The sequence below is a fragment of the Lytechinus pictus genome, chromosome 1 (assembly GCF_037042905.1).
Source record: "Lytechinus pictus isolate F3 Inbred chromosome 1, Lp3.0, whole genome shotgun sequence".
NCBI classification, from domain to species: domain Eukaryota; kingdom Metazoa; phylum Echinodermata; class Echinoidea; order Temnopleuroida; family Toxopneustidae; genus Lytechinus; species Lytechinus pictus.
In genome coordinates, this window is record NC_087245.1 from 35666179 (window position 1) to 35954536 (window position 288358).

A 288358-nucleotide genomic window follows, 5' to 3' on the forward strand; every position below is an offset into this window, starting at 1 on the left:
ACGAATGGCACATGGCGGCAATCTTCGTCATAGTGGTGACATAACGCGAAACTATATAAACACACTGTTCTGAACGAATGCCACATCGCGGCAATCTTCGTCATAGTGGTGACATTACGCGAAACTATATGAACACAATGTTCTGAACGAATGGCACATAGCGGAAATCTTCGTCATAGTGGTGACATTACGCAAAACTATATGAACACAATGTTCTGAACAAATGGCACATAGCGGCAATCTTCGTCATAGTAAGGACATTTACGCGAAACTATATGAACGCAATGTTCTGAACGAATGGCACATAGCGGCAATCTTCGTCATAGTGGTGACATAACGCGAAACTATATAAACACACTGTTCTGAACGAATGCCACATCGCGGCAATCTTCGTCATAGTGGTGACATTACGCGAAACTATATGAACGCAATGTTCTGAACAAATGGCACATAGCGGCAATCTTCGTCATAGTAAGGACATTACGCGAAACTATATGAACACATTGTTCTGAACGAATGGCACATAGCGGCAATCTTCGTCATAGTGGTGACATTACGCAAAACTATATGAACACAATGTTCTGAACAAATGGCACATAGCGGCAATCTTCGTCATAGTAAGGACATTACGCGAAACTATATGAACGCAATGTTCTGAACGAATGGCACATAGCGGCAATCTTCGTCATAGTGGTGACATAACGCGAAACTATATAAACACACTGTTCTGAACGAATGCCACATCGCGGCAATCTTCGTCATAGTGGTGACATTACGCGAAACTATATGAACGCAATGTTCTGAACAAATGGCACATAGCGGCAATCTTCGTCATAGTAAGGACATTACGCGAAACTATATGAACACATTGTTCTGAACGAATGGCACATAGCGGCAATCTTCGTCATAGTGCGGACATTACGCAAAACTATATGAACACAATTCCTTTCAATTCAATTAAAAATTGGTCTTGATAATCAAACGTGTTAACAATCATACATGAAAACAGCAGGAGCTGGAAAAATCATGTTTACAAGTTGGTGTCGGCACAATTAAATACATAGTAAAACAGCATAGTAAAATGCATTGAAAAGGTTATACATTTAAAAGTTAATACAATTTAAATAAAGCGTAAAAGGCAATGAATGAATGAATGAATGAAAGAAAGAATGCAACATGATAATGGCAGACGTGAAGGAGAGGAGACTGACACTGAGTGTCAATCTCCTCTCCTTCAAGTCTGCCATGTTCTGAACGAATGGCACATAGCGGCAATCTTCGTCATAGCATGGACATTACGCGAAATCATGTGAACAACACACTGTTCCGAACGAATGCCACACTGTGGATATCTCCTTCGTGCGGTCACTATGTGGAACTGTATGAACACACTGTGCGTTTTAGTGGTTTTTATCCTCACGGAGTGGGCGCTGTGTGAACACACTTTCATAAATGAGTATCACAGTGTTGCGATTCCCTTTCAAATGTGTTGACTATGTGAACACATCACGTTTTATCGTTATAATTTATTTATTTATTTATTTATTTTGTTTTATTTATTTTATACTGCAGGGTAGGCCTGTTTAGTTCTTAAAACTGCTTTACAAAGGCGCCCTGTAGTTTAAAATACATGTCAAGATAACAATGAACAACAACAACAACAACAAACAACATCAAAAATACAAAATATCTAACATCATCACTCACAGAGAAGAAGATAGATCGTACAGCGCGAATTGTTTCACGATGTGGCAACTTTGTGTTAATACTGTGCGACACCGCATCACACCTTGGTCACACTATGGTCACGCTTGACCATGTATGAGTTGACCATATTAACATACATCTGCGTCTCTGAATAGGAAACTAGATACTACCACTGTGTTAAATTTGACAAGAATATGTAGACACACGACTAGAAATGAGCTTGACTTTCCACCAAGTTGGGTTTTGACATTTCTTATGAAGTTTCAAAATAAACAAGAAGACTTATGAAATAATCGATAAAACGGCTTTTTTTGGCTTTGATAGATTATAAAGAATTTATTACTAAGCGGGATTGTCAAACAATCATTACACAGTCACAGTAATACATTAAAGAGAGACAAAATTGCAGATTTTATGTGAAATTATTGTACATGGTATGTACGTGTAAATCTGTTTCCATACAACGTGATATTCAATTTACAAGAAACATAAAGAAGTTTTAACACAGTTATAATTTCAAATCATAAGTGATAAGAACAAAATACTAATATCGTGTATATTTCTTTCTTAAATATGTATACACATAATATAGGCCGCTATATGCTTTATCCAAATCCAAAGGATGTACAAATAGCCTTCTTCTTTATTTGACCTTTGTACTCTATGTGGAAAATACTCAAGTACACAATCTCTTTTCAATGCAGTTGTTGAATGATAAGACAAAAGCTGTAAGTTATGCTCACTCAATGGAAAAGAAAATCCATGACAGGGTTGTTGGATCTTCTAAGATTGACAATTCTGGATTCTTGAGGAAATGGCGATAATAATGTAGTAGAAATCATTTACGCTTGCATTGTGTCATATAGTGTAGATTTTAAAGATGCATATCAAAGCACTTTAATCATGTTAATCGGTAGTCCAGCTGTCCATGTCCATGCATATGTCAACTACAGTTCATCCTGGTCTCCAATTCTCTGATGTGCTTATTGATGATATGTCAAGGGTCGGCCATGAAGAGGGCGCTCTAGTCATCAGGTGAATTAGTCAAAGGGTATACCCAACCTTTAAGGAACAGCTTGGTACAAATACTGTTAATTCAAACAATACTGGTTTTAAACTCTGCTGGCCCAAGATATCAAGTTGCTCGAAGGTAATCCGTCAAAGGCCATATCGGAAGCCAAAACATATGTTATTAGAAAGTTGTGAAGAATCAAAACACAACAACGCAGGCCTCATGAATTTTCACTGCTTACCAGCTAGGTATTTTACTTTATAAACACTCGAATTTGTGATTCTCGATAATGGACTTCATTGCGCGAATTATAATTATGACGTGATCCTACGTGGTCGATTTATTTTCATTTCATCCAATACCAATTCGTCCAATTGCCAACTCTTCTACTACTAGTATCATTTGGTCTACCATCAGTTCGTCTAATATCCACATGGTCTAATTGACATTTCGTCCACTCACCATTTCGTATAATAACCAGTTGGTCCAATGGCCATTTAGTCCATATACCGTTTGGTCTAATTAGACTAAGTGTTAATTGGGCAAAATGAATGAAAATAAAACGAATGTAAGACCAACTGGTTGTGAGACGAAATGGTTATAGACGAACTGGTGATTAGACGAAGTGATGATTGGGCCAAATGCTTATTGGACCAAGTGGTTATTAAACATGTTGATGGATGGAATGGCGTTAGACTAAATGAAGGTAGACCATGTGGTGAGAGGACGAGTTGGCAGTGGACGAATTGACAATTTACGTGGTCGGAGTTAAGATTACGCGCGTTTATATGTAGACAAAATTTATCATTTTGTTTTCCAGGTTATTTTGTTTTCCAATTACACATTTGATATTTTTGGGACAATAAGCACAGAAAACAACGATTTCCTGCCTACATCGGTGAAACCCAAACTCTAGAACTTATTTTCCCCCAAAATTGTATATTTGCTGCTTATTTGGTGCAGTTTTATACCCATATCTGCATTGGGTTCGTATTAACCTGACATAGCAGTTGTGGCCAAATAAGAGTTAAAACAAAAGAAGAAAATAACTCACAAAAATATGGTTTAACACTGTGGGTTAACGATGATTTAAGCATCAAACAATTCCAAAGACATTTCTCTTTGCAAATATTCTAAAAAATATATTTGAATTTGTGAACTGGAGAACAACAAAGTAATGTGACTTTTCTTTATGCAAGCGCATGTAATTACAGCTGCATACACATTCTTGCCGGTGAGTACCCATTTTCGATATTTGCGAATTAAAACATTTCTCAAAGAATTACTCAGCTGGTAATCTGTCAGAATGCACGGAACTGATTTTATTGTATTTTGTAGTATAGCTAATCAGCTGGTGTATGATTTGTCAGTTTAATTTTTCGCTTCCAATAAGGTATTTCAGAGCAACATGATTTAAAGTCACTCACCTTCGACGGTAACAGTAAATGAACATGTGTCTATGTTTGATGAACTGTCTGTGGCAGTCACAATAACCGTCGTTGGACCCAGAGGAAAGGTGTCTCCTGGTCCTAGTGGGTCATAGGTTAATGTTGGTGAAGGGTCGACATTGTCTGTCACAGTCGCTGTGAATGTTACAGTTGTTGAATCGGTGGTGAAGTCAGCCGGGCATGTGACTACAGGATCCTGATCGTCTGACAAAAATATAAAATTGATAACACTTGCAAAATATATGACGACCTTTCGGTAGACCAATGAAATTGAAGAATATCATCACCAACTTGAATAAGTAACTTATTATTATAGATATATGAAACAGTGACTACGAAAATGATTGAGGGGGGGGGGCAACAACAATTCGTCTGTTTGGTTGGACAATGGGAGCCGTTGTTGTTGTTGTTATTTTGAATAGGCAATATTAAACTAGTCAATTTTCACTATTGATGCCTTGTTAATTTGCTTTCTCAAGCTCGTATCTTAAATGGAGTGCAACAAGATACCATCCTGTCACCTCTTGTGATCGGTAAGCGACGTTTGGAAAAGATTGGAACAGCCATACAATACTGCGAAATAAATATATTTGATCTAGATTTATTTTCTGACGATATTGCGCTGAATGATCTCAGAGAGGCTTTCACAATGCAACAGCTGTCGTACAACAAAAACAACCAGTAAACCCCGTTGCACGAGTAAGTCGCTTATGCTCTTATTGTGCTCGTGCGATCACATGCGAGTGTTGCACGAGGGATTGCGGGTGGAACGGTCGCATACATGCGAATGCAACGGTAGTGCAATGTTGTAAGCCGTGTTGCGATCGGTCTTGCAACAGTCTTATGGCCTATATATTATCGCACCCAGTCGCAAGACTGGTCTCTGTACATGTAGATCGCTATCACATGTGCAAGTGTTGTACGACCTCCAGTCGAGTAAATGCGACTACTTAGTTGTGCCACCTCTCGCACCAAGTCGTACAACGTTGAACAACACTCACACGATGATCGCCCGACCGATGGTCCGACCTGATGCGAGTGAATTAAGCCCCTTTCACAATTGACGTACGACCTGTTTACGACCGCCTGCAACAATTTTTCTTGTTGTCGCACGATCGATCTCTTGGTGTCTTGCGATCACTCGCAGTCGTTGCAAACGGTCCCACGAACTCGAGGTGGTCGTGACTGGTCGCATCTGAACTTTGAACATGTTCAACATCTAAACACGATCAAATACGATCGATTCACTCGCATCAGGTCGTACGATCGGTCGGGCGATCATCGTGTGAGTGTTGTTCAACGTTGTACGACTTGGTGCGAGAGGTGGCACAACTAAGTAGTCGCATTTACTCGACTGAAGGTCGTACAACACTTGTACATGTGCTAGCGACCTACATATACAGAGACCAGTCTTGCGACTGGGTGCGATAATATATAGGCCATAAGACTGTTCCAAGACCGATCGCAACGGCTTACAACATTGCACTACCGTTACATTCGCATGTATGCGACCGTTCCACTCGCAATCCTTCGTGCAACACTCGCATGTGATCGCACGAGCACAATAGGAGCATATGCGACTTACTCGTGCAACGGGGTTTACTGGTTGTTTTTGTTGTACGACAGCTATTGCAACTGTGAAAGCCTATGTGCGATCTTATGAGATGACTAGCGATTGATGCCTGTTGCAGCCTGTCGCACGACCAAAAGGTCGCAAATGGTCGTACGTCAATTGTGAAAGGGGCTTTACATACACATCTTGTTCACGATCACGAACAATGCTCAGAATGTTCAATTTTCAAGACAGAATACATGAAATTTTCCCTAAAGAGCTCGCGCTTCGCACTCGCATTAGGTTTTCATTAGGGCTTACATGAGATTAGCATTTATTTATGTTTTGTAAGAATAAAGTTAAGAAGTAACTGATAGGACTACCCCTTCAAAGAAACAAACAAAAATCAACTTTGAGCGGCCGATCGGGGAAAATATTGAGGAAATTGTTTTGCCCCTCCCCCTCCCTATTGGCGAAAGCTGGATCCGCCCCTGGAAACGGTCCCAACGCTATAGGTCAAGTTTGTATCTTGCCCAGGGGTTCACTAGCCAACCATGGGTTTTGGAATCTCCGTTTTGATCAAGGGTCTTTGCTGCATTCTCCGACTATCATTCTATTGCCTTAGTTTATACCTCTGGGGCCCATTTCATCAAGAGTTACAACTGTTGTAACTTTGCCATCATGGCAACTACCGTGGTAAGAGGGCTCAGCAGCCAATCAAAATAAAGGTTACCATGGTAGTTGCCATAATGGCAAAGTTACAACAGTTGTAACTCTTTATGAAACGGGCCCCAGGTCTTCTTCGAAAATATATTTAGAGATAAGAGTCAAGCTCTATGAAGATAGCTCGTGTTCAAACCTCTGAAAAACAAAATAGATCCTTAGAAATAAACACATTTCTTTTAAATTCATGTTTTCTTTTGTTTTTATTTTGCGATTTTAAGTGTTGTTATAAGTTTTTTTCCATGTCAGAGCCCCCTCCCATCCAGACGACAAAATTGTTCACAGTCTTTAAGACAAAATCATAGATGTAATCAACACAAGTAGAAAAACAAAATATAGAAAGCGCAAATTAAGTGCGCAGATAGCATTGTGCGTCGCCGTCGAAATGCATTTCCCTCTGTTTCCACGATGTTTATTGCTATTTTCGTTTATTTACTTCACGTCCGGTATTCAATTAATTTCGATGTTGTAAGGAAAGTACATTATGAGCAATGATGGATGTTTAGCAACGTATTTCAATATGGACCTATTAATACAGCAAGCTTATTTGTGACAATGGGTATACATAAGAGGCGCCATGGTTATGGAAGTCAAAGTAAATCAGAACACCGCATGCACATTATAATACATTATAAAGATCTAGCTAGGACAATGGGCAAAATGGTATCAACTCGGGATTCTGGAGCGTGGTGGAGTGACGTCAGGTAGATCATTTCATCGTAATGACTTTCTGAACATGCCGAAGAAATACCTAAAACGGAGGATAAGGAATTTTGTTCCAGTGTTGGCATATTCCCTAAAAGATTTATCAAGTTTTTGTCCATGTATAGGGAGGGTCGTTTAAATCTAAATTTTGAAGTCGTTGTAACTGAATGAGATAGGAGTTTCTGCGGCATGAATAATTTGTTTAATCGCCCATAATCCTCCATTATAACTGTATTGCAAACACAAGTCAATCAAATGTCACTAAGGGGGTGTTGCAAGAAAATATTTGCGATCAATTGCAAATATTCTGTTGCAATTTTACAACCGATAGATCAACGTTAGTTATAGCATGTAATAGGTCCATGGTTATAGCAAATCAGATTAAACTTCTTGTTTCAAGGAGCAGATTAGCAATCAATCACTAATTTGCAATTAACTGCAAGACATATGATTGATTTAGGAACCAAAAATAGACTTCCGATTGATCGCAAGTTTCTTGCAACGCCCCATTGCTCAGTCACATTTATTAAACCTGCTTCAGACTGATCAAAACTATTACGTTATTTTCAATGGTATCCTATCAGTTGGTTTTGAGTCAGTTTCTTTGGTGTGACTGTATATGCAGGGTACCACTCACATCAGAATTCACTTACCTAGAACAGTTACGGTAGACTGACAAGAGAAGGAAAGATCTGTGTCACTGATGGTCGTGATGATGGTGTTTGCTCCGACCGGAAGTGAGAATGGTGGACCTGGCATCGCTGGCATGGTCGAAAACTGAACAGTAGGCAAGGCAGGGCTGCCGGGCCCATGATAAAAATAGGTCACGCCAGCAGTTATGACATCAGTCGGACCGTAAGGAGGGGGTGTAAACGCAAACGTAGCTGAACCTGGGTCGGTGTTTTCTGTTCCACTGAAATCTGGGCAGTTACTGACAGGTATCTCAGTGACTGTTGGAAAGTGAAATAATAACGAGAATTGAATTCAGCAAGGTTTAGCTTCAAGGATCTAGAACCAATGTTTGCAATTAAATGATTAAAAATCTCTCATTAATAGTATCTCTCCAGAAAGCAGTGACTATCTAAGTACTTAATTCGTGTTGATAATCTGGAGAATATTTACATGATTATTCAAACCATGAAGCCCAAAATGATAATTTTTAACTTTAATAGTATAATGTTGATAAATGAGTTAGAACGAAAAATACATCATTAGCCTTGTCTCTAATAGAGAACCACATTTCTATACAAGTGAGACGTTTCTGGCAGTCTCACCTGTATTACGCAATTCAACATAGTAGCAGTGCTGACTTGGAAAACAGCCAGGATGAATAATCTTTCACCCAAAAAAAACCCCATTCATATGCTGATAAAATACTGAGATCATTGATCCTAAATGATCTTTAACATTGATCGTGTGACCTGAAACTCATGTAAAATGATTAGTGAGACTTGATAGCCTTTATGTCCAAGTTTATAGATCAATTTTCTTTCAAAGTTAGAACCACATTTTATGATTAACAGTTCAAAAAAATTCACCCGAGTTTAATAGGATTTCATTGTTGGTACCACAACATAATATGGTCAAAGTTCATGGACCCTTAATGACATTTGACCTTAATCATGTGACCTAAAACTCACGCAAGGTCCCTGTTCGTGAGACTTTAAGCCTTCGCTCCTCTGGTACTCTAGTACGTCGCTTACAAGCATTCTGCTTTCTTAGCAATCGGGTTCAAAAATCACCTCTATTGGGCTCTATATCAGTGTTATAAAAAATGTTATTACCAAAGGTACAAGACATGAGGGGGGGGGGGGGGGTGGGTAGGAGTCCGGTCTCGGCATAGGCTAATCTGCTACCCGCGTCAAGAGATTTCAGGTTCCGAGACGAAGGTTGATTTCTTAGCACAATTTCCGGTGAATCTTTGTTACGCTATGTCTTTTCTCATTCGCAACGTCATTTCGGGTTGCATGTTGCGTCATTTTGGGGGTGCAATTTAATAATAGTTACATTTTTTAGCGCTTCATACGTTGGGTTCTAAGTGGTTTACATTGTAATTATTCATACCCCGGTCCCCCCCCCCCCCCCCGGTCATAGGATCCATCACTGTTCCACACATAAAGTGCACCATCTCCACTCCCTAGTGAGTATTCTAGCCAGACAACCGTTTATCGGTGCATGCAAGCGTGCCAATCTAATCACATTGACCTACACATCTTACCGGGTACCCATTTAACACCGGGGGGCCGTTTCATAAAGCTGTTCGTAAGTTAAGAGCGACTTTAAGAACGACTGGTGATCCTTTCTTGCGCGCTAAATCATCGCCAATCATACAATGGTGTGTACCATTTTCCACAAGAAAGGATCACCAGTCGTTTTTAAAGTCGCTCTTAACTTACGAACAGCTTTATGAAACACCCGCCTGGGTGGAGAGTGACAAACGTGGATAAGTCGGGTGGGATTAGAACCCACGATCTAAGAGTCAAGTGACTGATCCAATATATACACCACGACACCTCCACTCAAATGTTCAACGTTTGTTCATTACGAATATTATTTATGAATTATCAAGTTTGTTAGGGAGTTTCTCTGGATGTGAATGGCTCAACAGCAGTGGCGTACCTAGGATTTTCCACAGGGGGGGGGGGCAAATTCGTCCGCCCAAAAATTTGACAAGCAAAAAAAAAAAAAAAAAGGTCTTCAACCACAAATAAAGGATCTCGTTTGCCAAAAAATTTGACAAGCAAAAAAAAAAAAAAAAAAAAAGGTCTTCAAGACTCGTCAGGGGGGACAGGGATATGTCATGTCCCTTGCATGGGTTGTGACTCGTCAGGGGGCAGTCTGCCCCCTCTGCCCCCCCGTAGGTACGCTAGTGCTCAACAGACCTTACACATTGACTAAGATATCAAATTAGGTATTTTCCTGTTCACGCCAATTAGGAAATCTGATAGAGAGTGGATTCTTCTTGCTAGCTGTTCGCGCCATTAAAGTGTTTTTCTCATGCGCCAATTATGGTTGCAAATTTTATTTTGCAGATTATGCCATTTATGGTTTATTTCTGAGGGTGTTAGACAGCAGCCTATGTAGAAATCGAGTGACTCACCCCCCCCCCCCCTTGCATACTATACTTCGCTTTTTTTAGGGCTTTAAGGGAGTAGCGTGGATTCTTAGCTTTATAATATTATTCATGTAATTATTAATGAAACATTTCATCAGAATTATGGCAATTTATCTGTCTATTAGTATCAGAAGAAGAAGTCAGAGGAGAAGGAGGAGGAGAAGAAGAAGAAGAAGAAAAAGAAGAAGAAGACGCAGATTAAGAACCAAAATAAATTCTTACGTGGATTGATGATGTTAATATCACATGTGGCAGGGTTTCCACAAGCATCTTCAAAGGTCACGGTAAGTCCAGTAGAACCACTTGTAAAGATGGTACCTCCTCCTGAAGGTGATCCGACAGGAGGATTATAGTCGGTATCAATAACTGGTGGATTTGCATCTATGGCCGTGAAGTGGCCCGCAGCCTCGCTTACACCAAAGAAAGTGTTTGGCACGGCATCGGGTAACGTGATACTATCTACGCACGTTACGACAGGCCCGTCAGTATCTGTATGAATTCAACACAATAAAACGTATATCAATAACATGCATCGTTTGAAAAACCATCTTATTTGACATACAGCCTTGTCTACTTAGTATAAAAGTATGATAAGGATGTGCCGCGGTCGAGACTCCCATTTTCAGCCTAAATTAAGTTCCATTCCAGAGCATCATCACCAATTTAGAAAGCCATAGAAATTCCGACTTTTCCCCCATTCAAAAGAGCCTCGAATCGTGTGGTTTTTCGTGGTTTCTCCCTTCATGCTACGTTCAGGAGACCCCCATTTTTTTTTTCTTTTTGGTGGTCAGTTCCAGTCGAGCACTGCATTTTTAGCAATCGTTGATCCAAAGCCGTTCCGGAGACCCCCATTTTAAGACCAAGATTCAGTTCCAGAGCCCCCTATTTTCGAGTTTTATGTGGCACATATAGGTGTCGTGTTATAATTCGAGTAGCCCCCCGGGCACCCCCCCGGGGGGGGGGGGCTATACACAAGATTAGCCTAGCCGGGGTAATGTCTTTTTTATGTAAAAAGTAATGTATTTATTTTGTGATCGTCACACTATGTACATTGTCATGACATGCAGAAACAAACACACAAATAAATAAATAAATAAACAAATATATAAATAAAATAGAGGAGCGCCTTGAGCACCTAACAAACTGGATACGTGTGCTATATACCCTTTATCATTCTTCTTCTTATTATTATTATTATTATTATTATTATTATTATTATTATTATTATTATTATTATTATTATTATTATTAGTATTATTATTATTATTATTATTATTATTATTATTAGTATTATTATTATTATTATTATTATTAGTATTATTATCATTGTTATTATTATCATTATCATTGTTATTATTATTATTGTTATTATTATATTTATCATTATCATTATTATGTATTTATGCTACAGACACGTCGATGAAACCATGCCCACAAACCGATAGATTGCATGTCATATAACGTAATAGCTTTTGGTCGGTTTGGAATCGGTTTAGGCGGTCTGACTGTCGCAGATTTCCCACCCCCCGATGGGAAAAGTTATATATTTCAAGTCAATTTATTTTTTATCAACTTGATCTGTTTCCTTTCATCTTCATATTTTCTATTCGTGATTTGAATCCCTCTCGTTTGGACATTGTGAATTCCACCGACTCCCAACCAATCTTTTTTACTGGACAACTTGGCACAAACATGCTGTAACCATGACGATAGGAAATGAAGGTTATCACTCACAAAGGGGGTCTAAATTAAGTTTTAGGCATGCTTAAATGAAATGTCAATTTGTAGTATAATGATAAATTGATAGCTACTTACAAACAGTCAAGAACCATTAGACATTTTGTGAAAATTACGACACAAAAAATTGATCGGAAATGTAAATACATATTAATATGAAACCTTGGCGTTTTCTTTGGAAAATTATGTTTTGTGAGAAAGCCTATGTAAGACTGGGCTTACTATAACCTACTTTCACATGCCTAATAACAATGGTTGAAATGAATGGTTTATCACTATTAAAATGGAATACAATTCAGGAATCGTATATAGACTGATGATTGCCATTACGGGAACAACAACGAAATGACAGTCTTCTTGGTCATCTACATAGAACACTACATATAAAGCCTTATAAGCAAGAGTAATGACTGGATATGGACTAAAATCTCACATCTCGGGCATATTTTCACAAAGGGATGCGATTGAATCTAATCAAATTCAATTTGAATTCGTTGCATCCTATACGTATCCATCTTAATTTGAGTTCGATCTCGAATCAATCTCAAATCTTTGAAAGACTGGCCGAGGGTTATCAATCAAGCGAACGATTTAAACCTTACCAGGGAGCTATATATATATATATACATCTTTGTTTAAACCATTAACTTGGTATAGACCTAAATCGTGACCCCTGGATACTTGAAATAAAAAAAAAGTCTTTCACCGCGTTCACAACGCCTCTGTGACTGAAAACTTGTTACGATAAAACTTGTATGTTTAAAACTACTGAAATAATTCGATTTGATTGTGGCTGTTGGCAAATTTGTTATAGAAATTGTTCATTTTTTTAACATGTCTTATAAATGAAATGGGGCCCATGTCATGTAATAACCTTTTGAAAAAAAAGGTACCCGAATAGAGTTGACAAAAATTATACTTATTTGGTTATGAAAATGTTTTCACGATCATAATACCTCAGTCACATTTGACCTACGGCGGACGTACTGCTAGTCGAAAACAGCTGTTTGAACATTTTTTGTTCCGGTTTTATTTAGGTGGTTTGAATAAGAAAAATGAATTAAACGGCTGTTTTGGACTCGCCGTACGGCCACCGTAGGGGAAATGTGGCTGCAGCATAAACTATGAACCTTGATTGAATTTATTCTTCTTCATTCCAACAAATTTACAAAGTAAGTATAGGAACAAATCGGAATAAGAATAACAAAAAGGAAAAAAGGAAACTCACTGGAAAGCATCGCTTGTTTATGTGAGTGCCCTGAAATAAATAACTGATTAAAATTTATCAAATACAAATAGAAATTAACAATGTTCAATTGAAAAAAATACTAATGGGGTCAAGCTTCGTAAGTTTATGCACTCTATAAAACTTAATACAATCATTACAACATAATCATACCCTTGGTATACAAGAAAATATACAAAACAACGATTCAGATAGTGTTCGTGTCTATTCGTGTCTATACACGGTCTATGTCAAAAGCTTTACATTTACTGATATATAGGCCTAATGCAAACTTATTTGAATACCTAACATAATAGAATACTTTTTAGAAAAATCTAAGTGTTAGAGCATGGGCCCTATACTAAGACAACGATCTACGGTTAGACTAAAGAATGAGAGTCTCCTTAATATGATAGGAGTAATGTTCTGGTGGCGAAATGGATAGATTGTCCAGTATCGACTATGATTTTTTATTCGGGATTCATGAACCGTAATAATTAATAGAATCACAATTCTTTCTATAACTACACTTTCCGATTAAAGATTACCAGAATGTCACAATGCGGTTTCGTCGATTTAGCTAGAACATTAATATATAGCTATGTATGAGACACCATGCATATGTTACTGACAATATTTGGCTAATATTATTTCAAACATTCAAACAAAACCTGTGTAATTTCATTTACCACTTTGATTTCCCAAAAGTTTTGCAAACTTGTTCCAATGGTAGACTCAGGTATATAGGCCTATATAACTTGGCCCATTTTGATAACGCTTAGATTACAAAAGAGTTACCATCCAGTAAAAAATCGGTCAATCGTCAGAAAGTGACTATGAATTGAATTAGCATTCAAATATTTCGACAAACTTATCAATCAATCAAAGAAAGTAAAATAAAGTGATAATCTTCTTACCTTCTCCGCATTGTCCCTCTATGGATGAAATCCTTGTGAGTAGAAGAAAAACTGCTAGTTGTAAGACACAATGATGAATCTCTCGAAGGAATTTCGGAAAATGCGTATCCATGGTTTTTATGCATATACACAGCGAGCAAATACAAATTCCAATTACAATATAAAGGACCAGTATAGGCGCAGCAACGGCACAAATGTGAAAGATTGATAAAATCGAGATTTAAAAGACGAGAAGCAGGTTTCCCCTAAATCACTTTGTTCCTTTCTGTTTCTGCTTAAAGTGTTGTCCTTTACCCAATTTCAAAATGAATTTCTAATAATTGTTATTGTGAATGTGTGTGTGTTTCAAAAGAATGGCCCACTCAGGTGAGCAGTGTAATAGCAATAATATTTCCCCTTTATTCAGACAATAATGATGACTGACACACGCATTATTATGACGTCATTTTGTGGCGAGGTAAATGAGGGAAATAAGGCTAATCTCTGTCAGTGAATAATGCGAGCTCCATGGTCATGATTGTTTTATGCTCCGTCGACTGATCAGTGTTTTTGGCACAAAAATTGATTAGTCTGTGAATAGAGACTCCAATGTTTGACATGTCAGGAAACGAAACGACGATTGGCCGTTGACATGATTGAGGGGGTATATAGTCCCGGGGGTTGATTTTATTTGTAAGCTGCATTCCTGGGGGGGGGGTAATCGATTAAACTGAAGCTCTAGTTCTGTTCCGTCATCAATGCGGAATGTAAAACGTGAATGCAACCATTTTTTTGAGGAAATGAAATGTTTGTTTTGTGCTTGTTTGTTTTTTCAAGTACAATAAAGTACCAATGAAAGTACAAATTCTGGTGATGAAGCGGCAGCGAGGCCCTGTCGGCTGCTTTAAGCTTTCCGAGCGAACATTGCGAAGCGCCAGGCCTAATCCGCTTCGCGAATTAGGAAATCCCTCGCTTCGCTCGGGAGGCAGCCGCCAGGGCCTCGACAAGAGGCTACAGCGAAGCGAATTAGGCCTGTTCGGGGCCTTGTTAGGCCCTGTCGGGTGTCGCCGACACCCGACAAAGGAAATTTCATTGTTGGTGTCGAAAATCTGTTTATCTGACGGTCAATCGGATCGGGGTCGCCCTAGCCACTAACCTGTCTCTGTGGTCTAGTGGGTAAGGCACCGGCGTTCAAAGCTGGAGGCCCGGCTTCGATTCCCGGCAGAGATATTTTTCGGCATCACCAATTTCTCCAAAGGGCAGATAGCTCTGAGGGCTTTGATCCAGCTGAGGCATGGCGGCTTGTCATTATTAAAAAACTTTGGAAAAACTGGTGATGCTGAAGAAATGTCCCTTCCGGGTCACCCTAACCACTAACCCGTCTCTGTGTTCTCGTGGTTAAGGCACCGGCGTTCAAAGCTGCAGGCCCGGGTTCAATTTCCGGCAGAGAGATTTTTTTCGGCATCATGGGTCAATTTTTCCAAAGGGCAGATACATGTAGCTCTGGGAACCTTGATTTCCTTTTCATTCATTTTTTTTCACAATATTTAGATTTATTCATTCTTGACACATTATAATGAGAATTTGTACATGATGTTTTTTCTCTCAAAATTTGTTCACTTTCTTTTTTAAAATTTAATCAGAATAATTATGGGGACCGTGCTTTTTTTTTCTCTCTCTCTCTCTCCCCCCCCCCCCCCCCCCCTCCCCCTCTCTCTCTCACTCTCTCAATTATCACACCTATCTCGTGCAGTCGACCGAGAATAATCATTTGTCATGATTTATTGGGGAATTGTGAAGTTTTTGTTGATGTTCTGGATCAGTACACTCTTAAGTCAATGAGTAAAATTTTACCCAATATTGGGTAGAGAGGGAACATGCATGTTTGCTGTGTATTTTTTTGGCGCCATATTGGGCTATAAGTATGTTTTAAGGGTTAATTTTATCGCAACATTGCGTAAAATGTACAAATGTTTGGTATCTTTTTACCCAACGAACATGTATGTATGTCCCATTTTACCCACTATTGGGTTAACATTTTTTTACTATCGGGAGCACTCGTGTGCACCCGGTCGGTCGCAAACTGTAGTCATGTTTTTGTCCCGCATAGATAAGCCCTTCCTGCAGACGATAGAGAGCGCTATTTCTTACATAGTTGAGATGTTTTTTCATTTCATTTCATATATTTTCATCATTCTCACTGGCATTTGATTCACATAAAAAGCGGCAAAAATAATGCATAGCTATTAAATTACAAACAACTGAGAAGTATACAATAACGTAATAATAACGATACAATCAGTCGAGTTATAAGGTAAAAGCTTAATTTAAGTCAAAGAAATATTATAGGACCAACATAAAAGCAAGTTTGTAAAAAGTGAAGACCTCGGTAAGATAAGTTGTGAGTATCGAGGAAGACGGATGAATATATGACCTTAAATATACAGACTAAAATTTTCATTTGAATACAGAAAAACGAAAGAAAATATTTAAAAATATACAATTGAAGGGGTCAAGGCAATGCAATGATTCAGGCAACTGACTGAGGATTCGATCCTGAAATTTGAGGAGCGCTTCTTATCTACATTGATCTTTTCTATAACACACAATCACACCTCGTACTACCTCCTACTACTACATTTGCTACAGTAAATTTACAAATTAATGAATTGAAGAAAATAGACCTACCCGGAGCCTCTACAAAGAAAAGGCAAGTAGCAACGTTCCCACAAATATCGCGGGCGAAGAGTGTTACGGGCGTGGATCCTGCAGGGAAAAACGTTCCAGTTAGAGAAAGCGTGACATTGTAACTTATCCCACTCGGAACAGGGTTCGCATCTGTGTAAGTATAGGTTGTACCCAGGGCCAGTCCAAAGAATGAATTCACAAAGATGGGGTGTGTCGTTACGTTCGAACATGTTACCACTGGTGGGTCCGTGTCAACAAGACAGGTAACTGCATCGAAAATGAATCATTGTGGAAATTAACAAACTCCCGTCCCCTCTTCTTCGAAGTTATGATAATACATTACTATTATCGGTTTCAATCTCTCCTCATATTTTATACTTTTCAATTCAATTCAATTCAATTCTTTTATTTCATTTCCATTCAAAACATAATACAAAGTAATATAAAGTAATAAAAATCAAGTACAAGTTTACAGAAGGGCATTCTTACTTCGTAAAACCCCCCAGAAAAAACAGTATAATATAGAGCATAAATGGAAATGAGGGGGATCCACTAAAAAGCAAAGCTTGTAAAGTGTGGATCCCCCTTGGAAATAAAGAAAGTATAGTAGACTTATTCTTATAGGCGTACATATATGTATTACAGGAAAGAAAAAGAGAACAAAAGAAATCATACGGATGCAAATATGATTACTGAACAAATGCAAAGCTTTTCACACAAAGAGGTCTTCGTAGTAAAGGATGTGTTGCGCAAGACAGAAGAAAGGAAAGAAAAAAAAACAGAAAGAGAGAGGGGATGACAAGACATAGAAGACAAGACAAAACAAAGGACAGGACAGTACAAGACAAGATAACTATTTCATAAAAGGAGGAAAACTAAGAATGGGAAAGGGCTGACCACGAACCAGCTTGATCTGGTGAAATAACAAAATATGATATAACTGGACAATATCAGATGTAAAAAGATAAAACAATAAAAGTGAAAAATGTAATGATTAAAATCAAGATAATGAAGTGTTAGTTCCGTTGCGAAGAATTATAGGAATTAAGCAGGATAAGTTTGAGTTTACGTTTGAATGAATTTAAGGAGACACTGTCTTTAATATTATTAGCTAGTGAGTTCCAGAATTAAGGACTGTTGAATAGGAATGTATTTTTGGCCAGTAAAGTTCTGTAAAGTGGAATGTGAAGTTCGTCAGAGTGTCTCGTGGGGTAGTTATGATAAAATCGATTTTTAGGGAACATGGCATCAAAAATATTGGGAAGTGCATTATTATTATAACTATACATGAAGTGCCCTAACTGTAGTAAATACAGGTCTTTGACTTTCAACAGTTTACTTTCTAGAAAAAGTGGGTCCGTATGAGAACGGAAACATGTACTATAAATAATACGAAGTGCTTTCTTTTGCAAAAGCAACAATTTATGTAATAAGTATTGATGGGTATCACCCCAAATAAGAATCCCGTAGTTTAAATAAGGCAAGATTAAGGATGAGTAGAGCATGATTAGTGATGTGGAGGGAATGCAAAATTTTAGCCTATTAATAATACCTATATTTCGTGAAATTATTTTGGATATATTTTCAATATGATTTTTCCAAGAAAGTTTACTGTCAACTGTTATACCAAGAAATTTGGTGTAAGATACCATTTGTAATGGGGTATTATCAAACATAATGGTCATCGGTAACTTGTCTATGGAATTACTAAATAACATGTATTTTGTTTTGTTAAGGTTCAAAGATAATCGATTGGCTCTTATCCATTCAGTAACATTAATAAGTTTTATCGTACTAAGTCTACCAACGTAAGAAATCATATGCGTAGCACAACGCAACAAAATGTATGGTTGTTATATACATTCAAGGGTATACAGTATCAGGCCCTTTTTTAAAGAGGGGGGGGGGCTACAAAATGTTGACATTATATATTTTTTTCTTTTTTAATGGCAAATATGTCTTTCATTTATATTCATCATCCTATCTTCCTTCTTTATTCCTTTTCTCCTTCTTTTCTATCCCTTTACCCTACTTGAAAAAAATCACAGAAAGGGGTTGCCCCCTGCAGCACCCCCCCCCCCTATGTGATGTATACATTCATTTGAATATATACTTACATACATTTGACTGTCCAAAAAGACGCAACAGGCGTTTGCGGCGAAATCTCAGGCGCTGAATATGTTTCACTTCAAAATAGATTTTAAAAGCGTTTTTTTTATTTTTTTTTTTATAGAATAGCCCGTGACATGAGCTGCCCAGGAAGTACACAGCACTTCCCGTTCCACTGTTCTATGATGAAATATACTGTTTATACTGTTTATTCACAACCAAAGTAAACCCACGGGGCGTGGTGACAAAGTACTACAAGGCCATTGTCAATGCCATTCCTCACTCCGCGTTATTGATGCTTTGGAACAAAGTTTGGCTTTTAATATGTTTATGGTGCTGATGGCCTTCATTCAAATTTGAAATAAATAAACAAACAAAATATTCAAAAGCCGCTTTATACCTCGGTAAAATTGCTCATACGGCGAGTCAGAAACAGCCGTTTTATTCATTTTTATTCAAACCACCTATATTTAGCTGGTACAACAAATGTTAAAACAACTGTTTTCGACTCGCCGTACGGCCGCCGTAGAACAAATGTGACCGAGGTATTAATAATGGTAATTTGCCTATCTCAATAGGCTCAGGGGTGAGCAGTAATAGGGTAGGACCATCCCGTATGGTTTGTTAATCAATGACAAAAAACCCAACATTTTATATATAAGGGGAAAAAATGAGAAAAGGAACATTGGGAGAAAGGAGATTATAAAATCTGGGCCTCAATAGAGCGAAAAAGGGCACCGTAAAATCACTCCCCTATAAAAAAAAAAAAAAAAAAAAATCCATGCCCCATTCCTTGGCCAAGACATGCATACTGTACTTCGGAATATCTGCATAAATGGGCTTCCTATCGAAAAGTTTTAAAGCTTTGTACTAGGATACTCAAGAATTATGTTGGCGATTTACCAAATAAATGGGCAAATTAGAAAAAGCAGCATGTCAGAATTGATATCGGCGCCTAATTACGTTATGAATGGTCATTTTTTTGCATGGAGCATTTGGTGCCAACAAAATTCTGATCTAATACAATGTCTCTTTAACCGAATTCCTCGAAATTTGAAGAAAAAAAGATGAAGTGTCAAATTTATGTTACAAAATGTTCTTATTGCAAAGGATTATCACAGGTGCGACTCCCTTTTCTTCGTAACTGGATCGAGAATTAAGAATTGATCTTTGTTTGATTTACTATTAACATTTTTTACATAACAACTTAATATTCATAATTGCCCAATATTATGGAATCTTTTCTCTTCTTTAACTTATATTCTCTTTTCCTTATTATTGTTTTTTTTTCTTTTTTGGCTCATTGTATTTTTATGGTTTGTTTAAGGTAATACAAATTAAGTTTTAGGTGTTACAACCGATCGGGTTTATGTTGTCACATTGTATATTCATTGCGTACATTTGTCTTGTTATGTGATCTCACACATCGTATTTAAATTTTGTCATTTGGAACATGCGTGAATAAATATACATTTTCCTGTAAAACAGAAACGAGTGAAGAAAAATAGCAAACCCGTTTACTTCATGCACGTAAAATAGAAACGGGATTTTTCAAAAAGTGTTTTCCCCATTCTTTCTGCCATTCTTTAGATTTTCCTAAAATTATTATATTTTCATTTTTTAAATAAAATTCATTGCTAAAATGACTGTCACACAAGGCTTCCCTTAAGTCACCAATGACTATGTACGATTGCGATCCCTTCTTTTGTGCTAAATGATATCACATTGTAACTCACATAGCACCGAAGAAGATGCTTCAGTCAGTCTTGCGTAAAGCCGTTCATAACTTTTCGAATATAGCTTTATGAAACACTCATCAGGACTATACTGAAAGCTGTGGAAAGTCGTTTTCTCCTTGAACTCAGTTTTTAGATATCAAGCAATCTTTTCTTGATCAACATTTATGTAATATCAAGAACAAATATCCTTTATCCGACGAAAGAATCATCGTCAAAATGCAATTCTTGATATTAATAAGTGGGGTTATAAAAAGCGGCCTTACACAGCTTTACTACGTCGGTATACATTGGCCATGTTGGCTGAAAGGTGCAGGGTTGCGTCTTTCAAAAAGGTCCGATTGATCCGATCAATCGCAACTATGGAAAGCCAGCAAAGCCAACATATAAAATGCATGTTTGTTCGAAATTTATTCTAGATAACTAATGTATATCCACGAATTTTATTGATTTCTTGACAATTTGGAGTGTTCTCCTTTGTTTACAAAGGACATTTACAAATTTCCTGTAGATAAAATTACGACACTGATGGATTTCCATAGAGTTACGATTGATTGGATCAATCGTAACTCTTTGTAAGACGGTGCCCTGATGTGACATGCAGACCCTTTTTATCATTGAGAGCTATAGTTAAGATCAATTAGTAACCATGGTAACATACCCTGTGAATGACATTCCTTGGAATGGAAGGTGATGATCAACACCATAACGATGAATGTAAGTCTTCCTTTAGAACGGTTGCCCGACATGGTGTCAGAATCAGTAAAAATTCAAAACTAATCAGAGATTTCGGATTTCTACTAAAAATAAAAAGTGTTTCACTGGCTTCACTCCAATGTTCGTAACTATGTCGATCGGATCAAGGTTTGTAACAATTCAATCCAAATTAGTATATTTCATTTGTTATCTTTTATATCGCCGCGATTCCAATTTTTCAATTGCGAGGAGCAAATTCGGGGGGAAACAAATCTTCAAATCGTGCTTTGAAAAGGTCTTAAATGCTGGCTGGTGCGTAAAATCAATCCGTTCGAAATGTCTTCACTTTCTGCTATCAATCTTGCTTCCGGTTTGCTTGCGTCGCTCACAATGAGGTACCTCACAGTTATATCTGCTTCAAGTTAATTTGATGTGATCAAAGTGATCTTCAAAAACGCAAATGCAGCATCAACATTTCCACAACATCAATGATTCATTACTGCGGTTGAAACATCAAAACAGTCGGTTGGCAGGAAAACAGACCAAGACAGTCCCGCGAGTCATTCACACATTTTCAACATTGCAAAGGACATTGAAGAAAGTCCCGGGAAAGTCCCGATGGAGTACCGCCTCAGTGATGGTACGAAATCCAAAACCTTCGTCACCATCAATAATTTTGGCCCTTAAAGCTAAAATTGATTTGGTCTATGATTTACAAAATATAAGTTTCAGATTGTTGACTCTCAAAAGTATATTTCCACACTTCTGTATAATATTGGCAAACGAAAGACTTGGACGGCCCCGCAAGGGTTGTCTATACAGTCTCTATATGGTCGGTTATAGATTATGATAGGAATTGATTCTGCTTATATAAATTATTATAAACAAATAATGAAAAATATTTATTGATTGTTTTGATTTCCTGATTTTCGTTACCATGACTGTCATGACTGTGATCCGAAGCATAGCAAGTGGCATATCACGGCATTGTGGCGCCGTCTGGGGAAAACGATATACCGCCGACATTTCTTCCCGCATGACTCCAAGGGTATATCCTTCGGAAAACGAGGGGGCGAAGCGACCAAGCGGTGATTAAAACAGATCATGGAATCACACTTTCTTGGAAAACTTATTAATTCTTGAAAGTGATTATTCGTAAGAATTGCTGTTTTGGGAGAAAAGCGTCACTGAATAAAGAAGTTAATGATCTATTTTCTTTATAGTAATATGTTCAATATTCATAAGGGTCGGTTTTTATTATAGATTAAGATAGGGTTTATTCATTCTGGCCAAAAGGGTTGCTGTTCAGAATCAGAAAAAGATGTATATGTTATCAGATATTTCTTTATGAATAATCAATAAAGAGTACTAAAAAATGTATATCTATATGGATTAAACCGAACTCATCAATAAACTCATTAGACGAGAATTCCATATCACAATAGAGGCTTTAGTACAATGCCTTATAGTAGAGTAGTCACATCCCCTATTTTCAAATTATGAAAAGCGGACCTTATGAATATTGATCCCTTTTCACTTCAAGCCAGCAGACCTTGGGGTAAATGACTAACATCGTATATATTGAAATAACGGACATGCCCTAAATCACTGTCGGGACCCGACGCCAGTGTTTGTTGTTTGTGATATAGCGCCACCTTGCGGTGGAGATACAACCGTACGATTGAAATTCGGCCCCTACCGACGCCTCGGTTCAAGTCAAGCTGTCATAAACTACAGGGGCCACAGAAGCGGGGGGGGGGGGGGGGAGTCTTCAGCCCCACTTTTTCCCCAAAACCGTGTACAAAAAACGAAAAAATTACCATAATTATGTTTGTGATTCTTTGCATGGTCAGCTCCCCACTGAAAACCGTTCCGCGGCCCCCTGAACTAAGGTACAAATTATTATGTAACTATTGTGAGTGAAGTGTCATTCCTTTATTATCATAAGATCGATATTAGATCTTCCCATGTTCGCTCACAATCATCATTGATCTATTTGTAATAGGTCCATGCTCAGATTAGAAACTATAGAATTCAATTCACAACCTATCCCATTCACTTAATACAATTTCTTGTCAATTTCTTAACCCTTAGTTAGGAATGTGTATAAATAAGACCCCTGAAACGAAAAATTCATAAAAGGAAGCAAGTGACAGATATTTTTTTTTGGAAATTGGACGTACAAAGTCTCTAGTTATTATATATCTCCTGAATTTAGAGGGCGCATACCTTCAAAACTTACGGTAAGGCATACGAGATAATAATATTTTACCCTTGGTGAATTTTGTTACATAATTTCGCCTCACTCGGGAAGATGGGGTATATAATGGGGGGCATTCGGGGTAGATAAAACTTCATATGCCTGATGACAAAATGTCAAAATTAACTTTTCTAAATTCCGACCACCGTACCTTTGTCAAAAATATAGGAAATTCAGCGAGATTGTTCTGAGATTCTGAAACCATGGGGCCGGGGGGGGGGGGGCAACGAGCAGCAAGTGGTAGAAATGTGTGGCAGTTAATAACATAATCATCATCGATATTGGCCATGCACTAATCCTTCGGGTGCAAAAATACGAAAGTCCTACCACCCTATTTTCATTGTCTGTATCTAAGTTTCCCTGAGCCCTCACGTGTTTAGGACATCCTCTTGAGAATTTTGGGGCAATTTTCTCCTCTGCCCCCGTACGCCACTGTGCATGAGAGAAACAAAAAGATGGTCAACTTGTGTCATAGATATTTGGCGTGGCAATTAGTTTGATTAGCAGGTTAGAAACTTGATTTGTCATGTTTAATTAATTAAGTTCTTGGAGCATGAACGACCACAGCAAGTGATGCAACCATGGTAACCTTGGATGTATTCATGCAAAACCACCTTTTCTTGTGATATTTCTTTCTTGTTATATGCACAATATCTTCAAGGGGAATTGTATTCATAGTGAAAATCAAACTTAAAAGTGGTCATGGTGGTCGGCTTTTATAGTAAATCGGTTAATATTTTGTCATGGTATTGTGACACACGTGAATTGAAGTCAACGGCTATATTTTGGTGTGTGTCTGTTAAATAAAGTTCGGGGCCGGAATGTTGGCTCTTGCGAAATTTGGTTAATTAGTTTGAATACACTGTAAAAAAAATAGCTAGTAAATTTGACTAAAAATGACTTGCTGAATAGGTCAACGGTAAATTGAAATTAGTTTAGGGACAAACCATCGGAATAAATGACAATTAAGCTGAATAGTTAAGCCGGGCGTGGTGGCTCAGTGGTAAAGCGTCCGGCCGTCTCATGAACGGGAGGTCGTGGGTTCGATCCCTGGCCGAGTCATACCAAAGACTTACAAATATGGGACTTTCTGCCTTCTTGCTATATAGGCGCTCAGCATTTAGATTGGAGAAGGGTAATAAAAACATATTTTATTATGCAGGGCCCGCTGAAAGAGCAGTTTTCTAACTGAAGTGGCTACCCTGGGTAAATAAAACGTTATTATTATTATTATTATAAGTCAACGGAATTTGTTGAATTGAATTACTAAGAATGGAGTTTATCGGAATGATTGACTTGCTGAATAGGTCAACGGTAATTTTAAATTAGTACAGGGACAAACCATAGTAAGTCAAAATATATTACCAAGCCAATTGGTCAATTTGATTAATGTTATCTAAGTGAATGACTAACTGAATAAGTCGTTGGAAAACTTAAATTAGTAAAGGTACAAACTACAAATATAGTTAACGAATAAATAAATGGATAAATAGATAAATAAATACATGAATAAATGAATAAATAAATAAATAAATGAATAAATAAATGAATAAATAAATGAATAAATGAATAAATAAATAAATAAATAAATAGTGAAAACATAATACTAAGCCCAATTGGTCAATTGTCAAATGTACTTGGGATGGCAATGATTTTGCGATAGCTCTAATACAGGGGCAGTAGACCCTTTTAAAGGATTTCATAGTTCATTATTTGGATCGTGCCATTTTTTTTTTACATCTGTAAAGGATTTTTTGTTCGAGTATCGGAGTTATGACTAAAAATACTAGTGGCAGTAGTATAGAAGAAGTAGTAGCACGAGGAGTAGTAGTAGCAGCAGGATAGAAGTAGAAGTAGTAGATGAATTAAAAAATATATTGTTGCGGCGATATCTGCCATGTTCTGATAAGTAGAAGTAATAAATGAAAATGAAGTGTTGCGGGTGTATAGGTCAAAAATAAAATCGCAGCGGTTAAAGCTGCAGTTCAGTAGCTTTTCCTTTATCATCATAATTTGGAGATCGAGCGATAGAGGTTGAATTAAAAATCCTTCAATTCTGAAAATAATGAATATGAAGTCGCCATATAGTAATGTGTTTATCATTTACCTCTAACATATTCTCTTTCCCTTCTTTTTGAAACGGCAAAAGAATCTCAGTTTTTTATAATAAAGACGTGTGATAATGTGCAGTAAGTCCCATAAAAGGCCCAAGCGCGCCAGTGTACGTGTGCGAAGGTCATTTCAATTAGAATAAAACATTCAAATTGCACGTCCATCCATATGCAGAAGCAAACAAACAGGTGAGCCGAGACAATTTCCTTGGTAACGGCGCAACGATTGGATGAAAGTTTTAGCTTCCGCAGATCACATTGTGATGTCATGTCAGAAAGTTCGTTGACTTCACGAATTGGCCCATTTGTAGTGACCGGGGGCCGAGGCCGTCGCATACTGATCGTGCTGGCAAACTTCCTGTCGGACGAAATATTATGTTGCATCTTTCTCCCCCACCCCTTAAAAAATATGTCTGGCTTTCTCATGTATGTTTTTTGAGGATGCTGAAGAAGGGAGGGGTAGTGAAAAGAGATCACATTTTATGGCCATGGTATCTATCAATATTTGGAAATCTAAATACTTTATGAAAAAAAGGTGTCTATGCTCTGGGTCAATTTGACTGATCAGACAATCAATTGCCTTTATTGGTTAATAGAATATTGGTTCCCTTCGTAATATGTAACAACGTTTTTTTTTTTTTTTTTTATTCGGGGTGGGGCAGTGATGGTTATAACTTTTTTCGATGAGGTCCAGTTATTTTATTGTTAAAAGGAAAACTCAAATAAATAAAAAACCTCTTGGCATTCCCATTTTCACGTTCTCTGATTTTTTTTCATAAAAGAACCTGTTCTACGCTTTATCAGCCAAAGTCTAATCTGAAAGTAAAACCCAATTTTTCTCACAATCAACGAAAAACTCAAGCCAGGTTTTTCCCGGGTTTTTTCAGATGGCAAATGTTGATGACAGGTCATCCTGGACTTTGAGAACAACACCGCACTGACAGATCCAGGATTACTAGATCTGCCAGTGTGTGGTGTTGTTCTCAAAGTCTAAAATTCAATTCTTATTTTCTATAGCGCTCTAAATTAATAACCATGTAATGTTTTGTAGGCCTACAGCGAAAGTCACGGCTGCGATCGTTCGTGATGCACGCCTGTATAGTCGTTTCGTCGTGAATACATTGAAAGGTCAAGTCCACCCCAGAAAAATGTTGATTTAAATAAAAAGAGAAAAATCAAACTAGCATAACGCTGAAAATTTCATTAAAATCGGATGTAAAATAGGAAAGTTATGACATTTTAAAGTTTTGCTTATTTTTCACAGAACAGTGATTATGTACAACTCAGCGACATGCAAATGAAACAGTCGATGATGTCCCTCACTCACTATTTCTTTTGTTTTTTTATTGTTAGAATTATACAATATTTCATTTTTTTTTACAGAATTGACAATAAAGACCAACTTGACTAAACTATATAATATTAAGTAATCCTAATTCCACATGTTCAGGGAAGAATTTATCGTTTTTTCACTTGACGATGAAGAGAAAATGAGAATATTTCATATTTTATATCATAAAATACGAAAGAAATAGTGAGTGGATGATGTCATCAGTATCCTCATTTGCATACCGACCAGGATGTACATAACTGTTTTGCGAAATTAACCGAAAGTTTAAAATGTCATAACTTTCTTATTTTACATCCGATTTTGATGAAATTTTCAGTGTTATGTTTGTTGGATTTTTCTCTTTTTATTCAAATCAACTTTTTGTTGGGGTGGACTTCTCCTTTAATGTCCAATTGTACCCCGGGGTGTCCTATGTTACCCTATAATTAAAGGTTAAAAAAAATCATTAATTACACAAAATAGAATAATTTGGTGGCAATACATACTTCATATATATACTTCAGTATCTATCGATCTATAGTATATACATTATGATCATTGCCTATAGCTTGACAAAACAAAATTAAAAGTTACAAGGAATCTTTCCTGATTATGCGAAAATGTCCCATCAATATTTTACAAAGTCATTGGGTGAGTCAGCAGATTTTTTTCTGCTGATCAACGTAGGCCCGAGTGCGTGCAAACACTGGATAAAAATAGTAAATAATACAAATATCAACAATAGTATATATAGTCTCTATCTTACAGACTTAATCGAAATATTCATATGATTTATGTAATAAGTCTAGACAAAATTACCAAATTAGATATGCATAATATCAGTAATAAAATACAAAAACAAAGAAGACAATAGGTATATAATTTACTATCAGCATATCTTTGGACAGTTCTTGTAATAGAGAGTTAGACTTACGTTATAAATAACTCGACATTAAAGTGTCTGCAAGTATACGACTATACCGTCATGTCGTTTGACTCTATCCCTGCAACTCGGCCCTCAATAAACTCTGTTCACAAATCGCCCGCGTTATTGCCATCCATCCCGTGTTCAGATAATTTATTATCGTTTAAAAACAAAGTTCATCAAAATGCTGGCAGCTCTCCTCTTTGATTGTGTTATCTGCCGCCCTAAAATGTTATAAAGCATGCACTGAATTATGTTTTAACTAGCGCACTGTAAGTTTCCGACCTACACGCATAAAAAAATTAATTTTTTTTTTTTTTTTTTTCGAGGGATCTGACAAACTAAAATGTTTTTGAAGCAAATTTTCTCGCTCTCCTCGCTGCACTCAGATTTCATGATTTATTAGCATCTTATTTTCCAGGATGTCGTCACAGATTTCTCCCGACGACGATGAGAAAATAATCGCTGCCCCTATCATCGGTCCGGTCGTCTCCCGCGCTGTCATAAGATGCGCACCATAAGATTCCTCGGCTATAAATCTTTATTTTTATATAGAGTTTCATTTTGAATTATAACCCCGTTTTGCGTTTTTCCCTAACTTGAGTAGAGTGAAACCGGGTGAATAATCAAAGCTTTACCCGAAACTTTCGGGAGGGGGCACTTTTTCCAATGCAATAGGCCGCCCACGGTCCAGAAAATTCTTCCAAAAGATATCTTTTGATTTTATATCTCTCTCTTGCTAATAAAAATGCTAATGCATTAGTATTTCAGGATATTTTGTACTTTCGTAAATGTTCTTTCGTTCTGTTTTCCCGCTTTTCATCCATTTTCTCTATTTATGTTCTTTTTTTTTCTGTCCCTTTCTTTTCACTTTTCCCTTTCCTCTTTTCTTGATTTCTTTCCCTTTCCCCTTTTCTCTCTTTTCCCCGTTTTTTCCCCGGTGAAATCCACCAGGGGGCAGCTTGCCCCCCACGCCTGTTACGCCACTGTTCATCCAAGCAGTTCTCTTTTACTCCATTCCTATACCTACTTTTTGTAATGTTGTAACTGTACTGCGTTTCTGGTGAAAATCCGTTTTTTCTTGTCCCCGTTTTTCATAATTATTAAAAAAAATTAAAATCATGTTTGTGCTAGAAACCCAAAGGAAAAAATATATGAACCGCAGCATTATGATGAAATTAGGTGTAAATTTCTTTTTTAATTTATGTCACTATTTTTGTAGAAAGTCGGCACCCGCGGTAACACAAAAATGCACATGATGGCGACAAGGCTTGTCGGAAGGGTGAATTGTCTAGTGATTTTTCCCTGTATAGTTAGGGACTTTTTATTATTGTTTAACAACTTTATTGCAGTTTAAGATATCACACTTATTAACTAACAGTCTTAGGTAAATATCTGTGGATTTTGTACAATGGTGCTTGCAGCTAGTGGCGTACCGTGGGTCACGGCATGGGGGGGGGGGGGGGCACCAGCAAAAATTTTGCGTCACTTAGTCATTCAGTTGCCAGGTATACAGACCTAGAGACATTTTAAGGACAGTGCCATTAAACGGATATGTATCTCATTGATCAAATAATGCAAGCGCGAAGCGCGAGATGAAAATTTTTGATATTCAGGCCTAAAAGGGGACATTATAGGCAAATTTTTGTAATCATGATACGTACCTGTCTCACTAAACAAACAATACGAACGCGAAGCGCGAGCTGAAATTTTTGTATATAAATTACCCCAAACAGCGACATTTTAAGGACTATATTTTAGAAATCCATTAAGAGTATACATATCTTCCATAGTCATCTAATGCGCTTGCTAATTTTGTTAGAATTACATCTAAACCCAGGAAGCACTTGTAGTCATTGTAATCATGATTGATATATTCAATTCAATTCAATTCAATTCAATTTGCATTTATTTCATTCTCGATAAAAACAATTATAAAGCAAGGTATGAGAAGCAATATATATACAAGCAAGAGTAAAAATGAAAATGAAATGGGGAACTGCATAAATAAAGCCAAGTGGCCTTGTGTAAGCGCAGTTCCCAAAACATTAATAACATGACATGGTATAGAGAAACAATAAGATAAAGAATTAAACATGATATATAAACAAGAAAAAAAAACATTAAAACAACATAAAAATGTGTCAATCTACAAGACAAAAATAACTATACATATTTAAGATATAGGAACTGCTTCAATCTTTTTTTGAATGACCTAACAGACTTGCTTTCAATTACATCTCTAGGGGTGGAGTTCCAGATTACAGGGAAATTATGTCTTACACATTTCATTACGTTATTAGTTTTAACTGGCCATAGGTGGAATGAATGTTTAAAACGAGTATTGTGATTATGTATCCGGTGATTAAGGGTAAACATTTTATGGATATTAAGAGGTAGTTTATTCTGGAAATAAAAGAAACCAATTAATGCAATAGAAAAATAATACAAATCATAAATATTAAGAGACTTTATCTTTCGAAACAGTGGGGCAGAACGCATCTCACTAATCAAATATTACGAGCGCGAAGCGCGAGCTGAAAATTTAAGATATTCAGACCCGAATTTTGCTTGTTTGTAGGAATTCAAGAAGACCATATATATTATGTAGGTTCACTAATCAATGATGCGAACACGAGCTGAAATTCCAAACAGGGATATTTTAAGGACTATTAAAAAAAAAAAGGAATGATTAAGAATATACATATCTCACCATAGTCATCTAATGTGAGTGCCAAAAGCGATTGCTGATTTTGTAGAATAACATCTAGACACATGAAGCACTTTTTGTATTCATTGTAATCATGATTATCATACGCTTCTCACTATAACCAAATGATGCGAGCGCGAAGCGCGAGCTGAAAATTTTTGATATTCAGATCAGAAAAAGGGACATTTTAACGACTGATTTTAGGGTTTCATGAAGAGCAGATATATCTCACCGTAATGCGAACGTCAAGCACGGACAGGAAATGTTTTATATTAAGACCTTGAAATGGGACAATCATTTAGGCCTAGTCATGAAATTAAAAGATTATGTCACTACATAAAACAAAAATAACTCGAAGTGCGAGGAAATATATTTGGTGTATATTGACTTGAAAACGGGAGGTTTTAGTACAACACTGAGGATTATCTCGTTAAAGGTCAAGTCCACTCCAGAAAATTGTTGATTTGAATCGATAGGGAAAAATCAAACTAGCATAACACTGAAAATTTCATCAAAATCGGATGTAAAATAAAAAAGTTATGGCATTTTAAGTTTCGTGTATTTTTCACAAAACAGTTAAATGCACAACTTAGTGATATGCAAATGAGAGAGTCGATGATGTCCATCACTCAATATTTCTTTTGTTTTTTTATTGTTTGGATAATACAATATTTCAATTTTTACAGATTTGACAAGAAGGACCAACTTTACTTAACCATAAACTGCAACAACAATGGTAATTCCACATGTTCAGGGAGAAATAAAACTTTGTTTCACTTGACGAGGAGAAAATTAGAATATTTTATATTTCATATAATAAAATACAAAAGAAATAGTGAGTGGTGACGTCATCAGTCTGCCAATTTGCATACCGACCAGGATGTGCATATAACTGTTTTGTGAAATTAAGCGAAACTTTAGAATGTCATATAACTTTCTTATTTTACATCCGATTTTGATGAAATTTTCTGTGTTTTGCTTGTTGGATTTTCCTCCTTTTTTTAAATCAACTTTTTGTTGGGGTGGACTTGTCCTTTAAACAGACAATGCGAACACCATATGGAATAATGAAGACATAGACCCTGAGCAAATTATGTTTCATAAAGTTATGAAGAAATGTTTCTTATATGTGCAGTGACATAAGTATGATCTAACATTATAATGAACAATAATTTCTTATTTCCCACTAAGTATCTTCTTTTTTTGCCAGCCGATGGGGGGGGGCATGTGCCCCCCATCCCCCCCCCCCCGTAGTTACGCCACTGGGTGCTTGGAAGTCCAACTATTCTGGCAGCTTTTTTTTCAACCTTGAGGTCCCACTGCCCCTTATAATGTAGGCCTGTAACCTTTAAATTACCAATTATTATCTCCATGCTCATCATACTATAAGTATAAGAACATGAAGCTCTGCTGAGTGTACCGAGGACGAACTTGTAATGATTGTCTTGCGTTTGCATAATAATATTATCGCAGCTAGCATGCAGCATGCAATTACCCCCCCCCCCCCCCCGGCCCCCGGCGCGGCGTTTGCGTTAAATCGAGGTCTCTCAAGCTCGTCTTTGGAATAATTGCATGCTAGCTGAGCTGCGTTTATGCAAGTCACGATCACGATAACATTTTCAGTTAGAGTCTGGATATTTAGGCCTAGGAGTTTTGCCCTGATTGATTGAGATTGAATTCTAGTATTAAGAGGGTGTGTGCCAGGTAAGTTTTTATTTTACATTGTAAATCGTTCAATTGGCCAAGAAAGTTACAATTGGCACAGGGCAGTGCAGCTGTGAGGTAACCCAGGGAGCTCCGGCCTTCGAAACGGGCCGGAGCCCAGGCACAGGAGTCGTCCGTGTAAATACTAGGATTGGGGGGTCGGGTGTCCGGACACTTTATATTTTTGAAGCCTTCTTTTTTTGTCTTTGGATTACACTAAAAATACGAATTCAATAGTTTTAATCATCTTCTATTTTGTTCTCTATAATATTTCCTGAAATTTTGTAGGCTCCCTACTAAAAATTGATAAAACTTCCCTTGTAAATTTTTCCAAATGACTTTCTAAAATTGATCGTCCGGACATACAACTGTGTCTGTAGTAGTAACTACTGAGTACTGGGTATACTACTAGGGCCTCCGGCTCTAGGCAGACATGGGGTATCACGGGGTATCAGACCTGCCAACCAGTACGATTTAGCCGTATTTAGTACGTTTTTGCAACAAAAATATCATATGGCAGTAGGCCCTACGTTTTTTTATTATTTTTTTTTACAAAATCGTAATTTATTGAGAAAAATCATCTCTATAAAATAAATATGTGATGTCTCTATTTCATAAAACGTATGATAGTGGGCCCCAAGTCTGCGCACCTAACAATTTGAGTTAAGATTTAAAGGGGAATCCAACCCAAATAAAATCTTGTTTTTATAAGGAAAAGAAAAATCAGACAAGTTGATAGGTGAAAGTTTGAACAATATTGGACAAACAACAAGAAAGTTATGAATTTTTAAAAGTTGTAAATATTGGTAATCACTATACCCATGGAGACTTCAAATTGGCCGCATATGGGATGTCATAGTGATGTAAGGCAAGGACTACTCTTCCATGTACTCCAATACATATTTTGGCTAAAATGTCATTTTTCCCAAAAGTTTTATTTCAAATTATATTTTTCTTTCATGAGGACGTACAACAATATACTACCTGGGTTATATTTAGATTACTGCCCCAGGGGAGTGGGTACTTAGGAGAAAACCACAAATCCCTGATAATAAAGTACATGGCCTATGGGAAAGTTGTCCTTGCCCCTTGTCATAATTTACTTACGCAGTTGCCAATTTGAAATCTACATAGTATTAGTGATCTCAATTTTAGAGCAGCTATAACTTTCTTATTGCTCATGCTTGTCCGATTTCTTTCAAACTTTCACCATTCTGTTTTATTTATTTTTCTCCTTCCCAACACAACATTTTATGGCCAAGGCTGGATTCCCCTTTAACCTGAATTCCTTCTTATTTCACAAAATCTAAAAGTTTTGGTTAATGGTGTTCCTTATATTATCAAGAGTAAGTGTACCAAATTTCTCATTAAAAAATGAAAGAAAATATAAGATTTTCTTGAAAAAAAAAATGGTACCCCATGTCTGCGCACTCATTCACTTTGCACACGATTCGGGGATTTTGATGACAAAGGCTGCATTTTGAGGCTGTCACATGAAATGCCCTGAATTCATTATTTTTCCACCATTTTGAGTCGGATTTTTTTATGAATACCTGTCTATGTATTGCATGTGTAAAGTTCGTGCTCGTTGCGTATCTTCTTTTACTAGAATCGCGCAGATACGCGGGTGCGCAGACTTGGGAGATCGCGCTGACTTGGGGGAACTGACCTTACACAAATATGGTTATTAGATCAATGTAATTTCAGGTAACATGTTTTGTTTTCAATCATTTTGTAAAAACCAGGGTGAGATATAGTGCTGTTGTCGATAGGCCTCATATCGACATTGATGTCGACATACGAAGGATTTTCAATGTTTCCGACATGTCGACATGCACGCACCCACATCGACATGTAAACATAAAATAAAAAGGGGTCTAGCCTAAAGTCACGAGTGTAAAGCTTAGCTGAAAAGTTAGAAGCATTTATCCATAGTAATTGGCGCGATTAAAAGGTTTATTCAGCTTAGCAGCGCATTAAAAAAGAAAACCTGCGAGCTGCGCGGCAGCAGAAATGCGTCAGTGCGGGGCCGGCCTGCCCGATCGAGCTGCCCTCGTCGATCCCGACGATCGCTCTAGATCTATATCTAGCGCTATAGCGAGCGTAGCGTAGTAGCATTCACCGTACCCATCCACGGAAATATGTACCCATCGCTTGATCGCTATTCACCGTGCTTGATAATACGTTGCTCCTCAATGCATTACTTTTCACATAAACGTGAGCAGCAGCGAACACGTGTTTTTGTTAAAGTTGTGACCGCCGCAATTGAGCGCTTACTTCATATCACGAAGTCACAGTAAACTTCCCTTCCTTCGTTTGGAGATCGTTGCACGGATCGCCGCGGAAGTGATACTGAAATTATTGGTCGATTTTCATTATTTTTTATTGTCAATTTGAGGAGTTTGCATTTGCAGCACATGTGTACCAGCGTATAATACGCAATGATCACTGTTGTAATTGATGATTCTCAAATTGGCTCCGAGTGTTATTGCGCAATGCCTTCGAGACCGGTCACCGGATCGTGGTACAAAAACTTGATTCTCCAGAAAAAGATGTGGATTAAAATCTGTGATTTTGGAAGTGAATTCACTCTAGCTTAGTGAAAATATGTTTTCCCGAACTGAGCCTGTATCATATAGATCTATATCTTGTGTGGGGATATCACTCGTGTCAAGGTGAATACATTTGATTGAGACTGAGAGTATTATGTTCCATGATCGAATGATTTTTTTTATGTTAGGGAGCCTAGGCTAAATTACGGTCCCTTTTTCATGTCGACATTGTCGATGTCGGGATTAATTTTTAAGCGACATGTCGACATGGATTTTTGTTCCCGACAACAGCACTTATGCGCAGTGCAAGCCTTCCATTTCCCCACACAGTATTCCACCAAAACAAGTGTGCAATTCTCTATCACCTCGTACCAAAATCGACCTAGAATTTCACTTTCCTATATTTTATATGAACTATGAAAGGTATTTTCGGAGGATCTATTTTCTCACCGATACCGCACAGGTAAGCGAATTTCGATTACTTCTTGCTTTTCCGTCAAAATCTTACGAAATAGCGTCGATGTGGCATCGTGTTCGTTGGAATTTGTAGAGTCTATCGCAACGTGCACAAAGTCAATTGGCTTCCGGGTTTCGGAGCGTCGCGTGAATATGCATGAAATTGCAGAGTTTCAATAATTTTCGATCGATACCGGAGCGATCCGATCACGAACCAAGACCATTTCCCGCGTACACAATGTGACCAGATATCGTTATCGCTATCGATACTTCCGCGCGCAGTCCGAAGGAACTATTTTGGCGACCACATGGTCATGACGTGATCTGCGCAATTGACCAATCAGCGGTCTCCGAATCGCTGTGCGGAGACAATCTATCCGTTGTACACAGTCTATGGACAATTGTTCGTTGTGGTATGACGTACATCCGGTTAGCGATGCCGTTTTGAAGAACAATTTATAGATCAAAATTATTATTTCACAAATACTGAAATTGAATGCGTGATTATAAATAATTAGTAGTATATACTAATTATTTATATAAAAGATGAATAATCCAATCAACTCAGCTACACCTCGTTGAATGGATCTTTTCATCTTTCACCTTTATTTTTTAATGAAATTTTCTGTCCTGGCATTGCACTCATAACCATTTGCATCAGTAGGTACATGTGGAGTACAGGGTTTTGTGTTTTTGTTTTCTTCCTCAGGATTGACTTGGATCGTTTAGAATGGGTCTGCTGTCCCAAGGTACACCGCTCACCTGGGAAGAGACAAAGAAGTACACAGATCACGTCCAAAAACATGGCATCCAACAATTCATCAACCTTTATCACAAACTCAAGGATCGGCCTTGTGATACACTCAAATGGGGAGATGAGGTGAGTTTTCAAAATTCAAAGGTAATAAAAAAAAGGCGTTTGATGCAACTGACACCAAACTGACCAATTATCTGTCGTTTGAAATTTAGCATAATGAGCTTTTGTCAGTGTTGAGTATGTTTTACCAGTGTGACAGAATTATACTGATATTCAAAGCTCTTGGTAAAGCCTCTTAAAAAAAGAGGAAAGTTTCAAGGAAAAGAAGGAAATCAATGTAGTCTGATGATGGGTGTTGGAATGATCACCCCTCTTGTAGTTTTAAAGGGGAACCCAACCCAAATAAAAACTTGTTTTTATGAGAAAAAGAAAAATGAGACAAGTTGATAGGTGAAAGTTTGAACGATATTGGACAAACAACAAGAAAGTTATGAATTTTTAAAAGTTGTAAATATTGGTAATCACTATACCCAGGCCTCTACAAAAAAAAAATCATCACTTGCCCGACAGGGCAAGTGATAAAACTTTTGCTCTTAATTATTCTTTTCTGTCCTGGCTGAACTTGATTTACTGGCGCTGCCCTTGGCATTTCTTTTTCTTGACTCTTGTTCAAATTGTTCTGGTCGCCGATCACGATGACAAAAGTCGCCTATTTTAATTGTTTATTTGGTTTGAAGTTGAAGCCGAGTCCTGGCCAGGGTGACAAGATTTCACAAAATGAAATACAGGACAATCAACAAAAAAAAAGATCAAGAAAGAAGGCTACACAGTGTTATAGACTTGTGAAAAAATGTACAGAATTGGGAGGGTGAACGAAAGAATGAAGGAGAGAAAGAAAAGAGATGAATTGAGAAGAAAGAAAGAAAAAATGAAGTGGAAAATGAAGGAAATAATAAAAAATATTAGGAAAGTTCTAATAAAAGAAGGATGAGAGAGAGAATAAAAATAGATAAAAAGGTTTCGGTCATTCTTTGAATTGAGTATAGAAAGAAAAAAAAAAGAAAAGAAGGGAAGATGAATAAATGTGTGAAAGTCAAAATAAAGAAGAGAAAGACAAAAAGAAAGTAAGAAAAAAGGTGGAGGAAAGAAAGAATGAAGGAAATAAAATGTTTCCTTCATTCTTGAAAACAAAGAAAGAAGAAAACAGGAAGGAAGGAGGGAAGGAATGAAGGAAGAAAGGGAAATAAAGTATAAGGGAAAAGAATAAGAAGGACAAAATGAAATAAATAATGAAAGAAAGAAAGGAGGAAAGAGAGGGAGGAAAGAATGAAGGGAGGCCAGAATGAAAAAAATGAAAATAATGGAAGGAGAGAAAGAACGAAAATAAAAACGAGTGGAAGGGAGAAGGAATGAAGGAAATAAAAAAAGGAAATGTAATAAAGAAGGCAAGTAAGAGAAAGAAGGAAAGAAAGAAAATGAACAGAGAGAGAAAGGATTAGGAAATAAAAATAGATATGTAACAAAAAAGGGCAAGAAGGAAAGATATAAGGATAGAAAAAGAAAGAAAGAGGAAAAAAGTTCAAACTTCAAGCAAATAAAAACAATCCAATCACATAACAAAAATCCTAATGATATTTGGTGTTTTTTTTATATATTAAAAAAAAAAAACTAAAATGTTTTAGAAATGAATAAAATACGGGACGTCTGGTCACCCTGGTCCTGGCCGAGTCAGTGCGAAGCTTGCATGCATTCAGCGCGATCTAGCTCGAGAGTCGACTGGCTCGCGATCGCTCGTGTACGTCCGTCCATGTACTGTAGCGGCGATGTATTAGAGCATGCGCCCAGAGGGCGAGAGAGGGGTTTCCCCAGCTAGCTCCTTCGTCGATTAGTAGGGCATGCGCACAGTGTAGTTTAGAAAGTAAGATGGCAGCCCCCATCGAACGGGACCGCTGGCGATAAAATGTCAGTGAATTGGCGCTGATTTGACATGTTTCCACTGTTTTTTGACTGGTATGACATTGTATGAGAGATAATATCCCGATAATTGCAATATATTAAACTTTACTGTCAATTTATCTTTTTCATTTTCAAAACAAGCACTTGCCCGATCGGGCAATTGACTTTGAAAAATGCTTGCCCGCACGTCAATTTCACTTGCCCCGGGCAAGCGGGTTTGTCGCGCCCTGCTATACCCATGGAGACTTCAAATTGGCCGCATATGGGATGTCATAGTGATGTAAGGCAAGGACTACTCTTCTATGTACTCCAATACATATTATGGCTAACATGTCATTTTTCCCCAAAGTTTTATTTCAAATTATATTTTTCTTTCATGAGGACATAAAACAGTATACTACCTGGGTTTATATTTAGATTACTGCCCCAGGGGAATGGGTACTTACATGTAGGAGAAAACCACAAATCCCTGATAATAAAGTACATGGCCTATGGGAAAGTTGTCCTTGCCCCTTGTCATTATTTACTTACCCAGTTGCCAATTTGAAATCTACATACTATTAGTGATCTCAATTTTAGAGCAGCAATAACTTTCTTATTGCTTGTCTGATTTCTTTCAAATTTTGTTTAATTTATTTTTCTCCTTCCCAACACAACATTTTATGGCCAAGGCTGGATTCCCCTTTAAAGTTGAAGTATATCAGAAACCAAATTACTTCACACTCTCTGAATTTTTTTTTCAACACCATTTTCATTCTGCATTGCAATTATGTTAATTGTATTTTATGCATGTGTGTAAGATGTTTATTTCATCTTCAATTTATTTTGTCACTGTAGCTGATAAAGTAGCTCTGTACTTTACCTGTATTGAAACAGATATGCACATTGCACATCGGGCCCCGTCTTACAAAGAGTTACGATTGATCCGATCAATTGTAAGTGTGGACGGCCAGCAACATCAACATCTATTATGTATGTTGTTCAAAATATTTTCTAGCTGTGATGTATATTCATGCATTCATTGTTTTCTTGAAAATTCACTACGCTTCTGTTTGCATACAGAGGACATTGTGCAAGTTTTTCGTATAAAAAAATTATGACACTGATGGATTTCCATAGAGTTACCATTGATTAGATCAATCATATTTCTTTGTAAGATGGGGCCCAATAATATCGCAAGATAAACAATCTTTGTGTTGAAATCGTTTGAATGTTGAAGTTTAATCTTCAATTCCTTCCAGATTGAATACATTGTGGTAAAACAAGATCACAAAAACAAGAAAGCCAGAGTTTTCTTAGCAGCTGACCGTCTTCTTCCTGTTCTGCAAGAGCTTGAAAAGAATCAACCAAGGTAAGCAATTGCTAATTATGTTCTCAAGGTTCTTACAATACAATTAACTTTTTTTATTGGGCTGATTGGGTCTCTATAAAATGGTGATATTGTTATTTGTTTATTTATTTTTTTTATTATTATTTTTTTTTTTGGGGGGGTTGGATGGTGGAGTTGATTTTCTTCTAATCAAGTATGTACATCAAATGGGCTTTAGCCCATACTATGACGTGATTAAAACAAACCAACACTCCCGATCCTTTGGAGCCTGTATATATAACATGCATGATACAAACATACAGTGTAGTTGAATCTGTCAATGTTATCATTTTCTGAAAATTTGCTTTAACAACTACATGTATGATCATACTACTGTATGTACAGTTTACAATGTACAAGAATACCTAAAGTCTTTTTTTTTTCAAGTCATAATGTTTATGAAATAATTTGTATAAAGAGGCATATATGAGATTTACTTGGTCAGGCGCGCCTGAACACTTTCAGTTTTAGGGGGGCAAAATCCCGAAGGGGGCACAACATTTTTGACAGCGTGAGATACCGAAGCAATCGAGCGGGAGAGGGTGTGGGACCCCCCACGGTAAGGACTTTGTGTAAAAATGGAGTTTAAAAGTTGCGTTTCTAAGAGCATTCAAAAATAAATTTCTTGAGAATTAAACATAGAATTACAAAAGACTATACTCATAATTAATGAGAACTTATGAAATCTATGCGCAAAACGATCGCTTCGGAATGTGGTTTTCATGTCTGATCAATTTAATTACGCTTACATTGACTCAAAATACCAGAAATTACATTTTTCGTGCAATATCCTTTCAGAAACATTTATGTACATTTACATACACGGACGACGCGAGAGAGCACAATCATCATAAGATTCAAGTAATTCCTGTCAGAACAAGGAGTGTATTAAGCAGAAGAAGCGTAACAAAAGAAATTCTAATGAATGTCTTTTCAAATTCAAAATGTTATAATGTTCTGACGTGGCAGACGTCGATAAGCACTTAAATCCCCATTCTATGCAAATCATTTCTGACATCAGCATTGGAGATAGTCCCTGATTATCCATGCATGGGCAATGCATTTCATATTTTGTAACTGGAGGAAAAAGAAATATGACAAGCTTAATTGTCTAACAATTTAAAATTTTTCTGAAAATCATTAAATTTTAAAACATTACTCGATTTATGTGTTTCCTTTTGCGTGTTTTGTATGGCTGGGAAGCACTTTTGGATGACTCCTTCAAAATCTTCTTTTTTCTTTACATATTTTCTGGGGAAAAGGTGACCATAACTAGGAAATGATGAATATCAAATTCCAGGAAATATTCATTTGTAAATAATCATGAACTGATTATAAATAAACTACCGCAGTTCATAATGTACATTATGTAACATTATTTAGAAGAAAACAATTACATTCCAATAGCGGATGTGGTTGACGGTACACCATGTGGAGTTTTCAAAAAAGTGGATAGAGGAAGAAGTGAAATTGATAGGGGAGGAAGTGGACAGTTGATAGTCGAGTAATTTTTTGTTTAAATGAGCGTATTCCTGATAAAGACAGTAAACCAGAAAAGGTTGAAGAGTTGAAGAGGCCTGAGTACTTGATAGATGAGTACTCCTGCTCTGCACTCCATTCGCCGACTCAAGCTAGCATCTTCTCATTTATCCAATAATCCAACTACTCAAGCCTCTTTAACTCTTTAACCTTTTCTGTTTTACAGTCATTTTCAGAACTACACACATTTTCAAGAAATATTACTCTAGGACCTACTCTCAATCTTCCAATTTCTCGCCTATCTTACTTCTTCCTCTATCCATTTAGACTCCACTTGGTGTATACCGTAAACCACATCTGCTACACACCACCATGCAAGCCCTCAAACATCATCTAATTATATTCCAGTGTGTTTCTCAAGAATTTGTAGAAGTGTAACACATCTATTTGTAATCGGCTACATACCAGGAAGGGCAAAATAATGAAAATATCAGTATTAGTCTATGGCTAATATTAAGCTATACGCTACAATATTATTTGTCCAGGCTTGCAACATGGAGATAAATGATTATATAAGGCTATAAAATTATTGTATCATTACTGATATCTTGTTTTCATTTCGTAATTATCAAAACATAAGAATCTATATGGGTGAGCTCACTCTACTCTGTACTCAAATACAATCACTCTTCTAAAATGTGTAATGCACACATCGTTTGTCAAAACCACTTGCTTCCCCTCAACGTCCTCCAAGATCCAAAAGATTCCATCCAGATGATATGTAAAACGAAACAAATGAAAAGGCCACTTATAGAAAAAATACAAAATATCAGACAAACTCTGAATGTCATGATAATTTTCAATGTTCACTGTCATGACTGTGCTCAACTACTTTAGTCCTTTTTAAGATGAGCAAATGTGTTCTTTCTCTTGCTATCTCCGCTACTAATGAACTCATTGACTAGTTCACACATGTCAGCTTTGTCTGCCTTGTCCTTATACAAAAGATAAGATCAGAAGAGAGTTCAACCTTCGCTGGCTCATTGTCGATCGGAGATACGTTTTCAGCTGACGGAGTCTGCTGAAGGAGTGTTCAGCTGTAGCAGATGTGGCAGGATGTGTAAGATACAGCTTCACTAGCTTCATGACCCCTGGAATCATCGGCTTCATTGAAGTTGTTCCAAGAGTTTCGATGATCTTGTCCACGGAAGCTGTTGACGCATTGGACTTCTTGGACGTTTCCGACGCCAGATCCTCTAGTACTCGTAACTGCGCGTCAAGACGAGAGCCATCCAGATCATCCTTGTAGTGCTTCACCACACAATCTAGGGACTCAGATGACACCTTGTTTTCGGTCCAGGCTGTCGTCAAGAGGTCTTCTGTGGCCAACAAGACTGGGATGCACTTTGACGAAATGCGTTCTTCCAGACCACTGATCACAAAGTCTAAAGCCTCAAACCATACACTTCGGTAGAGATCTTTAGGAGTTTTGAAGATATGTGGGTCACTCTGCTGATACCGTTGTGGTGCTTTAGACTGTCGGGGTAGCTCGGGGTCATCCTGTTCTTCCCGTTCTGCATAGATGACTGTTTTGCTCCAATTGTCATCAAACACCGTCTCCGTCCTCATTGCCTTCAGCTGATTGATGGCAACCTTTGTAAGCCTGACCCCCTGTCCGGCTGACCCACGAGATCCTTGGATTGCCGTACTGAGTCGGTCGCTCAGTTTAAAGATAGCAAGACTGATGATGAGAGAAATCGTGAAGTCGAAGGTGGAAACGGCGTTGAGGAATCCATTGGCTCGTGACTGCAAGTCTCGATCAGTTGACGTATTTTCGATTTCTATCAGGGACTCTTTCACCACCTGTAGTTGCTCTTTGATACTGCTGAGGGCCTTGAATTTGACTGTGAATCGGGTGGGGCAAAGCGGCCTCACATGTGTTTGTGGCGAGCCCAGCGCTTCTGCAACTGTTTTGACTATAGCACATCGCTTTGGGGAATCTCTGAAGAAGTTGATCAGGTCTGTTACGGTGGTCAGGAAGTTACGGAGCTTTGGAATATTCTTTACCATATCTTGGACAGCTAAGTTAATGCAGTGCATGTGGCAGTGCGTGGTGGTGATTCTCTCATTCTCCTCTTGCAGTCGGCTCACGACACCACTTCTTTTTCCTTGGAATGTTGCTGCTCCATCAAAGCTTGCAGCCCGGCAGAGAGAGAGGGGGAGGTTATACCTCATCAATGCGTCTTTGATAGTCTTGTAAACGGACTCTGCGTCACACTTATCAATCGCATACATGCCAAGGACGTTCTCTTCTACCAGCAGCTCGTCTGATGCAATGCGAACGCAAATTATACAAAGTTGCTCCAACCTGGACACATCAGTGGTTTCATCAGCAATGATCGCATATGCCTTCCCATGCATTTCCTTAGCCAACTCACGCATCAAAGATCTGGACATCATATCGATCATCTCTTGTATCTGGTGTGAGGTCCATGATGACTTCCTTTCGAGTCACCGGTCGAAACCTTCAATGTCCTTGCATCGCAATGTCAATAAAGTGTGGAAGTTGCTGCTGTGGTCAGTGTGTCCTCGAATGGGCAATCCCTGTTTGGCAAGATACTGCAAAGTGGAGAAGATCGCATGAAGATACTTCGTGTTCTTTTCCATCTCTTCTTTTGCAGTGTGGTCAAGAATCTCAGCAATATTTCTCCCATGCCAGATCTGGTTCATTTTGTATGTTAGTAAGCGATGGCTTTCACTTCACTCATGCTTTGGAAAGCCTCAATTACCTTTTTTCAGTATGAAAACCCCTTCTTGCTGAAAACCTTTTCTTCTCTTCCACCACTAGGAATTTTTCGCAAGCACCCTTCTTGGCATACATGGCAAAATGCCGCTCCGTCACCGTTATTTGCTGCTTGCTCCCACTCTAACCATTGGTATGAGGCATACCACTCAGGGCAAAACCACCTGTCGTGATTGTCTTTCTTGAAGTTAGGCTGTTCAGTAGGCTGATTGGGTTTTTCTTTTAAAAGAACTTCGGTTTCTTGTCCCTTCTTGCATGTATTGCAGGGTTTTCGTGGATTGTGGAGGACTCTGGCAAACCTCCACTTGCTTGAGTTGACTCTGTAGTGTCCTTTTCCTCTCGAGATCCTTTTGCATTGTCTTGGAGTTCTTTTTTCTCCTTCTGTTTCCTCCCTTCTGACCCAGACTGGTGTTTCTTCATGATCAGGGTCGCAGTTCCAGCAAATGACGAGCCTGGCAAACGAAATTGTTTCAAACCAATGTAATATAGGCCTTTTAAAGTATTTAAGATGACAAACCTGACCGTACGCAGCCGATCGAGAGGGCAAAAATTCACCAAAAGTGTGCACCAAATCCTTCAATTTTATTCTAGAAAATGCAAAAGCTCCCCCATCACAAACCCCCTCGCTCTTAAGTTTCTTCGAAAATTTAGGTCTTGCAGCCTCACCCACCCCCAATTTTTTTTTTTTTTTGCATACGTCCGTGAATAACAAAAGCTGGGACGAACCAGAGAACATAGCTGCCTCTCGATCTGATTAGTAACAGGTAATGGGAAGGAGTTTTGAAATCTAAAATACAAAAGTGCTATATCATATGAGCTGAAATACATGTACATGTAGTATCACACAAAACGCCTGCCAATCATGCCAATGAAAAGGAATCGAGAAAAATACGGGGCTATTAAAATATCTTAAGGGCTATTCCACGGTTACTCACGTTACATTTGGAGACACCTTGACTCATACTTAGAGCTGAACTCCATTATTATTGATAGGAACTAAACATCTCTTCATCACAACATACATGTAGTACGCAGTCTGACTATCCTTTGTATAAAAACAAAACTTGGGAAATTTCATTATGCTCCTGGCAAATCTTTGAAATGTGTCGGTTACTCATGTTACATGATGTGGACATGCATAAAATGAAAAGTGGACATAAGTGAAAAGTGTCCTCATGCAAGGCTTTTATGAAAGTTAATTATATACATGTACATTTCAAAGAAGTATATTAGGGAGACAAATTTGTATATAATTCAAAAAATAAAGAACACATTGTTTTTACTAGGGGTGCAGATAAAGTGGTTACTCACGTTACGGTTTAGATGGGCTATATGTACAAAGACACATTGAGCTCATGTCCACCAACCTATGGAATTGCCCTTAAGATTTTTATAGTAGAGCAGTACTGTAACGCTTATTTTTCTGTTATATTCTTTATTTACATAATTATTCATATCTTGGATAATATGAGTCAGATCAAATGACACTTTCACAGATGATTTTTTTTTTTCATGCATAAACATTATCTCTAAGTTGCTTTCGAGTGGGATTCACCATTTTCACAAATTATAAATTATAATCCTCTACACATAATTATTCTGTGTGTAATTTTCTGATAACATGTCTATATTGAGTTGAAATGACCTTGGTATTTTTTTTAGGGCACTGACTTGTTATCATTGTATTAACTCAATTTATATTTAGTTGAAAATGAAATAATTGAAATAAGTTTTCATTATTTAAATCTATATCTTTATTAATCTACATGTATACTTACTATTTCAGGGATGACTTACACAGGCAACAAGTATATGAGATATTGACGACCTCGAGATGTTATGGTTTCTGGGCTTGACAGCTATGACATAGATTCCATGATATGTTGCTCGAGTAACTAGTGTTCATGCGCGTTAGTGATATCGGGTCCAGTCTGAGCGTTTCTGGGCGACCGCGCGTTTGTTAGCCGACACAGCCAGCATGCATTGGTGAACCACTTTCAAATTGCCATTCGGTTTTAGTCTGAAATGTATTCATTAAAAGGTTAAATGTTATCACACTGTAATAAGATGGAAAAGGGGCTTATCAAAGGTATGTTTCACAGAGCGACATGTTCGTCAAAAGACGCGAGACTTACTATGATATGTAATTGCCCCGTGAGGGCCGAAATTTTTTCATTTTTGACAATGGAAATAACAATTTTTAGGCAGAAAAGTGCCTTCATCGTTTACTTTTGTCCTTAAATAATTTATCATTTTTCTACTTTTAGGGGGGCACATTGGGGGGGGGGGGGGGGCAAAATCTCGTTTTGCCTCCCAAAAATTTTATTTGGGGGGGCCCACCCCACTTCGGGTGCCCTTGTACTTGGTTCATATTGATAGCAGTTGAACTACTTCTCACATAGTATACAAATAATGAATGTTTATGAGTGCAATGGACAATACTTCATGAGGTGAAAGATGAAATGATCCATTCAATGAGGCATAGCCGAGTTGAATGGATCATTCATTTCATCTTTCACCGAATGAAGTATTCTGTGAAGTATTCTATTTTGGTTTATATGACACCTAAAAATAGATTCTTTTTCATATGAAATTGGTGAATTTCGATGCAAAATATATGCGCGCTGCAAACACGAGTGGTGTCTAGTCTGGGTGCACGCGTGCAATGGACAAAATTGTATGGATCCAAAGTTGCACGATGAATGGATCCACAATTGCACGGTTGATGACGTCATTGTAAAATGGGCTGAATGATCGATATGGACCAACCATTCAAATGACAAGGATCTATCTAGGTGTCATATAATTCAATATGACATACATGTAGGCTAAAACCACTTGGTCTGCTATCAACTTGGTCGTATTGCTGTTTGGTCTACACTATACTTGGTCTCATAAGTTATTAGACTAAGTCTGTAATAAGTTCCATAGTCTAATGCCACATTCAACACAGGAAGAAGTTCCGTGAATGCTTGAGCATCCACCGAAGGTAGCTGTGTTGAAGCCGGGGTTAATAACACTATTGATTGATTGATTGGGATTTTTTTACCTGATTGCTAAGAAAGCATGAATGCTTGTAAGCAAGCAACCAGAGGACCGACGGCTTAAGGTCCTCTCCGAAGGACCTGGTAATGAGGATTAATGCCTTACCAAAGGGCACTAGCGCACCAAGTGTGAATCGAACCCGGGTCACCAGAATACGAATCCCCCGCTCTACCGACTGAGCTATCGCGCCTCCTCAATCATATTAAAAGCAGGGCATGCTGTGAGAACAGTTTTCGGAACTAAAGTGGCTACCCCACGTAAAATATGACGTCATTATTATTATTATTATTTTTATTGTCATTATTATTATTATTATTATTTTCATGATTATTATTATTATTATTATTATTAGCATCATTATTATTATTATCATTATTTTCATTATTATAATAATAATTATTATTAATTCTCTTTAGCACAGATGATCTAATTTCCACTCCGCCAACTAATTTTGCACTTTTGAAAATTAAATTCCTAAACAGTCTGAACATTTAACCATATACAATGAGTGTAGACAAAGGGGTAATAGACCAGGGTAATGTAAGATGAAATGGGCGCAGTACTGTAAATTTGACAAAGTGGTAATCATTAGATCAAATGGTAATTAGACAAACTGGTTGTAGAAGGTCTAGGATCAATCAGACCATGTGGACTTTAATGAAATGGGAAGTACATGTAGACATGAGGCGGCGCTGCACCATCCAGAGTTTGCTCAATCTCGAGATTTTAGCCGATCGGCCCTCTTCGCGATTAATCTCGAGATTCAAGAAACCCTGTCTCCACCATCGCAAGAAGAGCGATTCCTGCTCGAGCGAGGCATCGATGCATTATGGTCTGATGCCGTGAATAAATAATCCCGAGTGCGTCTGCACCTACTTGGGATTGCAATCTTGAGATTAATCCTACGAACTAGCGTGATAATTGCATCTCCATTGCAAATAATCTCGAGATTGTTCAGATCGGGATAATTTGCCGGATCAGAAATAGTGCGCTAATTTGAAAACTCGGGATGGTGCAGACAGCCCTCATGTGGGTGAAGGTGTAGATCAGCAATTTAACTCAATGCTAACCAGCTGCTGCTCACAAAGACCAGTTCAGTGTTTCATAAAGCTGTTTGTATGTTATGTGTGACTTCACAAACGACTAATGATCCTCTCTTGGCAGGTGCTTAAAAACTCTATCAACCATCAACTACAGTTGAAATCCAATCTTTGTAGATTAATATCATTCTAGTTTTTGAAAATCACATTCAGATTGGAAATATTAATTCTAATTTCAAGTTCAATTCATTTATTTCCAATAAAAAATCACAATATAAAAATTCATAAAAATCTGTAATTGAGCAAATGTAAACCACATTCATGTATTACAAAAGTCTTCCACATAAAATATATATGTATACAATAAGTTAACATTTTGAACAACATGTTTCTCTCTCACAGTGAAACGAAGACCACTTGGGCTCCAGAGTATGCCAGTTACATGGTTGAGGGCGTTCCAGGCAAGCCATACGGAGGTCTCATGGCGCACTTCAATACTGTTGAAGCCAACATGAAACTCAGGTAATATTCATTTTGAATACCCATACCTATATTTCACCGGCATACATTTCAATGGAATTAACAGGCATTTGAAACGTTAAACATTTTGATGATTTTCATGTAAATAGTTTAACTTTGTTAATGTTTGATTTAATGTGAATTTTAAAACATAAAAAAATTGGGAGTTTATAGTTTAATCCCTCAATCAGTCCTCTGTTGCAAATTTAAAAATATGTGTAGAGCTCAGGAAAAGTGGTAGTCTAGATTAGTGTAAACCATCTTTTGTCAAGAAAGAGTTCTTGAGAATTTAGAAAATAAGAGGTAGCCGTCGTTGCTAAATTTCATTCTGAAATGCAGCTTTTTTTTAGATGTCTTCATTTGTTTTTTCATAGTGTAAATACAAGCTTTTAACAGCCGATCAGCAATGTACAAGTAACATTTGTTTATATAGTAATCTTGTGATTTTCAGTTGTGAAGTGTGACATGAAGTTTGTTATCGTGGCATAAAATTCAAAGGACTAATAGTTACAGTATTCATCAATTTTCGTATATACAGACGGCAGCAGGTTTTGGGTCTACTAGATAGTGAAGAAGGAGAAACTTGCCTTAGTATGACGGTATTTCCAAGGTAAGACTTATTTGTCACCAATAATCATAATGAAAATCTGTGGCTGTCTGCCTAGAAATCCATAATAAGTCTGTCAAAATTGATTGTGAGATATTTATTGAAAAGCAGATCCTAAGCTTAATAAGCCAGTTCGTAGTTCCTTTCTGCGCATGATCAAAAGATTCTACGCATGATCAGAGGAAGGTCATTTGTACTAAAGTGACATGCTGGTTTAAAATCTAATGAGATAAGCACCAACTTTGATGTCTTCATTATTCATATATTCTTTTGAATTGTGGTTTTCATTTACATCCACAAAAAACAACAACGCGTCCACGAACGACTGGTTTTCACAGTTTGCCAAGTACATTGTGCAACATGCTATGATATGCATTCAAAGTAGGAATGCAACAAATACCTTCATAAAGTGTTCATTGGTGTGCTATTCTAGTCACCTGGTCTATTCAATTTCTTCATCCTGCTATGTAAGGCATGCTTACGTAATATCTTGCTTTGAAATCTGCCTATCATAATGAAAGAAATGAAAGGTCATTTGACCGAAAATTGTCCATGAGTAACTACGAACTGGTCTATATGCATGTCACAAATTGGTTAACAATCACCTATTATGTAAAAAGAATTCATTCATGGCTTCTAAGAGCAAGGAGAAACAATTTGTGAATTGAGAGTTCACCAAAGCCTGGTATATTTCTTTTAAAGCTGGGTGAAACTCCCAGTAATGCAGAAAAAAGGGTCTCATGTATTTGGTTAACATGTAGCTTCAGGACACCAAATTTTATGGAGAAAAGGGTTACTCTTTCCCTTTCCCCAAGCTCATTTTTTTAGTTTTGAAAACCAAAGTATGATTTATAAACTAATTACAAAACCTTACTCGGAGGGTCCAATTTCTGCACACAATTTCTATGACTTTGATCAAATTTTTACCAAAATGAGTTTTTAAAATGATATGTCATCCTAACTCCAGAAAGGTTTAAGGACATTATTGATAGGGCATAAGAGTAACCAAGTGTCCATTGACAGAAATTTCAGGTCTCATGAATAATGTCAAAGGCCATTTAGGGTCACGAACTTAGAACCTTATGTTGTTGTATCAACATAGAAAGATAAAACCAAGGTCCAATAAGATTTTGAATTTTCAAGATGATTTTGAAAGTTATGACTTTCTAGCCCTTGACACTAACAGGTCACTCGGCCAAGGTCAAAGGTCACTTCGGGCCATTGAACTGGTATCAACTTGTACAAAACTTGTCTAACGGTTCAGGTTTGAAATTTCAAGATTATTTGAAATTGTAGTCTCTATTCTGTTAAACTTGAATATGATGTTTGTCAGATGTTTTTCATCAGTTACGCAAAATAAATGTTGGTGACTGTATCAAGATCAAAGGTCATTTCATACTTTGTTCGTGTTTCCAAGCAAAGTGTAGAGATCGTTTAAGATCAACTTTGGTTTGATTTTCAAAATTGAGGTACAATGTATTTTCTAATTTTGAAAAAAATAAAAAATGTTCATTTTTTTTTTTCGTATTCCATGAAGCTCATATTGTATCTAATTTTTATCATGTACATGTATCAGCTGTTATCTGAGTTAAAATGTTTGGTAATTTTATGCAGGTGAAAGGTCATTTCAGGTCAAACACTAGGATCAAAATATATATTCTGTCATTGATTTATTAGTGAATGGTCATATCTATCCATTTCCTATTCCTTTGAGTTTGTCTGACAAGTGTACATGTTGCACATATATTATGTTGTCACATAAATATAAGATCCATTTTCTATATTTCTAGAGGGCTCATTATTTTATGAAATCACAAATGGGTGAAATTAAAAAGGGCAGCAAATGCTTCCAAGGACAATGAAAAACAGGGCATCTTGAATATTGATATGGTCTTGTTGTATTATTACATTGTATATATTCAAAGGGTACATCAGACCTGCCAACCAGTACGTTTTTGGCGTATTTAGTATGTTTTTGCCACCAAAATACGGCAGTACGTTTTTTCTTTCAAAAATATGTTTTTTTATTTTTTATTACTAAATCGTAATTTATTGAGAAAAATCATTTCTATATGTCTCTATTTCATAAAAATTACACAAATATGGTTATTAGATCAATGTAATTTCAGGTAACTTTTTTTTCAATCATTTTGTTAAAACCAGGGTGAGATGTAACTGTTACACATGTTTCAATGTTTTATTTTTATCAATGGAAGAGCAGTGCGCATTTTAGCTCGCATGCAGCTTTAGCGCCGCGATGAGTGAGTGTGCCACACATTTCATTATGAAATACACTTTTTTGGGGAAAAATACAGTTTTTTTTATCACAGAATACAATTTTTCATTCCCAGAGGATGGCAGGTCTGGTACATTTATGGAAAATAATAATAATAATAATAATAATAATATAGGGTATTTATATTGCGCACATATCCACCTTGTTAGGTGCTTAAGGCGCTCCTATATTACCCGGCTAAGCTAGGCGTTCATAGCGCACACAGCTTTTTAAGGAATTACTTCCTACCGGTACCCATTTACCTCACCTGGGTTGAGTGCAGCACACTGTGGATCAGTTTCTTGCTGAAGGAAATTACGCCATGGCTGGGATTCAAACCCACGACCCTCTGTTTCAAAGTCCGAAGACTAATCCACTGGGCCACAACGCTCCAAAAGAGAAAACCTTGTACTGCAATAAATGTCACAAAGTCAACAGTCCTGTGTATGCTTGATAACGTTATGCAGGGAGACTGCCAAAGGCATTCTACTTGTTTATCTGAGTGTGAAGAATTTGTATTATCTCTGAAAAAACATTTTTGAATGCACTTTATTATTGTGATGAATCATTGTGGGAATAGGAAAGAGGTGCTGGTGATGGGGTTCTTTGAGGGGGAGCAGAAGAAAATCAAAATGCAAATTAGATTTGATTGTTTGTTTAAATGCTTTGTGACATGTTTGCCTTTGGGAATGAAGGTGAGTAGGCCAAACTTGTTGTGATTTGCCATTAAACCTGGGTGCCTTGTCATAAAGCTTAGCAATTGATCATAGGGCTGATAAATTATGCAAAATTTTCGGGACTAATTTTCATAGGAACACCCAGTAATATCACAATTTTCTTTTGAAACTTTTTTTGCCCATATTTATAAAGTATCCATTTTTTTCTGATTTTCTCGAATTGACCTCCTATGGACTTTGGCCTTTTTATATTCATATACTCAATTATACATGGGCTCGGGGGATATTTTGCTCTCAAAGTGCTCAAAAGAGCCCAAGGAAGGGGATGGGAGCCCCCAAAGTCCCATTCACTGCAATGCGAAAGCTTATCCAATGTTGCAGATTTAGGCTATAGATTGTGAAAAGTGAAAATGAAAGTTTATTTATGTACATTGCTGAAATCACAGCTGTCGAAATCGGTTTCTAATTGTGCATTGCAGATGGAAAATGCAGTAGGAATGTTTGCACCTGTTATGAACTTGTTATATCTCCATCGTGACATATTTGACTGTCTAGTAGTCCCTTACTCACTGGAAATTCATCTGGACATTAATGTAGATTGTGTTTTGATGGGATGGGTTGGGATGAAGCGGGGAGGGGGGGGGGTAAGACAACTTATTTCATGGAATTCATTTGAATGTCATTGAGCATTTTCTACCAGAGTCATTTGGCACAGATAACAAACACTTTGCAGGTCATTTTTATTGCATTTTGTTTGAGCTCATATTGAGATCATTACCACAACTAGCATTATGTTTAACCCTTAGTTAACTGGGTGGGTGGGGGGATGACCAAATTAACCCCCTCAATTAATTCAGGTTTGAAGTTAATTATTCAATTAGCGTTTGAAATTTATAGCCAAGCAATTGTCATGTCTGGAACAGTTTTCATCATACCGATCATTGTTACTTCTATTTCTAGACTTGGCTGTCCAGACTTCTCCATCCCTTCGTATACACCAAACCCATCAGATGACGGTGTTACCAAGTCCATTTTTCTTCCAGATGAAGTCATTCATAACTCTCATCCAAGATTCAGGTAAGTGTATTTAGCTGTGGGTGTGACCTCTGTTTACCACCACGTCCACCCCCAACAACAGTCACCGTCTTCCCCAACTTAGCCTCTCCTCAGTACAGTGTTAAAGTTTTGTGGTTTATCTTTGAACTTGATTTCACCTGTTTGATTTCACCATTTTCTGAATGCCAATTTGGTGTTTAACTTCCACCCTAACACCTCGTATGAAAGTTGGGCGTTGTACATTGCGTATGCACCATGAAATAGTGTAAAAATATACCAGGCTTTGAGTATAGCGGGAATTATTTGTCCAAGGTTGGACTGGCATTACTATTTTTGACCTACTTTTCCCGAAGCCACGCGCTCAGCGTAATGCTGATTTGTGCCTGCGCCGTCCCTTCACAGGACTTGTAGAGACACCTTTCTGACTGTTGCATCTGAAAGATTGCATGATCTGTGAAGTCAATGGTGGAATAGTGCACTATTCCATCATTGATGTCACGGAATAGCAAATTTTTTAAAGTGGGTGTTTTGTATCAGCCCTGTCATCAGCATAGCTAGAATATGTTTGGTCGCTTGAGGCTGTCTGAACTAATCACTATAGAAGGTTTGATTTATGTAGGATATAATTTTAGCTAACACAATTTTCAGGACAACTCCCCAGATAATGTAAATTGTTCCCAGGCAGGAGCATATTCCTTGAAATGCTAAAGGACCTCATTGGCAGCTATGCTAAAAGGCAAGGTGATATTTATAGAGTGCGAGGAATGTAAGAAGGAGCATTATTGTTATTATACTACAATATTATTTGATATGATATTTACATTGACAACATTTCACTTTCAATTATTTTCAGGACATTGACCAAGAACATTAGGAAAAGGAAAGGAGAGAAAGTGGCTATTAATGTACCAAGTGAGTTGATATCATGCATGCGTACTAGAAATTTGATAGTTTATCACATTACAACAACAGGCAGTTCAAATAGGTTTATCAATTTTGTTTTGGTTTGTTATGTCTCTTCTCACTGGTTACCAGAGGCACTATGTTTTCATGTCATCCGAAGGCTGTCACATTAATAATTCTTGTGATTAAAAAAAAAAAGATTAATCATCTTTAGATTTTATCTGTCTGATTATTTTTTGGGCTATCAATGACAAAGTTGAGAAGTCACAGAGATGAACCATAAACAGAACATGTCGCCCGTAGTAAGCGCCTTGAAAATGTCATGGATTATTATTATTATTAGTTAAATGATGTGTTTTAAGTGTAATTTTGAAGAGCTGTATGAGGGATGGACTTGGCTCATGTCTGCATGTTGAAATGATGATCAGATTAGATTTAGGGGGTCAGGAGGTGAAAGGTCAAACGCATCATTACGTATATGAATTGACTTGTTCTCAAGATAACTTAAGAATAGTTTGATTTCAGATCAAATCCAATCTCTGCATTTCAAAGTAACAGATGATCACAAGGTCAGAGATACATGTAAATCAGAATTACATTCATTCATTCATTCATATTCCATCAGAAGCGAAAATGGACTCTCAACAATGTCAACTCACCCTTTACAGTGTATATGCATCTGTCAGTGAAAAAAAAGTTTCTTTTTTTTTAATGAAGGCTCAGCTAACTGAGGAAGAGTTGATTGCAGAGTTGGATTAAACTTAATATTAATTTCATTCGCATCTACAGTGTATACATACAATATATGTGCTCTGAGATAAAACGTTACAATCAATACATAAAGAAGAAATCAAACAATGATTATTTACGATGGATGTATGCAGGCAGAAAAAAAATTGGAGATTAACAAAGTCCAAATACCTGTAGAGGCTGATGAAATTTTGACAAGACAAAAAAAAAAAAGAAAATACCCAATAAAGTTGAAGAATATGTTGCAATGTGAATGAATTATCCATTGGATCCACTGATTCTTTGTGTATATGTAGTTTTCAAAGATACCAACACACCAAGCCCGTTTGTAGAGAAGTTTGAGAACGACTGGGATGGCGAATCGGCGAGAGCAGCCAAACCGGACCACATCTACATGGATTGCATGGGATTTGGTATGGGCAATTGCTGTCTTCAGACTACCTTTCAGGCTTGTAATATCACAGAAGGAAGGGCACTCTATGATCAGCTTACTCCACTCACACCTATACTGGTACGTGTTTTAACCATATAGTTGTATGTTATTTCTATATTGACTGGTTTGTTCTAAACCAATCACAGGCAGGGATTTCAGTAGCTTTTAACAGTTGTCGGTGAAAATATGTTTCATGAGATTGAATTGAACATATATTAGCGATTAATCGTACGCTTGATTTTCACGATTGATCGAGTACATTGTAGTCGATGGAATCGATCGTAGAAAATTGTTCTACGATCATTGCTAAGCTTTGTGTTACGGGCCCCATGGTGGTAGTATTAATTTACATTTTATTAACATGGATCATTATTTGTCAATAAACAAACAAAATAGACAAATCACACTATATAAATGGAATGTCACCATTCAAGGTCAAAGGTCATTTGAGATTTGTTTTGTTTTTTATCAAAAATAAAAATTTTACACAAGCTTTGTAAGAATAGTGATCATAATAATAATAATCCGCTTTTATATAGCGCTTAGTACATCGGAACGACGTGTCTAGACGCTTTACAGATACATTATTACCCCTGTCATTTGATTCAATCAGTCATTCCGCACACGATGTGTGCACATCCTCCACTCCCTGGGGAGTATTCCAGTCAGTCGCCGGTAAGATGTACACAGAACACCACATGCTCAGATGTTTTATGGATGTATGGATGTAATATTGATTTAGTATCGAGTGAATTATCAACTGTGTAATAAGAATTTTAGGTCCCTAGGTCAAGATCAAAGGAATTTCAGGTCAATAACTGAATTGAAATTAGTATTTCATCATGATTGCAAAACTATTGGATCAATCCCATTGACTTTTGTATTTCATGAAGCCTGTATGTGAGGCAAATCCCCCCTCCCCCCTTTCACAAAGAAAACAAAAACAAGTATATGTGATGTTTTCACGTCCATTTGTTTAAAGGGGAATCCAGCCTTGGCCATAAAATGTTGTGTTGGGAAGGAGAAAATAAATTAAACAGAAGGGTGAAAGTTTGAAAGAAATCGAACAAGCAATAAGAAAGTTATAGCTGCTTTAAAATTGAGATCACTAATACTATGTAGATTTCAAATTGGCAACTGCGTAAGTAAATTATGACAAGGGGCAAGGACAGCTTTCCTATAGGCCATGTACTTTATTATCAGGGATTTGTGGTTTTCTCTTATACCCCCATCTCACTAGATGGCGATTTCACTGCGATCGTCAAAAATCGACAAAGCGTGGTATAACGTAGCTTGATCGTGCCTTGATCTTTTCAATCTTCTCCGTCGTACCTTGATCTTTTCTGAAGCGGCAAGGATCGCCACCATCTTCCTGGTCGCCACAAAATTTTGAACATGTTCAAAACTTACGTAGCGAGATCGCGGAGGTGCTAAAGGGCATCACAATCGAGTCATGAGCGTATTACAAACGACATATTCGTAGCTGTAACGGAGCCCCAACGCATAAAGCGTAGTATAAGCGCATTAAAAGCGGCACCGATCGCCCGTGGTTTTCAGGCCCGTTCCCAAGACAATTCTGCTACGCTGCTTCCGTTTACAAGGCGACTGCCTTGCGCTCGACACGCTTCACACAGCTTCCACCACGACGCTTCCTTCTTTGGGTGGCATGTGGCACACGTTCTCAGCCCGCTACAGGCGTTCGCGTTGCGCTTTTGCTGCGCCGCTGATGACTGGGCAGCGATTGCGCAACAACCGTCCGCGCTGCTATAAAACGCCGTGCCGATGGTGGCGGATTATCATATTTGCAACAGATTACGAGGCGATACCACGGCGTTTTCAAACATACCTCCCAGAAAAAGGACCAGAAAAGGGAAAGCTGCCCAAGGTACCCCTCTAATTTTAGGCCGGCGGTCGAAGAGGAAGATCAAGGGGTTATGGTGGTGGTAGAGGAGGAGGAGGTAGAGGAGGAAGAGGAGGGGGTACAGGAGGAGGATGAAAATCTTACTGCTGAGCCAGCTGGAAAGAGGAAAAAGAGACGCTCACATGTCTTGATGACGAAATGGGTTACCTCTGCAGAAATAAATAAATTGATTATGTTTTGAAAATAAATTGAATTCTAACCACAGTGACAGTAGACAACATCAAATTTTGTTAATGATTCGATCACTAATGTATTGCTTGGGAAAGGCAATCTTTAGGGAGATTCTGGCATTGTGCCCCCCTCCCCCTCCCTTTTTATGAGTGCTCTCACATCAGCAAATTTGAAAGGAATTTACCAAATATTTTTGAGTGACAAACTTTTGTGGAAAAAAATAAACAGAATATCAAAGATTTGTATGCTCTTTTATGAAATTCTGGATGCATCCTCATATTAACTATTAGGCTCGTCGACATCTTTTGAATGAAATTTTAAAAATATTGTATATTATGACTTAGGTGACAGCCAGGATCGGACCCTTTATCTTTTTGGCCTCCTCCTTCTCCTGTCCTCGCATTCAACTTTTAACTGATGTTCTTTTAGAATGCCAAGATGTATAAGTCCAACCAAATTCTGGACATCCATGTTGGTCGGAGGTTGGCAATTGACTGAAAAATGTGTCATGTGCCGCGATTAGTATGCCGATTGCTTGAAATCGTTTTAAGAGCCCATCATGAACGTAACATAATCGCTTCATTCCTAGCACCACCGTACCGAGGTCCTAATTAGCGTATGAGCCTCGTTGTACGATCGCTTTGATCGCAGAAGCAGCGCATCACATCTGCCTCGAATCGTCGCAAGAAAGTGGCATCGTCGTACTTTCAGCGTATTACCATCGCCTTCAGCGCAGGTCGGTCGCATAGAAGTTGCAGTGCAATCGTCTCGCAGGCTATAAATAGAATTCGAGGAAGATTCTGCTACGATTTGCGGGATTTACACAGATCGCCATGGTCGCCACGATCGCCTTCCTAGTGAGATGGGGGTATTAAGTACCCATTCCCCTGGGGCAGTAATCTAAATATAACCCAGGTAGTATATTGTTTTATGTCCTCATGAAAGAAAAATATAATTTGAAATAAAACTTTTGGGGAAAATGACATTTTAGCCATAATATGTATTGGAGTACATGGAAGAGTAGTCCTTGCCTTACATCACTATGACATCCCATATGCGGCCAATTTGAAGTCTCCATGGGTATAGTGATTACCAATATTTACAACTTTTAAAAATGTATAACTTTCTTGTTGTTTGTCCAATATTGTTCAAACTTTCACCTATCAACTTGTCTGATTTTTCTTTTCCTTATAAAATTAAGTTTTTATATGGGTTGGATTCCCCTTTAAACCTGTAGAATAAAGAAAACGAGAGCATATTTTATATTTCAACGTCACAAAGCCAATACTGCTGCTATATTTAATTTCAAGTGCCGATGAGACTGCAAGGGGCACTTCAGTTGTTTATTCATGCATTCATTAATATGTTTATTTATTCATCTGTATTATTGTCAAAGGGATCAATGTTCAGGGGGCCGTTTCATAAAGCTGTTCGTAAGTTAAGAGCCACTTTAAGAAGGACTGGTGATCCTTTCTTACACGCTAAATCATCGCCAATGAATTTACCATAAGAAAGGATCACCAGTCATTCTTAAAGTCGCTCTTAACTTACGAACAAGGACCTGGAAAACCCCAACATATTTTAATGTACACTGTACCAAATACATTCTATCAGAACCAGCAGTGTAGTGAATAAGGTTTGGTCTGTCAATCTTTTAATTGCTTCAAGGAAAAGAAAATGGATCTCAAAGAGGAGCAATCATGCATGCCAACCAAGATCCAAGTTACACATGATTAAGTAATGTAAAAATAACAAAGCTCAAACTTTTCACAATCTTTGATTCTACATTATATAGAGAGAAATGCTACATGTACCATTTCTAGAGCTATCATGGTCGATTGCCCCTCAAAGCCTGCCTTTTCCTTTGATCAAAGGTCTATAATATGAATTATACTTTAATCTCATCCAACATTCTAATATCTAAAACTTGTATTAGCCGTTTGATTTTTTTTTTACAGCCGATTCTCTGAAAATATTCAATTAAAAAAAATATATCTTGTGCCCTTATTCAGCGATATATTTCTACAATTCAAAGGGTCCTTTGAGTATTGATTTTACAAATTTAAGTCTAGGAGATTATATCCTGAAATTTTCAGTCCAGTCTATGCTCTGGAATAGGTTTTTCTATCAAATGGAAAAAGCACAGAGATATTTTGATATCTTTGATCGATCAAAATAAATTTTCATGTAATGTTGCAAAATTGGACTGTAAAACACATTTTCATTCCATATATCCTCAGGGTATACGAATTAATCTAATCTAGTTAAATGAATTGGAATAGTGATAAACCAAATCGAAAGTGAAATTTCATACCATTGTGCAAATGAGAATATTCGCTATTGATATTGTACATTTATGCCTCTGATTTTAGTGAAAATGCTAGAATTATGGACTTTTTCAAGGTAAATCCATCGACATGATCAAACAAAAGCAACATTCCTCAGCAGGAATGTGTGTCTCTAGCTCGCTGCCAATCAAGCACGCATCACATCTGCAGGCAGCGGTGCACAGTCATTCATTTTACTTGGCACAATTAAAGGAAACCAAAACCCATGAAGAGAGACAATCTTAGTGGAAAGAGTAAAATGAGAGGAACAATTTAAAACAAGTTTCATCAAAATCGGTTGTGAAATAAGCAAGTTATAGACATTTAAAAGGTCTTGTTGTACTTTCTATGGGGATCCTCAAATTGGCAAACATGCTTCAAAATGGCTGATTTTGTGGACAATTCTCCATTTGTTTTGTACACAATTTTTCAGATTTTCCCCATCATCTTTCAAATTGCACCTTGCCTCCTTCTGGGCATAACATATGTCATGGGAAAATATAATTCACACCACATATGTCAAGGTCAGGAGGAAATGATGTGAAATATATAAAATAAAGGAGAAACTCTTAAAATTTGTGTACAAAACAAATGGAAGGTTGTCTACAAAATCAGCCATTTAGAAGCATGTTCGCCAATTTGAGGATACCCATAGAAAGTACAAGACCTTTCAAACATCCATAACGTGCTTATTTCATAACCGATTTTGATGAAGCTTGTTTTAAATTGTTCCTCTTGTTTTACTCTTTCCAATAAGATTGCTTCTCTTCTTGGGTTTTGGTTTCCTTTGATTTTTGTTGTAGACTGACGTCACCTTTGAAACCGTGCAACTGTGCTTGTGCAACGGTATGAATGTCGCACATTCAGCCTCCCATTTGATTGCGTACGACAAGCTGCAAGTACGGATCGTCCAATAATGAATGATGAAAAATGAAAATCCATATTTTATTGTTCGAAATAGACATGAAATGAAATACTCTGAAAATTTGCTTTGCCCAATTGATCGTGGGCCCGGCAGCCGCTGTGCAGCGCCAGATCGACGAGGCTCTATCCCCAATCGTTGAACGCCAAACAGTAGCAGCAACTGCCATCTTTTTAACGTCTTTCGGTCTGACGCGGCCGGGGTTTGAACCCCCGACCTCCCGGTTGTGAGACGGACCCTCCACCAACTGAGCCAACACACTGGTATATATTTGTATGTATATCTTTGCTTACAGATGGCATTGAGTGCTGCTTCTCCGGTGTACCGTGGGTATCTGTCTGACGTGGACTGTCGATGGGATGTCATCTCTGGCTCTGTTGATGACAGGACTAGGGAGGAAATGGGTATGCAGGTAAGACTACTACCTCTGCCTACCGTAGATGGCTGCCCAAGGCACTTGCCATCTTCTCAAATAGAGTTTCAATTGTACCATATGATGGTACAAATCCATGGGTTATGCACATTTTATCACGCTTCATTCAAGCACGAAATTAGCACCCTTTGCTGGCGTTTCATTTATAATTGGACTGCTTTGTAGTGTAAGCGATAAAATCTGCATAGTCCAATGTTTTGTACCAACCTCTCTTTGAAAATACAGGCCATTGTGTCTTGAGATTGTTCATACATACTTTTTACCTCATAGAAATCTGGATTGGCGCTTAGTCAAACCGACTGATACATTGGTGCCCAACTGTTTCTCCTGGTTATGGGTGCGATTTCTTGCAGAGCAGTGGAACGATGTAACAAGGAAAGACTGTGACAGCCGATCATTTCAAGAACTAAATTCAAACTAAGTTTCAAATGGGACTATGGAAATAAGATTACCATGCAAGACTACCCATTTCCTTGTTTGAATTTATATGCCCCATGACTTTACAATATTGTTGTACTATTCTTCGCTCACCCGGAGACGGCATTGTAACTTCAGTGCTCCGCTGAGTAATCAATAGTGGCAAACACATAGAATAAGTATGGCCTTGCCCATACATATTCAACAATATCAGGCAAGCAGATAGATGCAAGTATGAAAAATATCGGACAAATAAAAAGAAAGAAGGAACTACTCTTCCATTTTCTTCTATATACAAAATAGCTTAAATTTCATTTTCCTTTTGCTTCAAATAATATGGTTCAATCAAGACACCATAAAAAATACGCTTTCTAATATACCTTGATTACTGCCCCAGGGGAATAGGTATTTATGAGAAAAACACAAATCCCTGATGATTCATCGTCCATGGGAAAGTTAATATCCCCACAGGGTTTTCGATGTACACGTACATGAAAAATATCTCATACACAGTAGAAAGGAATTCCTTGAATTGAAGTAGTTATGCTAAAGCCAGGTCTGGGGTCTGTGTATAGCCTTTAAAACACATTATATTACAAACATTGTGTCATGTGATTGGATTGTAATTATTGTTCTTTTTCTTTCTCTTTTGCTATGACTATTGCTGTAGGAATTAAGGAACAATCGATTCAGGGTTCCAAAGTCTCGGTATAGCACGGTGGATTGCTACCTCTCACCAGCGGGAGAGAGATACAATGATACTGATCTAGTGCTTGATGAAGAGCTATGCCAAGACATGATCGATGCTGGTATGTCTAATCAATACTAATCATTTACATCCTGTATGGGTACATTGTCATTTTGTCTATGCCCACTTCAGCTGCTTTCATGCTGGTCTCTTCCCACGCCCACTTCAGCTGCTTTCTCGCTGGTCTCTTCCCACATGGTCAAATCCTAGATTTTTTCACAACCATTTCATCTACTAATTACTAAGTATAATTGCCATTTAGCCCATTTATAATTTGGTTTTATTTTAAGTTAAAACTTAAACAATGTGATTTTTATCTATAAACCCAATGAAAATTCTGTTTCAAGCCAAAATTTGTAATTTATTCACTTTTACAGATAAAAACTCAATTGATCTCATGGTTTTATGATAATAAAAAAAATACTACTGACAATTTCCATCATACAAATTATAATCCCCCTTTCACAAAAGTCAGTTTCCTGCATTGTTCATACTTTTTTTCTCAAACATTTTGATATGTTACCAGGTATTGATAGACAGTTAGCCAGGCATGTAGCACATCTATTCATCAGGGACCCGGTTTCACTATTCAGTGAGAGAATAAACCAAGATGATGCCAATGATTCTGATCATTTCGAGGTAAGCAAAGTAAAGTCTGAATTTGCTACTGGCTTATTCTTCTGACTGAATTACAGAATAATCATTAGGCCTTAACCGATCGGGCATCGTATCGGGCCGATATTTTGCGGCATCGGCAAAACATCGGTATCTACAATCTTTCTGATGAATGGCTGATGCATAGCCGATGGAAAGTGCATCGTGCTGTGGCTGGTCGTGAATGAGTTCTTCTGAGTTTTCTCCCTATTTTTCTTCAATAAATATAAGAATTTGTGGTCTTGATTTCATGAATAATGATAGCATGGCTATTGTTTTGGTAGTAGTTTAGTTTCCTTTAAACTTCTAGTAAAATTGCATTGAAGTTGCGATTGTCTCCAAACTTGTCTGAAGATGCACGCTAAAATCGACTGACTAAAGTAAGCTGACTATTACGTGTGTGTCAATTTACAGATGAATGAAATGATTGCAGATTGGATAAAAACATGGTTACAGATTTTTTTCTACTTGATGAAAGATTTAGATAAATAATGATATATATTTCCTGACCCGAAGATATTTCAGTATTTTTTTATCGTTCTTACCTACGCAATTTAGATCCCACTACAATTATTGTCATTTGTACGATTTCCAAATTGGCACTAATGTACACGCCATTTTCGGGCTTCAAGCTTTCACACACTGTCCCAAACATGTCATGGCACCTTCCATGTACCATACCGGTACCTCAAACTCGCCGTACGCATTTTTCCCAGTCTTAATAGCTAGCCTCATGAAGTACTTGTAACAATAAACAAACAAGTTGAAACAACTGACTCAGAAAATACGGGTTACATTTTGGCCATTGAACTTTTGTTGACGTTTTTAAACTTTTACCACAAATTTGGGCGGTTTGGGCTGAGTGGGAGGTTGTTTACAATATATGTCATGCATTAGTAGTGAAACTATAGCTGCCAGGCTGACAAATGTTTGCATTACCGTATCTGTAACTTTAGTTTTGTTCATCGGAATGTATCGGTATTTGCAGATACAAGGAGGAAAAATATTGGCACATCGGATCGGCCATGAAATTCCATATCGGTTAAGGCCTTATAATTTATATTATTGAAAGTGCCAAATGCCACTTCACTCTGGTTCTATTTGTTTTTTATTTATTTCACCATGTAACATGACATTCACATTGACAAAATAATAGTATGAAATTTGCATATAATAATGCATAGTAGGAACAAAGCATAAACAAATTATGTATAAAGTGCAGAGCTTCGTGCAATAACATTAAACATGGCTTGCAATAAAGCATCCATAAACAGAAACAAAAACAAATAATTACATAAAAAAAATTATGTCACTATATCATATTAAGATAGGAAAAATAGACATTGTTCATATCTTATGTATAATAAAGACATTATCATGTACCTCAATATTACTGTGGAGAAATATCACCGAGAGTATTTTGATAGTTATAAATCTTTGATATGTTTTGATGCTGAATTTATGAATATATACCTGATATTATGTATGCAGATAAGTAAGGGTTTTAATGGATATTTTTCATTTTGTATTTAAAAAATACAAACTCATGCAGCAAGTAGCAAATCAGAGGAAGTGTCGCGCATTGATATACAACTGATGTTGACATTTTGTAATTTTTTTAGATTCGTTATTCACTATTAGAATAAAAAAAAAATGCCTTGAGAAATGATTGATCACCACAATTGTCGAAAAATATAGGCTACATGTAGGTACATGTTTTTAAATCTTCATTTCGTTTGATTTGTGTTAAACATGTACATTGAACAATATCTAGCTTCCATCTATCAGGCTCAATAGGTGGTCAGTACTTTGTAAATTAAGAAAAAAAACATCAAGTAATGTCACATGACACACACATCTCTTCTTTCATTTAAAGTGTATAAGCCTGCTCTCAATTTATTTCATGCTAATGTTCATTCCGTTACGAGAACTAGAAATGCGTCTGTTATAACTCTCATAATTGACCGGTAATGGACATTATACAACTACCAAGAATGTTCTGTAATCTGATTGGTCATAATCGAATCACATGATATTCAGCGAATTGCACTATATTGCATCCAAAATGCACTATCCTGCACTCTGACGTCATACCAAAATTATTATCCTGCACTCTGACGTCAGAGTGCAGGATAGTGCGAGGTCTGGAATTATCTAGAATTATCTGGAATTTAGATCCAATATAGCGTTCGGGGCAACTCCATGGGGGAGGAGGGGGTTGTATAAAACAAGCAATGCACGCATTCTTGTGCATAGAGGACCTAAATAATGAACTCTGTGCTTGACTCGCCAAATGGATATACCGCACTCGGTCCTGCGGACCTCGGTGCGGTATATCCATTGGCTGTTCTCGCACATCGTTCATTATTTTGTCCTGTATGCATGCGCTTACGTGCATTATTTGTATAGTGTGATATGTATATTTTTTTGTATCTTGACAGAACATCCAGTCAACTAACTGGCAGTCCATGAGATTCAAGCCCCCTCCTGTGAACTCTAAGATTGGTTGGAGAGTAGAGTTCAGACCTATTGAAGTGAGTTGAATCAAATCATCAAGATATCGTTTATCTGGGGCCGGTAATACAAAGATTAACAATCGATTGTATGGTAGAGTTGTAAACACTTGATTGCTTATAATGGTCAGTGTGATCAAGGGTACCCTTTATTCACTATCTAAACTGTGTGTGTATCATGTAGGCCTGTTCATAGTTCACTTATAAGAGAAAATCTGAATCGAAAGTCTTAAACTTCCTGAGAAACTTGATAGGTAACTTAATGATAATAATAATAATAAATGTCATTTATATAGCGCTTTATCAATCTACGACTGCACAAAGCGCTTCACAATTATTATTACCCGGTCACTTGATTCATAGCATTTTAAGCAGCCTGTTAGGCACACTTGCTAAACCAACCACAATGACGGTTGTTTCCTACCGGTATGTTTGGATCCAAACTTAGGTTTAGATTGAATGCACCTGTCATTGTAAAATGAGAGAGTGAGACTGCCTAGATCTGGGCCTCATCTTATAAAGAGTTACGATTGATCCAATCAATCGTAACTCTATGGAAATCCATCAGTGTCATAATTTTTTATACAGGAAATTGCAAAATGTCCTTTAAAACAAAGGAGAACACACAAAATTGTCAAGAAATCAATGAATATATAAATATGCATTTATATCTAGAAAAGTTTTTGAACATACATGCATTTTTTATATTGACTTTGCTGGCTTTCCATAGTTGCGTTTGATTGTATCAATCCCAACTCTCTGTGAGATGGGGCCCTGGTGGCTTTATGAAGCTCACAGTGTGAGATAGTCAGTACCTTGCCTGGCTGTATCATTCAATGGATTACTTACAACATTTTTTAACCTATTTTTTTTTCAAAGAAAATCAGAAATGTCAAAACTTAGAGAAACCTAAATGAGGCGGCGATATAAATCTGATGGGACTCTGATTAGCTCTTTTGTTTGGTACAAAATTACTTGATAAGACAACTATTTTAACATTTGCTAGATTTTATGATTCGGCTGAATTGATAATTTGTATAGAATTCCCAGGCATATGTAAACCTTTTATTCTAATCACAGATTTTAGCCATTTTCACATATTTATGGCTTGAGATAATCTACAAGTTATTCTACTTTGCCTTGTGACAAAGCATTTGATGTTGCGTAATCATACCATTCTTTGTATTGTTGTTACTAGGTGCAATTGACTGACTTTGAGAATGCCGCCTATGTTGTATTCCTGGTTCTTTTGACACGTGCCATCTTGACCTTTAAGCTTAACTTCCTCATTCCGATCTCCAAGGTAATTATAGCATTACAATTTTTTTCCAGACAGACTGCATGGCAGCCTCCAGGGTCATCGAGGGTCTGCATTACATTTTAGAATTTTCATGCATCCGGTAAATTTGCCATGCGTCGGTATACAAATAGCAAATAGGCATGAGTGCGTTGGTGCGAGATTTCGCATGAGATGTAAGAAAGATGCTTTATTCAACTAGGCATTAGCCGAGTTGAATAGTGTCTCTTTCTTTCGTCGTGTGTGCAAACGTACAAATGTTTGACATTCAGTCTCTCATTTGCTCGCGTACAATAAGCTAGGTAGGCGTTGTACAATAATTACGTATGCATGGCAAATTTACCGGATGCGTGGGCTAGCCATGCGCCGGTAATTTGCATGGTTGTAAAAAAAATATATATTTTTTGCCAAAAAATTCCACCATGCTATAAAATGAACGATACTCAAATTTGTTTGGGCATCGGTAGGACTAGTGAGCATGCGGTATTCAGCATGCGGTAACTATGGAAACTAGTCTAAATAGTCAACAGTTCCATAGTTGCCTTATGCTCACAAAACCTACCGATGCACTCACATCTGTGCATCATTTGTGTAATGACACACGATCGCTGTATTCTAGTTATATCCCTACTAGTAATGTATCAAATTAATCTGGTGGGTGTTTCATAAAGCTGTTTGTAAGATAAGAGCGACTTTAAGAACGACTGGTAATCCTTTCTTGTGGTAAATAGTATACACCATTGGCGATGGTTTAGCGCTTAAGAAGGGTTCACCAGTCGTTCTTAAAGTCGCTCTTAAGTTACAAACATCTTTATGAAACGGCCCCCCGTTATATATGGAAGCATGATACGAATTGAATCTATATTTCAACATAAGTCATTGCTATGTCTGGCAAGCTGTAGGACTTGCTTTAGGGTTGCCAGTGAAAACCTTAAGAAGATTGGAAGAAATGGAATGTCGGCGGTCGAGATTAGATGGAAAGCCCTTCTTGTGCTTAGTCCATTTGTAGTAGGGTCCATGGAATAGCTCAGGTCGGTGTTTCATAAAGCTGTTCGTAAGTTAAGAGCGACTTTAAGAATGACTGGTGAAACTTTCCTAGGTGCAAAAAAATCACAAATTAACATGCAATGGTGAATATCATTTACCAAAAGATAGGATACCATTTTTTGTATAGTCACTTGTGACTTACGAACAGCTTTATGAAACAGCCTCCTGGTATTCCATTCTGAGCCATCCAATATGATATAAATACAATCAAATCAATGGTGTATATTTGACCTCCATTAGGTGGATGAAAATATGAAGAATGCACAAAAGAGAGATGCAGTACTCAACCAACAGTTCTACTTCAGGAAAGATATCCATTCATGTGAGTAAGGTCATACTCTTTTCATTTTCATTGGACTCGCGGTATACACAGCAAACCACAACTCTAGTCACTTTTCGTTCACAATGCACATGCAACGCATTTCATTAGTGACGCATGGATCGCGTCGTAGACACATTCATCATCCATTCTACAGCTTTTGCCGACACTGATCGCATTGAGATTTAAGAAAAAAATTCAGAAACAATCGGATGAATAAGATACGATGGTCCCTCACTGAAGTAGTAGTAAAGTTTATGTAGACAAATCTTTATTTTAATACCAACATTCTACAGTCTATAATTTGGTATAAATTTAGAAGCATACATTATGTTTATGAATTACCTTTTAGTGGGAAAATCAGTTCTATTCATTCCTTTCAATTCTAATAGCTGTATAGTGTAGTGGGTTTTACGGTACACCATGTATCTTTCATGGGCAATTGTTGGTACGAAAACAGACCACCCAAACTTAGCTTTGTGTATAATTAAAGAATGATACAAAGTGATACTCCCATTCAAGAGCACTAAAGTTTATAGACAGTTCTAAATCTATTCACAAGTACTAAGGATACTCTGAATAGACAAGAAGTCTATTCATTATTACCCTGAGTTATGTATGAATGAAGCGGGAAGTTTATTCAGAAGTTCCCAGGGTAAATTTCAAAAGTAGTTTATGGCCTTTTCACACATGAATCTTGAATCATCATTGTAATGATGATTGCAATTCGTCTCTAGAATCATCGGACCTTTCACACGGAAACTTCGTACTGTAATTTGAGTGAAACTTAACTGGAATTCACCTCCAGTAGAATTTGAATTCGTGATTGTGATTGGCGTTCGTGATTCTAGTTTGGTTTCACTCATGCAAAAAATTTGTCATTAGCCTTAATTTTCACTGGGATTATCATTCAAGTTATGATTTTTTTACCATGTGAAAGGGCGGTTAGTTCATTGTCATCTTACTCTTTATTGAAAGATTCAATCCAGTTCTAAGTTGCAAGGCTCAGTGTTACATTCAAGTCATGACTGTAGTATCTAACAAAAGCCCATGAATTCATCTTTTAAATGAACTTATAAGATAAACCTTGCCTTTTCATTGGTGCACTATATATTACCCTGGCTTTTGTTCCAGGTACTTGGTGCATTCAAGGAATTAATCCTACCGGGAGTGCCCATTCTCTTCACCTGGTTTGAGGATGTCACAATTGTACTTTGATCAGTTATTTTGTGTATTTTATCGTTTTGAATTTATATTGATATTTAACAATAAATGCAGAAACTCCTGCCAAAAAGGGGCAGGGGGATGTAATTATAACATTTATTGAATGATAGGATGAATGGAAGCTATGTGTTTGTAAACACAAAAGTCTCATGGCACTTCTACTTTCTGTTACTAGTCAATGATAGCGAACTTCAGACAGACACCGGCAAGTGCACCAGGGATGTGACAGAGTACTATGGCTGCATGAGCATCGACACCATCGTCAATGGCGGCTCCATGCCCGGGTGCAAGGAGGCTCGGTTCCCTGGTCTTATCCCGTTGGTCCATCAGTACATTAATACAGTTGAAGGGGTTGATGTGGATACCAGATGTACAATACTTCATTACCTGAGACTCATTTCAGACAGGGCAGCAGGTATGTTAATCAAGGGCCCTGTCTTACAAAGAGTTACGATTGATCCAATCAATCGTAATTCTGGAAATCCATCAGTGTCATAATTTTTTCTACATAAAATTTTTAAAATGTCCTTTGTAAACGAAGGCGAACACACCAAATTGTCAAGATTACGATGAATTTATGTACTTTACGTCATATCTAGAAAACATTTTGAACATTCATGTATTTTAGATGTTGACGTTGCTGGCTGTCCATAGTTGTGATTGATCGGATCAATCGCAGCTCTTTTTAAGACGGGCCCAAGATATCTCTCTATAATACATGTTGATTTGTTGGGGTGTTACAAGCAACGTGCAATTGATCGCAAGCCAGAGTCAGGTCCAATAGTTGAAATTCATGCATTTGATTGCAAATGTGTAGTTAATGGTCTGCCTCTTGCATTAACAATTATGAATTGATTTATCTTAGTGAAATCTATATATCACTTTGTAAATTTGCATCTGAAATTTGTAATTGATTGCAAATATATTTTTTGCAACATCCCCCCCTCCGTCTCACTCCACTGATGTAGGTACATAGAGACTGAAGGCTTACCAATGCCATTACGTGTAGATGCTACGGTCAACCATAAAATGAACATTTATATACATGATGATGCGTTCTGATGCTTTTGATTTGGTTGGTTTGTGTCTGTAATTCAATTTGCACCTCACCATTTCCATTGTATAGAACTTATGAATGAATAAGTGGATCAACACCAAATTCAAGTGCTGCGAGGCTCAAGGACTCTTAAAACTTTCATTTATTTTGGGGTCTAACTTCGAATAAGTTACAAAAGTGTTATTTATGGATAAAGGATAAAAAAGAAGATGAGAATCTTTACAAATGGACCTAAACGGCCGTCAAATTTTCACCCCTCACTGTCCATGAAAGGAAAATGTCAGAATTGATGAATGATTCCCCAGGGGCCCGTTGCAGAAAGAGTTGCAATCAATCGCAACTCTAAAATCATGCGCAACTTGATTTTCAACCAATCGAAAGCGCGCATTTGGGTCTTGCGATTTATTTTTTTACTTGCGTTTAAACGCAACTCTTTCTGCAACGGACCCCAGGTCAGACAAATATTATTTGTAAAGGTAACGGGGTGATCTATGGGGATGAATTTTGCATCTGAAATTACATGTTGGAGATATGATATCAACCCTTTTAGAGCTGGGTTGTTTGGACCCATCTTAAATATTGAGAAATTGGCCTTCAAACCAGCGTCGTAATGAAAACTGTCTTGCCCACCACCTATTATGTAATCTACAAAATTGTTCCTTATTCAGGGTTCCCACAGTCATGGAAAATCCTGGAAAAATTTGTGGTCATGGAAAAATCAGGGAAAATTTGTGAAAAGTCATGGAATTGCATGGAATGGCTATGGCAGCTTTCCAGTGTGTCGCGTCTGGGCAACTCTCATACTCTGTGATCATACTGTGCTATTATAATTGGTGTTCATGATTTCCATTTTTCCCAGTTTTGTGACATCCCAAATTTTACATTACTCTCGGGACGTCATGGGAAGTCATGGAAAGCAGCAATTTAGTCATGGAATTCTGTTTTCAAATTTCTGTGGGAACCCTGCTTACTATAAAACAGAACTGTAATAGTTATTGATTTTCTGTCTTTCAGGTCGGCTCAAGACCACAGCAAGGTGGATCCGTGATTTCATCCACACTCACCCCGACTACAAGCAAGACTCAGTCGTTTCGGAACTAATCAACTACGACCTTATCAAAGAATGCGACCTCATCACAAGAGGTACCGTGGAAGCGCCGGATCTCTTTCACACACAGACGTCACGGTCCAGCGACGATATTCCAGAATCCATAGAGAGTATGGAAACTCAAATAGACACCAACTCGTGAAGTTTCCTAATCTTCCTCGCGTTTACTTTTTATACAGATTATATGTTTTTATAGATTTATGTTTAGATACATTATATATATGTGTGTATGTGTGTATATATTTTGTTTTATATTCATGACTGATGGATATTACACAATTGATCATGAAATAATAAATTAAAAGAATTATATCATTTCTTCTATAGTACTCTTTAGTATCAGACCAAGGAGAATCATTATTTTTTTCATTATTTAGGCCCGTATTCTGAAGTCGGGTTTAACTTAAACTCAGGTTTAAAGTTGTGGTTTAAGTATAGATAGCCAATTGTTACATAAATCACTAACAGTAGAGATATCATAATTCGGCTCATTTGGCTCACAAATCATTCATAATTTTCGAGGAAGTATAAATAGATGATTATCTTCAACATCGATGAATCAGGGAAGAGCACAGTAAACATAAGAAACAAACAACTTAATAAAAAGTCGGACACTTTTGGCTTCCCATAATTTTAGCACAGAGTTAGACCATGGTCTAAGTTAAACGTGACTTCAGAATACGGGCCTTAGAGTCTGAGTAAGTTAGAATCAGTTCAGTATATAATTCTGTTTAATAAAGAATGATTATCTCATAATGAAAACAAATCACAAAGAGATTACTCATTAAGCATGATATCAATGATTTTATGGACAATTTCTCTTCAAGTGAATTCAATTCAGTATCAGTGAATATCAGTTGTGGTGAAAAACAACAATAAATTGTGTCATGAATGGTTCCCTTGTTCGCCTGAAGAAGCTTTCAACTACAATCAGTATGTAAAGTGTAGAGCCTTAATCCTAAAAGACCGATTGGTGCTGATTCAGCAAAATAATTTACTCTTGGTGATTTTATTATAGACAATGACTGTCTACTGACTGCATAGTCACCAGTTGAGTTCTTGGCCGAAGAATAAATAAAATAATATAATAATATAGGATTTGTATAGCGCACGTATCCACCTTGCTAGGTGCTCAAGGCGCTCCTATATTACCCCGGCTAAGCTAGTCTACCGATTCTGGTGCGCACAGCTTTTTGAGGAATCACTTCCTGCCGGTACCCATTTACCTCACCTGGGTCGAGTGCAGCACAATGTGGATAAATTTCTTGCCGAAGGAAATTATGCCATGGCTGGGATTCGAACCCACATCTCTCTGTTTCAAAGTCTGGAGACTAATCCACAACTCCTTTTTTATAAGGGCTTTATTGTACAAATAAAATTAATTTAGTTTTTAAGATGTGCAATGGGTTCATTAAAAAATAGTCAATGAGCCTCAATGAGCCTCTTTGAATATAGTACCTAATTCTAACACTTCGTTTAATCTTTTTACCTTTCAAAAAGACGAAAACATACACTTGAATCATTTATACTATGAAAGAATATTTCAAATAAATATTAGTTGTTTTTATGTTCTTGTCTATTTTTATGTTCTTGTCTTCTTGCTTTTTCAAGACCAACAATGTGATTCATATTAACTTAAAGGTCAAGTCTACCCCAGATAAATGTTAATTTTAATCAATAGAGAAAAATCAAACAAGAATATCGTTGAAAATTTCAGATGTAAAATAAGAAAGTTATAACATTTTAAAGTTTTGCTTATTTTTCACAAAACAGTTATATGCACAACTCGGCAACATGCACATGAGAGAGTCGGCGATGTCATCCACTCACTATTTCTTTTGTTTTTTATTTTTTTAATTAAACAATATTTCAATTTTTACAGATTTGACAATAAGGACCAGTTTTACTGAACCATAAAATGTTAGAACAATTGTAATTCCCCATGTTCATGGAGGAAAAAATTTATTTCACCTTCCAATGAGGAGAAAATTAAGATATTTCATACTTCATATAATAGAATACAAAAGAAATAGTGAGTGAGTGACGTCATCATTCCCCTCATTTGCTTACCGACCAGGATGTGCATATAACTGTTTTGTGAAATTTAGCAAAACTTTAAAATGTCATAACTTTCCTATTTTACATCCGATTTTGATGAAATTTTCAGTGTTATGCTTCTTGGATTTTTCTCTATTTGTTCAAATCAACTTGTTGTTGGGGTGGACTTGTCCTTTAAAGAGGAATGTAAGAAGCACAAATAAACTCTATGCACTTTAGAAAACCTTAAAGTGTGCAAGTTAATTTTATGGAAAAACTGACGAGGAATGAGTATGAAATGATTTTCAAACTCAGATCGATGGTCATAAAGAGATCTGGGGGCCCGTAACACAAAGCTTAGATATGATCGTAGAACATTTTTCTACGACTGATTGCATTGACTACAAATTACAATCAATCGTGAACATCAAGCGTATGATTAATCACTAACCTTTGTGTTCCGGGACCCTGAAGTTAATTTTTAAAATATATTTTAGGTGATATCCCTAATTCATTTTCCTCAATCTATTTTTTGCAAAGTGATGAGAAATTAATTTTCTTTCTTAAAAGTTGTGATTATTTAATGACTTCATCAAAGAGCCCAGAATAATCAAAATGATGATTATATCTGCTTATATATTTATTATTATTATTATTATTATTTATATTCTGCGCTCATCCCAGAATGGCCCAAAGCGCTTACAACAAGAAAAATAAATTGTTACAACTATAAAATTGAAACCTTACAATCCTAAAAATCTGGATTGGAAAAAAAAAATGTTTTAAGTCCCTTTTTAAATGAAGCAACAGATGGTGATTGTCTAAGAGTAAAAGGTAAGCGATTCCAAGATTTTGAAGCGGTTATGATAAAAGTCCTATCTCCAGCCAGTTTCTTAGTGATTTTATATGTGAGACGGTATGGGTCACTGGAGGCTCGTACATTCCTGCGAGGGGTGAATAGGGTCAAACAATCACGCAAATATAAAGGTGCCTGCTTATTAAGAGACTTAAAAACCAACAAAAGTAACTTAAAAACTATATGATGTCGTATGGGAAGCCAGTGTAACGTTTCAAGGAGTGGTTTAGAGAATTGAAATCTTGTTACTTGATAAATTATTCGGGCTGCCCAATTTTGAAACCTTTGAATGCGATCTACTTGAGTAATGGGGATGTTAGAGAGAAGACCATTGCAGTAATCTAAACGGGACAGAACTAGAGAACGAATTGCATTGTATTGCAACACTCATTTGCAACACTTAATCTGATTTCTCTTAGTTTATTTATGGTGTAACATCATTACCCTTAATTTCAGAAGCAGCTGAATCACTAAGCATTCAATAAGTATCATTTTCAATGAAAATGAAAGTATATATTTGAATATGAAAAGAATTGATGTTGTTTGTAAAATCCTCATATGTATATCCCATGCCTTCTGGCTGCCTTCTGGCATAAAACTTCTAGAACATTACTTCCGTTGCGGGCCATATACATGTGTGAGTTTTGTTCTGTATTGTAATCACATTCTTTACTGTATTCTAATTGCAATATGGTATATGATTGGTCTGCAAAGTTGATTCACTGTTGTTATATTCTCTTAAAGTTGAATTAAGAAGGGGGTGAGTTTCCATAAATATAGGTTCTACATACAATATATAGTATATATAAGTTGTTCAAACAGATAGCATGTCACAAAAATCCTCTGCCTTCTCGATATTTTGCTTTGAAAGTCTATGAAATTAGCCACCTGTCAGAGCCCGAGAGACGAGTGTACAGAAAAGTCACTCGGAGTGTGACGTCACCGGGGGGAATTTAGTATAAGAGGTGCCTGAATGTCATACAGAAATGCTATGCAGAGAGAGAAAGATATTTTACAATTTTTTTTCAAAGCAACTCAAATCAAACAAATATGACTGATATGTACAAATCTTTACTTTCCCTGTATAAAAAACAGTATGAATAACCACCATGAACTCTTCAATCATGATGTAAGATAGCAAACAGTGAGTTATTGAATGATATTTTCATTATTTCTCATTTATTTTATCACGATGTTCAATCAAGTGAGTAGCTGGAAAGTAATTCCGGCGGCGAGCTCAGCGCGCGCTGAACGCATACTAGTACACACAACACCCAGCTAGGCATTGAGTGTACTGTTATGGTCTGGTATGTCGACTTAGTTCTTGGCCGTGCAGCGATCCCCTGGCGTTTTTTCTTCTTTTCTTTTGTCTTTGACTCCACTTTTATATCCTCTGGATCATTTCCACTCATAGCTCATTCCACAGAACAATCTTGAACCAAACGTATAGTATTCTTTCTCGGCCTTCTGAGTTGTTTTCTATATTTAATTACGCTAGGGGTCACCGTCACACATACAAACGCAATTCGCAAGTGAGTTGAAGACAGCCGGAGCGGGCGGCCGGTCGGCACAAAGCAATTCCGCAACCAACTGTGTTTTTTTGCAAGAGCCGCGTCACACGCGGATAAATATGTCATAATAACACGTCTGCTACGTTATCGACTGGTGAGAAGATCTCGATCAAATTTCATATTATTCACCTTGAAATTATTCCTTTAGGGTCTATGGTATCATTCTGAGGGAATTCACATATTTGGAATAATAGTACGGCCACAAATATTTTAATCATTTCCTCTTTGCAAGTTCTATGGCTCGCAGATACAACTTCAACTGCAGTTATTCCATATGAAGGAGTACGTGCATAGTACACAAAACGGCACTGCTTTGTTTACTACACCGGGACCGAATACCCCCCGGTGACGTCACACTCAAAGAACACCCGTCTCAGTAGGCATTGCAGGAGCGAACTCAGGGAAAATGGGTAGGGATAAATCGTTCAAATTCACTATTTTGAAAAAAGAAAATGGGGGGTCGAATCACCTATTAGTGTTTGGGGGGTTGTAAGGTTGCTATTAATGTAAATATCTCAATATTTGGAATCGTCTTCTTAATTCAACTTTAAATATATATTTTTTCTTCATTTGTATGCTTATTGCAACAGTAAGGTGATTGGGTATGTTATTTAAATGGGCTAAGGTTTTGTTTCATGGAAAGATGACATTTTAAATTACATATTTATTCACACAACAGTAGTAATGCTGTAGTTGAAATTAAAATCTTCAAGGGAATGAGATGTACATTATATACATCCTCCCTGGAATGTTACAATTGAACCAGAATAATTATTTGGAAAAATAAAAAGTTCCAAATTGCTATGTAAAAAATTGTAGCATTGTGTTCTTCATGATTTCACACACACAGAATGCTACCCCCCCCCCCCTTTCAAATTATGGGATCTATTCTGTGATCATGCAGGTATTTAGAAAGGGATCATATGTAACCATTACATTTTGGCTGGGTATACAGATTGTAAACTTTCAATATTAAAAAGATATTTCTATATATTGAGTGTACAAATGTTTATTATCTGTTACACATTTCATTTGGCAAAGCAAGACTCGTGAATTAATTGATGTATCCACATGAACTGAGTCACTGTAAATAAAAGAAAACGTAGGTATATATATATAAATACAGTGTGTCTAGGAATTATACATTAACAGCAATGCAAAATGAGTGGATGAATTATGCTAATAGTAAAAAACTACTTAGCTGGCTGCCATTAAATCTAATGAATTGTATATCTTATGAAAGAAAAGTAGCCTTTGATTTCCACCTAGTTGAAAATTATGATCGGTCATGCATGAATGATTGTAACTCATTATAGGGATACTCTTGACTGAATAAAAAAATGAAGTAAATCAGACTAAAAAATACTGAAAATTTCATGAAAATCGGGCAGAGAGTAACTAAATATGACATTTTAAATTTTTGCATTATTTCAATGAAACAGTTCTGGGCCCCCGTCTTATAAATAGTTATGATTGATCCGATCAATCGCAACTATGGACGGCCAGCAGCATCAACATGTATTATGCATGTTTGTTCAAAATATTTTCTAACTATGATGTAATTGTATAAAATTCATGCATTCATTGTCCTCTTGAAAATTCACTGTGCTTTGTTTACAAAGGACATTGTGCCAATTTCCTTTAAAAAAAATCATGACGGGGCCCTGTGCATGTCTTTATGAATATGCCAATGAGCAACCTGGTCCCCATCTTACAAAGAGTTATGATTGATCCAATCAAACACAACTATGGAAAGCCAGCAATGTCATCATCTAAAAAAAAGCATGTTGATTCCACATTTTTTTCTGGTATGTTGTATATTCATACATTCATAGTTTTCTTGTAAAATAGTAAAGTGGGTACAAAATGCAGGGGCCAGCTATAATAAGCAGGTAACTGCTTGGAACAATAGCAGCCATGAGGAGGGCTACATGGGAACCGTAATATGTTATAAATATAATTAGATAAAATGATGTCACGAAATAGAAAGTATGAAAGTTTATATATTTAGTGGGGAGAGGTAAGATAAAGTTTTTTAAAGTGCGAGTGAGTGCTAGTGGGTGAGTGCAGGTGATACATTTAAGAATACTTAGAAATAAGAAAATCTTGAAAATTTAGCGTGATCCTCTGTTTACACAGGACATTGTGCAAATTTTCAGGGAGAAAAATTATGACATTGATGGATTTCCATATACTATTAGTTCAGGTTGATTGGATCAATCGTAACTCTTTGTAAGAGCATGATGCATATTTTCAGACATTTTTTAGTTTGTTTCCAGCCCCAATCGCAATAGCAGGTAAGTCTATCTGATCCAACTGACATCCACTGATCTTCTTCCCCATATCAGAGCCAATTATATGGGATGTTGTGACAGGTTACCATTCTTAGATAACGCTTTCCCCATTCCACCTACAACAAACGGGTCTTTCAGCAATCCTAATTTACATTGTACACTTCATAAATCACAAATAACTGATCAACAAGTACATTAATAATAAGATTTTATTCATATACAATATATACAGTGTTTCCACAATCACTAGAATATATTCATGCAAATTAATATCATTACAAACATGTCACATGTCTTTTTTATATTATAATATACACGGGCATAGCAAATGAAGGATAGTTGTGGATGCACATGTTACTTCTCCCAATTCTAGTCATATGATTTCAACAACAAAATATGTATGAAAAGGAATAGATCTTCGAAGAATCATGTGCTATTTGGATTATTTTCTGAAAAGCTTGGAGGTAGCTGCCTCCATCATTATTTTTTTTTAAGTGTGCCCCTCCATACCACCCTCATTGACTTTCCATACTCTGCCACTGACTGGACGATACCAATATATATATCTTAACATATATACTTTACAAGTGTTCAATAAAATTCAATGTTTCACTTTCAATAGATTGGTACAAATAAAGTATTTTGTAGAAAGTTACCTATAAATATATTTACAAACATTTTTTTATGTAGACTTTTACATACAGACTTTTCCATACATATTAATGAAATGAACCAATTAAATGAAAAACTATTTTCCATTGATGTTTAAATTATATTATCTGTTTATATGTTTGATTTTTTTGTATAAAGTGTAATTCACTAATCCCACCCCCTCTTAAGACAAATAAGATTCATGTCAGTTTTTCTTTAGAAAAATGAAAATAGTGAAATTGATATAGACCAGATGAATATGCTTGTAGGCGGGTGAGATAAAAATGTAACTTCTAAAGATTTTCATGGCGAAGGATAAGAGGATAGTGGTTTCACGGAACACCCTGTATTCTTTAGTGGGCATTCACTTTACATGGTGTACCATGAAACCACTACACTCTAAGATAACAACGTTGTGTTTAATTTATTCAGAAAGAGAAACAAAAAATGGGATTTCATCCCTCATATATAAGAACTCTTTAAGAAAAACAAAGAACCATAAAGCATTAACTTTGAAAGAAGCATAACAATGGGAGGTGGGAGAGAAAAAGAAAATTTGAAGAAATATTGCTAGAAATGGAAGGCACTGTAAATTTGGCCAAGAGTGAGACTGAAAAAAATATTACCAATAAAAATTGCTTACATTCCGAGTGTACAAAGTCATTTGAAAAGAAATCATGTTAACATCAGTTTTCTTGCATGGATAACAGGAACTCTTCCCTTGACGGTGCAATATCATAATAAAATAAAAGTTACAAAAACATTGTCCCAGAAAGCATACGATAATGTCACACATGTAAATAAGATAATTTACTTGTTGTATTTAGTAACAACATGCCATGTTTCACATTCGGAACTTCTTTTTCTGCGTCAAACAATTGTTTTCACAAATCCCAAAAGAAATTCAGCATCTACATGATGTCGTATGAACCCGAATCTGTCTAGTTTAAGATAGAAGAGTCAAGGTATCGTTCCAATTAATGTAAGATCTCTGAGTTCTTAAAGCCTGTGTCCCTTCAAACTGTTCTTCTAAAGGTATGCAGTAACTGCATGAAATCAATAAACTCTTGGTGCTGTAAAAAAGGTCACAGGCACTCTGTGTCTTGTCTTCTAATTGGTTGAAAACTTGTGGTTGGGTTGAAATCTATTTATATCGGGCCTTCTCATTGGCCAGAGCCAGTCTTCTGATATTTCCAATGCAGCCTGCAGCAGCCTCTTGTAAAGCAGGTACCTCCGAGCCCACCATGAAGACCAGGAGCTAGAGTGGGGGTGAAAAGGAAGAAAAGAAATGAAAATAATAAAATATAGAGAATACATTATCTCACTTCGCATTTCATTTTTGTCATTGCAGTGTGTGCTACGATATAGTTGGTAACACAACCTCATGGAGGGAGTAATTCTTTTATTGCCACATTGCTGCACAATCAACATGCATGTAAAATGATACGTATGTGCAACACCAAAAACGAAAATCAAGGGCTCTGGCACGGCACTTTGGTCTTAAAAAGGGGGTCTCCAGAACTGCTCTAGTATCAACGATTGCTAAAAATGCAATGCTCTGGAACGGCATAAATTATATGTTTTGGAGCATTTGCATAAATATGCAAGAAAATTGATGATGACGTTTCTGCACTATGAACTAATCAGCGGCCCTGTGCAAAGTTTCGGCTCTCGTTGAACGCAGTCAATGGCAATTTGCCACTGTGCTGCACTGAGTATGACCGGGCATTGGAACGAGAAATCACAAATTTTGAGGGTCTCCGGAATGGGGGAAAAAAATTGAAATTTCTATGGCTTTCTAGTTTGGCTATGCTCTGGAACGTAAATTTAGGCTGAAAATGGGGGTCCCGACTTTCTTACCCCCAACCCCCCCCCCTAGGTGGCCATAGCACAAGCAGTTTCATCAGCTGCTTACCTTGACAACACCACTCTCGTGCATTGTAATGCAGTTGTTTGGATCTCGGGAGAGTTGGTAGAGGGCTTCTGCCGTAGCGCAATGGACGGAAGCATCGGGCGACTTCAGGTAGTTGACCAGTGGGGCCACGGCTTCATTCTGACCAAAGGCCACCCTGTTGTTGCCCCACATACAGCATCTGGCGATGGCATCGGCTAAATGTCTCCTTAGTTTATCATCCGTCTGTACGGAAGTGAAAAATTACATAGTTAAAAACTCTCTTCTTCATTTCATACAATTCCATCATGAAGATATCATTTCATGTAACAGAATGTTTGGTTCATTATGAACGTCTCTTATAACAAAAGATCTGCATATATTAATGAATACTAGTATATAATGTGCATTCAACTTATAGGAAAAGGCATTTCAAAAATTAGTCATCATGTTGACAATATTTCATTTAAAAAGCAGCACACAGAACAAAGATGTCTTGAGTATTATTTTGTAAATTTAATTATTTACAAAAGCATACATTCAAATATTAATTGCAAATGTAAGTAGTATCAATGTGAACCATTTTTTTTTACTTGTATGAAACATTTCTGCATTTCATGTAAAGTGCACTGAAATGTGTTACATCATTACAGTAACATATTGTGTGATATTCATTTCTCCACATGTCTATAACAGAAAAAGTTTGAAATGATGAAAATACTGACTTTGAATCAAATACTTCTTTCCATCCCTAAAAATTCTTCAATTTCTTTTTTTTTTTCAGGTTGCTACCCTTGGCTTATAAGACCTAAGAAAGCACCATTGGTTCATAAGACCCAAGAAAGCAAAGAGATGGACTACTCACGGTTGAGGCTAGTCTGGCTAGCATGGGCACAACTCCGTGGTCTGTGATTACCGCCAAGTTTTCTTCATCCTTGGCAATGTTTGCTATGGCTGCACACACGCTTGCCAGTACCTCTTTGTCTTCTGATTTGAGGAGGCTTACGATGAGCTCCAACCCACCAACAAAAGACCTTACCATTTCACCAGCATCCTATTAAAGGAAAAGTAAAAAATAAATCGGTAAATAATACAACATGGTTTGCCATTAGGAAGAAGTAAAAATAAAAAGATAAATAATAAAATATGGCTTTTATACATAAAAATATAAAGATTTCATACTATTTGATGGGATAAGAAACAAGAAATTGCATGAAGAGGTGGGTGACACGACATTTATAAAAAGTGGGAGAAGCAATTAATTGACCCATTTGGTAAAATGAATTCTTTAAAGCTTAATTTGATCAGCTTTTAGTTATCAAATTTGCAATGATAGTATTTTCCTTTCATTACTTCCTAACATTAAGAATTGGGCCAATGATACATTGACTTCAATGGGGCTAATTATGTATTCATGAGGTCATATCTAAGGCCCCCAGGGACAGATTCCCACCAAATATGATTTGTGGAGGTATTTCATCCTGCTCAACCGAAATATGGTATCGAAAATGCTGAAATGCTAAAAAAAGTTTTTTGTTATGTCATAACTATGGTACTCTATTGTCGCTGTCCCTAAAGTGGGTTAAATGCTAGCTTACCTTGGCATTTTCAATGCAGGGACAGATGGCCCAGGCTGCACTGGCTTGAACCTCAGGATTCTGGTTCTTCAGAAGAGACCAAAGCAACCGCACTCCATCCAACCGATCAATAATACTATGGCAAGAGAAGGATAGATCAAATAATAAATGAAAAAATCCCTTTTTACTGGATTCATCAATGACTTTATTGTCATCATTATCATCACCATTTTGTCATATTGTCTTCATCTTAATTATAATTTTTATATTACATTGCAGATATCATTACAATCTACATAAACTGTAATTATAATCTCTGCCATGGTCATCATTTTATTGTTATCTTCTTCTTAGTCATCACCATCATCTTTGTCATCATGTTCATCATCAAAAACAAAAACATCTTCATAAGTTGAAGACATGACCAAAATCATGAGCCTAACTCGTCATCTACTAATGCAATGCATGCATGTTGAGTATTCTACAGCTGGCAGGAAGACTTCAAAACTGGGGTTTGCATCGGGCACGCTTCTTGTCAGCTGCAAGGTATAACTTCACCCTTCTGCTGGTTGGGCAACAAAGTTAAGAACTACTTTTATATAAATTGAAGTTTTGATTTGAAGTGAATAACATCAGAGGACGGATGCTTACCCCATGTTATCAGCTTCTGTGGCACATGCTCCTACAGCCTTAGTCACGTTGACAAGAAGGGCTTGGTTGGTACCCGTCAGGAGGTTGACTAAGGATGGGATACCTCCTGCTTTGCGAATCAGCTGCCTGTTGGAAGGTTCCTGGGCTGCACATTCTCCTAGGGCTCCAACAACATTGACAAGTACCTATTTGCAACAGGAGGATGACAATAGTAATGTAAAATCATATGTTTCTCTTACATCAGATATCCCAAGTGGTAAAAAGATGTTAGACTCCAGCTTGGTCGAAGTCTACAATTATGTACTTCACCAATGATAACCAAGCATGCTCTTTTTAATAAAATGTGACATTTCAAGTATCACTTTAAATGATATCTATTGTCTTCATTTATCAAAATCAATATTAATCAACTGCAATCCCTTGTAAGACAGGAACCTACGAAGCATGTCACAAAATGACTTGCCAGTAATTTTCACAGCAGAATGCCATGATAGATATTTGGCTCCTTGCGTCTGATTGGTCGAGAGTAGGTTTGTCAGTAAAAACTCACAAATTATTCTTCTCTCCACATCTCTTTTTTCTCTGTATACACATGTTCATACTATTTCATATTGCAATATTTGATTAATACTCACCTCCTCTGGTTGGTCGTTCAGCAGAGCAACAAGCCTTTCAATAGCCTTCAATTCCTGGAAGCGCATCACATTCTCCGGGCTCATGGCACACTTCCAGATGGCACCGGTGGCTGCAGCAAGCAGTTCCTTGTTGTCTGAATTGTCCAGGAGAGAGACCATAGGATCCAGACCGCCGTAGGTCCTGACCAGGTCCCGGGTCTCCTTCTCTTCCGCACATTTGAAGATGGCGCTGGCGCAGTGCATCTGCAGCTCCTGGTTCTCGCTGTTGAGATTCTTGACCAGGTCTTCGATCATGCCCTCGGTCCTGATGGCAAGTCGGTAGCTATGCTGTAAATGATGAAAGAAAAAAAAAGCAAAAGAGCTAGAAGTGATCACTGGAAAACAGAGCATAAAAGTGAATTGGGTAAAGAAATTACCATAGCAAGTGGCATGATAGAATGTGGATTTTGCATAGAGACAATTAATAACAAATTATATAATACCATTTAGTTCTTGGAAATGCATCATACCATCTAAATAACAGGGTGGAAAGGTGAAGTTTTAATTGCAACCTAGCTTATACAGAAACATTTATAAACAGATTCAAATCTGTGAAAATATGTAACTAAAGTTATATCAGATTGTTCCTTTTGTACATAAGTAACAATATTTTAAATGTTTAGTGGTGCATGCGATCACTATTTCCCCATTCTTATGTTATGAAACTTCATAAACAGTTCAGTCCACATATCAAGACCATTACAACTCTTTCATATCAATTACAAAACAAGAAGAGACCATTTAAGGTAAGAAAAGCAACAAATAGCGGCTAGACATATATACTTGACGGATTGTCCTTTGAAGTAACAGGCGCATGTAAAAGCTGAGACATACCTCGGAAGCACATTCCTGGAGGGTACCAACGACGGGTATCAGCATGTTCTCATGCGGCGACTTCAGAAGACGGGCCAAGAGAGGAATGCCACCGGCCTTCCGGATGGCTTGCTTATTCTTGGTACTCTTGCTGCAGCTCCAAAGGGCAAGCGCCCCACAGCGGGCAACGCTGATGTCCTTCTCCATTTCAGCAGAGACAGACCCAGAACTAAGTGGTGCACAGTCAAGGAGTGCAACCTTCACAAAAAGAACAATTTATTGAATATCTGTGTTAGCTCCATGATTGAATGGCCATTTTCAATATCAGTTTGCTGATTGGGGCAATCATTCCAGTACTACACTGCAAAAGCTCTGGTGTTGTTTTAACACCAGCCGGAATCTATACATGTCCACACCAGGGAAGTGTTACACAACACCAGTTTTGTTTTGGTCTAACACCAGATAGGTGTTTATACAACACCAATTAGTATCAAAACAGCATCGGTTTGATTCCAAACTGGTGTTGTTTCAGTACTTCTCTGGTGTGGACATATATAGATTCTGGGCTGGTGTTAAATCAACACAGAGTTTTTGCAGTGTATAATTCAAACACAAATCAAGATGCGTTAATAATCACAAAGAAGGATCAATCAGAATCCAACACGACCATCCTAATATTACATTCGCTTTTCAGCCCAGTTTTGCCGACCTTACACTACATGTGTACGTATGAACTTACTAGATCTTGGCCCGTTGCATAAGAGTAAGTATTATGGTAACTTTGCCATTAAATATTAACTACCATGGTAACAGTTCTCGTCAGCCAATCAAAATTAAGGACTCAATGAAAGTTACAATTGGATGGCAAAGTTACCATTATAGTAACTTTTAAGCAATGCTGCCCTGATCTATAACTGGTAACAGTAAATCTTGATTTTACAGACCTCTCAAAATTATTACCGGTAGTCACAGCGACTATTCATTTTGGGCTTTAATATTCAAACTTTTAATTGTACTGCAAAATGAAGAGACTCATGTGATCAACTCATCACAGGTTGATAAAACATTGATGAACAGAGGTCCCAAACGCATGCTTCTGTTTGGTTTAATATCAGATTTTAGGAGATGTTTGATTGCAACTCTTATTGTTGAGCTCCACCGGTACATACCAGCTTTCTGATGCCTCCATGCTGTCTGACCGTCCTACGGGCTCTCCTAAACTTGGCCACGTGGGCAGTGGTCTCCGCTGCTAGGCACTTGAGCTCCTTGTCATGTGATTTCAGGATTTTCACCATGGTCTGAAGTCCGCCCAGGTCAGCGATTGCCCGACGGATCTGGGTATTTTGAGAGATCTCCTTCAAGATCTTGAGTGCACCAATCTGTAATGACAGGAAAAAAGTATTAAGAATGTGCAATGAACCTGAATATCCACGGTCAACAATTAATTATAAACTTGCTGGGAAGATATAATCAATGTTGGTAGAGTTGGGATAGCCAGCATTCAGGTTGCTGTAGAAAGCACTGCTAAATAAGAACTTGTCATATTCAAAAGTATACTAGCCAAACTACATGTATCTAAATACAACTATATGTTCACTGATATCCTGGGAGGGCATTAATCATAAATGCCTTAAGTCATTCTGAATGAGAGGGGGGAATATAACATGTTTTCCTGATTTCATTTGCCTTTACTTTTGTTCTTTTAAATATACATTTCATTTTTATTTCAAATCTTTATATCAATGTGTTTACCAATTCATATTTTTTAATCCCCCCTTTTCTGTTGGTGTCTGTGGGTGGGGGTGCATGGGGGTAAGGGGCATAGTATTGTGTGTCACTACAAAAGATCCTATTTAGGTCAGGATCCTATATCAAAGAAAATTTGGAATTTCAATATCTTGAATTTGTGTACCTAATACATACCTGCGTGGATGCCGACTAACTGTTTCATGAAAACTTATCCAGTGAGTAGTAACCCCGGAGGTCAACAATTCCTATTACAGATTTCAGTCTCTGAGTCGTGATTTATTGAAAGAGTAAAGGTCCACAAACTCACCTTGCATTTGATCTCCTCAGTCTCTAGAAGGTTGATAAGAACCTCCAGTCCACCGACATCTCTGATTGCTAGCTGACAGGTCTCTTGAGCTAAGTTGAAATCTCGACAGGCGCACAATGCAATCACAGTAGCAGTCTGGTTACCTCCCTACAAAACAATCATTTCAAACAATGATTTAATTCTTATTATTCTTATTCAGTATTAATAAATTCAATCATTACATGAAGTACATATATACTTTTTTTTCAATTCATTTATATTCCAGTCCCAATTCATTTCAATTGTCACCATATTATGCTATTCACTGATTCACTCACATATGTATTTATCTACTAATATGTATACATATGTATTTTATGTATTTACACATATGTATTTATCTACTCACAAGGTATTTATCTACTAATTACTATACTCATGCAATTATACATTTATCAATTACGGATTTGGGCAGAATGGCTTGCGAGATGTGATTGGCTGCAAAAAATCATCCTTTTTTCATGCAAGGTAGAAAAAAAATATATATAATTACAAAATCAAGGGCATTCTTTATAGCTCTCTATTAATGTCTGTTACAAATAAGGACTGACTAATTAGAAAAATAGTAAAATTGCCAATTTAAGGAACCAAAGTTAATCAAGAATTAGATTGTCCTTGGGCCCAGTAGAAGAAATGTTTGTGATGGTGTGCTAATATGAAAGAACAGTTCTGATAGGATCCTGGTCTAGGTTTTGAACAAATACACATGAAAACATGATTTTGATTGGCCAGTACCATACCACTTCAAGCTTTATGAAGGTCAGGGGATTATGCAACAAATATTTAGTGATTATCAGTGACTGTTTATCAAAAGCCACTAAAATCCTTGCTCAGAACAAATTAGTCAAAGAAAATTACTGACAAGATTAATGCGATCATGAAAGCCCTTGAAGATCTTTCTCAAGAATGGTTAAAATTCAGCCTTACCTTCAGGTATTTGACAAGTTTCTGAATCTGCCAGTACTCGGAAGGAAGATCTGAATTCTGCTCCTGTCTCCTGTCCGTTGTCTCTTCCTCCTCTTCAGACTCCGAAGAGCTGGAGGAGAAGTCGTCTTCCATGGCAGGGGTCTTGGACTTCAACCGATCACTTCAAAAGATAAAAGCATAGGTATAACAAATCATGGCAGGCACTGTGTCATCAAAGTGAGAAGGAAAAATAGATGACTGTATTAGTGGCCCAATTAGTGCAGCGCTTTGTAACTGCGCGAGGAAAGGGTGCTTTATCAAATGGCAATTAAATAGTGCACCCACAAGTTTGTATCTGCTGTGAGATCTTGGAATCAGCAAAATGACAGGTATATATATACAAAGCTCATGCATGCATGTAGACCTTTCAGATTTAACTTAAATGGTATTTCAACTCTTTTCCTTAATTTCTCCTCTTCTTTTTTTCTTCACTATTTGAGAGATCAAAGGAGAAAGTTAAGCAACAGCCTCCCTGCCCTGCAGTGTGAGACCCTGATAAGCACGTAGGTCGATGGTGAATCTGAATAAGTCTAATCAGATCTTTGGGTCCGAATCTGTATCACATCAACAATCATTCTGCTTTAACCGGTCGGAATGCATAAATGTTGTTGAAAAACCTTGCTTGAAAGCATAATTAATGCAGATTTCACTCTTAATTGGTTCACAGGATTATAGTTAAAGTTGTGAGGTTGGCGACGGCGACCAGAACCCACTTGGTTTTCAATACTTCTTAAAGGACCCAGTCATTTGTGGCTTAGATAGTTACCTCGTCTGTCTTGATATTTTTTCCTGTTTTTCCTTCTTATCGTCATCTTTCTCTTTGTTTAGATCGTTTTTCCAGTTTAGTGTGGCTTGTTTCGAGGTCTTGACTGGTTTAGTTTTCTTTCTTGTCTTTCTCTGTCAGGAAAAAAATACATTGACATTAATTTGTGAAATACCATTTTGTAGTTGAATATGTGCACAAGCAATACAATTTTGTGTTTTTAACTACTACTAGTATCACATGGTAAACAAGAGCACGAATAAGTGGCTATTATCATTATAATAAGTACAATGCCAAACGATCATAAACAAAACATTAAGTGATAAAATCCAAAATAAAGGCTTGATATATATAACAAGGAAAGCTGAGAAACATTGATGGAGGTGATTACTGGCACTTAAACTCAGGTTTCTTTAGGACATTGTCCTTTGACTCTGACATAACCAATATACAACGAGGGGTGGGGAAGAGGGAGGGGGGGGCAGAAATCCTATACCTCTTTCTTTTTCTTTTCCTCTTCCTTCTCTTCTTTCTTCTCTTCTCTTGCTGTTCTCTCCCCCGTACCATCCTCCTCGTCAAAATCCTCTTCGTAGTTGCTGATTTGCTCGGGGTTATTATCACCCTGCAGTTGAAATTCCTTACTGTCGATAACCTGCTTGAACTTGGCGCTCTTTGAAGAGAGCAGGGCAACAAGGCTGCGATAGATATTACCAACTCGTTCGTAGTCCATCTCTTCACCTTCTTTTTGACAGCCCTGGAGATAGGAAAGAGCGCAAAAAATAGTTTACTTTCTGTGTTATACTCCAGATTTTACAATTTAATACATCGGAAAGCATAAAATACATTAAAACAATGCAAAGACAATCTTCCTGCAAGAAGAAATGTGAATAACACAACACCAATGTACAGGGCCTTTATTCAATTTGAAACTAAGGCCAAAATTTTAAGTATTTTGCTAACGTAAAACACATAACCATCTTTGGTATTCAACTGCATCATTTGGTTAAGTATAGTGCTTAAATCGAAGTCAGCCGCCTGTGTGACTTAAGTCTGGCTTGCGGGCAGTTTACAAATATGCATATACATTCGACCATGTTGCGCAAAGGTGGACATATTAATTTTGTTGAACAAGATTTTGCAATGAAGTTGCTGCAACTCATGTAAGATTATGACTTCATGGACATAACGGGAGAGCTACATTAACATTTGTAATATGAAATGACGTCACACTTGGCAACTTTCCTGACATTGTGTTTGTTTGAGAAGCAGTGTCCAACTGTTACAATGTTAAAGCTAAGACAGAGGTGTATCAAGTCAAGAAAATGGCATGCATACAGGGTGAATCTTTAAATAGTAATAATCAAGCAATAAACATTGATCTTTTAAAATGAAAATCTAATCTTGCGACAAATTTTAACAAAATACCCAGAAAATAAATTTCAAACTTCACCCTTTCCCTTTCCATGTTTATCTTTTCATCTTGTTGATTATTTTTCAAGAGCAAAGTTTAGATTTGATAGAGTGTTGAGTTTTTGGACAGGCCCAAACCTACCTTGTTTTCATAAATTCCAGCAGTATTGGCAGTCACTGAGATCTGGTCGGCATCATGAGGTTTGATGAGCAGATAGCCAATATCACCATGGACCTGTCTCCAGGGCGGGGCATGGCAACCATTATCAAACTGGTAGTCAGATGAGAAGCAGATTGACTCCAAGGCGCAGTGACTGTCATCACCACTGAACTTGTGAAGTAGTTCCACCTCATCGTTCACTTGCTGTGGAGTCAGACGAATATCCCTACAAAAAACAGTAACACAGAGGGACCTTCAGAAACATACATAACACATAATTGCTCTGGGGACACAACACTTTATAATTATATCTCGAAAAGGTGAAATGATAATAATGAGAGTGAAAAGGACGACTGTCATGGCAAAGCCTGAGATTATCCTTCCTTTGAAATGGTTCTGGTCCCTAATTTGATGCTAAATTATTGCCACACTAAAGGATGAAGGCAGATTATATTTCAACCTAAGAAAAGTTAAGTACAGTCTAATGTGCAGATTTTCCATCACAAGAATCGCCATCACTCCTCATAAAAATTTGCCCCCCCCCGACAAAAAAAAAACTGGCACTTACTCTGAAACCTCTGAGAGATATTGGTTCATAAGCTGCATGTCAAAGTCTTTGATAAGAAGAAGAAGTTTGACCTTCAATCTCTTCTCTTGAGCCTCATCTGAGTCATCTTTCTGGGTTTCCTCTAACAGTCTTATCGCCGAGTTGTCCTCTCCTTCTACCGTAGCAAAGCCTTCGCCAAGGATCTTAGCGAGCGGATCTCTGTTGCCTGGGGGCAATGGATGAATAAAAAGAATATTCATTATTAAAAATTCCGAGAAAAAAATAGTCTCCAAATTATGAAAAGGCAAGGGATTTTCAAAGTTACGTCTCTTTTTGGCGAGCATATTTAACTCAGCCAAGCTATCATGACATAAAATGAACAAGAACTACTACTACTAAAAATAATTTCTTTTTTATATAGCTTCAAACAGGTAATACTATACTACATGTACATGTATGTAGTTGACAAGTTGGCATAAACTTTTTAATTTGTGCATTTGAAAAATATGACATGATTCTTACTTTCTAAGATAGCCCTCGTCTCTATCATCTTCTTCTCTCCAGCAACCCTGAGAACTGCAGCGAGCTGCTCCATAGATCGAACGGTAAGCTTGGAGTGTAGCTCACCAAGTTTCTGAAGTTGAAGCAGTGGCTGCTCATCTTTATCAGTTGCATTGGAACATACACCATCATCACTGTCAAAAGAATTACCAGAAAGCACTTTGAATATTAAATTTAACAAAAAAATCTTTAAAAAAGCAAATATTTTCATGAAGATTTCTTTTAATTTTGCTAAAAATATATTGACCCAAATTTAAAAAGAGGGCTAAAAAACTAAGAGGGTTAAAATGAAACCCTACCATAACCTTTCAAGTGCTTTAAAATTTGTAAATTGGTGTGACAGCTAGAGCAAACTTTTGAGAGTTTACCTGAAATTATACTATTGGATCATATTTACTCTGCACCCCCTCAAAAAAAAAACCTAGATGGGGGGTTAACCTGGAGAAGATTCAACCCATTCTTCTAAATTTGGAACATTGTGTTTCATTATATAGAAAATAAAAAATCAATGACAGTGATTAATTAAGACTTCTACAGTTTACGTTCCCCCAAAACAGTGTGTTTATTGTTATCAGTAAAAACAACCTCAAGTAAAGTCAAACGGATAGCTTTGCTTTTTAGTACAAGTAGTCAGTAGACAATTTTGGTTTCATTGAGCACAGAAACTTTAATTCTGGAATTCAAAAAATGGTAATAATAATGGTGCATTTGAGAGAGTAAGGGTTGAAAGAAAAGAGGACAAATTCCTTACTGAAGAAAAACACGCTATGACAAATGCTAATGAGAACTTAAGCTGTTCATATCAGTGTGAGTGTGATCCGGGGGCCGTCTAATAAAGCTGTTCTTAAGTTAAGAGCAACTTTAAGAACGACTGGCTATCCCTTCTTACGCGCTACACCATCACCCATTTATTATACCATTTACCACAAGAAAGGATCACCAGTCATTCTTAAAGTCGCTCTTAATGTACGAACAGCTTTATGAAACACCTACCAGGTGGATGTGTCATAAAGATGTTTGTTAGTTACAAGCGACTAAATTATGAACAACTGGTAATCCAATTTTGTGGTAAATGATATACACAGATTTCAATAGGTGTTGATTTTTAGTTCCTGTGAAAGGGTCACCAGTCGTGTGGTAAGTCACTCGTAAGTTATGAACGGCTTAATGAAACATGCATCTACCAGGATAAGACCACATTTTCCTTTAACTTACTTGTGTTCATAGTCTCCAGAGAAAGCCGATGCTTCAAGATTGGTTCTCCATTGTAGAGGGTTTCTGAAGACGAGGCAGGCTTCGTTTGGATGCTTGGAGGGGAATGGCTCTACGAACTTGATGATGCTATTGAGAAGACTCTCATTGACTGGTGTGAATTCCAGCTTTCCTTCACCGCCCTCACTGGCTGATGTCCACTTCGCTGCTCTTGTCAGGGTCTGACCCATCTTGAATCAGCTGAATTCAGATTGCTACACAAACAACAAGTAGAACAAAATATCAAAGAGCTTGCTTGGAAAGATCAGGGACGTTACCTGCCACAGCTGACAAGGCCTCAGACCAGCGTTGAAAATACACGGGAAAGACGAGCGATTTCGCTCTCATCTGCTCTGGGATCGCTCCTGTTCGCGCCCGTACAGACTGTCTCCCATTGGTGCCTGTATAAAATAGTAGCCAGCGCAGCTGCAGGTATAGGCAGGCACGTAGTCAGCGCAGCTGCAGTTTTTACTTCCATGTATCATCGCTTTCTGGTGTGTAACTGAGTGGACTTTTTAGAATCACGAGCACTGCGCTCCAGAAAATTCTGTATCAAGTTTCAAACTCTGATAATCCTAGGGTACTACATGTATTTTACAAAACGATACGCCGTACACGGCACCAAGTCTCGCTGTAACTTCAATGCAGAAAAATTATGGTTTATTCTTTTATTTGTCACTTTAATAGAAGATTTGATCATGAATTAACAAGACAATAAAGTTTGCGTACTCAGAACAAAAACCACAGATTTCTTCATTTTCAACGCATAGTATATTTCATTCATAATCCATATTTAAGTTGTATGATGGGGTGTCCAAACTTCGCGCACTTTTCAAAAATATTCATCAGGCTTAAATTTTTTCACAAAATATTCATAATTTATACAAAACCAATTCAAGAAATAGTTACCACATTGACGGCAAGATCGTAAACTATAAAATCACGGACGAAAATGTAAAGTAGGTCAAGGGGATTCGCCGGTATCGCGATCTCAAAATTCTATTTCGATCGGCGAATGCGCACTATGTTGGAAAACCGTTCAGAAAAAGTGTGACCTAACTTCGCGGACCAAAGTTTTTGTGGACATTTAAACAAAAACTCAAGCTCAAAAAGTGAAATATTTATATCAGATTGATGGCAAAATGTTATAGAATCGGTTAGTACCACATTTATCTCACATTTTTGATGATTTCTGCTTGCAAAATGGTGATATCGTGATGCTTGTTGAGAATATCAGATTTCTTCAAAACGGGCGCGAACGGTGACAAATTTGCCGATCTTTTGCCAATATTTTCATGAATACTGAACTCATCCTAAAGAAATTTACATCAAAGGGTAATTTTAGGTTGCTTTTCACGTTGATGATGTCAGATTTTAAGGATATTGGCTAGTTTTTAAGATAATGACCGTCCGCGAAGTATGGACACGCGCGAAGTTTGGACTCACTGCCATACATAATTACTATTAGGCCTACATGTAATATAACATTAATGATGGTAATTATTTACAACTTAAATGTAAATTTTCTATAAATAATTATTTGTTGAACTTTTTCCCAAGTACCATCTGCTTGTGGAATGTCCTACCTACAACAGTGGTTTTGGCTCCTTCAACTGAGTCTTTCAGGAGCCACCTGGGGAGCGTTTCATGAAAGGACTTGTCGGACGTTTTATCCGACAAGTCCCATTTTATCTGACAGTTACTATAGTAACAGTGCCTCTCAGCCAATCAGAATCAAGGAAAGATGTCAGATCTGACAACTTGTCGGATGAAAGTGTTGATGAAACACTCCCCTGGAACCACTCACCCTCCGTTAGCTCTCCAGTGGCAGTTGAGATGATCTTTTTACTGTCTATATGGTTGGGGGTCCTAAAGCTACGCGGGTCCTAAAGCTACGCACCACTCATCGCGCATGCAATTCCAATGGCAAAATAAATGCGCACTCTAGCTCTGTGTGTGAAGCTGTGACGAACGATCCCTATTCAATTTTTCTACAGAGGCTGCAATAAATCCTTGAATGCAGAGAAAACCAGCAAATGTTTGGAATTTCGGAGTTATATTCACTTTGATTTCATATTTTCCTATAATAATACGGACATATTTTAGAAATTGAGGCACAGGAAATACTATTTCTTTGCATGATAAATTGAGTGTGTAGCTTTAGGACCCCTTCTACATCGGGCGGCGAAATTAAGAGGTGTTCGGAAAACACGGCGGGATTTTCGTATTAGTGAGTTTTGTGATATTTTCTTCTTGGTTAAGGATATTTAGAATATTTATTACAAATTAGTGAAAAATAATTGTTCAAATATTACAATTGGCATAGTTTTTATCATTTGGAAACAAAGTGCGTAGCTTTAGGTCCCCCCATCATATATATTATAGGCCTAGATCTAGTTTAATTTTGTTCAACTGAACCAAATGTCATGTGTCTTTGTGATTGCGGCCTCAGCCAAGTACGACTATACTCTGTAAAGAAGACTGTACTCAACGGAAGAAGAATAAGGCCCTGAATTTCCCCCAAAAATGTGCCATAAAACTCAGCCTGTTTTATGGCTTATGCTGACACTTTTCGGTGTGGCTTCAGACACCCTGATACAAAGTGTTCGGCAATACTATAAAGAAAAAATACTGATAACAATTAACATTGGTTAATACATATTTTTGTTTAATCAAAAGACAAAAGAGGATGCCACCCAACACCGCACACGACCCGCGCACTCTCCAGCCACTCGGTCATGTTTTGCCCGTGTCCAGCCGCACACAAAAACCTCACACTCCGCTGTCTCCAGTCAATCACCTACAGACAAGTTTTTCTCACATTACGATGCATGTCATTAATAATACTTTAAACACGAGGATGGCATAATTTTCCTGAATAATATTCTTACCAACAATTATTTCTGAAAACGACTTTTCTCTCAATTTTTCCTTGTTTTAGGTTATGTTCTGTAGAGTTTCTTTTGATTTCAGTCAGCTAGAAAGAAGGCTTATTATGAGTCCCGTTGCTAAGCAAAGAACGCATGCGTATACATGGTACGGGAATGTCTGCCGCCATCTGCGACAAAAAGTAAAGGTAAGTTCCGGGAAGTTCACCCACTGAACTAGAAATATCTCTAGTAGTAGACTTGTTAACTGCAAAAAAAGGGGTGAACGCTGCATTTTTTAGTACAAATGTCCCACTTGGCACAAATGTTCCTTGAGTCAAAAGAAAAGGATTCATCCAAAGAGACACGCTGTATCTATGCAAATAAGCAAGTAATTTGCATAAATTTGCATATTATATCGATATAGTAAAAACAAGTATTTCAGAATATATTTTTAACCAGAACTGCCCTAAAATTGGAAATAAAGACTTAGGGTAAGAAAGGGAAGAAAATTGTCATAAAATAATTGGGATATCCTTGTTTATTATTACCTAATTTACATAAATTATGCAAATTATAATTTAAAACAAAGTATTTTTTCATGAATCCTGAACTGTTTTATAAATAACAGCAATTAATACACAATATCAACATTCTACATGAAAGAGAATATATTAGCGAAAACATCGATATGCTTCATGACAGTATTAGTGTCTTAATTTGCTTAGAAAGAGGGCAAATATGTCAAAATGTATGACGTGATATTGCGCTAAAACGAGACCAAAACAACCTCTATGTCACAGTCACACTCACGAATCGGACAATAAAGTGATCAATGGTATGTCATTCGAGATAACACAATCTCAACACAATAGCTTCCATCGGCTTCTCGTATCGCTTTTGTTGGTGTGTCTGCCACACCGTAATCTATGGTATATACGGGCAAAATGCATTTCGGTATCGGTAAAACACTATTAATTTTGTTTTATTTGTTTCTAATTTGTTTCTCTTGGAAAATTTACAGGAGACATTGCTTTGCAGGTTACTGCTTTAATGAAGCTCTGGCACATGAATCATGACGAATGTACCCCACCTCAATCCATATTTTAACTTTGTTAAAATATATATCTTTTGGAGACCCCAAAGTGGCAAAACTGCATTCCCCGCGGCATTCCCGCTACTTTACAAAACCAGTTTGACTTGTATTATCGACTTGGAAAACTAGACAGATGTATGAGACATCAGTTAACATGTTTCCAGAAGATAGTTTTTTTTTATTTAAGCCTACGTCCATGGGAGCCCTCCGAATTTACCCCATCCCCTCTCTGTATTTCGACACTAAATAAAAAAAATATATATCGTGTTTTAAAGCCACCGGCAAGGCAAATTGCGTTTTTGGTATAATAAAGCAACTTTTATATCTATATTTCATATTTATCTATATTAATATTATTATTATCATTAATATTATTATTATTATTATTGTTATTATTATTATTGTTGTTGTTGTTTTGCAGTTTGTAATAATGCTATAGCACAGTAAAGGCTATAACCCAACAGGAGCATGCCTAGGATACCCTTTCCCCTTTTGGTTTTATGTATTCAAAAATAGTTTATTGTCTTTAGAACTCATATCTTGGAATAGATTGAGGTGAAAATACTCTACAATTGACATGTAGAAGAGCTGTGGTACATTGAAGAAAAGCCACACGTAAGCTCTAAAATACCCCTTTATTGATTCCACTCTATGGTAAATTTAAATATTTTTAGAGTCCATTCGGAAGAAAGATACATTTCTACTACACACAGTGAAGCCTTTTTACTTTCTCCTCTTGAAAAAAAAAACATAGAAGGCATTGTTTTATATCGCATAAAATAAGTTCGTGTACATGACGGTGGCCTGTCGAAGTTGCCCAACCCTTTATTTTGTTTTGACAATATATATTTAGAATATCGTCTAAATGAAGCCCTCATCTGGAAAAGGGCACTTATTAAAGGCAGCATCTACATTATATAGAGGAGGCCCTGGTACTTGGAAGCGGGGGCTGAAGCACCCGCAAGATTTTTCTGAAAGGGGGGGTGGCTGTGCTGCGTGTGTTATTCTCCATAGACAGCACCCCCTGGAATTCCGGCAGATGTGACAAAACGAAAAAAAGAAACGTTACCAAAAAAAAACCTTCATTTTGTAGTGCAATCCATTTTGTTTATTTGCTTGTTAAATTTCTTGATGTTAATTTGAAAAGCCAAAAAGTTTCAATGTAAAATTTTGGTCCGAAGAAATTTAACAAGCTTCAGCCCCCTCTTCCCAGTGCCAGGGCCTCCTCTATATAATGTAGATGCTGCCTTTAATAAGTGCCCTTTTCCAGATGAGGGTTTCATTTAGACGATATTCTAAATATATATTGTCGAAACAAAATAAACGATTGGGCAACTTCGACAGGCCACCGTCACGTACACGAACTTATTTTAAGAGATATAAAACAATGCCTTCTATGTTTTTTTTTTTCAAGAGGAGAATGCAAAGAATATAAAAATATAGATATAAAAGTTGCTTTATTATACCAAAAAACGCAATTTGCCTTGCCGATGGTTTTAAAACACGATATTTTTTTATTTAAAGTCGAAATACGGAGAGGGGATGGGGTAAATTCGGAGGGCTCCCGTGGGCGTAGGCTTAAATAAAATAAAAAAAACTTTCTTCAGGAAACATGTTGACTGATGTCTCATACATCTGTCTTTTCCAAGTCGATTATACAAGTCAAACTGGTTTTGTGGCGGGAATGCAGGGGGATGCAGTTTTTGCCACCTCGGGGTCTCCAAAAAGATATATATTTTAATAAAGTTAAAATATGGATTGAGGTAGGATACATTCGTCATGATTCATGTGCCAGAGTTTCATTAAAGCAGTAACCTGCAAAGCAATGTCTCCTGTAAATTTTCCAAGAGAAACAAATTAGAAACAAATAAAACAAAATTAATAGTGTTTTACCGATACCGAAATGCATTTTGTCCGTATGTATCATAGATTACGGTGTGGCAGACACACCAACAAAAGCGATACGAGAAGCCGATGGAAGCTATTGTGTTGAGATTGTGTTATCTCGAATGACATACCATTGATCACTTTATTGTCCGATTCGTGAGTGTGACTGTGACATAGAGGTTGTTTTGGTCTCGTTTTAGCGCAATATCACGTCATACATTTTGACATATTTGCCCTCTTTCTAAGCAAATTAAGACACTAATACTGTCATGAAGCATATCGATGTTTTCGCTAATATATTCTCTTTCATGTAGAATGTTGACATTGTGTATTAGTTGCTGTTTTTTAAAAGCAGTTCAGGATTCATGAAAAAATACTCTGTTTTAAATTATAATTTGCATAATTTATGTAAATAAGGTAATAATAAACAAGGGTATCCCAATTATTTTATGACAATTTTCTTCCCTTTCTTACCCTAAGTCTTTATTTCCAATTTTAGGGCAGTTCTGGTTAAATATATATTCTGAAATACTTGTTTTTACTATATCGACATAATATGCAAATTTATGCAAATTACTTGCTTATTTGCATAGATACAGCGTGTCTCTTTGGATGAATCTTTTTCTTTTGACTCAAGGAACATTTGTGCCAAGTGGGACATTTGTACTCAAAAATGCAGCGTTCAACCTCTTAACAAGTCTACTATAGTTCAGTGAGTTCACCCTGACAAAAAGTATTGTTTGGTGTAAACATAACATTAAAAATACTAATAGGCCCAAGTATTGCCGAAGGTTTGAGAAAAATCCATCAAAGAATAACAAATTTATTGGAATTGTAATTATTTGATTTGTGACGTCATATGAGAGCAGCTTTCCTGCATATATCAAGTGGAAAAAAATTAAATTAAAAATGTTTTTACTGTACAACATTCAGGTTTATCAATATAACAGACAAATCATGTCACACACATCCGTTCCTGAAAAGAAAATAAAAATAATTCACAACGAACCATTGAAAAAAATTTATGCATTTTATATAGGGCAGCTGAAACTTTTCAGTCAGTCCATGCGGGAGTCCATGGCCCCGAAGCCCATCTGTACGCCAACTGGGGGTGGGGGTAGTCTGCAGGCACAGATCCTGATTGAAACTTTGATCAACAAGTGTGTCTCCATGCAAAGACTAGCACATACAAAACCCGCTTCAGTACACAAGGCATGAGTAGGCTGCACATTCAGACCCTTAACTCGAGTGAAGGGTTTGCACAGCAGACTAGGGTGGGGGTGGGGTGGAGGTCCTTAAGTCTGGAGTTTTAGATATGTTAGCTTCTACAAGACTAGGTACGTATATGTACCTCAACTAGATCACTAATGCGAGCGCGAAGCGCGAGCTGAATATTTTGAAATAATGACTTCAAAATGGACCGGGAATTTGAAGGATATTTGTCGGTTTTCAGGGTTATTTCCCTTTAGTTAGTTTCGTGACTTTTCTGACTCTTTTAAATTTCAATGCTCATGTCTTTTGTACATCGTCCATTTATTCTACACCATAAACCGGGATAAAGAATACTAAAATAAATAAGTAAGTAAATAAATAAATAAATAAATAAGTAAATGAATAAGTAAATGAATAAATAAATAAATAAATAAATAAATAAGTGACCTTCAAAAGGGTTGAAATACAAACGGGACATACTCCATCATGTATTTGGTTGCATGGATGGGTATAATTTTAAAAAGATGACTAATAATGTTTATACATGTTATTCTACAATGCGTCCCAGAATAAAAGGGAAACCGTAATTCAATTTTTGTACGGCCATCATAATTATAAATAAGTTGAACAATACGTTTCCCTTTTTTTCATTTAAGGCCCATCTCGACGTTCATGATGCACGCATGGCTTAGAACAATAGAAAGTGGTGCTGCCAAATTCGATTTTTTTTTAAATAGTATTTTTGATGACTTTTACTGCTACATATTCTGAAAACAAGGTTCATTGCTTAAATATCAAACTTTCTTCCTTTAAATTTAGACTTTGTGCGTAAAATAATTAGGATTAACACATGGTCGAGAAAAATTTGCAAAATATATTTTATTTCTAGGCCTACCTATTCGACGGATCGTTGAAAAACAAACATTTCCAACGAAAGCAGTCGGACATTATGGGCTATCGTGATGAATACGCGGTGAGTTGGCTCGATGTTTGTAAAAAAAAAATCGCTCGAAATGATTAGATGAGGCAGGGCAGCGAAAATTTTTGGATGCCGAGGGGGGGGGGGTCCACTTAAAAACATTTAACCTTAAGCAAATATAAAAGGAGCTTTCTCCTCTACACTTGTAAAAATGATGTAGCTCTATTCTCTTTTTCTGCTTCGCACAGCCCCCTGTGAATTAAAAATGTAGCGACGAATGAAACGACTGAGAGAAGTTTGAGATAAAAATTATCATACTATTGCTATTGTAACATTGAATTCCAATAGCCATAGACTCAAGCCCGAGAAAACTCACGATATTAGTCTTTTAAGTGCCTTCACTACTCGGCCCGAACAGCCATAGGAATTTGTAATTTCTAATAGGCTAAATACCATGAAGTGGGAACAGTGGCGTACCGTGGGTCACGGCATTGGGGGCACCAAAATTTTTTTTAGTCACTTAGTGAAGTGTGCGCGCGAAGCGAGCTCGATTGCCAGGAATACTGACCTAATAGAGACATTTAAAGGACTGTGCCTTTGAACGGATATGTATCTCACTGATCAAATAATGCGAGCGCGAAGCGCGAGCTGAAAATGTGTTACATTCAGACCCCCAAAAAGGCCATTATAAGCACAATTTTATAAACATGATACGTACATGTCTCACTAGACAAACTATACGAGCGCGAAGTGCGAGCTGAAATTTTGGTATATTTTGACTCCAAACAGGGACATTTTAAGGACTATTTTTTAAAATGGTATTCATCGAGGAGCATACATATCTCACCATAGTCATCTAATGCTAGCGCCAAGTGCTTGCTGATTTTGTTAGAATTACACCAAAACACATGAAGCACTTTTTGTAGACATTGTAACCATGAACATGATAATTTATCACTAATCAAATATTGCGAGCGCGAAGCGCGAACTGAATTTTTTTTTTAATTCAGACCTGAAGAGGGGCATTTTAAGGCTTGTTTGTAGGATGCACTAAGACCATACGTTTCTCACTAACCAAATGATGCGAGCACGAAGCGAGAGCTGAATTTTGATATTCAGGCCAGAAAAGGGACATTTTGGGAGCTGTTTTAGGAATGCTTGAAGAGCAGACATACCTCACCAATCTACTAATGCGGACGTAAGCACGTACTGGAATTTTTTTTAATATTCAGACCTTAAAAAGGGCAATCACACTTTAAGTAGTCCATGAAAAAGAAGCATATTTTGTCTCTGCATAAAACAATAACAACTCGAAGTGCGAGGAAATATATTTGGTATGTAATGACTTGAAAACGGAATGTTCAAGTTTAGTACAACAGGATTTTAATCTCATTGAACAGACGACGCGAGCGCCAGGAATGATGAGCATAGACATAGACATTAAGCATATCATGCTTCATAAAGTTATGAAAAAAAATACTATGTAATATAATGTTATGTATATCATAATATAATATAATCTAATGTAATATAATATAATATAATATAATATAATATAATATAATATAATATAATATAATATAATATAATATAATATAATATAATATAATATAATATAATATAATATAATATAATATAATATAATATAATATAATATGATATAATATAATATAATATAATATAATATAATATTATATAATATAATATAATATAATATAATATAATATAATATAATATAATATAACATAATATGATATGATATGATATGATATGATATATGATATGATATGATATAATATAATATAATATAATATAAAAATATTATATTATAATATAATATAACATACAATAATTTTTTCTTCCCCCACTATATGTTTCTCTTTCTTTCTCCCTCTTTTTGTTCTTTTCACCCAGTTTTTTTTTGCCAGCCGATTGGAGGAGGGGGGAGTGGGCACGGGGGCACGTACCCCCTTCCCCAATCGTTACGGCACTGAGTGGAAAAATGACATCATCAATTCAATTCAAACTTTATTGCAACCACAATGCATGAACAGATAAATAGTTGACAATAAGATTATGCATTTCATTTTTTAAATATTGATAATTATTTAATGACATAACCTGATAGTAGTTTTCCTAGCGAAATACCCCTTTTTCATTATTTCAGTGTTTTTGACACCCTTATTACGTTACGAACGGAACGTGCCCTGTCTTGAAAAAGAAATTACGTTTTTTTTTTTTTTTTTTTGGGGGGGTCACGCATGGTATCCACTCGTCAATCGAAGTGCCCCCCGGGCTACGATGATTCCTGTAATTCATTAGACACGATCTTTCGTAAAACAAATTACCATCTCCTTAGTCTAAATTGGATTTATTTGCATATCATTTGAATGGGACTAAACAATCAGAGAAATGAGAGCGATTTCCTTTTGAGCAGATCGTAGTTGTATCGCAGGTCAAGTCCACCCCAGAAAAATGTTGAATTGAATCAATAGAGAAAGATCCAACAAGCTTAACGCTGAAAATTTCATCAAAATTGCATGTAAAATAAGAAAGTTATGCCATTTTAAAGTTTCGCTTATTTTTCACAAAACAGTAAAATATATGCACAACTCAGTAAAATGCAAGTAAGAGGGTCGATGACGTCCCTCACTCACTATTTCTTTGTTTGAAATACACAATTTTTTACAGATTTGACAATAAGGGCCTACTTGACTGAACCATAAAATTATAAACAATTGTAATTTCACGTGTTCAGGGAGGATTGAAACTTTAATTATTTCAAAGGACAATGAGAAAATTTGAATATTTCATATTTCTATAATTATGATAAAATACAAAAGAAATAGTGAGTGACTGAGCCCCCTCATTTGCATAAAGACAAGGATGTCCATAATTATAACTATTTTGTGAAATTAAGCGAAACATAAAATGTCATTCTTATTTTACATCCGATTATGATGAAATTGTCAGTGTTATGCTTGTTGTATTTTTCTCTTTTTATTCAAATCAACTCTTTGTTAGGGTGGAATTGTCCTTTAACGATAAGAAGGAGGTAACATAGGTCGGATATCCTGTTGCTGGTATATCATTCAGGTCATGGCTCTGCTCAACAGTACAACACTGCTCTCATGGCCATGCACACGCCTGCGCTCCAGTTACATCGATCTTCTTACACGGTTCCCGTAAAACAAAGTGGGGTGGGGGGTGGGAAGGGCATTCATCTATGCGGGGACCTCGATCGCTCTGGAATTCCCTCCCATGAGGGATCCGAGATAGCAAGTGTGTCGAAGCTAAAAACTTACCTCTGTATATAACTCCTAGACCACCTAATTCGTCCGCATGACGAATTAAAAACTAGTCAATGATTTTTGATTTGCTATTATTTTGTTTGCCCCCCCCCCCACTTCACTATTATTGTGCGCCTTGAGCATCTGTAACGAGATGGATATTGCGCCTAATAAATTGAATTTCTTATCATAATTCTTATCATGATTACAAACAGCAATAGGCCAGTTTTGCCCCCATGTACATCTATCCAGTCAGACATAACTTTATTTTCACTCTCTGTTGTCTTTTGCAAAGTATTGCTCTTATCCAATTTACAATCGTGGAATGAAATTCTAACTGCTTTAACTTACATTGTGAATACCTTGCGCGACCCAAAAACAAGTAAAAAGGATGTCTTTTTCAAGATAGGGCATGTTACATACGTAACGTAATAATGGTGTCAAAAACACTAAAATAATGAAAAAAGGGTATCTATTTCGCTAGGAAAGCTAGTGTTTAGGGTCAAATTTTCGAGGGTATTAAATTTTTTTTATGTATTTTATAAAGGATGTACTTTTTGCCCCAAAAGTCAACACTACGTGTTTTGCACGAGGTGTGGGAGGTGGGGCCGTACTAAACCCAATGATGTAGGTAAAGGTAAAACTGAAGACTGTGCGACGTCCGTGACACAACAATTCAAATATCGCTGTACTTGTTTAGGGGTTCAATTCAGGAAATACTTGCCAAGAGTATCGTTTATTTGTTTCCAATACGTGTTAGGATAGGATTTCACACGCCAATTACTTGTCAAGGGGTGCATTTTCAGAATATGAAAAATACTTGTTTGGGGTGCTTTTCGAGACCCCATGGTGCCCCCCCCCCCCCCGGATCCTATCCAATGCTTTCTTGTAATCTATTAACAAGCCAAAACATTCCCGGTCATATCATGATGGGAACAGGATATATGTCATGATCGTACGCGAGCGTTAGCGCGATCGAGCTACCAGCGGCGTAACAGGGGTCGGTGGCCAGGGGGGGCAAGAGCCAAAAATTTCCCGGTCATATCATTGAACAGGCAATGGCGTCATAAGGCAAAAATTTTGAGGGGGCGATATGGCGTATCGGGAAAATGTATATATATATAAGCGAGCGAGCGAAGCGAGCGAGCAAAAAAAATTTGACATCTTTATTGCAAAAAATCCAATTTTGTGATAGATTTTGACATAATGTTAAAAAGATGATATCATATATTCACCCTCCTCTCTTTCCTTTTTTCTCTCTTTTTTTTGTACGCCACGGTGAACAGGATTTTTGTTATGAACTTATGATTGTGAGCATCAGGGCGAAGCTCTATATGCTTGAGGGGGCCGAGTATGGCGCTTTTGGCAAGAAGTAGCTTGATATAGGTCCCGAGCGAGCGAAGCGAGCGAGATAAAAAATCACCTTTTCATGAGAATCTAACATGAAGATAGATTTTAACGTGATATTCAGAAAAATATAATACACTTTCCTTTCTTTCCTCATTTTGTTTGTTTGGTTGTAGAACTTTTGGGGGCCATGGTCCAAACTCATCCATATAACAGTGTTTTATGGGTAGGGTCCAGGGCAGAGCCCCGGAACCTCTTGATATCAAAGCCATTTTAAACCTTACAGATGGCCACTTATTTTAATCAAATTGCGTGTATATTTATATAGCTTTAACACAACACATAAATTCAATGCAGTTGTGTATCGTAATCATCCAAATATTGTGAGGGGCACACCATAGCAAATGTGGGAAAATTTGTAAAAAGTCGCCAGCGAGCGAAGCGAGCCAGAAAAAAATGGCCTGTTAAAATGAAATTCTAATTATGTGATAGATTTTTACATCATTATAGCAAATATCATGTCATATATTTTTTTTCATTCATCTCATTTCGCTGCCTCCTTTATTTTCTTTTATTTCCCCTTGGCTGTGGAACCACCCCCCGGTACGCCAGTGCTTCAACGTAAAGCTTAATGCAGGAAAGGTCCATATAGGGGCCCGTTATAGAACCCATTGGAGGTTACAGATGAAGAGCCCCCACTGCACGGGGTCTTGACTCTTGGACAGAGCCTTTGGAGATTTAGCAAGTTTATGATATATAGACTTTCATACGACATTATGCTATATACCATCCATTTTTCTTCCCGCTCGTTATCTCAATCCTCGGCAGCCCGGTAGTGTACGTTATCTTGTCCCTATTCTTTATTTTCCAATTTAGATTTTGGCTAATTCCATTCTGCCTTTATTTCCCGCTTTTGTTTGCCTTTTTGTCATCTTTAATTTATTTCACTGTCTTACTAATCATGCTAATGTATTTGTATATCGGGGCGAATTGTTCTTTGTCACTTGCTCTTTTTCCTTCCTTTTCCCGTTATCTTTCCGTTTTCCCTTTTTTATGTTTTTTCTTAGTTTTCTTTTCCCTTTTCCTTTCCCTTTCCCCTTTTTTCTTTCCTTTCCCTTTCCCTTTCTTCCCCCTTTTTTTTTCTTTTTCCCGTTTTTTTTTATTTTCCCGGTGAGCTCCGCCAGGGGGGGGGGGCAGCTTGCCCCCCCTGCCCCCCCCCCCGCCTGTTACGCCACGAGCTACATATGCGGAAACGTGATGAGCTAAAAACAAAACAAAAACAAAACACAAAGGGTCACAGCAAGAAAAAAATCCACTTTTCCATTGGAATCTATAATACAAATGATAGAAATTAACATCCTACACCTTTTCACTTCCTGTTCTTTTTGTCTCCTATTCTTGTTTTGTTCTTGGTCGTAGAACATTTAGGGATATGCCTTCTGTACATGCATGCAAGCCCTTCCACAATGTAGGCCTACGTCAGTGCTATGGGGGTGGGGTCTTAGGGCGGAGCCCCGGAACCTCTCGAGATTCAGCCACTTACTTTAACCTCAAAGCTGTCCGCTATTTTTAATCAAATCACGGGTATAAATGATTTACACAACACATTACGTCAACGCAGTTGCGTAATAAACCAAAAAATTCGAAGGGCCACAACATGGCAAGCGAGTGAAGCGAGCGAGATTTTTTATTTATTTTTTCCTCATGAAAATGAAATTCTAATTATGTAACAAAGGGGCATGCTATAGCACTTAGCTAATGCTTGCTCCGGGGAGAGTTAGCTGGGCGGTATCTTTCAAAGTTCGTAGGCTTATTTCTGTCCTGATTAATTATTGAACCGTTATTTCATAAAATCTGGCAAGCCTATAACATTTTAAACTATATATTTTTCCCGTTTTCTATTATTAATCCCGGCCTTGTTCTTTATTATTTTTTCTTCAATTTCCAATTCAGGTACACCATGCAAGTTTAGCTAATTCTATTCTGCTTTCATTTCCCGTTCTATTTGCCTCTTTTATTTCCCTTTTCTGTCATACTCATAAAGTCCTGTTTCATAAGTGCCATTTCGATCTAATTTTATTCAAATTTCTTACTAATTTATAACATAATGGTTAGTTTCGGTCATGTTCGCTCATTTGGTGTACGTAGCAGACGATGCTAGCCTGCTCGTATATAGTATATTTACGCAGACCCTTTTGCAAATCAAAATCAATTCCGGACTCAATATTTGCTCCTCAAACTGTAGCTATACTATAGATATCAGTAAGCAAAGCTTTATAGTACAAGAACAGTGTTACTTTCAACATATAAATGCGTTAATTAAGTTTATTTTGACTTTATTAATTGTTTCAAATGAAAAGGGTCTAGGAATAGAAACTATTATACGTTAGTCACGTGACGTTGTAGACAGAAATATGCCATGTTCTGCCTGCTCGATCTCAAAGTTTGGGAGAAAATGAGATGTAACCATTATACCAGTCATAAAGTATTAAACATCAAACTGTAGGTAATCTATTTAGCATTGAGATGACAATCAATCTCGACCTTTCTGACCCTCAAGGATATTCCAGGGGGAAAACAAAGGTGCCAGCGTCTCGAAAATATGGGTGGTTTTAGACCGTTTGCCATAACAAAAGTTGTGAACATGGACACTTTCAAATGAACAGCGAGACGTTAATAGTGAATTAATTGTAATAATATTTACATCAAATTAATGGAATTGGACACAATTTTCACTCTATTATCAATCTGGTGTGAGATTATTAATAGTTATAAAGATATACCCGGATTTCTGCAATATTACGTTCATGAAAACCACTGTTCCCTGTGTTGAAGCTGTGTGTGAGGACTTTCGGACACTCAAATGCACGCGACTAACCATTATGATGAATAAATGAATAAATAAAGACTAAAAATATTTCGGATTTTTCTTTCTCACATATTCTTCTTTGCTTCCTTTTCCCCTTTTTCGTTCCGTTATATACCTTATGTATTTTTTCCCTTCTTTTCCCTTTTTCGATATCCCTAATTTCCCTTTTCTTTTTTTCCCCATTTCCTCTTTTTCTTCCTTCCTTCTTTCTTTCTTTCTTTCTTTCTTTCTTTCTTTCTTTCTTTCTTTCTTTCTTTCTTTCTTTCTTTCTTTCTTTCTTTCTTTCTTTCTTTCTTTCTTTCTTTCTTTCTTTCTTTCTTTCTTTCCTTCCTTCCTTCCTTCGATCCTCCCTTCTTTCTTTCTTTTTTTCCTTCTTTCTGTCTAACTTTCTTTCTTTCTCTTTTCTCCGTTTTCCCGACCGGGGCAGACTGCCCCCACCTGTTACGCCACTGTGCATAGAACTGTTTCACCGAAACAATGTAACTGATCTGAATTCGGACAAACACGCCCATTCAATTACAAGATAATACAGCTTCTTCTTCCAGAAAAGTGCTTCTTCGAGGTGATGGAGATAAGCGCACTTGTTGTGTGTGTATTTGGGACTTTTCACATACTCTTATTTCATAATAAATTATATTATCTATTCGTAGTAACGGGTGTCAAAAACACTAAAATAATGAAGAAAGGGCATCTATTTTCGCTAGGAAGGCTACGTGTGTAGGGTCAAATTTGCGAGGGTATAACAAATTGAGACTTAATGTTTTATAAAGGATGTACTTTTTGCCCCAAGAGTCAACACATGGCTCCATGGTCGCGCATGGTATCCACTCGTCAACGGAATCTGCCTCTCCGGACCACTGCACCAAGAAGCGGTAATAATAACCCTATAACAATTTACGGAACAGCTAGGCAAACGAGTGGGTTCACTCTTCCACTGCGGGGAATCGAGGGGCGAGTCTGTTCGCTGTATATATACAGCCAAATGAGCCAATGCACAGCCTTTGTTGTGGATCGGGCGAATCATTCATTGTCTCCACAAGAATAGTTTAAAAGGAATAATGTAAAAATCAACCGATATTGTCTGGTTACTGTCAATGGCAGTAGTACACTGGGAGTAAAATAGCGTTGAGCGGAGGAATAGACCTACATCGTTCTGAGCTGAGAGCACGGCGAACAAATCACCACGACATGGCCATTTCGCCTATATTTGTTCCTCAATCGAAGACTTTTCTCGGTGAGTATGATCTGATTTTACTTCAAAACAGAGAAATTCATATAAAAGATCATGCAGGCATGAAGACCTATATAGGCCACCTTGATCTGCATAATCACAGTGTGTATACTGTGTAAATTGATATCGAGACATACATGTAACGTCAAAGTTTGAGTGGCAATTACATATATTACAGGACTGCACGTAGAGGTTTATATCCCGGGGTATATAATTGACCGGAGGGGGGGGGGGGGGGGGGGTAATGAGCGCAGAATACTAGTATGTTATGCTTTTACTACAGTGGCGTAATTAAGCCCCCCCCCCTCCATCGGCAGGCAAAGGGGGGGGGGGGAAGACATTAATGAGAAACGTAGTGGGGGAGAATTAATGATTGTAGGTTATATTATTGTATATATCAGATTATATCATGCATGTTAAATTATGATAGGCCTATGTATATTATACGTACTGTAAGAAATATTTTCTTTATTTTTATTAACCATAATTTGCTTAGGACGTTCATCAGTCCTGGTGCTTGCTCTGTCTGTTTATTGAGATAAATAATCATGTCCAAGGGGATCAAATGGTTCTAAAACATCTCGTTTTTAAGTCAATTATACACCAAATATATTTCCTCGCACTTCGAGCTTTTATTAGTTTATGTAGTGACATATGCATCTTTTATTGACTACTTAAAGTGATTGCCCCCTTTTAAGGTCTGAATATAAAATATTTCAAGTCCTTGCTTACATTCACGTTAGTGGATTGGTGAGATATGTATGCTCTTTATGAATTCCTAAAAAAAAATAGTCCTTAAAATGTCCCTGTTTGGGGTCAATATATTTATACAAAAATTTCAACTCGCGCTTCGCGCTCGCATTGTTCGTTTAGTGAGGCAGGTTCGTATCATGATAAAAAAAAATGCTTACATATATAATGTCCGTTTTTTAGATCATAAGTTCAAACAAAATTCAGTTCGCGCTTCGCGCTGTTATTTGATCAGTGAGATAAACATATCCTTTTAATGGCACAGTCCTTAAAATGTCTCAATTTGGTCAGTTACTTGGCTATTGAGCGCACTTCGCGCGCCAACTAAGTACATGTAATTCGAAATTTTTGCTGGTGCCCCCATATGCCACTGTACGCCACTGTCTTATTTTTATATTGTTTGCAATTGTAGGGCTTACTTCATGTCACCAAGGCTCCTAAGTCTTCAAACGTATGGCTCTCCTTATAGCCCACGACATATGAATGAAATAGCGACCAGTAGACAAGAAGAAAAGTGATGAAAATGAGAAGAGATGTGGCAAATTTAAAAACGGTTTCTATCCGAGTCAGTAAAAAAAAATTCGGCTCACTCTTTGCGCTCGCATTAATTGTTCATTGATACACAACTTGATCTTTATTTCAAAACGTGCAAAGGTTTTAGATCGAAATATTAAAAATATTCAGCTTGCGGAAAATACCCATCTTTTCGTGATCGGAAAACTTTATAGAATGTCCTTTTAGGCAGTGGCGTACTTAGGATTTTTCAAAGGGGGGGGGGGCAAATTCGTCCGCCCCCCAAAAAAGGTCTTCAACCGCAAGTAAAGGAAATTTCGCACCAGAAAAAAAATTGATAAGCAAAAAAAAAAAAAAAAGGTCTTCAACCACAAATAAAGGACATATCGCACCACAATAAAATTGAAAAGCAAAAAAAAAAAGGTCTTCAAGTTCAAGGAGGGGCCCACTTAGCTCGTCAGGGATCAGTTTTTACTCGTCAGGGGGGGGGGGGGGCAGAGATACGTCCCTTGCATGTGTTGTGACTCGTCAGGGGGCAGAGGGGGCCGAGCCGGTCCGGCCCCCCTATTTAATTTTTTGGCAACCTGCAGAAAAAAAGTGTACTCTTTAACTTGATAGAAACGATGAAAAACAGAAAGAAAAGTAAGAAAGGAGAATTATACCCATGATGTGTAATTTACAGCCTCGTAACGACCGGCCTGACCCCGAAAGAAAACAAGAAAAAGTTGAGGGGAAGAATTTGAAAATAGACTTTATATTAAAAATTTCGCTGGTGCTTCGCTCTCGCATTGCATGTGTAATGAATCTCACTCAAGAGGATTAAATTGCACTTAATATATCCAGTTCTGAAATCAATTTGCACACAATATTTTAGCTCGCACATCAAGCTTTCATTATTTTGTTTAATTTACACAAATTGTTAATATATATCAAAATTTTCAGCTCGCGCTGCGCGCTCGCATTGTTTGATTTGTGAGATACCTATCCTCTTTGAAAATTCTTACCCAAATATCTCAAAATGCCCCTTTATCATGTCAGTATATCAAAAATTTAAGCTCGTGCTTCGCGCTCGCGTTTAATTGAGACACACAGCTTGTTCTTTATTTAAATAAAAACGCACTTAGACTGTCCAGTTTTCAGGTCGGAATATCAAAAATTTTGAGCTCGCGCTTCGCACTCTCGATATTTAATTGGTGATACTTGTATCCTCTTCATTAATCACTAAAATCAGTCCTAATTGAGTCCCTTTTCCCGTTACTATATTAACATTTTGGCTCGCGCTTCGCACTCGCATTGTTTAGTCGGATACTTATCTTGTTCATGATTATAAAAACTGCTCAGAATCTTCAGGTCTAAGGACATAAATTATCAAAGAATTTGAGCTCGAGCTTCGCGCTCGCAATATATATTAAGACCACATGAGATACCTTATCTTGTTTATAACAATAAAAACTAACAAATACTTAAAACTTCAGTCTCTACAAATTAGTTCGGACCACCCCCTGAAAACCAAAAAAAAAAATCAGATTATAGCGGACAATCGAGAAAGATTGGCGAAAGCTGGATCCGCCCCTGGCTCCATGGTATGATAAGGACTGCAGTAATACGGTTCACCCAGTGGGTCATGCCATGGGTCATGCACACTGGCGGATCCAAGGGGGAGGGGGGGGGGGGACACAGCCAGCCCGTGCCCCCCCCCCTTATTGTGAGGCATAATAAAAATTTGTAATGTAAAAATGCCGTTAAAACAGAAGTGTGCCCCCCCTTCAAAAGAAAATACTTTTTTTGCTTGTCAAATTGTTTCGTGGATGAAATCCTCTTAATTTTGGGTTGAAACCCTTTCTTTCTGCTTGTCAATTTTTTTCGTGGACGAAATCCTCTTAATTTTTGGTTGGAACTCCCCTTTTTTTGCTTGTCAAATTTTTCTTCGGAAAAATGTGCCCCCCCCTTCAAAAAATCCTGGATCCGCCCCTGGTCATGCATGCAACCATGGCATACTATAACAATGGATTTAAAATGTGCAGTGGGATTTCACTGTTCACGTTTATGCTCTGCTTGTTTTTGGTTTTTTTCAAAGAAGAGATCGAAGGTGGGGCTAGCCTATAATCTAGGCGGAGGCTGCAGCTGCACTGCAGTTATTGCTGAACGCAAGCGATCTGATCTGGCAAAGACTTCACGTACGCAGCCACAAATGCGTAGTCTTTGCCAGATCAGACGTATCGCTTGCGTTCAGCTTAACAGCAAAGACTGCAGCCTCCGCCTAGATTATAGGCTAGGGTGGGGCGGGATCGTGAGACTGAAGAGAAAGCCAGAGGGGGGGGGGGGGCGGACATGGGGGCGGTCGCTTTGACAAAGCGTTTGCTGAATATAAAAGGAGGAATTGCGACGAAGAGAATGGAAAGGGAAGGGGGGTTGTCGGAGGTCAAATAAAGCTAGATAATATGAAATAGGCTGTTATGAGCAAAACATTGTAAATAATGAGATTATTTCCATGAAAAGAAGATGATCATTGGAAAGTTACCTTGGAGATTACACAACACTGTGAAGGCCAAAAGGCTTTGTGATTTCCTAAATGCCTACTTTTTACGAAGAAATTCAATGAGTTACCCTTGCGAAGTCCTTGAGAAAGAATCAACGAACACATCCCACTTCAACACAGAAGACTAGCTGTGGTGTTATCATGGCCGTTTTTTTTAATGTAGGCCTACAAAAGCGCCGGAAGCGCGGGGGGATGGGCAGTGGGGGCACTTGTTCCCCATAAATTATAATCGGGGGAAACGAGTTTTTGCCCCTCCGAAGTGCCTAACTAAGTTTTTTGACGCATTTTGACTTTTGTCTTGTTATGGAGTATGGTGACACATCTTTTCATAAATCGACTTGGCGAAATAACGCGTCTCGATCGCCATGTTAACATGATCATAAACGTTATCATGGTTATGTTATTATGCCGACTTGAAATTATCTCGCCATCTCTACAAGTCGATGGCAAGACTTCTTTAGGCCTACATGTTTGGGATATTTAGGGAAATGCCATCAAAACTTTGAAAGAAAATGGATATAGTTCGTAAAATGTGGACATAAGAGTAATCAAGTATCACTGATCGTCTTTCATGAATCTTACATGTAGATCACTTGATCAAGGTCAAAAGTCATTTGGGGTCAATGATCCTATTATTTTATTATCATATGAATTGCTTTGTTTTCTTTTCTTTGTTGTTTTCAAAGTTGGGCTCTGTCGCTACATAATTTGAATCGCGTAACGCAGGCGAGACTGCAGGAAGCGTTGCACTTGTTTTTAAAACAAACTTCTACTGTTTCTTCTATACAGTGCGTCCCAGAAAAAACGAAACCGAGATTAAGCGATGATTTATCATAACTTAATCACAAATAAAATAGGCAAATGACCTACCAATGTAAAACGTAGAATCTCCTCTTTCATCTGATATTACTAAGATTATTCCTCATTCACGCATGAGTGAGCAAAAACAATTTGAAGAAAGGATACAAAAAACTCATTTCAAAAAGAAAATCACATGCCTAAAAAGATCAATATCTGCTCTTTTATTTGATACCTTAATCACAAAAAAAATGGTCAAGAAGTAAAAAAGTTATGTTCTCTCGAATCAATGCTTGTATTTCCATAATTTCATTACATAAACGTGTTGTCACCGGTTTCCCAGAGAAGCTATCGCATGGTTAACAACAGACTTAATGCATGGCTGATCGTCAACAAAACGGAGTGTCAAGTGAGTTTGAACACTAGCCTGTAGAACCTCTTCATTTTATGAAATTATTGGAATTCAAGCCTTATTTCAAATAACCAGAACTTTCATTTTTTGTAATTGAAGTATCAAATTAAAGAGCAGATATTGGACTTTTTAAAAATGTGGTTTTCCTTTTGAAACCGAGATACAGCCCGCCAAATGACTTTTTGGTATCCCCTCTTCAAATTGTTTTCGCTCACTCATGCGTGAATGAGGAAATAATCTAAGTAATATCAGATGAAAGAGGAGATTCTAAGCTTTATAATGGTAGGTCATTTGTCTATTGTATCTGTGATTAAGTTATGGTAAATCATCGATAAATCTCGGTTTCGTTTTTTGTGGGACGCACTGTATAATGTTTATTTATTCATTCATTTATTTATATATATTCAACATTTATGCCGGATAAAAGATAAATAATCGAATCAGCAAACTGTTTTTCATTCATTTCCTGTTAACATATAGATACAAAATACAATTCCAATTGTATTGTGCTAGAGATATAAAAAAATGATGAACCGGATACTCTGTCAGAGGAGTAGGTCAATTCCAAAATAAAGTATAAGCCAAAGTAGAATCAAATTGGATTATTGGCTTTGTGTTTAGGAATGGTGGCAAAAGACTTAACGATGTCACGCTCAGTGATTTGCAAGAAAGAAAAGACAAGTCTCTGTTATCTAGATACTAAATGGCATTGTCTTTTGCGAGCGAATTAGCTTTAGTTTGAGGTTTTTAGATACGTCACCAAATGAATTATTCATAACATTTGCAATATTGTTATCGTTTACAAATTCAGTGTTCCCGCATTGAATGCAATTTATCACATTTGACTGATTCGACTCTGCCATCAGAGTTCGTAAGAGTTTCCAAATTTCTTAAGGTTTACCTTTATTTTTCAATAGAGTTTCAGTAACATAGTCTCTCTTATAATTTGCGAATAATAGTTGTTACATGGTTTCGAGATGCTTTATACGTATTCCAATCACTCCGTAGTTTAGTTAATCGAGCTATTGCTTTATTATTTTTGTCCCTTTCTGGCATGAGCATTTCAATTTTCACCATTCATCCAAGGACATGAAGGAGAGCAACTTACTTCCCAACGCGTCTACGCTTTTTTAGGGAGCATGTTTATCGAGAACTTTCCTAAAAGCAGTGTACCATTTACTGAAAGAATTTGAAACATCATTCGTACTTAGTGTTTCACACCAAGATTCAGCATATAAATCATTGAATAAATTAATGTTTTTCAGGTTCGAGATTCTATACATATGGTTTGAGCTTGGTGCTTTACAATTACCAACTGCGGTACATGTAGTGGTCGCTAAGACTGATTGGTACTACATCGCAAAATTGAAAAAAAAATCTTGATGACAAATAAATCAGTAATAGCACTAGTTTCAGATGTTATTCTCGTTGGCTTAGAAACGAATTGCCGTAATCCATACTCGTTTAAGAGATTCATTAGTTTCTTTGTATGACTGGAATCACTGGATGGCTCTCTTTTCGTAACGTCACAATTTTGGTCACCATGAATTATATTCATCGTTTGATTTCGATTCTAGATACTCTACAAAACAACTCGTTAAAGAATCGGGAGGCCCATACCAAACCACAATATAAAATGGTTTTTGTTTAAATGATTCAAGTTTAATGCAGAGTAATCAAGATTATATTTCAATTAATGGTCGCATTGCCAATTGGAGGATCTACATGGCATTAGTGATCTCAATATTCAAATGCTCATAACTTTCTTATTATTCATTCAATCTTCCTCAAACTTTCAACAATATGTTTCTTTGATTTTTCTCTTTGATATGGATTCAGCTGGTTTCAAGGGTTTCATTCTCCTTTGACCTTTTCTAGAGGATACAACAATGACAACAGTACAAAGCACATCTATTATTTCCCCGGCTTTACCACGAGTTGAGTGTAGCATAATGGGGCTGAAGATCTTGGTGAAGGGAAAATACGCCGTGGTTGGGATTCGAACCCTTGACCCATATTTTGAAAGATGAGAGACAGGCACTCTTGACCATGAAGAATGATAATAGATAGGTATCCCGCATGATATTTTTTTTGTGTGTTTGTTATCTACCCAGGTATATTATTCTTCCTATCGGGCGTATGTGGTTTCTCTCCTGTCCAAGCTGGGCTTGAGAGTAGTGACTTACCAGGCTTGAAGATGATGACATTTTGGAATGACTGGGTTGAAGAGAACATTCTATCATCTCTCAGGGTTGGTGAGGAATCGTATAAATCAAAATGTTTCACTGAGATTGAGCAGATCTTCACAGAAGGAGGAGAGAAGCGGAATACAAGTAAGTTGAATTCTTGTCCGTGTGACTAATACCATCATAGGAAATTCAGATTCATGTTTGACAGTCCATGTCAATACCAGTATGGCACCACACGAATTAGTGTTATTCTCGAATAGCATTATTTCAAATTGTGATTAAGAATGATAATGTTGAAACCCGGTAAATTTGAAACACTTCTTTTCTTTTTAAATTATTTGATTCAGTGTTTTCGATATTTCGATTGCAGTATATATATAAAGGGTAAAAGAAAAACAATTCCTGAAAATGTGTGAATCCTTGGACATTTTATTGATTATAGGTGTGTACAGGTTTAAAAGAAAAAAAACAGACAGGGTGTTGAAAACAAGGCCTGCCGAACAACGGAGGTGGGGGGGGGGGGGTGGTGGGAATTGTGTATTTGTGCATGGTCATCCCCCCCCAATCAACTTTTAAACCCCTTGAGAATATTTAATGAATGGTCGCAATATAAGCTACAACGTTCTTTATCAAGTTTATTTGCTTTTCGTTTCAGTCATAGATGCAACAGGCAAGCCATCCTCGGGGATCTTACAGGGTAATGTCGCCTGGTTAGGAGATTTCAGGCAGTGTATGGACGCTACAGATCTTCACTACTGTCTCCTCAAGTTACCAATACACGCAGAGGCATTTAGCAGGAGGGTAATACAGTCGTTGAATCAAGGGGTAATCGGGGGGGGGGGGTGTGAACTGCCATGCCCTTACTCTCTGGTAAAACTTTATAATGTATTTTGTTATTATGTATAAGGGGGGAGGGGGTATCAGCCACGCCCACTAAGGGGAAGTCTGCAGGCACAGACCCTGATTGAAACTTTGATCAGCAAGTGTGTCTCCACGCAAAGACTAGCACGCAGAAAACTTGCTGAGCGAGGGGGCCTTCAGTACACAAGGCATGAGTAGGCAGCACATTCAGACCATTAACTCGAGTGAAGGGTTTGCACAGCGGACTAACTAAGGGGCGGGGAATGCCCCTGACATAATTTAGAGGAACCTTTTGTTTTTAAATGTCACAAATGTTTTGGCGGGAAAGTCCTTCCAGCAATGTCAGGCTGACCTTTGATCTCTTCTTCTTCCATTTTTTTTGTTTTAAGAAAATACCTGCTCACCTGACAAGGTTTCAAAGCACGCCATTGACCACGCCCATATAACTTGGGCTCTGAGTTATTATACTTTTCTCCCAATCGCTAATAAGCACACCTCTGCATTTTTTAGGTGAGTGGTTCATTGTCACTTGGTGTCTGCGTTCCTGAAGAATGTTCAGGAAAGGATATCAATGATGCCATAAAATTCATTGGTGAGTATAAAATATTGTTCATGAACAGGCCTTTGTATGATTAGAAATATTTATTTTTATATAGATTTGTTTGTACTTATCGTTAGCTCGTAGTTTACGGTAGAGTCGTAGTGGTGGTAGTTGTAATACGACTAATAGCAACAGCAGTAGATTTCACAGTTGTCATGGCTAAACCTCTTGAATATTGTGATTTTTACCTCCGTACAGAGAATGTGTTTGGTAAATTTTTGGTTTGATTTTGATTTGATTTTAATTTAGTTTCGTTAAAATCAAGTAACAATGCAAATGAAATAATACATCATCACCACCACCACCATCATCATCACAATCAACCACCACCACCATCATCATCACAATCAACCACCACCACCATCATCATCATTGACTATCATCGTCATCATCATCATCACCACCACCACCACCATCGTCATCGTCATCGTCACCATCAACCACCACCATCATCGTCTCCATCAACCACCACCACAATCATCACCATCAACCACCACCACCATCATCACCACCACCACCATTACCACTACCATCACCACCACCACTACCATCATCATCACCACCACCACCACCATCATCATCATCATCATCATCATCATCATCATCATCACCACCACCACCATCATCATCATCACCACCACCACCGCCATCATCGTCATCATCATCATCATCATCACCACCACCATCACCACCACCATCATCATCATCATCATCATCATCATCACCACCACCACCACCACCATCATCATCACCATCATCATCACCATCAACCACCACCATCAACCACCACCATCATCACCACCACCACCATCACCACCATTACCACCACCATCATCATCATCATCACCACCACCACCACCACCATCATCGTCTTCATCATCATTATCACCACCACCACCACCATCATCATCACCATCATCATCACCATCAACCACCACCATCAACCACCACCATCATCACCACCACCATCACCACCACCACCATCACCACCATTACCACCACCACCACCATCATCATCACCACCACCACCACCACCATCATCGTCATCATTATCACCACCACCACCACCACCAGTATCACCATCAAACTAATATAGCATTGGTAATGATCCCTTTCCTGTTAGTTCATATAAATCTATATCATTGCTGTATCGCTTTCAAGTACGAACATTTCTAAATTGACCTCTTTATGCCACTTTTTTGTCATTGCAGATATTTTATTATTTAACGGTACTAAGAATCTGATGATCCACTGCAGTGATAGACTAAATCCATTAAGCGATTCTGGGTTCATATGCACCATGTATGTATTGATAGTTTGCAATTATGTTTTTTTTTAAATCCTGTTATACTACTTTTACCTTCATCATGGCTGTGGAATTGCATAGTTTTTAACCCCTTGCTACTTTAAAAGCGAGTCCAGTTTCTCGGTAATTTACTTCTTTTTTAATATGCATATATACTCGTCCTTAATAATGATAGTCTTGAATATTATAATAATGTCCCTTTGAAACAGAGGGTCATGGGGTCGAATCCCAGCCATGGCGTAATTTCCTTCAGCAAAAAATGTATCCACATTGTGCTGCACTCGACCCAGGTTTGGTGAATGGGTACCCGGTAGGAAGAAATTCCTCGAATGCTCGAGCGCCCGATAAAGGTAGCCGTGCTAAAGCCGGGGTAATAATAGCAGGGCCCACTGGGAGAACAGTTTTCGGAACTGAAGTGGCTACCCTGGGTAAATATGCCGCTATTATTATTATTATTATTATTATTATAGTCTTAACCTCTTATAGAAACAAAATAATTGTTATGGGGTTGAAAGGGTGTGTAATACTCATCAAAATGATTTCGTCTTTAACGCGGATTCAAATTCATCAATTTTGTAATTTTGTTTATAATTGCTCCAACGCTCTTGTTCCCTTTCATTATCCCGTCAAGGTGCAGAAGTATTATGATAATTTGATCCACCTTTGACCATAATTCCTCTCATTTCATTTTATCGTTGCACATTCCGTAACACTAATAATGTCAATGGTTTATAAAAAGTTTTCCTTAACAGTTAAGAGCTACTGAAATAATTCAAGTTGATTGGCTGCGTGCATTTGTTATTTTAACTCGAACCAGAACTCTGGAGTCCGTTTCACACAAAAAAAATGTTACAAGTATAGTAACTTTGCCATCATGGCAACTACCATGGTAACAGGGCTCAACATCCAATCACAATCAAGATTTAATTTGGAAGCCACAATAATGACAGTTACAATAATTGTAAGTCTTTATAAAACGGACTTCTGGTCTTTTTGATCTTCTGTTGTAGATGTTATTTATTAACCATATAAACCAATATGAAATCCGTTTTCTCCTTTACTGGTAGAGTGTTTCTGTCACTGCTTTGTGCACTCTGTCTGGGCGCAACGGCTTATGAGAGTTATCGCCATCACTATACCAACATATCGGATGAAGAAAGTATACCCATACTTCAACGGCAGTCTTCTTGCAATAGCAATGAACATAGTCTAAGAAAGACTGAAATAGATGATTCTAAAGGTAATGGTTTTCTGACTCTCGTTTCACTCCTAAAAATATATAAACCATTGACAATTAATAATAATAATAATAATAATAAACAGTTTTTGTATAGCGCATATCACAATTATGAATAATGTCCCTATACGCGCTTCCAAAGGACTTGGATATTATTACCCCAGCTGTATTAGGTGGCGGTAGTTGTGTTTAAATGAAACTCTGTTTTGTTAATATGTTTTGTAGACATATATATAATCATTTTATTTGTTGATTTATTTGAGTTCATTAAAATGCATTGAGCATATAAAAAACATAACAAAACACAAAAAGTAAAGAAAAAAATAATCGTCACAAACTCATTTGTGATTTATTTTCAGATTGTGTACAACACAGCAAAAATGCTCCTAAGAAACTAAATATTAAATGGGTTCTTGAAAGGTATTTCAGAATAGATTTGCTTATATTTTGTCAAAATATTTGTTTCCTTGTTTCAAAGTTATTGCTGTGTTTTCATTGCCCGATCAGTTCATTGAAGAAGAATAAAAACAATATTTTGTTTTACTCCAGATCTGTCAACGTGGCGGCGGTGTTTTCTATGTTTCTCTCTGAGTCGTTCTATAAATCAAATCACTTCAACGATATCAGCGAAAGATGACATTGTGTGTCTTCACGGAATGAGAGTTATTAGTATGTTCTGGATAATAATGGGACATTCATTCAGTTTCCAACAAAAATCGCAAGCACTTGGTAAGAAAATAACCTTGACGGGAATCATCACTTACTCCACGTCACAAGGGGGTTATCACCGACAGAACTCTGTTGCTTGTTATTTTTAACGGCTACTTCTTGGAATATCCAGTGTCTTTTGACCTTTAATTTGTTTGTTTAGCTGTAAGAAGTACGGTATGTTTTCCCTTCAGAAGAGGATTTTCAAGTAGCCGCCACTTCTTTTAAAGTCCATGTTTCCTTTTTGTCTCGCCCACCAGAGGTAAAGGCGAGACTTAGGGATCCAAATGTCGTCCGTCGTCCGTCCCTCACAAACCTAATGACACATAACTCCACAACCGTAAGTCGCTTTTCAACCAAACTTGGATGGTAGATGGACTTGGGGGGACCTGCATGTTATGTTGCAGTCGGAGGTCACATGGTAAGGTCAAATGTCATTTTCAGGTCAACGTTAAAGTCTACATGCAAGTCTCTCTTATGACACCTAACTCCGCAACAGTAAGTCACTTTTCAACCAAACTTGGATGGTAGATGGACTGGGGGGACTTGCATGTTATGTTGCAGTCGGAGGTCACATGGTAAGGTCAAAGGTCATTTTCAGGTCAACGTTAAAGTTTACACGCAAGTCTCTCTTATGACACCTAACTCCACAACCGTAAGTCGCTTTTCAACCAAACTTGGATGGTAGATGGACTTGGGGGACCTGCATCTTATGCCGCAGTCGGAGGTCACATGGTAAGGCCAAAGGTCATTTTCAGGTCAACGTTAAAGTTTACATGCAAGACTCTCTTATGACACCTAACTCCACAACCGTAAATCACTTTTCAACCAAACTTGGATGGTAGATGGACTTGGGAGACCTGCATATTATGTTGCAGTCGGAGGTCACATGGTAAGGTCAAAGGTCATTTTCAGGTCAACGTTAAAGTCTACATGCAAGACTCTCTTATGACACCTAACTCCGCAACCGTAAGTCAATTTTCAACCAAACTTGGATGGTAGATGAACTTGGGGGACCTGCATGTTATACTAAAGTCGGAGGTCACATGATAAGGTAAAATGTCATTTTCAGGTCAACGTTAAAGTTTACATGCAAGACTCTCTTATGACACCTAACTCCGCAACCGTAAGTCACTTTTCAACCAAACTTGAATGGTAGATGGACTTGGGGGACCTGCATGTTATGTTGCAGTCGGAGGTCACATGGTAAGGTCAAAGGTCATTTTCAGGTCAACGTTAAAGTTTACATGCAAGACTCTCTTATGACACCTAACTCCGCAACCGTCAGTCACTTTTCAACAAAACTTGGATGGTAGATGTACTTAGGCGACCTGCATGTTATGTTGAAGTCGGAGGTCACATGGTAAGGTCAAAGGTTATTCCATCCCAGTCATTTCACAATGAAGTTTCGATACAATTCTGTTGCGTGCCCTCGCAAATCACAATATTTCTGGTTATCTTCATAAGTGGGCGAGACACAAAATCGCTTTTGCCTTGTTGTATGATTGGATTTATCAAGCCAAAGCATTACATACCGCTGTTTCATTGAACTTGTTTTTTCCTTTTATCAGAAAGATTTTTATTAAAAATCAACCACGAAAGCAATTCAATTTACAGAAAAATCATGAAGCGAACATGTTTACAACAACTGTACATGCTACTATTATCTAATAATAAAACAAAATTATGATGTTTTTGACTGAGAACCTTTTCAATTTCACAATAGCGTTTCAATACATTCTTAAAAGAGCTAAAACACAACCGATCACCCTTACAACGTGTCGAAAAAATAAAATATTTAGCGTGAAGAATATAACGGTTTACAGTAGAGTATTGAGCGTCAGGGCAACCAAACAAAAATACATTCTTATTCAAATACACGTCATTGTTCAAAAAAAGTATGGAAGTTCTGAATAAATTGTTGAGTTACAGGGCAGTCCCAAAACAGATGCGAAATACTTTCAACAGAGGAAGAACAAAATGTACAGAAATTAGATTCAGATAAGCCCATATCGTAAAGATGTTTGTTCACCCCAATTATCCGATTGAAAAGTTTATATTGAAAGTAGCGGAGTTGTATTAAAAGACAGCATTCAAAGGAAATCATATACAATATATATTCCAATTATTAACCGGTTCGTTTAGAATGGATGCCCATTTTGTTTGCGAAGTCGGGGACTGTTTCATTGAACATGCTCAAAGCACTTTGCCACATAACATAATATCACGGCAAATTCTACTCTCCAAGTGCTTGTAATATATATTAAGGGGAAATAAATGAGAAAACAATCAAATTTCGTCCTTGGCTTAAATATATATCAAATAACCATTTTGTCTTAATTCCAGTTCAGATATTCCCATTCTGTCAAATACACTTAGAAAAAAAATGTTAATTTTTGTTCTCTGATATTTTCCAGGGGATGATCCTAGTATTTTGTGAGAAGGGGCAGGGGAACAAAATGGCCTTTTGAATGATAATACAGAGTTATACGGTTTTAAAACCATCGGTTGAACCCATGTGACAAAAGCGCGCATCAGCATTGGACATTTTTTTAATACACGCGGTAAATAGGCGTAATTTATAAAGGAAATTTGCATAAACCATAGGTTCAACCGATGGTTTTTAAAACCAACTTTGTGAATTCGGGCCGTTGTGTTTCTTTTTAGACTATATTCTATCTTCTGTCTTCCTCTTTTCTCTTTTGTTCACTAAGATCAGGGGAGAGAATGGGGTCCCCCTGTGGGACTCTAAGCTCATCATATGCAACTAACTGTATGACTAAATTGACTATCGTAACTGTATGAAATGAGAAGGAAAAATACCCAGTAATTATATCAATAGGCAATTTAAGCATTAATTGGTTAGTATTTTACTCTGCCACTATGGCTGTTCTGTTGTTGATTTTATATCAACATCTATCAAAATGTTGTATTCAATGGAAATGTATTTTTCAAGTCTTTTGCATGCATTCGCCGATCTTGCTAGAATTATCTTTGTTACGTTTTACAACATTCACATTGAATAGGTTTTAGGGAGTATCTAAATCCAATGATTCTATTGATAAAAAAAAGGACCTTATATTTTTTCTAATAAACGACATAATTTGACCTGAATTGCTATCATGTTATCGTTTCAGCTGATATATTGTGGGTGTACACCGGTCCCGCTAAATGGTTTACAAGTCAAGTTATATACAGTGCTTACGTCGCCTTAGATACATTCTTTTTCCTTGGGTAAGTTGAATCAATTTGAATCAATAATTTATATTTCCCATTAAACCAATAACATAAAAAACTGAATTATTGCATTTATACAAGTACTACAACAGTAGCTATTTATTCTACCTTACTACTGTTACTTAATCTACTACTACTACTACTACTACTACTACTACTACTACTACTACTACTACTACTACTACTACTACTGCCACTACTACTACTGCCACTACTACTACTACTTCTACTACTACTACTACTACTACTACTACTACTACTACTACTACTACTACTACTACTACTACTACTACTACTACATGTACTACTACTACCACTTCTACTACTACGACTACTACTGCTGCTGATGCTGCTACTAAATACTACTACTGCTACTACTACTACTACTACTACTACTACTACTACTACTATTACTACTACTACTACTGCTACTACTGCTACTACTTTTACTACTACTACTACTACTACTACTACTACTACTACTACTACTACTACTACTACTATACTTTTACTACCACTACTACCACTACTACCACTACTACTTCTACTACTACTACTACTACTTCTACTTCTACTACTAGTACTACTACTGACGGGTGTACTTTTTTCGTTTTATCTTTACAGATTTTTTTATTATTTTTTATTATTATTATTATTTTTTTTTTTTTTTGGGGGGGGGGGGTAACACCATTACCCCCTTCCCATAACTGGAAAATAAAATATTTCTTTCTCATTCATTGAAACTGCAATTGTAGGTTATTTCTGTCCACCAAATAATGCAATAAAATGTGGATACATGAATGACTTACAATTTGGTAGTGATGTTATGATATACTAACAAAGAATTAACAAAGAATAATTGCAATGTAAAGCGCTTAGAAACAAAGTGTAATGAGCGCTATATAATTGTAACTATTATTATTATAAGAATTAGCCTTTTTACAATGGAATATAATTGATAAAGTTCTGGGGAATGGACTCAACAAATATTCGTTTGTACTCTTAATGAGTGATACATTATTTATCTGTTATATCAATACATTAATGAAAGTATTAATGAAGTTTTAGGCAGTTGTTTTGTGATTTTTTGTCATTTTATTTATTTATATATTTATATAATTATTTATTTATTCACTTATTTACTTATGTATTTATTTATTTATTCATTATTTTATTGATTGATTGATTGATTTACTCATTGATTTATTTTTTTATATATTTATTTTTGTTTAAATTGTTTTTATTGATCGATTGATATCATTTTTTTATTTATTTATGTATTCATTTATTTATTCATTTATTCATTTGTTGATTGCTTGATTGATTGATTAATTTGTATTTTGCCCCTGAATTAAAATGGGGTCGTATGCGTGTATCACTAAATTCACCTAATTTTTGTTATTATTTTGTATCATACAGCGGTCTCCTTGTTGCCTATACAGGGTTCAAATACATGGCAAAGTCTGTTGGAAGAGTGAACTGGTTAATTGCAATAGTTCATCGTTATCTCAGGTAATAATCTACTTTGGCCACTCTCCACCCGGGTGAAGTCAATGTTGTACTCGATTAGGGCGACAGAGGGGGTTTTCACTCCGACGCATACGGAGAATTCAAGAATAGAACAAACAAATGTTTGTCTAATTACCTTTATGACAAAGAACAACCAAGAAGGCTTTGTCGAAAATTTGGGAATGAACGAAGCAGCAATTTCGTCCTGGACTCTGATGGACAAACGACATATATTTGCAATTATTTTTCAGCTCCGAAACTCAGGACGAAACTCATGTTCCGGTTCACCAATTACAATCATATAGATTTTCGACAAAGACTTCCCAGCTATTCTCTGTGATTTGATGGGCATTCTCAATACATTTTCTGTGGGATTTTTTTAAACCCTGTGTACGTCTCCTTGCAAAAAACTCCCTGTGCTTGAACGATTACATTACCACAATAGCAGGGTAAATTCTGGTATTGAATTCTTGTTTGGTTTATTTTTCACGCAAAATCACATTGATAAACTTGTCAAGTCATAGTAGCCCGTATCATGAATTAAGGAAAGTCTTTAATCAAATTTCTATAAGTATAGCGCAGATTGCATCCTGAATTTTCCGTCCAATTGATGCTAGCGAAGTGATTTTATACCAGGTGTTTTTTAAGTTTGAATATAATAGTGTACGTAGAATGCCTTATGATATTGATGGGCATGGATGTCGATCGATGTTCATGGTTGGTCGGATGACAAACCCAAACTGTGACGAGATCTTTTTGTGTTTAGGGAGAGGAGGGGGTCAGTGGCGTAAAAGTCTAAATTTGTTATGGGACAGACATTGTGTAAAAGACAAAATATTAAAAAGCCGCGAGCGAGCTAAAAATGACCTTTTCAATACAAACATTTTAATTTGTGATACCTTTTGACATTATATTTTAAAGATATATACATTTGAACTCTCTTTTTTTTTTTTTTTTTCTTCTTTCCTTCAATCGTGAAACATTTGGGCTCTATTGGTTCAAGTCCCATATCTGTACGCAGGGGGGGGGGTAATCCTTAAGACGAACGGTTTAACTTTATGTTAGCTGTATGTAAGACTAGACTAGATAAGACTAGATACTACTTGTGTGTACTTGATCGACAATGCGAGCACGAAGTTCGAGCAGAAATCTTTTGAAAGAAAACAAAATACACGCTATAGTGGGTGATTGACTTACACCATGAATTTATCTCTGGTTTAAAAAATGCTTGACACGGTCCTATCAACACTGACTGGTTTAGTTTTAAAACCATTGATTTGGCAGTGATCGTTTTTCCATCATGTCTTTACTATCCACAGAATAACACCGGCAATGGCCGTCATGATTCTTTTATACACCTTTGTGTACCCGTATCTTGGTGAGGGACCTTTCTGGCATTTACGAGTCCAAGATACCCTAGCCTGTTACGATTGGTGGTGGACCAACTTCCTTTACATCAACAATTTCGTGCCATCGAATACATCCTCCGGGGTACAGTTTCCTTTTTTTTATTGAGATAATGGGGCCATTATAAGTACGGACATGAAGGTTCTATCTCCATGGTAGGGCTGGGGGGGGGGGGGGGGGGGGGAGGTGATTCAGCCTACCTCTTGGACTTGGCCGTTGACTCCGGTCATGCCAAAGACCGGCAGCACACCACCTATGATGTCGTCTGCTCATTCTTTTGGTGGTTAAGTGCGACTCCAAGTCGACTCCAAGTTGCACTTGAATCTTTGTGAAAAAAACCCTGTTCTGTTTAATTGCCAAAAAAACATCCTGATATGACAAATTTGAAGGATTGATTCTGTCACATTTTCTGTAAAGTCTTCTGTTTCTGAAAATAAACTTCTGTAATTTTTTTTTAAATTATATTATATATAGTATATGATATTGATTGGATGTTTACTCTGTTACCATGGTAGTTATCATAATGGTAAATTTACAATAATTGTAGATTTATATGAAACAAGTACCTTGTGGTGATTAAGGTCTGAAAACTAGCCTATTTATTTGACCAAAGAAGAACATTTTATGTGCCTTTTCTCTCTCGTGGTTCAGTGCTTATCCTGGTCGTGGTATCTTGCCACGGACATGCAGCTATTTCTGCTTTCAATCATCCTCATCGTTCTCATCTGGTGGTAAGATATCTTCTTTAATGATCTTCCAGCAGAAATCCTGCTGAACCCTAATCCTCCGTTGACACAGGGGCGGATCCAAGGTTTCATTATGGCTAATCAGGGGTGAAGACAAATCTATTATAATTGGCAAACATTTTGGAAAACAAAAGAGGGGGTTCGGATTGCCCCCTCCCCCAAAAAGGACATGATTGCTGTTTAGAAATGATTGACAAGTGAAAAGGAATGAATTAACAAGTAAAGATGAAAAGATTTTTCTAAAGGAGCGGGAGATGTGCTCCACTTTTGCATGGTGTACAAATATTGTTTGCATATTTAGTCAAATAATGCCCCTGCCCCCCCCCCCCCCACCCCCGCTGGATCATCGCCTACAATGAGAGTCAAATACGCAATTAAGCAGTACTCTTTGGTTTCATCCCTTGATCTTGAAACTTGGAACTTGAACAAACTCAAGTTGTCCCTTTGCACAATGGGAGAGCCAGGAATGCTGGGGGGGGGGGGGGGCGGTCTCATCCGTCTCAGTGCCTTACTAGCGAGTAAAATTTTGATAATGTTCTGAGTTTCGACGGAGCAGGGGACGGAAAGGGGAGGGGGAAGGGCAGCGGAGTCTCCTGTCTACATGATAGAAATCAGTGCTTTTAGAATACTAGTATGCGCATTATGTGGTTTCTAGTGGGATCCCTATGGCATGTTTGCTTTAGTTTTCAATCGTGCTACCATGAACCATAACTTGGAAGTAGGCTCAAAGTTATACAAAACTTGTATGCCCATCCACAACCATCAATATGACCAATTTGTTTGCTGTTGATATGCATGAACATTAAAAAAAATCCTGTAGGTTGAGTTCCCTTTGCTTCATTAGCTAATATTTCGTCAGGTTTGTTGATGTCGAATCGAAAATAATGCTTGTCTCAATCAATCAATCAATCAATCAAAATCAATACAATGCATCCACTTCATATGCAATAAATCCTGCTATATTATGATAAGCCAACTATGAAATGAATGGGTAGGACTATTAATTTAAAATATTCTTAAACGGTCTATATTGAAACAACAATGTTCACAGCTCAATATTTTTTAAAACATTTGTTTAACTTTTTGTAAAATATTCAGGAATCAGTTGAGATCGTAAACCAGTCTGTCAGAGTGCAGGTTGTGGTACTGTTAAATTTCACTTTGACCGTATATTAATATTCTTAGCATTAGTTACTATGTTTTGATTACTCTAATTTATTTGAATGTTTCTTTACAGGTTTCCAGTTATTGGCATCTTTGTATTATGTCTTCTGACAGTCACCAGTATCATCATACGTGCTGTTCTCTTTTCTGTGAGGGAGTACCAAGCAACTCAATTTGCCAATGCGTAAATTCACATTTTCATTATATATATCATTATTACAGAATAAATAACAAACATATATAGTCGGGTCCGCAGGGGCAGGGGCGTCGATCCATTTTTCAGATGGGGGGGGGGCAAAATCATAAATCAACGTTCCAAAGGCGCTCGATCACACAAAACGAACAAACTCACCCACACACACACACACACACCCTCACACACATAGGCCTATATATATTCATTTATGACTCATAAGAAAGAGATACACATCTCAACAACAAATTAATATGCGAACGCGAAGCGCGAGGTGAAATATTTTAGTATACTGACCTGGAAACAGGAAAAAGGTCCCTGTTTGTAATGACTCATGAGGAGGATATATACATTTATTTCACTAACAGATAATGCGAGTGCCGATAGCGAGCTGAAATTTATTTATATATTGACCTGAAAGCTTGATAATCTAAGTATTTTTGGTACCAATGATTAAGATGGGTATCTAAATGTACAATAGATGCGAGCGCGAAGCGCGAGCTGAAAATTTTGATATTTTGATATGAAAAAAATGACAGTTTAATGGACGTTTTTAATAAAGAACAAGATATATATCCAACAAAAGATTGTTGCAAATCGAAGCGGGAGTTCTTTTGAGGTTTAGAACTGAAAACGGGACAATTTCACCTATTTAAAGGTCAAGTCCGCCCCAGAATATTGTTGATTTGAATGGATAGAGAAAAATCAAACGAACATAACACTGAAAATTTCATCAAAATCGGATGTAGAATAAGAAAGTTATGACATTTTAAAGTTTTGCTTATTTTTCACGAAACAGTTATATGCAGAACTCAATGATATGCAAATGAGAGAGTCGATGATGTCACTCACTCACTCACTATTTCTTTTGTTTTTTATTGTTTGATTTATACAATATTTCAATATTTACATATTTGACCATTGGGACCAACTTGATTTAATCACAAACTGTTAAAATAATGGTAATTGCACCTGTTCAGGGAGGAATAATAGTTCGTTCCACATGACGATGAGGAGAAAATTAGAATTTTTCATATTTCATATACTTAAAGGAGAATGAAACCCTTGAAACCAGCTGAATCCATATCAAAGAGAAAAATCAAAGAAACACATTGTTGAAAGTTTGAGGAAGATTGAATGAATAATAAGAAAGTTATGAGCATTTGAATATTGAGATCACTAATGCCATGTAGATCCTCCCATTGGCAATGCGACCAAGATCTGTGATGTCACACACGTACAACTCCCTCATTACTTAAGTACTTATTTCACTTATATTCTCACTTTTATAGAGTCTATCACAAGGTGAGGTGTTCTCTTTATGAGAGGACAAGTACAGAGGTTTCACAACATTATATCATTGATGAATCGTTTGTCATATGATTAGAATGAGCAAAAAGAGATGTTTTGGGGTATATTTTCAGTGTCCAAAAGGGGAGAGTTGTTCATCTGTGACATCATAGATCTTGGTCGCATTGCCAATGGGAGGATCTCCATAGCATTAGTGATCTCGACATTCAAATGCTCATAACTCTTCTATTGCTAGTCCTATTTTACTCAAACTTTTGTTGATCTCATTCTTTGATTTTTCTGCTTTCACAAAAGCTAACTTGCTCCAAGAGTTTCATTCTCCTTTAAATAAAAAAGAAATAGTGAGTGGGTGACGTCATCTGCCTGCTCATTAATTTGCATACCGACCAGGATGTGCATATAACTGTTTTGTGAAATTAAGCAAAACTTAAAAATGCCATAACTTTCTTATTTTACAACCGATTTTGATGAAATTTTCAGTGTTGTGTTTGTTGGATTTTTCTCCTTTTATTCAAACCAGCTTCTTATTGGGGTGGACTTGTGTAGGGTTTTTGCTACAGAAATGATGCGAGCGTGAAGCGCGAGCTGAAAATGTTTATATTCCAATTTGAAAAGCGAACATTTTGAGCACGAGTTTAAATAAAGAACGAGTTGTGTATGTCAATCTCGCTTGCTGATTTCTGTGTAACATTACAATCTCATTTTATTTTTGCACATGCGGAATTATTGGGAGGGCAAAACGATATGTTTGCACCCCAATATTATCATTGGTGGGGCGATCGCCCCCCCCCCCCCTGCGCAGGAGGTGGGGGAATGTGCAGATCGATATATCTAATATAGGCCTATACAAGTTGAGAGCAAAAAAAGAGGAAATACCCTGGCGCCGCTCTTTTCATATATTTGGCTCTTACGGGCCAGGTTTAACTCTATTTTTATTCGAGCAAAAATCATCGTGAAAGAGCAACTCTTAGTGACGTTGCAAGAATCGTAACGTATATTTTCGATCAAAAAATTTATTATGTCTTGCTTTTATTTTGTGGGAGCGTTATGGTCTAGATGCAGTGACATACAGGTGGGGGGTTGAGGCGCTTGTCTCCATTTTTTGTGTGAAAATGATGAAAATCCATATTTTATTGTTCGAAATTAATACACATGAAATGAAATACTCCGAAAATTTGCTTTGCCCAATTGATCGTGGGCCCGGCAGCCGCTGTGTAGCGCCAGATCGACGAGGCTCTATCCCTTTAATCGTTGAACGCCAAACAGGGTAGCAGCAACTCCCATCTTTTAACGTCTTTTGGTCTGACGCGGCCGGGGTTTGAACCCCCGACCTCCCGGTTGTGAGACGGACGCTCTACCAACTGAGCCAACACACCAGTTTTTCGCGACCAAGAAAAGGAAAGAGAAAAGTGTTAAACATATCATTTTCTCTGAATGTTGTCAAAATCTATCACAAAATTAGATTTTCATAATAAAAATGTCGAAATTTTTGCTCACTCGCAGTAGAGTATATAGGCCTACACATAGTAACTGCGCTATATAAAGAGACCGTATGACATTCCATTATTAGTATTATTAGTATTATTATTGATATTATTGTTATTGTTATTAATAGTATTATTATTATTGGTATTATTATTATTATTATTATTATTATCATTATTATTATTGTTATTATCATTATTATCATTATTATTATTGTTATCATTATTATTATTATGATTATTAATTAATTGCAAATTTGAAATTTGTTGGTGACCTCCTTGCAACAAGAAGTGTAAACTAATTTGCTAATAAATCAATCTATTAGTTATAAAGTTACAACATAAATTTTGCAATGGATTTCAAATATTTCTTACAACAACCCCCCCCCCCTTGAAGTTCCTTGCCACCTACCCCAAATCTATCAGTTGTGAGAAGATAAAAACGTTGCTGATACGAAAACTAAACATCAATAACAAAAAGGGGACTATAATCTAATAAAGAAGATATATTTATATTGCTGTTGCAGTGGCAAAGGAGAGTGGAACTTTGCAAATAATCAAGGTCTCCAGGAATTAAATACGAAGGGAGGTCATTGAAAGAAAGATGGCTTTCTTAACACGATTGCCACTATGGAAAAGGGATAAAAATAATGTCAAGAAATATCACAAAGCTTCAAATATGAATGTACAGAAAGAGGATACAATGCAAGGTAAGCACTGTAACGCAAAAGAGGTGGACCATGTCTGGCTTTGTCATGTGCAATACTTCAGTTGTTGGATTTATGTCTTGGCTCTAATAATCATTCCTGCAATATATATTGAATCATAATTTTGTTATTAAATCTAATCTTGACTGATAACTATTTTTTTCTCTTTTTTTTCTTTCATAGACTAGTCGGTCATCATGGTGATATGTCCATGTTCATCTTCTCTGTAAAGCCTTATGCTAATGCCACGCCATACTTGATCGGTATTGCCATGGGATATATTCTGCATATACTAAAGAACAAAAGAGTTCCAAGATTGCATGTGGTAAGTAATATATATTGTCTCTCCCGTGTCTTTTTTTATTTTGGAATTTGAAGAGGAAAAATGGTCGAGATACGAAATGTTTGTTGCATTTATGACCTGAACAGTCGTTCAGAACTGTTTTCAAACTATTTTTACCTGTGGAAGATTCTGTGTCGATTGTCCAAAAACCGTTCAGTACCTTACAAATTTACTTTGTTGAATGAGGTCAACATGGATGACATGAAATAAAATTATTATTATTATTATTAGTAGTAGTAGTAGTAGTAGTAGTATAGTAGTAGTAGTAGTAGTAGTAGTATTAGTAGTAGTAGTAATAGTAGTAGTAGTAGTAGTAGTAGTAGTAGTAGTAGTAGTAGTAGTAGTAGTAGTAGTAGTAGTAGTAGTAGTAGTAGTAGTAGTAATCTATTAATGTCTGCATATTGGGGAAATAATAATCTCATTGAATATGGAAGTATTAAATCAAGTGTCAAAGAAGGCATCGATATGAAAATATCTTGATCTTAGAATAGCTGAAAAAGCTATTCAAACTTGGCTCATGTATGAAATATGTACATGTATGGGAGGAATGATGGACTGGTTTGATTTGCGGGGAGGGAGCATGAGGTCAAAGGTTACAGAGGTCATTAAGACATTGGCATATCTCTTGTTTGATAACTTTAGAAACGTTTTAGGGTTAAACCTCAAACTTGGTTCATTTATGCTTAATAATGTAAGTGATTTTAGTCTGTTACGATTTTGGGGTCATAATCAAAGAAATATCACGAGTTAGGTACAATGTATGAAACCTAATCTTGATTTCGCAAATTATGCGGAATCATTACTTTCGATTGTACTGTTGAGAGTCCCTCAAGCAGCAATGAAATCAAGGCCGGCCATGGTCTTGACCTCAGGTCGCTTCATATGTGCAAAGTCTATCAATGGGAAAAGATGATCTCTAGTGGCCTTGTGACTGGCAGAAGTATCGGCCTCGTCTATAACCCTTCACATCAGTAATTCATTATCAATCAGTCTAACATCATAGCGAGAAACAGTTCTATAGACCATTTCGGATTGTAAGGGGTAATAGAAAAAGTTGCAAAATATGTTTTTATGTTATTTTTTATATTCAGATCATAGTTGTACTTGGTTGGTTGACATCCTTTGCCATTGGAATGTCCCTGGTGTATGGTCTGTATAGTATTTTCGATCACCCAGGGATGGAGCTCGTTCCTCTGGACAAGACTCTTAATGTTCTGTATGGCAGCATCGGCAAACTTGCCTGGACATTGGCTATGTCCTGGGTAGTCTTCTCCTGTCATCATGGCTACGGAGGTAATTAACTAATCTCCTTAATGGTCACTCCTTAATCGGCGAATATGCAGTCAGTTAGGAATGGAAACGATTTCGTTCCACTTCCTAATTCGTGAATTACGTGTGGAACAAGGTTTAGTTTCAATCCTTTATGAGTGGATTCATAGTGAATTTGGAGTGAAAGAAAAGGTTTGATTTCACTCCATAACCTGGAAAAGATTAGCTATACTCCTTATTGACTGAATTAATAGCGAATAAAGAGCGTTAAAGAGTTTAGTTTAACTTCTTAATGAGTGAAATTACAGTAAGTAGTGTATGTAAAAAGTTTTGTGTCACAGCTTAAGGGAATTTATAGTGAAGTTATATTTTCACCACTTAATAAATGAAAAAAAAATGAGTGTAAGTGCATGTCGGACCCAAAATTGCTCAAAAAACATGATTTTGAATGCGTAGTCAATGCAAATTGTGTTTTTATTTTCAACCAAAAATTGTGATTGTATTGATGTTTTGCTAGTTGAAACAGATTTTGTGATTGATATTTATGATCGCAAAAGGGCCCCCAACATCTCATCTGTATTGTTCATTATTACAGGTGTGATAAATCGATTTCTTTCCTGGAGATTGTGGATCCCTTTGTCTCGATTGACGTTCTGTGCGTATCTACTACATCCTGCTATTATTTATCTCTTCACTGGAACCGTTACAACGAGCTACAATGTAACCGTCATCGATCAGGTAGGCCAGTGTACAGCATGGTTTACCAAGTAAACTTACTGATTGAAAAGAAAATAATGAATTGTAATATATGGAACAACCTATTTTCATTTAACCATTGGTGTCGATGACTGACATGTATTTTGTTCTGTGAGGATTTTTAAAGTTAAGGTGTTTTTTTTTTTTGGGGGGGGGGGGACGGGGTCAGTGTCGCAACAAGTCCAAGATTTATCAAGTAATATTGAACATCCTGCCTTGGTTTCAGGTCACATGACCAAGGTCAAAGGTCATTTAGGGTCAATGAACTTAGACCATGCTGGGGGAATCAATATCGAAATCTAACCTAATGTTAAGTTTTTGAAATGTCATCATAACTTTAATAGAAAGTACGTGGACCTAGTTCATTAAACTGGGACATATGGATAATCAAGTATTACTGAATATCCTGCTTGAGTTTCAGGTCACATGACTAAAGGTCAAAGGTCATTTAGGGTCATTGAACTTTGGGCATATTGGGGGTATTTGTTGAATTTCCATCATAACTTTTAAAGTTTATGGATCTAGTTCATAAAACTTGGACATAAGTATCACTAAACATCCTGTGTGAGTTTCTGGTCACATGACCAAGCTGGAAGGTCATTTAAGGTCGATGAACTTTGGTCATGTTGTAGGTAATTTTTGCATTGGCATCATAACTTTAAAAGTTTATGGATATAGTTAATGAAATGGGGTAATCCACTATCATTGCTCATCTTGCACAAGTCTTAGGTCACCTGATCAAGGTCAAATGTCATTTAGGGTCAATGAACGTAGTAGCATATTATATGAATGGTGTTTTTTGTGAATAATTATTTTATAGTAATTTTCAAGGTCAGCACAGCTGCTATATTGAATCGTGTGATGCAGGCGAGACAGCCAGAGGCACTCCACTTTTTCATGGTTATTTCCGTTTATACACTCCTTTAACAATTTTATTTCTCATTGCTTTTTTATGTTCTTCACTTGTTTCTTACGTCCTAAAAAGTCACGACACGGTGCGGTATCATCTTTTTCATGTTACAGATTTATCACGAAAATCATTTAGGGTTGAAAGAGACTCGTATAGAAAGTATTATATACGTCTTATCATATATCCTAGCAATATATGCAATAGTGTTGTTCAACCCTAAAAGGATTGGGGTATTTGTGATGTACATGTATTAATGATTGGGGGCATGATGGCCCCCTTCAGATCTTGGCCGCCGTTCGCGCCGAAATTCGGCACGCTTATTCAAATGACAAACCATTATTTTAAAAATCCTGAAATTATTATTTTTTAATTATCATGAATAAAATATGCAAATTTGAGTGTGAAAATATTATTTACATATTTAACACCCAATTTCAGGCAGAATTTAATTTTGTCATACATAGAATTTTGTCATCTAATATTTAGGTTTTCACAAAGAAACATTGCAAGAGCTATATTTTCTTTCCTTCTGTGTCATTTCCTTTGTATATTTTTGTTTTTCATTTTTTTATCAATGAAAATTATTACACCGTTAAACAACTTAATTTAACACTAGAATAATTAAGCAGACTAATTATAATGGAAAATTATATATAAATAAATGATAATGATAATAAAAATCTCCCATTGTCTTTGCACACAAAGTTAAAAAATGAGGCAGTTACATGGGATAAGATGCATAAAATGTAGCAAGTGCTTTTGCTAGGCATTCTCAACAGTTGCGCTACACTTCAAAGAAGAAAGTTTAGGATTAAATAGCTACTTCAATTATTGCAAGTCACGTGTTCTACAATTTAAATACTGCCGAAACAGTAATAAAAAAAAACTGTTTAAATAGTATTAGTATCTGTTTTTTCCTCTTCCCATTCAGAGTTTTCTTTTCGCTGGTTTCGTCACGATCAGCTACTCAGCAGCTTCCATCCTCTCTTCGTTGATTGAGATGCCGATAGGAAGTCTTCAAAAAATGTTCCTAAAGAGATAATTCATACTTTGAGTTTTGACACCAATTATTGTTTGGTGTAAAAATAAGTGAATCTCTGGAAAATAATGTTCAACTGAAGAAGCCAAGAAACTCAAACAGTATAAGCAATAACATAACATGAACTAAGAAGACACGGGAACATAATTGAGTTGAACTCGAAGAAGTATGGTAGGGCACTAGTATATTGAAATGACCCCTGTGCCTCACTATAACCTCATATCATAATTAAGTAAATTATTTTATTCAATTTAAGGAATATTAAACAATCGTAAAAGAGAATGGAAGAGCTAATTAAAATTTACGAGAGCAATTTATAAAAGAATATCAATTAAGAGATAAGTGGATGGAGATGAATAACATGTTAATAATAATAATTGTGGCTACTTACCGGTATATAGCGCACAGGCCTTATCTACCTTTCGGTGCTCATGGCGCTTTAAAAAAAGACCCTGCTATTATTGCTATAATTTGGATGATTATGTTGAACAAAATAATCAGATGTGAGAATGATGAATGAATTTGGAGGATAAAATAATAAGGTATCTTTATTGTTACTGTAAAATGATTGGCATTCTTTAGCTTGAAATATTTTTGAAATATATTTGTTTTTAATATGTCCGCTATTTTTATGAAGTCATAGAAAATGAGGATATGTTTAAAATAATATATGGTGCTAATGGGTTATCTATTTATCCACTTGCCTACATGTATGACTAGAAAAATTAAGATTGTTTTCTGTATGATTATACATCATTTAAAATATCTGAACTAATGAGAAATTTATTTGCTATGTATTTTATTTTGTGTATTTCTCAAGTATTGCATTGTGTGTGTTTTTTTGCAAAACTCAAAAGTTAATAAGATAATTATGTGCTTTGAATTTGTTCACGGGGGTAGCGAGTTACAATGTCATGATGATACAATTACTTTTTTCATTGTTGAATTGTAGAAAAAAAATTCTTATTCCAATCGATATGTAATTGGAGTACTTCAGGGCACAGGCGGATCCGGGGGGGGGGGCACAGCCGGCCCGCCCCCCCCCCCCCTTTGAAAGGCACAATTAAACTTTGTACTGTAAATATGCCGTTAAAACACAAGTGTCCCCCCTCCCCTTTGACTTTGAAAGTGAGGACCTTTTTTTTTTCTTCTTTTTTGTACTTGCTTGTCAAATTTTTTCGTGGACCAAATGTCCTTAATTTTGGGGTGAAAACCTTTTTTTTTTAACCCTGGATCCGCCCCTGCTTCAGGTTTTTTTCCCGTTTGCGCTAAATATTGGTATGTTTTACATTCCAAGCTGTATTGATATTCTATTTCCAAGGCAGTGTGTGTACTTATGTTTCTAATGTGTTATTAAAATGTGGCGATAACACTGGTATTTCTTTTTTTTTATACAAATTCTATTTTGTTAATACTTTTTATATTAAAATGAAAATGTAACTAAATCCTGTCAACCATATTCCACTCATGTTTAATTCATGTTGTGTCTTGTCATACGTAAGTGATTATCTATTAATCTGGAATATTTATGCATCCTACTTTTTAGTACATTCTTTTAAAAGCTTGCATGTCTACGTATTAATCAATGTCTGGTACATGTGGGAATTTGGAGTAGTAATTGATTTATTGAAAATAGATCGATGAAATAACAGTTTTGAATTCATGGACGTCCATACATGTAATAACGTGTATACCATCAGTCAATATATTATTTTCCACATAAAATCAGAAATGAAATACATGAAAATCAAGAATTATTTGCAATAGATACCTTCACTCCTAATAACGTGCATCCAAGTCTAATTTCACCTTCGAGAGCCCTTTGAAGATTATAGCAGAACAAGATAGCCAATTTCAGTGACAATTACAAAATACAACTGTTCTCCAATGGGGTATTTCAGGCTGGAAAGAAGTACATCTAAATAAATAGTGAAATTAACAAGAGCAAAACGCTGAAATTTTCATCTAAATCTGGTAACAAAGAATGAGGTTATAGAAGTTTGAAATTCATAAATATTTTAACAGTCACATGTTTATGCACACCGTCATGAATATGCAAAACAGTGGGATGATGTCATGTCCCCACTTCCCTGTTTTCTGTCACTACATGATATAATTATTTCATATTTTCGTATACGTTTGTGTAAGTAACAAAATAAGTTGCAGCAATCACCTCACACATTAAATCAGTGGTTAATCAAAGTTTGCATTCTTCGAGGACATTTTTTTAATAAACATAATTTCATATTGTAAAAAACAAAATAATATATAAGTGGTGATACGACATCATCAGTTTTCTAATTGCATATCCATTAACTTTAGAACGGTATCACCGAAATTATGCATAACTGCAAAATGTCATAACTGTTATTCATCGTCCGAGTTTTGATGAAATATTCAGTGTTTTTCTTGTCCGATTCAACCTGTTTACCCATTCAAATTATTTTGTTTTCGGCCTGGATTACCACCCGAGTTTTTGCTTTAGGAACAATTCGTAATCATCGAAAATGGGTTCGTTCATGGCCGTTCGCAGCGGGGCAGTTGCCCCAAGAAATTTTGAAAACTTAACTCTTTTTTACTGAAAATTGTCACAAAATTCACTAAAAGTATGCACAAAATCCTTCAGTTTCACTTTACAACATGCATGGTTGTATATTGTTGATTTACCTCTTATTTGGCTACAGCCTACAGCTGTTACTTTCAGCAAAAACTGTTACATATCTTGTAGCCCAAAATGAATAAAAGCATGAAATACTAGATGTTATTTTCTGTCTAACACGAAATTATTCTTAACTTATCCATATACCAACTTGTGAAAACTCTGCTCACATAGATGAGGACATATAGGCTGGCGATAAGGACAATATAAAACCCTTTTTCGAGGCTTGCGGTTTTGAGTTTTACTGTACTTAAAAAGCAAAATATTAAGCTGGCAGGGTGTGAACATGAAAACTTTATTGTACTAGTATTCTGCTTCATATTTTTCCAATGATGTATAGTCCTGAGTGATTGGCCTAATTGTGATGGCTTCTGACATAGTCTTTAGTAAAACAAATAGTTGGCTCACGCATATCGGGTCCATGAATATAGCATGTTCTAGATCATTGGCCTTGGTTATAGAAGTCCTTAATCATCATTACCAGGTCCCTCGAAGATGACCTAGATCTGGAAGTCCTCCGGTTGATCGCATACGTTTCCACGCTAGTTTTTAGCTGTCCCGTCACATAACCATGCATGCAGGGGAAAATATTTCTCTTCATGAATTATAGAAAATTGTATTCACACATAAAAATACATGTAGATTTAGTCTGTGTGTGTGTATCTTAATTAGACCTCATCTGATATTCTTCTGAGGTGATTATGGTGTTTTGTCAATGCCGCTGCAGCTGCTGCTGCTGCAGATGCCCTACGAGTGGTAAGTGGCGACCCGATGAGTCCCTGACGCGGTAAGGTCGGCGATCGCGGAGACGTCGGTGACATGTGTCCCGATAGTGCCTGAATCTGTAACGGCTTTGAACCTCTGCCATCTAACGCCGATGAAGGGACTGAAGAACCCCTCCTTGAAGTCACTGAGGAGTTCACCACGCGTCCTCCTACATGCCCTATGAGATTCGGTTGAGTGTTTTGACGACGAAGTGGTGGTCTCTTCCGTCCGAGTCTTCCCTGTTGTATCGATTCTATGATAAATTGCTTTTCTTCCCAGTCCCGTTTGGTGCTCCATCCCAGGGAGTCTGCATCGATCATGTCCATAGTGCTCCGTCTCATCAGATATCGTGATCGGTCACAATGCTGCCGTGGTGACGGATGATAGTACTCATTCGAATTTGGTAGACTAGTCGAATCTTCACTCGTAACGATACTATCCGGTGTGTCGCGTTCGGAGGTCGTGTAATCGGTTTGATCCGGTTCGTCCTCTGCCATACTGGCAAGCCGTGGCGGTCGGCTGTCTTCGGGCGTCATAAATCCAGGCGAAACGATGCCGAAATCCGACCCGAATTGAATCGAGGCGCGAGTTGGGCTAGTTCGTCTTATAAGAAAATTTTCCGGTGGAGATGGTGATCCAAACTGTATGCTTTGTCGTCGCTGGAACGATGAAATCCCAACGTGTTCATCTAGATCTAATTCCACATCTTGGTGTTCGCCAAATAGAATGTCGTCATCCGAAAGAGGCTCCAGTATCGGTAGTTCACCACATATCGATTCCATATCGATATTTCTCGAGTACTCGGTTGGAAGTCGTATCATTGGATTGTGTTCGGTTAATTTTCTATTTGGTTTGCTATTTCCCTCGGGGTTTTGCTGACGATAAGATGCAATGAGTAGCTTCATGGCTCGTCGAATACCTTTGATTTCCTTTCTGACAAGATGATGAGCGTCTTTAATGTTATCCTGCAATGATAAAATTAATTTAGAATGATTAAAGAGTATGTGCGCGTGCATTATCTACATTTTCCAAATTCATGACTTTGTTTCTATGCACAGGGTTATAATTTTCTTCTGATAGTGAATCGGAGCTGACTCGGCTGAGAATATTTTTGTTTCTTTCTCAATTTCTTCCTAATTTCTGCCTTCCTTTCTTTTTTCCTCCCTTTCTTCGTCCCTTTCTTTAATTCTTCCTTTCTTCTCTCTTGTTTTTCCTCTCTTCCTTCCCTCTTTTCCATTTCTTCTTTCCTTCTTTCTTTCATTTTCCTTAAGTTTGTTTCTTTCATATATTTCATTCATTCATTTATCATGTTTATATTTTTATCTAATTTTGTTTATTTATTTTATTTAATATTTTTCTTCATTCTCGATTTCCTCCTCTCTATTACCCCCACCCGCTTCTCTTACTATGACTATATATATGTGTATATACACACATTGGTATCATAATATCCAAATCGATACATGATTAAAGCGAACAGGTCATGATACCCCAGATCCTATTGAGATCTATTAACGATGTTGACGGGCCCCAATCATCAGCGGAGTAGCTTTTGAATAAGACAAGAAAAAAGATATACGACCTCCACATGCGGCATATTGTCGCCATATTCTTTATATCATTGATTTTACACAGCTTTATGACTTCGGGGTGAATTGAGAAAAGAACAATGTGAACGAGTAGACAGTATAACTATAATGTTTCGAATGTTCCACCACTTGCCCGTCGGCTCTTTTGGTGTATCTAATTTTAAACTGGTAATTTGGCATTATAGGGCACAGCTCCCTGCTAATTGCTTTCCCGGGGTCGAACCACGTGTCTATATTTTAATCCATATTAGGTTGTGGGTTCAAATCCAAGCCATGGTGTAATTTCCTTCAGCAAGAAATTGATCCACATTGTGATGCACCCAACCCAGGTGAGATAAAGGGGTACCTGGCAAGAATTTATTCCTTGAAATGCGTGTGCCATGTAAATGATTACGGCCGCCAAGCTATTAAAACCGGGGTAATAATATCCAAGCCCTTTGGAAGCGAAGAGACGTTATAATCATAATGTGATATGCGATATGCAAGAACTGTCATTATTATTATCATCATCATCATTATTGTTGTGATTAAAAACTTATTACCTAGATGATATAAAGATTACTGAACAAAACATGCAAACGAGAAAGCGAGCACTTTGCTTTCGATTTTGTGATTGGTCAAACCATTTGTACTATGTACTTAGAAAAAAAAAAAGGTATTAGTGATAAGAGCTATAAGAAAATTGGGTATTACCATTAGCATTCGCAGAAATTAGCATTAATCATCTAATGGAATTGAAGTCGATTGGCTTGGGTAAACTATTGTTCTACAATGCGACCAGAATAACACATATTCTTTGTCCTCTCAGTAATAAATAGGTTTGCGTGTCTCATGTTGTGGGATAAATCGACCGGTAAGCAGCATCCGACAAATTTTGAATCAATAAGATCGAACAATCGTAACATTTCAGTATCGATTGGGGAAATTAGGCGGTATTAATGTAAGCAGGAAGAATGACAAAACTCTGAAGGGTTCGTTTTATTGCCAGGTGCATTCAATGCTGGCTTTTCGTATCAGTGAGGGTGAAATGAAGTGTTATATCTTCGGTGTGACAAGATGTCAAAAGGTTTGGGCCACTTGACGGTCAAATTATCGATTCATTGTTTGGGAAAAGTTGTCAAAGAATACAAAAATCAGAGTTACTTCGGAAGACTTAGCCAAAAGTTTCATACGTATATACCCAGCCGATATTTTCAGTAATTCCTAAATAGTATATAGAAATCAAATAAATAACCGTTATAACTTACGAGATCTGATCGAAGCTCGGACACTTCCTGATGGAGAATAACTCGTCTTTCTTTGAAACCCATTTTAGATAAGGATTCCTTAGCCAGAGCTGAAAGCATAATCTGTGTCAGATAAAGATAGCAAAAATGGCATCGTTTAAACAAGCTTTTTTTTTCTCAATATATATGATCAAGTTTATCACACAGTCTTAAAACAAAAAACAAATCCGAAATTATATGTCCCACAGATACCAGACTGCCCTGAAAAGAATACTGGCCAGATTAGCGTGTAAAAATCACGTTTTGATATATTGGGATTATTTGCTTTACTTTAGTGACATTTTTTTGTAAATTAAAGGGGAAAATAGAAAGTATCACTAAAGATGACCCACCAACATTCTGTACAGAGTAGACTGTGCACCAATCGCAAAATATTTTCTGCAAAAATATAGTTTATGGGCTAGAGGTAACACTTAATTTGACAAAGTCAAGTTGGCTATTTTTATTGAACCAAATTTTATCTGTCAAACGTGAATGAATTTCTTTTCTACTCCATAAACAAGTAGGTCTACTAAATAAACATTTTACCAAACAAAGAATTAGCTCTAGTACATTTCCACCCAATGAATGAAATATTAATACAAGATTCGCCCGACAAATGAGCAATGGATACAACTTTCAAACAGAGAGAAGTACAATTTTTTAGTCGTTCATACAAAATTTACCCGAAAAATGAATTGTTTCAAATTTTACCCCAAATCAATACAAATTTTACCCGGCAATAAAGTAATCAGGGGCGGCGGAATGTAAAGCCATAAAATGCACTTATAATTACGTCAAAGTTGGCATTTGGTGCAAACGGATATTTTCACCATGAGATTATCACTTGCAGAGAAGTTGTGCGTTTTGTATTGATTATTAAGTTCAGCAAAGTCGTTTTGATATGACTTCTGCTTGATAAGATATAGGCTTCATTCTCTAACCTAAAATGTATTATGTTTTGCTTCAAATATGGTATTTCATTATTATTTTAAAAGGAGGGCATTTTCCATTTTGAAAAAATACAATTTTCCTACGGGGTTTTTTTGGGGGATGGCAAGTGCCCCCCCTGCATGCCTCCCTGGAAGCAATTAAATCTTCCCGACAACAATGAATACTATATACTTTGGCACATTGCAGAAAAAGTTGTGTTTAACCCGAAATAGACTGGGCTACTAGTATTTGAGATGTAAAATTGAGGACGGGGGGGGGGGGGGCATGATGCCCTCTTCTGATCTCTCGGCCGCCGTTCTCGCGATCGCGCCGAAACCTTGCATTCGTATCATAAATTACAAGTCAGTTTATTTTCTTATCATTATGAATAAAATGAGAATAAGTGCAAATTTTACCAAATATGATTTATACCATTTTTCTCATGTAAGGGATATTGAATTCTTCCCTAAAAAGGGGTTATTAATTCGAAGTTTATCTGATCAAAAAGGAAATTGTTTACCTCAATTGCTTGAGCACGATTTTTACCAGAAAGTTAACAACTAAAAACTTCACCATGCAAAGAAGTGATTTTTAAACATTTAATCTTGTGAAAATAAAATATTCATAAGAATGAAAATTCCACCCTGCCGGTGAAGGATTATTAGATAAATTATTCTATATATGTAAATTAATGGACAAAAGAGAAAATAGTAATATGATTATTACGATAATTTGTAAACGAGAATACAAATAGTACAATATTAACATGATAATAGTTTTAGGCTATAAAACGATACCTGCTGGTATCCACTTTTAATTCAAAGTCAGTCATTGTTTTATAAAAAAATAATTGTAAGTACAAGTTTTATTCTTGCAATATGAATACTTCGACAAGAATTTTATTTATTTAACCTTTTATACATCAAAAGGGTAAATCATAATTAAAAACGAAAACAGGTTAAAAATCTGAAAAATAACTAGCTATGTGTTGAGTATTTAATACTTACCTCTCATTTAATACTATCCCCAAATAAGATATAGGCGTACGCGGATCAGAACAAACGACGAAAAAGAGATTTCGTACACATGTATTTTACGTCCATAGTGGTAAAAAGCAAACTTACTTTCTCATCTCAGAAGATATGGAACTTTTCGATTATATGAGTTTTAAAATCTAGGATCTGTAAGTGATAAATAATTCCCATCATTCTCTCATTTAATTCTCTCCAAGAAACGAATGTTATGATGTTACAGAAATGATTTCAAAATGAAAATCTTCCCCTATCTTTCGGCGAGATGCCGTGCTAGTTGGCGGCTCTCTTTGACCGGGCTCTTTGAGTCGAGATCATCTGTGAGGTACGGAGTCACGAATGACAGTTCAGTTGGTACCTCTGCGTCAAACTAGATCTATTCACTGACAGCTTATTCCTTTTTATTTCGATTTTTATGTTGAGATGCATTATTCTGATCGCAGGTCCAAATGGACTAAAGTAGGGGGAAAAGAAAGTAACGCTTTCACGTATCGATTAGAGATTGAGACATTAAGAAGTCTAATGGGAGAAGTAGTAGACGGATAGAGTTTGTTCGATACTTCCATCTCAGAACCTGCCGAAGTTGATGATGTAGAGGGAATAATGGTTGGTATTGCTACATGTATCTAAAATTGTTACCAAACACGGTGAATATGTTGTGCATACAAATTTAAAACACTTGAGGTGATCCTATCTATGGTACTATTATCAAAAAATATTTTGTTTATAGGACGAAATGCTTGTACATGTATATAGGACCGAAGTATCTTCTAAATGTTGAGTGTAGAAAATAACACAATGGTGGTAAATGGTGGTGATATTTTACATGATTGCTAAGAAAGCATGACTGCTTGTATGCAAGCAACCAGAGGACCGACGGCTTAAGGTCCTCTCCGATGGACCTGGTAATGAGGATGAATGCCTTACCAAAGGGCATCTGGCGCACCAAGAGTGGAATCGAACCTGGGTCACCGGAATCCGAAACCCCCGCTCTACCGACTGAGCTATCGCGCCTCCTCTCTCACATTATTCGGCGAGTCCAGAAAAAACAAAATTTATTGAATGTTATATTTTATCACCTTACTTCACAATCAAATATCTAATTACACGGCAGAACTTGAACACTTTAAATATGTTCATTTTTTAGCGGTTTTCACTAGGTTTTGAGCACTACTGTACTTGCAAGGAATAAAATAAGTGAGACGTGCTGTTCCAAATATTATTTCCTTTTATTTGGGCAAGCTTCAAATCATATCGACGGCCTTCACCAGGTATAACAATCAATAACGAAATAGCATGAACGTTATAATATCAGCAAAATTATATTCAAAGTATGAAATTGTAATCATTATCATCGGAGTATATATTTATCTTCTCTATCCAGGGGCGGATCTATCTATCTATCTATCTATCTATCTATCTATCTATCTATCTATCTATCTATCTATCTATCTATCTATCTATCTATCTATCTATCTATCTATCTATCTATCTATCTATATATATAAGCATCTTGGTTTACCACGTATTGGTAATTATTAGACATCAGAAATGCGAAAGAAGTGATTACACAAGTAATGCATGTTTGCATTGCCAACATGCTCTTCATTAGGGCATTGTAAAATGTACTTCTCTCATTTCACAATTCATCCCTGAAGAAAGCAGATGCCTATCGAAAATTTTGATTCTCTATTAAAAAGGTGCTCAAGGGTGAAAATATTATGGTTTAAACAGATAGAGAGGAATCAGACAAACAAAACACTGAAAATTTGACCAAAATCGGTCGAGGAATAACAAAGTTTTGACATTCTAAACATTTGCATTATTTCGGTGAAACAGTTATATGCATGTCTTCATGAATATTCAATGAGCAAACTGATGATGTCATATCCCCACCTGTTCTTTTGTATTTTATTACATGAAATTATATTAATTCAATTTTTTTCTGCAAGAACTAAAAAAAAACATGGATTGACAACTGCTTTAATGCAATAGACATTCATTGCTGTAACTTATTTATTATAAGGGAGACTATCACTCACACATATATAAAAAAATGAAATAATTATGATTTCATGTAATAACATAAGAAAAAGGAAAGCGGTGATGTGACATCATCAGTCCACCAAATGAATATTTATAAAGACGTGCATACATCTGTTTTCACAATATATTGTCAAACTTTATATTCAATAACTTTGTTATTTGTCAACCGAATTAGCAACAGAAGAAAAAAGAAGAAGTAAAAGAAGTAGAAGAAGAAGGAAAAGAAGAAGTAGACGACGAAAAAAAAAACAAGTTATGAAGAAGAGTAGGAAAAACAAGTTATATTAAAACAATTATTCATTAAAAAAAATTAGCATGGTGGAAATTTCGAAAGATTTACTTACAAAGTACTTGTTCTCTTCTACGTGTGCGTTGCCTTTCAAAAAACATCCAACTATTCGTTCAGGTAGGTCTATTATCCATTTTCATAAACAGATCTTTAAAAAGATATACATAAGGTGCCCAAATTTCTATATTAGTTAGTGATGTCCATAAAGAAACTTGATTTTGAGCACCTCCTCTTCGAAACGAGTCGATTGAAGATGAGCATTTAAGGGCCAATCCTTGATCTTTTTGCTCGGGTCCTTCGAAGAAGAGTCTCGATCAATCCATGGAGGTACAATCACGCACCTCTTACTTCAAGTGTCTTCGGATTACAGGCTTGGTGTGTTTCGCTTTCACTGATCAGCGCAAACAATTAGGAGAATTTAGTCGCTAGCTTAACAACAGTCTCGACGTAAAGAGGTGACTCTCTCCATGCTCTCCCTCTTCTATTTTGCTACCAAAAGATCGATGATGACTGAATGAACGTCATTAGGAAGCATTCGGCCTTCTTTCGGTTGTTTCTTTGTCCCAGTATGAGGCGGAGCTAAAACATGAATATATCAAGGGTTTTTGATATAATACTCTCAATAAAACAACTGATATTACGCGACGGAATATGAACATGATGAATCTAAATGCCCTCCTGGGCGATTCCATACGTGTCGTACGGGACATTTCTACAATTTCTAGTCTCTTAGCAGACGGCTTGAGCAATACATTTTATTTTTTTGCCAATGATAAAGTTATAGTGGGTAGTCATGTGGAAAACTGATAACCAACAAAAGACAATTGATTATGGGTGAATCAAAGGTGAAAATGATGTGTGTCGTACGGCACTCAGAAATGTCCCGTACGACACTCAACATTTTCACCTGTAATTCACCCATGGACAACATAATTTGGTTGTCATTTTTTTACATGGCTACCCAGTGGTACGTCAGTTTTACCTCAAAACAAATTGAAGTTTCTCGTTTGTTTGGACAGCAGGGCGAAAATGTGAAAATGGCTGATATTTTCTAGCATGGAATCGCCCTCCCTCGATGGCATCCATGCAGTTTGTAAAACAAGCAATACATCTTATCAAGCATGCAGACAAATGGCATTAGGATAAAGAACTCACTGAGATCGTTTAAAGGACAAGTCCACCCCAACAAAAAGTTGATTTGAATAAAAAGAGAAAAATCCAACAAGCATAACACTGAAAATTTCATTAAAATCGGATGTAAAATAAGAAAGTTATGACATTTTAAAGTTTCGCTTAATTTCACAAAACAGTTATATGCACATCCTGGTCGGTTCGCAAATGAGGAGACTGATGGCGTCATCCACTCACTATTTCTGTTGTATTTTATTATATGAAATATGAAATATTCTAATTTTCTCCTCACTGTCAACTGATACAATGATTAATTCCTCCCTGAACATGTGGGATTAGCATTGTTTAATACAATATGGTTCAGTCAAGTTGGTCCTTATTGTCAAATATGAAAAAAATGAAATATTGTATAATTCAAACAATAAAAAACAAAAGAAATAGTGAGTGATGGACATCATCGACTGACTCACCTAGTTGTGCATATCACTGTTTTGTGAAAAATAAGCGAAACTTTAAAATGTCATAACTTTCTTATTTTACATCCGATTTTGATGAAATTTTCAGCACTATGCTAGTTTGATTTTTCTCTATTTTTTAAAGTCAGCATATTCCTGGGGTGGACTTGACCTTTAAAGAATGACTGTGGCTTTCATTGCAATATCACTGTACTCAGAGGCGGTTCTTTAGAGGGTTATAGGGACTTGTGACTTTTCGAGTGTTAAAAAGAAAGAAAAGTGTCAATAAGAGGGGTCCAGTTATGTAACTCTACATTACCCCTACTTATTCAATTGAAAAACAAAGATGGCGTCAACTTTTCTCTGGGAACACTGCCAGGGCTCTTGTGAAGCACCCATCACAAATATAAAGGGAATTTTCCAAATTATGCACCTAGTTATTATAGGATCTTTCCTGGTAATATTCTTAATTAGAATGATACTAATTATGTCACTTTTAATTTGAAAAAAAAAAAACATGTTTGGACTGTAGAGCATCTAATACAAATGTTGATAGACATAAGAATTTCCATATTCTTACTACTTATATATTAATTTACTTTGAAATTATACCAATGTCACAATAATATTTCATTGTGATGTCATAATAATGTAACGATAATGATTAGTTTGAAGAGTTATGATCGTATCAGTTCGTTGGTGTTAATTACGCTCTAAATATTGAGATAATGAACATATGGGTTGTGGTGTAGTAAGTCTATTTATTGGAGCAGTAAAAATATTGGTGGATGAACTCCCAATATCTAATTTCGACAGCCGATTAAATAATAAAAAAAATGTTTGCACAGTTACTAAATTACACCGTGGGAGGTACTTTATTCTCATATTATATCCGTTTCATTTGAATGAGCGCGTTCTTTGGTAAACTGCAACTCTTACTTCGACAGACTAGTAGATTGCAAATTATTCTTTGGAAATGGGGTATAAAGGGAATTGTTTGAATTTAACAATGATAAACTAACAATTACGCTTGAAAGGCCAATAGTCTCGCAACAAGAATTACTTTTTTTATGATTGGGTCTTGAAATGGTTCCATGACATTTGCTCCGGCGACAATTGCTCTGCTGCAAATTCCACACATTTAATGGAGACCAACTTTAACCCTCGATTTAACACTATACCCTATCCTAATCCTAACCCCAACGTAACATAAAACCCTGTTACAACCCTAACCCTATATCTTAGACGAAATAAAATCCGGAGCAATTGTCGCCGGAGCAATGTCGTGTAACCCATATGGGGATAGCCTATTGTGGGAGTCTTGAAACAATCATTGCGAGTTCAAGTTTTTTTTCCCAAATTGTTGAGGAGAATGTCAGTATATTAAAGGGTTCTCTAGATATCCTAACCATTAAATCCCGGTAAGTGTATGGGTTGGACATTAATAAATACCATAAAACGATAATGATGATACATACCTGTATTATCATTGCATGGACCCACAATGTTAATGTTCGCCATTATGTAGAACCAAACATCTTACAGATTTCATCATTAATCTCAGATCCATCATAACCCAATTCCTTTTTTTATTCCAAAAATTCAATCTGGTCGACAAGATCTTATCTTTTGATGAGAGCAAGTCTTGTTTTTGGACTCGAATATCGAAGTCCAGGGGCCTGTCTTACAAAGAGTTGCGATCGATCCGATCAATCGCAACAATGGAAAGCCAGCAACGTCAACATCTAAAATACATGCTTGTTCAGAATATTTTCTAGAAATGACATATATTCATACATTCACTGTTTTCTTGACAATTCAGCATGCTTCCCGTTGTTTTCAAAGGACATTGAGCAAATTTCCAAAAGAAAAAATTATGACATTGATGGATTTCCATATACTTGAGATTGATGGGATCAATCGTAACTCTTTGTAAGACGGGGCCCAGGTCTTAAAGTTGGAATTGACAGAGGCCATGAAGCAAAGAGATGTTGCTTTAAATAATCTCCAAGTCTTCTATTTTTTTCAAATGATCAACCCAGAAAGAATGTAAAGTTCAATGGACTTGTGCTTTCTGGAAGAACTACTCTCATATTTTAGTACAGAAAACTGTATTGGTATAATGCTTAACGCGGTATAATATCCCAAATTTTCATATTTTCGATTTCATCAAACAATTTACATATAATCTATCCAAAAATAAATTTTTATCGAAATTTGCCTCTCTTTTTTATTTTTTTCCCCAAGGATTTGACTAGGGAGCCAGTTAAGAGCTTTCTCCTGCTGACACCAGAGGCTCTTCGTAAATGTCAAATAAATTGATAGAATCAAACGATATGAATATAAGGAAATATAAGTTATTTCTTTAAAAAAAAATGTGTATGTTTTCTGGTGGTTGTAAGACATTTAAATATTCAGTTCTTTCATCTTTTTCCCACAACAAACTGATTGGGAAAAGGCAGATAAAAATTCCACAAAGAAATAAATATAGGCGTACCTCACTAATAATTATTTCATTTTTGATAGTTGGCAGACGTATACAGATTTGTTCATGAGCTTTAAATGATTCTTAAAAAATTAGATTAAAGTCAAGTCTGTCAAGTATTCTGGAGACAACCACCTGTCATTTTATTCATCATCATTAAACCATCGAGTAGCACACACCCTGTCGTACAACCCATATACACCAGATACAATCCATCTACACCAGGCACAGCACCGTACAACCCATCTACATCAGACACAGCACCATACAACCCATCTGCACCAGACACAACACCAGACACGGTACCATACAACCCATCGACACCAGACACGGCACCATACAACCCATCAACACCAGGCAAGGCACCATACAACCCATCTACACCAGACACAGCACCATACAGCTCATCTTTACCAGACACAGCACCATACAACCCATATCAACCAAACACATTTCCTGCATCAACTCATCCAAATATATTCAAGTTACTCAAATTATTCAGCGTGAAAATACTGCAAAATGAACTATACCGAATTCCTAGAATGTAAAAAAAATAGGAGTTTTTTTTTACTTCACCTATTCCCAGCAAACAAACAATAATGAAAAGAAAAAGAAAGAAAGATAAGGATTATGAGCAAAGTGTAATTTAAGGGGGCAGGTATTCAGGATCATAACCTCTTAGGTGTTGTACTTGATACAAAATTCCTTATTTTGATAATCTCGTGTAAAATATCATGAGGGCTTTCTCAAGAAGCCTTTCACTGGCAACATTGCAATAAGCTACTGAAATCCTTGCATCTGATTGGCTCGGAGTAAATTTGTCTGTGAATCATTGTAAACAAGAGCCTCCATGAAACGACCCCTGCTGACCCTTGAAGGACACCTCGTTTAACGACGTCGATTAGTGCAGACCCTTTTTATTATCTACAATAATTGAGGATTAAAAAAGCTTGATGAATGAAAGTGATTTCGATTTAGTGGAGACGGCTTTGGATCAATAAGTAAACTTAAAGATTTGTTTTTCCACCACTTAACCTTTTGTTCCAATACTTTTGAAGGAGTTAAAGAAGTTTTTATCGAATGGCTTTCCAATGGTAAGAAGGGGGAAACGGGGGAGTGGGGGGGGGGGTGAGTGAGAGTGAATGACAGACAGCGCAGAGAGAGGCGAGTAGTCAGGGCGCTAGACCTTTTGGCCGCCAAAAAACGAAGGGGGGTGTAAAAGGAGGAGAAAATTACAAAATATTTAGATTGCCCAAGCATTAATATCTCTTTTTATCATGATGTCTGTTGCTTAAACAGACATCACAGAAATCTTGCAAAGGAATCAGAATCTGTATTGGTGTGAAATTGACAACTTCCGGGGCTCTCTCAAGCTTCCTATGACGGTGAATTCTGTTTCAAGGAGCGCAGGAGCTTTGTGCAATACCATGATCAGAGACATTAAGCAAGCGTTCTTTGAATATGGTGGATATTTAATGTAGGTTAGTTCTTTGATAATTTAGGGGGGTCCACCTAAAATTTTGGGATGGACACAGGTAAAAAATTTGACAAGCAAAAAAAAAAAAAAGGGTTATCGACAAAAAATTTAGGGGGGAACGTCCCCCCACCTCAAATTTAGGGGGGGGGACAGGACCCCGCCCCCCCCCCCCCGCTTCCGCCGCCTATGATATATTACAAATTAGGTATAAAACATGGCCCTGTGAAGCGGAGGTGCAGGGTGCTTTGATTCATACTGTTGAAATGCTCATACACAGTGTGAAGGTGATTTCACAGTGTGTTCTACACAGTGAACACACTGTGGGACTCTGCGTTCTTTCCTGTAGGGAAACCCAATTCTTGATAGAATGTGAACTACATCTAAACAGACAGGTGGGGAGAAGAAGGGGGGGGGGGTCGTGGGAATTTCTTGTAAAGGGCATATACAACATTTGATTCGATGTTTTGCATCCTTCCCTTATAGCACACTAGATTTTGATTCTTTTTAAATTTCTGACATCGAGAGTGTATCAGGACCGGGGGTCCCTTGATCGAATCCCCGCAGCTTGGCAGCAGCAAAAAGAAAAGAAAAAAAGGGGAAAGAGAGCAAGGAGGAAATATTTAATTAAAAAAAAAGATAATAAAAAGGGAATGAAACACGGGGCTTAAAATATCCCGTTTTTAAGTCAATGTGTACAAAATAATAATTATACCGAGTATCACTATTTTGTTCCAGCTATAGTACGCATCCTGTTTATGATTACAAAAATTACTAAATTTGTTCAATTCGCGCTACGCGCTCACATTCTTGAGTAGCAAGATAGGTACCCTATCCCTGAATTTTAACTAACATATTCACTTTGCAGGTCGGTAAACCTATATCAATTATTTTCAGCGCATTTCATTCGCATTAATTGTTTAGTTAGATACTCATCCTGTTCATGATTTCATAAGGTGCTTAGAATGTCCCGTTCATAATACATCTCACTCCCCCACCAAAATTCAGCTTGCATTTCACGCTTGCCCCATTTATTTAAAAAGTCCTCTACATGATATAAGGTCTTGCATATTAAACAGTGCATAACTTCAGTTGACCAACTCGATCTTCACGCTCGCATTGATTTGTTAAATGAGTTACACAGCTCTTTCTTTGCTTTTAAAGCGTGCTCAAAATGTTCGGTTTTCAGACTTGAATATAAAAAAAAAATTCAGCTCGCTCTTCACCCTTGCATCAGCATCCTGATCTTGATAGCTTGTTTAAATATATTTGAATAAATGAATAAATTTCTTAAACACGACACCCAACCTTTCCATGACAGAAAGTGAATAGAATGCCGTTTTCTGGTCTAAACCTCAGAAAGCTCTCATTTCACAAATAATTGGGTTTTTTAATGTAAATCTTGCTCTTTATCAAAATGTCCACAAACTGTCAATTTTTTCAGATCAAATATCAAAACTTTCAGCGCGCTCTTCGCGCTCGCATAAATTGTTGATTTGAATACCTATCCTAATTATCGGTACAAAAAGTGCTTAGAATGTCAAGCTTTCAGGTCAGAAGATCAACTTATTTCAGCTCGCACTTCGCGCTCGCATTATTTGGTAGGTGAGGTATGTATCCTCATGAGTCACAAAAAACACTCCAAAACAGGTTTCTTTTCCTGTCTTCAGGTCAGTATATTACAAAATTCAGCTCGCGCTTCGCGTTCGCATTAATTGATACTTAGATACGCATCTTGATCACCATTACAAAAATTTGTCTTAGAGTTCATTTTTTCATGTCTGAATACATAAAATAAAACAAAATGGAGTTTTTCCTTAAATTATTTATTGAAGCTGTCGATTGGGAAAAAATGTGGATGACCCCCCCCCCCCCGCATTGGCGAAAGCTGGGTCCACCCCGGGGAGTAACGGAACTGATCATATACTAGAAAGATTCACTCTTCATAATTCGGAACCCTCTCATAGATGTCCGGGTTACGGTCCTGTGTATGAAAATGAAACATTTTGAAAACGCCTTGAGCTTACCACGATTTTGTTTTTTAAAATGTTTTATTACAATCTACAGAATTCGTGCAAAATAAAATGTGATATGAAATAATGATTTTTTTTTTATACATCACCCCTACACCACCACACGTATACCCTTATACACAGAATGATAGGCACATTCAAAATGAAGCAGAGAAACAAGTTATCGTCATCGTTTTCTTATCAAATTGTTTCTTTAATAATTCACCATCACGCATTTTGTCAGTAAATAATACACCAATATGAAACCACATTTGTATAAATTAATGAATAATAAAATTTCAATTGCAATAAATTTGGCAAAATCAATAGCATGTATAACAACCAATTGAGCATTAACCAACCAACGATTACTTTCCCGTATTCTCACCAGCGAAATGATATTAAGATCATAGTGATTACTTTCCCGTACTCTCACCAACGAAATATTAAGATCATAGTATAGACGGTGCGAGGGGTGACCATAAAATGGCGGATATTGCTTTATCAAGCGCTGTAAAGACTAGATATATTCGTTGCGCTAAAAATCTGTCACACCCCGATCAATTTGAATTGAGTTTATGTAACATTTTAGTTTCGAAGAAAGCCTCTAAAGTAGAAGTATACACTGAGAAATTAATATCACAATTATTATTGCAAGTGTCCACAAAAACAAGCGCTAAACTAATCTGAGAAATATGAAAATCTCAGAAATCTCAATATTTTCTTAAGATCGATGATCACTTTTAAAAAGCCACTTATGATACGTCAGGCAGTGTTTACATAGATTAAGATAAGTTAAATGATCAAAACCACTTTTTACGGAGGCTATAGTATGTGTACAAAAATGGGTTTCATGGTTGTTGTATGTTTGTATGTATGTTTTATTTATTTAAATACGGGATAAAAAACCCTACTATCAGCCGCAAGGCTGTTTTTCAGCAAGTCCGTACATAAAAGTTGAAAAACATAAAACAATAAATTATAAATCATGAACAAATTGTCAAATGAAACTGTTTGCCATTTTTTTAGGGGAGTACTTAAACTGTGTATTTTTGTATGATTTCTTCCCTTCAACTTCTTCTCTAAAGACTTTTCTCTTAGTCGCGAAATGAACATGATTTCGGAAAGATCATAAACGTTCTGAGTAAGATTTGAGCACATATCGAAGATTTTCAGACCATTTAAAGTCTTTCAAGAATAAAGCACAGCACGAAATATTTTGGCAAATTCGTCTGGAATCGTTCCCGAATCAAATCAAATATTTTCGTATTGTTTGTTTGTTTGTTTTTATTTTCATAAAAAAAATAAACATAAATGAAATACATGAAATCAAGAAAATATTTGTAATGGAGAATGGCCCATTTCAGCGACATATGAAGAGCTCACTTGCAAAAGGGGTTAGGTTAATTTTTCATCAAATTTGATTTTTTGGTCACAATGTATAGATTTTTAGTAGCTCTATAAGATGATACCAAAGAAAAGTTGAAATTCCTATTTAAAAGTGATCAAAAATGGCAAAGAAAAATCACTTTTTTTTCAAAAGGGCTTAGGTCCATTTCAGTTTAGTTGCAAAAGGGATTAGGTCCACACCGAATTTTTTTTAATACCCAATTTCATGTTGTCATGGTAGGGAATCTTGAAAATTTAGTTTCGCATAAGAATATGCAATATAGAAGAATTAAAAAAATGATTTTCTTGGAGTGGACCTAAGCCCTTTTGCAAACAAACTCTTCTGAAGAGCTCATTTGTCAAAAGGGGTTAGGTCCATTGTTCATAAATTTTATTGTTTTCTGTCTCAAAACCTCTAAATTTTTAGTCGCTTTGATGAAAACAAAGACAATTTGAAATTTACATGAAAACGTGAAAAAAAAGTGGCAAAGAAAAATCACTTTTTTAATCAAAATAGATTGGATTCATTTCAGTTTACTTGCAAAAGGGCTTAGGTCCACAATGATAATTTTTTAAAGAATTCATAGAAAAAATTGAAGACAGGTATAGATTTCTTTTATACCCAATTTTATGTTCACATAATAGGGTAGTACATCATGACAATTTAGTTTCTCATAAGAATATTGCAGTAAGTGAGAATAAAAAACATGGTTTTTCTCAGAATGGTCCAAAGTGGACCTAAGCCCTTTTGCAATTAAACTCTTCATATACAAGACACCAGTTGTTCCCTTTTCTCCCTCAAACTAAAAATAGAGCTAAAGACAAGCTACATTGCATCCTTTGCGAATTATTTTCATGACTCATTCAACCAGATGGAATTACAGTAATTATGATTTAATGCAATTCTTAGCCATACTAAATAGACTTAACCCGTTTTCAGTAACTCGTGATTTTTTGGTCCGCACCAGGCCTGCACTAGAATAGTCCGCACCACGAGCGTTCAGTAACTGTAGCAGATCCGCGCTACTTTTTACGCTACTTTTACGATGGTGCTGATCTGGTGCTGATAAAAGCAGCAGTGAAATAGCCCGGACATGGAGCAGGTTGTTTTAGCCCGCACCATTTATAAACTCAAAATTTTACGACTTAACCCAGGTCTGGTCTGGACCAGCGAGTTACCGAAATCGGTATAATTTTACAACTTAGCCCGGGACTGGTCCGGATCATGCTGGAAGCGGTATTAATCGTCTAAATGGCCTTGGAAAGAAGAATTGTCAATTTCTCTTAATATATAATATAAACGGAAGGCATTTAACATATATGCTTGAATCTATCGAAATTTCATTATTTAGAGGTGTTGTGGATAAGTCTCCGGACCTTGAGCTACAAGGTCGGGGATTTGAATCCCACCGCAACACTTGCGTCCATTTGCAAGGCGTTTATCTACATTTGCCACTCTCCACTCAGGTGTAGTAAATGTGTACGCGGTAGGAAGAAATTCCTTGAATGCTAGAGCATCTAGTAATGGCAGTCGTGCTAAAACCAGGTAGTAATATGCAGCGCTTAGAAACACAGTATTAAGTGGTATATAAATGCTGCATTTTATTATTAATAATAATGATAATAATAATGAAAATAAATGATATGTCTATTTATACAACGCATGCAGTTACTTTGTGCATATACTCAACTGCACTTTGATATTTGGTATCAAAATCATTACCCCGGCTGTAGCTGAGCCGCCATATCAATATGCGCTGAAGCGTTCAAGAAATAAATCCCACCGGGTACCCATTTACCTCACTTGGGTCGAGTGCGGCACAAAGTGGATAATTTTCTTGCCGAAGGAATTTACGCCATGGCTGGGATTCGAACCCACGAGCCTCTGTTTCAAAGTCCGCAGACTAATCCACTGAGTCAAAACTCTCCACTGATTTGATCTGATTTCTAGTCGAAGGTTATTTTCTTGATTCGATTACCTATTTTTCCATAAGCTCTATTATCATCTAATAATAATAAGCACAATATATTTCTAAAAATGATTTTGATAGAAAACTCTGATTCTTGACCTTGTTTCTTAGTGAATATGATATAATAATTTCAATCACATTCCTTCTATGCCGTGTTTCAAAATGTACTGAAGGAGATACCATGTAATATGACTATCCTACATTAGTATTAATAGCTATCCATAATTTCATAATCAGTCACAAATAGCCACTGTATTCATAACGTTCAACAATTTGGTTATTTTTTTTCATCAATCACCATTTTTATGTTGGGGTCGACGATTTTAGCCATTGCCACTGATTGACGAGGGGCATTTCATGAAGTATTTGTGGGCGATTTTCCATTGACGACTTCGCTCTCAGCCAATTAGATTACAATATTTCAGTAACTTTTAACAAGTGTCAGAGGAAATCAGTGACAAGGCATGCTCATGAAATGCATCCCGAGTTCTATTGATGAAAGTGGTGTTAGGGATTCAACCTTATTCCCTATGCTATCCCCTATTGTTATGCACAATTAAGGCCTGGGTCTGAATAAACCACTGTTAGGCTCCAGTGCACTCTTCCTGGCTTAACAGGTGGAACATTTTTGCATTGGGTCGGTTGCCTTACCAAGCACTTAGGCTTCACTATCTGCTCAGAAGTCAAACAGGGAGGACCTATGACATGTATGGGTCAATTATTGGTTCAGAAATGCTGTTGGAAAATTAAAGTTTTTAGACTTGAATTTAGGGCAGATAGCGCTGCATTTTCCATGTCAAAGCATCAAGAACATTACTGCTGAGAATTGAGGCCTTCCTGATGATTTCCTGCCTTTAGTCACAGATGTCAAACTGTAAGTGAAAATGATTTTGATTACTGTTCATTTTGTATTTTGATTGAGTCATTGAGAAAGTCAATGTCATTAAACGGACCATTGAATTTTATATAAAAGACAAGAGTGTTAGTTTATAAACTATCTCCAATTTAATTAATGAAGAAGTTGAGTTGTTCCAGAACACATATTTATTAACTTTTTTTATCTCAGAAATGGGAAAGGATTTTCTAAAAGAAATGCCTTTTAGGAAGAAGTCATTTTTTTGTTATATGTGAAACATTTTTTAGGACTGATCATGCTTATTAATCAGTTGTGAAATTACATATGAGTATTTTGAAGATTGGAAGATATTATTCCTTTGAATACAGGAATTAATCTAGGGGATTACATATATGAATATTGTGAAGATTTAAAGATATTATTATTCCTTAGATTATTTATAGTTTGGGTAATGTTTGTTTTTTAGATGGGTTCCAATTCTGGTTCTGAGTTTGGTTCCAAGTCTGGTTCCAACTGCCGTTCCAATGGCCGTTCCAGTAGCCGTTCCGGTCCCATTCCCGGCTCCGGCTTTACCATGATTATGACTGTCAAATCCCACCATGGACAAGACTTCTAAAGAGGGTCAGAGAGGGAAGACAGATTCGTCGTCGATTCGTCAGTATCAATGAACATTGAACTGGAGTGATTTTTTCACCGCATAAAGTGGGCTACTTTGTATGTTATTTCAAAGAATTTTATATGTTATTTGTACTCTGAAACAAAGCTATTGAATTATCGTTCTAGTCTGAATACAGCTAGTTTTAATAAATTCTTTAAACTGTATTTTTATTGTTCATGTAATTATTTCATTTAACGTCCTCTTGAGTTACTTGGGTGTGACAATTGGTTGCGTGAAATGATTGTGTGTCCTCTTAGGTTGACTTGGGTGTGACAAGTGTTTTTTTTGTTCATTTTTTTTCGTTGTTCGAAAACATGAATTAATTGCTATGACGTAATCGTTACACACTTAAAATGTTGGGCAACATACTGTCCACTGTGTTGGGTAATGTATGTTGGTTAAAAAATAGAGGCCTATATTCTGGGCAATTATCCAATTGAGCACATGTATTACCCAATTATTAGTTTATTATTGCACAATTTGGACAAATTTTAACCAATAGTTGTGTGGACAGTATGCTGCCGAGTGATGGTTAAAAATTGGGCCATTTTTGCCCAACCTTTTTAAGAGTGTAAATGACAGTAATGATGTCACATTCACACCAGTAAGCTGACCGCAGACCGATCAAATCTATTACATTATTTCAAATAGCATACGATCGATCGGTGTGGAGTCTGCTTTGTTGATGTGACTGAAGCCTTGGACTCATTCTAGAGTTAACAGTAAATACATAGGCATCGCACACAACCTGAGGCCCTTTGCTTTGAAAATTTGCAATCAACCACTGGTCCAACGTCAACCATGATAACTCGACTTCCAATGAATAAAAACTCACATTTTGGAACGCATGGTGGATCTTTTTGCAACGGGCTTCTGGGCTATGAACAGTTACCCAGACGACGCCATTTTTTTCAGAAAAGTGATAATCATGACTTATGGAGTGACGTCAGACTGTCTTGAAAATTGGAAAAAGGAACGGCGTTTAAGATAATTACGAGCAAGGCATTATTTTTAAAAAAATCTTAGAAAACAAGACAACTGAACTTTCGTCTACCTTGTATGTGGGGACAGTTTGACTTTTACCTATACTAAAGTCTTTCGTGGTATTAAGAATTCTCTGGAACATTTCCGTGATGTAAGTCCCTATTATTGCGTTTAGCTCTCTTTCTTTCTCTGGGTTGATTAAACCAGAAACTGAAGACACCGTTTAAAGGAAAACAAATAAATATTGTTCCTATCCCACGATAACTGATCTATATGAAACGAATTCGGAGATTAGTAACCATGCCTATAATTCCCCGTCATTGGATTAATAGGGAGTTTTTGTTACTGGATGGTATTAAGCTTGGAGAACGGTGGAGCACAGAAATGCGAGCTTTGTGAATTCATGTGAACAATCCAGTGCGTAAGGGAACACGGTACGCTCCTGGTAACCTTCTGCAGACCCCCCCCCCCTTAAAGAAGAAGAAGTTCATTCAGGAACCTGGTTGAACGCTGCGATCGATGCACTATGCATGATGTTGGCAGGTGCGATTATAGCATTTGACCATCTGAACATGGACTTTGGTGTTCACTCAGCTCCCGTCCGATCCCAAGCATGAAAAAGCTTCCGTCCAGGTGGGTGTTTCTTAAAGCTGTTCATTAAGTTACGCACAACTTTACGCACGACTGGAACGTGATCTTAAGTGCGCTAATAGAGTCGTGCGTTAAGTCTGGCGTAACTTTACAAACAGCTTTGAGAAACACCCACCAGGAACTAAAACTCCATGTGCGCTATAACTTATTGGATCAATCCTTGATGATGCCGATTCTTCGTCCAAAACCTTTAACTATGAATATAAACTTTTTAATGATGAGAGCAATACACATCGACGTCACTGCCATACCGATCATTGTATACACACAGCAAGCGATTAAGCTAGTCAAATTTGTGTCAGGTACTAGATCACCAAAACCAATGGTAGTTAGTGTGATAAAACAGAAATAGAATGCGTCGAAGAAATCCCAGTTGTTCTCTAACATAGAGAATAAAATGGCACCGGAGGTTATGTAGCTAAATAGAAGGAGTAAGACGGGCCACATTGGGATATCAGCTACCTCAAGGCTCCTTGTACCCCGTCCTTCGCTAGTGTCTGATTCACTACCTTCATAGATTGTTCCTAATTCATCATCGAGCTGATCCCCTCGACGACCTTTCTTTTTCCGTTTACCCTTTCCCTTTCGGCCACCTTCACGTACGACCTCAGCCTCTGGTTGAACAGGAAGTGGACGAGGATCGAAACCTTTATTTGCGATGTCGTGAAGGAGTTTGGTGTTTTCCCCACAAGATAACTCGGGTAGAGCAAAAGCCAAGTCTTCGCGACTACTACCAAGAATCTTGTCATAAGTGGCTAAACGTATTGCAAGAGTAGAGTCTATAAGCTTTAGCTTTCTATGATGGTGTAATGAATAAAGACTTGGTGGTTTCATTAGAATCTTTTTCCGCGCTCTCCGCTTCCTTGGAAAAGTGTTACCATGTCTATGATTGACTCCAAGATTGGAGCGATCAAGAGAAGCATTACCTTCACTCTGAGCATAGTCCCTTCGTCGTTTCCGACGTTTTTCTGCTCTAGGATAGGTCTGCGACCCTGACTGATTATACCTTGACGCTGATGAGCTTTGTCTTGATATACTCTTCTGTTCTGAAGGTGGTCGACTTGAATCACCTTCACTTCCGTCTCCTTCCTTCCTCTCCTCCCCCTCGCTGCTTCCTTTATCAAACTGACGGAATTCAATGCACGACTGCTGTCGAGGGAAAGACGAACGATTTTGTTTCCCGCTACCCAACTCAACACTCGACTCTGCGCGACTGGTTGTCGGGAATGGCTGCGAGCTGGCGGAATCATAACTGTCACTCTTTGCAAGCGATGGCGATCGCCTGTCCGTCTCTGACGCGGTGCAGAGTGAAGCTGTATCACTCTTAGTATCGTCGACTGATCCTTGACCAATCTCTTCACTGATGGGACGAGGAAGATTGATCAAGGATTGTTGACGTGGTGTACTACCAAGACTACGACGAGAGCTCTGTGTGTCCGAAAACACATCCTCCTCTTCATCATTGCCTTCTGCTAATCTATCGGCCATCTCATTCGATTCTGCGTAAGGGGGTGGTAATCTAGGATCACTTGAGGATACTATATCCATGTTGAGAGATAAAGGACGTTGGTTGGTTAGTTTGGTCTGATTGTCCATGTTAACGATTGTTTGGCGATGAGACTGAGAATTCTTCTTGTTCCCCCTTTTTGATCCCTTTCGAACTTTCTTCTGGCTTGAAGGAGCCCCCTTGGCTGATTTGGTGCTACCTATGTGTTTTGAAATGAAATAAAGACGAAAAAAGGAAAGAAATCAGTTTATAATAAGCATGTCTGCAAGAATAGTTGTGGGTATTTTTTTGTTTATTTATTTATTACGTCTTATTTTATCAGGGTACATGACTCTGTCAGTGGGTCAAACATTGTTATACTTAGAGGCCCTGAAATACAATAACGAAAATACATTAGAAAAACAATAACAACATGTACATGAAACTTATTGTCAACTACAACTGTACATGCTACTATTATCTAATAATAAAACAAAATAATGATGTTTTTGACTGAGAACCCTTTCAATTTCACAATAGCGTTTCAATACATTCTTAAAAGAGCTAAAACACAACCGATCACCCTTACAACGTGTCGAAAAAATAAAATATTTAGCGTGAAGAATATAACGCTTTACAGTAGTAGAGTATTGAGCGTCAGGGCAACCAAACAAAAATACATTCTTATTCAAATACACGTCATTGTTAAAAAAAAGTATGGAAGTTCTGAATAAATTGTTGAGTTACAGGGCAGTCCCAAAACAGATGCGAAATACTTTCAACAGAGGAAGAACAAAATGTACATAAATTAGATTCAGATAAGCCCATATCATAAAGATGTTTGTTCACCCCAATTATCCGATTGAAACGTTTATATTGAAAGTAGCGGAGTTGTGTTGAAAGACAGCATTCAAAGGAAATCATATACAATATCGATTCCAATTATTAACCGGTTCATTTAGAATGGATGCCCATTTTGTTTGCGAAGTCGGGGACTGTTTCATTGAACATGCTCAAAGCACTTTGCCACATAACATAATATCACGGCAAATTCTACTCTCCAAGTGCTTGTAATATATATTAAGGGGATATAAATGAGAAAAACAATCAAATTTCGTCCTTGGCTTAAATATATATCAAATAACCATTTTGTCTTAATTCCAGTTCAGATATTCCCATTCTGTCAAATACACTTAGAAAAAAAAAAGTTAATTTTTGTTCTCTGATATTTTCCAGGGGATGATCATAGTATTTTGTGAGAAGGGGCAGGGGAACAAAATGGCCTTTTGAATGATAATACAGAGTTATACGACCTATATGGCCCGAATTCACAAAGGTGGTTTTAAAACCATCGGTTGAACCCATGTGACAAAAGCGCGCATCAGCATTGGACATTTTTTAATACACGCGGTAAATAGGCGTAATTTATAAAGGAAATTTGCATAAACCATAGGTTCAACCGATGGTTTTTAAAACCACCTTTGTGAATTCGGGCCGTTGTGTTTCTTTTTAGACTATATTCTATCTTCTGTCTTCCTCTTTTCTCTTTTGTTCACTAAGATCAGGGGAGAGAATGAGGTCCCCCTGTGGGACTCTAAGCTCATCATATGCAACTAACTGTATGACTAAATTGACTGTCGTAACTGTATGAAATGAGAAGGAAAAAAACCCCGTAATTATATCAATAGGCAATTTAAGCATTAATTGGTTAGTATTTTACTCTGCCACAATGGCCGTTCTGTTGATTTTATATTAACATCTATCAAAATGTTGTATTCAATGGAAATGTATTTTTCAAGTCTTTTGCATGCATTCGCCGATCTTGCTAGAATTATCTTTGTTACGTTTTACAACATTCACATTGAATAGGTTTTAGGGAGTATCTAAATCCAATGATTCTATTGATAAAAAAGGACCTTATATTTTTTCTAATAAACGACATAATTTGACCTGAATTGCTATCATGTTATCGTTTCAGCTGATATATTGTGGGTGTACACCGGTCCCGCTAAATGGTTTACAAGTCAAGTTATATACAGTGCTTACGTCGCCTTAGATACATTCTTTTTCCTGGGGTAAGTTGAATCAATTAGGGAAAATTTATATTTCCCATTAAACCAATAACATAAAAAACTGAATTATTTCATTTATACAAGTACTACAACAGTAGCTATTTATTCTACCTTACTACTGTTACTTAATCTACTACTACTACTACTACTACTACTACTACTGCCACTACTACTACTGCCACTACTACTACTACTACTTCTACTACTACTACTACTACTACTACTACTACTACTACTACTACATGTACTACTACTACTACTACTACTTCTACTACTACGACTACTACTGCTGCTGCTGCTGCTACTAAATACTACTACTACTACTACTACTACATGTACTACTACTACTACTACTACTACTATACTATTACTACTACTACTACTGCTACTACTTTTACTTCTACTACTACTACTACTACTGCTACTACTACTACTACTACTACTATACTACTACTACCACTACTACCACTACTACTACTACTACTACTACTACTACTTCTACTTCTACTACTCGTACTACTACTGACGGGTGTACTTTTTTCGTTTTATCTTTACAGATTTTTTTATTATTATTATTATTATTTTTTTTTTTTTTTTTGGGGGGGGGGTTACACCATTACCCCCTTCCCATAACTGGAAAATTAAATATTTCTTTCTCATTCATTGAAACTGCAATTGTAGGTTATTTCTGTCCACCAAATAGTGCAATAAAATGTGGATACATGAATGACTTACAATTTGGTAGTGATGTTGTTATGTCGTAAGATATTTAGCAAATCGTTAAAATTAATGCTACTGGAAGATTATAATTAATTAGGTATGGTAAAATACTGCCTGAAAACAAATAATTCTATATAAAGATTTTGTGAATAATTAAGATATTTTTTTCTTGTAAAAAGTGTAAATATGTTCATTGAAAATGATCGAAATTTTCTGCAACAGTATAAGTAGAATTAGTATTGATTTTGATGTACAATATTGAGATTTAGTTAGATTTATTGTTTAAACTATGATAATGACATTATTTGGGGCTAACCTCGATTAGCATCTTGCTATTATGTTAGCTCCAATTACCAAATGTTTTGTTTATATGTGATGTACTATTCCTTGTAATTGTACCTGACAGTGATATTTTGTAATAAATTCAATTCAATTCAATATACTAACAAAGAATTAACAAAGAATAATTCCAATGTAAAGCGCTTAGAAACAAAGTGTAATGAGCGCTATATAATTGTAACTATTATTATTATAAGAATTAGCCTTTTTACAATGGAATATAATTGATAAAGTTCTGGGAATGGACTCAACAAATATTCGTTTGTACTCTTACTTAATGAGTGATACATTATTTATCTGTTATATCAATACATTAATGAAAGTATTAATGAAGTTTTAGGCAGTTGTTTTGTGATTTTTTTGTCATTTTATTTATTTATATATTTATTTAATTATTTATTTATTCACTTATTTACTTATGTATTTGTTTATTTATTCATTATTTTATTGATTGATTGATTGATTTACTCATTGATTTATTTTTTTATATATTTATTTTTGTTTAAATTGTTTTTATTGATCGATTGATATTATTTTTTTATTTATTTATGTATTCATTTATTTATTCATTTATTCATTTGTTGATTGCTTGATTGATTGATTGATTAATTTGTATTTTGCCCCTGAATTAAAATGGGGTCGTATGCGTGTATCACTAAATTTTACCTAATGTCTGTTATTATTTTGTATCATACAGCGGTCTCCTTGTTGCCTATACAGGGTTCAAATACATGGCAAAGTCTGTTGGAAGAGTGAACTGGTTAATTGCAATAGTTCATCGTTATCTCAGGTAATAATCTACTTTGGCCACTCTCCACCCGGGTGAAGTCAATGTTGTACTCGATTAGGGCGACAGAGGGGGTTTTCACTCCGACGCATACGGATAATTCAAGAATAGAACAAAGAAATGTTTGTCTAATTCCCTTTATGACAAAGAACAACCAAAAAGGCTTTGTCGAAAATTTGGGAATGAACGAAGCAGCAATTTCGTCCTGGACTCTGATGGACAAACGACATATATTTGCAATTATTCGTCAGCTCCGAAACTCAGGACGAAACTCATGTTCCAGTTCACCAATTACAATCATATAGATTTTCGACAAAGACTTCCCAGCTATTCTCTGTGATTTGATGGGCATTCTCAATACATTTTCTGTGGGATTTTTTTAAACCCTGTGTACGTCTGCTGGCAAAAAACTCCCTGTGCTTGAACGATTACATTACCACAATAGCAGGGTAAATTCTGGTATTGAATGCTTGTTTGGTTTATTTTTCACGCAAAATCACATTTATAAACTTGTCAAAGTCATAGTAGCCCGTATCATGAATTAAGGAAAGTCTTTAATCAAATTTCTATTAGTATAGCGCAGATCGCATCCTGAATTTTCCGTCCAATTGATGCTAGCGAAGTGATTTTATACCAGGTGTTTTTTATGTTTGAATATAATAGTGTACGTAGAATGCCTTATGATATTGATGGGCATGGATGTCGATCGATGTTCATGGTTGGTCGGACGACAAACCCAAACTGTGACGAGATCTTTTTTTTGTTTAGGGAGAGGAGGGGGTCAGTGGCGTAAAAGTCTAAATTTGTTATGGGACAGACATTGTGTAAAAGACAAAATATTAAAAAGCCGCGAGCGAGCTAAAAATGACCTTTTCAATACAAACATTTTAATTTGTGATACCTTTTGACATGATATTTTAAAGATATATACATTTTAACCCTCTTTCTTTTTTTCTTTTCTTTTTTCCTTTTCGTGAAACATTTGGGCTCTATTGGTTCAAGTCCCATATCTGTACACGGGGGGGGGGGGGGGGGGTAATCCTTAAGACGAACGGTTTAACTTTATGTTAGCTGTATGTAAGACTAGACTAGATAAGACTAGATACTACTTGTGTGTACTTGATCGACAATGCGAGCACGAAGTTCGAGCAGAAATCTTTTGAAAGAAAACAAAATACACGCTATAGTGGGTGATTGACTTACACCATGAATTTATCTCTGGTTTAAAAAATGCTTGACACGGTCCTATCAACACTGACTGGTTTAGTTTTAAAACCATTGATTTGGCAGTGATCGTTTTTCCATCATGTCTTTACTATCCACAGAATAACACCGGCAATGGCCGTCATGATTCTTTTATACACCTTTGTGTACCCGTATCTTGGTGAGGGACCTTTCTGGCATTTACGAGTCCAAGATACCCTAGCCTGTTACGATTGGTGGTGGACCAACTTCCTTTACATCAACAATTTCGTGCCATCGAATACATCCTCCGGGGTGCAGTTTCCTTTTTTTTATATTTTGTAGATAATGGGGCCATTATAAGTACGGCCATGAAGGTTCTATCTCCATTGTAGGGCTGGGGGAGGGGGGGGGGGGGTGATTCAGCCTACCTCTTGGACTTGGCCGTTGACTCCGGTCATGCCAAAGACCGGCAGCACACCACCTATGATGTCGTCTGCTCATTCTTTTGGTGGTTAAGTGCGACTCCAAGTCGACTCCAAGTTGCACTTGAATCTTTGTGAAAAAAACCCTGTTCTGTTTAATTGCTAAAAAAAACATCCTGATATGACAAATTTGAAGGATTGATTCTGTCACATTTTCTGTAAAGTCTTCTGTTTCTGAAAATAAACTTCTGTAATTTTTTTAAAAATTATATTATATATATTATATGATATTGATTGGCTGTTTACTCTGTTACCATGGTAGTTATCATAATGGTAAATTTACAATAATTGTAGATTTATATGAAACAAGTACCTTGTGGTGATTAAAGTCTGAAAGCTAGCCTATTTATTTGACCAAAGAAGAACATTTTATGTGCCTTTTCTCTCTCGTGGTTCAGTGCTTATCCTGGTCATGGTATCTTGCCACGGACATGCAGCTATTTCTGCTTTCAATCATCCTCATCGTTCTCATCTGGTGGTAAGATATCTTCTTTAATGATCTTCCAGCAGAAATCCTGCTGAACCCTAAATCCTCCGTTGACATAGAGGCGGATCCAAGGTTTCATTATGGCTAATCAGAGGTGAAGACAAATCTATTATAATTGGCAAACATTTTGGAAAACAAAAGAGGGGGTTCGGATTGCCCCCTCCCCCCAAAAGGACATGATTGCTGTTTAGAAATGATTGACAAGTGAAAAGGAATGCATTAACAAGTAAAGATGAAAAGATTTTTCTAAAGGAGCGGGGAGAGCCAGGAATGTTGGGGGGGGGGCGGACTCATCCGTCTCAGTGCCTTACTAGCGAGTACAATTTTGATAATGTTCTGAGTTTCGACGGAGCAGGGGACGGAAAGGGGAGGGGGAAGGGCAGCGGAGTCTCCTGTCTACATGATAGAAATCAGTGCTTTTAGAAAACTAGTATGCGCATTATGTGGTTTCTAGCGGGATCCCTATGACATGTTTGCTTTAGTTTTCAATCGTGCTACCATGAACCATAACTTGGAAGTAGGCTCAAAGTTATACAAAACTTGTATGCCCATCCACAACCATCAATATGACCAATTTGTTTGCTGTTGATATGCATGAACATTAAATAAAATCCTGTAGGTTGAGTTCCCTTTGCTTCATTAGCTAATATTTCGTCAGGTTTGTTGATGTCGAATCGAAAATAATGCTTGTCTCAATCAATCAATCAATCAATCAAAATCAATACAATGCATCCACTTCATATGCAATAAATCCTGCTATATTATGATAAGCCAACTATGAAATGAATGGGTAGGACTATTAATTCAAAATATTCTTAAACGGTCTATATTGAAACAACAATGTTCACAGCTCAATATTTTTTAAAACATTTGTTTAACTTTTTGTAAAATATTCAGGAATCAGTTGAGATCGTAAACCAGTCTGTCAGAGTGCAGGTTGTGGTACTGTTAAATTTCACTTTGACCGTATATTAATATTCTTAGCATTAGTTACTATGTTTTGATTACTCTAATTTATTTGAATGTTTCTTTACAGGTTTCCAGTTATTGGCATCTTTGTATTATGTCTTCTGACAGTCACCAGTATCATCATACGTGCTGTTCTCTTTTCTGTGAGGGAGTACCAAGCAACTCAATTTGCCAATGCGTAAATTCACATTTTCATTATATATATCATTATTACAGAATAAATAACAAACATATATAGTCGGGTCCGCAGGGGCAGGGGCGTCGATCCATTTTTCAGATGGGGGGGGGGGGCAAAATCATAAATCAACGTTCCAAAGGCGCTCGATCACACAAAACGAACAAACTGACCCACACACACACACACACACCCTCACACACATAGGCCTATATATATTCATTTATGACTCATAAGAAAGAGATACACATCTCAACAACAAATTAATATGCGAACGCGAAGCGCGAGGTGAAATATTTTAGTATACTGACCTGGAAACAGGAAAAAGGTACCTGTTTGTAATGACTCATGAGGAGGATATATACATTTATTTCACTAACAGATAATGCGAGTGCCGATAGCGAGCTGAAATTTATTTATATATTGACCTGAAAGCTTGATAATCTAAGTATTTTTGGTACCAATGATTAAGATGGGTATCTAAATGTACAATAGATGCGAGCGCGAAGCGCGAGCTGAAAATTTTGATATTTTGATATGAAAAAAATGACAGTTTAATGGACGTTTTTAATAAAGAACAAGATATATATCCAACAAAAGATTGTTGCAAATCGAAGCGGGAGTTCTTTTGAGGTTTAGAACTGAAAACGGGACAATTTCACCTATTTAAAGGTCAAGTCCGCCCCAGAATATTGTTGATTTGAATGGATAGAGAAAAATCAAACGAACATAACACTGAAAATTTCATCAAAATCGGATGTAGAATAAGAAAGTTATGACATTTTAAAGTTTTGCTTATTTTTCACGAAACAGTTATATGCAGAACTCAATGATATGCAAATGAGAGAGTCGATGATGTCACTCACTCACTCACTATTTCTTTTGTTTTTTATTGTTTGATTTATACAATATTTCAATATTTACATATTTGACCATTGGGACCAACTTGATTTAATCACAAACTGTTAAAATAATGGTAATTGCACCTGTTCAGGGAGGAATAATAGTTCGTTCCACATGACGATGAGGAGAAAATTAGAATTTTTCATATTTCATATACTTAAAGGAGAATGAAACCCTTGAAACCAGCTGAATCCATATCAAAGAGAAAAATCAAAGAAACACATTGTTGAAAGTTTGAGGAAGATTGAATGAATAATAAGAAAGTTATGAGCATTTGAATATTGAGATCACTAATGCCATGTAGATCCTCCCATTGGCAATGCGACCAAGATCTGTGATGTCACACACGTACAACTCCCTCATTACTTAAGTACTTATTTCACTTATATTCTCACTTTTATAGAGTCTATCACAAGGTGAGGTGTTCTCTTTATGAGAGGACAAGTACAGAGGTTTCACAACATTATATCATTGATGAATCGTTTGTCATATGATTAGAATGAGCAAAAAGAGATGTTTTGGGGTATATTTTCAGTGTCCAAAAGGGGAGAGTTGTTCATCTGTGACATCATAGATCTTGGTCGCATTGCCAATGGGAGGATCTCCATAGCATTAGTGATCTCGACATTCAAATGCTCATAACTCTTCTATTGCTAGTCCTATTTTACTCAAACTTTTGTTGATCTCATTCTTTGATTTTTCTGCTTTCACAAAAGCTAACTTGCTCCAAGAGTTTCATTCTCCTTTAAATAAAAAAGAAATAGTGAGTGGGTGACGTCATCTGCCTGCTCATTAATTTGCATACCGACCAGGATGTGCATATAACTGTTTTGTGAAATTAAGCAAAACTTAAAAATGCCATAACTTTCTTATTTTACAACCGATTTTGATGAAATTTTCAGTGTTGTGTTTGTTGGATTTTTCTCCTTTTATTCAAACCAGCTTCTTATTGGGGTGGACTTGTGTAGGGTTTTTGCTACAGAAATGATGCGAGCGTGAAGCGCGAGCTGAAAATGTTTATATTCCAATTTGAAAAGCGAACATTTTGAGCACGAGTTTAAATAAAGAACGAGTTGTGTATGTCAATCTCGCTTGCTGATTTCTGTGTAACATTACAATCTCATTTTATTTTTGCACATGCGGAATTATTGGGAGGGCAAAACGATATGTTTGCACCCCAATATTATCATTGGTGGGGCGATCGCCCCCCCCCCCCCCCCCTGCGCAGGAGGTGGGGGAATGTGCAGATCGATATATCTAATATAGGCCTATACAAGTTGAGAGCAAAAAAAGAGGAAATACCCTGGCGCCGCTCTTTTCATATATTTGGCTCTTACGGGCCAGGTTTAACTCTATTTTTATTCGAGCAAAAATCATCGTGAAAGAGCAACTCTTAGTGACGTTGCAAGAATCGTAACGTATATTTTCGATCAAAAAATTTATTATGTCTTGCTTTTATTTTGTGGGAGCGTTATGGTCTAGATGCAGTGACATACAGGTGGGGGGTTGAGGCGCTTGTCTCCATTTTTTTTTGTGAAAATGATGAAAATCCATATTTTATTGTTCGAAATTAATACACATGAAATGAAATACTCCGAAAATTTGCTTTGCCCAATTGATCGTGGGCCCGGCAGCCGCTGTGTAGCGCCAGATCGACGAGGCTCTATCCCTTTAATCGTTGAACGCCAAACAGGGTAGCAGCAACTCCCATCTTTTAACGTCTTTTGGTCTGACGCGGCCGGGGTTTGAACCCCCGACCTCCCGGTTGTGAGACGGACGCTCTACCAACTGAGCCAACACACCAGTTTTTCGCGACCAAGAAAAGGAAAGAGAAAAGTGTTAAATATATCATTTTCTCTGAATGTTGTCAAAATCTATCACAAAATTAGATTTTCATAATAAAAATGTCGAAATTTTTGCTCACTCGCAGTAGAGTATATAGGCCTACACATAGTAACTGCGCTATATAAAGAGACCGTATGACATTCCATTATTAGTATTATTAGTATTATTATTGATATTATTGTTATTGTTATTAATAGTATTATTATTATTGGTATTATTATTATTATTATTATTATTATCATTATTATTATTGTTATTATTATTATCATTATTATCATTATTATTATTGTTATCATTATTATTATTATGATTATTAATTAATTGCAAATTTGAAATTTGTTGGTGACCTCCTTGCAACAAGAAGTGTAAACTAATTTGCTAATAAATCAATCTATTAGTTATAAAGTTACAACATAAATTTTGCAATGGATTTCAAATATTTCTTACAACAACCCCCCCCCCCTTGAAGTTCCTTGCCACCTACCCCAAATCTATTAGTTGTGAGAAGATAAAAACGTTGCTGATACGAAAACTAAACATCAATAACAAAAAGGGGACTATAATCTAATAAAGAAGATATATTTATATTGCTGTTGCAGTGGCAAAGGAGAGAGGAACTTTGCAAATAATCAAGGTCTCCAGGAATTAAATACGAAGGGAGGTCATTGAAAGAAAGATGGCTTTCTTAACACGATTGCCACTATGGAAAAGGGATAAAAATAATGTCAAGAAATATCACAAAGCTTCAAATATGAATGTACAGAAAGAGGATACAATGCAAGGTAAGCACTGTAACGCAAAAGAGGTGGACCATGTCTGGCTTTGTCATGTGCAATACTTCAGTTGTTGGATTTATGTCTTGGCTCTAATAATCATTCCTGCAATATATATTGAATCATAATTTTGTTATTAAATCTAATCTTGACTGATTACTATTTTTTTCTCTTTTTTTTTCTTTCATAGACTAGTCGGTCATCATGGTGATATGTCCATGTTCATCTTCTCTGTAAAGCCTTATGCTAATGCCACGCCATACTTGATCGGTATTGCCATGGGATATATTCTGCATATACTAAAGAACAAAAGAGTTCCAAGATTGCATGTGGTAAGTAATATATATTGTCTCTCCCGTGTTTTTTTTTATTTTGGAATTTGAAGAGGAAAAATGGTCGAGATACGAAATGTTTGTTGCATTTATGACCTGAACAGTCGTTCAGAACTGTTTTCAAACTATTTTTACCTGTGGAAGATTCTGTGTCGATTGTCCAAAAACCGTTCAGTACCTTACAAATTTACTTTGTTGAATGAGGTCAACATGGATGACATGAAATAAAATTATTATTATTATTAGTAGTAGTAGTAGTAGTAGTAGTAGTATAGTAGTAGTAGTAGTAGTAGTAGTATTAGTAGTAGTAGTAATAGTAGTAGTAGTAGTAGTAGTAGTAGTAGTAGTAGTAGTAGTAGTAGTAGTAGTAGTAGTAGTAGTAGTAGTAGTAGTAGTAGTAGTAGTAGTAGTAGTAGTAATCTATTAATGTCTGCATATTGGGGAAATAATAATCTCATTGAATATGGAAGTATTAAATCAAGTGTCAAAGAAGGCATCGATATGAAAATATCTTGATCTTAGAATAGCTGAAAAAGCTATTCAAACTTGGCTCATGTATGAAATATGTACATGTATAGGAGGAATGATGGACTGGTTTGATTTGCGGGGAGGGAGCATGAGGTCAAAGGTTACAGAGGTCATTAAGACATTGGCATATCTCTTGTTTGATAACTTTAGAAACGTTTTAGGGTTAAACCTCAAACTTGGTTCATTTATGCTTAATAATGTAAGTGATTTTAGTCTGTTACGATTTTGGGGTCATAATCAAAGAAATATCACGAGTTAGGTACAATGTATGAAACCTAATCTTGATTTCGCAAATTATGCGGAATCATTACTTTCGATTGTACTGTTGAGAGTCCCTCAAGCAGCAATGAAATCAAGGCCGGCCATGGTCTTGACCTCAGGTCGCTTCATATGTACAAAGTCTATCAATGGGAAAAGATGATCTCTAGTGGCCTTGTGACTGGCAGAAGTATCGGCCTCGTCTATAACCCTTCACATCAGTAATTCATTATCAATCAGTCTAACATCATAGCGAGAAACAGTTCTATAGACCATTTCGGATTGTAAGGGGTAATAGAAAAAGTTGCAAAATATGTTTTTATGTTATTTTTTATATTCAGATCATAGTTGTACTTGGTTGGTTGACATCCTTTGCCATTGGAATGTCCCTGGTGTATGGTCTGTATAGTATTTTCGATCACCCAGGGATGGAGCTCGTTCCTCTGGACAAGACTCTTAATGTTCTGTATGGCAGCATCGGCAAACTTGCCTGGACATTGGCTATGTCCTGGGTAGTCTTCTCCTGTCATCATGGCTACGGAGGTAATTAACTAATCTCCTTAATGGTCACTCCTTAATCGGCGAATATGCAGTCAGTTAGGAATGGAAACGATTTCGTTCCACTTCCTAATTAGTGAATTACGTGTGGAACAAGGTTTAGTTTCAATCCTTTATGAGTGGATTCATAGTGAATTTGGAGTGAAAGAAAAGGTTTGATTTCACTCCATAACCTGGAAAAGATTAGCTATACTCCTTATTGACTGAATTAATAGCGAATAAAGAGCGTTAAAGAGTTTAGTTTAACTTCTTAATGAGTGAAATTACAGTAAGTAGTGTATGTAAAAAGTTTTGTGTCACAGCTTAAGGGAATTTATAGTGAAGTTATATTTTCACCACTTAATAAATGAAAAAAAAATGAGTGTAAGTGCATGTCGGACCCAAAATTGCTCAAAAAAAACATGATTTTGAATGCGTAGTCAATGCAAATTGTGTTTTTATTTTCAACCAAAAATTGTGATTGTATTGATGTTTTGCTAGTTGAAACAGATTTTTTTATTGATATTTATGATCGCAAAAGGGCCCCCAACATCTCATCTGTATTGTTCATTATTACAGGTGTGATAAATCGATTTCTTTCCTGGAGATTGTGGATCCCTTTGTCTCGATTGACGTTCTGTGCGTATCTACTACATCCTGCTATTATTTATCTCTTCACTGGAACCGTTACAACGAGCTACAATGTAACCGTCATCGATCAGGTAGGCCAGTGTACAGCATGGTTTACCAAGTAAACTTACTGATTGAAAAGAAAATAATGAATTGTAATATATGGAACAACCTATTTTCATTTAACCATTGGTGTCGATGACTGACATGTATTTTGTTCTGTGAGGATTTTTAAAGTTAAGGTGTTTTTTTTTTGGGGGGGGGACGGGGTCAGTGTCGCAACAAGTCCAAGATTTTTAAGGAGCCAGACATGGTATAAAGGGCAGAATCTATATTTAAAAAAGACAGCGGACCGGGCGAGTAAAAATATTACCTTTATACAAAAAATGCTGATTAAAAAAATACTCCATCCCTACCTGCATTATGTATTGAATGAGAAAAAATATATTTCACCTTTTTTTGTTTTCCTTTCCTTTCTTTCCTCCTATGTTGTGGGGAGGGGGTATTCTTTAAGACCGTAGTGTATGTGTTAGCTTATTTCTTCAACAAGACTACATGTAAAGACTAGACCAATAATGCGAGCGCGAAGCGTGAGCTGAAACTTGGAAAAAATGACCATACCATTTTGAGGACTCTTGTCGTTTTTGTCTCACCTGCATAGCAGAGCGAGACTTTATGCGCCGCTTTTTTTACGACGGCGGCGGCGTCGTCAACATAAAATCTTTTGAAGTTTTTGAAATGACATCATGAAACTGGGACATATGGATTATCAAGTAATATTGAACATCCTGCCTTGGTTTCAGGTCACATGACCAAGGTCAAAGGTCATTTAGGGTCAATGAACTTAGACCATGTTAGGGGAATCAATATCGAAATCTAACCTAATGTTAAGTTTTTGAAATGTCATCATAACTTTAATAGAAAGTACGTGGACCTAGTTCATTAAACTGGGACATATGGATAATCAAGTATTACTGAACATCCTGCTTGAGTTTCAGGTCACATGACTAAAGGTCAAAGGTAATTTAGGGTCATTGAACTTTGGGCATATTGGGGGTATTTGCACAGCCGGCCCACCCCCCCCCCCCCCTTTGAAAGGCACAATTAAACTTTGTACTGTAAATATGCCGTTCAAACACAAGTGTCCCCCCTCCCCTTTGACTTTGAAAGTGAGGACCTTTTTTTTTTCTTCCTTTTTAGTGCTTGCTTGTCAAATTTTTTCGTGGACCAAATGTCCTTAATTTTGGGGTGAAAACCTTTTTTTTTTAATCCTGGATCCGCCCATGCGACAGGTTTTTTTCCCGTTTGCGTTAAATATTGGTATGTTTTACATTCCAAGCTGTATTGATATTCTATTTCCAAGGCAGTGTGTGTACTTATGTTTCTAATGTGTTATTAAAATGTGGCGATAACACTGGTATTTCTTTTTTTTTATACAAATTCTATTTTGTTAATACTTTTTATATTAAAATGAAAATGTAACTAAATCCTGTCAACCATATTCCACTCATGTTTAATTCATGTTGTGTCTTGTCATACGTAAGTGATTATCTATTAATCTGAAATATTTATGCATCCTACTTTTTAGTACATTCTTTTAAAAGCTTGCATGTCTACGTATTAATCAATGTCTGGCACATGTGGGAATTTGGAGTAGTAATTGATTTATTGAAAATAGATCGATGAAATAACAGTTTTGAATTCATGGACGTCCATACATGTAATAACGTGTATACCATCAGTCAATAGATTATTTCCACATAAAATCAGAAATGAAATACATGAAAATCAAGAATTATTTGCCATAGATACCTTCACTCCTAATAACGTGCATCCAAGTCTAATTTCATCTTCGAGAGCCCTTTGAAGATTATAGCAGAACAAGATAGCCAATTTCAGTGACAATTACAAAATACAACTGTTCTCCAATGGGGTATTTCAGGCTGGAAAGAAGTACATCTAAATAAATAGTGAAATTAACAAGAGCAAAACGCTGAAATTTTCATCTAAATCTGATAACAAAGAATGAGGTTATAGAATTTCGAAATTCATAAATATTTTAACAGTCACATGTTTATGCACACCGTCATGAATATGCAAAAAAGTGGGATGATGTCATGTCCCCACTTCCCTGTTTTCTGTCACTACATGATATAATTATTTCATATTTTCGTATACGTTTGTGTATGTAACAAAATAAGTTGCAGCAATCACCTCACACGTTAAATCAGTGGTTAATCAAAGTTTGCATTCTTCGAGGACATTTTTTTAATAAACATAATTTCATATTGTAAAAAACAAAATAATATATAAGTGGTGATACATCATCAGTTTTCTAATTGCATAGAACGGTATCACCGAAATAATGCATAACTGCAAAATGTCATAACTGTTATTCATCGTCCGAGTTTTGATGAAATATTCAGTGTTTTTCTTGTCCGATTCAACCTGTTTACCCATTCAAATTATTTTGTTTTCGGCCTGGATTACCACCCGAGTTTTTGCTTTAGGAACAATTCGTAATCATCGAAAATGGGTTTGTTCATGGCCGTTCGCAGCGGGGCAGTTGCCCCAAGAAAATTGGAAAAATTAACTCTTTTTTTTTTACTGAAAATTGTCACAAAATTCACTATAAGTATGCACAAAATCCTTCAGTTTCATGCAAAAGCTTCTCGCTTTCGAGTTTCTTTTTAAAAAGTTTACGCTTCCTGCCCCCCCCCCCCCATCCAGCATGGCCATAGTTTTGTTGAGTATCCCGGAGTAGGTTTTTATGAAATCATCTTATGTAAACGGAGTTGTGGTTAAAAGCGTTGTATGTATAAAAAATTGAAAACTTGCGGGGAGGGGGTGTTATTTTTCCCAGACTACAATTCGTATCTTAAAAACAATCTGTCCATGGTTGTATATTGTTGATTTACTTCTTATTTGGCTACAGCTGTTTCAGCAAAAACTGTTACATATTTTTGTAGCCAAAAATGAATAAAAGCATGAAATACTAGATGTTACTTTCTGTCTACCACGAAATTATTCTTAACTTATCCATATACCAACTTGTGAAAACTCTGCTCACAAAGATGAGGACATATAGGCTGGCGATAAGGACAATATAAAACCCTTTTTCGAGGCTTGCGGTTTTGAGTTTTACTGTACTTAAAAAGCAAAATATTAAGCTGGCAGGGTGTGAACATGAAAACTTTATTGTACTAGTATTCTGCTTCATATTTTTCCAATGATGTATAGTCCTGAGTGATTGGCCTAATTGTGATGGCTTCTGACATAGTCTTAAAAACAAATAGTTGGCTCACGCATATCGGGTCCATGAATATATCATGTTCTAGATCATTTATTTATTTATTTATTTCGTTTTGTTTACCCAGGGTAACCCCATCAGTGGACTAAGCACTGTTTTTCTTGGGGGCCCTGCATACAAGTAACAAATACATACATATAATAAATACAAACAATGAAAAACAAGGAAGAAAATATGTTCAAAGAGACAAGCAACCTGCAGGACATACAGACATACTGAAATACATGTGTGTATAAGTAGAACAAAAGTCAACATATTGTGCATATGCAAATCCATATAACTATATATTCCCTATGATCATATGATTATTGATTAATTTTGTGTTTAAATATTTGTTTGCTTGTCCCTGGAACCAGCCAGATAGGGGTAGTTATTTTAATTCAGTAGTTTCTCGCTCTCCAATAAGATGTAGCGAAGGATTGCCTCGAGACTGCACTACGGGTACCACTATCCAGCTGGTTCCAGAGAATGGCAGCACTATGAGAAAAGGCCTTTTTTCCAGCCTGTGTGCGTACAAGCGGTACCACTACACCATTCTGGACTGAGTTTCTAGTTCTGTACAAGTGGACATTACTAGATCTTACTACGAGTTCAGAGAGATATATTGGCGCTTCCTCGTTAAGGATAATGTGTATTGTTTTACATCTATGGTATTTCCACCTTTCTTCAATCGACACCCATTTGAGTCTATGGAGCACCTGTTCAATAGGTGTAGAAAAATTAACTTTTAGGATTAGACGGGCCGTTTTCTTATGCTGTCTGATTAAGCCATCCTTAAGATACTGTGCACACATGCTCCAAGAATTACTACAGTAATCAAAGTACGGTAATATAAGTGAATTAGCTAAGACTTTTGAACTGTCAATCGTGAGGTATTTTCTAAGCCTACTGAGAAGAGCTATCCGTGAGCCAATCTTCTTCATTGATTCTTCTACATTCTTTTGCCATGTCATGGTATCATCCATCCATACACCTAGATATTTATAATTACTGACTCTTTCAAGCACATGGTTATTAACAACTAGGTTAATATCATCACAGGTTGGTAGTTTCCTGGGGGATCCAAAAATCATGTATTGCGTTTTAGATGAATTTAGCCTCAGATGGTTTTGTGTCAGCCATTTATTCACAAGTTCAAGTTCTTTGTTTAATACTAATTCAATCTCATTGATATTTTCAGCACTATAATACAGTATAGTGTCATCAGCATACATCATAATGTGACAATTATCTAGAATGCTGGGTAATTCATTCACCATAAAAACAACAGAGGTCCGATAATCGAACCTTGCGGAACGCCTGTCTTGACATTAGTAATGTCAGACAAGGTTCCTTTGACAAATGTACGTTGGGTTCTTCCAGATAAGTATGATTGAATCCAGGTAAGCTCTCTGCCTTGAACACCATAGAAGGGAAGTTTCTTTAGCAACAATTCATGACTGACAGAATCAAAGGCCTTTTTAGGTCAAGATATACGACACCTGTTAGACGGCCATGGTCTATTTGCTTCAGAAGATAATCAGAGAAATAGGTAAGTACAGTATTCGTTGAATGGTTTTTCCTAAAACCGGATTGCTGTTTTACAAACAGATCATTATCACTAAAATGGGCATGGAGTTGATCATGAACCACTCTTTCAAGAACCTTCATTATGATGGGAATAATAGATATCGGACGATAATTATTTGGATCCTGTTTATCACCATTTTTGTATATAGGTGTGACTTTAGCAGTCTTCCATTCATTTGGTATTAGCCCGGTCTGGAGAGAAACATTGAAAATCTGAGTCAATTGTTCAGATATTATTGGGGCGGCTTCTTTGAGCAATTTAGGGTCCAAACCATCTATCCCTGTTGCCTTTTTAATGTCCAGTGCTTTCAGAATCTCTAGTACACGCTGAGAGTTGATGTCCGTGAATGCAAAATTATGGTTACAAACAACTCGATGCAAGTTACCGTCATCATAATGTTGTGGGGCACCCTCAGATATAACACCAAAATTTGCAAATGAATGGTTTAGGACGTTTGCTATCTCGAGTGGTTCATGAATGTACTCATCATTTACTCTTAGACATTCAATGGAAGATTGGACATTACTGCCACTGAGACCTTTCAAGATTTTCCACAGTTGAGCGGGGTTTCGTTTATGCTCAATTATATTAGTTACATAGTAATCCTTCTTTAAGACATGTCTATAATTATTGATATGATTCCTACAAAAGCGATACTGTTGCCAATGGATACTCAGTCCACTAACTTCTGCCCTTCTTTTTAGCCTATCCCGTTCATATGATAATTTGATATACTCATCGTTTACCCAAGGTGTTTTTTGCCCTCTTACTCTCATAGTTACTACTGGAGCATTTCTATCACAAGATTCTACAAACTCTTGTTTCCATGCATTCCACATTAAGTTAACATCTTGAGTTTGGAGTTGCCTCCCTAAGTCAGTCTTGGAAAGATCTTCCAAGAAACATTGTGTGTCGAATCTCTTGAAATTACGAAAGATTACAGTTTTGGGTTTAATCTTTGGTCTATGTAATTTCCTTACAAAATACACAAGACTATGATCACTCAATCCTTCAGACAGAACACAACTTTCTACAATGTTATGAGAGGTATTTGTTAGAACAATATCAATCAAACTTACACTTGTTTCAGTAATTCTGGTTGCACTTTGAATAACTTGTTTCAACTTATGGGTTCTACAGAGTGACAGAATTAACTGTGACTTTTTTAGAAGTCCTTAATCATCATTAGCAGGTCCCTCGAAGATGACCTAGATCTGGAAGTCCTCAGGTTGATCGCATACGTTTCCACGCTAGTTTTTAGCAGTCCCGTCACATAACCATGCATGCAGGGGAAAATAATTCTCTTCATGAATTACAGAAAATTGTATTCACACATAAAAATAGATTTAGTCTGTGTGTGTGTATCTTAGACCTCATCTGATATTCTTCTGAGGTGATTATGGTGTTTTGTCAATGCCGCTGCAGCTGCTGCTGCTGCAGATGCCCTACGAGTGGTAAGTGGCGACCCGATGAGTCCCTGACGCGGTAAGGTCGGCGATCGCGGAGACGTCGGTGACATGTGTCCCGATAGTGCCTGAATCTGTAACGGCTTTGAACCTCTGCCATCTAACGGCGATGAAGGGACTGAAGAACCCCTCCTTGAAGTCACTGAGGAGTTCACCACGCGTCCTCCTACATGCCCTATGAGATTCGGTTGAGTGTTTTGACGACGAAGTGGTGGTCTCTTCCGTCCGAGTCTTCCCTGTTGTATCGATTCTATGATATATTGCTTTTCTTCCCAGTCCCGTTTGGTGATCCATCCCAGGGAGTCTGCATCGATCATGTCCATAGTGCTCCGTCTCATCAGATATCGTGATCGATCACAGTGCTGCCGTGACGGATGATGGTACTCATTCGAATTTGGTAGACTAGTCGAATCGTCACTCGTAACGATACTATCCGGTGTGTCGCGTTCGTAGGTCGTGTAATCGGTTTGATCCGGTTCGTCCTCTGCCATACTGGCAAGCCGTGGCGGTCGGCTGTCTTCGGGCGTCATAAATCCAGGCGAAACGATGCCGAAATCTGACCCGAATTGAATCGAAGCGCGAGTTGGGCTAGTTCGTCTTATAAGAAAATTTTCCGGCGGAGATGGTGATCCAAACTGTATGCTTTGTCGTCGCTGGAACGATGAAATCCCAACGTGTTCATCTAGATCTAATTCCACATCTTGGTGTTCGCCAAATAGAATGTCGTCATCCGAAAGAGGCTCCAGTATCGGTAGTTCACCACATATCGATTCCATATCGATATTTCTCGAGTACTCGGTTGGAAGTCGTATCATTGGATTGTGTTCGGTTAATTTTCTATTTGCTTTGCTATTTCCCTCGGGGTTTTGCTGACGATAAGATGCAATGAGTAGCTTCATGGCTCGTCGAATACCTTTGATTTCCTTTCTGACAAGATGATGAGCGTCTTTAATGTTATCCTGCAATGATAAAATTAATTTAGAATGATTAAAGAGTATGTGCGCGTGCATTATTTACATTTTCCAAATTCATGACTTTGTTTCCATGCACAGGGTTGTAATTTTCTTCTGATAGTGAATCGGAGCTGACTCGGCTGAGAATATCTTTGTTTCTTTCTCAATTTCTTCCTAATTTCTGCCTTCCTTTCTTTTTTCCTCCCTTTCTTCGCCCCTTTCTTTAATTCTTCCTTTCTTCTCTCTTGTTTTTCCTCTCTTCCTTCCCTCTTTTCCATTTCTTCTTTCCTTCTTTCTTTCATTTTCCTTAAGTTTGTTTCTTTCATATATTTCATTCATTCATTTATCATGTTTATATTTTTATCTAATTTTGTTCACTTATTTTATTGAATATTTTTCTTCATTCTCGATTTCCTCCTCTCTATTACCCCCACCCGCTTCTCTTACTATGACTATATATATGTGTATATACACACATGGTATCATAATATCCAAATCGATACATGATTAAAGCGAACAGGTCATGATACCCCAGATCCTATTGAGATCTATTAACGATGTTGACGGGCCCCAATCATCAGCGGAGTAGCTTTTGAATAAGACAAGAAAAAAGATATACGACCTCCACATGCGGCATATTGTCGCCATATTCTTTATATCATTGATTTTACACAGCTTTATGACTTCGGGGTGAGTTGAGAAAAGAACAATGTGAACGAGTAGACAGTATAACTGTAATGTTTCGAATGTTCCACCACTTGCCCGTCGGCTCTTTTGGTGTATCTAATTTTAAACTGGTAATTTGGCATTATAGGGCACAGCTCCCTGCTAATTGCTTTCCCGGGGTCGAACCACGTTTCTGTATTTTAATCCATATAGGTTGTGGGTTCAAATCCAAGCCATGGTGTAATTTCCTTCAGCAAGAAATTGATCCACATTGTGATGCACCCAACCCAGGTGAGATAAAGGGGTACCCGGCAAGAATTTATTCCTTGAAATGCGTGTGCCATGTAAATGATTACGGCCGCCAAGCTATTTTAACCGGGGTAATAATATCCAAGCCCTTTGGAAGCGAAGAGACGTTATAATCATAATGTGATATGCGATATGCAAGAACTGTCATTATTATTATCATCATCATCATTATTGTGATTAAAAACTTATTACCTAGATGATATAAAGATTACTGAACTAAACATGCAAACGAGAAAGCGAGAAACACTTTGCTTTCGATTTTGTGATTGGTCAAACCATTTGTACTATGTACTTAGAAAAAAAAAGGTATTAGTGATAAGAGCTATAAGAAAATTGGGTATTACCATTAGCATTCGCAGAAATTAGCATTAATCATCTAATGGAATCGAAGTCGATTGGCTTGGGTAAACTATTGTTCTACAATGCGACCAGAATAACACATATTCTTTGTCCTCTCAGTAATAAATAGGTCTGAGTGTCTCATGTTGTGGGATAGATCGACCAGTAAGCAGCATCCGACAAATTTTGAATCAATAAGATCGAACAATCGTAACATTTCAGTATCGATTGGGGAAATTAGGCGGTATTAATGTAAGCAGGAAGAATGACAAAACTCTGAAGGGTTCGTTTTATTGCCAGGTGCATTCAATGCTGGCTTTTCGTATCAGTGAGGGTGAAATGAAGTGTTATATCTTCAATGTGACAAGATGTCAAAAGGTTTGGGCCACTTGACGGTCAAATTATCGATTCATTGTTTGGGAAGAGTTGTCAAAGAATACAAAAATCAGAGTTACTTCGGAAGACTTAGCCAAAAGTTTCATACGTATATACCCAGCCGATATTTTCAGTAATTCCTAAATAGTATATAGAAATCAAATAAATAACCGTTATAACTTACGAGATCTGATCGAAGCTCGGACACTTCCTGATGGAGAATAACTCGTCTTTCTTTGAAACCCATTTTAGATAAGGATTCCTTAGCCAGAGCTGAAAGCATAATCTGTGTCAGATAAAGATAGCAAAAATGGCATCGTTTAAACAAGCTTTTTTTTCTCAAAATATATGATCAAGTTTATCACACAGTCTTAAAACAAAAAACAAATCCGAAATTATATGTCCCAGAGATACCAGACTGCCCTGAAAAGAATACTGGTCAGATTAGCGTGTAAAAATCACGTTTTGATATATTGGGATTATTTGCTTTAGTGACATTCTTTTGTAAATTAAAGGGGAAAATAGAAAGTATCACTAAAGATGACCCACCAACATTCTGTATAGAGTAGACTGTGCACCAATCGCAAAATATTTTCTGCAAAAATATAGTTTATGGGCTAGAGGTAACACTTAATTTGGCAAAGTCAAGTTGGCTATTTTTATTGAACCAAATTTTATCTGTCAAACGTGAATGAATGTGTTTTCTACTCCATAAACAGATATAAGTTTTCTACCCCATAAACAAGTAGGTCTACTAAATAAACATTTTACCAAACAAAGAATTAGCTCTAGTACATTTCCACCCAATGCATGAAATATTGATACAAGATTCGACCGATAAATGAGCAATGGATACAACTTTCAAACAGAGAGAAGTACAATTTTTTAGTCGTTCATACAAAATTTACCCGAAAAATGAATTGTTTCCAATTTTACCCGGCAATAAAGTAATCAGGGGCGGCGGAATGTAAAGCCATAAAATGCACTTATAATTACGTCAAAGTTGGCATTTGGTGCAAACGGATATTTTCACCATGAGATTATCACTTGCAGAGAAGTTGTGCGTTTTGTATTGATTATTAAGTTCAGCAAAGTCGTTTTGATATGACTTCTGATTGATAAGATATAGGCTTCATTCTCTAACCTAAAATGTATTATGTTTTGCTTCAAATATGGTATTTCATTTTTATTTAAAAAGGAGGGCATTTTGCATTTTGAAAAAAAAGACAATTTTCCTACGGGGATTTTTTGGGGGATGGCAAGTGCCCCCCCCCCCTGCATGCCTCCCTGGAAGCAATTAAATCTTCCCGACAACAATGAATACTATATACTTGGGCACATTGCAGAAAAAGTTGTGTTTAACCCGAAATAGACTGGGCTACTAGTATTTGAGATGTAAACTTGAGGACGGGGGGGGGGGGGGGCGTGATGCCCTCTTCTGATCTCTCGGCCGCCGTTCTCGCGATCGCGCCGAAACCTTGCATTCGTATCATAAATTACAAGTCAGTTTATTTTCTTATCATTATGAATAAAATGAGAATAAGTGCAAATTTTACCAAATATGATTTATACCATTTTTCTAATGTAAGGGATGTTGAATTCTTCCCTAAAAAGGGGTTATTAATTCGAAGTTTATCTGATCAAAAAGGAAATTGTTTACCTCAATTGCTTGAGCACGATTTTTACCAGAAAGTTAAAAACTTCACCATGCAAAGAAGTGATTTTTAAACATTTAATCTTGTGAAAATAAAATATTCATAAGAATGAAAATTCCACCCTGCCAGTGAAGGATTATTAGATGAATTATTCTATATATGTAAATTAATGGACAAAAGAGAAAATAGTAATATGATTATTACGATAATTTGTAAACGAAAATACAAATAGTACAATATTAACATGATAATAGTTTTAGGCTATAAAACGATACCTGCTGGTATCCCCTTTTAATTCAAAGTCAGTCATTGTTTTATAAAAAAATAATTGTAAGTACAAGTTTTATTCTTGCAATATGAATACTTCTACAATAATTTTATTTATTTAACCTTTTATACATCAAAAGGGTAAATCATAATTAAAAACGAAAACAGGTTAAAAATCTGAAAAATAACTAGCTATGTGTTGAGTATTTAACACTTACCTCTCATTTAATACTATCCCCAAATAAGATATAGACGTACGCGGATCAGAACAAACGACGAAAAAGAGATTTCGTACACATGTATTTTACGTCCATAGTGGTAAAAAGCAAACTTACTTTCTCATCTCAGAAGATATGGAACTTTTCGATTATATGAGTTTTAAAATCTAGGATCTGTAAGTGATAAATAATTCCCACCATTCTCTCATTTAATTCTCTCCAAGAAACGAATATAATGATGTTACAGAAATAATTTCAAAATGAAAATCTTCCCCTATCTTTCGGCGAGATGCCGTTCTAGTTGGCGGCTCTCTTTGACCGGGCTCTTTGAGTCGAGATCGTCTGTGAGGTACGGAATCACGAATGACAGTTCAGTTGGTACCTCTGCGTCAAACTAGATCTATTCACTGACAGCTTACTCCTTTTTATTTCGATTTTTATGTTGAGATGCATTATTCTGATCGCAGGTCCAAATGGACTAAAGTAGGGGGAAAGAAAGTAACGCTTTCACGTATCGATTAGAGATTGAGACATTAAGAAGTAGACGGATAGAGTTTGTTCGATACTTCCATCTCAGAACCTGCCGAAGTTGATGATGTATAGAGGGAATAATGGTTGGTATTGCTACATGTATCTAGAATTGTTACCAAACACGGTGAATATGTTGTGCATACAAATTTAAAACACTTGAGGTGATCCTATCTATGGTATTATCAAAATATATTTTGTTTATCGGACGACATGCTTGTACATGTATATAGGACTTAAGTATCTTCTAAATGTTGAGTGTAGAAAATAACACAATGGTGGTGATCTTTTACATGATTGCTTAGAAAGCATGACTGCTTGTATGCAAGAAACCAGAGGACCGACGGCTTAAGGTCCTCTCCGATGGACCTGGTAATGAGGATGAATGCCTTACAAAAGGGCACTAGCGCACCACTTGGGAATCGAACCCGGGTCACCGGAATCCGAAACCCCCGCTCTACCGACTGAGCTATCGCGCCTCCTCTCTCACATTGTTCGGCGAGTCCAGAAAAAAACAAAATTTATTGAATGTTATATTTTATCACCTTACTTCACAATCAAATATCTAATTACATGGCAGAACTTGAACACTTTAAATATGTTCATTTTCTAGCGGTTTTCACTAGGTTTTGAGCACTACTGTACTTGCAAGGAATAAAATAAGTGAGACGTGCGGTTCCAAATAATGTTTCCTTTTATTCGGGCAAGCTTCAAATCATATCGACGGCCTTCACCGGGTATAACAATCAATAACGAAATAGCATGAACGTTATAATATCAGCAAAATTATAAGCAAAGTATCATTGAAAGTGTAATAATTATCATCAGAGTATTTATTTATCTATCCAGGGGCGGATCTATCTATCCATCCATCCATCCATCTATCTATAAGCATCTTGGTTTTCCACGTATTGGTAATTATTAGACATCAGAAATGCGAAAGAAGTGATTACACAAGTAATGCATGTTTGCATTGCCAACATGCTCTTCATTAGGGCATTGTAAAATGTACTTCTCTCATTTCACAATTCATCCCTGAAGAAAGCAGATGCCTATCGAAAATTTTGATTTCTCTATTAAAAAGGTGCTCAAGGGTGAAAATAATATGATTTAAACAGATAGAGAGGAATCAGACAAACAAAACACTGAAACTTTGACCAAAATCGGTCGAGGAATAACAAAGTTTTGACATTCTAAACATTTGCATTATTTCGGTGAAACAGTTATATGCATCTCTTCATGAATATTCAATGAGCAAACTGATGATGTCATATCCCCACCTGTTCTTTTGTATTCTATTACATGAAATTATGTTAATTCAATTTTTTTCTGCAAGAACTAAAAAAAACTGGATTGACAACTGATTTAATGCAATATAGATATTCATTGCTGCAACTTATTTATTATAAGGGAGACTATCACTCACACATATATATAAATGAAATTATTCTGATTTCATGTAATAACATAAGAAAAAGGAAAATGGGGATGTGATATCATCAGCCCATCTAATGAATATTCATAAAGACGTGCATACAGCTGTTTTCACAAAATATTGTTAAACTTTATATTCAATAACTTTGTTATTTGTCAACCGAATTAGCAACAGAAGAAAAAAGAAGAAGTAAAAGAAGAAGAAGAAGAAGGAAAAGAAGAAGTAGACGACGAAAAAAACCCAAATTATGAAGAAGAGTAGGAAAAACAAGTAATAGTAAAACAATTATTCATTAAAAAAATTAGCATGGTGGAAATGTCGAAAGATTTACTTACAAAGTAGTTGTTCTCTTCTACGCATGCGTTGCCTTTCAAAAAACATCCAACTATTCGTTCAGGTAGGTCTATTATCCATTTTCATTAACAGATCTTTAAAAAGATATACACAAGGTGCCCAAATTTCTATATTAGTTAGTGATGTCCATAAAGAAACTTGATTTTGAGCACCTCCTCTTCGAAACGAGTCGATTGAAGATGAGCATTTGAGGCCAATCCTTGATCTTTTTGCTCGGGTCCTTCCCCGGTCCTTCCAAGAAGGGCCTCGATCAATCACGCACCTCTTACTTCAAGTGTCTTCGGATTACAGTGTGTATTTGAGTTTTGTCAGACGTGTATCAATCAGATATGATTATTTACGTCTGGGACCGACCTTTAACGTCACCATCCGAAAGACGTGACCAGGGCTCGAACCTCGAACCTCTGCATCAATTTGTAACTTCCCCACAGCTTGGATTACAGGCGCACGCCACAACGCCCAGGCTTGGCGTGTTTCGCTTTCACTGATCAGCGCAAACAATTAGGAGAATTTAGTCGCTAGCTTAACAACAGTCTCGACGTAAAGAGGTGACTCTCTCCATGCTCTCCCTCTTCTATTTTGCTACCAAAAGATCGATGATGACTGAATGAACGTCATTAGGAAGCATTCGGCCTTCTTTCGGTTGTTTCTTTGTCCCAGTAGGGCGGAGCTAAAACATGAATATATCAAGGGTTTTTGATATAATACTCTCAATAAAACAACTGATATCACGCGACGGAATATGAACATGATGAATATAAATGCCCTCCTGGGCGATACCATACGTGTCGTACGGGACATTTCTATAATTTCTAGTCTCTTAGCAGACGGCTTGAGCAATACATTTTATTTTTTTGCCAATGATAAAGTTATAGTGGGTAGTCATGTAGAAAACTGATAACCAACGAAAGACAATTGATTATGGGCGAATTAAAGGTGAAAATGATGTGTGTCATACGGCACTCAGAAATGCCCCGTACGACACTCAACATTTTCACCTGTAATTCACCCATGGACAACATAATTTGGTTGTCATTTATTTACATGGCTACCCAGTGGTACGTCATTTTTACCACAAAACAAATTGAAGTTTCTCGTTTGTTTGGACAGCAGGTCGAAAAATATGAAAATGGCTGATTTTTCTAGCATGGAATCGCCGTTCCTCGATGGCATTCATGTAGTTTGTAAAACAAGCAATGCATCTTTTCAAGCATGCAGGTAAATGGCATTCGAATAAAGAACCCACTGAAATTGTTCAAAGAATGACTGTGACTCTCATTGCACTATCACTGTACTCAGAGGCGGTTCTTTAGAGGGTTATAGGGACTTGTGACTTTTCGAGTGTTAAAAAGAAAGAAAAGTGTCAAAAAGAGGGGTCCAGTTATGTAACTGTACATTGCCCCTATTTATTCAATTGAAAAGCAAAGATGGCGTCAACTTTTCTCTGGGAACACTGCCAGGGCTCTTGTGATGCACCCATCACAAATTCATAGGGAATTTTCCAAACTATGCACCTAGTTATTATAGGATCTTTCCTGGTAATATTCTTAATTAGAATGATACTAATTATGTCACTTTTCATTTGAAAAAAAAAACATGTTTGGACTGTAGAGCATCGAATATAAATGTTGATGGACATAAGAATTACCATATTCTTCCTTCTTATATATTAATTTACTTTGAAATTATACCAATGTCACAATAATATTTCATTGTGATGTCATGATAATTTAACAATAATGATTACTTTAAAGAGTTATGATCGTACCAGTTCGTTGGTGTTAATTACGCTCTAAATATTGAGATAATGAATACATGGGTTGCGGTGCAGTAAGACTATTTATTGGAGCAGTAAAAATATTGGTTAATGAACTCCCAATATTCAATATCGACAGCCGATTAAATAAAAAAAATGTTTGGACAGTTACTAATATACACCGTGGGAGGTACTTTATTCTCATATTATATCCGTTTCATTTGAATGAGCGCGTTCTTCGGTAAACTGCAACTCTTAATTCGACAGACGAGTAGATTGCAATTATTCTTTGGAAATGGAGTATAAAGGGAATTGTTTGAATTTAACAATGATAAACTAACAATTACGCTTGAAAGGCCAATAGTCTCGCGACAAGAATTATTTCTTTATGATTGGGTCTTGAAATGGTTCCATGACATTTGCTCCGGCGACAATTGCTCTGCTGCAAATTCCACACATTAATGGAGACCAACCTTAACCCTGGATTTAACAATATAACATATCCACTCTCATATTTTGTGTACAGAAAACTGTATTGGTATAATGCTTAACGCTAAATAATATCCCAAAATTATCATATTTTTTATTTCATCAAACAACTTATACATTAAAATCTATTCAAAGAGAAATTTTGATCGAAATTTGCCTTTCTTTTCCTATTTTTTCAAAGGATTTGACTTGGGAGCCAGTTGAGAGCTCTTCTCCTGCCGATACCAGAGGCTCTTGGTAATTGTCAAATAAATTGATAGAAACGGTAAATATAAAAATCAAACGATATGAATATAAGGATTTATAAATTATTCCAAAAAAATGTGTATGTTTTCTGGTGGTTTTAAGACATATAAACATTCTTTCACCCTTTCCCACCCCCAACAAACTGATTGGGAAAAGGCAGATTAAAAGTCCACAAAGAATTTAATATAGGCGTATCATTTTATTTTTGATAGTTGGCAGACGTATACAGATTTGTTCATGAACTAGACCTAAATATATTACTTAAAAATTTAGATTAAAATCAAGCCTGTTGTCGCCTAAGTATTCAGGAGACAGCCGCCTGTCACTTTATTCAACATCATGAAATCATGGAGTGGCATACACCCTATCGTAGAACCCATCTACACCAGACACAGCACCATACAACCCATCGACACCAGACACGGCACCATACAACCCATCGACACCAGACAAAACACCATACAACCCATCAAAACGAGACACGGCACAATACGACCCATCTACACCAGACACAGCACCATACAGCCCATCTACACCAGACGCAACACCATACAACCCATCTCCACCAGACACAGCACCATACAACCCATCTACACCAGACACGGCACCATACAACCCACCTACACCATACAACCAATCGACACGAGACACGGCACCATACAACCCATCGACACCAGACACAGCATTGTACAACTTATCTACACCAGACACAACACCATACAACCCATCTACACCAGACACAGCACCATACAACCCGTCGACACCAGATACGGCACCATACAACCCATCGACACGAGACACAGCACCATACAGCCCATCTACACTAAACACAGCACCATACAACCCATCTCCACCAGATACAGCACCATAAAACTCATCTCCACCAGATCAGACACAGTACTATTCAACCAATCTTCACCAGACAACAATAGCGTACAACCCATCTACGCTAGGCACAGCACCATACAACCCATCGACACCAGACACGGTACCATAAAACCCGTCGACACCAGACACAGCACCTACAGCCCATCTACACCAAGCACATCATCTTATAACCTATCGACATCAGACACAGCCCCAGTTGACACCGCGCAATTTCTTCTTGCGTTAGCATTACATTTGAATTACACTCTTATAAATAAAAACAATTCTATAGAAATCAAACCAAACAACAACATAAATCAGATATTGATGTAACTAGAACAGGAAATTCGGTAATAACACTTTAATAGCTAGACCCTAATGTAAAAAAATGTCATTTTTACCTTCTGACCACGTTACTTGAAAATCATTTTTGTTATTTAGTAATAAATTAGCGTCCTGAGAACAAGGTGGATACGTGCGCTAAACAAATCATAACTAATCATATATCATTATTATTGTTATTTATTTATTTATTTATATCTTGTTTTTATTCACTTAATTTACTTACCATAAACATTTTCATTTGTATTCATGTATTTCATTACTTTTCTCTTGCCTCCACTCATCCAAAAATATTCAAGTTATTCAAATTATTTAACGTGAAAATACTGCAAAATGCACTTCCACGAATTCCTATATAGAAAGTTAAAATATGCCGTTTTATTTACTTCCACCAATTCCCAGCAAAAAAACAAAAATGAAAAGAAAGAGAAAGAAAAATAAGGATAATGAGCCAAGTGTAAATATAGGGTGAGAACAGGTATCCAGGATTATTAGCCTTTTTAGGTTTTGTATTCGATACAAACAATCCTTATTTTGATCATCTCGTTTAAAATTATCATGAAGGCTTTCTCATAAAGCTAGCTACTGCGGCAAGCCGGCAACATTGCAATAAGCTACTGAAATCCTTGCATCTGATTGGCTCAGAGCAAATTTGCCTGCGAATCATTGTAAACAAGAGCCTCCATGAAACGACCCCTGCTGACCCTTGAGGAACACCTCGTTTAACGACGTCGATTAGTGCAGACCCTTTTCATTATCTACAATAATTGAGGATTAAAAAAGCTTGATGAATGAAAGTGATTTCGATTTAGTGGAGACGGCTTTGGATCAATAAGTAAACTTAAAGATTTGTTTTTCCACCACTTAACCTTTTGTTCCAATGCTTTTGAAGGAGTTAAAGAAGTTTTTATCGAATGGCTTTCTCAATGGTAAGAAGGGGGAAAACGGGGGGGGGGGGGGTGAGTGAGAGTGAATGACAGACAGCACAGAGAGAGGCGAGTAGTCAGGGCGCTAGACCTTTTGGCCCCCCAAAACGAAGGGGGGGGGGTGTAAAAGGAGGAGAAAATATTTAGATTGCCCAAGCATTAATATCTCTTTTTATTATGATGATTTTTGCTTAATCAGACATCGCAGAAATCTTGCAAAGAAATCAGAATCTGTATTGGGGTGAAATTGACAACTTCCGGGGCTCTCTCATGCTTCTTATGATGGTGAATTATGTTTCAAGGAGTGTAGGAGCTTTGTGTAATACCATGATCAGAGAGATTAAGCAAGCGTTCTTTGAATATGGTGGATATAGTAATGTAGGTTAGTTCTTTGATAATACATTACATTGGCGGCGGAATCCAAAAAATTTAGGGGGTCCACCTGAAATTTTGGGATGGACACAGGTAAACAATTTGACAAGCAAAAAAAAAAAAGAATTTAGGGGGGACAGGACCCCCCGCCCCCCCCCCCCCCCCCCCGCTTCCGCAGCCTATGATACATTACAAATTATGTATAAAACATGGCCCTGTGAAACGGAGGTGCATGCAGGGTGCTATGATTCATACTGTTGAAATGCTCACTCGATTTTGATTTTGATTCGTTTTGAATTTCTGACATCGAGAGTGTATCGGTCCCGTAACCAGGGGGGGGGGGGGTTCCTCTATCGAATCCCTGCAGCTTGGCAGCAGCCAAAAAAAAAAGAGCAGAGGAGTAAAGATATTTACAAAAAAGATAAGAAAAGTGAATTAAACACGGGCTTAAAATATCACGTTTTTAAGTCAATATGTACAAATCAATTATACCGAGTTTCATTATTTTGTTCCAGCGAGATACGCATCCTGTTTACAAGAAGGGCTAAATATGTTCTATTGGCGCTACGCGCTCACATTCTTGATCAGCAATATAGATATCCCATTCCTGAATTTTAACTAACAAATCCACTTTTCAGGTCGGTAGGCCTATATCAATTATTTCTAGCCTTTTCATTCGCATTAATTGTTTAGTTAGATACTCATCCCGTTCATGATTTCATGAGGTGCTTAGAATGTCCCGTACATCTCAATCCCCCACCAAAATTCAGCTCGCACTTCACGCTTGCCCCATTTATTTAAAAAGTCCTCTACATGATATAAGGTCTTACATTTTAAACAGTGCTTAATACCTTGGTCACATTTGCTCTACGGCGCCAGTTCGGCGAGTCGAAAGCATCCGTTTTATTAATTTTAATTCAAACCACCTATATGTAGTTGGACAAAAAATATTAAAACGGCTGTTATGTGACCAAGGTATAACTTGAGCAACTCGATCATCACGCTCGCATTCACTGGCAGATCCGGGGGGGGGGGGGGGGCACAGCCGGCCCGTGCCCCCCCCCCCTTTGAGAAGCAAAATTAAAATTTTAAATGTAAAAATGCCGTTGAAACAGAAGTGTGCCCCCCCCCCCCCTTTGGAAAGTGAAGACTATTTTTTTACTTGTCAAATTTTCCTCGGAAAAATGTGCCCTCCCTTTTGGAAAATCCTGGATCCGCCCCTGCTCGCATTGATTTCTTTAATTAGTTACACAGCTCGCTCTTTCTTTGCTTTTAAAGCGTGCTTAAAATGTTTGGTTTAGAGATTGGAATATCAACAAATCTTCAGCTCGCACATCCTGATCTTGTTAGCTTATTTAAATTTATTTGAATGAATAAAGATTTTTTTAGCACGACACCCAACCTTTTCATGGCAAAAAGTGAATAGAATGCCTTTTTCAGGTCTATAAACCTCAAAAAGCTCACACTTCAAAAATATTTTTTTTGGATGTATATCTTGTTCTTTATTAAATCGTCCACCAACTGTCAAATTTTCCAGATCAAATACCAAAAATTTCAGTGCGCTCTTCGCGATCGCATAAATTGTTGATTTGAATACCCATCCTGATTATCGGTGCGTAAAGTGCTTAGAATGTCAAGCTTTCAGGTCAGAAGATCAACTTATTTCAGCTCGCACTTCGCGCTCGCATTATTTGGTAGGTGAGGTATGTATCCTCATGAGTCACTAAAAACACTCCAAAACAGGTTCATTTTCATGTCTTCAGGTCAGTATATTACAAAATTCAGCTCGCACTTCGCGTTCGCATTAATTGATACTTAGATACGCATCTTGATCACCATTACAAAAATTTGTCTTAGAGTTCATTTTTTCATGTCTGAATACATAAAATAAAACAAAATGGAGTTTTTCCTTAAATTATTTATTGAAACTGTCAATTGGGAAAAAATGTGGATGACCCCCCCCCCCCCCCGCATTGGCGAAAGCTGGGTCCACCCCGGGGAGTAACGGAACTGATCATATACTAGAAAGATTCACTCTTCATAATTTGGAACCCCCTCATAGATGTCCGGGTTACGGTCCTGTGTATGAAAATGAAACATTTTGAAAACGCCTTGAGCTTACCACGATTTTGTTTTTTTAATTTTTTATTACAATCTACAGAATTCGTGCAAAATAAAATGTGATATGAAATAATGATTTTTTTTTTATACATCACCCCTACACCACCGCACGTATACCCTTATACACAGAATGATAGGTACATTCAAAATGAAGCAGAGAAACACGTTTTCGTCATCGTTTTCTTATCAAATTGTTTCTTTAATAATTCACCATCACGCATTTTGTCAGTAAATAATACACCAATATGAAACCGCATTTGTATAAATTAATGAATAATAAAATTTCAATTGCAATAAATTTGGCAAAATCAATAACATGTATAACAACCGATTGAGCATTAACCAACCAACGATTACTTTCCCGTATTCTCACCAGCGAAATGATATTAAGATCACAGTGATTACTTTCCCGTACTCTCACCAACGAAATATTAAGATCATAGTATAAACGGTGCGAGGGGTGGCCATAAAATGGCGGATATTGCTTTATCAAGCGCTGTAAAGACTAGATCTATTCGTTGCGCTAAAGATCTGTCACACCCCGATCAATTTGAATTGAGTTTATGTAACATTTTAGTTTCAAAGAAAGCCTCTAAAGTAGAAGTATACACTGAGAAATTAATATCACAATTATTATTGCAAGTGTCCACAAAAACAAGCGCTAAACTAATCTGAGAAATATGAAAATCTCAGAAATCTCAATATTTTCTTAAGATCGATGATCACTTTTAAAAAGCCACTTATGATACGTCAGGCAGTGTTTACATAGATTAAGATAAGTTAAATGATCAAAACCACTTTTTACGGAGGCTATAGTATGTGTACAAAAATGGGTTTCATGGTTGTTGTATGTTTGTATGTATGTTTTATTTATTTAAATACGGGATAAAAAAAACCTACTATCAGCCGCAAGGCTGTTTTTCAGCAAGTCCGTACATAAAAGTTGAAAAACATAAAACAATAAATTATAAATCATGAACAAATTGTCAAATAAAACTGTTTGCCATTTTTTTAGGGGGGTACATAAACTGTGTATTTTTATATGATTTCTTCCCTACAACTTCTTCTCTAAAAACCTTTCTCTTAGTCGCTAAATGAACATGATTTCGGAAAGATCATAAACGTTCTGAGTAAGTTGTGAGCACATATCGAAGATTTTCAGACCTTTTAAAGGAGATTGAAACCCTTGAAACCAGCTGAATCCATATCAAAGAGAAAAATCAAAGAAACATATTGTTGAAAGTTTGAGGAAGATTGAATGAATAATAAGAAAGTTATGAGCATTTGAGTATTGAGATCACTAGTGCCATGTAGATCCTCCCATCGGCAATGCGACCAAGATCTGTGATATCACACACGTACAACTCCCTCATTACTTTAGTACTTATTTCACGTATATTCTCACTTTTATAGAGTCTATAAACAAGGTGAGGTGTTCTCTTTATGAGATGACAAGTACAGAGGTTTCACAACATTATATCATTGATGAATCGTTTGTCATATGATTATAATGAGCAAAAAGAGATGTTTTGGGGTATATTTTCAGTGTCCAAATGGGAGAGTTGTACGTGTGTGACATCACAGATCTTGGTCGCATTGCCGATGGGAGGATCTCCATAGCATTAGTGATCTCGACATTCAAATGCTCATAACTCTTTTATTGCTAGTCCTATTTTACTCAAAGTTTTGTTGATCTTATTCTTTGATTTTTCTGCTTTCACAAAAGCTAACTTGCTCCAAGAGTTTCATTCTCCTTTAAAGTCTTTCAAGAATAAAGCACAGCACGAAATATTCTGGCAAATTCGTCTGGAATCGTTCCCAAATCAAATCAAATATTTTCGTATTGTTTGTTTGTTTGTTTTTATTTTCATATAAAAAATAAACATAAATGAAATACATGAAAATCAAGAAAATATTTGTAATGGAGAATGGCCCATTTCAGCGACATATACAAGGGTTACACTTCGTAATTCCGAAGGTTCTTTATTCCGAAGGTTCGTAATTCCGAAACACGTAAATTGCCTATACCTCGATGTTCGTTAATCCGAAAAATTAAAAGGGTTCGTTAATCCGAACATTTGTGGCGTTATTCCGAAGGTTCGTTATTCCGAAGGTTCTATAATCCGAAAACGAAATAAAGTTCGTTGTTCCGAAGGTTCTTTAATCCGAAAACAAAATAAGGTTCGTTGTTCCGAAGGTTCATAAGTCCGAAAACGAAATAAGGTTCGTTAATCATTTCGTTTTCGGACTAACGATCCTTCGGAATTTCGAACGTCATTTCGTTTTCGGATTAACGAAACTTCGGAATTACGAACCTCACTTCGTTTTCGGACTAACGAACCTTCGGAATTACGAACCTTCGGAAATACGAACCTTCGGAATAACGAACCTTCGGAATATCCGAACCTTCGGAATAACGAAGCTTCGGAATTACGAATGTATGCGATATACAAGACACCAGTTGTTCCCTTTTTCCCCTCAAACTAAAAATAGAGCTAAAGACAAGCTACATTGCATCCTTTGCGAATTATTTTCATGACTCATTCAACCAGATGGAATTACAGTAATTATGATTTAATGCAATTCTTAGCCATACTAAATAGACTTAACCCGTTTTCAGTAACTCGTGATTTTTTGGTCCGCACCAGGCCTGCACTATAATAGTCCGCACCACAATCGTTCAGTAACTGTAGCAGATCCGCGCTACTTTTTACGCTACTTTTACGATGGTACTGGCCTGGTGCGGATAAAAGCAGCAGTGAACCCGGACATGGAGCAGGTTATTTTAGCCCGCGGCAATTATAAACTCAACATTTTACGACTTAACCCAGGTCTGGTCTGGACCAGCGAGTTACCGAAATCGGTATAATTTTACAACTTAGCCCGGGACTGGTCCGGATCATTCTGGAAGCGGTATTAATCGTCTTAATGGCCTTGGAAAGAAGAATTGTCAATTTCTGCTAATGTATAATATAGACGGAAGGCATTTAACATAAATGCTTGAATCTATCAAAATTTCATTATTTAGTAGAGGTGTTGTGGATAAGTCTCCGGACTTTGAGCTACAAGGTCGGGGATTTGAATCCCACCGCAACACTTGCGTCCATAGGCAAGGCGTTTGTCTACATTTGCCACTCTCCACCCAGGTGTAGTAAATGTGTACGCGGTAGGAAGAAATTCCTTGAATGCTAGAGCATCTAGTAATGGCAGCCGTGCTAAAACCAGGTAGTAATATGCAGCGCTTAGAAACACAGTATTAAGTGGTATATAAATGCTGCATTTTATTATTAATAATAATGATAATAATAATGAAAATAAATGATATGTCTATTTATACAACGCATGCAGTTACTTTGTGCATATACTCAACTGCGCTTTGATATTTGGTATCAAAATCATTACCCCGGCTGTAGCTGAGCCGCCATATCAATATGCGCTGAAGCGTTCAAGAAATAAATCCCACCGGGTACCCATTTACCTCACTTGGGTCGAGTGCGGCACAAAGTGGATAATTTTCTTGCCGAAGGAATTTACGCCATGGCTGGGATTCGAACCCACGAGCCTCTGTTTCAAAGTCCGCAGACTAATCCACTGGGCTACAACGCTCCATTGATTTGATTTTCTAGTTGAAGGTTTCTATTCTTGATTCGATTACCTATTTTTCCAAAAGCTCTATTATCATCTAATAATAAACGCAATATATTTCTAAAAATGATTTTGATAGAAAACTCTGATTCTTGACCTTGTTTCTTAGTGAATATGATATAATAATTTCAATCACGTTCCTTCTGTGCCGTGTGTCAAAATGTACTGAAGGAGATACCATGTAATATGACTAGCCTACATAATGTATTCATATAGCTATCCATAATTTCATAATCAGTCATAAATAGCCACTTTATTCATAACGTTCAACAATTTGGTTATTTTTTCTCATCAAACACCATGTTTATGTTGGGGTCGACGATTTTAGCCATTGCCACTGATTGACGAGGGGCATTTCATGAAGCATTTGTGGGCGATTTTCCATTGACGACTTCGCTCTCAGCCAATTAGATTACAAGATTTCAGTAACTTTTAACAAGTGTCAGAGGAAATCAGTGACAAGGCATGCTCATGAAATGCATCCCGAGTTCTATTGATGAAAGTGGTGTTAGGGATTCAACCTTATTCCCTATGCTATCCCCTATTGTTATGCACAATTAAGGCCTGGGTCTGAATAAACCACTGTTAGGCTCCAGTGCACTCTTCCTGGCTTAACAGGTGGAACATTTTTGCATTGGGTCGGTTGCCCAAGCACTTAGGCTTCACTATCTGCTCAGAAGTCAAACAGGGAGGACCTATGGCATGTATGGGTCAATTATTGGTTCAGAAATGCTGTTGGAAAATTAAAGTTTTTAGACTTGAATTTAGGGCAGATAGCGCTGCATTTTCCATGTCAAAGCATCAAGAACATTACTGCTGAGAATTGAGGCCTTCCTGATGATTTCCTGCCTTTAGTCACAGATGTCAAACTGTAAGTGAAAATGATTTTGATTACTGTTCATTTTGTATTTTGATTGAGTCATTGAGAAAGTCAATGTCATTAAACGGACCATTGAATTTTATATAAAAGACAAGAGTGTTAGTTTATAAACTATCTCCAATTTAATTAATGAAGAAGTTGAGTTGTTCCAGGACACATATTTATTAACTTTTTTTATCTCAGAAATGGGAAAGGATTTTCTAAAAGAAATGCCTTTTAGGAAGAAGTTATTTTTTTGTTATATGTGAAACATTTTTAGGACTGATCATGCTTATTAATCAGTTGTGAAATTACATATGAGTATTTTGAAGATTGGAAGATATTATTCCTTTGAATACAGGAATTAATCTAGGGGATTACATATATGAATATTGTGAAGATTTAAAGATATTATTCCTTAGATTATTTATAGTTTGGGTATAATGTTTGTTTTTTAGATGGGTTCCAATTCTGGTTCTGAGTTTGGTTCCAAGTCTGGTTCCAACTGCCGTTCCAATTGCCGTTCCAGTAGCCGTTCCGGTCCCATTCCCGACTCCGGCTTTACCATGATTATGACTGTCAAATCCCACCATGGACAAGACTTCTAAAGAGAGTCAGAGAGGGAAGACAGATTCGTCGTCGATTCGTCAGTATCAATGAACATTGAACTGGAGTGATTTTTCACCGCATATTAGTGGGCTACTTTGTATGTTATTTCAAAGAATTGTATATGTTATTTGTACTCTGAAACAAAGCCATTGAATTATCGTTCTAGCCTGAATACAGCTAGTTTTAATAAATTCTTTAAACTGTATTTTAATGTTCATGTAATTATTTCATTTAATGTCCTCTTGAGTTACTTGGGTGTGACAATTGGTTGCGAGAAATGATTGTGTGTCCTCTTCGGTTGACTTGGGTGTGACAAGTGTTTTTTTTGTTCATTTTTGTTCGTTGTTCGAAAACATGAATTAATTGCTATGACGTAATCGTTACACACTTAAAATGTTGGGCAACATACTGTCCACTGTGTTGGGTAATGTATGTTGGTTAAAAAATAGAGGCCTATATTCTGGGCAATTATCCAATTGAGCAAATGTATTACCCAATTATTAGTCTATTATTGCACAATTTGGACAGATTTTAACCAATAGTTGTGTGGACAGTATGTTGCCGAGTGATGGTTAAAAATTGGGCCCTTTTTGCACAACCTTTTTAAGAGTGTAAATGAAAGTAATAATGTCACATTCACACCAGTAAGCTGACCGCAGACCGATCAAATCTATTACATTATTTCAAATAGCATACGATCGATCGGTGTGGAGTCTGCTTTGTTGATGTGACTGAAGCCTTGGACTCATTCTAGAGCTAACAGTAAATACATAGGCATCGCACACAACCTGAGTCCCTTTGCTTTGAAAATTTGCAATCAACCACTGGTCCAACGTCAACCATGATAACTCGACTTCCAATGAATAAAAACTCACATTTTGGAACGCATGGTGGATCTTTTTGCAACGGGCTTCTGGGCTATGAACAGTTACCCAGACGACGCCATTTTTTTCAGAAAAGTGATAATCATGACTTATGGAGTGACGTCAGACTGTCTTGAAAATTGGAAAAAGGAACGGCGTTTAAGATAATTATGAGCAAGGCATTATTTAAAAAAAAATCTTAGAAAACAAGACAACTGAACTTTCGTCTACCTTGTATGTGGGGACAGTTTGACTTTTACCTATACTAAAGTCTTTCGTGGTATTTAGAATTCTCTGGAACATTTCCGTGATGTAAGTCCCTATTATTGCGTTTAGCTCTCTTTCTTTCTCTGGGTTGATTAAACCAGAAACTGAAGACACCGTTTAAAGGAAAACAAATAAATATTGTTCCTATCCCACGATAACTGATCTATATGAAACGAATTCGGAGATTAGTAACCATTGCCTATAATTCCCCGTCATTGGATTAATAGGGAGTTTTTGTTACTGGATGGTATTAAGCTTGGAGAACGGTGGAGCACAGAAATGCGAGCTTTGTGAATTCATGAGAATAATCCAGCGCGTAAGGGAACACGGTACACTCCTGGTAACCTTCTGCAGACCCCCCCCCCCCCTTAAAGAAGAAGAAGTTAATTCAGGAACCTGGTTGAACGCTGCGATCGATGCACTATGCATGATGTTGGCAGGTGCGATTATAGCATTTGACCATCTGAACATGGACTTTGGTGTTCACTCAGCTCCCGTCCGATCCCAAGCATGAAAAAGCTTCCGTCCAGGGGAGCGTTTCATGAAAGGACTTGTCGGACGTTTTATCCGACAAGTCCCATTTTATCTGACAGTTACCATAGTAACAGTACCTCTCAGCCAATCAACATCAGAGAAAGATGTCAGATCTGACAACTAGTCGGATGAAAATGTTGATGAAACACTCCCCAGTGGGTGTTTCTTAAAGCTGTTCATTAAGTTACGCACAACGTTACGTTAAGTTTGGCGTAACTTTACAAACAGCTTTGAGAAACACCCACCAGGAACTAAAACTCCATGTGCGCTATAACTTATTGGATCAATCCTTGATGATGCCGATTCTTCGTCCAAAACCTTTAACTATGAATATAAACTTTTTAATGATGAGAGCAATACACATCGACGTCACTGCCATACCGATCATTGTATACACACAGCAAGCGATTAAGCTAGTCAAATTTGTGTCAGGTACTAGATCACCAAAACCAATGGTAGTTAGTGTGATAAAACAGAAATAGAATGCGTCGAAGAAATCCCAGTTGTTCTCTAACATAGAGAATAAAATGGCACCGGAGGTTATGTAGCTAAATAGAAGGAGTAAGACGGGCCACATTGGGATATCAGCTACCTCAAGGCTCCTTGTACCCCGTCCTTCGCTAGTGTCTGATTCACTACCTTCATAGATTGTTCCTAATTCATCATCGAGCTGATCCCCTCGACGACCTTTCTTTTTCCGTTTACCCTTTCCCTTTCGGCCACCTTCACGTACGACCTCAGCCTCTGGTTGAACAGGAAGTGGACGAGGATCGAAACCTTTATTTGCGATGTCGTGAAGGAGTTTGGTGTTTTCCCCACAAGATAACTCGGGTAGAGCAAAAGCCAAGTCTTCGCGACTACTACCAAGAATCTTGTCATAAGTGGCTAAACGTATTGCAAGAGTAGAGTCTATAAGCTTTAGCTTTCTATGATGGTGTAATGAATAAAGACTTGGTGGTTTCATTAGAATCTTTTTCCGCGCTCTCCGCTTCCTTGGAAAAGTGTTACCATGTCTATGATTGACTCCAAGATTGGAGCGATCAAGAGAAGCATTACCTTCACTCTGAGCATAGTCCCTTCGTCGTTTCCGACGTTTTTCTGCTCTAGGATAGGTCTGCGACCCTGACTGATTATACCTTGACGCTGATGAGCTTTGTCTTGATATACTCTTCTGTTCTGAAGGTGGTCGACTTGAATCACCTTCACTTCCGTCTCCTTCCTTCCTCTCCTCCCCCTCGCTGCTTCCTTTATCAAACTGACGGAATTCAATGCACGACTGCTGTCGAGGGAAAGACGAACGATTTTGTTTCCCGCTACCCAACTCAACACTCGACTCTGCGCGACTGGTTGTCGGGAATGGCTGCGAGCTGGCGGAATCATAACTGTCACTCTTTGCAAGCGATGGCGATCGCCTGTCCGTCTCTGACGCGGTGCAGAGTGAAGCTGTATCACTCTTAGTATCGTCGACTGATCCTTGACCAATCTCTTCACTGATGGGACGAGGAAGATTGATCAAGGATTGTTGACGTGGTGTACTACCAAGACTACGACGAGAGCTCTGTGTGTCCGAAAACACATCCTCCTCTTCATCATTGCCTTCTGCTAATCTATCGGCCATCTCATTCGATTCTGCGTAAGGGGGTGGTAATCTAGGATCACTTGAGGATACTATATCCATGTTGAGAGATAAAGGACGTTGGTTGGTTAGTTTGGTCTGATTGTCCATGTTAACGATTGTTTGGCGATGAGACTGAGAATTCTTCTTGTTCCCCCTTTTTGATCCCTTTCGAACTTTCTTCTGGCTTGAAGGAGCCCCCTTGGCTGATTTGGTGCTACCTATGTGTTTTGAAAAAAGGAGAGAAATCAGTTTATAATAAGCATGTCTGCAAGAATAGTTGTGGGTATTTTTTGTTTATTTATTTATTACGTCTTATTTTATCACGGTACATGACTCTGTCAGTGGGTCAAACACTGTTATACTTAGAGGCCCTGAAATACAATAACGAAAATACATTAGAAAAACAACAACAACATGTACATGAAACTTATTGTCAACTACAAATAGTTCTAAGAGTGGAGTCAGCAACCTCATGGTGTCTGGCATGTGAATTTGTTTATTGTTATTGATATTTAAATATATATATGATGTATTTTACTGTATTTGTCGTATTGTATACTGTATTTTGTATTGTCGTTGTCCAGAGTCAAGAGATTTTGATGCTGTCCCGGTCCACCAACTTTCGACAAAAACGTCTCTCCATTGTGATTTGACTTTCATTCATAAAGGAATTTGTGCGTTGTAGAGAGATTCTCCGTAGTTAAAGCGAAATGTCCGAAATGACGAGAAATGGAGAGGTAGGCGGGAAAGTGGGAGGTAGAGAGAAAGGGGTATAGGGAAGGGAAATTGAGTCAGTCAATAAATGTAAACCTGTACCTTTTCGCTGTAATGTTTTCTTTGCTTGTTTTTTCCTCTTCTTTTTCTTTTTGGTTTTGTTCCTCTTTCCGCACCGAAGTCTCTTGCAGAGTCGACTGGTGTACATTCTGTAGAGTAGCCGAGCTGATGTCGCCATCACTCGGCCAACATTGGTCAGGACTAATAACATGAGAGGAATACCGAGCAATGCGTAGAACATGCAGAATAGCTTGCCTATTATCGTCAGCGGTGAGACATGTCCGTATCCTGCGGAGAATAAAAAAATAAAAAAAGAGAACAGTCAATTAACAGTTATTATACCAATGAAATATAATCACGAATGTGACTATATTATAAGGACTTTAATCGTGATTATGTTAACTTAGTGATAAGAAAGTGCAGATTGTCATATTCAGGTAGGTAGTTATTACTATACCGTGTGATTAAAATAAAATACCTCAAAATCTCCAATTAAAAGGGGGAAATGTGTCATGAACATACCTTTATTGTATATGGCCTGAAAGAATGATTTCTCCCAAATAATTTGATACCATATTCATGTGGAATGAGTTAACGCTTGTATGATAATGAAGTATTTATCGCAGTGATGTAAATTTTGATTTGCGCCAAAGCAAGGCATGGCTGCAAAAAATGAGAATGAATCAAGATTTCAATGATGTCATAATACTACAAGGATTGCGTTAAGATCCATTTCAAAAAATCGTTTTAGTGATTTACGTTATAATTGTTTAATAAACACTTTTTAGTATCAATTCTCAAGTTAATCTTCATTGAAAAGGGATTTGCAAATATGTTTACCAACTCATGTAGATTTATTGCATCATTCGCATCTGGGCTTCATTCATTCATTGCAGTCATGCCTTGCTTTGGCGCAAATAAAAATTTACATCACTGCCAAGAATACAGTGCCTACTGTTATCCAAGCGTGAAGACATTTGTGTGAGTTGAAATTTTTTTAAACTCTCATGGTAGAATAATTTGATTAAATTCATGCTCATTTTCATCTTGTTTTTTGTTGGATATTTATTGATTATCTTTAGGTCGGATGATTATGACACTAGACTCAAAACAATCATTGAAAAATGATTGTTTTGTCTTCAGATAAGATTTTGTCATTTCTTTCTTTTCAAGAAAAAAAAGTTAATTCTAAGCAGTGGTCAATGAACCCAAGTAATTGTTGCGGGTGCCAAACATTGTAAAATGAGCAAAACTTCAAGAATGTTGTGAGCGGGCGAAGCGAGCGAGCAAATATGTTGACCCTCTTAGTATGAATAGCTAATGTTGTGATATATTTCGACAATTATATTAGAGAACGATATCATATTTCAACAATCCCCTTCCCTTTTCTGTCTTTTTACATTTTCTTGGTGGTTAAACCTTTTTTTTTTTTGGGGGGGGGGCGAGGGGCTGGTCCCACCTCCTCCCATTGATACGCCAGTGATTTGAAGGATATATGACTGCACCCCTTGTCATTGTCTCTTCAAAACGTGAGGTCGCTCGTGTAATGAAAAAAAACGAAGAGGTAAAAAGTAAATATATCAACACGAAACTCAACAATTAAAGAAATCTGGATTGCAGCATTCGAATGTCTTTGGAATTAGATTAATTTGAATCATTTTTAAATAAGACGCATCAGTCTTCTATTTTTTTAGGGGGGGGGGGGGTGTGGTTAAAACGGTCATACGTTAGAAGGGTAACTTTCAAATATACAATAAGATAGGATCATGTGAACAAGACTAGCATCAATGATCACGCAAAGGAATATTGCTTTTGAGAATATCCAGATGTACTATTATTTACTATTCAAATTGCCTCATAAAGTTCGTGCTAATCGTAAATAAAACGAAGCTTTGTTATAACCATAAGCTCTCCCTCATGCAATGGTGAATTGATCGGTTGCTCTGTTTTTATTCCAGTCCATGTTGCCAATTTAATGTTGATCCGTACCAGACATTAGCGAACAGTCAACTATATAAATCATTGTAAATTCTAAGTTTGAAGTAATGCCTTTACCACACAATGGCATACCTTAATTGGAAGCCTCGTCAGAAGGAGCAAACATTTTTGAAGAGCCAAAAAAAAAAAAGAATAACAAATAAAAATAAATGAAATTGGGGAGAGGGTACAAAAAGAAAGAAAATAATCAACAGTTTTTCTAGAGGTGCATCATTAAGCCACCACCCCCGTGCGCTAGTGCTCCCATGTTTGAAATATTCATCAGAATATTTCCTCATTTATTGGAGTGATTCTCATCTTACAAATTTATTTCAGCATCCCAACGCACATGTATTTATTTTTTATTTTATTCATTTATTTTTTTTACATAGAAATATGACTCTTTAACCCTCCATCCATCCGAGGAGAGGGGGGGGGGTATTTTGACAAGTGCCTCGATTGCATTGTGAAACACAACCGTTCCCTTTTAATAAGTGCGGACTCAAAAACACGATAAAGGAAAGTCGTTCCCTTCAGGTAAATGCACATTCAGGATATACGATGTATTCTGATCATTGGAAAGGAGATAAAAGCAACCGCGTATGCTTTATACATTCATAGCATCAAAATCAGAAATGCGAATACCCGATAACAAGGCATAAATGTACTAACATTTAGCCAATGTAAACAATCGACGTAAAAATTCATCACCGTAATTTCTAGAGGGTATTTTTCAAAATCAGAGACGATAAAGATTATAATTATGTGGTTATCTGCAGGCTGGGGTTTGGACTCAAGACTACGGCTGCAGGGACGTGACGTGTTGATTTCCGCCAGTCTTATATTTCATATCAGCGAACATAATAAAGATTCCCGCTCGTAATAAATAAAAGGATCATACCGTTCTTTTGCTATTCTCTTCCACCAAAATGTCAGACACATTACCCTTATTCCAGGGACATCCTTATTAAGGTATTTACGCCGCAAACTTCAAAATGCATTCCTAAGCAGTTAAATGGAGTAATGTGCCTGCCTGGACCAGTAACCTATAGGCCTCTATTCGCATTCTCTGTCCTGTTTCAATTTTATACACACCTCTCTACCCATCCAGTGTATCCCCACAGGGAGAAAATTGATTGTAATACAGCCGGTAAGAGCGAGGGAGTGTTAAAGAAGGAAAGATGAAAAAGAAAGAAATGAAATGAGTGTGATATAACATCCAGAGTCAATAAACGGGTCGTGTGGTCCAGTGGTTAGAGCATTGGACTCATAATCGCAAGGTTGTGAGTTCGAATCCCAACTCTGCCATTGTCTCCACTTTGATAATAAAGGCCTACGAGTGATATCTGTCGTCTATTACGTCAGCCACTATGACTGATTAACCTAGACGTAAACATGTTTCCAAGGTAATTGGTTATATACCAGCTTGGCGTTTACCAGCAAAATGCTGTCCTGCCGAGTTCCTACGGGAGTTACCACAAACAGAAACATAATAAACAATGGATGGATACATATAAATAGATAGAGAGTGTGAGAGAGAAATAGAAAACGAGAAAGATAAAGAGATAACGATGAGAGAAAAATGATGGATGAAAATTAGAGGGAGAGGTACGTAAGACCGCCTTTCGTATCTTTCTTACCAAGAATCTTCAAATATACCTACGCTTTTTTTATTTGTTAAAGGGGATCTAAAAAAAAGTTGCGTAAGAAAATGATAACGTAAAAATTAGATTTATCCCAATAACTTTTACAAAATCTAATGAAAACGAAGTTAGTCGACTAGTCTACCAAATTCTTTGGACGATAAAAAAAGAGCAATGATGAAGTGAGACGTAGAAAAAGGCTTCCTCGTACATGTACATGTATGTATGTTCCTGAAAGTTCCTCCAAGATATTAGGCTTATGACAATTTGAAAAGGATGAATTACATGGATAAGTATACTCCCTGCTGTAATTTCATCATTTTTTTATCTTGCTTGTGTAGCAGAGCGCTATGAACAGGTTGCGCTTACACAATCATGATATAACCTGTGAAACAATTTTCTCATGGTATAGCAGCTATCATTCACATTTTCACCATTCAAAAGGTGATGCGTACATGGGTGTTGAGCATCTTACAGTGGCACCCTCGCATCCAGCTTTCTTGGGGCGTCCCCGTTTGTCATCGCCTCGTAATGTCACGGTAAGTTCGTTTGGTTTGGAGGTTGCTCTTACAATCATGTTCATTATTCACCTTTCTCTACACACTACATGATCACATTCACCCCCCTCCCCCCGATATACACTCACACTCTCTCACCATTCCATTGTTCCCATGTCATATTCAATTATCATCAAATTCATTTGAAATTAATTTCATGAGGAATTAAAAGTTGCTTCATGAAATGGGAGGAGGAAGCTACGATAAAACATTGAACAAAATTGGATAAACCTTAAAAAAGTTATTTATGTTTTACAAAACTTTTGTGTACAGTTTAAATCTGTATTACACACACACACACACATAGGGAAGTCAAATTTGACGCATAGGTTATGTTTTATCATGAAGGGGATAAAGTCAATTATACCCTACTTAATCTATAACGTAAATAGCCGAAACCCCTCCCCCCCCCGCTTTTCAATATTTTTTTAAAATTTAATCATATTTGTATTTATGAAGATATATAATGATGTGTTGTATGTTATATCTTGGTTACCACCCCAAGGTATACTTCGGAGAAAATCACAATTTTTTTTATAATAAAGGAGATAACAATTGGAGAACATACACTGCAAAAACTCCGGTGTTGATTTAACACCAGCCCGGAATCTATATATATGTCCACACCAGAGAAGTATTGAAACAACACCAGTTTGGAATCAAACCGATGCTGTTTTAATTCTAATTGGTGTTGTATAAACACCTATTTGGTGTTAGACCAAAACGAAACTGGTGTTGTTTAACACTTCTCTGGTTTGGACATATATAGATTCTGGGCTGGTGTTAAATCAACATCAGAGATTTGGCAGTGTACATGTTTGATATATCGGATCAGTGTAACAACTTAAACACGAGGTTGCCAAGTCAAGCTTAACATAGGTGTGTAATTGACCACCCGCCCCCGTTAAGGTAACTCATCAACTTACAGTGAAGGCGAGACGACCAAGGATCTTTAAAATGATTTGCTGGTGCACTGCAGAAACGCCGGTGTTAATTCAACACCAACCTGGTATATCTATCTCGGAAAACACCAGAGAAGTGTTGAAACAACACCAGTTTAGAATCAAACCGATATTGTTTTAACACTATTGGTGTTGCTTAAATGTCTATCTGGTGTTAGCCTAACGCCAAACCGGTGTTGCTTTAACACCTCTCTGGTGTTTACCGGGATAGATACCAGACTGGTGTTAAATTAACACCGGCGTTTTTGCAGTGTAGTATTGATGGAGTATAATAATTGAGTATTCTTATTCTCCACATGTCAGTCAATAAGTAAGGAAGTAGGTAAGTAATTAGGTAGTAAGTTAGTATATAGTAAGTACGTAAGTAACTAGTGGTTGAGTAAGTAATGAAATAGGTTAGTGCGTGAACAGGTTATTAAGTAAGCAAGTATAAGTCAGTAGGCCTACGTAAGTAAATAGATAAATACGTAAACAGGTAAGTAGGCAAGTGAGTAAGGACGTAAAAAAGCAAGTAGGTGAGCACTACCTTACTCAGTAATACAGTAATATAGTAATACTAATAAAATAAGTAAGTCATAACACCACGTCTTTTAACTTCCATTATTATCAATCCAAAAGAGAAGAGACCACTGTTGTGCCTTTCATTATTATTTAGTTTCATGAAGCATACAAGTATTCGAAATGTTTACGCATTGTCCACGCATCTTAGACGTGTGAAAAGGAGGAAAGTTTGTATACCGAGAGCCTTGAACCGAGGATGTTCGGTACATCTCATGGAATGTTCATATCTAACCGAGATAGTACAGCACAAATCACATGACTTATGACGTCATTACATCTGTCGACAGTACATATTCGATCCCATTTCTCTTCCAACAACCTCCTCATTCCCATTTATGTGCCCCACCCTCCCTCCGTCCACTTCATCGCACACGCACACACACAAAGCCATAACATAATCGCACATATCTTTCTCGAAATTTCTGCCACTTACTCTACCTCACCTCTCCTCTCCTCCTCTTTTCCTCTCTTAATCATTTTTTTTTAGATCTCTCTCTCCCACCCCTGCCCCCTTTCGCCATATCGGAGAGCAGCCCATGTGCAATACATTCGACATTCATTATACACTTTGGTCTCTTCCAACCGGCTCAATGCCTCGATAAATCTATGCCCAGCTCAGGCGAAATATTTGCCCCCATGGGTATGTGCTTAAAACACCACCACCACTTTTTCTTCCGTCAACAAGCTCCGAGATCGCAGGATGGTTTGCGTCTAGGATATCTCCCCCCAAATCCCCCAAGGGACCAACAGAGGTGGGGATTCTTGGCATGTTTGGCGTCTTGCCTTTCTCTCTCACACATGTTTTCAGTCACATATTCCCGGATTAGTCCAACATAGTACACAAAACTTGAAAAATAAAAAGAAAGGGGATAACACATGATGTCATCGCCGGCCTAGAGAATCGGATGAATGTGTACTCACCCGACGTCTATTCACGAACATTGTTTTATTTTGCCAGACAAAGGAAGAGTCAAAGTATTCAACAAAGTACAATCAGACATCCCTGTCATGACCATTGTTAATCGGAATATAATTAGATTTAAAAAAAATCTTATATAAAAGTATATTTTTAAGAGCACAAACATGATCCTGCCAATGCCTTTTTTGTTTACAAAATAAGGATATGGTGACAGGTAAAATTTTCACGGTTACATGTCGAAATATGCATGATGGTGATGATGATAATTATTACAGTTGGTCTTTTTACTACGACAGCTCTGATGCTGTCATTTTTTATCACCTTTTGACTATTTAATATTCCTTAGATGGAACGTGGTAAGTTTAAAATACAATTAAGAAAATGGCAAAAAATCAGAGAAAGACAGTAAGAAAAAACGATGAAAACGTGTATAAATAAAGGGAGGGGAACGTTTTTTTTTTAAATATCGGGTCGGGGCTCAGGTATGGCCGAAAGATGGACCTTTAATCAACTTGACAACATTGAATGTATATGGGTACCATTTTAGCTGTAAAGAAAGGGCAATATACGCGATCCTATATACAGCAAAGATGAAAACATGGCGGTAACCAAATCCATTTTTTCGAGATAACGATGAACGAGCTCGTGGGGGCAAGTTTAATACCTTTTCGATAAACCGGGCAATGATTTTAAGCGGCTGTACATATCGGCGTTCAGTACACATACTTTAATACCAGTCGTTGTCCTCAAGGGTGGCGGACAGGGTGGTCTATACACTCTAATTATATATTACATACTAATTTTGGTCTTCATTGTGTACCCATAGTATTCCTATATCGATTATACACGGGTGAGATCGAGGAAATTTCGGGAGTAATGACGCAGTCACATTTTACCCAACCCTGGGCAACATACTGTCCACACAACCATTGGTTAAAATCTGCCCAAATTGGGTAATAAAAACTAATAATTGGGTAATAAATTTGCTCCATTGGATAATAATTGCCCAGAATATTAATATATATTTTACGAACGTACATTACTCAACACAGTGGACAGTATGTTGCCCAACATTATATGTGTGTACGGTGAGTCGAAAACAGGAGTTTAACATTTATATTTTGTTTTGTTACCAGCTACATATAGGTGGTTTGAATAAACATGAACAAAACACGGACTGTTTTCGACTCGCCGTACGGCCGCAGTAGGGGAAATGTGACTGCAGCATAAAGCACACAGAACATGTTTAACTTCAGTTTTTGTTGTTTTGTTGTTCACAAATTCACCTTGAAAGAAGGAGGGTAGAGATGATTTCATATGGCATTGCAAGAAACTTCAATTCCTTGTACCAAAGTCAGGCACATGTGCCAAAGTCAAGCCTAATCCTTTAATTAAACGCATTTTTATTGTTGATTTATGCTTAACTGAACTCTCTTGCAACGGCCCTTTACGCCCAGTGACTTTATAGGACTTCCGCTATATTCGCAATCGAATGCAAGTTTTATTGCAACATCGCATTGGGTGCCTTTAAGACAAGGGTAACAGTTGCAAGCTGTCACCATGATAAAGGGGTGTAAGTTTAAGTGGTGCTTTTTATGACACGTCATAAATGGGATGTCTTTGAATCAAACAGCTGTTGACATCAAGCTGAATGGGCATGTACATTGTTTTTTTTTTATTCATCTAGTACGAATTCCAATTTTAAAACGTTTGGTCCAATTTGTACAGTTTTTTGGTACAAAATGTGAATTCATTACTAATTATCAAAGAACAATAAGGCGAGTGTCTGCATGACATCTACGAGTGATATAAAAATTGTCCTCTCGTCTTAACTTCGAGGCTAATAGAGGGAACGATCGATGATGACCGGCAAGCTTCATCAAGATAGCCCAGGTCATGATCGAAATTGTAGTAGGCCTAACATTCTGTTTAAATCACGATGTTATGCAATTGGTATACGATTGTAAGGAATATAAATACATCAAATCAAATATTGGATTGAATTAAGTGTAATTTAAGGTTTAAGATCATGGTGTTATGTAATAGCAAGCTAGCGAAAGCAAAGCAGCTTTAAAACACAGATTAATTCAAAATGTGTGCCTGTATCCCTATGCGTGGCGCCGCGGCGCGTCGGGTGAATGATACGATGCGTGTATCTTTATACTAATATGTCATGACCAGAGGCCCGTTTCATAAAGAGTTACAACTGTCGTAACTTTGCCATTGTGGCAACTACCATGGCAACACGGCTCAGCAGCCAATCAAAATCAAGGTTACCATGGTAGTTGCCATAATGGCAAAGTTACAACAGTTGTAACTCTTTATGAAACGGGGCCCCTGGAATGGCGCCTTTCTTGTTATTGGTAGAGGTTGAACCTTGGTATTTATTCTATAGAGTGATATCGTAAAACAGTTATTTCTTATTTTGTTCAGTTGATAGTTTGAACCATGAAAATTTCAAAAACAGTTATTGATAACAAACCTAACAAGTATGGGGGTATACCCGGATAAAAGGGGATTCTGTATGTACATGGACAGAAAGTGGGCACATGCCCTTCTGCCCCCCCCCCCCGATTCGCATCTGCCTATATATAATGTTACATTAATTCTTCGGATAGGCATGGTAGGGCAAAACAACAGGTTATCATGATTACGAATTCGATTCAATTCAATTTTATTTTCCACATATTGAGTAAAAAACATGCAATATCATTACAATCGAATACATACATAGATAATAACAATACAAGTATAAATAGTTACAATATATTACATAAAAAAGACATAGAAGATCAAAATGTGGAGGGGATTGACAAAGGCCATATTGATCTATCAAGGTCAATCCCCAGTGAAAGAAAAAAAAATGGAATACATAAATTACAAATGAAAAAAAAGATAATTGACCTCAAAACCCCAGACAAAGCAAAAGAAAGTAAAAGACGAATAAAGGGAAGAGAGAGGCAAATATAAAACTACCTTAAGGACTTCAGTTGTATATATAAAAAAGTCCTGGAATCCAATAATAGTAATAATTTTTCGATATCAGATAAAAAGGAAACAATGATTTTATTCAAGCTCGAAGGAGTATACCCCTTCGTTCAATTAGAAAGTATGCGACTCATATATATTCGACTTTCTACAACTGTTTCTAAAACATTATTCATGATGAACCCATGAACGCATACCGAACACTGTCGCGACGTTGTTCGGTATGCCTTCATGGGCCAAATGAAAGGGTTGCCGCCTTTTCTTCACTTTATTGAGTGACGGGGTATATTACTGTATAGTTCGTAAATGAATAGCTGAGCACACTCTCTATATCTAGGAAATTCATGTTCTTAAATTGACAGAGTTTTGACTAAAAACCATGAAGATCTGGATATTCCTTTTGCATTTTGTAAGGATCTGATGTTTAACTATATCAGGTGTTATAATGGATGGGTTCGCTCCGCCCTCCTACGGTGTTTGAGACAAGTGCAAAGTCGTCACCTCAGACGTGTCTGGATAAATGGAACCAAATCGAAGTTGACAGCTATCATGGGGTGGTTGGTATATGTATTGACAAGAGTATAATCTTTACTAAACTAATGGGACGGCAAAGCACAATATAAACGCTATGATTCACAACATGAACTGATCAGGGGCCCGTTTCATAAAGGACTTGCAACTGCCGTAACTTTGCCATTATGGCAACTACCATGGTAACCTTGATTTTGATTGGCTGCTGAGCCCTGTTACCATGGTAGTTGCCATTATGGCAAAGTTACAACAGTTACAAGTCCTTTATGAAACAGGTGTGGTTTAAGCCAAAATTAAACAAAATTTCAAAAACAAAAATTGTGTTCAACCATGTTAAATTCATTTGTTGCTTAAAAATTGAACATTGATGCTTTACTTTTTATTCAAACATCTGTTCAAGTACTTAAAAGTGATAGTGTACATTAAAGAGTAAAATATTCAAGACGTATCGGTGACACTAAACATAAAGTTGAAACTTTTGGTCTCAACACAAAGATAAAAATTCGAAGAATTACCTCGAAATTTTCGGCTGCTAGACTTTACGTAACATCACATTACTTTGTATTTTATCTTATAACACTGCAATGTATTATACTACATTAGGGCCTATACGTTAATCCTTCAATTATTATTCTGTTAGTCACTAAAATATACTGTTAGGAGCTTGCAATCGCCCGGTGATCATATCGAATTTTGTGATACTAGGTCTAGGAGGTGTTGTCCCTCTGATTGCCCCCTCGCATTCTCTCTCTCTCTCTCTCTCTCTCTCTGGTGACGATGATAAGTGATAAATGTAAAGGGATGATGTACGAGATCGGGGTGTTATAACACATCCATTCCAACATTATGTCTCATTGTTTAGACGTACCTCAGCGCAATTCTTTATTTATTTATATTCAGAGTTTACTTCTAATATAAGTGCGTTATGTTGGATGTTTATACCCCGGATTCATGTCCCTCTGTTCTGGCGTCACACATGACCAAGCATTTCTTTTGCAATCGTGGGGGCAGCTCAGGACGAAAATGTCGAGGAATATGAGTGTGGTGGATACTCACCGACCCCCCCCCCCCCGCACACACACCCCCTCACACAAGCTAGCTAACGATGGGGGCTTGGGGCACTGGACCCCCAACAGTTCCACGACCGAGAAAAGAAAATGAAAAATGGAAAGCAGAAAGAAAATGAAAGAAGAGAAGAATATTGTGTCAAAATTTATCAAATTTATCATTATCAAGAGGTCATGAAAATTTGCCTGCTCGCTTTGCTCTCTCGTGCGTCATGACCTGTGTGATTAAAATGTAGAGGATAGATGACCGATTCGCGATTATTTGTTGTCTGATTATTTAACCTTTCAATAAAGCGGTGAGAAGGTCACATACTCCACAATCAAATCCTAAGGACTCCCCGTGGGGATGTGGATCGGTGTGACCGGGTACCCCCGCTGTGTTTCATATCATTAACTACTGTGTGTTCGTGTCGGGAGATAAGCCGGTGGGCCTCCGGTAATGTACACATGCCATGGAGTGGTATGCGTGGATGGTGTATGCCTAATGTTATACAGTCATATCCACAAACCTGACTCCAAACCGATCGATGGTATGTCATTGAAAATAACGTAAGAGCTTTGATCGTTCTGGAGTTCGTTTCACTGGTGTGACTGAATAGCATTAGACTGTAGCTTAAAAGCAATACTATAAATGGAACACTGCTTGGTTTGAGATGACAGTCATCATTTTTGTGTAGCAACAGAAGCTTGCAATGGACGACATGTTATCATTCGCTACACAACATTCTCACATCGTTTTAAAGCACACTTTTCCTGTTTGTTAGAACATAAACCTAACCATGCTTACTGTTCACACTAAACAAAGTAAAGGTTGAAGTGTGCACCCACTCACCCACCGACAATAAGACACTGGTTGCACCTTTTTATGTGTAACGTTGCGCCCAAAATGAAACACTGTTGCACAGTGGCGTACCTGGGATTTTTCACAGGGGGTGGGGGCAAAACCGTCCGCCAAAAAATTTGACAAGCCAAAAAAAAAAAAAAAAAAAGGTCTTCAATCACAAATGAAGGATTTCGTACCAGACAAAAATTTGACAAGCAAAAAAAAAAAAAAAAAAAAAAAAAAAAAAATCTTCAAGCTCGTCAGGGGGGGGGAGGGGCAGGGATACGTGTTTTGCATGGGTTGTGGCTCGTCAGGGGGGGGGGCAGACTGCCCCCTCTGCCCCCCCGTAGGTACGCTAGTGCTGTTGCACCTCCAAATGTGTAATTTTGCACCCAAAATGAAACACTGCATGGTGCACCTCTTTATGTGTAATTTTGCGCCCATAAAGAAACACTGGTTGCACCTAGTTTTGTGAAAATCTTGCACCGTTATCGAAAAGAAAAGTGTTGTTTGCACCCAGAAATGCTTTTTTGCACGATATAAAAGACTATAAATTTCAGCAGTCAGAGGATGCATAATATTTCAATTTAAAAAGTTCAAATTTGCACCTCCCTTAAAGGAATCAATTCTGCACCATTGTTCGGTGCATAATGTGTTTAACCGCACTATTAGAGGTGAAGAGATGCGCATAATAGCACCCATTACTTCCCCTGTATTGTTACTGCTAAGTGTTCACGTTTGATTCATAGTTGTATATAAATGTGTCTGCTAAAGGAATCCAATTCATATTACATATAATTTTATTTCATAAAAAAGCAGATATGTAGATAATTTCAACGAAACATTTGGTCCGAAGTCGAAGTTGGCAGCCCCCTGTATGTGACTCCAGTCGAACAAAGCGGACAAAGAGTTAAAATGATTTTTCTGAGTACATTTGCATTCATATCCACATTAGAACTGAGAAAGGATCCCTTACAAAACAATATTTCAACTGGGTTGAACTTCCTTCTTGTGCTCTTCTTACTAGTCGCCAAATCAACTGACTTTGAAAAAATTAAGACACCCAAACGCCCAAAACAACGAGTAAATAAGAAATTAATGTAGGATATGTAGACCTATTACTCTTTTTAGAATAAATTGCATAAATAATGATTTGCCGGTGTTATTCTTCTTTTGTTGAACATATTATATGCATCTGGTCGTATTCTTTTTTTAGTTTTGATTTCTGATGTAAGCTCTCAACCTTTTCGGGACCTTGATGTAAAACAGTGTTTTTATACTGATCTTGTGTTCTCCTGAATATATATTTCAATAAATAAAAATAAATTTTACATGACCAGTTTGCTCATAAGTTAGTGAAGCACATCACAAAATGCACCCCTTCATGCCGATTGTTGAATGTATAGACAGAAAAACAAACTTTATTTAATGTAATATTTTATCACCTGATTTCACAAAGAAATATCCAAAGCCTGGCAGAATCTGAACACTTTAAACTATGTTTATTTTCTTGTGGGGTTTATTAATTTTTGAGCGCCACTGTATGTTGGCTTAGATTTTAACCCCCCCCCCACCCCCCCCCCCCGACCCGGTTCTGTTTCATAACACTCACTCTGTTAGTCAATGGTAACTAACAGAAGGGATCCAAAGTAACATACCGTACGTCAGCAGCGAAAATCAAGGTATTTTAAGTTACGATTAAACGCGAAGTTGTCATTGATCGTTGTGTTATATGTCAGTGGTACCCCCCCCCCCCCCCCACACAAACACTCCAATGTCGAGTTCACATCTAGCAAGTAGTTCTACTCTAACGTGGTTCAGAGTTGTGTGGAGGGCGAACATTTGCATATCATCAGAATTTAATCGTCTATCAGCTGCAGTCTTGGCTATGAAGTCTTTCCTAGCACTTCATGATACAACGCCCTGTGCGCGATGAGTCGTATCGTTGTATCAATATGACCAAGCGATGTTATTAAAGACAACAAGTTGGGTGAAAGCTAGCGCTGATGGGAAATGATGCGACCCAGGCAGTATATAGGCCTACCTACTATCACACCCACCTTGGATAGTCGTCAGGAGGGATGAGGGAAGTAGATTCCACCCCATCCCTAATCTAGGGTGGTGGATTAGCGCCGTGAAGAGTTGTCAGGATGTATCAGGCGAATATTTTGTATGGGCTTATTTTGGGATACGGACCACTATCCCGAAAAATCTTGAGCGAACGAAACAAGCGAAAACGAATATTATATAGAGTTTTTTTTACATAGATAATAAATTCTGCCATATTGACATGTAAGAATGCCAAGCAGGCAGGATAATCAACGAACCCATGATGTTGACTAGTACAATATACAAACACTATCACTGACTATACTGCCTTGATTAACATGATTAAACCGGGGAAAAGGGAGCTATTTCCCTGATTTCATTGTAGATTCACTTGTATGTGTGTATGTTTTGGGTAAGGTGCGTATGTGGTGAGGAGAGCAACATTGGCGCCGTCAGGGGCGGATCCAGGATTCAAGAGGGGGGGGGGGGCATTTTGTACAAGAAAGGTTTGACAAGCAAAAAATAAGGGTCTTCAGTACCAAATCGAGGTCATTTTGTTCCAGGAAAAAAGTCCTCTCTTGGGTATGCATGGCATATCAACCTAAAAAATATTTTTGTGATTCTCAAAAGGGAGGGGGAGGCAAGGGCCCCTTCCACGATCCGCCCTTTCCAAATCCCAACCGGTGAACAAGTGGAACAGGGGATAAAAATAATACAGAAGTTATTCTGGCGGCGAGTGGTTAAAATGTTATTTTATTCGTTATCTTGAATGTGAGATATCGATGCCTTTACATTTTATTTTGCCACCGCCTCCCTTAACATTGTGCATCTCATTTACCCAATAATGGTCAAATCAGTGGTCAGTATCTAGGCACCCTAGCTTACCAGGTGTGTCTTCCGTCTGTATTGATTATACCTTATTCCACCTGGGTGAAGAGTGGCAAATAGAAACGTCTTGCCAATGGACATAGTTTTGGCTTAGCTATTTTCCCCATCTCGACTCGCGACCGGGGAAGGTGTTCTCGGGACGGCGACACGCCCATCCAAGACGCCATTGCCTTAGTATGTGTAAGACGACGTCGGATTGGAAAAGGGAGGGAATGATGGGAGAAAGCGGGTCGAGATGATTTTGTGGAACGATGAAAACAACCTCAATTTGCGATGCCCCATCGCGAATTCAGCCATAAGCTTAACCAAAGCTGAAGGGAGAAGCCCCAAATTGGTTTGGCCTGGACGTTGGGCGCGATTGTCTTTCACGGGTAATTCATTAGGGCGTTATGGTTCCTCCTACCCCATCAGTCACTACCTCCTCATCAGGACCACTTGGGAAATACACTAACCCGGGTCAAGAGTCAAGGAGGGCTTGGTTACCCCCCCCCCCACCCCCTCCACTTCGATTCGACACCCCATCAATTACACGGGCTCTCCTGCACGAGTGTTGTGTTCTTGATGGCATGACTCGATACTGTAGCTGTCTGCAGTGCATGTGTGGTATCTGCGAGCAAATAAGATGTAAGTTTACCACTTAACCCTTGGTCAATGTCATGTCTGACTAGAGGAAGATGTTCTCAGTTACTGAATGGTCTCACTGCCTCAGTCCCACTAAACCGAAATAACGTAATAGAATTGCTTGCTCTGGAGTCGATTCCATTGTTGTGACAAGGGGCGGATCCAGGATTGTCCAAATGGGAGGGGGGCAAATTTTTCCGGTAAAGATTTGACAAGCAAAAAAAAGGGGGTCCTCACTTTCAAAGGGGGGGGGGGGTCCAATTGTGTAAAAGCGGTATATTTACATTACAAATTTTAATGATCCTCTCAAAGGGGGGGGGGTACGGGCCGGCTGTGCCCCCTCCCCCTGGATGCGCCAGTGGTTGTGACTACAACACGAGGCGGATCCAGAATTTTAGATGGATATACTCAACAAGGAATCGAACGCAGTAATATCCTCTTGAGCTTAGCCAGTTAACCGATATCTCATTTGTGGACACTATACCGCAATGCAAACTCATGACTTCTTGTATCATAGGAATTCAATGTGTTGATATCTACCAAAGATTCTAGTCACACCGACTTCAAACAGACCGATTGTATGTGTCATTGGGGATGACGTCATAACGTTTGTTGGTCTGGAGTTGTCTTGGACGGTATGACTGAAGCCTCCATGTGGTTCTTATCGAGTTGACTGATTATACGACCCCCAAATATACAACAAAACAGAACAAAAACTACTTCTACTACTACTACTACTGCTGCTGCTACTACTACTACTAGTACTAGTAGTAGTATAGTAGTACTACTACTACTACTACTACTACTACTACTACTGCTGCTACTACTACTACTACTACTACTACTTTTACTACTACTACTACTACTACTACTGCTACTACTACTGCTACTACTACCACTACTACTACTACTACTACTACTACTACTACTACTACTACTACTACTACTACTATTACTACTACCACTACTACTACTTCTACTACTACTACTACTACTACTACTACTACTACTACTATACTACTACTACTACTACTACTACTACTATACTACTACTACTACTACTGTTACTTCTACTTGCTGATGCTGCTACGACTACTAATACTACAACTACTACTACCACGACAATCACTTCTTCTGTACTCTTACTACTATTTTGTACTGCACTCTCGACATGCTCAATGATGCAAATCTGGCGCTGCACGTGACTATACAGAGTAGATTTAGCGTTTTACGTTATTATTGTTAACGTATAACGTAATAATATTATTATTGTTGTTATTGTTATTATTATCATCATCATTTTTTTTATTATGATCATTATTATCATGATGATGAGGGTGACTACACCAAAGATGTTTCTGTTACTTTCACAGTTTTTCCACATCCACGTCTCTTTTGATGGATATAGAGCACGCTCTCTTCGGAGTGTCTGACAAGCCTATTGCCGATCACACAAAAGCCGAATATCCATCCACTCTCAAAAAAACCGTCCTTATATGACCTTGATACGAGATATCACGCCTTCTCATTAAAAGACACCCTTCCTTCCCCAGTAACTCCCTATTATCAGATTACGAATGACTTGCTACCGTGTTTTACGCCGTGAATGAGGGGACCCACTTTATGAAAATGAGAAATTCTGGAATTGAAATAAAATCCATCTGATGTCTAGCAATAAAATAATAATAATGGTTTTCTGGTCTCCCATTATATTACTTGAAATCAATGTCATTGTTCTCGGTGGGAGTTAAACGTTGTCATTATGACGCAAAATTAGAATCTGTAGCCTCAGTTATATACTCTTACTGACAGAGGCGTCGATCCGGGGGGGGGGGGCGATCGCCCCACCAATGAAACTATTGGGGGGCAAACATATCGTTTTGCCCCCCCCCCCAATAATTCCGGATGTGCAAAATTAAATAAGATTGTAATGTTACACAGAAATCAGCAATCGAGATTGAGATACACAACTCGTTCTTTATTTAAAATCGTGCTCGAAATGTCCGCTATTCAGATTGAAATATAAAAATTTTCAGCTCGCGCTTCGCGCTCGCATCATTTCTGTAGCAAAAACCCATTCTTTTCATGATTAAATAGGTGAATAGAATGTCCCGTTTTCAGTTCTAAACCTCAAAAGAACTCCGGCTTCGATTTGCAATAATCTTTTGTTGGATATATATATTGTTCTTTATCAAAAACGTCCATTAAACTGTCAATTTTTTCAGATCAAAATATCAAAATTTTCAGCTCGCGCTTCGCATCTATTGTTCTTTTAGATACCCATCTTGAATCATTGGTACCAAAAAATCTCGGCACTTGCATTATCTGTGTAGTGGGATATGTATCCTCCTTATGAGTTACTACAAACAGTCCTAAACAGGTACCTCTTTCCTGTTTTCAGATCCGTCAGTATACTAAAAAATTTCAGCTCGCACTTCGCGCTCGCATTAATTTGTTGGTGAGATATGTGTCTCTGTCTCATGAGTCATATATATATATAGGCATATGTGTGTGTGTGTGGGTGAGTTTGTTTGTTTTGTGTGATCGAGCGCCTTTGGAACGTTGATTCATTTTTGCCCTCCCCCCCCCCCCCAATCTGAAAAATTGATCGACGCCCCTGCTTACTGAGTGTCAATTCAAAATCGTCTTTTTGTTGAAAAGTACAAACGGTCTGATTTGGAAATTTGTATCAAATTCAATATGAAATAAAAGTGAGTATATGAAAGTACATTTTACATCAGTCTGTCAAGCACTCGCAGTCACGGCAGACGGAATGTACTGCGAGAGATGTCTTCACAAATTGGCGCCAAAATGCGTGAATCAACGCGAAATCGTCATGCTGCACGTACATTGAAAAGTGATAGCAAATATATAGGTATGTGCACATCATTCAATATTGTTTGAACATCTGTGGGGAGCGTTTAATATGAAACTGAAAACATACTTATTAATTTATTTCCATTGCACTGGTTTAATTGCGAAGACATTCACTTAAGCACATCTTATCCACCGTGTTCAAGTGTAATGGCATACAGAGATCCATGCAATCCAAGAGTGTTTTGTGTTACATTTCTTACCTCACATTTAAACATCCCTTTTCTTTTGTCTTATGAGTACAATGCAGATATTGCAATCCGTTTTCAGTTTGATCTGTTAGAACCACTAAAGAATACAACGAAGCAAAAATAGAACGAATTGAAGATGAAAATATAAAGAAAAGGAAGGAGCATTTGCATTCGATCGATTTCCTTAATAAATTACTTCATATTTTATCAAAAACTGCCTGTTCCAAAATCTTGGATCTTTTATGTATGTGTAATTGCAGAATCATGCTATTTTGTCAATTTGACGAGCTCTCCAACCTTGCCAGCATGGTTTCGTTTACACCAATATCAACATGTTTTGCGTCAACAAAATCGCCTGACATTAAAAAATTAATCGTGTCTGGTAAACAACTTTAAGAGGAAGAGTAGTAAACCTTGATCAGTGTTGATTACATTTTGAAGACCAACGCATATTACCTATATATCCCGACCAATACCTGAAAATGGACAATACGTAAATATGGACAGGTACGTATCAAGCTAATGCAAAACTTGAAAACCAAAATATTCAAATTTATGCCAATGTTATTCATAGGCCTTCAATAATCATTTATCGTAGTTTCCGATTTAAAAGGAGAAAAAATTGAAGACATGGGCCCGTATTCTGAACTCGGGTTTAAATTAAACCATGGTTTAAAGTTATGGTTTAACTATGGAGAGCCAATTGGAGCATAAATCCCTAACAGTAAACATTCAATTTATTAACTCATGTGACATCCAAATTGTTCATAATATTGTTTGGGAATGATAACTGATGTATTTTTCTTCATTATGAAAGCAAGGGGAAACAAAATAGTTTACATATTAATAGATAAACAACATATACATATTTTTTTATTTTTTGGTTCGCTATAATTTTAGCACCCGACTTCAGAATACGGGCGTCGGGCCCAACTGCTCTGGAAATTCATCGATATTTAAAGGACACTGTTACGTGGTTCTAGGTCATTTCAAATTTTGATTGTCGTCAAGTTGTCCTTCGAAATGACTCTTCAATAATTTATCACCATTGACTGGACATGGTGGTTCAATGGTAGAGATCCCGCCTTGTCCTGAAAGGGGTTCGATCCCCGGCCGAGCTATACTAAAGACTTAAGAACGAGACCTTCTGCCTTCTTATCAAGTGCTCGACTGTATTATAGCATTATGTTATGTTGGGCCCGAGTAGAACAATTAATAAGAGATGAAGAGTAAACACGAATTATTATTGTTATCATTTATTACTCTCATTGTATTACCTGTTAAGTACCTCAAAAACCTCGACCGGTATGGTACGAAATTCTTTATAGAAATTGATATTGTTTTAATTTGTCATCACCACACTTATTCCATCATAAAAACGTAAACAAGGGGCAAACGACATAATTGCAATTTTTCGTCATCTCAAAATCTTACGACGATCAGCAGCTGTCCTGGTTCACCAATTTTCGACAAAGGTCTCTCAGCTGTTCATTGTAATTTGACAGGTATTTTCAATAGATTTAATATGTTGTAGAATCCGTCCCCGTTGCGATTGCGAAAACTTGCTATTGTCAATTGCAAACAACTTTCAATCAAGTAAATAGTCTGCCAACAGCGCTATACAAAATCAAGGCCTAGTTTCCTTAACATAGAGTTTGAGTCATCACCTTTTCAAAACAAAGCCGTGATTCTCCTCATGGTATTAAAAATGTAAAGGTTATATATATACAGCGTTTAGAAACAATGCGTATTAAGCGCTTTATAAAATGTTGTATATTCATTTATTGTATGTATTTATATGTTTCTCGCGTCATAGTGGCAAAAATCGCAAGTAGAAAAGGGTGATGAACTTTTTATAATGCATTGCGCCATCACGTGTACGACTAGAGCATAACCGAATGATTCCGCTAGCTGTCGATGCTTTTTCTTTATTACGCTGCACACCTCATTCATGTTCAGGAAATTCGATATCACCTCTTCTAAATGAAAATGGGGGAATAATTTTGTAATCCTTCCTGTAAAGGCGTGAAATCTCATTTATCGCTCGATGTTCCATGCACCTTAGAAATTCAAGTCATGCAACATATTAACTTTTGGATTGTACCCCCTACATAGAACAAACAAACAAAACACCAATGGTATCGCAGCGAATTACCTCTGTTCTTTTTATCGAACCATGTCCCACCTTTTTTTTTTTTTAGATATATATATATTTTTTTATTCAAGACCCTATTTTCGATTATCTACTTATTTGTATTTTTGTTTCTCTAAACCTGATCATGTTAGTTGATAATGTACTCATGTACGATTAAGATAGATATGACTGCATGATAGCGAGCAAATGGTTACTAAGTCTGGGATAAATAAGATAAGACATCAACCGGGTATATTTTTTTCCAAGCCTGGACCAAAATGTCCGACCAATACGTCGACGGTTTCTTATTGTCTGGCGGGGGAGGGGGTATAGATTGCAGTTTTTCCCTTCTCCATCTGTGTCATTTTGCATTATGATTTATTTTTCTTTACGATTTATATTCTTTATTATATATATATTGTGATCAATTGTGTAATTCAACCGCCAAACTCTGTATAACGGGTCCCAAATGATTGTGGGATGGAAGGCGATCATTCTTTTTGATTTCCCTTGAAATTGATTTCCTTCCATGAATCCTGGCGAAATTAGTGTGTTTTTGTCCAAGAGGAACGCAATGTAAGGTCGGGTCCCACTGTCCGACAGACACAAGACGTACTCAACAGCGGACAAGCAACATTTCGGGATGGCTTCATCCATTTTCATCCGCCCCAGACAATGGACAAAATGGGCGAACAATGAAATCACATTGGACAGATGCTCGATGGATATAGAGCGTATGAATCGCGTATGCAACGAGTACACAACGGATACATAACGTTTCCCAAACGGATGGCAAGATTCTTTTTCGTTTTACATACTCTCTGCATCCGTAAGTGCAGTAGGACCGACCAAACCTTAACGGTCAAACTCAGCCATAAGCTCAGATAAAGTCACAAAACCTTTCCGTTATTCGGATAGATCGGTTTCTTATTGTTTTTACGCTGTGTGCTGGCAATTGAACTCACGTAGACGATGCCGTCGTCAAGAGAGAATTTTTTTTTCGAAGTGGCAGCCTTTTTCTAATAAAATATTCTTAAATAAACTATATATAATATAATATAGTATGTAATTTAATATTATGAACCGAATTTCATTCCAGCTTACAAAGTACTTCATAACCAAAGCTATACCTCCCCATACCAGTTGTCCCGTTCGAATTGATCACACCATTACCATCAGTGAGTGACGTTTGTATTTAACATACCTTGAACATGGCAATATGTGTGATGCATTGGACCCCGCAATTGGCACCGTCTTCGTCACTTTCTTGAACAGAGCTATTCAATATTGACGGACGCAAGACGAAAATGATTTTACCCAGGCTTACTTATCGATTTTAACACGAATTCAGCTGCCCATGCTTGCTGAATTAGGTTTGTTACATTAATGTAGAGAAAACAGTGCCATCACTTCACGTGCGTAATTTCACACCACAACGTAGTATAGAGCTGGAAGGCCCCTTCTCTATCTTCCCCATACCCTTTGTTCGACACTTTTCCATTTTTAAGTCCGACCCACGTCTAACAACAGTACATCATCCAATGTTTAAGAGAAAAGAACAAAATGTAAATGATCACCCAAAACATGAACCTACCAAAGACGGACTATTATGACACATTTTTCAAACATGACTAAAATGGGGGAAAAAACGTAGTGACGAATAAAGTTTTCCTTCTTGGTCCTATAGCCCCCCCCCTAACTCTCTCTATCATTTTACTAATGGTTACTATTGACTGATCTGATATATTCACCCCCCGAAAAAAAAAAAAAAAGACCGATGGTTTGGGACCGACTCCGGACCGACAAAATTTATAACGCTATTTTCAACGTTATATCATCGGTCGGTTTGAAGCTGGCCTCGCTGAGGTGCCGATAGCATCAGCGTAGATAACTGGCCATGGTGACCCACAGCTATTTGTGCTGTTTCCCATATTATGCATTCGAAACAGGTATCTTTTATCTTTTATTTCTTCCTATTTTTGGTGGAGGGGGGGGGGGCAGTGGGTGTGGCAATAACATGGGGATCAGTCTGTCTCTTTTACACCCATCTCATATTTTTTTTGACGGTTCTTTGACCAAGATATCCGTCTTGAGGGCCGAAATCCGCTACCGTCTACGCCTTCTTCAGGTGGACTTCTTTGGAAAACTAAACTCCTCGAAAGGGAGGCAAGTATTGTTGATGATTAATCAAAGTATGCTAGTCATTGTGACACTATAAAAACAGTATATTTCTCAACGTTTTACAAGGTTTTCTTGTGAAAAGTCACTGTCGTACAGATGGGGGTTCGGGGCATTGGACACCCCGCCCCACCCCCCCCCCCAAAAAAAAAACACATCACGACGAAAAAAAAGAGAAATAAAGAAAAAGGATAGAAGATTATGAATATGATAGTAATTTCTGAGTATTATGTCAAAAAAAGTTTTATATTAAAAAAGTTTAAACAGACGTTTTGCTTGCTCGCAGCTTTTTAGCAAATTTCCACCATAATAATGTTCAGTCTGACCCCCTCAAATTTCTGGCTCATTACGTACCACATACTTCCTATTGCAGCTATCATGTCAAACATTCAAATTCGCACCGGGGAAACTAACTCCACCGTGTCCACACCGAGCCATTTCAGTTTTTTTTCGCTGGTTGTTTTTCTATGCCCCCTCACACCATTGTAACTCTGCGCATCTCACTGCTATAGATCACATTGAAAGCAATATTCTACCACGGGTCCGTTTAAACGCAAGTCAAAAAATCAATCGCAAGTCCCAAATGCACGCTGTTGATTGGTTGAAAATCAAGTGGCGCATGACTTTTAGAGTTGCAAAATGATTGCAACACTTTCTGCAACGGGCTCCTGATGCGATCTTTTGTCAAATTGATTAAGACTTAGAGCATTTATCTTAGATTGTAAAACTCGAGAGATATTCCTTAAAAAAACAGATCCTTCATGGTCCAGCGGTAGTATATGAACAGTTGGAAAGTTTCTACTGAAAAAGACATCAATCACGGTCTTGGCGATGGCATGTCGTCACGAATGGACACCATTGCAAAAACAAGCTACTATAAGTAGAGTGACCAAGCGAAAATAAATTCAAGGCACCGACCTTCATCTTGGCCGCATATAACCCTCTCTTTAATGTTTCCTTCCATCGCTTCCAGAATCTATCGTTTGTCTATTTTAGATTTATGCTCATACATCGCAACTGTCTAAACAGTAAACACATTGCTTATATCAATGAACAGGGGCGCCAATATTTGTTGGAGGGGCAGTGGACGACCGTCCCCTATTTTTCAAGTAGAGAAAACAAAAATAGGAAGAATTTGGTAGAGGGGAGAAAGAAAAGCATCTAAATGAAATATAATGGTTGTAAGACTATATATCACTCGTGTAATTCAATTAAAAAAGAATTAGGTCGTATCCCCCCATTATCATGTCCTGGTGACACCCCCTGCCGACGGACTGAGTATCTCACCGTCATATCATTCATAAACCGTTCTGAAAGTGAATGACCACCAATGAAGGTTATATGACTCTTATAAATTATATGCATGGAATCAATACTTTTTGTCCATCTATCCTGCTATGATATATATCAGGAAAATAGGCCCTATCAAAATATTTTACGAGAAAAGCGGGTTTTCGCTCAGCAACGTGGAATGAATCCTACAACGCAGCAAATGCATTGAAAATGCAAGTCACAATGAAGGTTTTGTCGATGGGATGGTGAATCGGAGTGGGAGTTTCGTCCGACGTTTCAGAGCTAACGAAAAATCGCAAATATGTCGTTTGTCCGGAGTCTTGAACGAAACTGCTGTTTTTTATTCACCCGCCCTTCGACAAAGACTTCATTGTCATGAATGGCATTTGACAATAGATTCTCTACGTTCAGAACGCGTCTGCATAGATGTTGCGAACACTCCCTAAGGATTGATTTTACGGCTAGCAAGATACAGTAGTCAAGATTGATATATTTTTTTTCTGAAATGAAAATGAAAAGAGTTTAAGATCTACCTTGTCCTCTCGTGAGGACCTTGCAATCTAAATCTTGTTTAACACCAAATTTATTAGGTAGGATTTAAAATCAGGTGGCCATGAAGCATATAAGATATAAAATCAAGCATTGATAGTACTTTACTTGAAATTGTGATTGATTTTAAAAGGTACACATGAGATATAAAGAAATTTTAAGATATTTTTCATCCGAAAAATAGATGCATGTCAACGATACAGCACACAATGTATGAACATACAAACGTCGCAGTTTCACAAGAGAGATTACTCTTCTAGTCAAGCGTATTAATTTCATGCTATTTCAACAATGGAAGGAAATCCAATTTTTTATCATCACCTTAAGCGATACCAATAATCAGATCAACAGTACCGATATACACCTCGAAGGCATGAGTGCTCCATCGTCGGTATAATGACGTCATTGCCGAAAGGGACAGATTTGCACCGTCCCGCCTTTGATTTAACACGAAGCTGAACCTCAAATTCGGCACTCATTTTCCTGGACAATGCTTAAAATCGGTCGAAAAGTCAATAAAGAGTCAACGACTTTCAATGACTATAGAGATGCAGGGTCATGCCTCAAAGCATCGGAATTCCGAAACGAGTTTTTGAAAAAAATAAAAGGGTAGCTGTCCCGTGGTATTCGGAAGGGGGGGGGGTGTGGTGTCCTAAATGTGCCTTATTCAGCAATGTATACATAAAAGTTTTGTCGACACTGCCAAAAACTAATTGGGGTACTAGTAGTACAACTGTAGGGCCCCTACGAGACATATTGTGTTGGACCTCGATTTGGACCTGCATATTCTGGACACGCTTAATTTCTATTTTCTCAAGTTATCGGCAGCTCGCAAGAGTCTTTAGGACTGTGGTACTAGCAAACTGAATCTGTAGGACTTATCATTCCTGCCGGTTAATGAATGTTGCAATGATCAGGACCCCGTTACTCATAGCTTAGCGATCGATCGTAAAATTGATTTGTACGATTGATTGTATACAATCAATCAATGAAATCAATCTTAAAAATTAATGCTATATACAATAAGAGGTGGCGGACCTGTTTGGTTAAATAATTGATGCAATTTTTGTCGAAAATTATATCATGTTATTCGCGTAGAACAGTATTATAGTCCATCTTAATGCGACTATTTGTTGTTGTTGTTTTTCTGCTTGGGGGTGGAGGAGGGGGTCAAGTTGCCCCCCTGACCCGCTCCTTATCCAATCCCCCTCCTCATAACAATGTCATGTACTTGTTCTATTTATACCACGGTGCGATCGCTTCATCCCAGGGACGGGAGATGGACAGCATTTCCATGGCGCCCACGGCAAACTAGGAGTGGATAGGCTCTCAGCTTCATCATGAGTACGACAACGATCTCTACCTTGTCAGTCACGAATTATGCACTCTGATCGCCAGCATATCGGAGTCACTCACACCTACGAGAAGGACCCGAAACCGATCGAAATAATGTCATTGAAAATAACGTTACAGCTGCGATCGGTTCTGGAGACGGTGTCGATGATGTGACAAACAGCGATCTCTATCCTGTCAGTCACGAATTATGCACCCTGATCGCCAGCATGTCGGAGTCACTCACACCTACGAGAAGGACCCGAAACCGATCGAAATAATGTCATTGAAAATAACGTTACAGCTGCGATCGGTTCTGGAGACGGTATCGATGATGTGACAAACAGCCTGTCATTAAAAGATGACGAGGCCTGCGCGAGATGATACGCCAGTCCTCACTGCCTCACAGCCCTTCATGAGGATTGACCAGTCCAGTTCTAAAAGTGACTATAATATAGTTTATGTTTTATTACCTACAACACAACAAACACTCCCAAAATAGTTTGTTCATTGTAAATGGCAAATACTTTATTTTCCCTGAAATTCAATATATATTTTAATCATACGGGTTTTAAGTTACTTTATTATTGCGATAAGTAACAAAAACAACTAATTTCGTAATTAGGTTTGTACAATACTGTACTTGCAATTATCTTGGAAACAGTATGATAATTTACAAAGAAATACAATTTAGAATTTCGCATTTGTTGAGCTGACTGTCCCGTAACATTATAAGCATTCATATAGCCTCACTCGTACCTTTAATCAGTAATCATCTGACCCCCTTTCAACAGCCACAATGCTCTATTTGTCAATTAGCACAATTATTATGATTAAGTCACCTCTACAATACATGCTCACTAATCATCACTACGAGGCCCTTGCACAAACTGAAAAGGGGAGTTCTCATGGGCGCTCAAGGTGTGAATTTGATGTTCATGTATACTGCGAAATGTTTCAAGGCTTGATCCCGTAAAAAAAAAAAACTTTTAAGAACATTCTTCTAAGATAATTTATTAGGACTTGAAAATGTTTGATCCGAAATGAAATGATGAGAAGAAAATAATCCTTGATGCCTACATTATGCAGATGAAAGCAAAGTCTCTGATGATTTCTTTTTACACTAACACTTTGATGATTTATTCCTAAAAACGCCTAATATAATAGTATAAAGTGCTATCATTTACTAAAATACACTAAGAAATATACATTATGCACATGTGTTAATGTGTTTAGATGTCTAAAGAAACCTGAATTCCCCCTGCACACCAAACGTGTTTAATGGGTTTTTTTCATGAGTTTTCATTTGCAATTCACATTTTAACGAAGATATCTCCGAAACAAATATAAGATTCTTTTACATTCATATAAACAAACACCTTGATTGATTGAGGTAATATGCAACATATATCAATCAAAACAAAAAATATATCAAACGTGTTTACTTTAATGTTTATGAAGTGTTGCCGTCATGTCTACCATGTCAATAGTATGATTATTAATATCGGATGTAATGATATTAATAAATTGTCGAGAAATACATCAGTGACTTTCTGTCTCGTGCATGCACACTCTTGAAAATGTTGGGCAACATATACTGTCCCCACAACAATTGGTTAAAACTTTATCAAATTCTGAGTAGTTTTAAACCAATAATGTGTGCTTCGGGTGAAAACTACACAGTATTGGTTTAAAAATACCCAGAGTTGGATAAACTTGTTAACCAATTGTTGTGTGGACAGTATGTTGCCCAACATTTTAAGAGTGCAGGAAATATATAAATATAAGTAGTTTATTACTAGCACATAAGAATTTCCAACTAAAGTGTCAAAGAAAATTGTTAATAGAAATCTCATAGAAATTACACTCTAACAACTACTTTTTAAAAAAAATGTTTAAACTTTTGAAACAAGTTGTTTAAAAAGTTTAAACAATTACAAAAAAGTTGTTTGTTAAGAGTGACAGGCTTAATCAACGTTTTTTTTTTACTGAGTAATCCCGCTTTATCCTCCGTGTACTATTATGTGTTGTTTTTTTTTCAACGCACTTTATCCGTGTTTTCCTAAAGTAAAAAGCATGTCAATTGCCTATCAATTATTTCTAATAGCCCGTCCTGTTCGGCCTTGATCACCGCTGCTCTCGACCCACATCTTGCTCTATTATCACTGTCAACAAAGATTATGATTCGCTCTTAATGTGACTCCTATAAATTGCATCGCTACAATTACAATATTACTTTTCTATCGACATGATCGACAAGAGGATTTTCATTTTGTCCAATATCATTATTAACAATGAATCGTTTGAAATTGCTAAAGGCGCTTTTCAAGAAATTTAGGCGAATTGATCAGAAATGTTTTAGGTGTTTATTTGTAAAAGGTTTCAGAAGTTAAACAATCTTTAACGTCTTCAGGAAGGGTGTTCTATATTTCTTGGAGGATGAATGGACAAATGATCTCCCCCGGGTTTTGGAAACTTTGGGGTTACCATGGTAACGGGATGACGGGAAGTGGATGAATGTAAGGATCTTGAAGGGTGTAGGTTTTAATTAATGATATGAGGTACAGACAAGAACCAGGTACACTGTGGAAAATTAACAACGAAATCTTAAAAAGTGAACAAATGTTTTTCAGGATGCCAGATTGAGTATTATATAGGAGCAATGCAAATGAGCTTCTTGTATAGAAAATGGTGCAAATGGCAGCATTTTAACGTTTTGGAAGTTTGAATAATTGATTCTGGGGAAGACAATGATTAAACGAGAGAGATTTACCAAAATCGAGTTAGGAAGAACGAAAGCAAATATCGATTTTCTGTGGCTGGTATAGAGAGAGTATTTCCTAATTAACCCGTTATATTGCTGTTGGTAGGGGAATAATCTATACATGTATAACATAAATGAGATGTAATTGGCTATTGTAATGATGTGAAAATCAATCTTCGGTTTAGACTAGGATTGCCACAAGAAGTTCACAAATTAACAATGAGATGGAGTCGATGTGTTTTTTATGACTAAATTAAGATATACTTTTGAGCCCAGAAGAAGAATGATTATTATTATCTGAATGAATATCGTTGTTAATATTATTTAATTCATATTTGCTTTGTTTTTTGTACAGTATGTAATTCGTTTCTGTTTTTCCAATTTTTCCAGTTTATTTCATTTATTTCATTTATTTATTCATAAATTAATTCATACATTCAGCATTTTTTTATTAATATATCCATTATGAATTTATTGAAGGGGATTCGTAAACACACATTTTGTGATACCATCACCTCTCTCGACCTATATTACGCTTCGTTATGAATGTCAACATGTTTGTTTACATGATTTACTCTGATAATACATGAACCTTCCATGCGATCTTGGTTGCATATTTCCAATTGGCACTGGTCTATATTTTGGATCGAAAAGATGCATATTGGGAGCAAAGGGATGGGAAACAGTCATGAAATAAAGAAAAACAAGTGTTACAGAATTAGAATAAAGAAGAGTTAGCGTACATGGCAATGTATATGAAGGAGTGGGGGAAGAGAATTAGGGAGCGTCATTTTGGCTTTTACCATAGAGATCAAACATCAGCCATTTTACTCCGTTGTTAAATTCAAAATGTTATAGTTTAACACCAGTTTGCGTTATTACAACACATTTGGTTTGTGTATGTAAGACACTCTTTTGTGTTAGCTTTATTTTCGAGGTGTATTTTAATGTGTGGTCAATGTGTGGTCCTCTATAGGGATGCCAACTAATGTCGGTTTTAACACAACAGTTTAAGCAGTGCAATATCTCCTTTAGATATGAACTCATCGCATCGCAAAACAGTGGTCATCTGGGATGACCATGCACTACCCTAAAGTGTATGATTTAAAATTTAATGCCAACGTTTAATCTCACCAGCCAAGTACCTATACTGTATTAGCCACTAGATAAGTGATTTCGAGCCAATGTAATGTTTATACCAGAACTTAATACCCCCGATGCCCTTTTCACCCACGACCCCTCCCTCCTCCGGCTGGCATTGTTTACGCGTCATGCACGATGACGTCAATTTTGGGACTGGTGCTCTTTTTTGCGGCACCTGGTATAATAAACACCGGCACTATATCTTATCATGATGCTGGGTTCTCCAAAGCACTGAGAACGGATCACCAGCTCATCACGATTGCAGCAAAGCTTGACCGATAGCTTGGCAAATGTTTTGGAGTAGACGTATACACTTGTATAGTTCATATGAAATTGAAAACTACGGTGGAGCTATATGAATACGGCTCGATTGGTTGGACTCCAATGTGGTCTATTGGAGGTATAGCGTTTACAGTGGTAATGATTTGGGTGATTTGCCACTTCGTGTTATACCTGTACTTGGTCCAAAGCCCTTTTGGTGTAACTGTAAAACTTTCTTTACAGTAATCGAGAACTATGTGGTCTGATATCAGTTTGATCAAGATGCAACTAGGTCCGTTCTCCATTTTGTCTAATGTAAATGGTTCTTATATTGACTAAATTTGTTGTGATAGATATGTTTCTAAAATACCTTATTGAAAGGGGACGTTAACCTTTGCGATAAGCTGCTTTTAATAAAAGCAGACAAAAAATTAGAAAAATATTGGTGATAGTTTGATGAAAATCAGTCGAATGACGAAATTATGAATTTTCAAAATCTTGATTTTGTGGCTTCGCAGACAAGCAGCTCTTCTTTATCATGTGTGAAATAATTGTTTTAAAATGTCATTTTTCTCAACAAATTAAATTTGTTTTTAATTTGTGTGGTGGATATACCATAAAACCCATCATTTTGCATCCCCTTAACCTTCTATAAGATGAATATTTTCATTCGTCATGTTCCATAAAAACCAAGGAATTAATTAAATTGATATTACATCATACATCATGGTACATGTCATCTTCCTCGGATTCTTCAAACCATTTAAAGATATTTTAAGCAATTGAAACAAAAAAAGCTTAAAACATACATTATTAATTCTGTCTATCTTCAAAAACAAAAGAAACAAAAGAAATTAATTAAAAGAACTGACAAGAAAACAATCGATGAAATGAATAATCAACCAGACACTACAGAACCTAATACCAGTATTTCTTCATTTACTAGAGATAATTAGTTATCATCATTATTTTCGTCAATGATTACGAAGACTGAAATATCAATTTATATGAAGCGGTTCTCATGGATTCGAATAAGCGAGGCCAATTGATATCGATTTCACTTTCAAGCGGTCACCGTGACCCGAGCAAATTATCCCCGGTGCTAGGTAAAGATGCTATCGATCCACATGTTCTTGGCGCCAAAATATAATTGGCAAGATCCTCCTAACGGTGGCTCAAGGACGAACATCTTGAATACTTTGAGGTCTGTCCAACGTGTCCAAGTTATGAGAAATTAGTATTCAATTAATCATATCAAACAATACGCGTTATCAACAGACGGGAATCAATTGCTGTTATAACAGAATCGAGTGAATAATTCACTCGTTATAGGGAGTGGATGAATCTGCTAGATTAAATAAGAGTGACTCCACTCGTTATTGAGTGAACTTCACCCATTTAAGAAGTTAAATTTGTGTAAAACGTTCATTCCATGATCACTCTATATTCACTCCAAATTGAGTGATATTTTACCTAACTATCAATTGGATTTATAAGCAAGTAAAAAGGAAATACTGCTTAAAGAGCAAAGGTGAAGTTGCCGATTGTTTCTAGTATATGATACTTATCTCGAAGTTGTATAATTGAAAATGAACTGTCAAAATTATAGAAACGGAATCTTGCCAAGAAAATCTTACACATGGGTTAAATGCATTCAACGATGCAGCAACCAGCTGTAGATCTCCGGTATCAGCGGAGGAAGAAGAAGAAGAAGAGACGATTCTGCTACCAACAGGAAAATGCGCTAACCATTGTGCCTCTTAAACGTGGTGTTTAGGCAGAATAGTTCAACAGTTCGAGTATAAAATCTTTATTGTATAACCTTGAGTTGTGGTTTTTTTTTTTTTTAACAAATAATATCTATATTCAAGAAGGGTCCAAAATTGCATGCATGATCTGAATCATATTTTAGAGCCTTAATAACTGACATCCGACTGAATCATTGCTCCATCACATTTTATCCCTCTCCATATAAGCTAATTCAGTTAAAACATCGCAATAATAAAAAGTCCTGGATTTAATTGATGGAAATCAAGATCGAGTAGTATTAGACTTGTGACGCCAGCTTCATTGACCAAATTCTCGAACCTTTCTTTAGCTTGATAATGTTTGGTCTGTCACGATTGATTTTTCATCAAGCCAAGTTATTAAGTATTACAAGTAACATGATTCTTAATCCATGCATCGAGATTAAGTCGGAAAATGTATAATGCAAATAATGTACGAATGAAGGAGGGGGGGTGAGATGATTTGATGATTCTTTCTATTTCATTTCGTTTGTGTATATAATAGGCTGTCTGAATATCTTATTGAGATATATTGAGATATCTAGAAATATCCACGGGAATCTTACTTGAGGTTTGAAATGAAATTACACTTTATCTTTATTTGCATTAGAATCGTAAAAAGTAACCATCTTTATCTTTAAATGAAAGATATTTTATTCTTTTTTATTATAAATCTCTGAAGAATGGTGGGAACAGTCATGCGGTAGTTATGTGAGTTGAAGTTAAGTTCAGAGAGGACATGCATGCTCCTCCCAGGCCAGGCTGATTAAGCCGTCAGTTGATTGGTACATTCCAGCGATACGTCATCAATCTCTCAGCACTGATACTCGAAGCGTATTGGTCAGATCGGGCTTCCCCCCGATTGACGTCATCCGCTGATCTGACCCCAGCGCCAATTACAAGGTGACACTGGAAGTACAATTTTGATTGATGTAGAGAGGTGGATGAATTTCCCTCCGAGGGAACGATACCAAAGACCCTTTCAAGAAGTTTGTTCAAATCTTGAACACTCACTATCCAGCACCCCAATTGTCTTTATCCCCATTTTTAATCTTAATCGGGGGACGCAGAATACCGAATGTTCTATTTGTTGTATATCATAATCATTCTTTTTTTTTAAAGGTATTGTTTAACTTTGTGAGCAGCCGATTAAAAAAATTCTCAAACCAAGATGAAACATGTGTACAAGTACATGTATTAGAACTAATAAACCCTGAAAACAACCATTATTGAGAATGAAAAGCTAAAACTACAAGGCAAACCCCGATTTTGTAAATAGGCGTCTTATAGACGCCTAAATAGTACACATAAGTGTATGGGATGAAATTAGGATGGTGTTTTCGGTCACTTTATATATAAATTTTTGAAGCACTAAATAATTATTTTTCTGGGCTTCATTTTTGTAACATATCACAGACACAGGTGACAAGTGTGACCTTCTAGCTCCGATTTTTTAAAAGTCAAACCAATGTTAACCAATCTCTTTAATCGGCCTGTTTTAATATCCTCAGACATGGTCCAATGTATCGCGAATTAGTGTCTAAAAAAGTGAGATCTTGATGATATTAATAACGTGGTCTTTCATAGACCTATATATGCAATTGTTTCTAATTGGTTATACCAGCTATTGGCATTATACCGGCAGAAAGCTGTCCAGTGGAGTTCCTATGGGAATTATCGTTACAAAAAAAAAGTTGTTCAGTTAATTATGTCATTATATCAAAAGTTATACCCCTTCAAGATGCTTACGTTCCTCCTTTTCCAATTCTCTTGTTACCCCAAAAATTTCCAAAACCTGGGGTGAAAGATCATTTGTTTACTCATCCTCTAAGCTATGGAATACATTACCTCAAAACATTTCTGTTCAATTCTTCTTAATTTCTTTTATAATATCCTAAAAAGCGCCTTGAGCACTCTACAGAGTGGATTTGGCGCGATATAAGTCTAATTATTATTATTATTATTTGATGTTTGGAAATTATATTTCTTTAATGTAATGATGCTCGGACAATAGATTAAACGCCATTTCATCAGAAAGACATGCTATGTTATTATTGTTGAGTTTAAATAATACAAAAAATATCACTGGGAACTTTAAACGCTACAATGGTCCTTCATTTTCGTAGAAAGGTAGGATTTTCATAATGTATTTTACATTGTTTTACTGGGAGCTATACAACTCACAAGTTCTTATGAACTTTTCAGTAGTTTCCGTTTTTCTCTTATACATGTAATTTTCATTCTTGTACATATTGTATATTGTTTTTTATATTGGTGAGAAAATAAATAAATTGAACTTGAAATTGAACTTAAGTACAAAAAATTAAATACTATCGCCTGTTTGAATTATTGGTTAATGATAAAATGACACCGTAACTGTTTAAATTAATGTTAGGTGATTATATATGTTTTTTAATCTAATTTTAATTTGGAAATGATGAAGATTTTTTCATTCGCTCTTTTCGAGACATGGGCCTATTGCGTTTGGTTTTTCTCCCCTTTTTCTTTTTGGGGGAAGGCGGGGGGTCCCTCCTAGACTTTGCTATATGAATGACACTCAGACAATCAATCACATTTTATCCCCCTAATGTCATTACGGAGATTGGCGCTAGCGTGAATGCGCGCGGCTGGAGGAACGGGTCTCTGGGCTAAAGCTCGCCCGCGGACAACTCCACTGTGATGTATAAATAGCCGACTGTCGTAAATACCACGGCGATTGAAGCCCAGGATGAGATTAAAACGTCATCCATGTTTCCCCGCATACAAGGTGGATAGAATTTCAGCACAACTATTCCTTGTTTCAGCGCTGACAGCTTAAAGCCTAGGCCTACTTTGTTTTCCTTTTACATTTCAATGTGAGGGGCAGGGTAACAGGAGTGGTGTTGGTGTTCTAAATCTAGATACTATGCAAAGTCATATGGAGGCGTCTGATCTGACATTTATGAAAATCAGTACTGTCTCCAATACACTTAGTTATGTTTACAAAGTGTATATTGTCTACTTTTATATCTACGCACATGTTGTTGTTTGTTGTTTGTTGGAAATTAATGGCGACCAGTCATATTTGACTATTACCGCCAACTCGTTAGGCCAACTATTATTTTCTTTCTTTTCTTCGACGTGTCCTTTAAAATCGTTCCTCTCCTTCTTTCTTTGTTTTTTCTAATTATTATTATTATTATTATAAAGACTATCGTATCTTACAGGTAACCGCATGATCCCGTCCCTTCTTACGACACCGTCACAGGAACCTTTCCTTAGGGGCAAATAATGTTTGAAAATATTAGATAATGTGAAAACGATGTAGCGAATTAAGAGACCAAACTTTTCCAGAAGGTGACTCGCTCGCTCTTTCTGTGGATTAAAAAATAAATAAATAAATAGATAAATGAATAAATAAATTAATTAATAAGTAAATAAATATATAAATAAATAAATAAATAGATTAAAGTGTTCGATTATGTTGGATTGCGGAGAAGGGCGAGGGGAGTGCAACTGCCTGGCGCGTACGAGTGTAAAATAAGCCCATTTTGAAACGACACTGCAATAACTTCCAGTGTCCACTGAAATAGCTGTCAGTGTTTTAACAAAACAACTTCAGCGTGATTCTAAATTGGTGCGTAAGTACTTCTTTGGTGTTTTCATATGTTAAATAAGAAGGATGGTAAATACCCTATAACATCGGGTATGTTTGTAGCATAACGACTAACGGAGAGCTTGAGGAGCGAGTTCACATTCAGATGACTCGACAAAAAAACAAGGACGATTGCCTATATGTGATCATGATTGACGACATGTCATTTTATTGAGAAGCATTTGTTCAAAAACGACTAGACGCATGGACAATGATGTATAGCCTGTGGGCGAGACCAACAAGAATTCAAATTATAGGCCCATTATGATTTCATATTTATCATAATGTGAGCAATACATCATTGCATCAACCCCCTACCCCGTCAGAACCTGCATGGGCACGCGAAGGGATGAATAGTTGACGTTGGATGTATCAAATATTTGATCCGGGGCACTGTATCATAAACGCAGCCAGGGCGCTGTTTCATCTCCATGATGAGAGTGTTATCTTCTTACTGCCCTACATTGTTTGTTTTTCTTTAAATAGTAGGGAACCGTAAAAATCTTGTCGAATGTTTCAGGCTATAATTGAATTGCGTAAACGTTTTCCTGAAGATATTATGCCAGTTGTGGTATCATGATTTTGCACAGAATCTAATAAAATGACACCCAAATGTCTGCATGTATCATTGTCCACGCGTCTTGTCGTTTATTAACAAATGCTTCTCAATAAAATGACATGTCGTCAATCATGACCAAATAGGCATTAGTCCGCGATTTTTGTTCAGTCATCTGAATGTGAAATATATAAATATATTTGTCAAAGGATTCTGGGAAAATTTGTAATTGCTGAGAATTTATCGACATAGGCAAGGACTGTCAGTTGTCGAGCCTTTTTCCAAGAAACTTTACTACATTATCCCTCGTGTGTTTAGCTGTAGCTGTGTTTTTGTTTTGTAGTAATCTTTATTATTCATTCAAATAAAATTCATACATACATTATCAAGAAAATATATATTTAAAAAAATGATAATTGCAGCTGTGAATACACAAATCAAATAACACTGTAATAAACATAGCAGAAAATTTGTATCTGAACAGAGACATAATCCGAAATCGTGCAAAAATAACATTTAACAGCTAATGTTGCAGCTAAAGCAAAAATCAACAAAAAAGACGTAACGTAACAGCTACGCAAACCGAAAGAATGAATGTAGATTCATTCAAGATTCAAGAATTGTATTTTCATTTCCATGACAAATGTAAATCAAATACAGATACAAATCAAAGTATGAGTACAAAATCAATTTTACCTCAGCATAATTATATAATAAAAGCTTGTATGAAATAGTATTAAGCGTGTATATTGAGTTGTGATCACTACTGAATGTATATTGTGATGATCTTCACAACACAATGTATATTGTATATGTATATTGTTATCTTCAGTGCTATCGTTTTCATCTTAGATTTCATGATTTTACTTTTATTACAAAAAAATGTACGTAACAGATCTCCCATACCTGCATTGATCTAGTGACTTAGGTGTTTACTGCAACTACATTTATCAATCTTTAAACCAACAACGCTTTTCATCCCATTAGTGTTAAAAATAATGAAAACTAATTAGAATGTAGGTTTTACATTAAGTACCAGAAGTAAGTACTTGGTGACACGACGTTTGCTCTTGCGACAATTGCTCCGATCTTAATATCTCACAGGCCATGGGGTTATAGAGTAAGGATTGTAATAAATTTTTTGGTTCAGAATAATGTAAACATAATGATTAGGGTTTATTTAGTTTTTGGAGGTTAGATTTTATGTTTGGCTTAAAGTGATTGGTTAACATTGGTTTGACTTTTAAAAAATCTGAGCTAGAAGGTCACACTTGTCACCTGTGTCTGTGATATGTTACAAAAATGAAGCCCAGAAAAAATTGCGTTCGAAAATAATCATTTAGTGCTTCAAAAATTGAAATATAAAGTGACCGAAAACACCATCTTAATTTCATCCCATACACTTATGTGTACTATTTAGGCGTCTATAAGACGCCTATTTACAAAATCGGGGTTTGCCTTGTAGTTTTAGCTTTTCATTCTCAATAATGGTTGTTTTCAGGGTTTATTATTTCTAATACATGCACTTGTACACATGTTTCATCTTGGTTTGAGAATTTTTTAAATCGGCTGCTCACAAAGTTAAACAATACCTTTAATGTGAAGATTTGCCTCCATGACATTTACCTAATGTCATGGAACCATTCTCTTTAAAAAAAAACAAATTTGCAATGGATCATCTGAAAAGTCAAGTTTCATTATAGTGCATTGCCCATGTTGGCAATACTCGTTCATCTGTGGAATGAGCGTAGAACTACACTATTTCGATGTATACCATTCTTTTTTTAGGCTATCACGTTCAATTCTTGTGTTTTTAATTTTCTCTGGTTTCCGCTTCATAATTTATCATGTCTTGCCAATATGGAAAATTCCATGTACTACTCATTTTTTTAATCGATGCTCAACGCACAATAAACGAAAATTCTTTGTGAGACGACAAACCTGTTTGATATATAGCATACCTGTGGTTGCCATAGCAACAACCACTTTACGTCATTTGTGGGGCATAGAACCCACAATTTATGTCTGTTTTAAATATAATGTTTGGCAGTGCGATCATGGAGACCCCATTTACGAATCTTAGTCACTGCGCGGTGTATTCTGGGTAGTTTTCATTAAACGCCTTTTTAAAACGTCTTCACCATACGTCGATAAAACGAACGCTCCTGATTATTTAGGACTGGAAACAACCATGCTCGACTTTAATTCTAAACAAAGTGCTGATGCCAGCCAGCGTTTATGCCTCATTTTCCATGTGTTGAATGAAGACTGTTATTTATGTGTGTAACATTTTTGCGTTAGGGTCAATACGGAATTAAAAGTGTGTGATTGGTGATGGGCGGGCGGGGGGGGGGGGGTGGTTACTCGAGACGAGAGGAAAGTTACACTGCAGTGTATGCTCGAAATGAAGAGGAAATCGTATTGGTTGAGACTCCAAGTGCATCCCAAAAAGTGGTTTCTGGAATCAAAGCCCCCCCCAAAAAAAAAAAAAAAAAACCATTACAAAGAATGTGCTTCAGAGCTTATCACATTCCGTTTAGTGCATGTTTCTCTAACATACATTTTCATGCAACCAGGGTTTATAATCCCTCGTTGTGCTCTTTAAATCTGAATTGACAGCTGGTACTTTTAATATTCATTAAAATATTAGTAGAATTGACAGTGCTATTAATCTCCATAAATTTACATATTCGCGTATAGTGAGAGAACCGAGTTTATGGAATGGATATCAACGTAACATTAGCAACTGTATGTATCATGCAAGCTCATCCGTTGAAATACCCATTATGACTCAAATAGAATTTATTCAAATGGATAGCATCCATTCTGAAATACTTATAAAAATGTACATATCAAAAAGTTATCAAGGCGTTCCATATTCCACAAGATTACTGCTAATATTATTTATTCTCCACACGTAAAATCAATGCACGCGCTTTTTGTAAGACGTTATAACTTATAGATGATGATGATGGTAATGATAATGATAAAAATAATGAAAATAATAATAACAACAATAATAATAATAATGAAAATAAAATAGAAATAATAATGATAAGGAATTGATTTCTAAAACTAAGATTTATTGCCAAAACAATTTTTATGTATTATCTTTTGTTATGTTTTAGATTGCATTAATAATAGATCATTTGACACATGAGAAATTAAAAAAAAAATGCTTGAGCTTGCAATAACAACAAAATAGTAACAAAGTACTGTAGTAGGTGATCTTGACATAAAGGCTGCTATTAACATTGATATAGGAAGTTATAACAGCTTAAATTAAAAGTCTCATTAATAACCAAAAGGGGGATTATTTAATACTATACATTGATTTTCTTTACCGCTATGGAGTACATGCAGGTTCTGAATCGTTTTCTTGATCATCAAAATATAGAAATAAATATGAGGATTAGTATCACCATAAGTAGGCCTACAATTTTAAGTATAATATTAAATATGAATAGAAATTAATACAAGCATAGGTTGTAGTTCAAATATATGAGAATAAGCTCATTGTTATACTATCAAAAAGAATATATCGAATAGGAGGCTGCATCTTACAAGCTCCGCCTTTTTAGCAGCCTCCTCAATTCCCAGCTAGCTATTTTGTGGGATAATCTTGATTATGTAATTTTGTATGTAGAAATTTGATAATTGTTTTATTGATTATTATCAAGATGTGCAGAACCATATATACATCGTATGTAAATATTCGAAATGGAAATAAATGAAATGAAATAAAATGAAACATACTGAACATTCACCATGTCAAGATAAATCATTAGGTTTGACCATCCATCTAGTTAAACCACGAAAGAAAAGTTGCATTTTTACGTTTGTCCCTCTGTTTGGATAAAGGACAAATATACTGTATGTGTATAGCTGATACTGTATAGGTGTAATATTTTCTCTGTATTCAAGGGTATTATAGGGTATTAACGGACTGATATGATACCATGTGACCTCGGGCCAAACCTTAATCAGGAAATTGCTCTTTGCCTTGACATTGGAAGGATAATAACATCGATTTCAATTTCCCACCCGAGGGAGGGGGTATTTCACAAAAAAGTTAAGTGCGACTTGAAATCATGCTTAAGCACCAATGTCCACACGATACTGTAATATCATCGATTATTACACTGTTATGACAGTCACACCAACGAAACCAAACCCATAACGAATGATAATCTGTCATTGGTATAATGTAATATCTTCTATTAAACCGTGACTGGTGACTATGTCCGTGGTTTGGATCTGACCGACGTGCTAACGCGTTAGCATGGGTTACGTAGTACCGCATGCAACGGGGAATTTTGGGGCACTCTTAAATCTCTGTGACACACCCCCAGCTCACGCTAAGTTAATAGATCAATACGTCATCATTAAATCGGCAACGTTAATTGAGTCTCTATTCAAGCGATAAATGAAGGTCATTTTAATAATACGGCGATCTATCAAACCGTCACAATGAAACTTCGCCATAAAAATCATTCACATCGTTAAACAATCATGTGATTCCGTCAGTTGCCTTTTACCCCATTATGGTAATTACTTACGATATTATTTCAAAAATTACCTTTATTCTGAAGTAAATTTTAACTTAGACCATGCCATCTCTGTGCTTAAATAATGGGGAGCAGGAAAACGTCAAAAATTTGTTTACATTGTATGCTTCTTGTGATTTACTATGTTGTTTCCTTATGCTTTAAAGATGAAAACCGAGTTCTTTATACAACCAATGTGGTCCTTGGATGGTGTGAATAATTTCAACAATTTCTAAATTTTTGAAGAACCTTGAAAGGTTCCAAACACGGGAAAAAAAATGTTCAAAATTTTTTGAGAATGTATGATTTTGAAAACGAATTAACAGACTGTCATAACTTCAGGTATCTTTCTTAATCGGCATTATCCTGGTTTAAGTCACCCCCTTATTCACTGCCGTTCATTTCGTCAGCGGCGGTGACTTCTTTCCTCTCCCATTGACTTTGAACACAATGAGCGCACACACACCGACACACACGAGAAGAGAGGTGACTTATTTCAGGATAAGGCCTATTAATCTATAACTTATATTATGCTGAAATACGAAATGAAGATTATTTTAAATAAGCTTAAAAGCAGATTTCCATTTCGAATAAGGTTTGAAAGCCACGATCTCAAATCCAACCAACTCAGGCTATATTCACACTTTAGTGAAACCGACTCCAGACCGATCAAAGCTATTACGTTATTTCCAATGGCATATCATCGATCGGTTTGGAGTCGGTTTCGGTTACAGTCACACCAAAGAAACCGACTCCAGACCAATCAAAGCTAATACGTTATTTCCAATGGCATATTATCGGTCGGTTTGAAGTCAGTTTCATTTGTGTGGCTACAGCAAAAACCAAGGTTGTTCTTTCACTAATTACTGAAAAGTGTCATCGTAGATATCTAAACAGGGTTCATCTCTTATCAGATCATTAAGATAATTATATATAGTCATGCGTTGATCATGACGGAGGAGGGGGGTCACAGGGGGAACATCCATGCCCCCCTTTTTAAAGCCATCTATTTTAAACACCCTAGCACCCTCTTGTGCCCCTTCTCTCCGAGATGTGTCTTGCTATTGCTTGTCATGCGGGTCAAAAATTAAGGAAGTAGTGATATATTATTTTGCCTGTTAAACAAAGTGACGTATTCCTTCCCCCCCCCCCATTTTGAAATCCGAGTGGACGTTCCATAAAGATACTCGTAAGTTAAGAGCGACTTTAAGATCGACTGGTGATCCTTTCTTACGCGCTAAACAATCACCACTGAACATATAATGGTGAATATCATTTACCACAAGAAAGGATCACCAGTCGTTCTTATTTTAAAGTCGCTCTTAACTTACAAACAGCTTTATGAAACAGCCCACTGGTTACATCCTCTAATTGTCATAAATCATCCAACTCCACCTTCGCAACCCTTCCCCATTGTACAGAGTGCGTTGTATTCTCACATACTAATTAATCAATTATAACTGATACAATCATCGTGTAGCATAATCAGGGGCAGAAATCTCTCCCAAAAGGTAGGGGGGACAAGGGGCTGTAAAATTAGACCAAAAAAAGGTTATCACCCCAAAAGTATGGTCATCTCGTCCTAAAATAATGTTTTATTTCGATTTTGAATGATGTATTTCTTACCATCATAAAATACCACAAATAGTAGGGGGGACACTTGATATTGTGTCCCCTCTACTATTTTGAGTAGGGGAGACACGTCCCCCTGTCCCCCCTGGGATTTCATTAAAATAACAAATGCATTTTTACAACACAATTTCCTCATCCAAGAGATACACACCGCGATTATTAGCACACAATCCAATTCTTTTTAACGTCAAGTATTATCAACCTTAAAAAGGTGAAACGTTGCACCTTTAATAGGGTGCAGAAATTTCTTAATGTGTAAGATTCATGATATTGTCTCTGTCTCTAAAAAAATTGAGCACCTTTCCAAAGAAAGGGACCATGTATTTTTTATGGATAAAAATAACGAAGATATTGGGGTAAAAAACGTTTTCTAGTAAATTCTCACAAGAAAAATTAATTAGAATTTTCGCTTTCGAAATAGACATGTTTTGTAGTAATTTCACACAAATAATTTTGTCCAAATTACTTAGCCCTTTCGCGCCATTTTCGCTCTTAAGTATATTATGTAAAAACTAATTAACTTATTATTCATTTATATATTGATATTGACAGGGGTTGTCCCGTTCAGGCCAAATTGGACAGCTTACTGTACATTATATAAACATATTATTTACTGAAATCGAACGGTGATCAACAATATTTTTCATAATTCATTGATAAACAAGAATAAAGCATAAATAATAATAATATGGCATTATTACAATTGGGTAGATATCATATAAACATTTTCTTAGTCTATGTTTATCAGGCATGACAAGGAAGGATCTATAATTGAATGTAAAATACGATCCTTCGAATTCATAAAAACCTTACGGTTTTGATATAGAATATGCAAGTAATATCTAATTAATGTAATATCCTACTATGATCATCATTTCATGGTACTAAATACTATGAAAAGGTAACAAATAATGGCAAAGTTATTATGTTCCATACGTCTTTGTCATCGCGTGCAATGCTGAGTGCCTCCAGTCATTTTGTCTGAATCACTCATTTAAAAAAAATCTTGGATTCTGTATTCATGAGTTAATTTGAACTCATTGAATTATATAGATGATGAGAAGAGCGTATTTTGAGATGGGAATACATAATTGAAGAGCATTAAGAATGAATGAACATAGGTGCTTAGGGAATTTACGACATGGTTAGTGAACTGTGTAATCATTTTTGCGCTCAAAGATTGAGTGAAAAATGTTAATTGAATAACAAAGCAAGAATTTACTGTATCTGTTTATAGGCGGGGAGTAGAAGTTTAGAAGTGTATGAATAACCAACCCCAAATAAGAAAAGACGATGCATACCATGCTGAAAGAGGAAAGGTGAGTTTAATTACTGTAATTTTGCCTCTTCAGTCTATACCTTTGACAGCCATTTTGATTTTCAGCATCACCCATATAGTTTGTATACACAAAAAAATACACGATCAAAAATATACCCGGTAGTATAATAAAGCATCACACAACCCTAATAATTCATGATACAAAACAAAATGTGATACTGCATTTTTCTTACGTTTGAAGATGGACACACCCACACACACACACACACTCTACACACTAAACACATACGCAAAACACACACGCAATCACCCTCCCCCAACGCATATCCCCACATGTATTATTTCAACTCTTAAAAAAGATGATTAGTTGAAAAATGATGGATTCCTGATTAACGGTATTGCTGGGCAAAATTGACTGGAAACTGGTTTAGTTGATGAGAAGAACGATCGACAGAGAAAAGAAAAGAATAATTGTTAAGAAAAGGAAACGGCAAAGAGAGAACGAAATAAAACGAGCATAAGAATGAGAAAAAGATGAATAAAAATGATCAAAAAAGAAAAGGAGATAGAAAGAGTGGGCTAAAGCTGAAAAAATAGGGTTGCATTTATAAATGATTGGCAAACGAAAGACATACAAAATGAAGAGTTTGGGAAAATGATAGATTAAGCAATATAAAACAGACTCAGATAAATGTGTCGAGAGAGGGGAGAGATAGAAATACAAAACAAAAAAAGGGGGAGATAAAGGGAGAGCGCAAGTGAAAGGGTATACCATGGAATATACAAATGCGTATGCTTGCTCTTAATTTTGTTGGTGTGTTAAATTGCTCATGTGTTGACTTTTGCTTTCTGTTTCTGATAAAACATGAGGATTGTTAATCAGTGAATTAATTTGTTTTATTGAGAAATGTGTGTGTAGGGCGGGCTGTGTGCTGAGGTTGAAGTTGAAGTGTATGAAGCCAATGCCTGTATTGATTGGCGAGTGTATATACTCTGTGGGGATACATCACAGCTATCAGCGTGATCGTTTCGCCTCGTTTCACCGGTCTTCTACAAACCATTTTCCCTGGGTATATATCGGCCGAATCCGGCCTAATTATAGTCATCATTAAAACAACCAGGAACGCAAAGTGGTCTGTCGATTAAAAAATCAAGGCATGTGAAGGGGTAAATAAAAAAAAAAGGGGGAGGGGGGTAAATGGATTCTTGGCGCCTGTTTCGGTTTTCGGGATGTTTATGAAAATTAATCATCATAGGAAAATGAATTATAATATAGGCCCATTTTGTCTTAAGGTGTATTATCATATCATAAGAGAAAGGTGTTGAAGAAAAATTAATTGAAATTCTCATTTCTCCATTTTACATTCACTGACCAATATGGTCAAGAGAGGCATCGTATTATGAAATACCAAGGCAGACACCCCCCTTAAGAAAGTTAAAGTAGAATAACATTAAATTGATAACATTAAATATATATATATATATAATAAATATATAAACATAATGAATAAATTTACCGATTAGTGTGATACATAAATGAAATAAATATTTTAAAAATAAATAAAGATAATGATAATAAATAAAATCAATATGGGTAAATAAAGTTGAATAAGACTGAAATAAAATAAAGAGAAATTTAATGAAAAAAATAAAGACAAAAAAATAAAACAAATACAATAAAATAAGACCCTCAAAACCAACAAGAATAGAACGAGCCTACAAAACAAAACAAACGAAAATAACAACACAACCCTACGCTGTAGTCAAGACCAAAATTTATTAGTGTGATAATGTAATCAATTAATGGGTTTATCTAGCCTCCTATATTATGTTAGAAGAATCGTGATGTGTGAGAGCCGAAAAATAAGGTACAAGATGGAAAAAGTATTACAAATAGTGACCAAAAATAATCTGGAATCAACATGTTTGTGTTTTTTGTGGAAATTCCATTTACGCATTATCACAAAATTCTCACTATCTTTGTCTCCCACCTCTTCCCCCCCCCTGTCCCTTTCTCTCTCCTCACCCCCGCTATTCTCCCATTCAGTCCTTCATACGATACGCTGCTCCCATAACATCAAGGCAAATTAAAAGTTAATGGCGGTGTTTTTATGACTCTCGCTAATCGGTGATTAACTGCCGCTGACGGTTCAGAAGTGTTATCACCCTCTGGTCAGTATATACATGATAATGGATGTTTCGAGGAAAGCCCAATTTTATATGCTCACATTTTATATACCTCTCGTACATCGTTACTGAATAAAGAATGAATAAATGAATGAAAAAAGCACTACATTGTGGAAAAGACATCACTTTAAATGTGTCAGGAACTGTTAAAAGTCGTATGTATATTGATATTGGTCGATACCGCTAATAAAAAAAGCCTTTATTTTGTAATTTTTATTGGACGTGTCCTTTCAAATTTTGTCTCGTCAATCGAATGAAAATCCATCAACATGGTAACTTTAAGGTATTTATGGTTGGTGTACAATGACGACATATACTGAAACCTATGCAATCGAATATAATTTATGGGAAAGTCAAGGGCGGCACCGGGTATTTTGATGGGGAGGGGGCAAGACGGTACGAAGATGATGTCATTTTTTTTGTCTGAAATAAATTACATGAATACAGACTTTCACGACCCAGGTCCATCCTTTTATCAATTTCATTCTTATTTTTCCCCTTTTCTGCGTCTGTCTTTTTTTCTCCCCATTTTGTTTATTTTTGTTTTTACTACTTGAAATTCATGGGGGACGATAGCCCCACCCCTTCGGTGACATCTTCAAAATGGAGATGAATGACCTATCTTAAATGGATTCTTACATTTGTTTTTCACCCAGTCATCCACTTACATTGTTTCGATGGAATATATTTTAAGGGGGAAAAATCATAATTGATTTGGACCTGTTTGATAAAAAAAGACATGATCATTCTAATATTATTTTGACAAAAGTATGGGATGACTACTTGAAATCTGAAAAAGAAGCGATAATATTACATTGAAAAAAAAAACCCCAAAAAGGTAACGTGATACAAGATGTGATGACGTTCTGAGTGATAGATGATGTTCGCGTGAAATAGAGCAGGCCATGTTATCATCATTATATGTGTACCGAAGCATCAATTCGGGAAAATATAGGCCCCCATCAAAGTCCGGCTTATGACAGTTTCTCCTAGCATATTAAGAATATTGAGAGAGGCATATCATATGAGAGGAGAAGTACAATGACGAAAACATGGAGAAACATTACTCATTAAAACTTATGTTAGATTAGATATTATATGAACTTTCCAGCTGTTCGTTGAAACAGAAATTGAATGTAAATCGAAATAAGATTTATCCTAAATCGGCAATTTGTGACTTTTGAAAATCATTGGGTATTTATTCCTTCCTCTGGATTTTGATAAGTCAGTGGCACTAGCTGAAAATACAAAGCGATATTTGAGCAAGCATTTATATCGATTTCGAAGATCTAAAAAATGTCTAAACGTTGGAAAAGGGGCATATGACTTTATAAAACAAATTTGGTTACGATAAATCTGCGTTCGTACAAAAAGCCTATGGGAAGTGGACGCACCGTGAATTTTAAGTGTGGAGTGGGGGTAGAATGCCAGTGTGGAGGGTAAAATAAAATGTGGGGAAGGGCAAAAGCTGACCAAAAAACACAGAAGCATGTGCGTACCGCAAAATCATGCGCAAAGTGCGAGATTTAGATTGTTTTAGAACACTTACATCAGCGTGTATATGATACTTATGACAGGTCGTATACACACAGGCGTACAGATAGGGGGCAGGGGGCGTGGACCCCAAACATTTTCAAGACCAAGAAAGGGGGAAAAGGAAAGGAATGGTTGAAATAGTTGGCCTACTTTCGAAATATCATGTTAAAATCTATCACAAAATTGATTATTATTTTTTAATAAAAAAAGTTAGAAAAAATTGCTAGCTCGCTCCGCTCGCTCGTAGCCTTTTAAAAATGTTGCCCATACGCCATGTGGCCCCCTCATATATATCAGCTCGTAACGCTCCTGCGTACCTACTTTGTGTAAATTACTCTACAATTTTTTTTCTTTATTTTCCGAAAATTCTAAGGAAGGGGTAAGCCCCAATATCCCCCCCCCCCTTCCCTTGGTGCCGCCACTGCCCATGGTTCTCGTGTCTGGATAGATAAGCAATGAGTCTTATATATAGGAAACACGTCTATATGGCTATTTCAAAAGTAGAATTCCCAGATGTGTCATGATATTGAACCCTCATATGACTGAGTGTAATCGATAATGATTATTTATGAAACAATCACCACTGAACTGACCACTGGGACAGATCTTAGGAAAGGTCAATATTCACTACCAACAGCTTGGACTCAAGTTATCAATAAAATTCGTTATCAACTCATTATTTCATCAGTGAAGAAATTGGGAACAGGTGTTGTGCTATAGTTAAAACTATCCATATAGAATATGAAAACTATTGCCCGAGAGAGATCCAGTGAATAAGCAATTATTATAGTTTTTTTTAGCATGTAAAACAAAATAACGAAAGAAAAATATAGAATATGAGAATATTATGCTTGGCCTCTATTTTGAACCTATCATGCTTATCGGAGGATGAAGGGTTGATTATGGGGTGAGGATATGTGAAATCCATTGCAAAATTAGAAATGTGACTGGTCAACCCAGTCTCAAAAAAATTATGTATCGAAACACACCATCCGCAAATTGTCAAATTACCATAAAGTACACATTCTTTAAAGTACTTCTATATTTTGGGGAATATTTTTCTAAATCACTTAAATTTCATAAGGGGGCCTATCCCATGTATCCATGTTCCCTCTATCTGTTAATCCATGTACATGTATGTTGGGAAAGCGTATAAAAACATCGGAAACGGAGTATCCATGCCAACTCCCATTTTTTAAATCATGTTAATGCTGTAGACATGCTCCGATAGCGAAATCGTGTACAGGCACTTAGCAATAATTACGTATATGTAAAAGAACAAAATAAAGGGGAGAAAAGAGTCGGAAATTATGTTGAGTGTGAGTTTTCAATGCTTAATTACTGCGTGAGAGTGTATTCGGGAACGACGTGGGTGTGTGAGGGTGTGTGTGTGCGTGTGTGCATGTGGGGGTATGCGTAGGATATAAAAAGTGTATCGTAAGTTTCGAGTGTGTGTGGGTGGGTGGGTGGGTGAGAGGTTGCGTGCGTGTGTGAATTTTTATATGAAAAGGTCTGACGTTGGTTTTCTGCCAATATATCATATAATAAAATCATATCTCCTTCACTCCCCACCAACAAGTCAAGCTAACATATAACTCTAACTAAAAGCATTTCAGTCTAACCTTTAATTATCAAAAAAATTATCATATATTATATATTCTAAATAATGTCACTACAAGCCTAATGACCTGTGCACCTGCCATGTTTCTCTTTTCATTTTCAGTTTTATTTGCACCTCCCTTCTCTCCCTCCCTCTTTCCTTTGCTTTCCTTTTTTCTCCTTACAATTTTATTAGTATTTTGAATTTATCATTATCATTATTAGTATTGTTATCATTGTAATTAGTAGGTCTATCTAAATTACTTTCTATGTTTTGATGTCGCTTATTCGCTTTATTTTGGTATTTTGTAGATTTTTTTTAAAGCTCGTTTTCCGCCCGTCTCTTGTATGTAGGTTATGTTAATTAGTATTGAAACTAAGTTTAGGGACTTGCCTTTTATACAAGCTCTTCTTTTCTTGGTTCAGTTAATTAATCAATCTTCAATATTTGTTATGAAATGTCATTGAACTATATGTGTTATTTTTAACATGTACTTGTAATGTAATTACTTCGATTACATTATTTTTTTGAACGGAAATATATAAATCTAAATCTAAACATATTGAAAACGATGAGTGTGTGTGCATACTATAAGCATGGAGCTATTACAGTTAATAGCTCTATGCTATAAGCCAGTGAGAGGGGGGAGGGGGTAGTATATATATAGGCAGTGAGCCAGGCAGAAACAATGACAGAGAAAGAATGTTGGAGTAATAGAAATAATGATAATGGCAATATTAAAGACAAGGGGGCGACGCTCCTTCTGTAGAAGCATGACAAAAGTTGAGCTTATTAGGGCGAATTAAAGATCATCAAAATGGAATTATGATCGGTGTAGGAACGACCTTTTATAGAAGTCAGACGAAATAGTGCAATACGTGGTCTGGAAATCATTCTCGCGTTCGACAAACCGATCCATTTGCGACCCAGATGACTGTCAGCCGTGAAGAAGATATGATGCCTCATCATTCCATACCTCTACCAAACTTCACCCAGGGTACCTCCCCATCATCTGACCACGACCTGGGATATCGCGATGTCCGCCACTGCACAAAAAAGCCAATCCACATGCATTTGCCGCCGTGAATGCGCGCAATGCTGCGAGAGATGTGAAGCGAGTACTTGGCGGACAAAATTTGTGTCTGGAAGGGGCTCTCCACCGACTGCGGAATTAATCACATTTTGGTTCCTTTCATTTGGCTTTATCCTGATTGCTTGAATCGCATTAGGGTTATCCCCACCGGCGTGTTTTCTATTCTAAAATAGATGAGTTAAAATAAGAGACGGACAGTACCACGAAGAGGGTTACATGTTATCCTTGAACGAACGAGCGAACATGATGAAGAGGATTCTCACATCAAGATAATAAGTATTAACATTGCGCAATCAATAAACCCATTTTCTCTCCCGCCCCCCCCCCCAAAAAAAAATGAATACCACGATGTCTGGTCCTAGATTAGATTGCTACGTTTAATATTTGTGTCGGCCTCGGCTTTTTCTCAATATTATATGTGTTTCCATTTAATTTTTCATGATGAGCATTGTTAAGAATGTTCTATTATCATCACCATGAGCATTACTGGTGAACAGATGAGGGGATTGGAGCCATGGAATTTTTTTTGCTCACTCACAGTCAGTTTTTCAGAAAATTTGCCTCATGTGAAGTTAAGACAAACAAATTGTAAAGAAGAGAACAACACAAAGGGTCAGTTTATAAATTAAGACTATCATAACGCCAGAATAAAAGACTAAATGAGGACTCTGATTGGGCATTTCTTTAAAAATCAGATTAATTATTCCAAATGAATACACCACCAAAAAATAAAGGTTGTTTGCCCATTTTCGTTCTAACTTTTGGCAAAATCAAACATGTGCTTTGTGCACTACGAGCACGAATACTCTGTACACTTTCAGATTTCTTAAAGATATTTAACAAATAGGCTGGATTTTGACAAAAATGTCATTTTACATTTAAATTAATTCCACCTATCTTCCATCTATTCATCGAAAGGCTTATTTATTCCTTGATAAGGTAATCATGGTAATGACAAGTTATGCCCTTCTTTTTTCTTTCTTCTCCTTTTTTCACTTTCCCCTCTTTGTTGTCTCCCCTACATGAACAATTCGGGGGGGGGGGGGGAAGGAGCGTTCGTTTCCCGTTAACCGCCCCATGCCACCATGGACCTATCTGAAGTATTAGCCCAATTTATAGGCTTTATCAATGTTATTTCAGGTCACATCAAAATCCAGATCGAAATATAGAAATTATAATAATTTAAAAGAACTTAATAAATGTCTTTCTGCCCTTTTGTGTCGACGATTTTATATAAGACTTATCAGATATAAACATGTCACAGCCCTATAGTAGCAAAACCACCCATTGACAAAATGAACGCGCGTTATTCTGTTCTTGTGTGTGCGTTCTTGCTTCCCATATCTGATGTGCTGGACCAGTGCTTTAAATTGTAGCCTGGTCCAAACATGAATTTTAATCTGGTCTGACGTATTGGCGTAGTGCGGGGTCTACTAAGTAAATTAAGAGGTGGTCTGCCACAGTATAGGGAGGTAGTAGCCCCGCCATAATGTCATTCCATGCCAAGCCAGCTACGTAGCTCATACATCACACCCTGTTATCCTGACATTCACATACAAATGAAAACTAAACCCAGTGCTGATGATACAAATGACTCTATCCCAGTCTTATATTGATGTAATTGCCACATGTCCCGCGCGTGACGTCCATTTGCTTTCATTCATCACGTCATACAAACACCTGGTAAAACAAGACTAATTTAGCTTGATGACTTAATGGAAAAGGGGTTTCGAAACTGAGACGAAAAAGAAGTAAATTGTTAGAGGCGAAATGCCGTGTATACAATACTAGGAAAGTTGGAATTACGCATGATCTTACTCCCGGCATGGTCGAATGAGATTATATATAGTGATCAAAGTATTTTCACAGTCTTCCATTAAAATGAATCAGTCTGAAATGACCAAATGAGGAGGTAAATGGGAAAAGCCGACATTTTCGTAAATTAGTTTGGGCATCACTGCTATCATCACCACTGCCTAGCCAATGCTAGCATAGCCAATCACCGTCAATATTATAAGAGACCCGTGTTTAGAGGAACCAATGTGACGTCACAGATGAACGTATACCCAGAATGCAAGGACATCCGGGATGACATTTATACGCAATCCGACTGTTATATGGCAAGCTAAAAGTCTCAATCATTCTTAATTGCAATTCCTGAAGAAAAAAAAAACAATGTTAAAAGACAAATTGTATACAAAGTCGGCATTTTCCCCCATTATCGATACAATATGAATATACTATTCGTGAGTTAAGTGGGGGAAATAAAGCTGGGACAACGGCGTAGGCCTAATTACTGTGCCGACTTTTTGTTGTAAATACTTTTTGAAAAAATCAGCGTCTTTTTAGAACATACAGTATTAAGCTCTGAATATGCCACTAGTTCTTAATGTCACGCATAGCTTTATAAACAGTTTGATTTTTTAGACACACAGAGATAACACGTTGCATCATGGCCGTGCACATATTCATTTTTTTTTCGGGGGGGGGGAAGATGCATACAAACTTATCGAAACACCTCGAAAACGAGAGAGCGAAGCAACCGGGCTTGTCATGGGAGCGCTTTTGCATTTTCTAAAGTGAAATTGAAGGATTTCGTGGACACTTTTGGTGAAGTTGGTGAAAATGTTCAGTAAAAAAGTCGCAAAATATCTAGGGGCCACAAGCCCCCCCCCCTCCGCTGCGTAGGGCCATGCATTGCATTTGTTCAATTGATAGTTACAATATTCATATCATGGTTCTTTAAAGAGTCTTCTGTCTTGGAATCGTTCCATAAAAAAGTGCATCGTAAGTTCTCAACGAAATTAGAACAGGTAGCTCAGAAATCTTTCGTCAAAGTTCAACAGCATTCTATATTTACATGCCTTCATTCAATATCAGGACTGTAACCGAAGTTATATTGATTGTGCGTACTGTTTCTCGAGTAAAATACCTTTTATAATGATATATGTTTACCCCCAAATATTTAACTTAAATAACGTAACTAAAATATCAGTGACCCCATTGACGTTCTGGACGGAAATGTCATAGTGAGCGAAATTCTTTCAGCGGAAAACCTATCTAAATCTTTCGATATCAGCATATTCTTTCTATGATTTTTGCTTCCTTCGCCCTCCCCCTTCCTATAGTCATTTTTGTTAATATTAGACTTAAGTCAATAACCTAGAGGCGATCTAAGGAAGATATGAACATTTCGAAAAACAAAGTTCTTTGAAATTCTTTTTGATATAAAGTTTTCTTTCCCTTGCTTGTTATCATTTTCATAATTAAATATCAATTTGCAGTCGCCCCCTCCCCAACCTGTATCACCGCCCCTGAACTGTCAATCTTTCTGTATTTTCTATTACTAAGTATGCTCAAACATTTTACATTCTAAATGACACAATCGGTCCTCTCGACCCCGTTACCTTATCCATATTGAAAAAGAAGGTGAATCTGGTTGGGGGGAAAAGAGAACGATTTCAGGCGAGAATGAAGTATGTTGAAGATGTTGACGAGACTTTATCATGACTTTATCTAGCAGGCCAAAGTTCTCATCGTTTGAATGGATTTCTCAATGATTATTTCAATCTGACCTCGTACTGCTTTTATCTTTGACTGTTAAAAATTGACTTTATAATGCATATAAATTTAACATCCTCTCCCACAGTTTGTTTGACTACCCCCCCCCCTCTCCTTTCTCTTTTTCTCCCGTCTGCTCTCTTTGCACATTACTTTCTCTTCATTCCGTAATATTTCTTTTTTTTTCTGTTTTCCCATATTTCCCCTGTAATATTTCCATTCCTTCCCTTCATCGGTCTTCTAACATCTCTCTGTAAAAAAATCTATATGGCGGCTCTCTTTTCTCCCAACAAGCACTCGAGTTTGACACCTGGTAAAATACAAGCAATCAATCTTGTCTGCAAATACACTCGTCTCTCCACGTGTCAACATGACTGGGCCATTAAACAGAGATTTAGAACTCTTCGAGGTCATTCTCAAACACTATTTTTAGATTTCACTTTTAAAAAATCATATACTTTGCTCTTGAGTGAAGAGAATGAAGAGTAGGATAAAGGTGCTCGAAAAGTGTTACAGATATGGAAAGGTACTTGAAAATAAGTCGATATCAAGATAATGCACGAGATGATATAGAAACATCAATAGAAAAATACGATAGATAGCCTACAGATAAATATAAATTATGCAGATAGAAGTAAATTAATAAAGGAACAAGGATGGAAAGGTAACGGTAGACAGATAAGAGATAAATTAATCGAAAGTGATTTGGATAGAAAAATATGGATAATTATGTTGGTATATTGAATAACAAGATATACTTATCCATAGTATAGATATATACATTGGGTCTATATCTTTGTTTAACGAGGGAAACCGACTGACTTGATTTCTAATCTCTCCCCGAAAGTATACTATCAGGGATATTTTTTTTAAATAGAATTTCGTGGGTATTTTTTAAGCATGCTCCTTTAATGAATTAATTCCCAGTCTTTTTATATTCTCCAAATTCTGTGGATTGAAAGTCAATTTAATAGCTTGTGGTCAGGATCGAATCCAAAATTGGATCGGAAGTTTCAGTCGAATACATTTGAATTCTATATATATTTGATTGAAACTTCAATCCAACTTGGGTGAGTTCATATCTACTTTAGACAGAGTTGATGAATAAAAATATTAAAATGCAAAGAAAGAAAAGCTCATTTGGAAAATAATACGATGAATAAAAAGCCGTTGTACATGTATAATTTCTCATATTTGTATAATTTGTTCCATACTTGTACCGTATCTAAGCACTTGCTTTGATCCAGCTTAGGCATGGCGGTTTGTCACTTTTCAAAACTCATCAACGCCCGACAAAGGAAATTGAATTGATGGGGTCGAAAAAATCTGTTTATCTGATGGTCAATCGGATCGGGATCGCCCTAGCCAATAACCCGTCTATGTGGTCTAGTGGTTAGGGATTTGGCGTTCTGAGCTGATGGGGCCCGGGTTCGATTCTGGTTCGATTTTCGGCCTCACCTACATTTCCAAAGGGTGGATAGCTCTGGGGCACCTTGATTTATGCTCCGCCTACCATGGTTCTCTTCATTTATTTCTTTCGCAACACATTTAAATACAAGAGTTGCCAAAGCTGTTGTGCATGTATTTCTCACATTTATATATTATTATATAGGCCTATAACGAGGTAGCACGAAGAAGAAACGCGCGAGAGGGGGTGTGGTAAGACACATGAATGACTAGAATTGGGATAATTTCAGTTCGATAGTATTAAAAGACAAAATCTAAATATGAAGTTGGAAGTTCTTTGTAACATCTGAAGGTTTCAGTGGCGAAGAAGAATAGTGTAGTAGGTTTCATGGTCACCATGTATCATTCTTGGGCAAGTGTTGGTCCTGAAAAGGACCACTCAAACTCTGAGTCCTGCAAAAAAAGTCAACTCCTGGAGAATATGTTTTGAGCACGGTGAAGGAGTGTTGCTGCAAGCTTGGGTTATTGTGAGTTTGAATGGTCCTTTTCAGGACCAACCCTTGCCCAAGAAAGATACATGGTGTACCGTGCGACCTATACTACACTATGAAAGTTCTTTATTACTGAACATTTCAGAAATATTATTTCTTCAAAATCATTTTCTTATATCAGAAAAGATTAAAAAGACATTTTTGATACAGCAATCTAATTTTTTGATCGATATGGAATTAATATTTTAAAAATGGCATAATATTTTACACTTTTAGTTTCATTTTCTTTATTTATTCTTTTTTGTAGGGGGTGGTCCATGCTTCCCCAGCCCCTATACGCCTGTCCAGTTCATCCGGGTGGTATTGTTGGTAAGTAACGGGATGTTCTCTACCCTTTGCTTCAAGTCCTTCAGGTCCTGGATCATTCTCTCAGGCACGCTCGCAACAACACTGTGCAAATCCTTCGCCGACCGTACTAAAAATATAGTCTCCAGGAAAAGTCGGCTTGTTTTGTGGGACCAGGGCTTTATATATATGTATATGGTAGAACCCCCTTGCTTATGATCAAGCCAGCGGTGTTGGGGCCTGTTTGGGCAGAGATTACGGACGCTCCACGCTTCCAGATCCCCGTCGCGACAGACAGCCCTACAACTAGTATTTACAATGACAATGAAACACGAAGGTTAAACATGAAATGCAGGCGATGTTACCCGGCGAGGTATGTGACCGTGTTGATGCAAAAAAAAGGTAATGTCAGTTTAGATTTTCCCCGGGACATGAACGACTGAAAGATTGTAATTGAAGCTCGTGCTTTTTTTTCTCCGAAAAGGGTAATATCCACAGAAGATGACGTCATAAGGATCATACACGCCTGATCTCCTTATCTCTTGAATATTGCAACATTTGAATAAAAGTATAAAAAAATTATAACTATATCATGGATATTGCAATGTCATTCAAACATGTCGTAAATAGAGAGACTTATGACAATCATGAATTTTTGTTCCTTTTATTTCCCTCTCCCTCTCCCTGTTTCCTGTTTTCTCTTTTCTTTCTTGATCACTTTCATACTCCTTCTTTTCCATCAGTCCTTGTTTCCTCTTTCTCTCTATATTGATAGGTACACTTAATTCCAACTATTCTTATTTCATTCATGCATGCTAGGTCGTTAAAATATACTGTATATCATTTACCGAACAAAATCACACCCAAAACACTCAGGACATACTTATGTCGATTTGCTCTTATTTCTTTTTTCCATATAATTATATTCGCATAATTCATATGGTTTTGTAATACCAATAATACAATTAGGAACTCATGTTAAAAATCAGAACAACTTAAGTTAAACTACGAGGTAGCATACATCCCCTTCTTCTTATTACTTTGATTTGAATTATGATATAAATCTTTGTACTACTTTGATGTGCATATCTCTTATCTTTGTTAATGTTAATTATTATACTGTATTCATTTCATGTTACCCTGTATCATGTTCGGTAATAGCAGGTAAACTGGGCTTATTGTAACAAATGTTTCCTTGTATTAATATAATATAATGTAATTTATTTATCTAAAAAAACATTTAAGCCCATAAAATCAGTAGGCTCTCAGGACACTCTGGAAGATTAATCCTATAAAATTGCGTTTCAATACATGTCGTAATTTGTATTTTTTTCATGATTTATTTATAATTATTAGAAATGGAAATGGAAAAGTATTTTTCGATTACCTTTATTACCGTAGTAGGAGGAGAACCCCGCAGACCATCGCAAACTCAAGTCCTATTTCGGACTGCATGTTATTTCCGACCCGAAGTTTATGTTTGCCCATGTTTACAATTAGTTGCAGTTTACTCATTTGAAAACAAACAGACGTCGAAATGACGTAAGTCCACAAAATGTTAAATATAAATGTTTCGGGTAGTTGATGGCTACGATTGGGGGTACATTATTTCCTATAACAATTTATTGTCCCCTGTCCCGAAGCCCCTCCCCCCCCCTCCGCAGTCTCTCACTCTGTATAAGTCTCTCCATCAGTCTTTATCTTCCTATCTTGTGAATTAAATTATCTGAAAATGAGCAAACTTATGAAACAATAAACTTTATGCCCATTTCTTTCGTTGTTTCCTTTTTAATACAATGAAGTTTAGCTTCTCTGCTCGACTCTACTTTCAGAAAAAGGTGTCATGTTTTGGTGAATGTGCCGGACTCCCACTGTATCTGTTTAAATATGACACTTTTGTCTTTAGACAAATTCTGAGGTTGAAATTCACGAGCGATGTCGTTTGCTAAACATGAATTATGAGCTATTTTTTGTAAATTGTTTAGATTATTGGACGAATAAGATATAAATATCCATTGAACGCTTCTCGCTTTTTCCATTGCAACGTCATCACAATTTTAAACCCTATATACCCCAGTCAGTGGCTAAAGAAAAAATGAAATGGAGAGGGCCTAGCTCGGATATGATGCCTACTTGTGAGAATATGCAAGCGAGCGAAGCATCCCTCTGCCCCCACCCCACCCATAAAAAGAGGTCTCTTATGGATTTGATACAAGTGTCAAATCCACCAGATATTGAATGATATTCATAAAATCATTTCAGGTACAACGGTCATAGTTTCACAAAAAATGTTTTTTTTTTAAATCTATCTTCACTTTCGAGGTGTATGGAACCAACCTCCCCCCCCAAAAAAAAAATGATAATAATAATAATTGATAAATAAGTAAATAAATAAATACATAAATACATAAATACATAAATAAATAAATAAATCAATAAATAAATAAAAATTAATTAATTAATTAATTTAAAAAAATTATTGACTCGACTATAGCACAATCTCTGACAAAAATCGATCACATTCAACTGCATGTACATGTAGGCTGGAAATAACCAAGAAGTGGTGTTTTGAAATGCCGAAGCTGATTAAGGCGATTCAGCTAGGGCTTTATGATCTATGTGTCAGGGTATAAGTCATGATATGTGCACTGGGTTATGACATGCGTCAAACGAGCTCTTATCAGGGTAGAAACTTGATCAATATCACCGTTCCGGACTATTGCTTTTGGCTAAAAATAGACAATGGGAATGGCATTAGAAATATTATAAATTGAATCATAAGTTACAAGTTGACCACTAAGACGGGTAGATTATAATCATGTAAGATCGAATATGATGTTCCATAAACTTTATCTTATATTACTGCAAATCAGGGTCATATCTTTCTTTGAACTCTGATTTCCCAAATTCGGGCACGTTCTATCCGGGGAGGGGGGGGGGGTTCTATCAACCATTTTTTGGGGGGGATCTGTAATGGAGGTGCCGTCGCAGTGGCAAAGCTTGATAGTCATTCGCCGAACTAAAAAGTAACGGGTTCCAGCTTCGGGAAGGCGTTTATTCTCCAGCCTTTGTGCGTCAAATAGATATATATTTAAGAATGCTATAGACATCAACGGAAAGTAAAGAAACAACAGTTAAAACAATAGATTAATTCACACAGCAGATATCGATCACAAACTATGTAACAATGAAAATAATCTGTGATGCAAAGAGATACATTTCTTTCAACGTATATCAGACAGATGAATATTTGGTCCCCTTACCAAGCCACAACCAGCTTCGAAATAAACGGCATAGAAAAAGCTGAACATTTCTCAGTTACATTTTACCTATCTTTGTGAATTCTCACAGCAACGATTTATATTGTCACATTCACGATGTTCAAACCAGTGCAGTCTGTGTTCAGTTCAGTTTTATTCATGCAAACAACAACCCAAATGATGTATTATCTACATAAAAGGAAAACAAATGATAAGGACGTTAATGAACAAGAAACAATTGTACACTAAACGGATCACACCTTAAAATGAGAATCATCGCAGTGCGAATTTTTTTTCTTTTCATTTTTACCACGATAATCTACCTTTTTGACCATTCGTTGATTTTTTTCACTGTCAATATTTTCTGCTAAGCAATATATACGCATGATACTTCCAATTGATAATAGTAGGCAAAATGTTACCCCTCTATCTCTTCAACAGTCTAGATAAAAGTCAATTGGTATACTAAAACTTTTCCTCAGTTTCTACTTTTCTTCTGCTTGTCGTCGATGGTTTCGGTTATTCCCCGAAATTCCACGTTTCTTCTCCAAGTTAGTGCCCTGGTCCTATCCTGGAGTCCTTTCCACCCCTTCAAGCTATCGAAATACTCCCCCATCCTTTTCTTTTCCCTGCATCCCTCCCAGACTTCTCCCCCATTTCTTCCTTCTCCCACCTCACCCCTCCTCCCGGCCTCTCTCCTCCCTCAACTCTCCTCCGTTTCCCGTCATCCCTCCACCAATTCTCCCCACCCCTCCATGATAGTCCATGTTCCACCCCCCCCCCCCCCCCCATTTTAGGTCTCTCCGCTGCGTTTTCTCTTGAATTCATTTCATGTATCGATAAGAAAGAAAATTTCAGTCACACACACGAAACGGACTTCAAAACGATCGATAACATGCCATAGGGAATAACGTTACAGCTTGTATCGGTATCGAGTTGGTTTGTTTGGTGTGACCAGGCATCATTGTTCATGTCTGCCTCTGCCCAATGCTTTCTTCATCACATCTATTCTAGAGCCACAATCTTTCCTTCTCTCATCACCAAATCCGCCCACCGATATTCGGAATGCCATAATTCATGTTTGACTAGAAAATTAAAATAGACAGTTTGGGGGTTTACACGGACCTAGCCGTTGTTTACCATTGCGAGGGAGCGGGCCATGCTCGTGTAAGAATAAATACTACACGAGCGAACATGGCATGAGCCCACGAGCACAAAGAAAAAACGCTGATCTGCAAATCGGCAACCTCAGCTCACAGAGAAAACCCGTGCAAATAAAGTCGAAGAATTCTGTTTGAAAATCATGTTGAATGATAAAAAAAAATCAACGACGCAAGTCTAACACGTACACATGAAGTTTCTAAATTTCGGTGAATTCAATTTTCTTTTATTTGCTCGTACTTTCAGAGGTAAAAGGATGTTTTATAGCCACTATCCTTCACTGGATTGTATATGAGTTCCTTAAAAAATGCTAAATGGCTTTACTTGTAGATTGCGTTATACATATTCTAAATTTGTATCTGTATAAATGGTACCTTGTAATTGAAATAACCACATTTCACACATAAAAAACAAACTTTCAGAATATCGTTTAGGCGTACTCGATCTGATTATTCAGTCTAAAATAACACACAAAGGCCTACATATTGTTTTTTCTGCCAAGTTGATGCCGTACAGGTTTTTTTTTTTGGGGGGGGTATGTTTTTTTATGAAATAAACATTTTTCGTTAGCTTCAGACAGTGGTATACACTAAATGAACGTTCTTAATTAAAAACAAATTATGAAAATCAACTGCTATTAAAGGTCTATGTATGGTAAACAATTTTATTTCACTTTATATACATCTCACTTTCAAGAACAATAACAACGGTGACCAAATCTGGAATGGAGAAGAAGATATAACGCATTATGATAAATGTTTAATTCTAAACGAAAATAAATAAATGATTGAATGTATTCAATCTTAGAATAAGATCGCGTCGGATCCAAATAACCATACTTACTAATACTGCTAATGACCCGTTTCAATATTATGGTAATTTTTTATTGGATGACAAGTTTTCTTTTTCTTTTTTTTAGCCACGTTTTCATGGTAGTTACAAAATGGTGGCATAATTACCATGGAATACAAGTTCTGTGCAACCGGCCTCATTCAAACCTGGATTACTGTTCGTATAATGTGAAGTAATGTGCTTATTTTATTTTCATTTTCGCTTGGGTCATGTCAAAATTGCTCGAATTCGACGATGACGAGATTTAAATATCAAATGTCCGTGTCTTTGATAAACTCATATACATTTAAAAGCAATGGTCCCCAGCGCCATAATGTTTGTTAATATGCGTGCTAACATAATTGACTAAGAATAAAAATTGATGATTTTATTTGTTTAAATGTATACCATAAAAAATGTTTCTGTCCAGAAAATGTCTACCTTAAAAAAATGATTTGATTGACCTGTCAACCAACGAAAGAGAGATACAGTGTTCTTCAAGCATAACCTCTCTATCTGCACTTTTATTGTCCCTCGCATATACACATCCACGTATATACCATCAGGCATTTTAGGCTAATTTCCCAAGACATTTTTTATGTCAGTGAGTAGCGCGTACACCCTTGCAAGTGAAATTTAAGTGGATCAGCGAATTCCCACCCGGCAATTGCCTAGGTTTGAATGATGTATGACCATCACTGCTTGTATCATGGAAAGAAAAAGAAGTATCATCTTAGCACATTAGGGCACAAAAAGAAAATCAATTATGACCTTAAGTGAGCGCGGGTTTTTTAGAAATCAGTCTAATTGTGTTGATTCCCGCAAGGACGCGGGCATTGGCTCTTTGCGTTGAACGCACTATGGGCCCGTTTCATAAAAGAGTTACAACTGTTGTAACTTTGCCATTATGGCAACTACCATGGTAACCTTGATTCTGATTGGCTGCTGAGCCCTGTTGCCATGGTAGTTGCCAAAATGGCAAAGTTACAACAGTTGCAAGGCCTTTATGAAACGGGCTGTATATCTTGCTACGGAATAATGCATTGAGATAAGAAGGATTGGAAGTGTTTCCTTTTAAGTTTCCGGAGCTAAATGGGATATCGAATATCAATATTTTGATTTTTTTCAGAATAAATTTTAAAACAATGCCGCCACTGAAATGACTTTAGAAGTTGGGCTTATTCAAAAATATATTTAAAAAAAAAAAAAAAATGAATTCTTAGAATTTTATTGTATTGAAAAAACAAAGTAAAAAAAGTACTTTAAATTAAAAACGGCATTTAAGTAATCGGAATAAAAAAATTAATTAAAAAATTACATGGTTCTTTCAATAATGGGGTACGTCAATTGAAAATATATTTATTTATTCTTGTATTCATTTTTCAATCAATTACAACATCCTAATCATTATAATGAATATTATTGTTAACATACAATCATTATCATTATCAGTATTATTATTATTATTATCATTATTATTATTATTATCATTATCATCATCATCTTCATCATCATCGTCGTCATCATCATCATCATCATTATCATTATTATTATTATTATTATTATTATTATTATTATTATTATTATTGTTGTTGTCATCATCATCTTCATCATCATTATTAATGTTATTATTATCATTATTATTAAAATGATTATTATTATTATAGTAAGAGAGGAGATAGGTAAAGAAGAGAGAAAGGAATGAAAGGGATTTATACACATAATACAGAGAGAGAGAGAGAAGAGAGAGGGAGGGGGAGAGAGAGAAATGGAGAGAGATCATTATCGTTGTTCAAGTTCAGGTTACATAAGTCTGTCATAGTTGAAATACCGGAACCCCGCACGCGAGAAATTGAATAATTAGTGAAAACGTATAGGGTGTATTGGCCATGTAATAAGAGCCCAATAAGAAACAGAGGTATTTATAGTCAGGCTGAGTGAAATGACTACTCCGTGGTGAAAGATTAAAGGGAAATCCTACCTCGGTCATAAAATATGTTGTGTGAGAGAGGAGGAAAATAACATTTTGAAAGAATTCAGAAAAGCAAAATCCTACGACTAAGTTTGTGTTAATTTCAAATTGTCTTGGGAATTAAGTAGATTATGACAAGTGGTAGGTAAGGACAACTTTCCCATCAGGGATATTAATGTGGTTTTCTCAAAGTACATATTCCCAAACACCACGACAATTTAGCCATTTTATTTACTGGATTGAATAAATGAGTAGTCCTTGCCTTACATCGCTATGACATCACACCATTGCGGCCAATTTGAAGACTCGGTAAGTTTCATTTTTCCGAGGGAAAATTTGACGAGCAAAAAAAAAAGTTTTTAATAAAAAATTAAGGATATTTCGTCCCCGAAAAAAGCTGACAAGCAAAAAAAAAGAGAAAAAAAGGTTCTCACTTTCAATTATGTTAAAACACTTCTGTTTTAACATAATTTTTACATTACAAATTTTAATTTTGCTTCTTAAAAGGGGAGGTGGCACGGGCCGGCTGTGCAACCCCCCCCCCCCCCTGGATCCGCCAGTGAGTTATATGAATAAGAGTAGTAAATTCGACAAACAAGACGCAAAATAAATCATCTGATACGAAATAATAAAGTTTTTTAATTTGAAACATTTTGTGAAATATTTAAATGTATACCATCAGGTTTTATGTGGGCTGATAGCGTCATGTACCACTTTCCTTCTTATGTAAATAGGTTATTACATGGAATTATGGTTATTTTATAATTTTATACTTGCGTGTAAAGTATGTCAAGGGTTTGTCAAATTAAGTTTCAAGAATAATCATCTTACACATCAAATCAGTAGTCAAACTTGCTTTTTGAAATTCTCGGAGGAGAAAATCGATTGATATTATTTCATATATAACAAAATATAAGAAAAAGAAGGGATAATGCCATCCGATATTTTTGTGTACAATTTAGTAAACGGGGTCGCGAATACACAAGCATGGGTCTCGGTAAACTGACTGCTGATGAAGTGAAATTAATACACACGTACTTCTATATGGACCGTGATTATAATGTCGATTTTCAACGATAATGATGATTATATTCATGAAATTTCAACTTTAATATACAACTCGTTCATAGTGTAATACTACACCTCTCTTAACGTCATGGTTTGTTGAAATTAATACAGTCCATGGAAGTATTTTTCATTTTAGTAATGAAATGTGTAGTTAAATGAAAGATGTAAACCACATCGAAGTTCACAACAGCTGAGACAAGAGATGGTTAAATGAATAAATGAGTATTAACGTAAGATGAACCCTGTATTTTCTTGAATTAGTTCAGAAATTAGATCATGAAAGTACATTCGAAACGAACAAAAAATAGAGCATGCACTATCGCCATTTTAATAACGCCATAGAATATAGATATTTAATTATATATATGTATAAACTTCAATACCGCAGTAGCATTTCCCATAATAATAGTTACAAAAAATCGAAAACAATTTTTGGAATAAAAACTAAATGAGAAATGTAATAAACGTGCCATAAAACATGCAAGCCTTGCAGAAAATATTTATATATTCGTATATATATTTAGATTTAGTTAGATTTATTTATTTCCGTTCAAACAAATGATCTAATCCAAGTAACAGTGTAAATACATGTTAAAAATAATACATACTCTAAATAATACATACAGTTCTAAACATTATATTTATATTTATAACTACCTATATTATATACATTATAGTTAGGTCTCAAAGAGCGAAAGTGAAATAATATCGTATATTTAATTTTATTAATATATAAGTTAACTTGTATGATAGCGGGCGAGGAGGAAATTTGTAAGTGTGTTGAATTCCATGACATCTGATTAAGGCCTAAATTGGCAGCTAAGCAAGCCGGGGACTCGGGGGGACTTTACTCTGAAAACAGCTTGAATTCGAGTTGAGCTCATGGGCTTTGTCGAGAAATTCCAACACGTTCCGCACCACATACAATTTGGATTATAGTTATGACGGAATAGAATAGGCTTCTTACTTTAGAAGGGAAATGATTTTTTTCCTTTTCTTTTTCTATGCAAGGCGTTATGATGGCTGCATCCTCGGAATAGTGGAACTAGAAATATTCTGGCGTGGTGTATTGAAATGATAAAAGTAGGGTAGTTTAGAGTTATAAAAGCATAAGAGATACATGTATATATTACCAATTAAAATAGGAGAGGAATTAAATAGGAAAATTACCAGTAGTAGAAATAGAATATACGCATTAGCATAAATTAAAGTATAAGAAGTAGATTAGAAGTAGTAGTGGTAGTAGAAGTAGTAGTAGTAGTAGTAGTAGTAGTAGTAGTAGTAGTAGTAGTAGTAGTAGTAGTAGTGGTAGTAGTAGTAGTAGTAGTAGTAGTAGTAGTAGTAGCAGTAGTGGTAGTATTAGTAGTAGTATTAGTAGTAGTATTAGTAGTAGTATTATTATTATTATTAGTAGTAGTAGTAGTAGTAGTAGTAGTAGTAGTATTGGTAGTAGTGGTAGTAGTAGTAGTAGTAGTAGTAGTAGTAGCAGTAGTAGCAGTAGTAGTAGTAGTAGTAGTAGTAGTAGTAGTAGTAGTAGTAGTAGTAGTAGTAGTAGTAGTACTAGGAGTAGTAGTAGTAGTAGTAGTAGTAGTAGTAGTAGTAGTAGTACTAGTAGTAGTAGTAGTAGTGGTAGTAGTGGTAGTAGTAGTAGTAGTAGTAGTAGTAGTAGTAGTAGTAGTAGTAGTAGTAGTAGTAGTAGTACTAAGAGTAGTAGTAGTAGTAGTAGTAGTAGTAGTAGTAGTAGTAGTAGTAGTAGTAGTAGTAGTAGTGGTAGTAGTGGTAGTAGTAGTAGTAGTAGTGGTAGTGGTAGTAGTAGTAGTAGTAGTAGTAGTAGTAGTAGTGGTAGTAGTGGTAGTAGTAGTAGTAGTAGTAGTAGTGGTAGGAGTAGTAGTAGTATTAGTAGTAGTAGTAGTAGTAGTAGTAGTAGTAGTAGTAGTAGTAGTAGTAGTAGTACTAGGAGTAGTAGTAGTAGTGGTAGTAGTAGTAGTAGTAGTATTGGTAGTGGTAGTAGTGGTAGTAGTAGTAGTAGTAGTAGTAGTAGTAGCAGTAGTAGTAGTAGTAGTAGTAGTAGTAGTAGTAGTAGTAGTAGTAGTACTAGGAGTAGTATAGTAGTAGCAGTAGTAGTAGTAGTAGTAGTAGTAGTAGTAGTAGTAGTAGTAGTAGCAGTAGTAGTAGTACTAGTCAGTTGCTTGAAAAGTTGGGATTATAACGATTATGATAAAGATAATACAATTATTCTAACTGATTCTGTTCATAATAGTGATGATAATGATATTAATCATTACTAATAATTAATATAATATGATAATGATATCGATAATGGTGATGTTGATGATGCGGATAGTGATGATGATAACAATAATGATAATCATGATTATAACAGCAATAGTAGTAAAATAATAATAATTATCATCATTATCATCATCATCACAATATTAACAATAAATTAACAACAATACTTATGACAAGAAATATAATAAAATGAAATAGAGAATGAGAATAATAATAAAAAATGAAGATATGAATACACAAAGTATATAAAAAAGATATATTGATACAGACGAAGAAAGCTATAAGGAAATGACAACGTAAGGAAAAAAATGAAAAAGAAGATAAAAACTGAAAGAAATAGAAACAGAAATATTAGTGGTTAAAGTGGTTTAAACTGTTAAAGAAAAGTTGAATGATGATGCAAAAGGAAAAAAAGGAATAGAAGGAAATTGTGAAAAATAATAACGGAGAACGAGGTGAAGAAGAAATAATATTAAAAGATGATGGTGATAATTATGATGATGACTCGAAGTTTACAGTGACACGTGGATGTGTATCGTATTGTACATAGTGACATTACTAATTAAAATGGCATTTTAAGGGCTTTATCGTAACATTAGACATTTCAGCAACATGAATAGGAAAGATTTTAAATCGGTCGAGCGTTTGGCAAGGCACTGATAAATGATTGGTAGGATTAGCCTTCGGTTAGCGGATCGTGTTCGGCGTCAAGCTCAAACAATTACTTCAAGAATCCAAGAGTTTGGATTTTGTCAATGTCTATTCTTCACCCACATCAATTTGTGTCTGCTGCTCAATACATTCATTAGCATGTGCACATGTATAGAGAATAACCGAGATTTGGCGAAGGTAAGTACGCCTTTATGTGGAGCGTTGTGGCCCAGTGGATTAGTCTTCTGACTTTGAAACAGAGGGTCGTGGGTTCGAATCCCAGCCATGGCGTAATTTCCTTCAGCACGAAATTTACCCACATTGTGCTGCACTCAACCCAGGTGAGGTGAATGTGTATCCGGTAGGAAGAAATTCCTTGAATGCTTGAGCGCCTAGGTAGCCCAGCTAAAGCCGGGGTAATGGTATCCAAGTCCTTTGGAAGCGCATAGAGACGTTATTCATAATGTATTATGCGCTATACAAGAACTGACTATTATTATTATTATTTACACCAAAACGGCATAGACCTAGTAGACGAACTGGTTGTATATGAAGGAGGATTAAACCTTGTGGAATGAGACCAAACGAAAAGTAGACGAAATGGATGTAGACCAAATGGCAATTTACCTTTCCAACAAGGGATGCGGAGACCGAGGAGGGTATAGTGGTATAAGTAACCATGGCAACCCTCACAGTTCGGGACTGGTGTCCATTATCATAGATACGAATTCACACCTAATAAACAAAGGAAAGTCTTCAAGAATTGTGGCGCCTAACATGTGTTTTACCTTTGAGTGCTTTTCATATTGATTTATACCAGCTGTGCTCAATTATAAATCAACTTTTTTTCTACCGTTTTGAATAATAAAACTCGATATATGGATGTATTGAAGCGTAGTAGCCTTTATTACTATAGTTTTTTTTTTTTTTATCCTGGCGACATGTATACCTTATCTGTCCGTTATTTTGAATATCATGAGGTACTTTACTCTTGAGAACTTTGACCTTAATATAGTTCAGTATTTCGTGGCGCATTACATTTGTTAAAGTTTTTACATCTCATGCCAATTCTTTATCATTTTACTCTAAACCAGTTTCTTTCAAATACACCCGACCTATTTCTTTGCATGCACTCGGTATTAAGACGTTTTCATACGCCTATTTTAATTGAAGTATCCCATCCGAAATGTATATCCTTGACATGGTAATTGGATGAGAAAGAAAGTCTATGCCATTGACCTTTGGCTTCTCGATATCAGTGAGAACAGGGGGGTCGTTACACTAGAACCGGTACTACTCTCAAAGTTCTCGGACAACCCATAGATGCGCACGTGTTATCAAGATGCTGTTCTATGTGATATACCACCTGAAGACCGTTTGGTGAAACTGACCCTCAGTCTTTCTCCCTTCATCCAATACCGCATACATGGAAGATCAATGGTCGAAACGTTGAAGGTTGCCTAAACAATGGATTATTTTTGGTTTTGTCTAGACTACACAACCAAGACGCCATCGGCGAGTCCCTGTTAAGATAAGAAGATGTAATGCATTATCACGGCCATGTTGGGCTAACATAATTTCATATATCCCTGTATTATGTAGCTCCTCCGTTACCATTGCCCGCATATCGCATTGCTCCCGAGAATGATTTTTATCTTTCATTTCCTACGATCATGCAGAGATACATTGCAGTATGAAACATGATGTAAGCCACAGGGGAGAAGTGAGATAATGATGACACGCTGTTTTATTTCATCTTAATATCTACTGACTGATCGAAAGATTTATTCATTTTGGCCATCTTTTTGTTGATAAACACCTATTTTTTCGTTCCATTGTCTGGAACTTTCATGTGTAAGCGTTAAAGTCGAGTGGTATAGGGTCTTAGTAAGACACACGAAAGTACAGGGTTCGACCTCCAGTAAGGCATTTTATCAACATCGCTCTCTTCAAAATGAGAATTAAACCCTCCAAACAAGTTAGCCTCTTAGTGAAAACAGAAAAATCAAATAAAAAAACCCAATGAGAACAAAATTATGAACAAAATAATAATGAAAACTTATGAGAATTAGAATGCTGAGATCACTAGTGATGTGGACATCCTTCTATTGGCAATGCGACCAATATATCTGAGGTCAGTCTATCCATAGATAAGATATTTGCTTTCATGGGGAACATGTAATAGGAGTTTCATAAAATAAATCATGACCAAAGAGTTTGTACTATCATTAAAATAAGCTAAAATGATGTTTTGAGGGTATTATTTTCAGTGTACAGAGGGGAAAGATCAGTTTGACATTGCATATGTCTTCTTCCCATTGCCAGTGGGAGGATCTATACACAAAGCATTGTCATGGCGTCATTCAAACGCTAATAATTTTTCTTACTGTTTGTCCAATTATTCTCAAACTGTCATTGATCTTTAATATTCTTTGGTTTTTATGTATCCATACATGCTGACTTGTTTCAAAGGGGTTCATTATCCTTTACAAGATACTGGCTTCATGGCGATCATGCAGGCATTCCGTGTACTATTAAGCAACAAAAGTCACAATGGGCGGCAATCCTTGGGGAGGGGGGGGGGGGCGAAGGGGACAAGTTTAGAATTTTGTACAGCAGCCTAGAAGAAGAAAGGTTCGTCCCCCCCCCCAAAGAAAGGCTACAATAAATATCAAGAAATTGCCTCGTATGTTAATAACTAACTCTGTCACATCAATCTTAATTCATTACTAATTATGACTGTATGTTTAATGGTTCAGAAGTGATACGGTAACCGTGTCGTACAACTCTTAAATGATATCCACACTAGGTTAAAACAAAAGTGTTCAGAACAGGAATTTAGGTAAGAAGCTGATTGAAATTAGTCTCATAGTCCATAAAAGAAATTATTTATTCGCCATTCGCTTTATCTGTTGACTTCAAACTCGCGCCAACAGCTCCGTGTACATGAACACATCATAGCTTTGCGACTGTGCCAATTTCTTGGTCCTATATGCGTTTACGGTTTTTATATCTTAGCCATTTTTCAACTAAATTGGCTGAAATAAACATGAGCTGTGTATGAAATTATAACATTGGTACCTTGTAGTGTCATTCACGCCGACTAATTAGGCCTAGTGAAATATCACTAGCGCCAGATTTCTGACCGTCATCTTTAAGAATGATCTGTAGATCACGTCGTCATAGTGTCAGTTATTGGTGTCACAGACCAACATCGTCGTATGATATTGTCAGGGGCAGTGTTACAGGGGACAGCTAGCAACCTCCTCCGTGATTTTTCAAGTATCACACAAGAATAAAGAGAGGAGCGTAAACAAAACAGAAAAGAGAAAGAAAGAAGAAAGAATGGTATCACAAATAAATGCTTTGGTCAACGACATATTACCCTATGTTTCTTTTGAGTGAAAAAAGACTTCCCCGCTTGGTTATCTTGCCCCATCCTTTCTGAATAACCCTGGTACTGTCCCCGTACACCACCCCTCTCTAGTTATAAAAGAAACATTATCGTCTAATTCATGATATATAATTCCCATTGCCCTTTTCAACCACAATGTATTATAGACGCATCTGCCATATCACCCGGCTAGCCACGCCCTAGAGATGAACAGGCACGTGGCAAGTGTCGCAGATGCAAAGCGACAGTCATACCAAACGAAACTGACTCCACACAGACCGATGGTATGTCATTGGTAATAACATGAATGATTTGGTCGGTCTGGAGTCGGTTTGGCCGTTGTGATTGAAGCTGGGGAACGACAGTTTCATCGGAAGGAAAGGGAATGAGGTATGAGAGGCGCACGCTTCGGGAAAATATAACCCCTCGGGAAAATATAATTCCGGCGGTCCAAAGAATGTTATATTGCACACCCCATCAGTCAATATCTGCATAATTGATCATGACAATATTACCCAGCTTGAGCAATTCAAAGTACAATTAAAAACCCACCTCTTTCAGAATGTTTAATAAGTTAGGTCTGCTTTTGATATTCTTTGATGTTTATAACATATGTTCAATGTTTATTTTTTTTAATCTACAATTCTAACCATATTTTCCGCTTTCCTCACACATAGAGACTTGTGTATGCTTCTATTAAGAACTGTACTATTATTAGTATTAGTATCATTATTAAAAGCTTAATTTATTTCCAGATGACAATTAATGTCGGCTTACCAATATTTATCAATTTTGTCAAACCTGTCGCATTTTTTTCATTGAGACAAGAGAATTGATTGTTAATTGGCATTTGTTTGCGTCGCTACTTCTTTGAAAAATAAAAGTATGTGTTTACTTCTTTGAAAAATAAGAATATGAGTTTTTCAACTATAATAATTGAAAGATGTCATCAGCAATGGCGTTCACGACCAAGAAAAAAAAAGAGAAAAGGAAAGAGAGAGGGTGAAATATAATATTAATTTCTTAATGTTCTGTCAAGACGGATTACAAAATTAGATTTTGGCAATTAAAATGTCGAAATTTTGCTCACTATCTTCGCTCGCTCGCAACTTTTTGAAATATAAATTTTACGCGATACGCCATATCTATATAGCCCCCTTCAACATTTTTGGTTCATACGTCATTGATCTTCAGGTATTATAAGCTGCCAAATTTATGGATGGCATTCAAGAAACACACCACCACTCTCAATTAAATTTTCACGTTTTCGCCAATAGTCATTCAGTATTCTGAGTAATTTCTATGAATATTTAAAGTATCTGGACAAACTTTTAACTAATATTAGATTTATGTTCCATGAAGTCCATGAGAATTTAGAATTTTTACAAAGAAATTGCTAATATGTAACTTGAAAGCATGCCCGAGATGTATTTGAACAGGATTCTCCAATATTGGGGCGAACGAAAAAATATCATTCATTGGTTAAAACATTATTTTTCGTGAGTAAGTTTTCACTCAACATTGTGCTCAAATTTACACAATATTTGAGGCTATTTTCTCCAACAACTACGTTCTTAGTCAAAAATAATAAAGCGTTTTTTATACGGTGTTAATAACAACACCAGTGTGTGTTCAAAGAGGGCCACCCAGTCAAGTGTTAAAAATAGGCCTACACCAAGGAGTTTGAATATCAAATAGTGTTGAAATAGCAAACGGAATGTGTTTGAATAGAGCCCATTAAATGGTTGTTGAAACAACACAGCGACTTTAGCACCGGTGTAAGATGCCTACTGTGGTCCACTGAACATAACAATAAAAGTGTAACTTTAGCACCACTGTTCGCAGTGTATGTGATGCCATAGATATCATTGATGCCATAGATATTGTGTTATGTATCTAGGTATCTGATGAAGGCAATCTAACTCTTAGCAAAGACGTGATGCTATGTTAGTATCCTCGTGATATCATCCTATGACCCCCGCAATGCTCATATACGACGCCACGGAAATATGTCAAGTGTTTCCAGACTTCATCTCTATACTAATAAAAAACAAAACAAAACGAAGCAAAACTAATTGCTTGGTTCATTGAGAATTCATCCAATATTTGCTTGTCTCATTGTATTTGTTTTATTTTTATACGTATAAGCGATATTTATGTACAACCCGATGAATCCATTCCCTACATCAGCCAAGACCACTGGCTTACTTTAGGAAGTAAGGGTGCTTGTACTGCTTGAAATTCCAAACTGTAACAAAAATAATATTCCCGATAAGTATTTATATTCAGAAATTATTCATAGAAATCGAAATTCATTGATCATCTGGCTATACAATTACTTTTTTTGCATGATGCCGAAATAATTTTTTCCTCACAGATTTTCTTTTGCATTTGCATTTGAAAAAAAAACAGTATTGTCCGAAAACAATTTAGAGTCATTGCAGTGATCCATTATCAAAACTTGGCAAACATTAAATGATGGTGGCCGTGAGAGTTTGTTTCCAACTTTGTGGATGATAAACTTTATTCCAATATAAATAATTTCTCGCAGCACGCTTTCCACATTGATTCAAATAATATAATGTCAAGTCGCAATTCGTGGGAAAAATATACTTAATGGTAGATCTTTCTTTGCATTTTGCTTCCCTTTTCGAGTTCTGAAGTAAATATTTCCTAAAAGATTTGACGTTGTATTTTCGTGAATCTTCTTTCAACCCATCATGTCTGCGTTACAGATTCCCAGCCAGGCATAAATTATATTACCCTGTACATTGGCGCCTATATTCCGTCTTTATGAACCAATCTCACCTAATGACAATGAATGTCCAAAACGTGACTCTATTTTTTTTCCACCGAAGGTCATTCATTAGACGATATACACACTTTATAAGCCACTCAGCCGTATACCACGTCTTCAATAACACAGTCACTGTCAAGGTCGGTTTTATGCCCCCAAGACATGTTTGTCTACCACTCAAACACTAGTGGTATATGAAACACATCTTGTACCCCAAGCACATTGTACCTGAATAATGTGAACGGTAAGCAGTATCGAAATAAAATTTAGAGCAATACTGTAAAAAATGAAGTGCTAATTTAGCACTGACAGTGCTTGTATAGTGACTGCACTACGAGTGCTGATTCTCTTGTTTAAATTTGAACTAGAAAATCGGCACTCGTAGTGCAGTCACTATACAAGCACTGTTAGTGCTAAATTAGCACATCATTTTTTACAGTGAATGAAAAAAAAATTAACGTATAATGTAGATTATAAGATCATTGTGCCCCTATGTTATTGAAGATTGGTATTTGAGCAGAAGCTGAAGAAATTGTCTTCCTTAATCTACCAAAAAATCTTTAATAGAAGGATACATTGTGTACAATAAGGCAATAACAATTTAAACAAGTTTTGCTGTATGTAAACAGAAAAATCAAAGAATATGGATCAATAAAATGTTGGACAAACAATAAGGAGCACTTGATTATCAAGATCACTAATGTTATGGGGATCCTCCCATAATTGGCAATGCGACCATGGCCGTACGCAGAGGGAGGGGAGGGGCAGGACAGCAGTTCCCCCCTCCCCCCCCCCCCCCGAAATCTTGAAAACCCTAATTTTTTTACTGAAAATTTTAATAAAAGCCACAAAGAGTGTGCACGAAATCCTTTAATTAAACTTTCGAAAATGCAAAAGCGACCCATGCAAAAAAAGCTTGGTCGCTTCGCTCTCTCGCTTTCGAGTCCCTTCGAAAGTTTTTACGCGTCTTGCCCACAGGAAATATTTTTTTGCATCCGGCCATGAATGCGACCCAGATCTGTGATGTCACATAAGTACATATCCCCTTTGCCAGGTTTGTTCACTGAAAATACACCCCAAACATCTATTTTGCTCATTCTATGACAGAACAAACACTTTGTCTAGAATATATCTTATAAAACTTCTCCTACATGTCCTCCCATGAAAAAAAACCCTGATCTATTGAAATAAAGACAATTTGCGTAAAAGGGGATGTACAAATGTAACATCACATTATGTTGGTCGCATTGCCAAGAAGATAAACAAAACATTAGTGACCTCAATATTCAAATGCTCATAACTTTTTTTTATCATTTCAACAACGTTTCTCTAACATTCATTAATTTTATTTCTTTTATTTTATTTTTTTCCACACAAGCTAACTTGTTCCCGGTTTCATTCTCCTTTAAAGGGTGTGCAATATCCATGTAAGTATTTAGTCCATGTAAGTATTTAAGTCCATGTAGGTATTTTCCACTCAAAGTGCTCACTTTGAGTGGAAGAAAGTATTCATCATTATAGCCCTTTTCGCCTTTTTCTTTTGGGTAATTAGGGTCTGAATTAAATACCCTTTAGTAGATAGTATTCACCCTTGCCTTCTTTCGCCAAAAGGTTTAAGATGTAAACTATAAGAAAAGAAAAAAAATGAAGCTAAATGACGCACTTCATTATTTCCTTGGCCGTGAAGTCGCGTCTGGGTAGCCTTGGAAATGATAGTCGGTCCCCAACCTTCGACGGCGCAGTCCTCGTTTGCATAGTATATTATCGCAATGAAAACATCAAAGACGATTAGAGTTCACATTTAATGAGTATTTCGTATGATAGATTATCTTTGTTTTCTCGATAACCGTGTCGTTTTCATGAATAATATTTTCGAAGATCGTTCGTACCGAGACTAGAGTATCTGCACCACCTTGTATACAGGTATAGGTCACTGATAATCCCCTTTCTGCATAGTAAAGCGTGTTAATGCATCATTGTCGTAAGAGCGAGCCCTGCCACATTACAGAATAAGGAATGTTACGAACATTAAGAAACAATGTTATAAACACATGGTTGAGGGAGAGTTAACGGAAGAGGGAAGGAGATGAATAAAGGGAAAAGAGGGAGCGAGGGTGTAGGGAGGGAGGATAGATAACATGAAAGACAGAGACGATTTACCCACAATCTTAGAGGATTGTGATTTCTATATCTTCGTGTATGAATGTTTCTAATGTAGAAGGCATTGTAGACAGTCAGTCAGTCAGAAAGAAAGAAAGAAAAAAAAAGGAAGTAAAGAAAAGAAAAGAAAGAAAACAAGATAGCAAGATAGAATACACTCTAAAATGTATGGAAAGGGGTAATCCATCCTTAAAAATGGCCGAAGGACAGCATTTTTAATAAGGGTGAAAAACGTTGAAAAACTCCTCGGCCTTTTCCACCCTTTTCCCCTTTTGTATTTATAGAGAATTGATAGATAGATAGATATATGGACAGATAGATAGATAGATAGATAGATAGATAGATATATAGATAGATAGATGGATATATAGATAGATAGGTGGATGGATGGACAGATAGATAGATAGATATGTGGATAGATAGATAGATAGATAGATAGATAGATAGATAGATAGATAGATAGATAGATAGATAGGTGGATGGATGGATGGACAGACAGATAGATAGATAGATAGATTTACAGATAGATAGATAGATAGATAGATATATAGATAGGTAGATATCTACACTGATAGATGAATGAGAAAGAAAAAGAAAGAGAGATTGACAGAGAGAAGAGGGGAGGAAAGTGGGAGAGATCACGGGACAAAGTTTAAAGCAGGACTCGGGTACGGTGTAATGACTCCGAGTTATGCACGTTAGGAAGATGAGTTAGTAAGGAGGAGGGACGAGGGTAATGGAAATTATATTGATGCGCCTACAAGCTCCATAAATCACATCTTGTTCTAACCGTAGCCTTAAGACGGTGCTGGAGAAAGGCTAATCTTTTTCCACAGACCCTTTGGACGCGACTTAAATGAGAGAAGAGACATGCAGCTGTATGAGGTTCATGAGATGAGAATTGATGAATGATGTTGGTTTATGATGCATTAGCCCCAAAACAGGAACCGTGGTAAAAAGCATGCGTACAAAGTCACTACTCATTAAGTAGTTACATCTTCTTTTCTTCTTACAATTGGGTCAATTACGTGACGTCGCCATGAGGGGGGGGGGCGATATCTTAATGACGGTTGGATTTTCAATCTATCAGGCTTTAATAATTAAGACACAAACAGTCAGTCTGTTGTCATCATCATATCATGGTTTTTTTTTTTTTTTGGGGGGGGTCAACAACACTTTTTTATTCTTCCTCTCAGTATAAGTAGGGCCTATAAGGCTGCATATACGATCAACAATGACGATAAAGAAAAACAGAAAGAGAGAGAGACAATATTAGTATTTAAAAAAAACATAGGCCTACTAGGGTCTGGTTTTTATAGACTACATGGATGGAGACGCTTCAAATGCTTTCCATATTAATGCTCCAATAATCTGAAATAGATAAATATACACATGAACTGAAGTAGGAAAGTACAATACAATGTCTTGAGATAATAAAGAGTACATTGAATTCATTAGCAGTCGTATAATATCTGCTCTGTCTCAGCCGTCTCTTAGTTTATAGTTTATGAACATTGTGCATGGAGTGAGCGCATGTTCAAGTCATTTCCGAATACCCCCCATTCATAAAACAAATAATGATCGCATTGATGAAGTACTAACTGACCGAGACGTACCTTTTACATTTTATCGCATTTCCATTCCATTTTGTTCATTAAAATAATAATAGTCATTATCAATGTTCGTTTATTCGTCTAGATGTCATAATTTTTAATCAACTTCGAAATATACTGCCTGTTAATAAATGTATAATGAACACACAGCACAGGGAAGTTATAGACAAAATAATTATTGTTTATAATGATAAAAGTGTGTTTTTTAAGCATGGATGACAATTTCCTTGTCAGAATTGCCTACTTATTAGTATGCAAATAATCTAGAGCTTTTAAATTTTAAAAACAACCACTCGGACTAAATTTCGATGAAAGGGAAACGGCAGTGTGTTCAAGACGGGACGACTTAATTTCGAGTTAGTGGAACGCCAGTTCAAGAAAAAGATGACGAAGAACCGAAAAGGGAAATGTTATCGTCTCTTATCTGTACTAAGTTATGAATAAATTGATTCGGGACAACTGAATAAATATGCCACCAAACATCAACATCGCTGAGAATAAATGTCAACGAGTTCGCGAAAATACCTGGGCAAAGCTGGTAAGATTAGATAGCGAGCCGGCTTTAAAGAAAATAGTCTCCTAGATCGTCTGTATTATACTCACCTTGAAGAGCATGGCGGCCATCTTGAAAGAATCTATTGTTTTTTTATGACGTAGGTGCTATACTGCAGGTAAATATTTCTCCTTGGCCCCCTTCACACTCCCAACATTTTGTTTCAATGCTTCAACGTTTGTATGGTGCATGCGTGAATATTTCAAGTTTACTTCAGAGTCCGCAGGTCTGAATAACACCCGATTTTCATGTTAATGATGAAAAATATGAACTATTTCATAAAGGTAATTCTAACACAAACCTTAATGGAATGTTTTATGTTTTAAAACATTATGGTGTGTAGTGCATGAATAACCAAGATCGTTTCCCCATTGTCGATTGTGAATTCGGGCTTTAATTAAATTCTACACAATTTGCCGGTAATTCAGAAAGAAAAAGTTGGCTCATTAGCGCTCAAATCATTTCGACAGTGCGCTTTCCAGTGTCTCTGTGTTAGGTTATGCAGAGCATAACAGATTTGGGTTATTTTCTAGTCTGAATGACACCAAATTCTACGAAATCAGCCAAAGGGTTTATATCAAATTATATATGAAATATTCAATCTAGCCCATTCACGCGCAAACGCATTCGACAGATTCTTGTTTTTCTGTACTGCATAAAGTATTCTGGTTTATTTCTCATTCTGAATGTAAAGTGACACACCAAAAATTTACAAAATAAGCCATAGGCCTAGGGCATGTAGGGTGTATTTCATTTGGAACGAAAAAGGTGGCCTGGAAAACGAATTTCTGCCTGGCACAGTTTTTCCCTTGGAAGAATATGAATTCGTTAAGTTGAGTGTGTCAACACAAAACATTAACAACTTAAGACTTTGGTTCTAGCAGTCATACACTACTCCGATGACGGGGTTACAGATCAGTTTTAAGGGTTACCAAACGCTTAAACGTTTACTATCAAACAGAAAATAGAAGGGTATGAATTATCTTCAACAAGCTAACCATAATGCTCTGTCAGAAGTCACAATGTGATAAGTAATGCAGTAGAATGTTTAATTTAGTGGCGAATCGACCCCGATATCATTATTATTATTATAATCAATATTATTACTATTATTATTATTAACATTATTATTATTATTATTATTATTATTATCATCAATATTATTATTATTATCATTATTATCATTATTATCATTATCATTATTATTATTATTATAATTATTATTGTCAATATTAACATTATTATAATTATCATCATTATCAATATTAACACTATTATTATTATTATCATTATCAATATTAACATTATTATAATTATTATTATTGTCAATATTAACATTATTATTACATATTTTTATCACCCATTTGCAACCTTTCTTATCTTGTTTAATACATGTATTTGTTACCCCGCCCCTCACCCCATTGTCAGTATAGAAAACTAGGACGCCGAGTGCAGCTCACATGCATTACACGGACAATCACCCCGTGTTGTATTATTGTTACACTTGTCATGTAACGAACTAGATTAAGACAGTGTCAAGTAACACGATCAGGTCATTAAGCGTGACGGTCGTATAATAATTCTTCCACCCCCTTCCTCCTATGTGTTTCCCTGTCATAGTTGTCTATTATTTATGTCGTACTCGTCAATTCTTGGCTCAGGTATAAATAGGTGTTTTTGTGTGTTGGTGTTGGCGGCAACACCTCACCGTAGTCATCAAGGCAAGATAAAATTGCAAATTTACATTGCGCAGTTTCTTTGTATCGATATACTCAACGGCACATTACAAAACATAACAAGTAGTCCTAAACATGGACAGATAAGTAGCAAGATCAGCAAATTATGTATAACTAGGTCATATGATTGATGGTAAATAAAGAAAGCATAATAACGGCTACAAATTACATTAAAACATAGTGGCTTTTTTATCAAAAACTCTCTGGAAAGGGCAAGTACTAGTATTCAGTTTAGTTTTAAACTAGTTAATATAATGATGCATTTCTATTGAGTGTAATCTTTGCTTTTACCATGTGGGAGAGTTAAGAGGAATATGGTGTGTCATGGGAAGATTGTAGGACTGGATGGATGATTTCAATGTTAGGTCACATGCAGTATGATCATGGATCAGCGGCATTTCAAGAAACAGGGGCGACCATTTCCTCTCATTTTTTTAAGTACCAAAAAAGAGAAGATTGTAGAAAGAGAATGGGGGAAAAAAGAAATATTGTGCATTACCCGACATTAGGAAAGGAGCAAAGTTGTGCTTTAAGGGTGCAACGGAATTTTCTGGATGCAAAGAAAAACAAAGAGGTGCATTTTGTACCTCTTTCATTAAGGGTTCACAATTGCACCCTCAAAGGATCTGCCATTGTTGTATTAAGGGTGGAAACTTGAACAATTTTCTTTTCTTAATGTATTATCCTTGACATGCCAGGGAATAGACGCTTGTAGGGGTATAATCTTACATCAACATCAGTAGCCATGCAAGAGGGCTCTAAAACAAAGCCTCGCCTAAGTCTTGTTGATGAAGATACCACATTTCGTCATCTTCGATGAGCCCAGTCCGATGTTTTCAGAGTTTTACTATTTCAATCATCGCCGGTCTCACAAATCACTGCCTCGATTGTGTTGACGGAGAGTAGAGGTCGGATTGGAGGTTGGGTGCCGAGTTCATGGAATCTTGTAGATGAGGTCCGACGAAGCACCTCTATAAGGTGGCAAAGCCCACTGGGCTTGAAATAGTATCATTTCAAGAATGGTGGTACATTATTATCCTACGGACATGACAAAGCCTTTCTTAAAAGTTAAGAAGGCATATGAATGGTATTATACTTCATTAGCACTGGCTGATCTCGGATGGCTAAAGGTCACGAAATAGCGGAGTAGGAGCGGGCATGTCAGAACTCGGGAGATGCGAATAAGTTAAAGAGGAAGCAGTAGCTGAAAATTCACCAATGACTGGTCTCGAATTAAAAGAAAAAGGGGGGAAATACGGCTTACAAAAGTGTGAAAAGTAGCAGGTGTCTTGATGACAGGCCTTTGTCTCGTCTCTGTACTGACTAATAGTGAACGCCAGATGGTTCCTTTGCAGAAACAGTTACAATCAAACACAATTCTAAAAACAAATCAAACGCGATTTACTTTCAACCAATCGACAGCGTGTATATTTGGACTTGAGTGAGGACCTTTTTTTTTCTTGTCAAATTTTACGTGGACGAAATGACCTTGATTTTGGGTGAAACCCTTTTTTTTTTCTTGTCAAATTTTCATCGGAAAAATGTGCCCCCCTGGAAAATCTTGGATCCGCCCCTGTTGTGAGTAACTTTTAAACGTTATTATTTATGCCACCGAGACCTGTATAAGCGACATCAGGTGGCATTGTTAATAATATAATGCCATACCTGGAAATGATATATAAATTAACAACAGAACACCTACCTTATAAAGTTGTTAATTTTACCATATTTTATATGTTTGATAATGATTTTTTTTTCTTGACCGGTACAGTTACTGCATAGAATGAACTAAAAGTTCATTTACAGGAAACCGGGTGAGATAAATCCAATAATCACATTATATTGTATGACCTAGATTGAGATATCAGTAATATTCCACTACCGAATCGTGGATGAGTACAATTTGGGCATATCTCTGGTACCCCATAAAAAAGCCTATACTTAAACACTTAGTCGCACATTGGCCATTTTAGTTCCTCTCTTTATTTTCTGACAAAAGACACACGTGGGTGTAAAGATCTCATATGTAGAAACTCTGTCCGAAGTAGAAGTGTGTGTATTTTGAATACGAAGCACACAGAAAGGAATCTGTGTGTTGTTGCTTTGATGTTGTTGATGTTGTTACCATTCTGCAGAGCAAAGTAAGTGACGTCACATCCTCAACAACGAACATTACGAAGTTCTGATTTGAACTGCAAAACAGCCCTATATACACACACACATGAGGAGTGAAATGGTGATCATTTCTAAAGCAGCACGGCATGGAACTGTCGGGCAGAAGTATTTATAGAGAAATGAGTCATGTCTGCAAAGTTCTCCAAGTTATGCGGAAGGGTCCAAATATAAGGCTACAACTGTTGCTCTGTATTTTGATCGTCTGCTGGTAGATGATGTCTGTTAGATTAGCTACGAAAAGTGCTACACCCTATTTCATTATTTTTTTTTAATGTTCGTGTAATTACATGTATACCTTTATTTTTCCTCTGTTGCTGATTACGTTGAAATTGAACAGACAGGCGAGTAAACAACAGTTGGACGCAGTCACTAAAATCGTAATAATTATATAAATTGTCCCTTCCAACTTCTATGATTATGTTTATGAATATGACAGAGGGCCTATAGGTAGATCGCATAGTTATGTTGCAGTTAGTCAGTCAGTTAGTGAAGGGCTGTCATTGTGGGATCGGTATAGGGGATATCAGGGTCAGGGGTCCCTCTTCAAAATGGTCTGTTACGTATACCCGTCCAGGAAGGCATCGATAAGGGTCTCGTTTCAGGCACAAGGCGCCATCGACGTCTTTTCCGAAAGTGGTTGTTTTTAGCACTTTTCTTCTGCAACTGCATGTCTTGAAGGGTCGTCTTTTCTTAATCTTCATGCCATTTATGGTCCCCCCCCCCCCCCAAAAAAAAAAAAAAAAAAAAAAAAAAAAAAAAAAACGCTGCAAAATCAAAGCTGTAAAATCGGCTGCGATTCTTCATGGCGGCTGAAGCTTTTCAATGACAGAAGCTGGCCAGCTACATTTGATTTGACAATACTCGTATTTACCTAGTGTAGACACTTCAGCTTTCATGAACTGTTCTCCCATCAGGCCCTGCATAACATAATGTTTTGTCTATTACCAATGGTGAAATGATAAACCGACACTAATATCGGATGCGCGCCAAAGCTGACTGGACCGTATAGTGGTGAGCTTGTATTGGCAAGCTGCCTTCTTTAAAGCGTTCATGACATTTTACTGCAGAACGCCCAATTCTATATACTCAATGTTTTAACACAAACGTAATGACAGTTTCACCAATTATAATGACTCGAAACCGACCGATGATT

At 36.8% G+C, this 288358-nt stretch overlaps 11 protein-coding genes and 1 long non-coding RNA gene across 17 annotated transcripts in view; 6 read left to right on the top strand and 6 right to left on the bottom strand.

The window, feature by feature from the left end:
• LOC129266430 (hyalin-like) overlaps positions 1–14513 on the bottom strand; it is a 20346-nt gene extending 5833 nt beyond the window's left edge. Inside the window, exons 1-4 of one of the 2 annotated variants that reach the window (XM_054904286.2) lie at positions 14142–14513; positions 10485–10751; positions 7801–8097; positions 4147–4371 (exon numbers count right to left, since the gene is read on the bottom strand). In XM_054904286.2, the coding sequence (XP_054760261.2) occupies positions 4147–4371; positions 7801–8097; positions 10485–10751; positions 14142–14253 (901 nt within the window). In that variant the 5' untranslated portion in view covers positions 14254–14513. The remainder of the gene's footprint in view (positions 1–4146; positions 4372–7800; positions 8098–10484; positions 10752–14141) is intronic. The other variant, XM_064105682.1, reaches the window with a different exon arrangement.
• Positions 14514–32206: 17693 nt separating this feature from the next.
• On the top strand, positions 32207–72791 carry LOC129261824 (glutamate--cysteine ligase catalytic subunit-like). Its single transcript, XM_054899861.2, has 16 exons — positions 32207–32389; positions 36107–36277; positions 39352–39461; positions 48249–48368; positions 48904–48975; positions 52885–53001; positions 53834–53892; positions 54930–55144; positions 60703–60819; positions 61928–62066; positions 62532–62644; positions 65101–65193; positions 66371–66475; positions 67757–67838; positions 69235–69474; positions 71131–72791. Exons 2-16 carry the CDS (start codon positions 36128–36130, stop codon positions 71364–71366), a joined length of 1968 nt encoding a protein of 655 aa, XP_054755836.2. The 5' UTR covers positions 32207–32389; positions 36107–36127; the 3' UTR covers positions 71367–72791.
• Positions 72792–78173: 5382 nt separating this feature from the next.
• On the bottom strand, positions 78174–95023 carry LOC129261846 (outer dynein arm-docking complex subunit 2-like). The gene is made up of 17 exons (XM_054899879.2): positions 94884–95023; positions 91957–92207; positions 90703–90875; positions 90202–90406; positions 89616–89859; positions 88560–88817; positions 88067–88197; positions 87262–87421; positions 86296–86442; positions 85409–85618; positions 84261–84497; positions 83388–83714; positions 82753–82937; positions 82123–82237; positions 81390–81578; positions 80549–80770; positions 78174–79891 (listed from the first exon to the last, which is right to left on the bottom strand). Exons 2-17 carry the CDS (start codon positions 92181–92183, stop codon positions 79778–79780), a joined length of 3144 nt encoding a protein of 1047 aa, XP_054755854.2. The 5' UTR covers positions 92184–92207; positions 94884–95023; the 3' UTR covers positions 78174–79777.
• Positions 95024–107985: 12962 nt separating this feature from the next.
• On the top strand, positions 107986–138144 carry LOC129261856 (nose resistant to fluoxetine protein 6-like). Its single transcript, XM_064101468.1, has 16 exons — positions 107986–108713; positions 115837–116055; positions 116567–116712; positions 117283–117364; positions 118585–118675; positions 119747–119919; positions 120466–120645; positions 123762–123858; positions 125281–125373; positions 126690–126861; positions 127429–127508; positions 128761–128871; positions 132566–132707; positions 133817–134018; positions 134590–134732; positions 136592–138144. Exons 1-16 carry the CDS (start codon positions 108668–108670, stop codon positions 136700–136702), a joined length of 2088 nt encoding a protein of 695 aa, XP_063957538.1. The 5' UTR covers positions 107986–108667; the 3' UTR covers positions 136703–138144.
• Positions 138145–138304: 160 nt separating this feature from the next.
• Positions 138305–148196, bottom strand: LOC135154649 (uncharacterized). Of its 3 annotated transcripts, none has more exons than XM_064101475.1 (3): positions 147332–148196; positions 142960–143061; positions 138305–141088 (listed from the first exon to the last, which is right to left on the bottom strand). In XM_064101475.1, the coding sequence occupies exons 2-3, from the start codon at positions 143056–143058 to the stop codon at positions 140027–140029; spliced, it is 1161 nt and encodes a 386-aa protein (XP_063957545.1). In that variant the 5' UTR covers positions 143059–143061; positions 147332–148196; the 3' UTR covers positions 138305–140026. The 3 variants fall into 3 exon arrangements, with proteins under 3 accessions (XP_063957545.1, XP_063957552.1, XP_063957557.1); XM_064101482.1 differs by lacking the exon at positions 147332–148196 and adding an exon at positions 144918–145329; XM_064101487.1 differs by lacking the exon at positions 147332–148196 and adding an exon at positions 145035–145315.
• Positions 148197–150158: 1962 nt separating this feature from the next.
• LOC135155465 (uncharacterized) lies at positions 150159–151895 on the top strand. Its single transcript, XM_064104445.1, has 2 exons — positions 150159–150283; positions 151553–151895. Exons 1-2 carry the CDS (start codon positions 150159–150161, stop codon positions 151893–151895), a joined length of 468 nt encoding a protein of 155 aa, XP_063960515.1.
• A 9532-nt stretch (positions 151896–161427) lies between these two features.
• LOC135154657 (uncharacterized) lies at positions 161428–163012 on the bottom strand. The gene has a single exon (XM_064101497.1). It carries the CDS (start codon positions 162935–162937, stop codon positions 161495–161497), a length of 1443 nt encoding a protein of 480 aa, XP_063957567.1. The 5' UTR covers positions 162938–163012; the 3' UTR covers positions 161428–161494.
• Positions 163013–164799: 1787 nt separating this feature from the next.
• On the top strand, positions 164800–176068 carry LOC135154661 (nose resistant to fluoxetine protein 6-like). Its single transcript, XM_064101504.1, has 8 exons — positions 164800–164902; positions 166656–166748; positions 168071–168242; positions 168811–168890; positions 169936–170046; positions 173755–173896; positions 175024–175225; positions 175799–176068. Exons 2-8 carry the CDS (start codon positions 166690–166692, stop codon positions 175972–175974), a joined length of 942 nt encoding a protein of 313 aa, XP_063957574.1. The 5' UTR covers positions 164800–164902; positions 166656–166689; the 3' UTR covers positions 175975–176068.
• A 1431-nt stretch (positions 176069–177499) lies between these two features.
• Positions 177500–190053, bottom strand: LOC129281466 (uncharacterized). 3 transcript variants are annotated; one of them, XM_054917432.2, is made up of 3 exons: positions 189276–190053; positions 185022–185123; positions 177500–183154 (listed from the first exon to the last, which is right to left on the bottom strand). In XM_054917432.2, exons 2-3 carry the CDS (start codon positions 185118–185120, stop codon positions 182096–182098), a joined length of 1158 nt encoding a protein of 385 aa, XP_054773407.2. In that variant the 5' UTR covers positions 185121–185123; positions 189276–190053; the 3' UTR covers positions 177500–182095. The 3 variants fall into 3 exon arrangements, with proteins under 3 accessions (XP_054773407.2, XP_063957586.1, XP_063957591.1); XM_064101516.1 differs by lacking the exon at positions 189276–190053 and adding an exon at positions 186978–187386; XM_064101521.1 differs by lacking the exon at positions 189276–190053 and adding an exon at positions 187095–187420 and having other exon boundaries at positions 177506–183154.
• Positions 190054–190506: 453 nt separating this feature from the next.
• Positions 190507–192656, top strand: LOC129266441 (uncharacterized). The gene is made up of 2 exons (XM_054904296.2): positions 190507–190512; positions 192159–192656. Exons 1-2 carry the CDS (start codon positions 190507–190509, stop codon positions 192654–192656), a joined length of 504 nt encoding a protein of 167 aa, XP_054760271.2.
• An 8048-nt stretch (positions 192657–200704) lies between these two features.
• Positions 200705–201731, top strand: LOC135154671 (uncharacterized). Its single transcript, XR_010294018.1, has 2 exons — positions 200705–200929; positions 201376–201731. It is a non-coding gene; the product is annotated as an uncharacterized LOC135154671 (long non-coding RNA).
• On the bottom strand, positions 201325–205865 carry LOC129281573 (uncharacterized). Its single transcript, XM_054917531.2, has 2 exons — positions 205625–205865; positions 201325–205026 (listed from the first exon to the last, which is right to left on the bottom strand). Exons 1-2 carry the CDS (start codon positions 205821–205823, stop codon positions 203474–203476), a joined length of 1752 nt encoding a protein of 583 aa, XP_054773506.1. The 5' UTR covers positions 205824–205865; the 3' UTR covers positions 201325–203473.
• Positions 205866–288358: the final 82493 nt, after the last annotated feature.

Excerpts from the sequence above, each read along its gene's own strand:
- LOC129261824 (XM_054899861.2), top strand. The coding sequence starts at position 36,128 with ATGGGTCTGCTGTCCCAAGGTACACCGCTCACCTGGGAAGAGACAAAG. Across the intron at positions 48,369-48,903 it reads GAAGCCAACATGAAACTCAG|ACGGCAGCAGGTTTTGGGTC; the intron begins GTAATATTCATT and ends TCGTATATACAG. Across the intron at positions 65,194-66,370 it reads TAGAGTTCAGACCTATTGAA|GTGCAATTGACTGACTTTGA; the intron begins GTGAGTTGAATC and ends TGTTGTTACTAG.
- LOC129261846 (XM_054899879.2), bottom strand. The coding sequence starts at position 92,183 with ATGGGTCAGACCCTGACAAGAGCAGCGAAGTGGACATCAGCCAGTGAG. Across the intron at positions 84,498-85,408 it reads ATGGAGGCATCAGAAAGCTG|GTTGCACTCCTTGACTGTGC; the intron begins GTATGTACCGGT and ends CTTTTTGTGAAG. Across the intron at positions 83,715-84,260 it reads TCCAGGAATGTGCTTCCGAG|CATAGCTACCGACTTGCCAT; the intron begins GTATGTCTCAGC and ends CATCATTTACAG.
- LOC129261856 (XM_064101468.1), top strand. The coding sequence starts at position 108,668 with ATGGCCATTTCGCCTATATTTGTTCCTCAATCGAAGACTTTTCTCG. Across the intron at positions 119,920-120,465 it reads TGAAATAGATGATTCTAAAG|ATCTGTCAACGTGGCGGCGG; the intron begins GTAATGGTTTTC and ends GTTTTACTCCAG. Across the intron at positions 125,374-126,689 it reads ATAGTTCATCGTTATCTCAG|AATAACACCGGCAATGGCCG; the intron begins GTAATAATCTAC and ends TACTATCCACAG.
- LOC135154649 (XM_064101475.1), bottom strand. The coding sequence starts at position 143,058 with ATGCTTTCAGCTCTGGCTAAGGAATCCTTATCTAAAATGGGTTTCAAA. Across the intron at positions 141,089-142,959 it reads CCGAGCTTCGATCAGATCTC|GATAACATTAAAGACGCTCA; the intron begins GTAAGTTATAAC and ends TTATCATTGCAG.
- LOC135155465 (XM_064104445.1), top strand. The coding sequence starts at position 150,159 with ATGGGGATAGCCTATTGTGGGAGTCTTGAAACAATCATTGCGAGTTCA. Across the intron at positions 150,284-151,552 it reads ATCCTAACCATTAAATCCCG|ATACAATCCATCTACACCAG; the intron begins GTAAGTGTATGG and ends CATATACACCAG.
- LOC135154657 (XM_064101497.1), bottom strand. The coding sequence starts at position 162,937 with ATGGACAATCAGACCAAACTAACCAACCAACGTCCTTTATCTCTCAAC.
- LOC135154661 (XM_064101504.1), top strand. The coding sequence starts at position 166,690 with ATGGCAAAGTCTGTTGGAAGAGTGAACTGGTTAATTGCAATAGTTCAT. Across the intron at positions 168,891-169,935 it reads CTCATCGTTCTCATCTGGTG|GTTTCCAGTTATTGGCATCT; the intron begins GTAAGATATCTT and ends GTTTCTTTACAG. Across the intron at positions 170,047-173,754 it reads GCAACTCAATTTGCCAATGC|ACTAGTCGGTCATCATGGTG; the intron begins GTAAATTCACAT and ends TTTCTTTCATAG.
- LOC129281466 (XM_054917432.2), bottom strand. The coding sequence starts at position 185,120 with ATGCTTTCAGCTCTGGCTAAGGAATCCTTATCTAAAATGGGTTTCAAA. Across the intron at positions 183,155-185,021 it reads CCGAGCTTCGATCAGATCTC|GATAACATTAAAGACGCTCA; the intron begins GTAAGTTATAAC and ends TTATCATTGCAG.
- LOC129281573 (XM_054917531.2), bottom strand. The coding sequence starts at position 205,823 with ATGTTCTACGCATTGCTCGGTATTCCTCTCATGTTATTAGTCCTGACC. Across the intron at positions 205,027-205,624 it reads GAAAACATTACAGCGAAAAG|GTAGCACCAAATCAGCCAAG; the intron begins GTACAGGTTTAC and ends CAAAACACATAG.